Source organism: Simochromis diagramma, unplaced genomic scaffold (genome assembly GCF_900408965.1).
Source record: "Simochromis diagramma unplaced genomic scaffold, fSimDia1.1 OVJJ01000361.1, whole genome shotgun sequence".
NCBI lineage: Eukaryota > Metazoa > Chordata > Actinopteri > Cichliformes > Cichlidae > Simochromis > Simochromis diagramma.
The window spans coordinates 14,802,502-15,018,855 of NW_024386860.1; the positions used below are offsets into that span (position 1 = coordinate 14,802,502).

Below are 216,354 nucleotides of genomic sequence, written 5' to 3' on the forward strand. Positions count from 1 at the left end.
ATCTTGCCCTCTTCTCTCGTCTATCTGTCAATTAGGCCTCACAAAGTGAGTTTCATTTTGTGTTCAAATAAGACTCCCAAGTTATTTTAACTCACCAGATGTCGTTTTTCTAATGACCTCTGCACAATCTAACTTCTTTTTGCAACCAGAGAAGATGCCCTCTGCTGGCCATTAGAAAAAAAGAAATGCAGGTTCAAAGCTTTTCTGTGTTGGCTTCAATTTTCAGAGCCAAAAGCTAAGTCTATCTTTTATATACAGTCTATGGTTAACACCCAGATTTAGAGATAACTCAGTATAAACAGGTAAAACTAGCATGAATTAATATGTTTACCTAAATTTTACGTGTTTCATTTTTTTCCCCCCTTTCTCCATTTATTTTATTAGGGCCCAGTCACACAGGTCTGGAGACCAGCTGGCACCTCCTGGTAACACATAGACCACTAAGGAAAAATGTGTATGCAAAAACTGTTTGGCGAGTAAATGCTGAATATTGCTGACAGCTGAAAAAGGTCAGAAAGGTATATACAGAACTGAAAACCAATTACTTTGTTCACCAGCAGATCGGGATGGTTACTCGTATTTTTTATGAAAGACTGACTTGTCTGCAGACATTCGCCAGCTTCTCGAGCAGTAGTGGTTATGTGCAAGCGTGACGCAAACTGGGAATGGAAAACCATCACCTTAATAATAAAAGTTGCTTCTTTTGAAATGTTCTGGTTGCAGTGTTAAGAGTTATCAACCAACCACTGTTAAGTCTTCCTGAAGGGAATGGTCTCCTCTTTCTGATTTCGCTCGCATTTTTCACAGTTTTACTGCTGCTCAAGTTGGCAGGCAACGTCACATCTTTTGTGCAAGCTACAGGGAACGAGCCAGTAGCAGATTACCTCTGCAAGGATGGTGCAGTAGCCATCTTTGGCAGCAACCACTCAGGGAAAAAATATTTTCTCCAGTGGTTGACAGGGGGTCACCAACTAGTCTGTAGGCAAGTGTGACTGATGGGGCAAAACTTTGTAGGAATACATCAAAAACTGATTTACAAAATTTTTTAAAAAGCATTGTATTAGTGCTCCTCTGACTACAGAGTCTTATAGTGAAGTTATTAGAGCTCCAGACATTTCTGCTCATCAGGTTTCTTATCATGTTAACATTTTTCAGATGGTGGAGGTGAGGTTTATCGAACCTGACACAGTCAAGTACCGATCTCAAAGATGTGTTTGCTTTTCAAAATGACACAAGATATAAGAGGATTACAGAGCTCATGAATATGCCCCGTTTCTATCCTCTGATTTATCACTTTTTTCTCTTTATCAGAAATGCTCATCTCCATCCATAACAGCCTGCCACACCACACAAAGGCCGATGCTCTCGTGCCTGAATAGTTTAGATTCAATTTCAGTTAAGAAGAGAAGAAAAGTTAAAAGTGTATTTGATCTTGTCAACGTTTTCGCGTGTGTCTGTGTGACGACTGTGCCCCCAACAATTCACAAACAGCTACCCCTCAGAGGAAACGAGCAACTGGTTGAAAATCTATTTTTATGATACACAACGTTTACTGAAACAACAGCAAGAAGACGTGATGATTGGTGAATATCACCCTGTCAAAAACATCGCTGAAGAACAGAGATAGGTAACGCTATTTATAATAGGCAAGACACAATGAAAAGAACAAACCGATCATTTTCTCCATCATTTACATCTCCAGAAGGGAAGAGAAAACCATAAAGGTATTACACAGCATCTGGTTATGTATCAAACCTTCAAGGCTTTGCAGACAGCATTAATTTTAAGTTCTCATACAGAAAGCTGTCTGCATGATGAGTTGACCATTTTCCCATGTCATAGACTAAATATATAGAAGAATTTTCCTTCACCGTCCTGCCTTTAAAACAGGCTGGCAGGTACAACAACCGGGGCCAGCTTGCTCTGGAGCTCGGGCTTCGTTTGCCATTGATTTATATCTTAAACAACCTCTCCCGGTGCTTCCACTGCTAAAGGTGAGATGCACAGCCAGTGTTTGTGACAGAGATGGACTAGGAGCTGAGGCAAGAGAGAGAGGGATGATGCTGTTTTAAAAAATGCATCACCATTAAATCAAAGAGTAACCTTGAACGAGTTCAGGCCGGTGCCAGCTCGGTGACACGATCTGCCCTCAGCACGCCGTGCCACGGAGCATGCCAAACAGCGGGGAGAGGAGAGAGAGAGGGAGAGAGAGAGGGCTGCAGCGCTCTGATACAGGTTAGGCCTGTAGTGCTGGGTAGCAGTCCGGCTGGTTGCTGACCAAGGGCATTTACACAGGCATTTTGTCCAAGTTGGAGCAACCTGTTATGGGAAAACGAATGAGTCTGAAGCATGTCCTTGCAAACTGCCTTCAAAAGGTTGACTGCAAATAAATAACATCAATTAATTGATTAAACGCCCACCCCGCTATATGAAGTAAGAACGCCCACATTCCTCAGCAGCCGATGTCCAAAAATTGACCTTTTCACTCTTGAAATATGAATTATTCCTTAGGCTTCTTACAGCCACTGAATCTTTTCTGCTAAATTTAATAATCCCCAACACAGTCAAACACACACGCATCTCACTCAGCAGCTGCACAGCATCTCCTCCTCTCCTCTAGCACACAGGCAGGTTATGATGCATGGAGGAGCCGGAAGGAAGAAAGAAGATGAGGTCCAAAATTGCTTCGCTGTCTTATGTCACTTCGTGAAACACTTGCACCTTTTAATCCATCAATTTGTGTTCCCGGACACAAATTTTCATCTAACTGGTTTCACGTGCTGATTTGTGTCCACGAACAGAAACCGAATATTTTTTAAAAGCAAGAAAAAAAGTCCTGGGTGGGTTAGCAATGGAAGAACATATTTAGCATGGTTTGAATCCAACAAATGGAAGGTTTTTACACTTCAACTGTGTTTTATTAGAAACTACTCAATGTGGTTTAAGCATTTAAAAACACTTAAAAAAAAGGTTTAGGGACTAAAACCAACTTAGTTAGTTTTAGATAATGATCTTAGTTAGGGTTAAAATCATAGCCTGTATAAGACTGATGTAGTATCTCATCTTTAAAAGTAAAGCCAACACTATAGTGCCATAAATATACATTCTGTCTAATGGCCAGCAGAGGGCCATTACATAGACCCTTGTGATTTTGATTATCTAGATATTTGTGAGAAAGCAGCCCCTCATTCCCCTGATCTCTAACCTCACTAAACACTTTTCTGATAAGTTTCTGAACTCAGTCGCTAATTTCGAATCACACTGAATAAAATATGAAGTTCATTCTGTAAATTATGGTCATTCTAAGCATCAAAAAGGAGGATTATCTGGAATTTGCCAGTACTTGAAATTGACAAGTTTTTAGCCAATGAGCGTTCACAGTCAGTGGCTTGTGGTAACACCACTTAACTTAACCGTACTTCACAAACCAGTCGCCGCTGTCTCAGTGACTTTGTCCATATTTTACATTGTCTATGGTTAAAATAAAACAGTGGCCACTTTTTTCAAGGCTTGTTTTCTCGGTTGCCAGGGTGGCAAGTCTCTGCTGAAGACTGTTGATAACATACAGCTGACTGACACGAAACAACAAGACAATTCCTGACCATGAATGTAAACAGAGATTTCTTTCCACTATTTCAAGTTGTGATGTGAGATTACACTAGATATTCATTATTATGTTGCCTTTGGTTTTCTAAAAATATCAAAAACACAGTAAAGATGGGCGAGACTTTTAAAATCCTTCCCCAAAAAAAGGACGTGTGATAGATTTTATATTCATACATAGACTGAAATCTTGCTGAAACACGCCTGAGCTATTAAAGTGCAAGAGCTGATAAATTAAAGCATATCAGTGTCATTTTCAGTGAGATGAAAAGATGTTTCATGCACATTTGTGCAGGTTGCTTCTCAAAAGAAAACCCACAAAAGCAGGATGATATCAGACAAACCTGTCAGCTTGTTATAGTCTGATTCTCACCTCTGAAACCAGGCAAACACAGGAGAGAACAGAACAGTAAACTATGTCTATATGTGTGTTGACTTAGCAGTGATAATGCTAATGAGAAAAGCTGAGATTAATTATTTGAAAGTGGCACAGAATGTTCGAGAGCCTCGCTGCATTGTACTCCAGCATGCTTTGAACTGTTATGTGATGCATTTTCTTCTACATAAATAATAAAACTGGTGCAGAAAGATTTAACAGATTCCAGTAATGAAATAAATGATGCTCAAAGTTTCCTGGGTGAGGATTTGTCTTTTGGGTTTTTTTTTTGCTTTCCTCTAATCCTTAAACAACAACTACACCTGCAGTGCAGACTTAGAAACCAGCTTGCTACATGATGTTCAACTAACTATCATCACCACGTGCTGTGGGCTGGATCAGTGAAACCCAGTCTAAAGAAGTTTGCACCTTTAATCGAAGAGATATCTTAATAGAAGAAGAAGTTCAACTTCAACAGGACATCTATACATGATAAAGAAATGCTGCTGTAATAAATGAAAGAAACATCTGTTAGCTGCAGCTCATTGACTGTCCTGTAATTATAAAACACAAAGTTAATTCACAGAATTTTCTATAGCAGAACCAAAAGAGAAAAACCTCAAAACAAAACAGGAACTTTCCTGTCATTTCGCTTTTTTTTTTTTTTTTTATCTATTACCTAATTACTGTAGTGTTGCATGAATGGCCACATGGGAGATATTTATCATTAAAGATAAAGCGGTAAAACTTATGAAAATACAGAAAAAGGTCCAAAATTACGCCTTCCTTCACATCTGTTGGGGACAAATTGGCTTCTTTGCCAGCCGATTGTGGCCCCCGGGCATTATGTTTCACACGCCTGCTGTTGACAAAAGACTGCACGGGCACACTGACGTCACACCCTGGTTGTGGATTCTGAATTTGGAAGCCTCTGTGTTAGCATTTCATCTAACATTGGTTTTCCGGAGCCAGACTTAAGACTACCATGTGTGAATGGGTTTAGTGCTGAGTTATCAGGTGATTAACAGCTCCATCCATAGACTGTATAGGGACAAAGCACACATATTAGCTAATTAAAGCTAACACACTAAAAAACAGTAACGTTTTACTCACCAAAACTAAAGCAAAGACCTCTTGAACCATGAGTGCTGCAGGCCGTATTATTTGTCAGGTAATTCAAAGAAGAATGCTCCAAAGGCAGCGCACAGGTTTAATTCCACAAGTGTAATTAATGGAGGTAAGACCTAACAGACACCTATGGGGTTTGCTCTTGGCGCACCTGTCACTCAACGCAGCCACGCCTCTAACTTTAAACCTTAACAAAATGAAGGGTATAGAAGGTGGAGTTCAGATCCCTGTTGTCTGGGAAAACAGTGTTGTCCACCTCAGTGTATCAAGTAATATGCACTAAAAGCTCATTTAAAAGCACAAAACAATATATATATATGATGTTACAGCAGAAAGCACTAGCTTGCACTTACATGCGTCCCTCGTGCAGTTAAAATAATCCACAAGAGACCACTTTGCAGGTCACAGGTTTAACTCACAGGACTCTCTGGCTCGTTGCCACCGTACACAGTACGACTCCACAGCTAGTTAGAGCTGTGGAGCCTGTATTAAAGTAAGGGTACAAAGAAACAAGTAGAAAAATACTAATTTAACCATAAAATGTTAAACTAAAATTAAACATCTCATTATGCTTAGTTTATCCATTAGGATTCAAAACCAAAAGATATTACCAACAATAATAATTTCAGTAGAGTATGAAAACATATTAAAAACATATTTACAGATATAATCAGACTGCATTTTGTTAACTTCTTGACCTCGTAGTTGAATCGTGTCCTCCAACGCAGCCACCATTATGTTGGTCATTCATTTTCATGGAAGCACAAGCTCTGTCCGCAATTAAACTCATTAAACTGAGTTCAACCAATTTTCTGGTGGTTTGGTCCTGCCTTGTTAAATAAAAATTTTAAAAAAAATGCTGGAACAGCTCTGTTTGTCTCCCTCATATTTTTACCTATGTGGTGAGAAAAGAAAATGGAAAAAGGTTCAGAGCAAAGAAACACTTTCATAAAGAGAAAATACCAAATGTGAATGTGAGATTACTTTTATTGTTCTCGTTTGCTGCAAGACAAAGTCCCCAAGCTAATAAACAGGTTTAAGCACAGCAGACTAACAAAGCATTAGAGTGTAGCCTAGAGGAGGAAAACCCCACTGGTCCTTCAGCTACAACAGCTGAACTTTACATATTACTCGCTCATGCAGATTACCGAATCAAGGAACTACACTTATTTACGCTTTTTAATAAGGCACCAAAGCCTCTGAGGAAATTCTTTATTGAGACGACTGCTAGAAAAGCCGTGGAACTGCTGAGTCCCAGAACGGCACCTATATTTTCAGTAAATAATGTCTTCTGGGCTGGTATGGTATGCATAAAACAGTTAGCGGCGCATGTGGACCAACTTAAGTTGTGTGCAAGCATATCTTGGAAATAAAACACCTTGCAAAAAAGATCCCTTTACTCGGCGTGTTTCAGAGAAGGAACTATCTGTGGTATATAACTTATTTTTAAATCTAACTTCCTCCACTTCTCCCACATTCATTGAGACATGTCATCCATCTATCTGGGCCTCCGGCTGCAGTAGTTCCTCGGCCATGAGTGGCTGCTGCAGCGGGGCTGTATTTCAGCATGTTGAAGTGCATGGAGAATTCCCATGAAGGGTAAGGGATTATGGATTTTGGCCTCTAAGCTGCCTGGATGCCCAGTGAGGATGTCTCTGAGCGTAGTAATCTTCAAACACCACGCAGAGTGATGAGTGGGCACTGAGGAGTTCTACTCAGGATCTAAATGTGTTCCAGCAAGTTACTGGTGAGAGAGAGAGAGAGATAGAAGAAGAGAGAGAGAGAGAGAGGAGGAGAGAGAAAACACCATTTGGTGCAGAAATGGAAAGGATCGACTCAGTGGCTCCTTCAGGCAAGAGACACTTTTGATCCTGTGACCGGTTTTGAGCTATAGTCTGTGTCGAAAACTCGTGCAGAGCAAGGGATCATATTGGAGTGGTGCAAATGTAAATGTCATGGTTCCCCATCACCACACATAAGCGCAGATGGAAAAAGCCAATTGGGCAATTTTTGGGGTCAGGTCGGGCACTCTCAGGGGGTGGCAAACCTTCATAATGAGGCCAGTCACAAGTCTGGTTTAGTCTGTGTCCCAGAAAAAAATAAGGGGATCAGTATGTTGGCTATTCTGGCGTTAGTTGATGCAGAGCTGATGATAGCGGAGTATGAAAGACACTGCTTGTTAATACAAAGGAAAATCTCTCAAATGAAGCACAGTGCAGAGTTAAGAGTAAGGAAATGTCAGAGAAAATCAATAGTCTCTGATCAATATCGGAGAGGAATTCCTCTGATTGAATTAGACCCCCAACAGCATCACTTAATTGTTTTCCTGTCTTATTTAAGTGAAGTCAAATTGCTTTAAAACCATCTTGGACCTGAAGATAAGATTGTGAGTGCAGGAAGACAATCAGATGGGTTGAAGGACATGGGGCTTTATGGAGATTACATCCTCCCCTTAAGAGACCCCCTATCCATCTGCTCATATCAAAAGACTTTGGGATGATGTCTCAGGTATGGCTTGGGAAGGATGCCAAGGCACAGTAATGAAATTCCTTTACAAAATCAGATGGTATTCTAACATTAACGAAAGACGCTGAATAGCCCAACAAACACAACACGGATGTATCCAGGATGAAATCAGGCTCCATTGTGCACAAAGTGACCTCGGGGCGTCGAAGGATCAAAGGGCTCAATATTCCCTGGGTGATAATCAAATTAAGCTGTACATAAAGCACACCTTCCAAATATAGATCCATAACGTACTGTTTAAATGTACCTCACGGTGCCTGATCGGTGAAATCGACTGAGCCGTATGCTGCTCACACACTGCTTGTGACTGTGCAGCACAAATACTGTCCAAGGCGACAAACAGGTACATCAATTTGGAGCATGACAAGAAATTCCCTTTAGGTGACAACAAAACGTACATGCTATTAGATCAGCTGCAGTATACTGTGATGAAATAAATTGAAGCCAACAGATGAAAGCTCGGGGCCCCAAAACAGGAGAGAGAAGACTATTAAAGGTGCAGCTCCACTGCTTTGTGTTGCACTGCCATCCTTTGGGCACACGGAGAACTAAACATCAGCAGTTATTTTGAGAGCAGACTGGTGGAGGTTTGCACAAGACTGTAGACAGAAGAAAAGAGGACACGTGTGCATGTAAAGCAAATAAAGATAACGCCTATTAAACACATTTGTTTATATGCAGATAAAGCTGATCGATTCCCATTTGTTCCTTTTTTTAAATCCTCCTTGCATCCAGCAGGTCATAAGGTTTAGCGTTTAGGTTATAGGGATAAGGTTTTAGGCTTTAGGTTAGGTTCATGTCTGTTCAGGTTTTAAATGATTTTCACCTGTCCGCATGGCCCAAATGGGGAAAAACTGCAAGGTCAAATGAATAAGACTTCACTTGAAATGTAATATTCTCTAACCTCTATTTCCCTGTTTAGTATGTGGCTACGAAAGTGCTGAAAGTGCTCTCTGTGTAGAAGTATTTACTTGCATAAGCTTTTCAAGTGAAGTATTGATGTGTTTGCGTTTTACTTAAAGGCAAAGTTTGCCAAATTTACATATTTTCCCCCTGTCCCCTAGTGCTTTTTATTCATCTAAATTGTTTTGGTATAAGTGGTGCTCCATTTTTACAGATATCAGCTCCAGAGATGCCCTGCCTTTGCTTCAATATTATGGAACCAGATGGTGCTTGCCTTCTGATGTTCAAACCACCAAAATAAATAAATAAAAAATTACAAATTAAAAACTCAGCTGCAATAAGTTTACATCCTTTTAAAACCTTGCTCTCTGTTTAATACTTACTGATAGTACAGCGCAGAGGACAGGGAAGCAGGGAAATGACATGCAGGAGATGGTCTGAGGCAGACTCAGGACACTGCAATAGCTTTCACGATGAGCTTTCAGGATATGGGATGCCAGCTCATCCTGGTGAGCTATAGCAATGGTGGCTTTGACTTCACCCACCTGCTAATCAAAGTGCAACCAATCATGAAGCAAGATGGTTTACCTGACCACAATCTGGAGCCACAGAAAATGTTCTGATTGGTGTAGGAAGATGTCATTGTTATTGTGTGTTTTAGTGTCAGATTTAGCTTTTTCCATTTAATTCATGCACACAATAAAGTGTGCATGAATTAGTCAGAATACATCACTACCATATGTCTGAACAGCTCTAAGATCAGGATTTGATATAGCTGTCTGGGTGCTTTGGGTGTAGGTAGCCAATATCTTCACTGTTAGGAAGACAGTGGGTGACCACCATTGACCCTGTTCATTACCCTCACCAGAGGTGTCATAGAGCACTCCTGTAATATCTCTGTTTATTTTCCAGTTTTGCTCTGTTCATTATTTGCACAGCTTAATCTGTTTGGTTTTTTTAGTCCTGCGTTATGGGGTGAGGTGTTTGAGTGCAAAAGTGTCCGAGTACTAAGTGAATCCACCAGAGCTCTATGCAAGCATATGGAGAAACATGGAAACCCCACCTGCCTTTGAACTGTCCTGCTGTGAGGCAGCAGATCTAACCACAATTTCTATGTAGATATTTGTGGGATTTGTAAACTAGGAAGAATTTTATTCATGTGAAGTACAACCTGACTACACAATAAAATGTGCAACAGTGTGTTCCCATATGTTCAATTACAGTGTTTCCAGTCTTCCTGTGTCCAGATTGTTATTTGCCCTTCTTTTTGCAACATTTAAGTATTTTTCTACTTTATTTTTTCTAAGAATAGAGTCATTCCTTTGTGCTAATAATTACTAAGCCTGCAAAAATTTGCCATTTTGTCCACTGCTCTAAATGTAGAACACATTAGAGGGGGTAATATGAAACGTCCACTGTGTGTGTGTCCTCCGTCAGCTGCTCTCCGTCATTATTTTCTAGTCAACAGACATCTGCCCACTTTGCACACTAACGTGGGGCAGTGGCTGAATGCAGCGCGGGAGAGGGGAGGAGGAGGGGGCGAAGTCTGGATGACGTCAGCGGTGTTTCGTGCACGCGGACAATGAGCTGTGGCGAAGAAGCAGCTGTGTGTACATACAGTAGCTGTATACAGTACATCAGGGCCTGTCAGCCAGGCAGAGCTGCTGTGTGTGTGGCGATGGGGAGGAAATAAAGCGGCTCTTCTACATGTCACCGACGCGGAAAGGTATGTGTGGAACAAACTGTTTCATTTTGCTATGCTCTCGGTTTTATTGTGATATGTATCGGTTATATTTAAAGGATAAGGCGGGGGGAGCTGCTGGGTTTCCGCACAGTGCGCTTTCTTTCTGCCAGTGCGGATCTGCTGAATAAACCGCTCAGTTTACATCAGGACGTAAATGAGCATACATTTACCTGTTTAGAGGTATAGATTATTTGCAGGGTCTTTCTATAAACACTGTTACTACCGGGGAAGGCAAAGGACAGCAACGCATCATCCATTTGTTTTAAACGAGTCGTGACGCGCGCGCGCTCTTTGCAGGATATGGTGATTATTTATTAATTTCTTCACGGTGATGATGCACAGCAGGCGAGGCGCTCACTGGAAACAGGTGGTGCTCCTCTGCCATGTTTAGAACGGGCACAGATACCTAAATCCCACTCCCGGCGATGATTAAACAAAGCTGGTAGAAATATAAATAAGCCAAGTCCTCGGGCACGTCTTATTATCCAGCATAGAAGTCATGATGATCCACCAACAAGGTCGAGTCTCTCCAGGGTCCAGGGTCTGAATCCATTTGTTATGATTCCGTCAACTTTTACTGAAGCTTCAGAGAATTGCAATTTATAATTGTATCTTTCATATGTCATTTGTACAACGTCGGTTAATTTCAAAATAAATAACTTCAGTATAACAGCTTCATCTATCCCCCTTTTCCTTCCCCCAAGTTAGGGTGTAGGGTTGGTGGTTGGAGCCTTTCACAGCAGATGTAAAGTGTAAATGTGGTGTGCACTCTGAACAGAGCACAGGTCTATGATAAATATTGTTTATTAAGTAGTCAACGACCTGCAGTCATTTTCCAAAGAAGCTGAAAATAAGAGTTAGGATTGGGGAAATTATCAGAGGTAAAAACCTTAATAGCTGAATATGAGCTAAATTAATACATTTTTGAAACACTGCATAAAAGTGAAAAAGAACTTACTGCATGTAAAAGTTAAAGATTATGCTTTAAGGTGAAAAGAGGTAGTTTTTGGAGGGTTTTCTCTTTTGGCTGTCATTTTGTACAAATTCAGAGGTTCTCTCACACTATTTTAAAAAATAGCCAAGTTAAATTTCGGTGAAATAAATGTCAGCACAGAACTGGCATGTTGTTTGGTTGGTTGTCTTTCAATGATAGATTTTTATTGTCACTTTGCATTCTTGTACAACGAACGTTAAAGAATAAAAAGAATAAAGAGGACATATGAGCTACTAAATTCCCTTCTGCTAAGTTGTTTGAGATGGATAATGCAATTATGAATAAATAAATAATAAGTGAATAAATTATAAATTCAGAATTCCACTCTATTTTCTTTTATTGCCCACCTCACTGGCTCTATGCTCCAGTATCTGAAAAACCCTGAAGTGATCCACGGTCACCTTCTCATAATAGTTTGGTACATTTTTGTAAATGTCAGGTCCTCCTAAAAAAAGTGCCCAACAATAACATTTAACAACATTCCTAGGACAAAATAACATTTTCACTCCACAGTCATCATGGTAACAAATGAAAAAAAATAGTGTTATCACTCATATTAACCATCAACTTTTTATTACACTCACTCAGAATAGGATTGAAAGGCGATGGAGAAAGTCTATTCCTCACTCTAACACCAATGCATTATTTCGAATATGATTTTATGTTTTAATCAAACTGTATTTATATATACACACACACTTTTTAAAATATTAGTTATTGTCAATACTGGTATAAGGCAACACCCTTACCTTATACTATCATTGCAGACATGTAAAAGTTTGGCTTTATCATCAAAGCTGTGAAGAAAATGCCGATTTTGTTAAGCGCCGATATATTCTCTAATGCATTAGAAATACAAGGTGTTATCATATAAGACAGAATATAAGGTGACTAAGGCATTATATGGAGTCAATGGTAAAAAAAGTTCCAACCAACGGCCACATCAATACTGATTCAAGTACTTTATTTACCCCTCAGGTAATCTAAGAAAATGGAGGGAGGAAACTTGTGAGTATATCTTTGTGGACATAATTTCACATAAATCAATAAGTTCTCCAAAGATTTTATAAAGTTCTTTCCAAGAGAGGGAGCAGTCACAGCACTGCGCCATTCTTTGTGTCATTGCAGTGGTTACTCCCGAGACTATCTTGATCGCTTCATCCAAAGCCAAGACTCATCTGTGGTAAACAAGTTCCAGCAGAAATACTGGAAAACCAAGCAGACTCTCATCAAGGTCACCGGGAAGAAGGAGGACGAGCATGTGGTCGCCTCAGACGCAGATCTGGATGCCAAGCTGGAGGTGAGCAGGAGTATTAAACGGTTTGGCCTTATAGTTTAAGAGCATGCTCAGTGACAGCCATGTTTGGCTCCTGTACTCCTCTGTCACACCACAGAAACATCAAGAAAGCTGAAGGTACCCTCCCTCAGGCAGGCTGCACAGACTAAAATGGCTTTTTGATTTACACTATGCCAGAAATTGCTCGAGGCTTAAAAGTTTTATTAGGTTGCTCGACCCCCCTCCCCCTCGTCTGGCATCCATTACTGGAGCGAGGAGAACTTAATTCATGAAATCAATACTTGATAAACATCCAGCATTAATCTAGGCCATGCCCCTGATAAACATCTCAATTTTAGACTGTATATAAAAGATGGGCGGAGCTTCCAGGTCTATAAAGTGAAGTCAGTGGAGAAGCGCATTAAACTTGCAGATTTTTTTTCTAATGGTCAGGTGACTCCTGTGGGTGCAAACAGACTAATGACCCTCAGAAAACACGTATTTAATCATTTAGTTAGATTAGTTTATGTTCCTATTTTATATTACCATGCCCAACTAAACATCAGCTGTTCTTTGGGTAAATTTATTTTTATAACCTATTCATTTGGATACCAGTAACAGTTAAAGTTAGGAGGACTGACAGATGTACGGACACAGGCAGCTGTAGCCAACAGCTGTCTGCTACACCTCCTCTAATGCAACTCACTGAACCTCTTTTTTTGTCTTTTGAATTATTTTTATTACAAATATGTAAGAAATAATGTTCCGGGTTGTGAGGTGCAGAATGTCCATAACAAATTTGAGTTTCAGGTTTTGAATAGTTTATTTACACCACTGCTGAAAGGCTTGAGGTCAGAATTTCTTGTTTTTTTGTTTTGTTTTTTGTTTTGTTTTTTTAAATGCAAACCTATCAAACACATGAATTGGAAAAAACGAATATTTAGGGCAGTAAGGGTTTGAAATAAGATTTCTAATCTGAAAAAACAATTTTGTATTTTAAATTCTGTTTTCAGGTAATTTTAAGAAATTTCACTCTATGCTTCCTCCAACTAGTTTGGTTTGATGGTACAATGGCCATCAATGCTTGGCCACTTGATTATTGACAGGTTACTAGTCGACTGCTTCTTCTCCAGTTTTGCTTGGTATGGAGTCACGATTATTGGCCTGTTGGAAGAAACTGGGGGAAATGGTGCTGCAAAATTAAGTAGTCTTTTTTTGTTCAAGGTTCTTTTTATTTTGTAGAACTCTCAGAGTTTCCCACCACAAAGTGTCTCCATAAGAGTTTTCCACCATGCTTGGCATCAAGCACTCCACCAGCTCAATTTCTCCACATCTCAAAGATGTTTTTGTCTTTTTAATCTGTCTGCTCCTTTCAACTTGCTACAGTTCAACGCCAAATAAAGATCTAAACATCTCAAATATCATGAAAGCAAACAAGATTACAATCCAATTCCACAGTAAAGACTTAAAATACAAATAACAAAAAACTGCTTCTAATTTCTGCAGGATTTTTTGTGAAAAAAGTAAAGAGTACCAGAGATTTTGATTTGATGGGCATTTGCATACAATACACTTGAGCTGTAACCACAATGAGTCTAGGATTGAGACTGGGGAGTGCTGGCCACTCCATTATAGTCAGAACGTAGCTGTCTGAGTGCTCTCTCTAAATAGTTCTTGCACAGTTTGAATTTGTGGTTTAGGTCTCCTGATGTAAAAAGAAATTGGCTCCAATTGAATAATATCCACAGGCCACAGCACTGACTTTTCTTATTCCAGGGTCCTTTTACCCAGACCTCCAAGATTACCACCACCAGAAGGTGTCATAAAGCTCCAGTGTCTTTCCATTTGTCCCACACCTCACAAATACTCTTTGTGGCCCAAATACCTCCAATCTTCTTCCATCCACGATCTGTGTTGTCCATGTATGTTTCATCTCAGCGTTTTCCTTTTTACAGCCAGACTTGGATATGACTTTCTCCTATGCAACCATGCCAACAAATACAGAAGTAAACCTTTCACTGTTGGGAGAAACTGAGTTTCGCAGGTATCATTTAGTGAAGCTGCCGGTTAAGATCCCGAGAAGCATCCGTTTCTCAGACAAGAGACTCTGGACTTGTCCACTTGCTCAGTTGTGCATTGGCGCGTCCACCTTTTCTTTCTATTGTTGTTGGAGTAATTTTGTGCTGTTCTATGAAGGGAAAAGTATGTACTGTTGTAAGAGAAAAAGTTATTTGGCAATTTCATTAATAGAATAATATTAATTTCTGAGAAGAATAAAGAGTTTGAAACGACACTTTTCCCTTTTCTATTATTATTTTCCTTGTTTTGACACAATAAATGAACTCAGAAAAGCTGACGCTTTGGAAACTCAACTAGCTAAATTAATTGCATCTTTAATCATCGGAACAGCTTTCAGCTGTGCTAACATAATTGGAAAAGAGATTTTTAAATGATCAATTAGCCTTTTAACATGATAAACTTGCATTAGGTAACACAATGAAACACAGAAGTGTTGTCTGCTGAAAACAGACTTCGGCCTGTGTAGATGGTTCATTTAAAATCATTAGGGATTTATCATCGGCAATTCCATTAATCATTAATCATCAATTACAACGTTTCATTTGACTAGGTGTTTATGCTGATATTGTTTTGTTATGCAGGTCTTCCACTCGATTCAGAGAACATGCATGGAGCTTTTGAAGGTCATTGAGCAGTATCAGAGGAGGATCTGCCGTAAGTTCAAATATAATTGTTAGATCATTTTGAGTACAACGAATCTACTGATTGAGTTTAAGACTTCTAGAATGTCAACCAAAACAAACACATTCTTAAGATATTAATATCCATCCAGAGTGATTTCTCTCTCTTACTGTTTAGTCCTTTCCCAAGAAGAGAATGAGCTGGGTCGTTTCCTGCGCTCCCAGGGCTCTCAGGATAAAACCAGAGCTGGAAAGATCATGCAAGCCACAGGAAAAGCTCTCTGCTTCTCATCACAGCAGAGGTAGGGGACACGGATCAATGTACAGTCTGCCACATCCTTAAAATAAATCACATGCTGCACTAGAAAATAGCTTCAAGTAAAGGTCAGCCAACTGTATCACCCCAAATCCACAAAAAGGATGGAGAGTCATATCAGGAATGTTCATGAGGAGCAATAAAATAGCTGCCCGAACAGAGCAGATAACAGGGTTACTACACAGCATAGGTACTCTCACTCTACTGAAAACAGGGATTTCATTTACGTGTCTGAATCTGTGTGTCAGTCTGACAGTAGTGGTGATAATTATTATTAATATGACTTAGTAAATTATATTGTTTAGATTTTGTAAGATCAGCGGCAGCGTGAAAGTCATGTTGACGATTTTGGTTTTGCCAGTATTTCTATTTTTTTTTTTTTCCCCACTGCTCATCTTTTGATTCTTGAGTTCACCATTTGCATTTCCAAGATCATTTAAAGCTTTTCGTCCTGGAGCTGAGATACTTTTCAGTGCAGCTGAATAAATCAGCAGACTAATCTGCAGCGTAGACAAGACATGACAAATTTTCCACATGATGATCCAAGCCACATGCAGCACCTTAATACGGAGTTTAATACGACACCCTGCAGATTGGCTCTGAGGAACCCGCTGTGCCGTTTGTACCAGGAGGTGGAAACGTTCCGTTATCGTGCCATCTCAGACACGTGGCTGACAGTGAATCGAATGGAGCAGTCAAGGACTGAGTACCGTGGAGCGCTGCTTTGGATGAAGGACGTATCTCAGGAGCTCGACCCAGATACACATAAACAGATGGAGAAATTCAGAAAGGTTTGTTTTGTTTTTTTCAGAGCACAGCAATGAGCAGATTAACAATCATTTTCATAGCAGAAAGAAAAGCTTACATACTAGCACAAACAATGCCTGCATTCTCTTTACTTTTGCCCATCTCAGGGCTCAGGCATACGTGATAGTTCAAAGTGACACTTCAGGGTTTAAGCTGCACCTCCTGTGACAATTCATAATGTCTATATACCAGTAAGTCACAACTGCATATAATCCAATTAATTGTTCTTTTGTTAATTTAATGGGTACTTCTCAGACTGCAATCCCACTGTTGATATGATGAAGTGCTGCTCCTGCCTAGAGCAACATAAAAACAGTAATATCAGAGCCCTGCCAACGCAGTCTGTGGGAAATTGGCAAAAATATTATGACTTCCACAAATTCAATTTCCTCCTTTGCCGCAGGGCCTGCAGCAATCATTAATTAATCTGTCAATTTTTTTTTTTGATTAAATGTTTAGTCTTAAAAATAAATGTCAGAAACACTGGAAAATGTCCATCATCAGCTTACAGTGCTTCGTCTGGTTCATATTTATATTCTGTTTTAGTGGGACAACAGTTTAAAACCCTAAAACGTGTAGTTATTTCAACATGGTCTACAAATGCCATTTTACTAATCAATTCAGCATTAACAACACAACAACAGACCAAAAAGCAAGAAAACATGTTATAAAACCTGACACCAGAGGGCAGAACATACCCATAGATGGTGGTCCACCTGCAAGAACCCAGCACTTTTTACAGTTATGTGAACAAGAACTCGACTGTTTGCATTTTCCTTGTGTGTCATATAATACTAGGTGGGGAGCATTTCACATATATTCTCTCTCAGGTTCAGGCTCAGGTGCGCACAACCAAAACGAGCTTTGACAAACTGAAGAATGACGTCTGCCAGAAAGTGGACCTGCTGGGAGCGAGCCGCTGCAACCTCCTCTCTCACGTCTTAACCACATATCAGGTACGCCTCACAAGTCCCAGCTGTCTGCGTACACTCCACCGAGCTTAAATATGGTGTTTTCAATGGCTCTGCCACATGTGGCTTAGTCAGCAGGTCTAAACTATCACCCGCTGGGGTGAATTACTACTTTTACCTTGAGCAGCTGAGCGTGTAACTTGTTTCTTGTGTGTGTGTGTGTGTGTGTGTGCGTGTGTGTGTGTGTGTGTGTGTGTGTGTGTCTTAGACAACACTTTTGCACTTCTGGGAGAAAACATCCCACACCATGGCAGCCATCCATGAGAGCTTCAAGGGCTGTCAGCATTATGAGTTCTCTACAATTAAGGTCTGAGAGAGTCTCAGTAATAACAGTACTAAATGCTGACACTGGAGACATGTAATGACAATAAGCGATGATTTTGTTCCAATTATTGTTCCAGACTTTACAAGACCCTGTGGACAAACTGGCTAAAAAGAAGGGGAAAAATAAAGTAAAGGCAGAAAGAGAAGAAGCAAAGAAAGAAGAAACCGCAGACGACCAGTGAGCTTCAAGAAATATCTATTGTTATGCAAGAAAACAAACACGTACGAAAAACAGTGAAAATGTCGAGTACATGTATGGGCAATGTTCAGTCTGAACAGAGACAAAGAATTTCTGCAAGCCAGCTGTAGGTCAGCCTGACTCATCCCCGAGGCATCAACTAAGGCTGTTTTCTTAAAGCCACTGGTATGTCTCGTTTACGCAGACTGTTTCCTTAGGCGGCGGTGTGTGATGCAACAGGTTATGGCATTAGTGTGAAATGGGTGTAACTCCAAGCCCATCAGGATTATGGTTGTGAATGGGTGTACTTTAACCTAAACCACAATTATTCCCTAACCTAACCAAGCAGTTTTTAGGTCCTACACCCAACCAGCAAAAAACAAAACAAACTACCACGCCATGACTTCCTAGCTGACAGCGCCACGGATTCAACATCCTAACACATACTTTTAGGTCTCTAAAAACAGAGTCAATGTCTCCTGATTGGTGCCAATGACAAAAGGACAGGTAGCACCTGAGAAAAACTGATCTATTGAAGGCCCACTGGGATGAGGACACACTGTGTATGTCAACTATGAACAAAATGCTATAAGTTTAATTTCTGTTTCTTTACAGACTCATCTCTCTTGTAAATGAAAACACCAGCGACAAGGCGAGAGAAGGTAAAAGATGTAAAACTTGAAGATTTAATTGTGTTTTTTAAATTGCATTTTAGGTTGAAAATAATAACTGACTTAAATAATCTGATTATATGGAAAATAACAAAACTAAGAACAAATGGGACCTATTATCAATCCTGGCACCAATTTTTCTACAGTTCAGGGTTACAGCAAGGATGGAGCACTTGTCAGAAGCAGAGGGTGACCTGAAGGCCCAGCATAAAGATGTAGTGCAAGATGAGCAAGGATTATTTTGAACTGTGAATCATGCAAAGCCACATCAGTAGAGTCAGTGAATTCAAATGTGGAGGTGGAAATAAGTGTAAATGGTCCCCTCAGTGATTTGAGTCCATAGTGAATGGCAAAGCAAACTAAGGAAAGGAAAGCTGTCTTGAATCTAGATAATTATAATTAAAATTAATGTGAAAATTTAAACACTGTGTGTGGGAAAAAAAAAAAAAAAAGAAAAGAAAAAAAAGAAAAAAGAAGATAAAATCGTCCAAACATTTTTAAATTAACACTTTTTGTTGCTTCCCAGAGTCGGAGGGAGAGGAGACAGACAGCATGGCCTTACTGAATGAGATCCTGGGAGGTTTGTCTGTGGATGAGGGGGATTTTTCTCAGGAGTGGACAGAAGTGTTTGGAGAGACTGAGGAAGGAACAAGTGCTGCATCCACCAGACCAACAGAGGCCCAGGACAAGGAAAACTTCTTTCTACCATCACAGCTTTTGGACCAGAGTTTGAATAATCTGCAGTCTTCCATCTCAGGTCAGCCCGTGTGTGTGTGTGTGTGTGTGTGTTTGGTGTGTGTGTGTGTGTGTGTGTGTGTGTGTGTGTGTGTGTGTGTCTCAACTGCGTTATTATACAAGAGTGAATCAGAAAATTGGTAGGTTGGTCCAAGGAAGCTCTTTAGTAATCAAAAGAATAGACCATTTGGATTTTGCACCATTAGACAGATTCTCTCACCATGACCACCATGCAGAACCTGGAAAAATTAGCCACCATTAACCATCAATTAGCCATAATTTATTTTAATTACACATTAAGGAGAGATAAATATTCCTAAAAACTAATAAACACATTGTTTTTCTATGAATCAGGGCATTAGCAAAATCACCAAAAGGCAGAGTTAAAATGAGCTGCTTTTTCCTCCCCAATGGTTTCCACACAGGCAAAAGAGTGGCTTTAAAAGGATTTATCAAATCCACATCTGTCAAAGTAATAGTAGGAGGCTGTTAAAATACAGCAATTAGATTTGCTTACCCGTAGGTAATTGCCAACTACTTTCCATCTCCTCTTGGCTTGGATTCTCATCTGGTATTGTTAACTTGGTTTTGTGAATTTCCAGCTTTAAAGGCTGCGAGCTGCACACTGCTATAAAACTGCTTATAGTTTGACTGCATTTCCGAGGCACATATAAGAATCCGGCAATTCAGTGTTAATCATTAAAGTGCAATAGGTCAGACAAAATGATTTAGTGAGTGATTTACTGTAGCATGACTGAGATTTAACTCATGAGTCACAGCACATTACTGTGGGAATATTCCCACAATCCCAAAACAATCATTGAGAAAGAAAAGTGCTATAAAGATATGCAAGATGGGCGAGGTCAAGGAGAAACAAATGATATCAGGAGAGACAAACTTGTGAGTGACTTTTGGAAATATACTGAGGCCTCAATCTCTTCCTATGAAAAGCCGTTAAACATGCATTTTCTACTTTTAACTGATACGACAGATTGAACCCCAAATTAAGGGAACACGAAACTGTAAACACCAGCAATAATTAGACCCAGCGTTGGTAGAAATATAAAATCGTTATAAAGCAAATGAGCGGTAGTCAATCTGTGCAAACAGAAGTGCTGCAGGGGCTGACTTGAAATGCAAAACTGCTTCTTACAGTTTACAGGGAAACAGAGCGTGCCTCTTCTCTTTTTCTCCCCTCAAATGTTGGCATGAGGCTTATCACACACACACTTAATATGGCATACATATCAAATTAGACCTTCAGTAAATTTTGTGCATCTGCAGAGTGACTTCCAAAGCACAAGCCCATTGAAAGCTGTCTGTCTCCACTGCAAAACTAAATTTACATCAGAGCTCTTTTGCAGTCATATTCAGAGTGCATGATCAGGCTGTGAAACTGGTAGAAATGTGGAAAAAAAATCCTTTATTTTGCTTCTAAACATGGTTACTTGTTCTTATTATTAAATACTGCATGCTGCAACTAGCACTCATTCTCAGGCTTTTAAAACAAGTTGCTGTGGGTTATCTGTAAGATTATGGCATGACCTTGACAACCTTGTACTAAACAGAAAGCATTTTGAGGGGATTTTGGCTAAAGGTCACTGTTTAAATTAAAAATTGCACAGGATCAGCAGCCAAACTGTATTTAAAGAAAACACAAAGTTTGATGAATTTTGCCTATGATAAAGGTTTTAAGTTGTACTTTTACCAACATCCTTGTTATTGCTGGACTCTGCCATAGGTTAAAATTCAGTACGTCTCTCTTGTCTTCTAGAATAGAATAGAATAGAATAGCCCTTTATTGTCATTGTACACAATGACAGTAAAGGGCTATTATATTCTAGAGCATGTTGGATTGAAGCAATCGGATAGTGGTGAAAGAGGTCAGCCCTTCAAGAGGCAGACAAGCCAACAGAAAGCAGAGCAGACTGATCCAAAAGAAGTCACAGAACTCCGGATGGAGTCCAAACTGGCAAATCAAAACTAAAACGGCTCATCTTCAAAGGAAGGAGAAAAAAAAAAAAAATCCACATATTCCCAAGAGCCAAGCAATTTCAGATCCAGGCAGTAGGACTTAAAAGGCAAGGTCAGGGTGCAACTGTAAAATCTACGAAGTACTTCAGCTTATTCAAAATTTCTGCTGAAGGTGAAACAACAATACACAATTAAAAACAAATTCTCCATTTGGTTAAGTAAGAAATGTACAGCACACTTCACTGTTCTCTCCAGAGCCATGAAGTGCTGCTACATGTTGCATTTTCAAGACACGGAAAAGAATGGAAACCAAATAAATATGTCTGAAACAAGACGATTTCTGTTTTGTATTCACAAAATGTTTGCAATGCAGTAAATGTTTTGATTTTCTGTGGGACGAGTCATCAGCTGTGTGCGATGGAGTGTAATGACTCGTGTTGGATCGTGCTTTTGCACAGTAACAGTTTCCTAGTGAGTAACCCGAATCTATGCTTCCTCTTCAGATTGGGCCCCACATTCTGCCACTCAAGCAACTGAGCACTCATCTGAAGCCAATCAGAGCACTCCAAAGCCAGCAGAGAGAGGTAGGCCTGGGCGATATAAGTCAAGACATTAGAAAATAAGAATGAAATGGATAAACTAGAAAGCCAACGCCAAACCGTCACGCTGACTTTTCTTGGTGATATTTACCTCGTCAAATCTTTTTACAGAGGCAGAAGGGACATCCAAAGATCTCTCAGCGTGGTTCAACCTGTTTGCCGACTTGGACCCCCTCTCCAATCCCGACGCGATCGGCAAAACCAACACAGAGCATGAACTTCACAATGCATAGTTGTTCTTCTGCATCACATTTTACCCTTGTAAGGGGTACAGTAAAATAAGTTTAAAAACAGAAAACACAAACAAACAAACAAACAAAAAAAAAAAAAAAAAAAAAAAAAAAAAAGAAGTCTGATCTGACTTGCAGAGGCCTCATGCAAGAATAATTTGTGCAGTTTCATATTTTCTTTCTAAAGTGGAACATGACAGGGTGTCTCAGGTAGACAGGCAGATTGTCTAGTTTCCTTAACCTCCTAGGACCTGGCGTCCACATATGTGGACATCACATTTTGGGTTATTTAGACCTAAATACTCAATTTTGCTCTACAAGCGCCTGATACCCACTTACGAGGACATTATACTGCTACTGTTTTATCAAAGTTTTAAACAAATATCCTCATATGCGGCTCTTATTTTTTCTTAAAAACAAAAATAAGGTAAAAAAAAAAATCTGGTAATTCTTTGTTTTTACATTCATTGGGCCCCAATACGCCCAAATATCAAAGAAAAATTAAAAATGCATGTCGTGGAAGAGCTCGGGTCTTAGGAGGTTAACATGAATTAGTAACCATTTAAAAAGAAATATTTAACAAAAATTAACTTCACTAATTCACTGTGGCATCACTTGCAAATTTACCATGTTTCCTGGTTGCATGTATCGGCATATTATGACTACGTAGTTCTTAAATTCAGTTTACTGAGAAAGCTCACTCCAAAAGCTGACTCAAGGCGTCCACGGTCACTTACTGTTGAATAGCCTGTGATGACAGGCCGCTGACAAATATAGTAGTAATATTTTGCCAAACAACCTTTTGGGGTTTTTCCATGGAAAATAAAAGCCATCCGCACAATGAGCATGACAGACAGCCCATTTTGGAGCCACGCAAGAGGTGTTTTCAACTTAATCTTAGAAGGAAATACGACTAGAGACTGATTTAGAAGAACACCACAAATGTTCTTGCATAATGCCCAGTGTCATAACTGAACAACTAAAATAGGATATGTATGATTATAACTTCAGGAAGATGAGGTTTCTTTTAAAATTGAAAATCTAAAATATTTTTAGAGAAAAAGTTGATACGAGGCCAAACTACAAGGCCATAACATAAAAATGTTTTTAATAACTACAACAATATTGTGGTTTTATTTTGTTAAATAATTGCCAGTTTAAATAATGAGCTCAGAATGTGTGGAGATCTATGTTATCCCTGCAAAAAGCCTACATAAGTGTATAGAAAGGTTGAGATATCCCTAATATGGCTCTCAGGCACACAGCACTGGCTGTGAGCGCTGAATCACCAACTGTTAAACCCTTCTCTTTGCAAATGGCCACCAATCAGGAAAAAAATCTGGCTTAAAGCTAAAGTTGAATGGCTTGTGTTCAGACAGTAGCTGACCTGAAAGACTGCACCAAGGACCGTTATACATAAGAAATACTCTGAGTGCTAAGCTAGTCCAAAGTTAAAAATATGGAGGTGGCGATGAGCACAAGTCCCTTTAAATCAGGCTGTAACCAGAAACGAGCAGATTTATTTCATGTTGGCAGTATTATGCTTCTGTCAGAGCCCCATGAACTATTACCAGCTTTGTCATGAAAGAAAAATGTAAACATTAAATTATTTTAGCAGGGATACCTCAGTACGAGTTTGGAACAAAACGCCTTTAACAGTAGCTGCCTTGGAAATCTCTCTCATAGCATTCATGCTTCATTTCCAGTTCTCATTACTGAAGATGTCAAACTACTGCGTGAGATGCACAAGAGGAAAGAAGGCAAATATGACAAAGATAACAGTTTGTTTACAGAGCAGTGGAACATGTTGACTGGAGGAATTTTAATGCAGTTAAACAGAATTATTTAAACAAACTGAAGCATAATTGCCTGGCATTGATCTATTCAGCAGTGCAAGAATTTAAACTAAACTCCTTTCTCACCACATCTGAAGGTGGAATTTCATCCATGTAATCCAAGTCGTTTCTTTGATCAGACACAAGCTTGACTTTTTTTGTAAGGACTGATGATTTGTTTGCAAAATACAGTATATGTGATCTCCTTTTAAGTATAATCCAGAAGCGTGTTGATTTAAAACACATCAGTCATTTATTACTGCATGTTGCATGCCTTCTTTTATGCTAAGCAGTAAACGTGATTCAGTGAACTACATGTTTATAGTGATGTGACATTTTTCCACGTTCCTGTATTTACTTAGTGGTTACTGGTTTTTACGGGCATTATACGCTGCGTGAGTGCATTATTCTAGAGCCAAAAAAGAGGAAACTTTAAGAATCGTGTAAATACAGTCTTGTTCTGACTTTAGTGACAATGCTGCATAAACTGACTACATATCTGAGTAAATGCCTTAATCAAATCACATGTTAACACAGAGTTATAACCCAGTGACATTTTTTTGTTGCTTTGTTTCATATTCATGCCATATTTATTATTCACTCATAACCAAATACAGCAATTGCCTTACCTTAACTCCTATTTGCATATAAAATCATGCTTATGAATACTAATTATAAGGCTTTTTCCCCCCAGGTCATAGATAAACATAATGTATATCAATCCAAAGAGACTTTTTGGGGCTTTCTTTTTTCCTTTATTGAAAAACACACAAGATCTACATAAAAACGTGTAATACACGGGAGAACTGAATCATCGTTGCCTAGCACGGCAATCATTTCTGAACGGCACAGTGTGCTTGTGAATATAATCAGAATTAGTATGATTAAAAGTCTTGGAGCTGCAAGCAGAGCAAAGCACTTCAACTGCATTTGTTGCTGAATGTGCTGCACATGTTCTTATTTGTGTTTCTGTGCGTGAGTGGCAAAACGGACCAAAGCCAAAGTCATGTTTTTTTTGTTTTTTAAAATTATGTTCTGATAATACAAACTTTACAAAGTAACATCAGGCCACATCTGGCTGCATCTGTATATTGAGATAAACTGTGTTACACTTTTTTTTTTTTTTCATCCTTAGTGTAGCTTTACTTCAAGCAGAAATCGAAATTGCACTCTGTTCTGATTGCTTTAACTTTACAAATTGGTCTAAAATAAAAATAGTGATTATCATTTTGTTTCCATTTTAATGATTAGCACTTACGTTTATGTAGCTGCTGAGCTCTTTATTAACACAAATGAAATGCAAATAAACATTCTGCTTCTTTGTGCTCCAGTAACACTGTATGATAGCAATTGTTAAGAACGGGTAAACTAACAGTTAACCTTCAGGCAACAGATATTTACTGTTAGCAAACAATGAAATGAGACTTGATTTTGAAAGCCAGGTACAACTTTAGAGTACAGGTGATGTTCATAAATATAAATTGTGCTTTACTTTAAAGCATGTATGGAGAGGCAGTGGACCTTGGTGCTTCTTTTCTCCCAACTTCTTTTCTTCTTTAATTTTTGGGGACAGCTTTAAGCACCAAAAAACTACTTGTTTAGGTCCAAGAAAGAAAAAAAATAAAATAAAATTGTGGCTTAGATGGAGCTCTGTCTCACCATCTTTGTCACAAATGTGGCCAAACTAATGACAAACTGCTTTATTACTAATGACTAACAAACATTTGTTATCATGTCCTTGTTTGTTAACAGTAAACTACTTACTAAAGCTTAGTTAACCATCAGTTTACCATTTATCCCAGTTTGTTAAGTTATTACCTTGTGTCCAAAACACATGAAAGGCCTCTCATCGTAATATCCTTTGGTACATATTTATCAAAAGGGCTGAAACAAATGCCATAATTGTCAGCATCTTACTTTCGCAGGGTCTAGCTTATGTCACTCGTTCCTTTTGCATGAGTTCTCACAGTTGATCAATTCAACAGCGGTCTCTGGAATGTGTCATAGCACCTGAAATTCTAACCTGAACAGGTTAACGCGCAAAGCATCAGTCACAAGGTGTGACATCAATCAGTTGATTCAGTCTGTATTAGCCTCCCTCTCTCCAGAAACTAAAAAAAATAATAATGAAACATTTCTGCAAAAGACTGGAATGTCTTTCTGAAGAACAAAGTCAAACACTGGGCAAAGGCAACATAATCCGAGAGAGTACATTCCACATGACCTGAGTTATTGTTCTTGGTAGTGTGGGGCAATAAAACGAGGAAACGGAGGAGCCGTGTGCTTTTTGATTGGTCAGTTAATTGCTGATTAAACAGCTGATGTTTGCATTTTAGCTTACCAAGTTTTATTAGGGATCAAACTAGGAATGCAGGTTTCAGTCTCGTCTGGTGAGCCTCTCAGGTGAAGCCTGCACTTAAGTGACTGCTGGTTTCATTTAAGACTGTGTGCTACGAATACATTCAAATAAGTAACAGGAGGGAAAAGGGGCAAAGTATTCTGACATCCGGGTATCTTAAAAATATGAAACATAAATGCACTTTGAAATGTTAGCTTGCTGAACACTGAACAGCTAATAAGCTTGTTAGATAATGTTAATACAATATGTTTTTCTTGACATCGCTGTGTTTTGTGAGACTTTTGGATTTTTTTTTTTCCTTTTTTTAAATTTTAAACTGCTGACACTAAGTAACACAGTCATTCCAGCAGTCGTTTCTACTATTGTAGAAAATAAAAAGCAACGCTATTTCTGTTACGGGAAGTGTTATAGTACAGAGGAGGCTAGGCTACGTTAGTGATGGGTGAAGAGAGAGGCTCTGCCCAAGGTCAGCAATAATGCCCGAACCATCAGACTTAACTGACAGCGGGACTAACACTAGAATCAAGTAGAGATTCTTGTGCAGCAGGACGCTGGTACCATTATCCTCCTAAGTATTTCTAGACCTTGAGCACTCCCTGCTGGCTAACATTAGGATTATCGGAGTGCAATTTTTTTTCCTTTTCTTCTGTTAGACCATACCTGACTAGTTGCAACATTTTAGCTGTAGTTGGTTTGGTCGAGGATACCTGAGGACTAGCTGGTAAGGAGTACTTGTGCTGAGCTGTCTTTCCCCACATCTGCGTCGGGGCTCTGACTGACTGTGCTGTTGTCTGAGTTTACACCGCCACTCGAGTCGGTGCTTCTGTCTGTGGAGGACGAAAAGGTAGCTAGTGGTACCGTGGGCATACTCTGGGTGACCTGTGATCCAGAGCTGCTGTTGCCATGAAAACCAGGGTTGATGGACGTGCAAGAAGGAGAGACCGGGGAGAAAAGGGAGGAGCAGAAAAGTTTAACTGGGCAGAAGGCCGAGCCCCTGGGAATGAAGTTCACCTTGTTTTTGTCAGGGCACGAGAACAGAGGGAAGCCCTTTGACTTGCCAGACCTGAAGAGAACAGAAGTGGTACTCAGTTACTTGGCTTGATATCTTTTTATAAAACTGTATCTGATTAACTGCTAGTTACTGATCCTAGACAGCCATGTTGCTCTCATCCCTACCACCCACAATGCAGATAGGCTTGTCTTTCTTGTTTTAATTCAAGAAAGCATAAAAATAATGTAACTGAATTTCAAACAAATACAGTTTAATTGTGTAGCAGTAACTGCCAGATATAAGGCTATGAGGGTATGTCTAAAAACAAACCCAAGAGGAAGACCAATAAATACTCACACCAGCTCATCAAAGACTTTGACCTTCTCGCAGCCTTCTGGAGGTTCCCGTTTGAACATGTAGCTGTTGTTAGGTTTGGGCGACGTGGCAAACTTGGGGAGAGGAGAACTGCACAAATTGTCTGAAAATACAATAAAAAAATAATAATAATAAAAAAAATATAAAAAAAAAATGAAACCAGTTTTGTGCTTTTTCTTTTTGGAAAATGATAATGAGACAAATGCATGAAATGTACATTATACATGTTGGCTGCAAATTTTGAGGAGCTGCCGGAAAAAGCGCAGTAGTGCGTCCTCAGCACAAAGCGTTTGTGGAATCATAGTTTCTTTATTTGTGATTTTTTGTGGACACCAAAAGAGGATAAACTTAGTAAGCTTATCATGGAATTCTTTGGAAACAGACTCTAGAGGGGCAGATTAGAAACAAACAAGACTGATAAAGCACATCTTTCTTTTTCCAATGTTGTTTTCCTGCCTATCAAAAAAACAAAACAACATACAACAAAACTCTGATTTTTAAATTTTGTTGCCGTCATTAAGAACTCATTTTAGAGGTGTGTAAATGTTTAGTAAGGGCTCCTCTTTAGCAGTATCAAGAAACTTGAACCAGACTTCAGACCTGGTTAAGTGAACTGCGCCTGTTTCCCATCTCTGATTTAAAAAAGAAAAGAAAAACACTGGAAGCTTGTTTTGCTGACAGGCTGGTTCACCCACAGTCTCTAAAGGTGAGATACTGCAGGTCCTTCCTGCTGCAGGCAGACTAAGCAATTAACTCTCTGCTCTCAGTACAGTCTCTCAGCAGATTAAACACCAACATTGGTATCGTCACTCTTGTGCAATATTATGTACAATCCACACACACACACACACACACACCTTCTTCGGCTTATCAAATTTAGGCCTGCCGAGCGCTGGAGCCTATCCCAGCTGTCTAGGCAAAAAGTGCCATAACATGGCCTTCAACCCAGCCCTGCTCCTTTGTATAAGCCCAGCAAAATGACTTGGATCAGGCTAGTCATGTGCATAACGTTGACCAAACTATCAGAAACAGACTCCATGAGGGTGGCATAGAGTCTAGATATCCTTTACTCAGCATATTCATCAGATTTCACACATTTGCCTCAAACCACAAAGGTTTATATAAGCTTTGAATATTGCAAACATGCTACATCTGTTCACTAGTGAAGACACACCTTTGTCAATTTCCTCTGCATAACAGGGGCTCCCATCAGGTGAGTGCAGGTGATCAGAGCTGCAGGGACGGGGCGATGGGCTGGATTCACCACTCGACGGAGCCTGTGTGTCTGTGTCACGTGTGTCCCCGCTGCTGCTGTAACGATGTGGAGGGAAGGGGGCACGGCGGCCATCTACCACATCCATTGTCTGCGAGGTCAGAATGCATAAGAGGTGGTGAGAAGCCAAGCTGTTACACACATGAATCCTAATATGAAGACAAACTCATAACCTCAATATTTTCCCCAACACCCTCAAAACCATATGGAAACTGCTGAAGCCACCCAATGCACCCACCTGCTAACTCCCCGAATGAAATAATTCTAGGTGAAAAGTACCAGCTAAAATGCCCTGAATCTAAAACTTAAAAAGGCCTCTGGTGTATTTGTCTGGGTGTTTAAAGGGCAATTGGAGAAGCAAACACCACAGCAGATGGTAGTGCTTGACAGCAGATGAACAGTGTGATGTGCAGAGCATTCTGCTTTGGCACAGCTGATTCAAAAGGGAGACCAGGAAAAAAAAAAAAAATGCTCTGTGCTCAGCAGGCTGTAAATCTGTAGTGTGTGTGTGAGACCTTCTAAGAGTAGAGCTTTACAGACCTGCCAAAGTTTACTAGCCTGCACCAGACGAGATTTAAGGCCTCCTTTCCCATGAGCGATTTATTTCAGAGTGAGAGAGAATGTGTGTGTCTGGCTGCATGGTGCTGAAGTGACTTTACAAGCCTGTGCACGTGTAATGAATTTTAAGCATAGCCTAAAAGTTGTTTAAATCACAGGTATACAATAGTCGTGCAAACAAATGGTGAAGTCTGCCTTTGCATTTGGTGCATTCCTTACATGGTCAACGTTTATTTATCTGGTTTAAGATTAAATTCTAGAGCTCATCTTTGCAATTATGACTTTTAAAACATGTTAAAATCGTATCTAAATATTGCGTTTACACAGTGACTGCTTGTTATATGTAATCGAGCAGGGTTTGCATGATGCATAAAAAAAAAAAAAAGTACTCTATGCAAATTAATTCATTATAATGTAAACACAAAGGTTATTTTATGTTAAACAGTAACACTGAATATAAACATGAACAACACTGACTCACAATGACCCTTGTAAAAGTGTGATGCAAGTGTGTAGGAGTTGCAGTTGACAGGGCTGGTGTGAAGTAGGAGTCTGAGCACAGCTTATGTTTGATCATGAGCTGTTAAAACATCTCATGATCAACATCTCACAATTACATGCTGGTAAAGTCACCTGCACTCACTGATTAAAAGACATCTTCATTACTGTAGGACAAAAACAGGTTTCAGTTGTAAGCTGTTTCTGTGATGATAAAGATAAGTTCTTCGTACCACAACAGTATTTACTTGGCATGTTCACGGTGATTAATTTACTTGTGTCTTAAACTGGAGAGAGAGAGAGACAACCCCCAAACAATCTGAGAACTCTCTAAAACAGATAAAAATGAGCTCAGTTAAATGCTATACATAAAAATATTGCATGTGTATTAAGAGTCATGTGAATCTGTTAATCACTTTTGTATCCTTAATGTCTCTGAAATATAGGGCACTAGACAACGTACACACCTGCTGTCAGATTGAGTTATGGAGTCTGAATTTAATTTTTTAATAATTGAGCTGTTTTAATAAAAACTATGCTGTGCTTTTTATTATTTTCATGTAAAATGACGCCACAGAAGTGAACTTCGAGGTGACAGCTGATGTCAAATCTCTAATACAGTTTAGCAGACTTCTTTACACGACTACAAATCTCACCGAATGTGTATCAGAAGCAGAGCGAGTAGTTGGCATGGGGCCTTTTATTGTGAAACTAGATTCCTGTCCCCTCCAAATCGTCTGTGTGCAGCTTGATGCAGCTTCCATAAAAACTAAATCTAGCGCTATATTATCTCTGTGGAGCAAAGGGACACTTCTGGGACATTTCTAAAATACTATGGTGCGTCTGATGAAACTGCAAGCATTGTCCTGTGAGGGTGCAATAAGTGCCAGCACCCACATCAGAGCTGGAACCCAAAGCAGCCACACCAAGTGTATTTCCAGGGTTACCCACATAGACTTCGCTTTAGATATAATAAAGGCCACCGCAGTACACGAGTGCAATCGTCTCACTGGTAAACAATGCCATCATTTTGAAAGTTCATTTGCAATTGAACCACTAGACTCAACCCTTCCTGTCTTGTGTCTCCCCATCGGCAGGTAGACCAGGCTGCTGTGATATGATGACTATCAATATCAATAAACTGACTTTCTAGAAAGGTTGGATGGACTCCAGCTTTACCTTCCTGTTCTGCAGCTGTAAGCAGTACTCCTTGTTCTGCTCTTTGGCTAATTCATGTGCCACTACTTGGAGGCTGTAGAGCAGCGGTCCCCAACCTTTTTTGCGCCACGGACCGGTTTAATGTCTGACAATATTTTCAGACAATATTTGTAAATATAATAATAATGATAATAATAATAATAATAATAAACACAAATTCACAGTGTAATTGTGTAACTTTATTAGCAGCGTCCTCCTGAAATGCACCAACAACATCGAGAGTAACATCCTCCTCTCTGCCCCTTAATGCTCTCTGGGCGCTATGGTAACGCGTAAATATTTATTTCAAAATAAGACACAAATACAACACAGGAAAAGACCCAGGGAAACCAAGTTAACGATAAAAACCCTGAAAACCATAAATTTCACACCCGAGCCTCAACTCTTGCAGCCCGGTACCGGTCCGTGGCCCGGGGGTTGGGGACCACTGCTGTAGAGCAAAACAAGGACTACAGTCAGCAGCTGCGTTCCAGTATGGTTAGGTTAGAGTCTATGCGTGGGATGATGGAAAGGCAGGAGATTAGACTTTGTAAGTCACAAAGTTTACAATTTAAATATGTGCAAAGAAGCACCTTATAAACAGCCCAGCCCACTTTTTAGCCCACTGGAATGCTTCATTTTAAAGTCTGCATGGCATTAATCTGACATTTTATCCAGCTGGTGAATGATAAGATTTCACAGCATCTGCAGGTATGCAGTTCAACAAGCGCTCCAAATCATGTTGAAACATAGCTTGACCCATCACAGGTATGGGCACACACCCTACCTGTATCCCCTGCTCCAAGTCCTCTCTGATAAACACATTTTCTAGCTCATGGTTGATGCCCTCCACACTGCTCGGCACTCTGCATATGAGGGATTTTATCACAGGCATCGTGGTCGAAGTTGAAGTTGCCTTATACTGAAATGAGGGGGAAAAAAAAAAAAAAAGACAAAAAAGACAAAAAAGGAGAAAACATGAACATTATGTACATGTCAAAAAAAAGAAGAAGAAAAAAAAAAGCTTTGTATACTAAAACACTTCACTTGTCACATATCAAACTGAATTTGTCTTGGCATTGTGGGTGTAGACATTCAGTTTGTAGTTTACATTTAAGCATATCATGGTTTATGGAAATGTTCCTACAGCAGTTGCAGTGCTGAGCATCTGTTAATGAATGAACTGCAGCCAGTGGAGAAAGGGACATGCCCAGACACAGTTCTCCTCTGCTGTCTCCCTTTTACTTTTGATACAACTGGTCACAGAGGAGATTCATTAACTAGTAGTGATGGGATTTCCGGCTCTTTTTAGAGAACCGGCTCTTTCGGCTCGGCCCACTAAAAAGAGCCGGCTCTTTCGGCTCCGAACCGGCTCTTCAGGTTGTTTTGTTGCTTTAATTAATTTATTATTAACAACAATATAAAATTATGCACAAAAGGAATTACTAATGTAAAAAAAAAAAAAAAAAGTTGTTTTATTTATATATGTTTATATATAAATATATACGGTGGCCCCTAGAGACAAAGCACGTACAAACTCCAAAACACGTTTCTAGCATTAACTGAACTTCCAAAACAGAGCTACCTAGATCACTTAAATTACACAATTGAAAGCATATGCGTATTGTTTGTGTATTTATACACAAGTACTCATATATATTCAAATAATTTAAAAAAAGTTAATTTTTTTTTATGTTAATTTGGTGTGTGTTATTACCACACCAAATCCAGTCGTTGGTACTTGCTGGCTTGTGTACCGACTAGGTAACAAAAACTCAACACTGCGCCTAGCATCCTGGAGCACTTCTGTTGTCTTTTGTACGCGTTTTGGAGTTTGTACGTGCTTTGTCTCTTAGGGCCACCGTAAATATACTTTTATTTATTCACTCCACATAAAATGTAATAAATAAATCATAATACAAAAACAAACTAGTCACAGTTCAACTTTTAACTATTTAAATTTTCAGCTTTTTCCTTTTACAAATTTAAAATGAAACAACACAAAACACTGCAAACCACAACACAATTAAATATAAATTAAAATAGGAAAACAAACAGAAAATGCATATTCTCTGTCATATGGGCCCTGCATGAATAAACTTTCTGAATCCTTTATCATCTGCAACTGAAAATAGTTGTGGATGATTACTATACCTTTCTAATGTGACTTGTTGTCCCTGGCTCTCTTTCTCTCCCTCCTGCTCTGTTCCTGTGCTACTGTGGGTGCAACTACCGCCCCTCCCCCCTCTACCCAGCACAAAGCACAAGGCTCGTGTGCGGAGTGAAGTGGAAAAAGTGCGAGAGAGAAGGTGAGAGAAAGAAGGAAAAAAAAAAAAAAAAAAAAAAAAAATCCACAGCTCGCGATGAGGAGCCGGCTCGCATCGTTCACGTAAAAGATCTGGCTCTAAGAGCCATTTCGTTCATGACCGACACATCACTAATAATAACTAGGCCTCCTCAGTAAGAGTCAGAGCAACATTGATCATAAAGGTATCATTAAGATGAAACATTGCCTTCACAAAGTCTAAATCTTTCTCAAATCATTTTAATCAATACCTACTCCCTAAAACAGCTCGCCTGGACCCAAAATTGTAACTTCATAATGGTCATTTTATACATTACTTTAAGTTGACATACAACCAAGTTAATCATTTAATCCTGTTAACCGACTAATGTAGAAAACAACCTTGCTCTTTTTCCTATCTTTGACAGTTGAAATTCAGGTTGGTCTGCCTTATTTGTGTGTGTTTTTTCCCCTCAGCTGCTAAGCTGCCTTATCATATCGCTGCTGTCAGCCTAAAATCCTGCATCACATGTGTGGGGTTAGTTAATGTTTTCACCTGAAAACAACAACCCACATAGTCGAAGCATGAGTACTGACAAGCGTAGCTCACCTGTGGCTGGCATGCAGTGCCATGCTGCGCCTGCTGTGGGAGCTGCAGCGAGCTCTGCTCCCTGTCTTTGCTCTGCCGGTTGACCTGTTTGCCACGCTGCAGCTGTAGCCTCAGTTTAGCAATCTGCTGGAAAAAAAAAAAAAAAAAAAAAAAAAAAAAAAGCACAAGCACTTCAGTGAACAACGGCTCACAATGGGAGCCATGAAGGCATGCGAACATATTAGTTAACCATTCCCATGAGTGAACTGAATGAGGTCAGGAGGTGAAAAGCACATTTCCTCTGATGTACTTCACTGTCAGCAGAGAGATAATACTGTGATTAATTTAAGTTATTCCGCAACTGTGAGAACACAATCTTTGCCAAAATACAGGAAAACCATCTTTGACTCCAACTGATTTCAAGATGCTTGGGAGGAGTTATATTCACTGAAATATGTGCAGTGTACGGCCATAACAAGTAGAGATATCAGTGATTAGGCGACTACTCAAAGGTTTCTTCTAACACAAACTTTATACATTTCTCAGTAAGATGAATTCAAAACAAAGGGTGTAGACACTAAAGTCACGGGACTGTGGTATAGTTCTTTTTTTGCTAATATTAGAGTTTTAATTTTGGTGTTTACACTTACATGATTGTGTTTACACTTCAAGATCATAAAAGTGGTACAGTTTGTGAAGATTACCTTGCTTACTTTTGATTTGTCTGTGACAATCTCAAAAACTATTTAAAAAAAAACCAAAAAAAAAAAAAAAAAAAAACAACAACCTTGATCTTCAATCCCAAAGGGAACCATTCATGGTTCTAACTTTTGGGCTGGGCTCCAAAAAACTCAGATGCTATACAGCCTGAACTGCTGATACTACCACTGCTAACATTAGCCACACTCAGCAAACTGATCTGGCATTGTGTGTGCGCAACGTTACACCACAACACTTTAACAATACCATTTAGTTGTCAAAGAATGTGATTAACAGTTTAAATGTCTCTTCAATATACAGAAAATATTTGAACGGTGGTTTTAAAACTGCTCTTTAACAGACAGAAAATATCTGCACAGACATTGTTTACTCTTGTCTATTAAAGCGTGCTTAATTTTACTATTTTCTAACTTCAGTGGATTTAGTCTGACGTTATTCCTGCCAGCCAAGTCAGTCTTCATGAGTTGTACGGTTGCAGATCAGTATACTACATAACACCAGGCTTGCAAGTCTGATAATGAGACAAATGTAGTCAATGGGTGTTTCTACATCTGGTCCAACATCAGCCTAAAAACAGGATACCCATTGTGAGATGCAGTTGTGCTATGCAGACAAAGGTGTGGTCTTCAGTGCTGATCTTGTCATCCTGGCAACACAGTCAACAAAGAGACTTGCTCTTCTCATAGATGTCCTCCCACATATGTAATCGCAGAGGTTAGAGCACTGGAAAGCAGTTCACTACATTCACTTAGTGACTGTAGCACATGATAATGACAAGTCCAGACGATCCTGATGTAATCTCAGTGGATGTGAAAGAGGGTTTTCCTGGCTGTGCTATCCCATTGACTGTACAGGCCAAGGCAAAGGGATTGTTTGTAAAAAGACAAGCACTAAACTTATCTTGTGGCTCTGGCTTCACTCTGAAGAAACAACAAAATCTGCAAAGATGGATCAGATTACAGAATTTGCCATCAGATAGAAATGCTGTAAGCTCATAGCAGAGAAAAGATTTTTTATCAAACTCTTGTGGCACTTATGAAAGTTTCTTTATCCCTTTTCTTTTATACCTGTTAACAGTGCAACACGAATACCAGTTGTTGACAGTAAATAACTGTCAAATTAGAAGTGTGAACATTCAGACTTCTGAAATAAACCACAGTCTTGTTCTTGTTAGATCACATGCTATGAAGAAAAAAAGTAAAGCCTGTTATTTAATAGGACATCTCAGTACTGACCAATGAAGCACAGTAGTAGTGTGGTGTGGAATTACAAAACACATGTCTGAGCTTTATGAAAGTTGGAATGACACCAACCTTATCCTTTCAAACTGTGGACAACTTCTTCGGTCAACACATCTGTGTGCCATTAATATTTTGGAACTACTTTTGGACTGGAAACAGAAACTATGAGTGTCCATTATGCTCATATTTTCTGTTATGCTCAACAGAAAATATGTTCTGCTCAATATAACATCTTCAGTGCCTCAGTTACCCCGACTTAAGTTGTACATACCCAAAATGAAACTATATGGGTGTTTCACCCTTGAGAGGAGCTCCTGCACCATCTCTCAAAAACAAGAGGCCATAATGAGATGCAAAGGACACAGCTGAGTGAGGAACAGGGGGAGAAAGAGGATAAATTTAGACTGTGGTCTGAAGAGCTGGAGACCTTATAATGCCGTGTGGTCGCTTGGTTGGCCACCATGCCTGGCAGACAGAAAGGAGTGGAAACCAACCTTAAGGAGGATAATATTTAGTCTGACCACAGACCCTGACAAATAAAACACTTGAAAATGATATGAGCCTCAAAAACGACAAAAACATTCTTTCCTCTTGCTGAGTTAATGTATTCAGCTAGCCTGGGTGGATAGGACATTTTCTGTGGTATGAATTAAGGTTAAAATGGACCCATTACACTCATTTCCAGCTTTATATTCTTATTTTTGGACTCTAGTGTAGCTTTGCGTGACTCACATTTTAAGCTAGTGGTCATTTATCTTATGCTAGGTCTTGGTGCAGCCCCTGGGATGATCCACTATCCGAAACAAACAAATTAAAGTTTCCTACACCCTCCTTTTAAGAAAACTCTTCTGATTGGTTGTCCCTTGCAAACACAATCTGAACGATCTGAACAGATAAAATAGTGGATGCTCATAACAAACACTTGAGAACCTGACAGTAAGAAAGAAAAACACGACAGGCAAAACTACCTCTTTGAGATGGTCTGCGCTGCCCCAGGAGGCTGACCGCTGGTGAGGACTTCCCTGATCTGCTCCATCATCGATCCAGAGACCCGGAGTCTGAAACACAGATATATACATGCTGACACAAACTCAAACGTTACATAACTCATCATTTCCCCAAAACATAAATACATTTGCTAGTGATATGCATTTCAAATGTACCGTGACCTCCTGATAGCATGTCTTATATTACACAGGCACGGAAAGTCCAATGTTGTGTGCAGCTGTACTGCAAAAGAGCATGGGTATGTGCAGAGGGTATCCATCCATACGAGAAAGTTTTATTTAAGACAAAAATGTGCTTCTTCTCAATAATCTCAATTATCTAATTTGAAACACCTTCGACACAGGTTTGATGTGTAAGCATTTCCAGGCACTGGCTTTAACTACACGATTGTTGACCTTAACACATATATATGTGTTAAGGTCAACAGATTCATTTTTTTCCCCCCATTTATCCAATTCCAGGTCATGGAACATCTGGCATAGGCTCCAGACCTCCCAAGACCCTGAATAGGAGAATAGGAAGATGCAGGTTTAACGCCAAATGGATTGAGCAGAGGCTAAAGAGTGGGCTGGCTAGCAAGGCAAGGCCTTGATCTTAAATTAACATCTTCAGGGTTTCAAACAATGTACTATAACTGTTTAAGTACTGAATATTGTTGTATTTGTATGCATCAAATAAATTCTTGATATAACGACCTGCAGACCATCTGATTATGTGTCAGTGCGCGAAATATGCAGCTGAATGGTGGGATTAACCAAACAATAGATTGTTATTTATATTACTTAAATGTACATTAAACTGCTACAAATGATATATGTGCACAAAGACATCCACATATACAGAATAAATACTTTCACCAAACTGTACTTATATACACACACACACACACACACACACACACACACACACAACATTCAAATGCTCATGCAGGAGAGGTAAGGAAATACAAGCTCACACGAAGAGCTCTCTTAAAACCCCACCAAACACAATGATTAGGTAATAAATCCCCTCATTGTGAAGTCAGTCAGGATATTCGCAACAACAAAATAAAGAAATAACTTTAAAAAAAGTCAAATGTTTAGATAAGCAGTTGAGAAAGATGCTTGCTAAAAGCAGTAATGATTGCCGTGTGTTTAAAATTAAAGTTGAAAATCTGGAATCAATGAAAGTCAGCAAAACAGTCATGAGATATCATCCCTGAGGAAACTGTTACATTCAAAAGGCAAAACTAAAGCCATAGCATGTTTGACTGCTTCCATTACTACGCCGACTTAAGGTAAATACTCTAAACCAGTGGCAGGGGACAAAATTCACTTTATTACTTGCAGACTACAGGAACACAGAATACAAGATGCTTAATTCTAGTCCAAAAACCAGAAACCTACCAAAGAAAACGTTGTCAGCAACAAAAGCATTTTCACGGTTTCCACGTCCTCACATTTAGTCGTGAAAAAGTTTCTTGGCTCATGTAAAATACAGATTTGCTACAGCTGTGCTCTACAATGCCCAGCCTATACCAGATCAATGAGTCTACAGAGAAGTTTTGTATCATCGGTAAACTTTTTTTTTTTCGTAAACGTATACAAAACATTCCCTACAGGAGAGCACACAAGCATTTCTGTGTCATTGCACAAGTCTTTCAGATATGTTTAGCGGAAACAAGAAAACAGTTAAGTTATGCAAATTAATGCAAAAACAGAAACAGACTGAGGATGTTTTATATGGCTGTTTGAAACCACATACTTCCCCCTGATTATGCATATCAACACAGCCTCTGGTTCTCAAACAGCTGATGTTTTATCGACAGCACAGTAGTATGAAGCAACTTAAATGCCAGTGTCTTCACACTGCCTTATGTCTGACCCCACATAAACAGAAAACCCTCTATGGCTTTTCCAACTAACGCACAAGCCTTGCCCTATGATATGGAATATCACACTGTGAATAATGAGGAACACCCGTGAAGTCGTTTGCGCTGGCTCGCTGGTGCCGGTTGCCTGAGAAAAGGACAGCGGATTAAATGAGCACTTGTGCTCTCATAAAAGGGACCACTGTGCTTGGCAGATGTGTAGCTAGCCTTTAGCATTAACATTTTGTGCATGGGCTATGGAATCGCTTGTGCCGTTTGATGCCTCTGCCAAACACTGAGGGACTTGATGCTGCAGCGTAATCTGTTCATGCAAAATGCAGATTGGTTAGAAAGGGCACAGAGACTGTGTGGAGCTTTGGACTCGAGGAAAAACTAAGTTCTCACAGATGTTATGTGACGTCAAGGAGGACCTGTAGCTTATGAAATCTGCAATGCTTTTATTGGCACTTCAAGGTATAGTCTCATGGGAATGATAATTAATTTGCATTTTTCATTAGTTATACTTATTCATTAGTTATAATGCACAGTTTGGTGTTAATTTGTATTACTTCAGTTATGGTCATTTAAACAGTATCAAAGGGAAACGTGGTGGCAGGCTGAAAAACTGAATGCCCTTGTCAGGACAGGAAGATATTTCATGTTCCTTAATCTTCTTGAGGCTTAAATCACCTTCATTCTGATTTGTGTTGTTCAGGGGTGGCAACACAGTGCTGCGACCACAGCAACCTTCAGTACAGGAAAAACAGCTTGCAGTAAAAATGATGACACTGAGGTGAGAAGTTGGCCTGAAGCTAGAGCCCTCACTGTTGAGCAAATGTTTAAATGTTGGCTACCAAACAAATGTAAGCGAGTTCACAGGTTCAACACTGTTTTCAACATAAGAGGTCTTCTAAGTGATTATGATTATTATTTGTTTGTTAATCATAAAGAAAGCTTATTACCGTACCAGTCAGTGGGCTAAAAGATGACACAGTGAGGTCACAATATCATCATTGTTTGATATCTTAATTTGCAATTTAACTTCCCCAGGGAAATCATAAGATATGGCAGTTACAAAAACCACAGGCTGCCTCTCTTTATTGACTCTGTTCCTCTCAAACAATGTGTTAACAAGAATACCCACCTTTATTTACCTCAGAGGGCCTTTTATCGTTTCAGCTCCGACTTCCAAGCCTGAGCAGTGTGCCAGGTGTGGTGCCTGATAATGTAATGCTCTACAGATAAAACCCAACTGTTACTGCAGCCTGTAGCTCGCTTCCTATTGTGAATCACACCCAAAGGGTTACATGCAGGCAACATCCTCAAGAATCCAGCTCTGTTCCAAAGCAGGAAATAATGACTGGGCTTCAATAGAATCACAGTGGAATTTGTGCTGTTTTGTTTAGATTACATGCCGAGACATGCAAGAAAAGTGCCGCTGCTATAATTTGGTGCATTTTAGAGATGCAGAGACCATGTTCTCTGGCTGGGCGAGTTGACTTTAATGAGTCAGTAAATCAAAATCACTACAAGAGACATCAGTTTACATTAAGCATCTAGGAGGCAAACATGGAAAAAAGTTACTGATTAAAACGTGGCATGAGATAACATCCAATAAAGCACTCTAGCACATGTTTCTGTCGAAAAGCCTTTGTACACCAAGGCAGAAGTTGGATGCATGTTAACATTAAGCCACCTCAAAGCACGAGAAACAGCATTTCTTTTAACGGTCCTTTGAGGCTTGCTCCCAAAGTGAGCCAATCCCATTAGGGAGTGAGATTTCAAGCAAAAAATACCATTTAATTTTCACCAGTTTCTACAGAACTGTAATTCAATGCTAGCTTTAACTGGTGGAGTCTGTGGTGGAACTTGTTTTCTTCTACAGAGAGCTTCAACAGCTTTTGTATTTGGCTTTGGTCATTTTCTAATTACAGAGTAGAAACTGTGCAACTAAGGTTTAACAAAACGACAACCAGTCACAAAAAGTAAATTCATCGACACTCGTTCTGGCAGAGAGCGCATCGGGTGGTAGCAGCGTATTATAGCCTGGATAGTTTTGTCTTTCATAACTTCAGGATGCTTCCTCCCGTATTTATTGTGTTGGTATGTTTTTCAGTTTTGATTAATTAAATTGTAGTTTTATTAGTCTGTTACTTATCACTAATTAGAAGATGTATGTGTGTGTGTTGCACCTTCACACTTTATGGATGCTGATTGCTAACAAAGTTTGTTAGCCTTAGTTTATAACTTAGCATCTACGCTCCACCCAAATATGGTTACATCAAAAAACAAAATGGCAGCTGCAAAACGCCAGCGGGTGATATCACAATGGCTACGTCCATGTCTACCATGTACATGTGAAGTCTCAGTCAAAGAAAGAAGCTAAAATTCATATGAAGCTGTTCAAGATATGAAAATAACACAACAGCTTGTGTTGTACATTTTCAATTACACATAATGCTAATGAGTCTTTTCCTGTCACGTAGGCCCAGAATGTGCACACATATCAGCGGTCAGCTGGTCATCAGCTCCTGCACTGTGTGCAAAGTGCAACTTTTAATAGAAGACATGAGGCAACACAAACTGATCAGTTTTGTCTTTATGCTAGTTCATTGAGGTTGCCTTGGTGTGTCAGGATCCTAATCTTCATACAGACATTCTCTGTGTTCTGTAACCACAGGGCCTAGAGCACGCAGCCCTGTCCCGGAACAGTGATTAGCATATGTATGGGCCCTCTGCTCCTAAACTCCCACACAAAAGGCAGGCGGGCCGTGTAGCCACGAGGGCCAGGTGGTAAGCAGTGGGATTTCTCCTCGCTTCAGTCATAGCCTGGGGGACAGGTGCAAACAACTTCACCTCCATGCAGGGCTGAATTACAGCTCAAAGGAGAGGCTGACTTGAACTTGTGCAATGCACAACAAAAGAGTCTGTGGATCCTTTGTGTGATGCTTGCTTCTGTTGTTGTCTCAAAAAGAGCTGGGGCCAGGCACAACTTGTTAACAGGAAGTGGTCTATGACTATCCTTCGGGGATGGTTGTGCATTTAAGAATTTGAAAACATCCAAAATGTTTTTCATTTTTTCCACAGCTTCTAAAGACATAAATCTTAAATTGGATTTTTATTTTAGCCTACTTCAATCAGATTTTTACAGGTAAATATGGTTAAGACCAAGGCAAACATCACAGAGTGCTTAAAACCCCCCACTAAGTCTAAAAGATGGGTCCATTTATTAACATTAGTCAAGATCCAATCACTATCAAATCAACTTTCCATTCTTGCCCAGTCTGTCCAGAATGCACAGGAACCCTGTAATTAGAGATGTTTACTTTGCACATAGCCGGCTCAAGAAACTTCGTAGGACCCACTCACCACTTCCTCAGCCTACACACAAAGAAATGCAAGGAGAATGAGGGGTTAAAGGGATGAAGCCCATGTAAATGAGCCTCGGCGGTCTTCATTCAGACACATGAAAGGCTTCTGTTAGCACAGAGGAGAGCAGCCCTTGTCATGATCATACATATTCAATATTCTTTCATAACAGAAACCCTCCCCCTACAAAAAAAAAAGGCTCTTTGAGTGAAACTACATTTAACACTGAGTCACATGGCAAGATTAGTAGCTGATTATGTGTGGGCAGTTATCCAGGAATACTGTGGTCAGATTCAATGTGGAATCCATGCATATGCCTTATGAAGTGTTATAATGCATTAAAATGTTGTGCTTTCGGGGAATTTCAGACTATTCAGACAACTCTGTTAGGCCTACACTGGCAGCCGACTCCAGACTTCAACTACCAGATTAATATAACAAAAGTCTTTCGCCAGCACCAAGCACTATGACAGAAATTATGAAAGAAACCAAAAAAATAGGTTTTGGTACTCATGCCTACAATTATTTGCTGGGAAAAATCATTAATTTGAAAAGTCCTCCTGGCCTCATGGTTGACAAAGTGGCCTTAAAATAAGATTATAATATTTTATGTCTTTATTTTCCAGTCAACTGTAAAAATAACTTTAAATGGCCATAAACCACACTCATTTAGACAGATATTATTGGGGCAAGTAATTGTGCATCTCCACTTAAATGCAGTATTTTGACTCAACTTTTCCAAACGTTAAAGACTCTTTCACCACCTAATATTGCACGTGCACGCAAAATGTAACGCTGCAGAGGCTTAATACTGAGTTGTGATGCATCAGTTAAAAAACGTCAGGTACTAATTTGCTTCTTATGTTGACTTCTCTGCCTGTAGTGATTTTTTTCCTCCTCCATTGTATCCCCTATGGCTTTGAAGATGACTACAAAGAGTCCAAAATTCCAGTGTAAATGGGATTGTGACGTAATCACAGTTGTTACAACAAATGCAGTGACCACATACAAAGCTGTCTTTGACATCCAACAACAGAAAAAGAGCTAAAGCCTGAGCTTCAAACTCACAAGAGTAACTTGTACATATGTCAAAATCTTTTGAAAAGTTGCCCATGTTTCATTTGAATAGCTACAACTGTAACAGCACATACAACAGAACATTAGAAAATGATGCAAATATTTCCTAAATCAAATAATGATTTATTGCAGAATTGATTTCTAAAGTTCAGGGAGTTGCTTTGGGCACCTCCTTGTTTCCAGAGAAAACCGTGCAATACATTTTTAAAAGAAAAATGTCCAGAGAGACATCAATTACAACACCCAGAGTTAATTTTGGCAGAAACTCTCCAATCACTAGGCTTAAAGGTTGATTAAATGCACGCCAGCATTGCGTAAAGGTTAAAGATTACTGTTGAAAAGAGTTAGGTTGAGTCAACCCCCGCAGGCCTACAGCCAAGGTAGGATTTTCTGAACACCGTGTACCTGTGTGGCTTTGTCTTTCATGCAGGAAGGGTAGGGTCCATGGGAGTCCCGAGGCCACTGGCCAGTGAGGTATGGCCCTGTGATGGCGTCCAAGGAAGAAGCCCGTCGAATGGCACTTGAATTCCTCACCTGTAATTTGGATCTTTCTGCTGTAAAGTTAGAAAGAACAAAGAAACAGAATTAGACACACACGCATGCACGCTGGCATCAGTGCATGTCATGATGTGCAATACTGCCAAACACCCTGAGGTATCTTTTGACTCTTCCTTGCTGAGTGTGTTAGTAAGTTTCAACTGAAATGCTAACATTTTAGTGTAACAAATCACTTACTGCACAAATGCAACCAGGGACATGAAGCCATATTTTGAATGACAAACCAAACCCAGTAGTTACATTTTTATCTAGAAATAAAGGAGCATGTAAATCGACATCAGTTATAATCAAAACATACTGCTTTGATTATAAAAAAAGCAAAATCAAAACAACAACAACAACAACAACAACAACAACAAGCAATGTAATAAAACATTGCTTCAACTAACCAAATGAGTTTGTGTACTAGGGCTGCCACGATTAGTCGACTAGTCACGATTACATCGACTATTAAAATCGTCGACGACTAATTTAATAGTCGACGCGTCGTTTGAAGCTTTGTAAGATCAAAAAGACGCAGGAATAAGTAGTAGGATTTAAGAGTGTAATAACGGACTGAAACAGAAGATGGCGGTACTAGATGTAGAAGGATGCCAGCTGCCGTTAAACCCCGAAGAAGAAGAAGAAGCTGTGTACCAGAATTCATAGCGCGCCCAGCGCGGCCGTGCTCAGTTTCAATGTTGCTCTTATTATTCTTTCTGGGTCACACAATCAACGTTTAACATATTTTCAGGCGAGAATGTAACTGTGTAAACTTCAAATATCTGCTCAGTTTATCAAGACACCACATATTTTCAAAAGCGCTCCGACGTTTTCAGAGACGTCTGTTACCCACTAGCTCGATAGCTAGCCGGGGCAAGGCTCACTAGAGCCCGTGAGAGCACCGGACTCCCGGCAAATCGTTTTCAAACCCACCGCTGTCTTTCGCTACTCAGGTTAAACATGATATATGAGTCACTTAGATAACTTAAAAATTTTATTGTTTGGCTTTTTTTCAGTATTTTATTTGTTCCTGAGTAAATCGGTTTGGCTGAGATTAAAGTTATAGTTTTTACACAGTTGAATAAACGTCAAGCAGACAGCTGATTATCAGAAGTGTGAGATGCTCGAGAATATACTCCGGTGTCCTGTTATATTTTAGATAGCAAGGAGCAGTTTATTAAACTCCACCGAGACAATCTGCTAATTTCAATAAAATTTAATAAACTATCATCTTGACTTTATTTTTAGTTAGCATATACCTTAAACACTTAAAGCTGTAAGCTAATGATAGTTATATAAGAGCAGATGCGTGCTGGTGCAATAAGCTGTAGGTTTTACATCCAATGGATGCATGATCTGATTAGTCGACTAATCGCAAAAATAATCGGTGACTAGTCGACTATCAAAATAATCGTTTGTGGCAGCCCTATTGTGTACCAATATCTTCTAGTTTTGAAAGTATGGACAGTATGATGTGTTACAGCAGAGCAAAGAGAAGGCTTGCGACCTGAGGCAAATGTAAATGGCTGAGCAGCAGTATCTGACATTATGAGAATAATCTGCTATGAGCTGGAGCAGTTAAGCACACGCCACCCACATAAGAACTCATAAACAACCACAATGCACATCAATACTGCCTGCATCCACTCTGCATTCCTGCAGTGCCACGCAGTTAAAAACAAAAAAAACAAAAAAACATGTAAAGGTATAAGCTCGAATGTGCTTAGAGACTGCATTACATTTATTAGCCTCAATTATACTTTCTAAAAAAGCAAGTGTACATTCTTTCTTTCATTCCCATATCAAAGGCAGGGTAAAGGAACAGAACGATGAGCAGGAAATATGCTTGTTTACTTTATTCCTTGCCTGAGCAGGCTAGGGCAAGGGCCTTTCCAACAGACACACAGACTAAACTATCTCCATGAGGCACCTCTCTCCTACTAGAACTACACAGCCGTTCATTGTTGCTCTTTGTTCGCAGAATACACAGGCCTACACACCCAAAGGTATTGCCTAAGTAAGCTTACTGGGCTACAGTAAAAATTCCCTGAAGCATTCTAGACAAAGGAAGCAGGCTAAATTTCTATCAATATTTATATAGTCCAAGCCAGTGCTCTCAAAACTGGGATTGTAGTTATTTTCCATCATTTCCCCACTTGCCAGACTAGAATAATCTCCCGATGAGAAAAAAGAAACAGTATGAAAGAAGCCAAGACATCAAAGAAGTCTATCTGCTGAGTTTTTTTTCCATGGGTAAAGTAAGTGTATGTCAAATTAAAGAATTATTTTCAGGTTGAACTTCCCTTCGCAGTTCAGACAGCAAGCTGTGATGAAGTCTTTGCATTTCCAGGATGGTGAATTATTAGCTGTAAGACAAATGTGATAACAAACATGTAGTTCTCTTTTGCAAAGTATAGGAGAACTGTTCGCCCCAGGTTTGCACAGGGATGCGCAAGACTGGTTGAAGAGAAAATTTGGTTAATTTAGCGTGATCTACAATTCTACTCCTTTAGCGTGACAATTGGCAGGTTTTCTAGGTCATATGATAGCAAATTGAATGCGTTTGGGTTTTAGACAAAACAAAAGACAACTCAAGACCTTCTCAGGCAAGTGCATTTTAAGAATAAATCACTAAGTTTTCCTATTGGTACCAGGCTTAAAAAGAGACAGACTGTTTCTTAGACATGGTTTAAGCCTAATCCTAGTTTAGAAACCCTTGTAATGGGACACTTAGGCTTAATCCAAGTTAATATGGCAAATCTACTGAAGGTGCCAACATGTATCAAAAGTGAAAATGCACTGACTTTACCATAATTTTTAAACTGACATCAATTAATTCAAAGTATTTAGTTGAGTTTGAAAAGCAAAATGCGCTCCGATTTTTCCTTTTTAGATAATTTTTTAAATCACGTTGAGGCACCAGCTAAAATCTTATTCTCAACTTGCACGTTGATAACAAGGATAATGGATAACCTTGTACTGGACGTTTTTTTTTTTTATTAATCTCGCCACACCAGCATGATAGTTTGGCTAAAAGGGCATTGGCCCAGTGTATTATTTTTGGAGAAGCCTAGTTACATTTATGATAACAGAACGTGTTGCTGTCTGGTCCATATCTGGTACTTATGTGTGAAGTTATGCACAAAAAGAAGAAATTAGCATGACTATATATGACAGCAGTATGCAGTAGATGCTTATTTGAATGAAACTTCTGCAAATACAGATTTTTTTCACAGTTTTACTAAATAAAGTAAATTTATATTGTTAAATATATGCATCACATTATACTTTACAAAGCTAGATAATATTAAACACAATATTTTAGATGAACCTTATGTTATCCTACATAAAAGAATGTTTCTCACTGTGAGGAAGAGAGGGGAACCAGAGGTTATTAATTTAACACCAGTATTTGATCATTACAAAAGCCAAGGTATCTATATCTATATCTTACCTTAAAAAGGGGGCGGGTCTGACAATTTTGAAATTTAGCATTTGAGCATGCACTGCCATTTCACACAATGTAAATGAATAGATGATAAAATTAAGTGTGATTGACATCCGAGTTTGTAACTGTGTGTGTCTTTGCAGGCTGAGAAATTGCTTGTTAGCACAAAAAAATAAATAAATAAATAAAAAATAAAAAAAAACACAACACACAGTAAAATAAATTCAGATACATTAATATAATATAAACATTATTCACATCTGAGTCCAGTGGGTATATTTCACAACAAGCTAGTATGAACAGGTTTGAATGCATCTCAGTGAATGAGGAACGTATGTGCTAACAAATCCCCCATTTATGTGTGTGGACTTAAGAATGAGCAACCTTTAGATCAAAGTTGAGGGTAAACTTCCAGGTGCTTCAAAATGTCACATGCCTAGAGATGAAAGTACAGGAAACAGTGCAGTTGTGCTACAGTCCACTGATTCAGACCACATTCATTTTCACATTTGGTCCTACTCTGCAGTTTGAATAGCTGACAATGAAGCAGGGCCATTTCAGCACAGCTGGCACTTTGACTTTCATTGTGGGGACAGTGTGGTAAAAGATGATGTCATGTTGGTGAACCTAAAAGGTCATAAGGTGAAATATAATACTCTTAACTCTGTCCACCATCATCAGGCTAAGATCTAAAATCATGTGAACCAAAGTCCATCACCACACCCGTGGCACTGTAAGCCACTTTGGACGGAGTTTTCTACCAAATGGCAAGCATTATGTCTATGAGTGGGTTCAAAGTACTACAGTGTATGAGAAATTATACACTGCACAGACTATTGCTGTAGTCAAATCACACTGAGCTGCAGCAACGAAAGATAAAGTGAACATTTTTTGCTCATATTGAGGGCTTTTCCTGGCTTAAAAGGGACCTTTGCATGGGGATAACTGTACGTGAACACCTGACTGGTCTGCAAAGCAAAAAGTCTGTTACCTAACTTAGCAGAAGTCTATGCATTTTGCATTCGGACATTGGATAAACAAAAAACGTATTTTAGGTTTGAGTAAACTACCAAAAAGGATGTTAAAATTTTGTATACATGCAAAAATTGTGATATATTAACAAAACAACAACAACAACAAAATAACAGCACAGTAGATCTTGTGTTTGTAAATCGTGTTTTGCAGTCAGAGGTAAGCTTGTGTCAGAACGTGACAGTTCTGCAGTAGCATCTCTTTATTAACCACGTGGAAAACTCAATTTAGTGCCACATGGCATCCACATTTACCCTAACTATTCCTGACCAATAAATGCACTGTACTGGAAAACACCTGCAAACATTACCCCCCTTTAAAGAATTACTTTCTGAAATGTGAAACTATAAGCAAAAGTGAAAGTCAAACTTAACCCAATCTCTTAAAATATTTATTTTTTAATTAAAGTTCGATTTTCAAAAACAGATGACTGGGATGTCTTATCGAGTCTACTGTGATTAGAATTTGCTGATCAGTGGAAATAAATATCACCTTCACATGGACACTATTTTACACTTTTTTTTTTTTTCAAGAAAAAAAAAAAAAAAAATCATCTCTAGGCCTAGAAACACTTTCTATACATTTTATATAGTAAGGCTGGCATTACCACAAAAATAATAATGATGCACTTTATTTCATAAAAACAAACAAAAACAAAAAACTGGAGTTCAAACCCATTCAGAGGGCAAACTGGACTCACTGGTGGACAGGGTCTGGCCTAGGCTGCATGCCCGACACCATGTTTTTACACTGTAGATCAATTTCTATTGATATTTTATGTAACAGGGCTAAGAACTGGCTTAAGGTCAAGGACAAGGACATAAAGTGCAGCTCTAGAAGACGTGAGCTGTGAAAAAGAAATCCGACTATAAACTGCCAAAGCTTCAACACACCGACTCTGCCTTGTATAAGCGAGCAGTCAGGGAACAAAATCTAGACTTTCGGGATCACTGCAGACTACAGTGTAAATATTGTATACAATCTTGCTGTTTTAAATGGGGGGGGGGGGGGGGGGGGGTGTCTCAATAATGCGAACAACAATTATTAACCCTTGGCCCATACTTTTCATGGACAACACTAATAACTGTATTTTTCAAATTAATGCTAGCTAACAATCTGCTGGGAGGGAGTCTGTTGTTGCTTTGGGGATCCGTGAACACAGATGGACGCTGAAGAAACAACAGCAACAAGACTAATTTTGCATCATTTCTGGTCATGCTGCCTCTGTGCCAGACTTGCCCTGGAGGTGAGGTTTAGGTTGCCCCACCCACCCACAATTACAGTGAACCAGGTAGGACAAAGACAAGAGTACTCAAGACTGACAGTTGTTTTGCATGACGTCAATACAATTTGTGTCACCAAAAATTGTAATTTGTCCAAATGGATTTTATCATGAAGCTGAACTTCTTAGTGCTTATGTGGGAAAGTTCAGCTAGATGTTAACTGTGACATGACCCATTAATCCGTGAATTTCTCTAGTTCATGTTGAGTGTTTTCACCTTTGTTATCCTGGTGAAAATAGTCAGGGGGTGCATATGACTGTGACACTACTCGCACAAAGCCTCGTCAACACAAGTTATTATCCAGTGAGGACATCCTGGATAATCCTCTGACACTTAAACAAAATTTGCTAAAAAAAACAAAACAAAAAAACAAAACAAAAAAACAAAAACTTAATGTTTGATTCATTGTGATCTGAAACAGGTGGCTGAGCCCATAAACTCATCAGGAAAGTATTTACTGGGGTCAGGAAGGAGAGAGGTTTTTCCATAGACATTTATAGAAGCGCAAGTCTATTTGGAACCACAGTTATTGCCCCCTGGAGGTCGTTAAAAGAATGCAGATATATCTATGGTCAGTGTAAAATACTGCATTGGTGAAGCATTTCTAACGTAACAGGGAAATTCTGCATACTTGTCACTAATGAGGTAGGTCACACAACTTCAACATTAATGCACAACTCCGCTAGCTCACCAGAGCTACTTCACAAGGAATGTGCTACTGTGCTCAGAGCTCATAGCCCTTTTTACTCTTCAAGTGTAACTCATCAGATCATTCTCTAGGCAGAACATTAGACTACAGAGAGGCAGCTATATCAGAGCCAAAATTTGTTTTACACATTTTAAAAAAAAATAAGTACACCAGTAATTGGGGTAAAAAGAAAAAAGCTGCATATGGTACCTGACAATCAGCCAATGCCCGGAAGAAACTTTGCCTGACACAAAAAATGATTTGACTTAAGAATAATGGGCTGATTAACTTCATTCATTTCAATCTGTCTGCTTGACAGTTTACAATCATAAATGTCTGTGTTTTACTTACTTTTGTAAGTGAAATAAAAGTGACAGGCATCTTTGTGTCATATCTTTATTTTAATGATCAATAACTTATTCTGGCAATCTTATCGATTATTTGTTTCAGTTGTTTTTCCACCTTTAAATTGATCTATATGCCACATTTTTCACTTCCGGGAACCATGAGACCACTTGCTGATGTGGCCCATAGTACTTGTCATCTGACGCCTCACAGGCGTGTTTGTACTGTGGGGTCACATCCATGAACGAGGGTCAAGCCTCCATCATCATCACCACTGACATGGGACACTAGTCTGGGTTAGAGGTTGACTCTCTCAGAGGACCGAGGTATGCATGGCATGCCAACAGAGCAGGGGATCAACACCAGCTCAGGTGAAATTCACCATGCTTGGTAAAGCTGCCCACTCAGTTGTTATTGAAGAGACTTAGTTTCCTGCCTGCATGCTACACTAGTCAAGGCTGGAGGTCATCTCATTCAAAGAACTGAGGAATGTGAAGCACGTCACATCCACACACTACTCCATAATAACTATCGTGCTGCATTGAGAAAAGAGGGCACCCATTTAGTTAAGAGGGAAAATCTATTAGAATTTGACAAATGGAAGTAACACTGCCCCAGCTGCTGAGGCAGGAGTAGTCACTTAAGTTAACCAAAGCAGAATGAGCCTGTTTTGCCTCAATATACAGGAAAAGCAGGCCTTTCTTATCACAGAGTGTTTCAAACACTAGCTTGACAGAGCGTGGTTAGGAGTGTGTTTTCTACAAAAACACGGGGGCTACAGAAAAAGTAGTATTCTTTCAGCAAAAAAGAAAAAGTGCACTGCTGGCCTGTGAAAGCATACTGCTACAGAAAACCGGCCACAGGGTCAATATTTGGCAGGAGAAGCAGCCAGTTAAATAAGGTTTAGTCAGTGAAGCACTGGGTGCTACCTAAACTCTCATATGCTCCTTCACTGCATCTCCATATCTCTTCCAAAGATCAACTGGGCATGACATGAAACAACATAAGGCCAGGCTCTGCTATCCATGTGCAAGGCAGCATGGTGAGGTTTAGCATATGTTCAGAGTACATGCATCTATGTATGGAGTGAGAGTCAGTCTAAGCAACACCTGACCATTTCTCTCGCGTGGCTTCTCCTGGGAGTGACGTGGCCGCTGTTATAACTAAAATCAGGTCTTTCTGCCAATTCTCTCCTTTCAAAAGAGCAAATAAAGTAAAGGAGCCAGTATTTCACTCGAGCCTCTTTATGACTGCATAACTGCACTTAAAGATGGGCTTAATGCATAAAACCTCCTTCAAAGCAAGTGCCAGCCTGACTCCAGACTTACTTGTTACCCACCCCAAAAAAAATAATATGCGATCACATTTTAGCACATTTAATGGCATGACTATACACCACACAGTGACAACATAAGTTAGGCTATCAAGACAAGTCATCCTGAATCAAACGCACGTGGTGAGCATTTGTTGACCCAGCACAGACAAAGTTGCTGAAAATCTTGTTTTTACCTCTGGAAACTGGAGAGTCTGGGGGGCAAGACGACTCCTTATTTTCGGGGGACAGTCTTTGCTTAGCATTTGCACTTCCTGAACTGAGTGTCGGACTGGAGGGGGGGCTGGAGCCCCGGCTGTGGCTCGTGGTTCCTCCGCACAGGGTCTGTGGCCGCGTGGGACTGCTCTGACCCGCACGAAGGAGCTGGTAGGGCACAGTGGCACGGATGGGGTGCAAACGGCAGCTGTTGTTGTTGAAGGAGCCGGGGGAGCCCGCATTGCTGCGTCTGACCCTCGGCTGCTGAAGCGAGTTGCTGGGGGCTGACATCCTCAAAGTGACTGTAATTCTTATCGCAGTGAGAAAAAAAAAACCACGTACTGCCAAAGTTGCTGTTTTTCTGCAGAAGGAGATGTTGGTGGGGAGAATGGGATGGGGTGGGGGCGGTAAGATAAACATTAGCTTGTTAGCAAAAAACAAAACAAAAAAACAAAAACGTTAGCTTCCTTTAAAAAAATCAGCTCATTCGTTCGAAGAAAAAAGTAGGTCAAAGACGTATTATTACGGGATAAACTTACCTGTTAGATACTAACAAATGCCGTCGTAAGCTGCAAACATAACATGGGCAACTTTAAAAGTTGTTTTGTAATACTTCTCATTACGTTTAATTCGTGTTTTCCAGCTCTCTCTGCGTCTTCCCCATCCTGTCCACTCACTCTAAATGACAGTTCTTTCTACCAGACTACTGGCTGCTGCCTGTGGGCGGAACACAACGCTCAATTCCGAGCGTATGATTGGACACTGGGGGTGTACAGTAACGACGCTGATTGGTCCAAATTTATATTCTCAGCCAATTATATCTGTAAATATTTTATCGGTACATTATTATTATTATTATTATTATTATTATAATTACATACAGCATATAGCTCCAAAATAAATAATAAAACTTTGAACTAATAAAAACTTGTAAAATGACTTCATGACATTATTCATTATTTTGTCAGCTTCAGATGTAATTTCACACTGAGGTGAATGGCTTTTCCTGCAGGCATCCTCTGCACCTCTTTACAGGCAGTGAAAAATTAGTCACCAATTTCAGCTCCACAGGAAATTTGGACCACCTCATACCACAAAGTCTATATTTATTAGCTGTTGTCCCTGTATGACTCACTTAGCTCCTTATTTTATTGTATTTAGATTGTTTTGCAATCGAGATTTTTTTTTTTTTGTTCTACTTTCTATTTAACTGGCAATATGAGAAGATATTTCGATACATTTTGTCACATTGTATTGCTTTATTGAGCTACTTCACATCATTTAGTTTGTCACACGATGTGTTTAATGTTTTTTGCATTAATAAAGTAAAACCCAACCAGTTTATCCCAGCCTCATTTAGTGCACCGTCCACTAATCCAGAACCACCTTGCTTTGAGGAAACAGTGCTAAACACTGCAGCACCATACCTGTTAATCTCATTTATCAAGCGGTTTCCCTTTTGCAGAGGACTGGAAAGTTTATATCTATATTTGATTTTAAAAAAACATATATATTTATACGAATCAACTCTGAGCGGCCTTGACCTTGTTTCACCTACTTTCCTTGTCTCTGTTAATGATACTGTGCATAAGTGACTTGAGAGCTTGCTTATGTGACTTGACTCAGGTCAAATTCCTTTTATGCTTAAAGATATTTGGCAAATGAATGTGTGTGGTGAGACGGTTGGTCATCTGTTCCTTTTCCAATGGCAGAATCTCACTCTCAAACTTCAGGCCAGCTCCAGATGACAAAACATCTTTATTCCATGACAACTGGCCAAACTACATTTGTTATGTTTAGAAACATAAAAGTGAAAGTTCCAGAAAAGCAGCCAACTTTGAATGGAATTATTTGTGTGCAAGCTCTTGTTTAGAAAATCGGGATGCTCAAAATCTATTGTTTTTTTTTTTTCTTTCTCACCATCTTCCTGAATGCACAGATTCTGTGGGAGTTCCCATGGGAGAATAATGAGTGACTCAATGAACAGAAAGAGTGAGCATGTGACAGAAAACCCACGCTAACTGCGTCTATGAAACATAATAATGTAAAAATAAGCCATATAAGGTTATGGAAAAACACCCCCATTCAGCAGTGCTCTAATTTGTCAGTCAGAATTTATTTCAAAGGGAAAACACAAGAAACAGTGAAAGGATGAAATTCCAGCCAATCTGTTTTTCGGGATGCTACACGACTTGCCAATTTGTCAGCTCCACTCCAAAACAGTTCACAAAAGGGCACGCAGACTTATAAACCTCCCACACTGAGAAAAAGATTCTGGTGAAAGCAGCATACAGTAGTTCCTGTGCCCCCCTCCCATCACCATCACCACCTCCTCCTCCTCCTCCTCACTCCATGACTAAGTGATTTAGCCAGCTCTAGTGCAGACCGCCTCTCACTTACAATGCCTCCTTGGGTTAGTGACTGTGCGGGGAGGGTGGCAGAGAAAGAGAGAAAGCCCATTTACAATGTGGTTTACACACAGCCGCTCCCCCCACCACAGACAGCGCCCATCCTTGGATTGATGTGTGGTATGCATAGTTTTTGGGTGCAATTTGGACACCAGAGGGAGAGAGAAAGAAAGAGAGGGCAAGTGTGTGTGCACAGGGTGCAGGAGGGGGTGTGCAAGGCTCGGGCTCTGTTCGCTCGCCCTCTCTTTGAGTCAATAGTGTTCCGGCAGCTGAGGTTCTTTATGAGGGGAACAATCTGGAGGGTCTTGTCAGAGTGCCGAGCAGCTGCTGTTTTCTGGGGCGCTTCTTTCATAGACCACAGGCCTGGAGTGGGCTGGTGAATAAAGACGCACCCTCCCCACACTCTCCGCCTCACCCATCACCACTCCTACTTTCTCCAATTCCTCATCCTCCCCTAGCCACCCCACCCGCACTGCCCCTGCCCTCCACAATGCCAGATGCAGAGTGGCAAAGAGGAACATGAAGAGAGCAAGAAGACTGTTATTGTGTGCTAAACTCCCCACCGTCACCCGGGGTACCGTCCTTTACCCCGAACAATGCTTTGATGAGGTATGTGAATATCCTTTGTAACACAGACGTTATACAGTACAGCGTATTAAAACAAGAGCCAACAAATGTAGCTCAGACATATTGGCACCTGTGATTACATCTTTACATTCTGATGTGTGAGTGGAAAACTTTTTTTTTGTAAGAGATCACTATAAATCACAAGATTCCTGATTCAGGCTAAACTGGAAGAGGCTGAATGCAACAGAGCCTCTTGTGTTTGATTTTCATTAGCAGAACATCGAGTGTGCATTCGCTCCCTTTCGGTCATTGATTCAATTAGTCAGATCAGTCACACACACTGCCTCCCTTCTTAATACAGGGCTCAGTTACAATGTTACATTCACTAGACTATATAACTTAACATCATTTCATTCTATTCAATTCAAGCAGCCCGTTTAGAAAAGGACATCGCTGCCACCGTCGCCCCATTGTTGGCTGCCGATTGCAGAGGTGAACCTGCTGGTGTTTGGCCTCAGTTCCTGACAGGCATCTCCTGTTTAGCTGCTGTCTGAAGGCACAAGATTCCCTGTAGTGTCCAGCTGCATGCATTTACACGTACACGCTGACACTGGGCACTCTGTGTGGTCTCTGTAACACACATATGAAGGTCGGTTAAAACAAAACATGCAGGTAAGTGTACAAAAGCTAGTGTAGAGTTTGCACAGCTCTCTCAGCTCAGAGAAAACAGAAGAGCACAGCATGTCTGTCTTTCTGGATTTTTGATAATGAAACTGTGGTTTGGAGCATGTGGAACAAATTCCTGTAATTTTACTTTTAAATGTAATTTTAAATAAAGCAGTGAAAACACTGAAACTGGTATTACATTTGTAGTAGGAGATAACAGCAGGCAACTTTTTGAGGAAAACTAGAAAAAGCAGTGAAACATGCATTAGGCACGAAAATGAGAACAGGTTGTGGTGCAGGAGGCATAAATACACAAAGGACCAGAAGAAGAACATATTAGGTGTATGAGGTACACATTTACCCTTACAGTTAAGTAACAGTTAAAAAAAAAAAATTAAGTTCAGAACAAAAACTTTGCTTTTCATAATAATCACTGCACTGCAGACACTTAGCCTACAGGTTCCAACACGGTAGTGCAACAATCCTACGCCAGAGCTAATTTCAGTGACCAGTAACTTCTGTCCTAGTCTTCGTCAATGACCATTTTCTTCTGACAAAAAAAAAAAAAAACAACAACTAAAAAAAAAAACAAAAAAAAAAAAACAAGGCGACAACTAAATAATAATTTTTAAAAAACTAATGCACGAGGGAGCAGGCTCAAAAAATTGTGGTAATGTAAGCTGCTCTTGTTCGTATTTGCGCTGTTGTTCGTCCTCCAGGTTAGCTCCCCTGGCAGAGAAGACAGAAATCACAATATGCACAGACTTGGTTTCACTCAAATACAAAAACACAGTTAAAAACAATGAAAAACTAACAGAACTGTTGTTTGTGCTTCTGTACGTTAGCCTTGTTTTCGTTGCTTCGTTTGGGTTTTTTTTTTGCTTCTTCCTCTTCATGGTGAAATCTGCCATTGTTCCCTTTCTTGTTAAAGCCAAATTTTAACCACACAGCATTCTACCTATTCATAGTGTCTGAGCAACTTCTGCCTTCAGTAAATTCCAGCAATCTTTTACACCACACAGCCGAAGAGCTATACAAGGGGAACAAAGACTAAAATAAAATTTGGTTTCCAGTGTAATGCGAGATTTATTTCTAAATTATTTTGCTCACACCGAGTATCTATTAGAGCTGTTAAAAAGTGAACTGCTTAGCTCAGAAGTTAGTAGGTTCAGGCATCCCCTTCAGATCATCTGCCTCAATAACTGCATTTAAATCTCCACTGAAGCCAAATTTATACTAATGTCGGTCTACGTCTAAGTTATTAACTGTGTCTTTTGTTGAATCTTTGTCTGCCCCCTTGTAATCTGTAATAACATTTTCTAAGTTGTTTCTAGGATGACTTCCTTTTTTCTTTTTCTTTTTTTTAAAATCACATGCTGTGCACCACTTTGGTCAATGCCTGTTTTGTAAATCTGTTACATAAATAAATTGACCCGACTTGCTTAAGTGCTGCATATCTTTCAGCATTCATTTAATTTTTCTACCTCTTTTTTTGGCTATGATTGATTTTGTAAAAGTACTTCATATGACACAATGCAAAACTTCTTAGCAAACTTTAAGAGAGACTGTTCCGAGGTTATTTATTGTTTATGTTAAAGAAATAAAAACATGAACTTCAGCAGCAGATGCGTCTGAAGAGTTTCTGAGCACATGCATCCCTCCTACCTGAACCAGCTGAGCATGTGGCCAGCATGGCCACCATGTCGACAGTTGTGACACCAGGTAAACCAGTTATTAAACTGAGCCAGTTTGTTCTCCCTTGTCAGGTCCACTTTTTCATCTGATTTACCAGTTACTGCAAAAAAACAAAAAAGAAATAAAATATCAGTAAAGTTATAATGTTATCCTATTATGAGCAATAAGGAGAAAAGGCTTGACACTAAATGTCCAGGTGCTACCTGTGCTTAAATGCAGATCAAAGTCCACACATTAACTCAGGTAAATGCTCAGTTAAGTGTTACAGCCACTTAAGCTGCTCCAAGATGTGTGCCTGTTACTGGAAATATCAGCTGAGCATCTGTCCACATAGTCCAGTTTACCTTGGCAATTGGAAACAGGTGTGCCCATGTTCATGAGGCAGAGGGCACAGCGTGGCAGCGGTTTCCTGCAGCCAGGGCAACTTGTGACTTTTGACTTGGTGGGTGAGCCGCTGACACCATATTGGCTGAAGCCGCGGCCTTGGTGAGGTATTGTGGAGCAGCTGTAGGAGATGGACTTCCCACAGAAGTTGCAGCTCACAAACACCTGCCAAAGAACAAACACAAAGGTCGGCTGATAAGACCCGGTGAACATGAAGGTAAAACCAACAGCCGCATGCAGACCAGCTGTCTGGATTTTATTTTTAAGGAAGAGTGAGATAAGTACTTGATAATACAGCAATAATTCCAACAGGCGTAAGAGTGATTATTGGAATTTCAGCAATGCAATGAAGCACTGCCAAGATTTAGCTTAGATGTAATCACATGTTAAAAACCCTTTAATACCAGAATCTATTGAAAAAAAAACATTAATTACTTAAAAAAAAAATCAACCAATGTGGAGTATGCATAGTATCAGGAACAGATTTCTCCAATACAAAAGGAGAAACAGCACAGACTATACTGACTATACCAGCAGGTTTTATGACAAGAAACTGAGAGGAGAGCTGTGGGTGTTATGAGCTTGGTACAAACTCTACTTGTAGTGTAATAAACAGCACAAACGTCCTACTTTCATATAAGGGTAGTTGTACGGAATACAGTAAGAAACAAGAACAAACACAGAAACAAGACAGACTGCTTTGAGCGTGCAGGTGCTGGATCAAGTCACGTGATTTTATGACAGGACACTTTAACACTGTTTTACTGAGAGAATAAAAACGTATCAAATTTCACCTCTAACGTTTTTTTAACTAAACAACAACAACAACTGTACGGTGATGAAATATGTCAATGCTGGTACTAATATCAAATTTATAAAAACTGGCATTTCATGGGTTGACAATAGCTTTAACCCACTTCATCTTTTAAATCTTCCTGAAACAAAGCAAAGCGACTGAGTCGATTCTTTGGGATGACACTATAGTGCCAAAAAAAGACTGTAACCATCCTCCAATCGGGGGATGTACAACTTGTCCTGTCCCTCCATGGTTGAAGTCTGTAAAGTCCAAACAGCAAAATGCAGAAGTGACAGAATCGACTGTTCCTGTAATGGCTGTGGTTGCTCTAAAATCAAGTACTAGTTCTATCTTAAAATGTACAAAAAAGCCAGGAAAGCCTGGTTTTTACAGATAGTTTTACCTTAACAACAACTGTAAAGTGGGTGTTTTACTAGTCTGTTAGCGTGAATTTCAAGACTTCAAAATACACAAGTCCAAAACCACGAATCAGGTCAATGTGGCTACTTCCATCATTCATATACAGTCTATGTTAAACTGTTATCATTTTCAGATAATATAATGTCACCACGGAATCAGTCAATAACTTGATTTTGTGATGAACCACTACACCACATTCTTTCCCTTCACATCTCAATGCACAGTTGGAGATGGCACTCCCTCTCTGGTTCTTGCAGTTTTTAGCATATTTCAAACCCATGCATTGAGCGGTTGGAATCTGAGATGTGGGTGAAGTTACACTACATCGATTTCAGCGCTAAAATCACCTGGGCTAGTGGTTTGGAGCTGGGGTCCAGCTTGCCTCTGTGGATATCAAACTCAGCTCGTTTGTGCCAGAATCTCCAAGCGTCCAGCAGGTTGCGGTAGTTTTCAATCCAACACTGGACTCGAGGGTCTTTCAGCACTTCGCCCGGAGAACCCTGTAGAGAGAGATTATTTAGGCTTGTAAGACATTTCAACTTCAGCGGGGGTTCTGCTTGGGAAGGCAGCCATGCCCTTTCTTCTCATCTCTACTAGTTAAATATGTATGTGAGGTACGACATTTCTGTAGCTGTAGGCAGCTTTTGTCTTTTCACAAGCAGGTTAGAACAAGAAAATAAAATGAAGAAAACCCAGAGAGCTGTTTTACAGCATGAAAGGTTACAGACCTGTTCAGCCACTTTGATGTCTCTAGTGTTACTGTACCAGAAACAAGTGCACAGCAGCAAGCAGCTCCACCGAGGCTGTTACTTGTATTGTTACAGTAGGTGTTAGCTGTGAACTTTCACAAACAAAGAGGCAAGTTTTAGCATGTGCACTGATCTTTCAAAGGGTATGGTCAGACAGACAGCTCCTTTCTCTTTATTTGATGCACTCTAGTGTTTGTTTAATTATGGGAGTAGTTCACAACAGCCAGAATGAGAAAATTAGAATGAGGGCAGCATAGTTTTTAGACACAGTGGCAGCTTTCACATATGCACTGCAGGGACAGGGTTGCACTCGAGAATGCAAAAGTCCGATCATATCAGACTATCTGATGTGTGGTTATATTTCAGGGCATTCACCACTGCCTCCTTTGTGCTACTCAGCTTCCATAACTAAACCACATGTAGTACTTATGACACATGTAGTACTTATGCAAAAAAACATCCAATTCTGGATGTTTTTGCATTCATATTAGTGTTTCTCAAACAAACTCTGTGAGAGCAAACCATCCAAGTATGATGCAAGAAATTAACACCATCTATCATTAATTTACTACACATGCTCGTATTTTGAAAGTTCAGTCACTGCCAACCATCTTGCTCTGAAATATCCTCCTTCCAGCTGGTGGGCCACTCTGACCAGGCCAGCAGGTGGAGAGCTGGTTGACATACACCGACATAAAGCTAACTTGACAGCAGAACAGAATAAGAACTAACATCGCCAACTGCAGTCCAAAAAGGTGGAACTGAATTTTTTGACACAAAATAGTTGAAAATTAAAATATGCAAAATGCAAAATAGAAAGAGAATAAATTGTGAGAATAAATTTCCGTACAACAATCAGAGCGCAAATCTGTGCCAAAAGCTATTTGCTCAGTCTGACGTACTTGTGTGTACTGGTTTATTTTGCTTTGTGCATCTGTGTGTGTGTATTATTTGTCTGGCTGACAGAGCTACTGTTCATCTTGACAAGGAAACTCATACAATAGAGGCTCATTCTCAAATCTCATGTGCCCTCTCCATTCTAAGCAGGTTTGTGTGAATGAGTGTAAAAATAAGCAGTTCTGTGTAATTTGTCTCTGTACCTTCAGCATGCAGAAGCTGGCAGTCTGGACGTCACCAGTTCGGTCCACATAGCTCTCCATAAGATCCACGCCATCTTTAGTTAGTCCCGTGAGCAGAATGCCCTCCAGGTTGCCCGCCTCCTTCATCTCAAGGGTTAGTCTGTCGATGTATCGTGGCAGCTGCAGCAGAGATCCAAAGTTAGCAAACAGCGATATATTCAGACTATATCTGCTGCTGAAAGCTTCACTCTGCAGTTACCTGTGCATCGTTGAGAAACATACAGGCAAAGGCCACTCGGTCTCTCACAGCCACGCTGCTCTCATACTGAAACACAAACAAAGAATCATATCTTCCCTTTTAATATCTGTCTCTCTGTCACTATTTGGAGGGGGGTGAAGCTTCAGTATAGTGGATACTTTTTACATTAAAGAGTCAAAGTCTTCCTACTGAAACTGGCACAGAAAACTGCGTTTGTGACCCTGTTCTGACCCACAGTGCTGCGAGAAACAAATCATCTGTGACAAATAATCAATTCTCAAAGCAAAGATGGCAAGAAACAAAGTCAAAGTGACTGCATAAATCCTCTTATCACTTTCTGCCAGGAAAAGGTCTACAGACATAAATAACAGTGAGAGGAGCCAGAGGCCAGAATCTGAGCAGCTGCAGGAGGAAAAAAGCAGAAACCAACACTGTGTTCTGGGCACAGACTCCTTTTTCATAGAGGTGTTTTATGACGGAAACGTAAAACATATCTTTTCCTGTGCACCTGAGGATTTTCCCACTAAACACCACTGGAGTATTACCCGAGTATTCATCACTGCGTTAAGAATGCCTGACCGCTTTTATGAAGTGGGAACAAAAGGGCCACTGTTGAGAAAAGTGTGCTTAGAAAAAAAAAAAAAGTTTTTTTTTTTTCTAGCGTTCAAATGTTCGTGATATTAAAGAGATCCAATACCAGCACGCCATCGTAGGCTCCAGGCTCACTGGTGAGAAAGGCAAACATGATGCAGAGGTAGGGGTTCTTCAGCTGCAGCCTCAGAGAGCTGCACATCTCTCTCCACAGGGACGACTTTTCGTCAGTGTAGCCTGACAGAGCCATGGCAACCACATTCAGGTTCAGGTCACCTGTGAGTAATATGAAGTGAAAGAAGCAGATTTATTTACAGTCTGTAGTCTTCACTGTAAGAGCAGCACATCTGAAAAAGAGGATGAAGCTATTTTCACAAATGAAGCCAGATTAATGTTGGAAAAAACATGTCAGAATATTTTCCACAGTTGTCCTTTCGCACATGTAGCACCCAGCAGGAAGTAATCTGCTTCGGACACATCCTCACTACTGGAAATGTTCGGCTCAGTTTAGGGGTAGAGCTTGCAGAAAGCAGAACACTTGACACCCACTCATTGGACACAAATGGACAAAACATTGGGAAGCTGGCAGGTTAGGTCCATTTAAACTCTACTCTTACTGCAGTGGGCATTTTAGTTGTCATACATGAGGTAATATGTAAAAGTGCTCACGGCTGCAGTGCATGTGTGAAAAAGGTTATGGCAGCTGTTCAAGGTGATGTTTTATTGCTTGGAGGGGGAAAAAAAGTGTCCTACTTTTCTTTTTTTTAAGGTTAACCTATCCAAAACCAGCTCCATATCCCTTTTGTTATACCGTGCGCTTTAGTTCAAATTTAAACTGCAATTTCTTGCTAAAGAAAAGAACTTTTAATGACTTTGCCTCCCAACGTAAGACCTATCATAAACCCTAACAGAAGTCTCTATACAACACAGTTTTTATTACATATTATTACCTCTAGATATATGACCGGGTGAGGCTCGGAAAATACCTAACTGAACTACTCTGGTATAACAAAATGTTGGTTTAAGGTTGTACATTGGAATCAATACATTGTAAGTTAGAGCTGCAACGTTGAAAGTCCTGAGATGGCTCTGTTGACACATCTTATCTAATGAATCACTCTGTCAGTCTTACTCAGGAAGCACTCATTAGTGCACACAACAGAAAAGCGTTTGACCTACATTGGTGTAATTTTTTTCCTCAGTTAAGGCGTGTGTAAACAGCAGCCTTCTCTCTCCATTTTCATTAAACTTGTGTAAAAAGTGTAAAAAACGTGTTTCCTGCTGTTACATTAATGAAATTCCCCTTTTTTCAAAGACTTCATTTCATTTTTCAAGAGTTTGCTTGATGTCGAACACAATTTTCATCAATAACTGCTTGTTCAAATTAAACAAGCCAACATGGAAGTAATAGAAAAGCTGTGATTAGGATTTTATCATTGTTTTCTTACATTTTAAAGACCAAACAATTACAATTACATATACTTGATACATGTACAGTTATGTAGTCTGTCTAAAGTATCTCCCCTTATTAAATTACTTTCTCTCACCTTCCTCTCATCCCTAAAAGCTCACCTTTCTCTGCCATGGCTCCCTTGTTGAGGATCTGGATTGCTCGCCGGATGTCCAGGTTGAACAGAGCGACAGCAGCCGCCCGCTCCCACTCGTGTTCCTGTTCCAGTGATCGCAGGAAGTTCTCCACATCTGTGTCAGTCCCCCTGCTGATCCAGCCACAGAGCCGCAAGGCAAGGCAGCGCTCCTCGCTGTGGTACCGCGGCACATCTGTCTGCCGGTCCGAGCCACTCCAACACCTGCGGCTTTCGGTTGTCCCTTTGGGACCACAAACGCAGGAAGTCAGTTTTTCAGTGTATGAAATTTCAAATAAACACAGTTACTGTGAAGTGTCCTGTGGCACAGACAATCAGTTGGTTATTTGTTTTACCTGAGGTTGTCTTGACAATGTTCTTAATCCCAGAATAAACCACAGACTGTACGTTCCCCTGAAGTTTTAGCTCCATATCCTCCGCACACTGTTTCATATGTGATACTTGCATAGGAAACAGTAACAGTGTGCAGTCCATGCAACATAATACAGGCACATAACAAGGCATCTACAACATTAATCATTAATTATTTTTGTCCTTTGAACAAGGACAAAAATAAATAATGTGTTAATATTTTTACTATGGTTATAAATCGTTTTCATTCATTCATTTTTTTCCTAGTTATTCAAGCCTTGCCTAGAGTGACATTATGTCCCACCAGGGGGCGCTGCCCCACATTTTAATCTGTCACCATCTGAGGATGTTCAGAAGCATTCAATGTATTTAACCTCCTAGGACCTGGCGTCCACATATGTGGACATCACATTTTGGGTTATTTAGACCAAAATGCTCAATTTTGCTCTACAAGGGCCTGATATCCACTTACGAGGACGTTATACTGCTACTGTTCTATCAAAACTTTAAAGGAATATCCTCATATGTGGAACTCATTTTTCTTAGAAACAAAAATTAGGTAAAAAAATTAATGAAAATCTGGTAATTCTTTGTTTTTACATTCATCAGGTCCCAATCAGCCCAAATATCAAAGAGAAATTAAAAATGCATGCCGTGGCAGAGTTCGGGTCTTAAGAGGTTAAAGGCAACCAAAAATGATTCAAAACCTAATTAATCAGTGAATCAACATTAATAACTCAATTTGGAAGTAATTTTACAATCCTTTTTGACTTTCTTGCCAAATGTTCGATAAGAAGATTGAAAGCTCTCGAAAGGTGTTATTATGCCCATTATAGGCTTCATATGATAACTTTTTTAAACGTTGAATTCTTTACTCAACTAAATTAAAAGGTTACATTTTGATGTAATAATAATAATAATAATACAAATCTCTACTCTATATAGTCTTTAGAGGAGAAACCTTCAGATGAGGAGAACCATCATCGGAGCAATGAAGCACTTCACTGCTGCTTTGTAAAGTAATAAAAATAACCTGCCCTGCATACAGTTTCAACAGGTGGCTGACTGTTTGTCTCTGCCATTAAACAGATTATCAATAAGCCATCGTGCAGATATTTCCATCATTTCATCACCTGAAAGGATATAGAACAGATCATGCCATAAAGACTTAAGTTGGGGATCCTTCCCACCCGCCAGCAAATGGTTCCTCCACACCTGGACGGTATCATGTCCGTACCTGGACTGAGCCCTTTCCCTCATTTTAGTAGCAATGTCTTTCTCGATCAAACTCTCCACTCCCTCAGCTGAATCCTCAACACACTCGTACAAGTGTCTGCCACACGCCCACATGAGAGAAGTCGTGGAGCTCCATGCCAGTGAGATACGTTCAAACACCGTGAAGTCAGTCATGACACGGTTGGTTGCTGACACCACCACCATGCGGTTCTGGGAGGACTGGTGCCAAGCAAAGCTGCCAATCTGACTTTCACAGGGCTGCACACTGCGCTCAATGATGGTGGGCTCCGTCTCATCACCTATGGGCGTGGGAGTGTGCTGCATGTCGTACAGGCGGATAATGTTGCTGTCACGTGTCAGCGTGGCCAGTAGGCCAGTACGGGTTGGACACCATGCCACCTGAGAACAAAATGCAGAATTTTATCAGCTATAATAAGACGACTTCTACTGAATAAGCATGCCCTGACTGAGCTTATATAAACCTTTTTAATGCATCTTAATCTTGTTTTTGATATCATTTATTCCCTCTTTTTTCATTTAAATGAAACAGGACTTGGTGATAACAAAAAAATAAGTAAAGAGTTTAAAATTATTTGAGCATTTCATCACTCTGTCTTTGAACATTTAGGCCAGGGGTGTCCAATCCAAGCCTCGATGGCCAGTGTCCTGTAGGTTTTAGATGTGTCCTTTATCCAACACAGCTGATTCAAATGGCTAAATTACCTCCTCAACATGTCTTGAAGCTCTCCAGAGGCCTGGTTATGAACTAATCATTTGATTCAGGTGTCTTGACCCAGGGTGATATCTAAAACCTGCAGGACACCGGGGCTTGAGGCCTGGAGTTAGACACGCCTCAATCAGGCGTGTCTATCTAAAATTGACAGGTTACAAACAAGCTGACATCTTATTTTCTAATAGAACCAGTGGTTCTCAGAATGTGGGGCATTGAGCAACTGCAGGAGAGGCATGGAATGACCAGAGGTCATTCCCTGAAAAATCAATCTGTGCCTCCCACTTGACCCTGCCAGAATCAGCTAACTGGTACAATAATGTTAGTATATGTAATGCAGCCACACAGAATAGTACCTTAATAGTAAGAAAATATTTTGCCAAGTTACAAACAAAAAAATTTCCAGCATCTTTGACCCTCATAACTTCATGAGAAAATGAGATAACCACATGAAAATTTCAGAGATAAAAAAAACACACAGTTTGTTTATTTTTAACTGCAATTGAATCAACTTTACACCCACTCATTGTCATGATTTTAGTTCCTTGAGTAAGTATTTTCAAATTCCGGGTTGTAAAATATGATCATGTCACATCATTTTTTGACACAGGAGTCACAGCCAGATAAGAAGCCATATGTCATATGCTATCACTTGTTTTTAAACCAGCCACTTGTCATGCTGACCTTTATTTCACTGAAACTGAACTTGCAAACTTTTTCGATGTTAATAAATGCAGAAGGCTGAACATTTACATGACCAATACACAAAGCTAGTATATTAGTGCATCCTTATTACTGTGGCCTTTAGTTCGTTTTCTAACAAACACCATCCTACCTTTGTGAGTGGCTTGGGCTGCTCCGTCAGTGTGAGCACAGGCTTCTCAAATTTCCTCAGATCCCAAATGGCCACCTGCCCCTCAAAGAAAGAGGCCACGCGGTCATGGAAGTGCGGGTCAACTGTCACACCTTGGATGGCTTTTGTGTTTACAAACGTTTTCTGACTCGTGTTTCTCAGGTCAAATATTGCCAGGTTCCTGTGCATGCCTGCCAGCAACAGCTTTGGGTCACGGAGCAGCCAGCAAAGCGAGAGGCAAGCATCATTCTGGCCCAACTCATACAATGGCTTGGTCACCACTGTGCTAGAGTCCAAATCGACAGATGAAAGGCGAATCTTCTCAGCTGCTACACTGGTCTCTGGGGACAACTTACTGCTGATGTCCCATATGAGGACAGAGAAATCTGCCCTGTGCTTGTCTAACCCAGCAGCCAACAAGTTGCTGTCCACGGGGTTCCAAGCTAAAGTGTTGCACTGGCGGGCGTGTTTGGGCACAAACTCTTTCCCCACCAGCTCTTTGCATGCAGAGTTGTGGCTCTGGCCCAAGCTGGTAAGCACAACTCTGCCGTTGGCTTGGCCAACGGCAAGTAAACACTCCGGCTCGTGCTTGGGGTACCAGGCCACACATTTCATATAAGGGGTGTCCGAGTTGATGGCCAGTAATGTAGCAGCAGTTTCCTCGGAGAGTGGTAGGGTGCCAGCCTTGGCTTCTGCGCTGCCCACAGGTCCGATCCGGTACAGTCCCAGTTCGGAGTCGCAGATGACGTAGCGGTCCGGGTGGTGGGGGGACCACAGGATGTCGGGTTTGGAACCGCTCATGATTCAGACGCTAGTAGGTTTTCAGGGAAGTTTAACCTCTCCAGCCTGGAAATACGGCAGATTATCACACAAATGAGCAAATGAACAAAGGTCAGAGACTGCGCAGAAATATTAGGCATCTCCGAGTGCAGTGGTCGAAAGGTGGACAACAGACAGCTCTGAGAAATCTTTTTAACATGTTAAAGTAATGATACACTGAACCAAACCGTCAATATAACCTGAGCTCTGTGTGGAAGTGTAGCACAGTTGGTTTGAATTTAACACCCAGCATGTTAAAAAGTTGCCGTGGGCAGTTATAGTACTACTTTTAAGTTTGTTGACATGCTAGCTAAACTAAGCTAATGCTAACAGGTAAAGGGAGAGCAAGCGCGTGACCGTTTCGCTCGCGCCAGTTTAACCAGCAGTCGAAAACATCTGTTTGAGCATTTCGAGAAGAGATTTTACTTACATAAACACAACAAAGACGACTTATAGGAATGCACGAGATACAGCTTGAAATACACATGGCAACCTGGAGCCAAAGCGGATGTTGTGTGTTACACCAAAACACGTCCGTGTTATTAGCAACGTCAGCTACTTCATGTTCCGCTAAAGATGCGGTTTACCAGCAGAGGGTGCTAAGTGAATAAAAAAGAAAGAGAAAAGACGTCAACGAAATCAGACAGTTTTATATAAGGAATTAGGCTATTTCAGATAATCACTATTTAAGTTAATTAATTTATTAAATATATTTAAACAATACGAGTTGAGTTGTCGGACTGACAATGTTATTGAAATGAGGTCGATTTCTGCGCTGTACAAGAGTATCATACGACCACAATTCATCTGCTTTTCACATTAGTGGGGGAGAGTGGAAAAGGCAAGAGAACGAAATTCATTTGGGATTTTTTTTGCACAACAAGCTATTTTCCTTAGTAACCAACCCATGATAGCCAGAAATCTGACAATTTTGTTAAGAAAAAAAAAGATGCCGAGAAAAAAATACTTTAAAATTATTTTATCCCTGCAAACGAATGTAGTTTGCTTTATTTTATGTTGGCAGTGGTTTTTAGATGCATTATTTATGGGTTGGAGTGATGACTATTGCAAATGCTATTTATCTCTAAAATCTAAATGATTTTAGTGCACGGACTCAATGTGCACAAAAGACTTTCATGGGATCCCTTCTGTCAGGCATGAAGCGCTGCACTGGACTAAAATGTTGGAGCTGCACCAGGGAGGGCCCCCGGCTACAAACACTCTCACACACACAGCACATCAGCTCATGCGATGGTCCTCAGTTTATCTCAGTCTGGTTTATAGGGACCCCGGGTTCCGCGGAGAAATGCCTCTCAAAGAGCTGACTGGACTACAAACACTGGCTGCAGCTAAATGAGATTCGAGGTAATAATATATATATATATTTGCTTTGTTTGTAAAACTTTTTTGCAAAGTAGTGAACCTCGTGGTGTCACAGTTTGAATGGCAACTTCAGTTTTTTTTGCACTTCAGTCTAGGTATGTTGCTGTGTCCTTTTCTCAATCACCTGGCAGAGGTTTAACTTTATATGAAGATATTGTTTAGATTCTGCAGCATTTGTAACTTATTAACAGAAAAATATTTGCACAGATTATTCTGGTTTTACACACATTTACATATTGTTGGCAATGTAATATAGTAAGTATTTGAGAAAGCGCATTATCAGTAGGAGGAACGGTGTCATCTAAGCAAATTAATACCATTAGAATTGCTGCCATTTCTGTGAAATGCAGAACACAGCTCCCTTTTTTGGGATCTGCAACTGGGTGTGGTTAGCAGTGTCCATGATAGTAAAAGGAATCCTATTAAAAATGAAATAACCCATTGTGCTTTCATACACTGCTTTCCCCCCTAACATTCTCCTCTTTTCTCTGTTAGGATGTTGCTGAAGGGAAACCTGAGCAGAGGAGTCGGGGTCTGCCTTCTGCTGCTGGCTCTCCTACACAAGGCCACAGGCCAGAGGAGAAAGACAGGGCGCAGGAGCAACTACAGGCTGCAAGATGAGGGAAGAAATGGTAATTTTTAAATGAGGTCTCCACATGCTGGTGGTGAAAGTCACTATGTTGCACTGAGGGAACAAATTGTTGAGTGAGGGATGGTGAAATCAGGCCAGTGAAATAGTTGAGTCATCAAATTTTAAGTAAAAAAAAAAAAACTACACAAGAATTTCTTAAGTCATCCACCCACAATGCCTTCCTTTAAGTGTCTTTTTTTTAATGTAAAAAAAAAGGATGGATTATGGATGGATACATGTGGCAATTTGATTTCATTTAGTACAAAAACAAACACCACTAACTCTGATCCCATTGCAGCTGAAGTGAGGAACTGCAACTAAAGTCACTGTAAGTTCTAAGGTTGGAAGTTGACAATCTGGGGTCTTTCACTTGGTCCTTGAGCCTTTACTGGACAGTTTTAGTAATGTAGAACTACTCAAAACTGTTGCTTTAATTTTCCACAAGATGCACTTACACTGACTTGCCACAACATTAAGTCTCTGTATTTATTATTTATTGTGTAGCTTCCCTTCATGCTGCCAAAACAGCTCAGGACACAAGACCTTTATAGGTCTCCTGTGGCATCTGGTATTAGGAATTTGGGAGTGGGTATTTCCCCCGAATCAGGTTTATTCCAGAATATTTCATGAATTCATGATTACATGTGAATCCACAGCTGTTTGAAGTGTTGCTTGAGACATTAGAGCACTTTTGATAGTGTAATGGATACATACCGACTGCTGGCAGAAGGGACTGAATTTGTGGACAGAAGTTAGAAAGGTGTCAGAGTGCCAATCCTGAAATTAGTCCTGTTTCTAATACTTCTAGCTTGATGTCAGTTTTTGTGATCTCCCTCTCAAGTAGGTCTGACATGTTCACTGGAAGTTGCATTCATCCTGGACAGCTCTGAGAGCGCAACCATATCACTGTTCGAGAAACAGAAGACCTTCGTGTTGAGCTTCAGCACCCGGCTCGCCATGCTGCAGGTGCCCAGCTGGACGATGAAGGTGCGGATGGCTGCGCTGCAGTACAGCAGCACTGTGTCCATAGAGCACAGATTCTCAGCCTGGAAAGACCTGGACTATTTTCACGGTCAAGTCAGCACCATGAACTACATCGGTCACGGCACCTATACCACCTACGCCATCACCAATGCCTCACAGCTGCTGGTGCATGAGACCTCAAAGGACAGCGTGAGGGTGGCGGTGCTAATGACAGAAGGAGTCGATCATCCCCGTAACCCTGATGTGATTGCAGCTGCTGTGGAGGCCAAAGGTCATGGCATAAAGTTCTTTGCTGTTGGGCTATCAGATATTGCCCAGCAGAATAATGCCAAGCTCCGGGCCATCGCCAGCACACCTGCTCAGCAGTTTGTCCAAAGTATGCTCGACTCTCAGCTAGAAGAGAAGCTGCTCAAAGAGATGGTGAGTGTTGGCTTCAAGTAAAATGAGCTCAGGCACAGAGGTGCCAGTACAGAGTCGAGAAACATCAGAGTGGTGAAATGCTTTTTTGGAAAACGTCGTGCTTGGAAATAAACTTCAGTTATTGAAGGACCTGACAAAGTTTACTGAATGACAAAAAAAATGCTTATTATAAAGACGCTGACTATAGATTCAGTCCAGGGAAACACAAAATATACTATATGAGTGCTACCACAGCTACTTGGTTACTTCTTGTTTTACTTTGAAAGTTTTGGAAAAGGGCTGGAACTGTGTACTACCTATCGAGTTCTACCGACTATTCAAAGCTTTATCTATGCCACATCTTCATACAGTTAACTTAAATGTCTCTGGAAAGTTTGAATCCAGAACAGACTTGCGATAAGGTGACAGCACTGAAAATGCCACGTTCAGACGAAGAGAATCAACCTTTCGGGATTTCCTGTCTGGGTGATTGAGCATGCATCAAGACGATACAGGAGAAAGTTTTCATAATATTGTTATGTAATAAATAAATTTATATTAAAATATCAATTATCCACATTAAACTTTATAGTAAAACCTCAAAGTCCAAGACTAAACCAATAATTTCACCTAATTTACCTCCATTCTTTTACCACTCATAGAAAAAGTTTATGAATTTCCATTAAGGGCTATCTTTGTTCTTGGCTGTGCCATTGGCCTCAGCAAAGTAGAGTGGTGACAAGCGCTACAGTGTAGCTAACAATCTATTTTAATTGACTGGGTGGTTAAATTGCTTAGTAAATAGAGCAGAGGATGCACTAAACACAAGCTCAGCATTTCTACCCTAAAAGGTCATAAGTGAAAGTATCTTAGAACTATCAGGCAAACTGCTTGCATGATAACTTTATGGCATTGGGTGGATGACAGGCAAATATTATAAAAGTATAACAAATAAAATTTTATAACCTCTTATCAGAGAGTTGCCCAGGGTGTAGGGTATTTCTAAATACCCCTGTGGTGACCCCTAAAGAAGTAGTTTAAACTCAACAAGCCCTAAATGAGTCACTTCTTCTCTGGTTGGTGTTAAAAGAGGTAAAAGATTAGCGTTTGACAGATTAAAGGTTTATGTACAAACAGAAGAAATTAACCTGTGCTTTGATGTATGTTTTAATGCTACATTACTCATTTTCTCTTTTTTGAAAGAGTTTAACAATCTTGAAAATCAGAGTTTATCTTAAAAACCTTAACTGTAATTAAAAAAATAAAAGAAACCAGAATGTGACTGCTGTCACTGTAACACAAAGATGTACTACTGATACCTATAATTCAGCAGCTCCTTCTAATAGAATATGACATAGGTATCTGACATCCTGCATACTCTCCTAAAATTACTGACATCAGATGCCGTGTCTGGAACTGGGCTACAGAGATCACCCTCTGTTTAGTCTTGTTCATGCTCATGCTGTCCTTACAGCGGGTTCACGTCTTAAGTAACAGAGTTGTGTCTGCATGAGGGTGTTTTCCTGGCTGCTTTGCATTTTCCACAGCACCCAGAAATGTCAAATATCTGCAGGAGGTCACGGCTAGTCTGAGAGACTGGCATGGCTTGTTCTGCTTTTCATTAATGTGCAATTTTATTCAATCACATTTAGCACTTCCAAAACAGAGACAGCTACATGACAGAGGACAGTACCCAGTTTTACCAAATGTAGAACTTATAGAGCTTATTGAGGTTACTTACCTGCTATGCTGAATTGGCTCCCAGGCACCCAAGTGCCCCAAAAGCTTAGGTTGAGTTCACATAATTAGATTAATTATTATTTAAAAATTGTACCATGAAATGTTAACATTAACAATGACAGATTTTCAGTTTTCATCTTGTGCCCAAAGCCCAAAGTTGTTTGTTCTCATTGTTTGCTGTAGAGGTGTCTTTTAGCATATTGCGTTTTTATATCTTTCTGTATGTGTTGTCACAGGGTAACCAAAAACCAGTTGGGGTTAGTTCACTGGAAATAATGATGTGAACACAGCTGTAGAGATGATTTTCAGGTTCTGTGCAGTACCAAGTTTCCTGCAGATAGTATTTCATGAAGAGTAAAACTACACACAAGTCTGAAAATCACTACTAAATTATTTGCATAGTTCATGGCAAACAGAGATATTTAGATCCTTTATCTAGATATGATGAAAGTATCCTGTTACAAGTTACAGACATGGGCAGCTGCTGACAACACAGACAAGCAATGCCGTTACATTTCTTCCAAGTACACTTGCAGAAATGGAAAAAGAAAAGACATAGTTGGTGTGTAGTGTTGCTTCAGATAAGTCTGTGTGGTCACACAAAAAAGAAAGAAACAGCCATGAAAGCATTCGCCAGAAGGCTTGGATTCACCTATGATGTCACTTGGACCCAGTCAGATCATAGTGGAAACTTTAACAGGTCTTAAGGTAAAGGGGAAAAGTACTGACTTTAAAATACTTTAAAGTGGTGGACACATCTGCTGCCAAGCAACTAGTACCATTTCTCAGTGGGACTCAGACTGTAGATAAAAGATGGACGTAACTGACACATTTTTTTATCTTCTGTTTTTTTCCACAGGGTGCAGTTGCATATGAAGGGGTAAGACTTAAATGGAAGTCAACATCTCTTTAGTATGGCTAATGGTTGCACTGACTTTATAATATTTTTCTCGCTCTGATAGTGTCCACAGGCCCAAGTATGTCTGTGTGAAAGAGGAGAGAGAGGTCCTCCAGGAAGTCCTGTGAGTTTTCAGCAACTAAACACTGAGGAGTTTCATAAGTGGAAAACACTATTAGCTTTACAGCTTAATCATTGCTTCATCTTAAAACTGGTAATATTTCCAGGGTAGAAAAGGAGACCCAGGCTTCAGAGGGCCAGCTGGTCAAAAAGGAGCGAGGGTGAGTCGTGACACAAAGAAAGTCTTTCTAAAATATTTCAGTGTTTAATTAGTGGGCTTCTGTTTAAAGGGGGAGCCTGGGCTGAATGGCACACCTGGAAGTGATGGTCCACCGGTAAGAAAGCAGATTTGTCCCTTGTTTTTGCACAACTGCCAAACAGCAAGCATGTTAAGAGATGAAACATCGGTTTTGAACCTGTTTGAATCGTTTGCAGGGCCGCACAGGTTACAAAGGCAACAAGGTGAGTGACTGTGACCTTTCAGCTGCTCTGTTCTCACTATTGAAACATGTCCTCAGAAAATATCTGCAGGGTCTAACGTTGTGTCGTGTGGTCTTGTAGGGGGACAGAGGAGACTGTGGCACTCCTGGGGAAAAGGGTGACACTGTATGGTCATTTTTTTCTGAGATGTTTCAGTAAACACCCCAGACTTTATCCATGTAGTGACATAGGTTTTATGTTGCAGGGCCCAGAGGGTCCTCCGGGCCCACAAGGACCAAAAGGAGCACAGGTAAGAGTGGCCACAAGTCTCAGTTCTGGTTTTGTTTTATACTGAATTGTGACAATTATGGGCCCTGGTTTAAATCCCACATTTTTGTGAGGCTTTCCTGACTTTTTGTCTACATTATTCACACACTTGTGAATCCATGAAAATAGAGGATAAAAAGATGTCCATGTAATTCATGGAAGGCAACCAAACCAACTGTTTATACAAGATGGAGTCACTGAGTTGTCATCCACTGTTTTGAGAATGGTATAATTCATCTTTAAAGACAACAGATTTTTTAATGAATTTGGACTTTTTTCAATCACAAGCAATTTTCTATTTTTCAGTGTCAAAATTTAAGTTCCATTACTTTCAAAACTCATCGCTCAGACTCCTGAAAAGCCGACATCCGACAGTTGGTATTCTCTTCAATATGAAAAATGGAAGTGGAATTTGTCTTTTATTCGTCTTTGCACTAATGGAATGTGAATATTGGATTATGGGTAATCCTGATACCATTGGAGCTATCTAAAGCTGTGAATCCAGGCTTGCAGGATATTATTCTTTTGCAGGAACAGACTTTGTGTGATGGGATTAGTGCAGCGACCTGGCCGCACAGCAGCACTCTTCCTCCTCTGTGCTACTGGCACAGTGTCAGTATAACCTTGTTGTTTCATGAGCTAGGCATGAGAATCGAATGGCATGAAAGACATGAATGTCGATCTTAATCCTGTTGTATTTTTTATTCAGCGGCAGTGGGTTGGTCTTGACCTGCAGATCAGTAACACAGTGTGGGGGCTTCCTTTTTGATTTATACATGACTGCTTTTTTGTTTGATTCATTTGAGAAGTGAAATATAAGGTTATAGATTATGTAGGTTATAAATGAGTAAATGTGTATTTCTTTTGCAGGGAGCGCCAGGACCACCAGGGGAGGTGGGTCCTGAAGGCCCATCGGGTTCGAAAGTAAGTTTCTCAAGATGCAATGGATTCTCTGTCATTCCTGCTTGGTTGGACTAGCCTTTAAAACTGCAACAAAATCTCTTCACAGAGTTGATGTGCCACCCAAATGCAAATTTCAGGAACAAAAATATCTGAGCAATAGAGGAGATTTAATAGTTGATTTAAAGAGTCACAAAGAAAACGAGGCAGCAGGGAGAAAAAACAAGAACCTGAGCACAAGAAACACTAACAGACATTTCAATAAAGATCTACATTGAACTAAATATACACAGAGAGCAGATTTATTTGTGGTATGTTTTTAGTGCGATACAGCTGCTGAAGCAATACAACCAAAGCACAAACTGCATTGCATCCTCGCTGAAATTTACATGTTTTTAGCTGGTGATTGAGAAAATAACTGAATTTTTTTATGCTTGTTCCTAATGCTGCTAAGTGTCTTTTACACTGCTGGAACTGCACCTCCTAAAACACAGATTAGAACACTGATCGCCTACAGGTGTAGACTATTTGTTCCCCAATCAATAGAATAAATTTCTCTTTGTTCTGGCAACAGCCCTCATTAGGCTACATAACTGTCAGCACCGAGCTCACTGAATAACCTTTAGTGTTTAAATGCATCAAGTTTAAAGTTTCAGAGCTCTAATGTGCACCCAGCTGTAAAATAAATGTATTAATTTGAGGTAATTTGTAATGTATTTGATTGCTCTGTGTGCTGGTGATGATCACGAATTCATAAGATTCATGATTTTCTGCAGCACCAGTGATGGCTTTCGCTGTTATATGTTTAATATTTTTAATAGACTGTTTCACCCTTCCTTGGATAATGTGTCTGTTTGCAGTAGCTGGTTCTCAGTTGATCCATTTTACACCACAGATAAAATTAAATGACATGTGAAACAACCCACTTATGTGAGCATGCTCAGTGCTTAAAGCAGAAAGCCTGGGTGAACAAAGAAAACTGATAACCACTGTTGTGATGTTTCTGAGGTTTTAGGTTTTGTCAAGCCAGCTAACTTCAAGAAACTCTGGCTACAGTGAACTTGCTTCATAGCGTGACCCTCAGGCTTTAGACAATTTAGGGAAATAAGAGGTTCCAGGGGAGAACCAACAAAATAATAAGCCTAGGCTTCAAAGTATCCCAAAGGCCCAACATCTCCACTTTGGTCTCATCAGTCCAAAGAATATTGTTCCAGAAATTGTTTTTTAGATGCAGTTTTGCAAACCTAAACTCTGCTCCCATCTTCTTTTTAGAGAATCTTCTTGTCAAGCCTTGTTTACTTTTCCAAATTATATGGAGTGCATATAGTCCTGTGAAAACCTATATTACACAACTATGTAGTAAAGTTTTGGATATTTCCACAAAAGTTTCTAGAATTTTGTGAATTTATCCTTAAAATATAAAAACCCTGTTTTTGAGATACTGTGACATTAATCTCTAAATAAAATAGTGCCTTATCAACTTAAATATATATTTTTATTCTAAAATAATGCTCGTAATGCTGCTTTGTATTGAGCAAAAGCAGTCTACAAGGTCCCCCAAAGCTCAAGAACTCACTTGTTGCTCATTCTCATTCTTTTTCCATACAAACTCTTAAATGATGTCCATATTCAGGTTTTACTGACAGGCATACGAGTCTTCTTCAGTTTAGGGAACTAAAAGTTATGTATCCCAAACATTTAGATTATCATGTCAATAAAATCATGACTATTTGGTCAGACAAAAAAGAAAATGTTGCAATCTCTGACACACCATCATTCGTATGCAGGACTGTGCGGACACTTTCCCTGACAACATCTGCACGGTCACATATCAGCTTTGGCTCAAGAAAGCGAGGGACATAATACTGACCTTTACAGTGTGTGCCAAAGCCTAATAAGATGGTGTTGCTTCCATCGCCACAGAGCTTCCCAATTTCTTTTTAACAAAAATGTCTTTATGCCGATAAAATCACATGTGATTTATAGCATTTTTTTTTTTATAGCCGACACTCTGAATGTCTGACTACAGTTTTTTAGTAAGCTATGTGATTGGATAAGTTTATCTGGTCATTTTTTTGCAAAAAGGTTTTGAATAGATTTGCATAAAGATGAATATTCTACCTTCACAAATACACACTATGAAACTGAAATAAGAAATATTGGGAGACATCATCTTGATGTTCTCAAGAAAATATCCCAGATGTCTTTCTGGATCCAGAGACTGAGTTCATGCTCTGCTGTTATTTATTTTTTTGGCTGTGCTGTTTGAAGAGTATTCCTAAGTGGTGTATTTTTTCAACAGTGAGGTTGATTTACTGAGTCAGTGTCAGGGTGACAAGAGAATTTTCATGTATGTTCTCACATTCAGGGCCTTCAGCATTTATGTCAAGCACTTTGAGTTTACGTGTAATAAAAACAATAAAAATTTCCATAAGCATTATATACAGCATATGTTGCTTGGACTAAAGTTTCCCAGTTAGACTGCTTTGTCAGTATCCTGGATTGGATGGTTGTCTCATATACATTTCTTCATCTTTATTTAGTTTTGAATTCTACCACAGCAGGACTTTAGTTGTTCATGAATAAACTGTTTGTACTGTACAGCTGTGTATACAGCAAAGTTTCCCTGAAAGATTGTTCTTTTATTGCCTTTTCCCTCTCTTATGCATTTTTGCAATGCAATTTTTTTTCTACTCTTGGCTTCGTGTGATGTTAGAGGGGGTCCAGTAGTAAAAATATGGAGCATAACAGGTCCCCATAAAGAATAAAACAATAGATTAGAATGATTTTATTGGATTAGAACGACAGCTACATGCATCCAGGCACCATCTGTCATCTCGTCATTTTACATTCTCTTAACCTGTTTTCTGTGTTGTTTGCTGTATCATCACGTAACATGCAAACCTTTGAACTTGATTACTCTCAGGGAGACAGAGGACCCAGCGGTGAACCTGGACAACCAGGAGACATTGGTATTGGATTCCCAGGAGCCAAGGTGACACATTTATATTACAATTACTATAAAAATCATAATTCAAAGTGAAAATGTCAGTGAGGATGGAGAGAGATATTTCATTGCTGGAAGTCAAACAGCGGTGAGGTTTTGTTTCTGTGAGAAAGGAATTCAAATACCTATTAAATCATCTCAGTTGAACTGCTACTAACTGCAAGACACTGAATAAAAAAAGATATTTTATTACTGAATTATGGGAAATTTTGTTTTTACTTTTTACTAATTACAGGGTGACAAGGGTAATCAGGGAAGACCAGGTCCAGCAGGTCCTCCGGGCATAGGTGAACCAGGACTCCCGGTAAGTATGAAGATTAGGATCTTTGGCATTAAGATCTCATATCTTATGAGTAACAGTATCATAGTGAGCTTTTATATATAAACATACAGACAAGTGAGATAAAAGTTAGACAAAACTGACATAACTTAGTAAGCTGCTGAGCCGCTTTGTGCCACCAAAACAGCTTCAATGTGCCATTTATTCTACAAATGTCTAGAACTCTACTCTCTAGAACTCTCTAGTATTTTTTTCCATATGATTTTTGATGTTATTGTGGGTTATTTTACTGTGATGCGTAATCATTTAGGCATTTCTTTTCATTTGTTACCCTGTTAGCTAACTTAGACCACAATAATTACAAGAAAAAGGTATTTTTATCCACAATAAGTGACATCGCAGCTCTGTTCTGGGACTTACCTAACCTTACATTTATGCACATGGAAGAGGTTAATGAATGCTTTATTAGCCTAGAGGGCAGCAGGAAGACTTACACAGCATGAATAGAGGAGCCAAAGTGAGATGGGTTGCAAAGCAGTTTGCATTTGGGAGGCTGAAGCAAATACAGTAAATACCCTGTCCCATATGGGATCTGACTGTTTGTTACACCGGGGTTGTCAGCAAAACCTTCAGCTAAGCCTGATAGCTCAGATAAATCTTGTGTAAGTCCTAGGCTTTTCCTTTTCTTTTTAAAATCACCCTTTTCTGTTTTAGATCTGCAGCTACTAAAACCTTCACAAGTACAGACTTTTATTTCAAGTTCTGTTTGTTCCAGGGACCTCAAGGATCACCTGGAACACAAGGAAATCCTGGACCTCCTGGAGAGGGGTTTCCAGGACCAAAGGTGGGAAAAGTCTTTGATTACATACGGTACTGCATAAAAGTCTCAACTCACCTTTTTCATATTTTGTTTCCAAGGAGCCAGACTTTTTAACATAATTTTTAAAGTGGAATTGAGCAGACTTTGATCCATCATTTAATACCTATCTGGAAAGTTTCTTATTGACAGCAGCGTCTTTTTCTCAGCATGAGAATGATCCCATGTATGCTTCCAGTGCAATAAAAACATATCTGAATAGAAAAGCACACAATGGAACGCCCGGAATCATGGATTGGCCTCCTCAGAGCCCAGACCTCAAAAGCAGTGTGGGATCATCTCTACAGAGCATGGAACAAAATGCAGCCAGCATCCAAAGAAGAGTTTAGGAAAAGAAACAGACTAATTTGTATTTTAAAAAAATGTACAGATCAGTGTAAGTGGTAGGATTGAAAGATTGCTGTTCTTAATTGTATAATTTACATACAGCTATGTATAAATCAGATTTCTCATATTTTCTTTAGGGTGATCGAGGATATGAAGGTCCAAAGGGAAGTCGTGGGCCTCCTGGTATTGGGATCAAAGGTGACAAGGTGATTTAACTAAAATTTACTGCTGAATTCCTCATCAATGTCTCCATGTACAGATCTGAATCTTTAATCATTGCATTTCTTCTATTCCTTTTTCTCAGGGCAATTTTGGTCCACCAGGAAATCAAGGTCCAGTTGGTGCTCCTGGTCCAGGATTTCAAGGAGAAAAGGTAAACATGTCAAACATGTGGCCCAGGGGCCAGAATGAGTCCATCAAAGGGTCTCATTTTGTCAGCTTGATGGCTTTGTTAAGTAAAAAATTGAAAAGTCATTAATTATTCCTATTTTTCAGCAAACTGCTCGGCTAATCCTTTTGTGATGATTTCCAGTAGTGGAAATGTTTACAAGTATTTAAAGATTTACAAGTTTTTTGAATCGTAAAAAGGAAAAAAGAAATTCTCTTGATGTGAAGGGCTTTCATCTGTAAGCAGTAAACTATGATGTACATGCAATAACAGACTCAATGAATGTGATATAAACTGAAATAATCGTAAGCACCTGGTGAACTGTAACATCATTTCATAGAAAGATTATCAGTAATTGGTTTTGAGGAGTTTTTCTCTCCAACATCAGTCGGTCAGGTAAGCAGAGAGTTTGAAATAGACACTGAGACATGAAATCACACATATTTATGTCAAAACGTCTCATCTGTTGTGTTTTATTCTAGTTTAGGCTTTCAGCTTTAGTCGTGCTCTGACTCGGATGAACATTTTCACCCTCTTTCACGTCGTAACCTTTAAAGAGACTTTTTGTTTAAGCATATTTTATTACACAATGATTTTACTCGTCTGACCTTGTTAATACACAGTAAAGCTAAACCGTTTGACGCCTGCTGAATTAAAATGAGTTTAACACCCTCTATCAGAGGGAAGAGCCCAAAATGCCTTTTTTATTTTCCTTTGTGGTACATTACATCTCACATTACCACTGGTTTTATTTCTAATATCATTTCTTGGAGTTAAGTCTTCACCTGTGAGTATGAAGGTGTGAAATTTAAGCCTGGGAAATCCAAAAAACATTAGATTAACAATAACAAAGAATTCATGTCCTTCAACACAGTCCTGACTAATGTTTCATTTAGAAATAAAAACTGAAACTGAAGGCAGACATGTTATACTGTCACTTTGACTTTTCTCATCAAAAATAGATTTAGAAACATCCAGCTTCTTCCACTGATCCAGTTCAGTGTTGCACGGGGACTACAGCATATCCCAGCTGGCATAGGGGCCACTAAACAGACAACCATTCACATTCAAGTCACACCTACGGATAATTTTACAGTCTCCAATTGACGTAACCCCATCCATGTGTTTTGGGTCAACTCCACATAGAAAGGCCCTGCCTGGATGGTGGATTCAAACTGAGGACCATCTTGCTGGCAAGAAGGCGCTAACCACCATGCTACAAAATCAACCCCCCCCCCCAAGTTATTAGTCTCATACCTTCAACTTAACTCTCTTTTTTTTCTTCAGGGAGATCGGGGTCCAGCTGGGCCTCCAGGACCCAAAGGAGCTCCAGGTGTTGGAATAGCAGGACCAAAGGTAAGACACACAATAACAGACAAGTTTTTTTTTACTTTATCTCAGAAGCAGAAACAAGATAATGATTGTGAATCGGTCTTCCTCTGAATCAGAGGGTTTACGGAGCGGCTGCTGGAGGTTAAGATGTAATTCAGTCAATTCAGTTTAAAATAGTAACAGGGAAAAATCGGACTCTAAAGCAGCGATGGAGTCTGTAGTATGCTATGCTATATACTATTATAATAAGGTCCATATTTTACATATAGTCTATCATTTGTTGTGCCACGTACCATTAACACTCACTGGCAAACCCAAGGTATATATGACAGAAAATAATGAGAAACAAATATCCTTTACGTTTCTGAGTAATGTTTTCTAAAGATGCAGTGCTCTGGTGTTTCAAGAAATTGATACGAAAGAAACTCATATAAATGATACTAAATATTTACATCTTTTTTTGAATACCCAAATGACTATGTGACTATTACCTTCAGGGGGATCAGGGCCTCTCAGGTGAGCCAGGACTACCAGGTGAGCGAGGTGTTGGAGAACCAGGGCCCAAAGTAAGTCCTCTTTGCACTGCTGCACTACTCCTGCTGTTACTTCCTGTATTCAGAGTAATATTAAGAAAAACTGACCACAAATCCACATATAATACTTAATATGAATGTTTGGCCACATCTTTTGTGTTTTCAGTCCCATTGACACAAGTGTACAAGCACTTAGCTATGCAGCCTGTTTTTACAAACAGCTGAAAGAATGGGGTCTTTCTAAAGAGCTCAACGAAAATTTGAGAGTGGTGATGTAATAGGGTGCCACCATAGCAGCAATTTCTTCTAGATATTCCTCAATTAACTTTAAGTGGTATTACTGCAAAGTTAGAGCAATATTTTATGAACTGGAAGATGCATTTTATTTCATTTGGACAACTGTAGGTTAGCCACCAATCCTGCTTCCAGCCTTCATGCTAACCCAAGCTAACTGCCTCCTAGCCATAGCTTCTTAATTAAAGACAACATAACGCAGATATTCATCTTCTTAATGTAGCTGATTGTATTTGCATAGTTTCAACCCCTCTGGGACTCTTTTGTGTCATTTTGCTGTTTCAGGGTGACCCTGGAGCTGAGGGGTTATCAGGTATACCTGGTCAGCCAGGAGAAGATGGAATCCCAGGACCAAAGGTAATGAAGCCTGATGTCAGTCAGTTTTCTGCTTGTTAAATGTACTTTAAATACATTTTACCAGTCTGTCTGTCCACTGTGTCATTTACTGATCAGGGGGACCTTGGGTTACCGGGGCCCCGGGGAGCTGATGGGGCTCCTGGTAAAGGTGTCCCAGGAGAGAAGGTAACAGTGTGTCTGTGTTTCAGATCAGATCTCCATATTTTGTTCTAGAGGTTATAAGCACTTAGCCACAATCCAGAAGATTGTTTACAGGTTGTTTTGTGTTATTCTGACAGGGAGACAAAGGGGACCGGGGGTCCAGAGGCCAGCAAGGTGCAGTCGGTCCTGTGGGGCCAATGGGCCCAAAGGTATGTGTGTGTTTACCAGAAGCATTTTAGAAAAAAATGTCATAATAATTTTACACAGCAGTCAAAGTGATATCTGGAGACTGGGAGAAGCATTTCACTCACACTGATGGTGTTATTTGGAGTTGTTTTTGGATTACTGAGTGTACATCAAGTCAAAGTAATATTGTTGCTACATAAAATGTACATGCTTTAAATGTTGGTCCAAACGCAGAAAAAACAAAAACAGGCTTTAAGAAGCACCTTATTTCCAACATGGACCTACCTGCAAACCAGAAGGTTAATTAGTGAACTAGTAAATTCTTAAATGGAAAAAAAAAACCCAAAAACAGAAATCTGCTGCTACAGTTACACAAACAGCACATCCGTCCCTCCTTCCAGCCATCTATTTTGTTCAACTTCAGAGTGGTAGGGGTGCCTGGAACATGTACGAGGTATAGGTTTAACCTGGACGTGTTACTGGCCCATCCAGGGTACAAGCAGTGAGGAAAGAGAGAAAATATAAAAATGTATTAAAAAATTTACAAAATTTGAAATTGTTCTGTTAAAGTGTAAGACTGATACCACGGTATCCGTCAGGTTCTAAAAAAAGGCCATGATTAGATATTATCATGCATTCAGGGAATTATTTTTAAATGGCTTTGTGTACCGTTATCTTTCTAATAAGTGCTTTCTCCTCCAGGGGCAACCAGGAATTATGGGGCTACCAGGTCCAGCTGGACTTACTGGCAGGGGTATAGCGGGGTCCAAGGTAAATCAAGGCTGCATAACTAAAGTTGGTGTGACTTTCAGTAATAGTAACAGCTTTACTTCTGGGTTTTGTCAGGGAGAACCAGGTCCACAAGGTCCACCCGGAGCTGTGGGAGACCCAGGAATTGGTTCACCTGGATCCAAGGTCAGTTCACTTCCGGTTTACTCTTCAGTTATCCTCCCCAGTAAAGTATGTGAGTACAATTAAGTTTTGGTTTGTAGGGTGACAGAGGGCCACAGGGCCCCCTTGGGCCACCTGGACTAAAAGGAGAAGGTTTCACTGGCCCCCCAGTGAGTATCAAACCAGATTACAGCCTCTTTTATCAGCACAAGACTCCAAGTAATCACACTCAGGTTTCAATGTCAATTGAAAAAAATATTCTTAGGGACTTCCCGGGCCTCCTGGCCTGATGGGAGAGACTGGACCAGATGGGATCGGTTTACCTGGAACAAAGGTAAGTAAAAATACTGGCTTTTTAAAAAATTCTTATTATGGAGTAGTTCTCTTCACCTCTTAGGAACATTTAAATAGATAATTTAGATAATCAGATTTTGAAAAGGAATAAACAGTTCCCCTGTTTACTCTTCAAAGCACCTTGAGGCAACTGCTGTTGTGATTTGGTGCTATATAAATAAAGTTGAATTGAAGTCTTACCTTTTATCTGACCTATTATCCAAAAGCTTCTGCTTTCTTGTTTGATAAAAAATACAAATAACGACTTTTTCTGACTTTCCTTTTGTTGCTGTGATGATTTTGGTTTTAAACCGTTTTATTTGTGCAATTAATAATAGTTTTAATTATTGCATTTTTCCTTTTATTTTTGAAAATCTGTATGTTGTTTGCAAGAATGCAAGACTGCATGTCTGCCTGTAGGCATGTACACTTAAATGAAGCATTTTGTAACTGTGCGTTCTAAAAACTGATGCACAAATAAAGCTATTATCATTATTGCAAGTATCAATAAATATTTAATAACTTACGTTCAGGGAGAAAGAGGCTTGCCTGGGCCTCCTGGACCTGCTGGGCCACCAGGAATCGGGTTACCTGGTCCAAAGGTAATCAGAAATGTAGAAAACAATGGATTTTGTTGTATTTTTGTTGTCTTAAGTAGATATAAAGTTTTCTTTTCCTGCAGGGTTCAGCTGGCCAAATTGGACCACCTGGTCCACAGGGGTTACCTGGAGAAGGGTTACAAGGACAAAAGGTACCATTGTCACCTGTCACTCACATTTATTCACTTGCAGCTGAATTATTGAATGTTTCTATAAGTACATTTTAAGTAATAATGAAGATAATAAAGATTCTGATTTAGGGAATTCATGTTTGCTACACTCTGGTAACACAGTGATAAAAGAATTGCTGTGTTTCCAATGAGTCTAGCAAACTAAATAATGAGTTTTCTAACAGGTTTGGTTGGATTTTAGCTAAGACATATGAACCTACATTCCCTCCTTTTATGCTGTGGTCATTAGCAGCAAGAGAAGCACACTGGAGTTGTTTTGAATGAAGATCTGATAGGGTCAGTAAGTTTTTCAGTGGATCTATGCAGTTTTTTTAGAGACAGGTATGGAAACAATTGTTGCCATAAATTTAGATATCATTATCTCACTAACATTAACCATAAAGGTCTGAAAGGTCACACAGGGATGAGTGACAACATGAACTCTGCTGAATGTTTACAGGGCGAGTCTGGATTTCAGGGGATGCCCGGCCCCAGAGGTCCTCCAGGACAAGGTCTGCAGGGTGATAAGGTACTGTGATGTTCGCAATGTGGGAAGTGAGGAATTATTATGTAAACTAAAGTCAACTCTCAAATAAAGGTGAAAGATAATCTATGCACTGTCATCACCTCAAACATACAGAAGCAACAATAAATGCAAAAGATCATGTTGGGCAGAAAAACGCGATTGTGGCCGATATATGAATGATGGGACATCGTTTGCTATAACGGCTTTACTTTGTCATTTATACACTGAAAAAATTAGTGTTCTTTTCCTCCTGCAGGGGGACCGAGGGTTCAGAGGTGAGAAAGGCAATAAGGGAGACAGAGGGGAACCTGGAGAGCCGGGCGTCATCGGACCTCTGGTACTGATATATTTTTGCCAGACATAATACTAACTTTTATTTCCTTCTCTGAAGAAAGTCTTGATGAATTAAGAAGTCATTCTGTAACTGTAGGTTAACAGAACAATTTAAGTCAGAAAATGCTATAGTGTTTTCCTAAATAATGACTTGTTTTAAATGACAGGGCAAAACAGGACAGAAGGGGGAGCCTGGACTTACAGTAAGTATGAGTACACTTAAAATAGCTCTAAACCAATTAAATCTAAGATTATTTTTCTATTAGACGCTCTTACGACCTACATGAGCTAATGGTTTGCTGATAATCGTCTAGACAGCCAACTGTATAATCCTATATAGGGACACTATTTAAGGTTTTTTAGCCTGCATGCTGTTGCTGCAGATCTGCAAACCACTTTGTAACCCACCTCCTGCCAGCTCATTTTATGCTGTATTTAACATAATGTCATGTCTGTTGTCATTGATGCATCGACTGTGTCTTCAGAAATTATTGAGTTTTTCTCCGCATGCGGAGATTTAAATAACAGGTGGGTGTGGCTTCTGTGACTGAGTTGACAATTAAGGATATCTGCTCTTTCTCACATCATACATATCCAGGGTTTAGAAAAAAAAGGCATGAAACTCAGAGTTAAAAACCTGAGCTTGACACTCACAGATATGATTTGTTTGTGTTGCCATATTTAACATCAGCATCCACAACAGTAACAGTGCATGTTAGATGTTATGGAAATGTATAATAGGGTCCCCAACTAATCCAATAACATATGTTAAAAAGACAAATAAAAAATGTGTTGAACCACCTCTAAAATATTGTACTCTCTTTCACAGAGGGATGAAATCATCAAAATAGTAAAATCCATCTGCAGTAAGTCACAAAATTAAGTTTGTGAATCTTAGTTTTCCTTAAATCAGTCACTGAGGATTAGTTTCCTCTTTAGTCATTAACCTTTATTTGCTCCTCTGGTTGTGTTTTTTCTCCATGTCATCAGGTTGTGCAGTGACGTGCCGCCAGACACCCTTGGAGCTCGTCTTTGTGATTGACAGCTCAGAGAGCGTCGGCCCGGAAAACTTCAACGTGATCAAAGACTTTGTGAATGCCCTGATCGACCACACCTCGGTCAGCCGGGACATCACTCGTGTTGGCGTGGTCCTCTACAGCCACATAAACATGGTGGTGGTCAGCCTCAGACAGGAAGCCAGCCTCGATGAGATCAAGTCTGCTGTGCATTCCATGACCTACCTGGGCGAGGGCACATTCACAGGCAGTGCCATCCAACAGGCCAACCAGGTGTTCAAGGCAGCCCGGCCAGGTGTGAGGAAGGTGTCGATCATCATCACCGACGGACAGGCCGATAAGAGGGACTCGGTCAGTCTGGAGAGCGCCGTGACAGAAGCCCAGAGAAGCAACATTGAGATGTTTGTGATCGGAGTGGTGAACAAAAGCGATCCACTGTACAAAGAGTTCAAGAAGGAGCTCAACTTCATGGCCACTGACCCCGACAGTGATCACTTGTACCTGATCGATGAATTCACAACACTTGCAGGTGACTATTTTATAATCTGGCCTTGACACAGGCTTTATGATCTGATAGTTTTGTCTGACTGAAATGCAACAAAAATGCTAAGTAAAAAGCCTAGTATAATACAATAAAGTGGATTTAGAAAGAACCATTTTACTTTAACCAACTGAAAACCTGCAGCTGTGATCCTACTTGATTCTAACACAAGGAGAGCACAACTAACGCAGCAAACCAATAAACAAGGCAAACCAATTCCCGTAAGAAAAACTGTAATCAATTCAAAACCAAGAAAACTTAAAAAATATAAATAGTTTTCTTTCGTATTGGAGTTTGGATAAGTCATGCGTCTTATCCAGAGATTCATGAGTTTAATTTTCCACACAATACTAACATGTTTTTGGCATCTGAAACGCTGCTTGTTAAGCGAGACTGAACATTTATCATTATAAAGAAGTGAAGCGGGCACAGATGTCTCATTTTCCTGTTTTCTAGCATATCCTCAATCTGCACCTGAACATGAAAGTAAATATGATGAACCTGAAACTGGGGAACGTCTTGTATTTGTGTGCTTTGGTTCAGAAATACTCCCTCAGAAAAACTGCTGTGTTGTTAAATGCAGAGTAGAACTGTCCATTTGTCTTCTGGTGTTTGCAGCTCTGGAGAAAAAACTTTTGAGTCATATCTGTGAAAACGGAGAGAGACGCTTGTTCAGCTCCATCCCGAGCTCGGGGCTTCCTCCAGGAATCCCAGAAGTCTCCAGCAACGCTCGAGAACCGCCATACAGGACAGACACGGACACTCCCACTTTCACAGGAGACTTCAGGAGAGTCCAGAAAATGGTGAAAACGTGCTGGTTTTTGCTTTTTTAAACTTTGTTCTGTGCGCTCAGACTCTGTTGCAATATCGAAAGGACACTAAAATCATCTTCACAGTTTGGTGACTTTTTCTCTAGCGCCAACAGCAGGTCAGATTTTTCTTTATTCAGGTGAAATATCAAAACATTTACCAATTCAAAAACTCAGCAAATGTTGCCATTTGTCTAAATATGCCAACATGCTCAAGCTGAAAGCACCACAGTGCTTAAAACATTCCTCTTGGGGTCATCAATGAGTTAAGAATAACTGCCTAAAGACCCCAAAATATTTTCTTCTGTTAATATTTCTATCAAAATTAAAAAAGCAAAACAAAATGTGGACCACATTCTTAAATAACTCAAATGGCTGGTGATTGTTTCCCTCAAAGTTAAAGACTCTTAGCAAAATGTATGTGAATCTCTGAGCTCTTGTGTAAATCTGTTGTCTTCAGCTGCTCTGAAGCTCTGCACCACTTCCCACAGATTTCACTCAGTGACTATGACTAGCTCAGGTGTCGCCTGGTGACCTCTGTACCACTCTACAGTAAGATAAACTAAACATTAAATATTTTTCTGTGCCTGTTTCAGCCCGGCCCTCCTGGTTCACACCCTGACGGTGAGTCCACCTCTAGAAAGAGGCCGACGATGAACAGTAGGACCACCTTAGAAACTCAGAGGCTTCCGTTCTTCGACAGGGAGCCCTTCAGGCCGGTAACAGAGTTCCTCCCACAGTTTGATGTGAACAACCCCACACACGATGTGGTGATGACCAGAGCCATCGGGCCAGCTGGTCCTACTCTGAAGACTCCGCCTGAGGAGAAGATACCACCGGTACCAACTCCGCCCCTGCTGCCCTCTGACAACTTCCTATCAGGTAACTGCTGACAGTCTGCAGCAGAGACTGTAAGATGGAGAAATAAAGGTGTCCCCTAAAATGATAGATAAAGTCCTCTTCTGTGCATCTAAGTAGTAGCTAATGTATTTTTACAAATTCTAATCATTTTTATCTTAAAGTCAGCCTACATGTAAGGTTTGTTCCTGTTTTGATGAGAAGACAGATGTCTTTTGAGTTCAGTCTGTGACTTTATCTGATGCACTATTTCTGAGTTGGGAGATCTGACTTCCTGGAATCTCATCATCACTTCAAGGTTTCCTGGAACCAGTAAATCTCCTGGATCTGTTGGCAAGAAATCAAATAAGCGTTACTCATGTTAATCCAACAAACAAGCTTTCGGACGTACAGTGAATACACAGTGGCTTGCAAAAGTATTCGGCCCCCTTGAACTTTTCCACATTTTGTCACATTATAGCCACAAACATGAATCAATTTTATTGGAATTCCACGTGAAAGACCAACACAAAGTGGTGTACACGTGAGAAGTGGAACGAAAATCATACATGATACAAGATTTTTTTTTTACAAATAAATAACTGCAAAGTGGGGTGTGCGTAATTCTTCAGCCCTCTTTGGTCTGAGTGCAGTCAGTTGCACATAGACATTGCCTGATGAGTGCTAATGACTAAATAGAGTCCACCTGTGTGCAATCTAATGTCAGTACAAATACAGCTGCTCTGTGACGGCCTCAGAGGTTGTCTAAGAGAATATTGGGAGCAACAACACCATGAAGTCCAAAGAACACACCAGACAGGTCAGGGATAAAGTTATTGAGACATTTAAAGCAGGCTTAGGCTACAAAAAGATTTCCCAAGCCTTGAACATCCCACGGAGCACTGTTCAAGCGATCATTCAGAAATGGAAGGAGTATGGCACAACTGTAAACCTACCAAGACAAGGCCGTCCACCTAAACTCACAGGCCGAACAAGGAGAGCGCTGATCAGAAATGCAGCCAAGAGGCCCATGGTGACTCTGGACGAGCTGCAGAGATCTACAGCTCAGGTGGGGAAATCTGTCCATAGGACAACTATTAGTCGTGCACTGCACAAAGTTGGCCTTTATGGAAGAGTGGCAAGAAGAAAGCCATTGTTAACAGAAACCCATAAGAAGTCCCGTTTGCAGTTTGCCACAAGCCATGTGGGGGACACAGCAAACATGTGAACAAGCTGCTCTGGTCAGATGAGACCAAAATGGAACTTTTTGGCCAAAATGCAAAACGCTCTGTGTGGAAAACTAACACTGCACATCACTCTGAACACACCATCCCCACTGTCAAATATGGTGGTGGCAGCATCATGCTCTGCGGATGCTTCTCTTCAGCAGGGACAGGGAAGCTGGTCAGAGTTGATGGGAAGATGGATGGAGCCAAATACAGGACAACCTTGGAAGATAATCTCTTGCAGTCTGCAAAAGACTTGAGACTGGGGCGGAGGTTCACCTTCCAGCAGGACAACGACCCTAAACATAAAGCCAGGGCAACAATGGAATGGTTTAAAACAAAACATATTTATGTGTTAGAATGGCCCAGTCAAAGTCCAGATCTAAATCCAATCGAGAATCTGTGGCAAGATCTGAAAACTGCTGTTCACAAACGCTGTCCATCTAATCTGACTGAGCTGGAGCTGTTTTGCAAAGAAGAATGGGCAAGAATTTCAGTCTGTAGATGTGCAAAGCTGGTAGAGACAGACCCTAAAAGACTGGCAGCTGGAATTGCAGCAAAAGGTGGTTCTAAAGAGTATTGACTCAGGGGGCAGAATAATTACGCACACCCCACTTTTCAGTTATTTTTGTAAAAAAATGTTCGGAATCATGTATTATTTCCGTTCCACTTCTCACGTGCACACCATTTTGTGTTGGTCTTTCACGTGGAATTCCAATAAAATTGATTCATGTTTGTGGCTGTAATGTGACAAAATGTGGAAACGTTCAAGGGGGCCGAATACTTTTGCAAGCCACTGTAAAGGCTGGACATGGCCACAGTGACTTCACCCATTGGTTAATGAGATTGTAAATCTTTGAGCTGAGTATTTTTGCTCTTGACCTCTTGGTAATCGTTATCAGAGATCAAAAGCAAATGCTTACTGGGACTGAAGAACTGGTTAATTACAAGTACGGCCCACGCTAAAGCATGCCCCGCTTTGTCATCATTTCTAACTATTACAGGGATTTAATTTAAAATACTAATTATTTACAAAAATTAGCATCATTTTAATCCAATTGGAATTTACTGGGTAAACAATTAGAGCGAGGCCTTAAGTCATCAGGAACTTGCAGATCAAGGGAAGCAAAAATGAGGGTTTTTTTCTATCTAAAAGAGCCGCCCCCTGCTGGAGAATATCCATCAGTGGCTCTGAGCAAGAACTGTCACACAATTTAAACATGCATTTGAAACTATAGGATTCATATCTTATTTTTCAAAGACATTTCTGTACAAACGCTGTAAACGCCTGCATTCTTCTTACTGCTCTGATGCTTCAGAGCAGTAAAATTAAGCTTTTAAATTGCTTTAAAAAGGTTGCTGTTTCAAACAGCTGTCACTTTCAAAAATGTTGTGATAATATAGGGATAGGTATCACTCAGTCAACTGGATGATTTAGGCAGCAAAACTTGACTGGAATCACCCCTAAATACCACTTTCAAACAGAACACTGAAGGATTCTCTCATAATCATGATCTCATGAATCTTGTAAGAATTGAACTGCCTTGTAGGGCCAAAAATATTGATCAGTGTTGTCCAGCAGCTTTTATTTGGATTGGTTCAAGGTTCAAGGTTCTTTATTTGTCACATGCATAGTTATACAAGTATAACACACAGTGAAATGGTGTAAACCTTGCTACAAACATTGATGGTCATCAGAGGATCAAAGCAATCCTCTAATGTAATTCCTCTGTCTACACCATGAAAGTCACATTGTTGATCTATTAGAAACTGTTAGGGCCCACATTTTGATTCTAGTGCCATTTTCAGTTTCTCTCCCAGATGTCCTTAGTTCTGCAGAGTGCTTAATATATTACAATACAGGAAACTTTAAACCATGTTTCAATGCTTTATTTTGCCCCTCTGTCCTTGTCCCATTAAACAAAAAAGAAAACATATTTACCAGTAATTGAACACAGCAAAAGAATAAGAGTCCCCACAGGGCTGCTAGCACAGGTGTCGTCTCTGATAACACTATTTTTTGTGGTCTCTAGCCGAGCGCTGCACCCAGACCCTGGATCCAGGGCCGTGTCGGGAATATGTGGTGAAGTGGTACTACGATCCCACGGCGAATTCCTGTGCTCAGTTCTGGTTTGGAGGCTGCTTAGGGAATGACAACAAGTTTGATACTGAGAAGAGCTGCAAAGAAGCCTGTGTCAAGGCCTGACATGCACATGCCTGCAGTCACACACACACACACATGAAATGCTTAGAAAAGATTTTGATTCAAATTCATGAGATTTACCAGAAAGTTCACTTCAGTAAGTGAGTACTCTTGTAGTTACTTTGACACGGATAGATAAGCAGCTAATGTTAGAAAGCATCATTAAATCAAACTGAGTTTTAGGTTTTAAATGTAGTGGACAAAACAAAGAAAAAGAGGAAACAATTTTATGTCACTTCAGAGCTCCTCTGTTAAAATACCACTAACTTCTTTAAGAACAAGAAAATGTAACTTTTTTTATAATGCAATGTTTTTAATGATACTTTTTATGTGTATGTTTATTTTTAAATACCGTATAATGTCATTAAAAGATCAAAATAAAAGTGTACCTTTTAATCATGAGCATCCAAGTTTCATCCAAGGCTCTTAGTTTAAGGTTTGTGCTGAACAGACATGATTTTTTTTCCCCCCTCTCCAAATACACACAAAAACAAACAATGCTTCTAAAAATGCTTGGTGTATTTTTAGATTAAATATTTAGTTTTAGATGTTAAACAAAGAGACTTAACTGCTGGGGAACTGGAACCTTTCTTAAAATCAGCCCATTTTCATGGGATCAAACATAACTGACGACACAGGTGTGGGTATACCTCATAAATTAAACTCATCTCTGGGCGATTCTTTGTTTGAAATTTCCACTTGTAAGCTGAAGCCATGAATGCACAAGTAGTAAAGTAATCATAATGCAAGAATGCAAGTGATAAATTAAAAAAAGCGAGGAGTGGCCAAAGCCTTCATGAAGTTTTAAAAATAATAAATTTTAATAAAATCTAATTACACTTGAGTCTTTTGTGACATTTGTTTAATTTTAAATCTATTGTGTGTAACAGAGAACCAAGTATATTAAAACAGTTTTACCTTCCAAACATTTGACCGTACCCACCCGTTAAAGAGGGAATCATTAAGCTCTGAGCTGCAGCAGCTAATTACTCTGCCGACAATTTCCCCAGATCTTGCTAAACAAGATCCAAAATGAAAATAACAAAAACACCGACAAGAAGCAGATGTTCTGCTGCTGAAGTTGAGAGGATTCACCTCCCATAAGAAGCACAATTGGAAGATGACTCAGCGCGAGACACTTGCTTCAAGCCAAAGTTTCAAATTGGACATGATTACATGTAATTACGGAGGAGAGGCTGCTCTCAGAACAATGCATCTTCAGCTTGAGACAAAAATCATATGGAGTGCCCATTTAGCTGTAAGGCGTCTTCTTGTTGACTTTGGGGTAACGTCTCCAGAGAAATGTAAATGGCTGGTTTTGCTGGGCGAGTGTGGCAGGTATTATTTTGCATCACTGCTGCCGTCAGAACCGTATTGTGCTAAAGTTAATTAAATGGGAGAAAAAGCAAAGGAATCAGTGAACAAAAGCGGTGGAAAAAATTTTTAAAAAACATTTTAATCGTTAAACTGATTGTACATTCATTCAGATCGAAATTCACAGGAGAGTTTTTAAAAAGAGCGGGATCACTTGTAGAAGACAAGGGAAGAAGTCATGATGATGTATCCTGGCTGCTGCGCTGGGTTTGGATCCCGTCCGTTGAACAAGCCAAAGTAGACGACAGTGTTGGATTCAGACCTGCTCATGTTGAGCTGTCGGGACAGGAAGAGAGCCGCACAGTGTTAATAAAACCTGTCTAATGAAATGACGTGAGGTTCAGTCTCAGACTAGTCAGGATTTACTCGATTAGATCAGGAGTCTTTGGGGTCAATAACTCGAGAATAATAAAGTGCTCCTTTATTCTAATGGGTACAACTTCAAATCAAGTGCTTCTCCTCAGCATGACTTCAATTTGAGGTTCTTATAAAACTACTGAAGAAGAGAAGCCCTTAGAGAAAGCACTGTGTAAGTGTGTAAGCGACGCAGTGATGAATTCCCACTGGCAGATTTCACATTGTGTCCTTCTTACAGCAAACTGATTGTACTTTTACTTTTTTCCTACTCTTGAGTCTGTTTGATGTCATAAAGGGGATATCCCTTATATGTTCATGGGCCCCACCCATCTGGATTCAATTCTTCTGTCAACACGTGGAAGCCAATCAGAAGACAGTCAGCTAAAAGGAATGGAGACGAGAGCTAGAACGATTTCAGACACAGGGACTGCATCAAGGCCAAGAATAAGACTAGGATTATTTTGAACTGTCAGTCATGCAAAGCTTCTCTATCAGAGGCCAGTAATGTCAACATTGAGTTGGAAATGAGCATAACAGAATATTCAGCCCAGTGCAGCTGTGCATCCGTTTTGAAGACTCTCCAGCTTTTAGACAGTTTTGATTTCTCTTTGTTATTGTGGACACCACTAGAAAGCTCACGCAAAAGCGTGTAAGATCCATTATTGCCACATCTGTCCTTAAGAAACATGAAATTCTCAAACTTTTTTAAGGCAACAGTTCTGTTGTGTTAAAAAAGCTATAAAGCATGGCTCGATTGCCAGTAGTCTGCTTACTGTGGCCGAATAACATTTTAGGACTGTTTTGTTGTGGGTTTCATATTAAGAGGAGCTTTAAGTCTGGCATTTCATAAATATTTAAGGGATGAAATGAGAAACTTCGTGGAGAAGAACCAACCTGTTTGGTGACGTCAACCCTCCAGGGATTCACCTGTAGTCCATCACACCAGCCTCCTCGGCCGTACAGCCATGTGCCGTGTTCGTTCGGTACAGCGCCCTCTTTGACGCGCATTGCACAGCCCAGAGCCGTTCCTAATGGTCCCATGATTGGCATTAAAAGCATTTGATTTCCAATTTGCACCGACCAGTTTATTTTTAAGGCTTTAACAAGCACCTTGATAAACAATCCTCAGGTACATTTGTAGGTTAGTTCATCAGCAGAATATTTTTTAAAATTAAAAAGAAATGTAAAGTTTGAGGATTTCAAATTGATTTTTGTGGATAGAGTATCTATCTAGTATTTTTTTAATTTGGATGGCAGGACAAAATTAAACTTGTCCTGAGGACTCAGACCACTGACAACTATAACATCTAAAATCTTTAGCAGTCATGCAGAAAGCATCTTTTCCTCACCTGCAGAATCAAATACGTGGGTGTTGTTATAAGCAGCGTTGATCACGAAATGGTGGGAGGTGACACAAAATTCTCCGCAGCCGTTCTCGTCGCTGCCGTGTCCTGTGATGACAGCGTACAGCTCCACCTGAAAACAGACATGCAGCCAATGTGATCCTCCACAGACAGCTGTAAACAACTAGCAAAGACTGTATGTAAAAGATGGACGTAGCCACCGTGACTTCAACCTTAAGGACTCTGAAGATATATTACATTGAAGCCTTGAGCTGCGTTTTCAACCATCGACTTCATGGCGTTTTTCTTCAATAACTGTTTAGCTCATAAATTAAGTTAGCAGTAGGGTTATTTTCTCCATAAACTTCTATCCAGCCTGACCCCTGGTGGCCATTGCAAAGAATGCAGCTGGAAGTTACGTCCATCTTTTAGAAACAGGCTTTGACATTTTGTGGTTAACATCATATCGGATACCTTTTTGGTGGACGCTGGGACAGTGAATTTGATTGGCTGGTACCTCTTGTTGTAATTTTTGTCAAAGGTTCCTCCATCGTACAGTGACATCACCTTAAAGGGATGAAAGCTCTCCACAAAGTTTCCTGTGACAGAAAAAAACCAAACAAAAAAGTCTGACGCAACATCTTCCTCTAGATTTACAAATTATGGAGCTTTAATAATCCTGATTTTTTTATGAGTTTAATTGATTATTAATGATATATTTTGAATATGCTTTAGCATCCAAGTGGTTTAAACATACATTTTAAGATCATATCCTGGTTTGTTTGCATGAGAAAGATTTGCTCAGTAGTGCCAATTTGTGCTCAGCACACACACTCATGACATGTTTGTAAAATGTAACAAGCTTCCTGCTGCAGTTTGATTGCATCATCTGTGTTATTCACCTGTCTGATTGGTGCCACTGAACCTCAGATTGAGGGAAACAATCCAAGGCATCGCCCAAGGCACCGTCTTCATAGTGAAGGTGCATTTATTGCTGTCCAGCAGGGGGATCAGAGGGGACACATCTGTCAGCCAGCGCCCGATACCTCTGGTAAAATAAGACAAAAATCATATTGCACAAATAAATAATAATGATAATAATGACAATAATAACAACAACAACAACAAGTTGCATTTATATAGCGCTTTTCGGGGCCCTCAAAGCGCTTTACAATTCCACTATTCATTCACTCTCACATTCACACACACTGGTGGAGGCAAGCTACAGTTGTAGCCACAGCTGCCCTGGAGCAGACTGACGGTCATAGCTGTGCTATCAGTGCTTCCCACGAGCTTTGTACCTGCGGAAGGCAGTGATCCATCGACCCAGCTCCATGTTGCAGTACGGACTTGTGCGGTCGCAGCAGACAAAAAGCTGCACAGTGTGATCCCACTGAGCGCATGACGAGTCTCTCTTGCCTGGACATGACAGCGATGCATCAAGCTCCAACGTGTCAAAGTCCAACAAGTCTGTGGACAAAGTACCTTTTTTTTAAAAAAATAAATAAAAATTAAAAAAAAACAAACAAAACAAAAAAAAACCCACACATTTTCCATCTTTCTTATATGTCAATGTTCCTGCTGCCGAGAGTCGACCATTCACCTATTCCAGTAGGATGTTAAGTCACTCTGTGTATATAATTTTTGCAGTTAATGATGAATCTTGAGTCAAGATGCCAAAAACTGCTCTTTAAAAATAAAAAATTAAAACAAAATAAAAATAAAAAAATCAAAAAAAAAAAATCATTTGAAACTCCAGAGTTGAGAAGCCCACAGAGGGGCTGCTCCCAGTCCCTGCCACCAGGACAATGAAAAATGTTCATATTTGAAGTTAAGATGAATATCCAACATTGGATTGGGGTGTAAAAAGGTGTAAAGAGTCATGATAGCCGCAAAATGATCAGTTTTATTTTAACAATATCTGATATTTCTTTTCTGTCACATGAATCTGATTAAAGCGTAATGCTTTCACAGATAAAAATCAGTCTATTACAGCAGCATTATATGAACAACTTGTCTATCACAATTAACCTGATTATGTAATTAACAGTTGTTTTGATAAACTTGCCTATAGACAGGTCGACTGTGGCCACGGCTCCTTTGTCCCCTTGCATTTGGACTTTATCAAAGACAGAAACAACTTTTGCAGGATTCTGGAGTTTAGTCTGCAGATCAGCAAAGAAATCAAACCTGGAGACGAAGCAAAAGTAACTGATCAATGACAAAAAACCAAAACAAAACAGTGCATCCATGGAGAGCTTGTACTGGTGACTACAAACTACATCAAATGCCATAACCAAAATATCTATTTTGAGGTTCATTATGCATAAGATACAGCAGTTTAAAAACAAAAAAAACAAACCAACACAAAACATAAAAATTTACTGCATATAAGTTTCATCCTTTAGAGGTGTCACATGTCCTGTCTTTTGTGGGGGGTGAGAAAGGCCATGGGCATTGATTTTAGGAAGTCTTATTATAGGTCATCACCTGCTATGATTAAAGCTGCTGATATTGAGATTGCGAAGTGTTACAAGTATGTAGGGGTTGTTCTTGACCACAAACTGTGTTTTGAGCCTCATGCTGATGCCACTACCAAAAAAAAAAAAGTTCAGCAAAGACTGCTCTTCTTAAAGATAATTAGAGCTTTTAATGTCTCATCTGAAATGTTCTCCTTGATTTACAGAAGTTTTATTGAATCTGTTATTTCTCTCTGTATTGCTGCTTGGTTTGGTAACATGACTCTGAAGAACAAGAATCGTTTTGGGACTTTTGGTAAAAACTGCCAGCAAAACCTCAGAGCGTTGACAAGACAGGCTTTTTGCCATGTATAACGAGCGTGTGCTGAGGAAGGCTCGCTTTATTGTCAATTGTTACAACCATCCACTTTACAGTGAGTTTGACTTGTTGCCCTCTGGCCATCGTTTCGGAGTACCTGCAAGGAAGACCAAAACAATTCAGGTTGCTTTTATCCCTACTGCAACCCGTTTACTTAATGGCACGTCTTGTGGCTTTTTATCATTGTTTTGTTTATTCTTATTGCTGCTAAACTGATTTCCCCCTGTGGGACAATATAACCAATGTAACCAAAGCAGCCAACGTAAAGTGGCTGCATTCAACACAAGGAAGAAGAAAGCTACAAGACCAAATGTTCCATCTTGCAGTTCTAAAGAAATTGATCAAAACTTCAATTAGCATGTAGGTTTTTCATTCTACATAACTTACCTCTTATTGTTATTAGAACTAAAGACTAGAAACTTGAGACAGAAAAAAGGCATAAAATAAATTACTCAGTGGAACTTCTATTATAACCGTCTCTGAAGAAGGCCTGGTATTGATCATATGTATATTAATCCTAAAATCAAAGTGCTACTCATTTAAAACAAAAAAAGTTGGATTCAGATTCCATCTGTGAAATCTAATAATCAGTTAAAACACTGGAATAAAGCTTCTGGTGTCCTCTTGTTACATTATAAACCGTAATCTTCCAGTTTCAGTAACCTTCATGTACTTACCACTGGGCCTGCCAGTTAACAAAGCTGAACGTGGGGTAGAGGAACCAGCCCATCTCAGCCAGCAACCCCTGTTTGTCAATGCTGATGAAGAAATTTGGGGACGGGGTGTTCTGGAACGACACATTGACCAGCTTTCCAAACCTGAACAACAAATTGGAACATCAAAACAAAAACCATTACTGTGACCTTTTAGAAGAACAGTTAGTCCTTGTACGCGAATGTGAAGCATCAACATCAGGAGGCTTTTAATCCTGCAGGTGAGCCGATCTTACCGGAGCATCTGAGCGACTGCAGGGTCCTGATGCACCATGGCAGCTGGGATGCTGAGCAGCGAGAAACACTCATCCCCAACACAGTTCATATCCTGGAGTGGATTTCCAGGGAGGGCATAGACGAGGACACCGGAGGCATTGGACTTGGCCATGCTCTGAACCTGAAGGAAAACAAATCAGAGAGGATGAAACTGTTACAGACTTCAATATTAATAATGAATGTCTATGTTTATGTAATTAATGCATTCATAGTTTGGTCTATAAAAAGAAAGGAAACAGGGAAGAATTTCTTTGAGGCTACAATGCTGAAAACTGCTGAACTTGACATTTATGGTAAAGGTTTGTGTCACATAGATTTGAAGAAGAAAAAATACATTAAACAAATGGAACATTTTTATTTTTCACCAGAAAGGTCTGTGGTCTTAGCTTCCTGATTTCTCTGTGCCTAACTCCTTGGGGTCATATAACAAGGGGAAGAGTGATTTGACTCAGAACCATCATCAGCAGACTTCATAAAACCAACTATCCACAGTGTCCATCCCACACTTTGATATATGCTGTGAAAAACAAATCCCCATTGATAAATTGAGCAATCTGCAGCACAGTGGCTCAGTGATCAGCACAGCTTCCTCACGGGTGCATGTCTTTTGGTGGAAAAGTCTCCAATAAAGGTTTTAAAAAAAATATCTAAATTTAAAACTTTAATAATCTCAATAAAGACATCTGCCTATGAATCTGTCGACAAGGGGCAAAACTTTTGATACTGGAAGCTTTCTGGTTCCACTAGTGGGCCGAGTGCTATTGGCCAATCATGTTTGAGCAGGCTTTGACTACATGTGGGTAAACAGTCTGTGTAGAGAGCAAATGACGGATTGGATTTGCTGAAATGCAAACCCAAAACCATCAGTACAGTCTGCCAATGATTTAGTTTTTTGTTTGTTATACATTTTTCTCCTCATTCAAACAGATGATGATGATGATAGATTGGATTTATATAGCGCTTTTCAAGGCACCCAAAGCGCTTTAAAATGCCACTATTCATTCACTCTCGCATTCATACACTGGTGGAGGAAAGCTACGGTCGTAGCCACAGTTGCCCTGGGGCAGACTGACAGAAGCGAGGCTGCCATATCGCGCCATCGGCCCCTCTTGCCAACACCAGTAGGCGGTAGGGTAAAGTGTCTTGCCCAAGGACACAACGACCAGGACAGAGAGCCCGGGGATCGAATTGCCGACCTTCCGGTTACAGATATGCTTCCCAACCCCCTGAGCCACGGTCGCCCACGTGGGGGTCAGTGCACAGCTTTGATGTCCATCAGCTACACCGGAGACCAGGAAGTGTTGGCCTCACCAGCCAAAAGTTCCCAAATTATTAAGAAATAAAAGTCAAATAAAAACCAAGAATTATTGGTTTCAGCCTCTCAGCATCGTTTCATTATTTTTGTCATTGATTTTTGAGTTGCCTTTCAATTCTGTCCTCTGTAGGTTGATCATTTTTACTTCCATCAAATGATATAGCATACTTTCATCCCTAACACATTACCCAGCCCACATCTGTATAGATATCCAGCATGTTTGTTTTTTCCATTGAGATCTGATGTGTTTATGTAGGCAAGCTTTAAATGTCAAGAAAAAAAAAAAAAAAGCCTTTAAGGTCTCCGGATCCTCCCAGTTCGATTTAATTTCACTGAACTTCAAGCATGTCACCACAGGCGTCAACAAACTGGAAGCAAAAACATTCATTCAATTTGACACTAACAGACCTTAGTGAAGAAAGAACAGTTGCCTTCAGACACCCAGGCCACAGCACCTGCCACCGAGGGGAAGGTTTCACACCCATCTCCAGCATCAATCACTGTATAGGACTTTGAGCCCCAGCGTGCCATGAGCCAGTCATATCTGGCATCTAGTCTTTTAATGATCACAGGCATCTTCCACTCTGCAGGGGGGAGCCAAGAATTACAAATAAATGCTTGCTCTCAACATTCCTCTGCATTCTAAATATTAATATCTACTAATAAACAGACCTGAAATTAACCTTCTTCTGACTTCACTCCTCTAAAAATCAGGCAGGTCAAGAGAAAAATCAGTTGCAGAGTCTGATTTCATGCACTGTCTTACCCTCTGAGATGAAAGCAGCCTGGGAAAGACCACAGCTGTGTCCCATGCAGCTCCAGTAGTAAAGCACTCTGGGGATCCAGTTACCCAGAGCAAAGACGGGCACCGGAGAGAAGTGCAGCCTGGACAGAACCTCCTTTTTACTGCGGAAACGTAAAAGAGGCAAGCGCACGGATGGTTATATTAACTCAGGAAGAACCATAAAACCTTATTTTCAGCTCCAAGTTTAAACTCTTGGATTTCAATTTATTTCATACAGTTCATCTGCTAACTGGAGGGGGAAAAAAAAAAAAAAAAAAAAAAAAAGCCATTTTAGTCACATGCCTTCTGATTGGCTGCACTTCAAAAGCAGAAGATCGGAGCATCAGGTGGTTGTGGTTTCTGTGTCTTAGATCAGCGGTCCCCAACCTTTTTTGAACCACGGACCGGTTTATCACCAGTGTGTGAATGTGTGTGTGACTGAATGTGTAAAGCACTTTGGGGTCTTTAGGGACTAGTAAATAAATTTCACACTCGAGCCTCAACTCTTGCAGCACGGTACCAAACAACTCACAGACAGGGATATCCCCTGTGACATCATACAGAACCAAGAAAAACTGTCCAACACAAAGCACTTAGATGTGTCTGAAGCTTTTGATGGCCATATTTAATGTAAGCATCCACCATTTTAAGTGCACATATTTGAAAGTAAGAAAAATCCTTCATAGGTTAACTCCAAACAACCCAAGAAAATGGTTAATACAATAAATGTCACTCTGGCAGTGTATGACCTTTGGGATCTTGCTCATGTTAATAAAACATTGAGATTTAAATAAAAACATCATAACATCATGTTTTCCAATAGACTAAGGAGTTCTAGGTACTTTTTACTTCTGCTGCACTTCCCTTTTTTCCAGTGCAGTTTCCTGTGTTTGGTACAGTATGTTGTCACTATTATTAAGATGGTTCCTGTTTCACATAACCGATTATTTTACAGCTTTGAGGATTAATGTTCCTGAAAACTGTAAAATAAAATATCAGCCTCCTCTGCAAGTTTTAAAAAAAAAAAAAAGGAAGTATACTCTGCTCATTTAATCTTCCAAGAAACGTTTTAATGTCAAAACTGTTTCACAGCACAGATTTGAAATAAATGATGAAAGTGCTAAAATTATCCATCGTATGAAATCTATATTTTATGATCTTTTGGAAGGCCCTGTGTGTTTCACGTTCAAATAGAAAAAGGTCAATTTCCAGTTATATAAACTGAAATTTTATAGTTTACAGACAAAATTAGCTTATGGATGGGAATACATTAGAGAGGAAACTAGTGGGTCTCAAAGCTTTATGGAATTTGAACCTGAGCAGAAAAGAAGTCACGTTTCACAAGTCTGCAGGTTTTTTGTAGTTAAAACTGTTTAATTTTGCATCTGAAGCTCTCAAACTGTTCCATTTTCACGTGAAGCTTTTAGCCTCTAGTGGAGGTTGCATGTTCTGAATCCCTGTCCATATCTAACATTTGACAGAAAAGCGAAGTTTAGCCTTGTGCTTCAAAACTAGACTGTGCGTATGTAAAGTGAGCACAGGTAACTCCACCACCCACAACAGAAACATTTTGCATAAACAGCTTCAGGATATTAATTAATTTAATATAAATTGTATTGACACTGAGTATGTTTTACTCAGTGCAGGTATGCATTGCCAAGTGCTATTAAACATCGGTTTTCACCACTGGAACCCAATTCGTCTGCCTTACAGCGAGGATGAGTCCTTCACGCTCACCTGTGGGCGGCGGCCCGCAGCACCTGCTCCCGCATCCAGAGAACATCATTGACCACAGAGTCGTCCAGGGATAGGAAGAGCACTTGTGTGCTGTTCGGAAGTTCCTCCACGAGACTTTTTAGCGAAGACTCTGAGCTCCAAAGGCACTCCAGAAACCCTGAGTTGTTGGTGAAGGCGTGGATCACCAGAGGTCCCCTCAAAGCGTCGGGCTGGAAGGAAAACTCCCCATCCAGAGTTGGTACTTTGAACGCGTCCGCTGGGTCACCGGGCTCCGGCCCTGCGGGAGGTTGCCGAGATCTCAAACTCACCGTGCTGTCACCTTCGGTCAGCAACACCTGGCGCCTCGGTCTCCCTCCTGTTTCAGCGATATGAGCTGCCACAACAATCAGGAACCACAACAGCGCAGACTTTGAACGCAACAAAGCCATGTTCCCGGTGTAAGCTAGTGCCCGTGAACTCACCACGAACAACCGAGGTCGGACATCACTTCGCCAAAAGTTAACTTAAACTTAAAGGGTCAGAGTCTGTTTAAGCTGTCCCCAGACGACCTGTGATTTCCTCCTTCCACCTAATCATGACATCCAAACATTTGAGCTGGAGGCGGGCCGAGCCGCTGTCTACGGCAGCCCTGCGGGGACACAGGTCCAGGAAAGCGCGAACGGTACTTTTAACGGAAAATGATCTGAAACAGAGAATTTGATTGGTCGTCAAAATAATTAAATCTGTCGTGATAAAACGCTTAGTTGAGGCGGAAAATGCGGAGACAATAGCTGCAAAACGACTAGCAGAAATAAATTTTCAACATCTCGCGAGATTTGATGATGACCTGACCTATTTCAGAGAAATGTTTTAAGACCCTTGACATGTCTATGAACCATCCGAGGATAAAAAAGAATCCAACTTAAAGGGGAACCAGTGTAGCGTTTACACATAACAGACGAGTTAAAGAAGCAGTTTTAAAGTTTAGCATCAGGTACTTTGTTACTGCTGACCTGTTTCAAAAACACAGAAACTATAACCATTGCGGGGCAAAAAAGAAAGAAAGAAAAGAACCACAGCAGGTGAACAGTGTAAGTGCTTAAGAACATGAATAAAAACATCAAGGAAAGACTTGATACTGGTCCTGAAAAACGTATCTGGTTCTTTAGTTGATCAATCTACTGTTGACTGAATCAGAATCAGAACTTTATTAGTTCCTAAAGAAATTATACTGAAGCCACCTTGGCAACATGTCTTGTTCACAACTGAACAATATCAGTCATGGATCCTCCGTCTTACCGACGCAGTGTGTTCATACCTCATTAGAATTGTAAAATACTGTGTTTTGGCTTTATATACTTTATTTACATACATGTTTCCCCCTATTACCAGTTTTCTTTCCAAAATATGAAGAAATGAAGGACACTTTAAGACTTTTGCATAGTATTGTACACATTTACCCGTGTTTACCCCCCCCCACAGTTGTGGTAGATAGCTGTTGCTCCTTGTGCCTGGTTCTGCCGAAGGGTTCATCCTGTTAAAAGGGACATTTTTTTCCCCTCCTACTGTTGCCAAGTGCTTGCTTATCGGGGGAATTTCCTTGTATTATTGTAGGGTCTTTACCTAACAATATAAAGCACCGTGCAGGTGACTGTTGTTATGAATGGGTGCTGTATAAATAAAACGTAATTATACTGAATCGTATTCTTTTATCTCAATAAAAATATTTAAAAGGTTATCCGACACAAGAGCCAATTCAAGAACTAGAGTATGCCATTACAACATATATTGGTTGCTATTATTAAGAAAACTATTCAGTTTTATCGATATAAAGTAAACAATGTAAAGTACAAGTATAATGTAGCTCTTTATATAACCGTATCTCATTCATCAGGACATTTTCTTGCACATCTGCTAATACAAAAACTAAGGCATGTCTCAGAGAGCTTCACCATATCACAATCATGTCAAATTTGAGGTTACATATTGAGAAATTAAGATGTAAAAGGAAGTACAAAACCAAATAAAAATAGATTATAAAAAAGTGGTGGTTACATACAGCAACAATAAGCTGCTAAATGCACAAATCAGAGTCCACACTGCAGTGTGGACCTGTAGGAGACCTTGAAAATGATAGTTACGCACTGAAAATGAATAATAATTTATTTTCCTTTAATCTTTATTTATTTATTTTATTTAGGACAGTGCATGTTAATGAACATAAATGTAAAAAAAAAAAATTACATGAATGTAAACATACCAGATTATAGCCAAGGGCTAATTTCCATCTGTTGTCCTTAAGCATAAAAAATAGACATAATAATTCATAAAAATTCATCATTCATTCATAATAAAAACTCCATCACCAAACTTACACATTCACACCATTCTGTTCCCAAATAAAACATTAAAACTATACAACTCATACATGATCACACACTTGATTTGTCCATAACCAGTTTTTGACTCTTTTACTGTTAATTTAACGATTTTCCATGTACTGTGAAGATGTTCCAATTATATCATATAGCGTAGTCTGATAAGCATTTTAGCCAGTGTTAAAGTAGTCCAGTTCAAAACATTTCTCTGAACAAGTCACACAAGGCCATTTAGAAGACGTGCAACAAGTGACTCAGAGTAATTGCCGGAGATGAGCATCAGCCCTCATCTTTCACTCACACAGCTGTGCGTAAAAGCGCGCAAACGTTGCGTAAATAGACCTCGGCACAAGAACCGTGGATGTTGCTCTCTTCATCTGAAACTCAGCAGTGAGGTGTGATCCACTTGCACACAGATATTTATTATCTGTGTTCCTGGCTAAGTACACACAGTCTGCAGTGATGGAAACGCTTAAACTTGTTTTCATTTTTGTGCTGCTTCTGTCAAACGTTTTCTGTCAAGATATGGATGCTGACATCTGGAGAGAAGACATCGAGGAGGTAAAATTTTATAAACCTGCTGGCACTTTCTTTGCTGTCAGCGTCCTTTCAGAGTACGTATAAAGAAAGTTAAAACAAAGTATGTGATTATGATTAATGCTTAGGCTCAAAACCTTTTAATGAAATAATTTCTTGGATTCGGTTTCAGGCTTCTATTGTATTTTTTCTCATATGGAAAAAAGAGAATGTTTAATATTAAACGTCTTTATTTGCTTGTGTTTGTCTCATATAAGGAAAAATGGCCAAACTCTAAAGAAATTCAAGACATTTTAGTGAGAATGATCAGAAAACCAGGATCTCGCCAACATCTTGGATTTATGGGGAGAAAGGAGTCTGGTAAGACGATATGACGGCATTTTGAACAAATTTATGCAGATTTATGTTTTAAACTGCTCATCTACCCAGAGACAGTTCACTCATCCATTTAATTCTTCACAAACAGGAAAAACACGGACGGCACGTAAACGTAAGTTTTATAACTTTCTATTTTTTGCTTTTCAGTTCAGCATTATTTCACAGGTAAAAAAAAAAATATATATATATATATATATATATATATATGGCGAAATGCTGTTTTTCTTTCTAGGGCACAAATTTCAAACCTTTGTGGGTCTGATGGGGAAGAGAAGCTCTTGGGATTAAGGTATATTTCCCGCAACACTTTCATAAATCTAGTCTCACATCAGCTTACATTTGCCTGGTCAACTGTTGGTTTCATCCCCGCAGGAGCTCTGTGACCCGGCGTCGATTCAAGGCTGAAGATCGGAGAGAAAAACTAAATTTCCATCCGTGTGATTTGTCTCCATTCAACTTTTATAGTCTGTACATATTATTTAATGTATAAAATATCACATTTAGTGCCATTGAAAATCGCCCTAACACTTAAAGTGCACAGAGCGACACCTAGTGGTAAAACAGTGTCCTATATTGCCACTATAGAAATCATTTAATAATTCAAAATTACCAGAGCACGTGTTTAAATTGAGGGGCTTTATAAAAAAAATTAAATAAAAAGCATTATTTTATGTTTATGTTTCAGTCACAAAACTGGTGTTCTCCCCACTTCATAATGAGCACGTTTTCTCATAATAAATCCATCTTACTCTTCAATATCACAGGTTTATTAAGTGACTTTGTACATTACAAATGAAAAATAAAATTAAAAATACAGAGATGGAGTACATAGCCAAAGCAAAATGTGGTGTTGACTCTTCATTTCCCACTGATGGTTTCCGCAGAGTAACTGAAATAACATGTGGGCTGTTTTTATTTTATTTTTTACTATGTGTCCAGAATCACTGTTAATATTTGGAAGTGTTTTTCTTTAACAGTGGACACGCAGCTGTCAAGTCTCTGAGGATTTTTCTAAACATACAAAAGAAGTTATTACTTCAGCTGGCTCGGTATATATAAAAATAAACTAAAGTGAAATGTAACACTTATGACAATATAAATGGTGGTCCGAGGCTAGTGAACATAGCTAAACACACAAGAAAAAGAAAGCGTTATATTTCAGGGAAAAAAAAAGAAGCTTTAGCCATTTTTTGTTATCTATAAAAAGGCCCAAGGTGCATTTTCTCGTGTTTTCTACCGACAGTGTTTCGTTCTAGCCTGCTGCGCTGATGGGACGAGGGTTACAGGTTTAACAGGTACACTCAAAACCAAAACAAAACAAAGGATTCGTTAATGCCTTGTCCTTTTCTTACTTTGATACACATTTGAAGGTCAGGTTAAATGTTCATATACTTTAACTTTTCCTGTAAACAAGTATTTCAACAGAAACTGATTGTATTTGTAGGGATGAACCGATTGTGAAACTGCGGGCCAACACAGATGTTTAAAGGTTGGGGAAATTTGGCCGCCATTTATAAAGATTATTGGTATATATTCCATATTCAGCATTTCATTATCATTCTCTAACGATTTATTCAGCACAAAATTAAAGCAAAAGATAAACATTGGCGCGGCCCCAGGTAAATGATAAATCTACACACACCAGTCATTTAAAAGCAACCTTGGGAAGAAAGAAAGCAGCCGATTTGGGGGTGGAGAACAGTATTTAGTATAACAATAATAACATCAACAATAATAATAATAATAATTAAAATAATATGGAAAGTAAACATTCCTTGAGGATGATGAAGAAGATAATGGCTGTTCTTAGGCAGCCAGGGGGCTCTGCAGAGGCTGTTCTGGCCTTACATGCAGACCCCCCCCAGGCCCCCCTCACACACCCACAAATGCCCCCAGTGCGCCCTCTAGCAGCTGGGAGCAGGAGCACAGCTGTGCTGGCAGACAGAGCAGGGACAGAAGAAGAGGGGGAGGAGAGCGGGGAGAAGAGGGGAGGATAGAGGAAGATTGGGAGGAGGTGGGGTAACATCAGAGCCACACACTGGTGTCCTGACTGGCAACATTGGCAAACATAAATTTCTCGAGTGGCGGTGGTCCTGCCGACTGTCCTTAAAAGATCTTGCCTTTCTTTTTGTTTTTCTCCAGGGTCCTGAAGAAGAAGAGGGGAAAAGTCAGTGACACTTGTTCTACAAACACTTCATGTTTATTTATATATGTAGGTTATAACTGTGTAAAACAACAAACACCACTTCATTTGATGATTGCTGAATCTTTAACAACACTATTCAAAGTTCTTGACGCTCTGACGGAGGCTCTGTCTGCTGTGATGTGAGCCGATAAAGAAGAAACAATAAACCCATTCATATCACAACTGAGTGACCTCCCTTGCCCAATTTATCCAAATCACATTTCGAGTAAAATTATCAAATAATATACAAGCTCGAAGCTCAAAGCCTGGTTTAGAGCAGGAGTGGGCAGTTAGTTTTCCCAAAGAGCTACATGAGAAACTGGGAATGTTGAGCGCCTGAACTCAGTTCTACTCAATATTAATTTTATCCCTTTATAAACTTGCACTGGTGGCCCCTTGGGAAAATTAACCCCTGGTTTAGAAGAATGAGAACCTTTGGCTGGTTCAGCTGGCTAAAGTCCATTTTCATTTTTTGCAGAATAAACAGTCTTTAGTGGGGGTGGGCGATATAAACAATATAAATTTGGCCAACGATAGAGATTTTGACTATATCGCTCTATCGCGATAGCGCATGTTGATGACGTCATCAAGCTGCGCCTGTTTTGGTCGAAAGCATCGCAGCGGCTAAAACCATTATCATCTGCAAATTATGCCGGGCGACAGTCATAGCAAAGAGATGAAGCACTTTTGAAATATGGGGAAGGCCAAAAACTGCGCTTCCTCCACTTCCGTAACATTGATTCATTAATGTTGAATTCTCTCGCAGCTGCTCTATTCCCATGTTGTTGCAGTATATTAATAACTAACCTCGTATTGTGGATGAATAATCTCAGTTGTTCTCCTGACTGAAGTTTGGCCCGTGTATAGCAGCCTGCTATGCGATTGCATTTGTCCCTGACCACCAGAATCCCTCACGTTAACTTTTATCGAGTGGGAAAAAAAAAAGTTGGCGTTCATCCTCCAGCTTCACTGTGCTAATGTTATGCTAACATAGCTGTGTCGCTAGCAATCACGTAGCACATCATTATATACCAGGTAGTCCAACTTCAGTAACCCTGCAAACGCCACTGCTGTTTAGTTTTCTGTCTTCATTTATGTTGGAAGTGGTAGCAGAGCTGTACGTTTTAATTAGTTTCAAAAATCTCTCAGTCAGAACATGGTATGCCATGTTTAGGTGTAAACTAGCGAGCTAACTTCCTGTTAACTTCTAACTCCGTTAAATTTAATAAATTCTGTTTTCATGGATGCATGGATGTTAAACTTAATTGTTACACCCGTTAAAGCAGCAATGCTGATGATTTAATTAAAGATGAAAGAATTTAGACCGTTTTTAACTTTTAGTGTTCGTTTGACTTTGGGATCTGAAGTAAACGGAGTAATGGACCCAGTGTTGCCAACTCCTCAGTAAGGAAAATCGCTATTGGTTGTCCTAAAAGTCGCTAGAAGTCGCTAAATGACGTCATCGCCTAATTTGCATAATTGTAACCTATGTTGTTGGAGAGAGAAATAACATCGTGGAAGAGACATCAAGTGAGTAAAAAACATCCTAAATGCATTTAGAGTTTATTTAGAACTACAAATTAAATTTCTTTTAGCAATTATTGGTTTTTTTTAATGTCACAATTCCAACCCTGCTCCTTTACCCGGGCTTGGACCGGCAAAAGTGACCCGAAATAGGCACTCTGGTGGAGTTACTTTGTGTGTGTGTGTTTATAAGTAGTTTTAAACCTTGTGATCCACAAAACAGCATAAGAGTAAAAGAGTAAAAGAAGAACCGACTGCGTTACAGCACCCGCTGCTTGTTGAGAGTAAAAGCGATACGCGCTTTCATGTCTTTTTTTAGCGACTTTTTTTTTTTTTTTTTTAGAAAAAAAGTAGGGTCTGAAAACTCCCTAAATATAGCGACAAAGTCGCTAAGTTGGCAACACTGAATGGACCCAGATTACTCCGCGAAGCTCCGTAAAGCTCTGACAATCCATCAAGCAGTGCAGCTTACCAAAGTTGTACTAAAAAAAAATTTTATACAGATTTCTGCACGCCAAAATTGATTTGAGGTCAGTAAGCACAACCAGAATTCATACATAAGGCACACTCTCGATTTTTGAGAAAATTAAAGGATTTTAAGTGTGCCTTATAGTGTGGAAAATACGTTATACAGAAGAAAAGAATATATCGTGATATATATCATTACTGCACATGCTTCAAATTATATCGCGATATGAATTTTGGGCCACATTGCCCAGCCCTAGTCTTTAGCGGCTTTTTTTTTTTTTAAGCTACCACTTAACAAAATTATTGACCATACATGATACTGTTGGTACCTTCTCAAAAATCCTAAGTGTTGTGCTATTTTTTTCCAATGTTGTGAAACATTGTCAACAATCGTTTTTGTACTTATTGCCTTTTTACTGATGTGTCATTTTAAGGGTGTGGTCCTGCATGGGTCCATAGTCTTCTGTTTAGAGGATTATAATGGAAATTTGGCCACTGTGGAGACTACAGTGATCCATTCACATGCAGTCCATGTCCAGGGACTGAAACAACCACAGTCGAGCTCACCGTGAAGAGGAAGAAGAACGAAAACAACCAGGATCAAATAAACATTGATGAGTTTCATTCATCTACACAGAAGTTCTTTCAACATTATGACTTCTGTTTTTTTCTTTTTTGCTGTTGCAAAGTAAAAGGACTAACAGCACAAACACAGCAGCAGACAGCCACATGTGCACATGAATTTATTACAGAGCGAGAAAACCTTTATACTGTGCACATTAGGTAATGTAGTTAAACTTCATTAGAAAGGAAGTTAAGACATAGGAAGCTGCCTCCAAGTCCACTGTGTTTACAACACAGTGAACTGCATTTACCCTCTGCCAAAAATACCATAGAGTGCAACCTTGCTAAATACCCTAAATGGCACAAAAAAAATTTACATTCATACAACAATCTCACTCACTACACCACATTTCACTGAAGCAAAATAACACTGCTGCAGCTTTTTTACATGCATTTTTATGCTCCTGTTAGATGGTTTGCTTCCGTTTTGTTGTTTGGCCCTGAAGCTGACACACTTCCTGATAAACACACACAGCATAAAGGCTGAATCCAATCAAGTATTTAGAGGGCTGGTAGTCTGAAAAATAAACAGCATGTACTGTAATGCAGAATCTAAGAAAATGAAAAGACATAACCCACTAATCTATTTATTCCCCAACCCTGCAATGTGTGATGCATGCACAAACTTTGCATAAAGCTGAACCACAGGGTGTGACTATGATGATGCATATATACGATCTGAGCCCCGGTGTGTGTGCTGTACCTGGTGGCCTCCATCTGCTGCTGTTGCAGGCGCTGGTGGGTCTCCCAGTTTGCCCTTTCTTCCTCGAACACGCGTCTCTTGTCTTCCAACTCCTTGTGCTGAGCATCCAGGTTTTTTTTCATTTGTTCATGACGCCGTTGAAGCTAATAACAGAACAGAGGACGCTGTAAGCACTTTGGACTGAAGGCAGTGGCACACATGCAGGAAATAAGCCGAGTGCTGCACACACAGAAATGTGAACTGCCACTTTATCTGTGTTCCTGATACAGGCTCAGTTACACAGAAGGAGAATGAATAATCCTATAAAGAGACAATCATAGTGTCAAAGTGAGACCACGTTTTTATATTTTAATTCTTAATGTTTTCGAGCTTATGGCTAAATTTCAGTTTAGTGGCAGCTTAACACTCACAGGAGAGAAAAACACAGCTGATTAAAGAGAGAAAGAAATGAGCTGAAACTTTAACCTCGAGGGAAATTGGACAGCGAATGATCCTGCAAATCATCAGAAGCTCAATTAAATTTTTATTAGTCTGAAGGTTTATTTATAACTTTGACTCCAACTTCTATTTAAATTACAGTGACAGATTAATTATGTAGAATATTTAATCTAACACAAAAAAGTGATGTAATTTAAATACTTTTAAGATATCAACTAGGGATGTAGCCTCAGACTACACTCTGCTATTTAATTAAAGTTTTTATATTTATATATTTATATATTTATAAAGCACCAATTCCCAACACCAGTCACCGCATGGTGATTTAAATTTTAAAGGTAAAGAGCAGCACTTAACAACAGCGGTGGAAGATCTCCCAAAGCTATTTGGGGTGGAAGGGTGAAAGAGAAGAGTAAAAAGGACGAGACACAAAGCCACAGTAGTAAAGAGAAGGAAGAGGAGGGGAGGTGCTCAGTGTATCACAGGAAGTTCCAAACTAGGAGCTGGTTCCACCTGATACCTGAAGGTGCTGGCTTTTAGTATACCTTTTAGAAACTTTAGGAACCACAAGTAAGTCTGCATTTTAAGAGCGAAGTGCTCTGATGGGACAAATGTTGAGGTCTGTAAGGTATCACAGGAACTGATCACTGAGGACTTCAGTGAGACAGAGGCTGGATGAATGATTGACTGACATCCTCTCAACTGAGCAAATTCTCAAATAACCACTGGTGTTGTATTAATGAGACGACAAGTGCTACATCAACACCAGTCGGTGTTTGCATTTCACATATAAACCGCAAACGGGACACATCTTTTAAAACATGACTTATAGCCCGTGCTATAGAGGGCGTTGCATTTACATTTTGGTGCTGGTGAAACTGAGCTGTTCATGGAGGACTTTGAGCTAATAAAGACTTTAGAGAAATGCAGGAGAGAGAGGAGACTTAAGAACTGAATCCAAGTCTCAATACGTACTGTCAGAGATATGAAATGAAGGAAAATAAACATTTGTCTACACTGGTAGAATATTATCTACTTTATTAACATTATGAGCTCACTAAGTTTTGAGGATGACTCAAAGACAGAATTGGTATATTTTAATAACATTTGGTCTAATAACAGTTTTATAACTATCTGGAGCCAGTCTCCTGTCAGTAGCAGCTTGTATTAAACTGGATGTGAAGGCTATTATCTCTTCAAACATTCAAACATCTGCTTTCTAAACATCGTTTTGGGAGACGTAGGAATAAAACCTGCGTGCAAAAGAGCAACGTTCATGTGCGCAAAATCAACAGCGCGCTCTCTTATAGTTCCCCTCACACGTCTAACCGCTGAAACACGTCAGCATAAGAGGAAGGAAGGAGCCCAGACAGGCAACTTCACTGCTGCATGAATTGCAGAATTCATTAGCCTGTGTGTTTTACCTCTGCTTCAGAGTCTTTGAGCTTCTGCACTTTTTCCTTGACTTTCATCTCGAAAACCTGCTCCATCTCCATCTCCATCTTCTTCATCTTAGCCACATGCTCTCGTCTCTCTTCCTCCATCTGGGCCAGAGGACTCCTGTACAGGAAGCACGCGAAAACATGCACAAACAGAAATTTAGACGTGAACTACAGAATGTGACTAGCATCATCCTACTTATCAGTATATTCAGTATTACTAATGTTTCTAATCAGTAGAATGACTTAATTATGTGAGCTTTTTTAGTCAGTTTTGTCTGCAAATTAAAGTCTCATTTCAGCATTTCCTTTCCTCCAGATACTACTGCATGCAGGCTGGAACATCACAGAGAGAGAAGCAGGACAATGCTTGAAATGTAACCATGAGATGCATCAGTTTGGATCAAACCTTAAAAGTAATTTTATTAGAACTAAATTTGTCATCTGCTGAGCTCACAGAAACAATAAATCTATACAGCACATTTTCATAACTACAAGGAAATCTCGTTACAGTATTATTCCCTTTTTTCCAAACAAAAACAACAGGAGGGAGAAAAATAGAGGCACAGGTGAAGATTTAGGAATGGAGGATCCCAGGCTGCGACAAGAACATGAAAGCAACCACAAACCAATTTTGGGAACCAGAGGAGGGATCCAAAAGTTAATGCAAGGAACCTGTGACCACTGACAGCGAGTGGAGGTGGATTAACATTAGTAAAGCTCACCAGGCTGGTTTGTTGCAGTGTAAGTGAACAGAGACCTGTCATGAAGAATGTGGAGCGGTTACCTGAGCTTACAAGGAATGTAGCTTGTGGGAATAACAACTGGAGAGACGCCCGATTTTTTTTTTTTTTGTCATTTTTGTAAACATTTTCTATGTTTAAGTGTTGTTTTTCCCCAGGGAGGCTAAACAAATCTGAAGGGGGAAAACAAACAAACCCCCCCCCCCCTCCACACACACACACAAAACGTGTGCTAGTGGATGCTAGGTTCTTGGTTCTTCACGTTTTTATTATTCTTTATTTAAAAAGTAGTTTCACACAGCAGCAGGAGAAGCTTTGGTGTTTGATTTGAAATCATCAGCTCTCAGCTGGCACAAGTTATTTTCACATTTTTCTTAATTTGAATTTACTTATTTAAAAAAGGGGCAGCAGGTATATTGTTGCATCAACGTCCACCTTCGTTGTAGCATTTGTGTCACATACTAATTATGTAACAGGATGCAGGGCCTTGTTTCTATGATGACAACCACACACATTAGGTGCTACTCAAGAAAACCAGTCGATCAGAGTCGAGCCGAGCCGATCAGAGTAGGTACTAATGGAAAAGGGGCTTTAATGAACATATTCATGTAAATATGTTTTTTTTCCAGTCCTGCTGAAGCAGATTAGTTTGGAGTGTTAAAAGTCTTTAAAACTTTAAATCTTAATAGAAATGGTTTTCTCAACTCTTTAAGCCTGATACTTTCTATATTTAGTCATCATGCATGCCGCCTAACACAAATCAACATAACTTAGACATAAGTCCGGTTTTGACAAACGTTAAAATGCTAGGCTGATTGAGTGAGTCAGGTTTTATAATTCTGGTCAGGTGATAGATGGATTTTCAAAGTATCTCCAAAAAGTTGATTCTGTTCATCTGGATGTAGCGTTTTGTGGGAGAAACGTTTCGTCACTCATCCAAGTGACTTCTTCAGTCTCAGATTTTCAAAGTAGACTACTCGTAAAGAAAGGCAACAGGCTGCCAGAGACATTTTTGTTTCGCATACCTGTCTGCCTCATTTCAAGAGCACACTATAATTAGAACATTTTCAAAGCTTCACCTGCTGTCAGACTGTCCTTTCCGACAAGGAAGTGAAACTGTTACACTCCACCAGCTTATGTGGACTAAAAGCTAAACACCCAACACGAACATCTGTGGGCTGAGGTAGACTGCCTACAGTTACAAAGCATCTGCCGGCTGGTACTGTGAGAATAAATGCAGATGTCTGTAACTGTCTGCATACTATTCTGCTAATATATTTAAATAAATAGGCACACAATAAAACATTTCTGCGACAGAACAAGAAGTGTTCCAGATTTATGTTTGCAGAGTGGCACACATGCACCAGTCAGACTACTTTCATATCTGGTGTAGCCAGTTTTGTGTGTTACAGAGGAAGTGTAATGCCCGTTTATCTAGTACACCAGAGGTTTTCAAACTGTAGGGTCACTTAAGGTGGAGTACGGATGATAAAACTAAGGTGAATATGTGCAATTTTTATCGGGAGAATAAACAACAGTTTGCTGGTGTTATCGTACTAACCATCATTTTTTTACTAAAATTAAAATTTGTAGTTAAATTGCTAATATTTACAACAATTGTGCAGTGTAAACCTTTATTTCTGTCTTCTAAAAGTATTAAATAAGTGAAAATAATTGCTTAAGTTGCTAATGTCAGTTAAATCTCTAAACATACATGCATTTTTGGACTGGCATCACTTCCTTCTGCAAACTGTAGATGCAGAGGGAGAGTGGAGAGGTTGGAGACTGCAGTGGAAACAAGACCTGCAAACACTAGTATGGCTTTGCTGGACAAATTCTTCATACAGCACAACTTAAATTATATCTATGAGAAAGATACTGTTTTATTCTATGGCTATATATTTTTTTCTAAAAGTGATATATTGCCCAGTACTGGTAACCGCTTAAAACATCTCATGCGCAGGTCTCTGCTGCTAATCCAAGCAGCAGCAGCAGGTGGAGGCAGCAGTGACTATATAGAAGTGGAAAAATTGTCGATTGGAAAAATTGAAAGCATCACAGTCCTGGCTGGTAAACTATGGTGACCAGGAGGTGAGACCGTTCACAGTTTTCCTCCTCAAAACCTTTACTGAGGAAAAAGTAGGCGGGGGCAGACCAAAGTCAACAAGGGGGATAGAAACCACCCAAATACAGCCGGAGAGGAGAGGAGAGGAGAGGAGAGGAAGGATGTGAAGATGAAGATGTTATAGGTCTCAAAAATACTGAAAAAAAAATTGACTTACATTCCATCAACTGTGTCAAGTCTAAAAAACAAAAAACAAAACAAAAACACAACCAAACACACAGACACAGACACAGACACACACACACACACAAAGCATGCAATGATGAGATCATGCACTAAAATAAAACAACACTTATTAGTTTGTGACTGAAGCTATTTTTCACTGCAAAATGGAAAAAAAAGTGTGGAAAAAATAAGTGTCAGCTTTGTGAGCTGCGTGTCAGACACACTCAGCCGTCGGTCAAATGTTTAGATGTGTGTTAGCATCAGCAACATGGAGCTAGAGTTTTAGCAGTGTGTGTTAGCCATTTGCTTATGAATGTATTAATGACAATTAATCATTGTGTTTTGAATCCAAGCTTGAAATCAGTGGAAAATTAGTAGAGTGGTAAACTACAATTAAAAAAAAACAACAACAGTATTTTTCACAAATCGCGATCACAGGGTTCAGTGAAAGAAGTCATCCTCCAGCTTTGTCTTTCCCTGTTGCCTGGAACCAATATACTTAAATAAAATAAGGATATGATTACATAATGTGATAACACAGCCATCTGCAGTCTCCTATGTGGCAAATGTTCATCCCACTGCTTTCAGAAATCTATTCCACTTAAGTTAACACATGCAAATTTGAAAAATTAAGCTTATGTAAAGTCCAAAACACATGAAATATCAAAAAAGTATGCATGAAATGGGTTCAACACAAAACTGCAACACATTCTGCAACATCAGAATCAGCAGAAATCAACTTGATTCTATTAACTTAATTAAAATACACTATCTACACTGTGTGTGCTCTAAACATACAATGCTTTCTGGTATACCCTTCCTTCAGTGCTACGTATTAGCTTCATTATGTGTGATACTAAATCCAGATACTAAATGTGATACTAAATTCAATTTAGGTTGAAAAACGCAGCTGTTACTCGGGCAGTTTAACAGCAGAGGTAACCTCAACCCCTTTAGCTACAATTGATGTGTGTAGTGCCTTTTGTCTAGGACTTACTTGGTGGACAGCTGTCCTTTAGCCTTGTTGTTGTCCACTCCATTGTAGGTGACAGCGGCCAGCTTCCTGCTGCGATAGTTTTCATAATGGACATTGTTTGTCACGTCTTTCAGGTCCTGCATGTGAGTTCTGGGGTGGAAAAAGAAGAATATATATACTTTAACTGCGCTTCGAGTTATACTATTTTTTTTCTAAATGTTCTTAATGATAATCGTAGTTACTTTGAAAAACGTGCAACATTATCAGTTGAGGATGAACTGGCTTAAACTGCAGCTGGTGATGCAGAAGATCACCAGAGCAGAAAGGGGACATACATTGCATGTACATACATTAGCTGCAGTCTAAACTGGTAGGCTGGACCCAATTTTTTTTATATCCAACTAAACCTTAAATGTTAAATGAAAAAAAGAAAAAAAAAAAAAAAAAGGTTTTTGAGGAACACAAAAACCAACTTAAATGATATAGGGCCTCAGGAAATGTCTTTAGTTACAGTCTTAGTCACTGTGGTGAAATACCCTGGAGAGACTTTTGTGCAGGTGTTTAACGAGACTGGGAACTTTTAACATTTTAAACCACTACTTAAAAAAACAACAACAAAAAAACCCACTACAAACAATTAAAAATAGATCTTTAAAAACTGAAGTAAACACGAAAACCATCTAGTCAATCAAAAATTCAAAACAAAATTACAAAAACAGGTAATGGTGGAAAAATGATACATTAACTATCTGAACCCCGGGTTAACCCCGTACCAGTGTGAGACAAGATTCTCTCTGCGAAAGCAACTAAGTGAAACTGATATTACACCAGTGTGCCTGGCAAGGGAAACATGAGATGGGACAGGCCAGAACGGAACTTTCAAAATAAGACCGGGCTGGTTGTCCAGTCACTGATTGTGTTCTTTGAAAAAGAATATTTGTCTTATTTTTTAGATTATGAAAATTTAAAAACACCAAAGCAATGCACTAATGAGTGATGTAATAAGATCTGTGTAGGAAACAAGGGTTATATCATGAGGTCTTTTTTATTCTTCAGTACCTGATGAGCATATCCCTGAGGATGGTGAAGTCGCAGTGGTCACTGTTTTCAACTGTAATGAAAAGTAAGACATCAGTCAGTTATCAGGATAATTTTTTTTTTTTTTTTTACATAATCTTGTTTGTAGCTTAGACTCAAGTAACAGTTGCAGTCTAATCCAATAAACCATGCAGAGAAACATGCATGCACATGTTTCTAGGAACTCTGTCCCATCATAAGACTCTTTTCATTTGCTTAGATGCATTTATTACACATTCTGTCTCTTACCTTCTGCAACCCCCCAGGGGTACTGTCTCCCTCTAACTCTCTTGCCGTTCACTTCGATGATGGTGTTGCTGCCTACCACAGCTAGTGGCAACTTGTCCTAGCAAAAAACAAAGCATTTACCCTCAATGATTTTTTTTTTTGTTTTAAGTATTTCAAGTATATGAACCTGTGGTTACAACACACTAGAAGACACTTACTTTTATTTTTTTGACCAATCTGTTCTCCTCCTCGTCATCCGTCTCAGGAAACTCATAAATCTTTATTTTATGTTCCTGGATTTCCCTCATGATCTATCAGGAGGAAAGAAGGCCGTTAAGTCATTCTGACAGACAAGAAAATGGTTAAACAAGAAGTACAACGTCAGGGTGTCATTTGTAATGTGTCTGTTCAGAGGACGGTTTATATTGGTAACTGTAACATTTTGTGGGGGGGGGGGATTCCAAGCAGGTGAGTGTTAAGTTGTCTTTGACACCAGCTACATTTGTAACACAAAGTTAAGTTTACAATGTTGGCCAAAACAGAAGACTGATCTTACGGTGGATTGATGACATTTTTTTTAACAAAAAGGATAAAGAACCTTACACACACAAAGGTTGTGTAGACCTACTACCACCATGCTCAGGACACTACATAGAAACGCAGTGCTAAATTTAGCTCTCTGCAATACCACCTTGTTTTTGTATTCACTGACAAATGCAACACCAAACATGGTGTTTTCTACTCTATTATCATTCGGCATCAGCCATGCCAATGACCACAAGGGAATTTAAAATAAATAAATAAATAAAGGAGCCTCTGACATAGTTGTTCTGCAGGACTTTGCAGCTGTGGAAACCACTGACCTGCTTCTTAAACTGCTGGCATTCCTCAGGGGTGAGAGTGTCTGCTTTAGCGATGAGGGGGATCACATTCACTTTCTCATGCAACCGTTTCATAAACTCGATGTCGAGGGGCTTCAGTCTGCAGAGATCAAAATACAGCTTTACATTTCATTGAAATAATTCCAGACGTTTACAGACACAATGACTCAGTGCAGCACATTAAAGCATAAAATAAACTGCCAAACTACTGTTGTGTGTACTCCTCGCTATATATAGAAGCTACTAGGATAGTTGAGGGCAGACTGGTTTTTGACTACGGCTTCTTGATCGGCTCTTTTGTAAACTAGATAAGTTGAGCTAAACTAAATATAGAACTCCTTTACACCTTATGTTTGTAATATCAGGGAATATGACCTCTCAGTCATGGGGAGGCATTGCTATTTTTGGTTGTTTATGAGCTGGAGAAATACCGCAGTACCTTTGGATTTCACTTTGTATTTTATTATCAAACACAATCATGTCTTCTATTGATTCTTTGAGGTTAAAGTCTAAATGTGCCTTGAAATAGAATATGATGCTTTAAGATAAGACTGATATCATGTGGTTATGCAGGCTTGTATACAACACAGTGCTGCTCTTAAACTCTTTGAGACAATCTGCAATGATGCAATGCAGCAATGAAAAGCTACTTAATTGAGTCCATTTCATAAAGGAAGTTGGTATGGGTGAAAACACACAGGTAATCTGGACTTTGATAATACATTAAACAATGCAGACAGTTTATTGGCACATGCCGAGTGATAATTTAGCGACTTCACACACACAAAGATCACAGAAATCACGCATTAAATTCCTGAAAACAGGGTCAGAAGGTGTGGAGTTTTCCCAACTTTGACTCCACACAAAATAACCACAGGAATTTCAGTCTATCAACGCCCTCTGTGATTTAACACCAGTCTGGCTAAGCTAAACGTGTCCCAGATTTATCTCTTTACTGAGAAGAAAATAATGTGGAACCCAGACAGACATATTTCCCACACTGTCTTGTACAAATATTGTTACATATTTTATCAAAGAAAGGGAGGGAGAAAGGAAATCATAAGTGGTACAGCATTAGCAAAACTGGTGTTGAAATAAGTTCATTTTAATGAATACATTTCAAAAGCTAAATAATTCTTCTAAACATCAGGGTTAAATCGTGTTAAATAATCAAGAGCTCAAAGAAGACCAGAATAACTGATCTTGTGCTGTGCTGATAAAAGTATTTTTTAACCCAATATTTGTCATTCATGTCTCTGAAGAAAAATTAAGGCATGACTATAATTCAGGATGCGTTCTTTGTGCGATTCTGGGACTTTACAGATGTATAAATCCTAATGCTAATATCCTTTAAGTTTTTGCAATTTTTTTGGTTAATTTATTCTGAATCATTTCCAGGGAGACCTTATCTTAAAAAAATAAGCATTTAGCTTGCACAAAATCAGTCTGACAAAACAAACAGCCAATCAGATAAAAGAAAACATGTCAACTTATGCAAATGTCAGCCAATACAAATACGCAGCCAGTCAGTGTTTCCCTAAAACTATCCAACAGAAAAACAGATGGACGGAAAAAAAATTCAGTTTTATGTTAATAATGTAATGTACTCGCATTTATAAAGTGCTTTTCTAGTCTTACTGACCACTCAAGGTTCTTCAGACTACAAGACGCATTTTTAACTACATATTGAAAAGCACATTATTCTGTCACTCTATCCAGCTCACATCCATGGACAATTTAGAATCGCCAGTTAACCTAAAATGTATGTCTTTGGATTTATGGAGGAAACCACTCTGCCCGCACACGCGCCACAGGGAAAAAAAACAGGCAAGCTCCACACAGAAAGGCCCCAGCACTAACTGCTACGCCACACACGTCACCAATGATGCAGGAAAGGATTTAAATATACTGACCCAATTATGTAAAGGTATCATGTAAATTAATATTGATAATATGACCTAGATTTAATATTATACATAATTCATGCATTAGTGCAATTTGGATCCAAAAAAAAATTGTCGTAAAAATTGAAGGATGGAAATGTTACCATTATATTAACTGCTATCCATCATTGACCGACCACCCTTGGCACAAATTACACTTTGCACTTTGTTAAACAGAGCGATTCTGCTTTACTACCACAATGGCAGGAAACTGTTCGCACCTACAATACACACCACACCACAGAAGAGACTCCTCTGCTGTTAACTTAAACCCTGCACTGTCCACATCACTTTATACAGTATTACAGTGAGTCACTTTTATGTCATCTGACATCTGCTGTGCTTGTTTTTTTCCTATATTTAGTTACTTTGTACCCACTCTGTAACACTGCTTGCTAAAAATCTAATAGCTGCAATCAAAAAAAAAAAAAAAAATCAATAGCATCCTACAGCAAAATCCACAACCACTCAAGTTTCCCTTGTATTTTATATAAAGTCTTCCTGGATGCTAATCTTGCAATACTTTGAAGTCTTGAACTGAATTCAGTGATTTATGAGACTTTTCTAGACCTGCAGATAACCTCGACGTCACGTCAGCCCCTCAAACCCCAAAGGAAAACCAGGGTTTAGCTGCGGGGGTTGTGAATGCCAGAGCATATCACAATGTTGGAGGTCATTGTGCGGCTGTGTGAGAGCAGTCAGCTCTGTTATGAAGGGGTGCTCTGTGAGTGTGCAGTTGTGTTTATGCCAGAGCATACGCTGCCCATCCTCAAGGATAAAAGTAAAGCTTGTGTGAGTACAGATCGCGGGCTTGTACAAACACAATGTCTCACAGAAAGCAGACGAGGACACAAAGGAGGACAGAGCCTGGTTCACAGCTTACAGTAGGTCATGATCAGCAGATTGAAAGGCATGTGAGTAAGCAGCGATATTTGCATATTAATGAAATCTGCAAAGCCACACAGCAGACACAATAAGGTCAACAGATGTGACAGAGAGCAACCATTCACTTTAAAAGGAATAAAACCAACTCGTGCATTTATATACATTTTTAAGAGGTTTTTAATCTTGTTCCCCCCCCCGAGGGCAGGAAATAACCACTAGAGTTTCTCACGTTCACTACTCTCACACTTTCTCATCTTTAACCAACATGCATCATCCATGACACGTAGACACACATAGAAAAAAGGCCATATGAGCACACCAGCCTGTTATAGAAGACATGGTAGCTTATGAATGATAAACATTATAATTAAAATTCCACAGTCATCTTTTTGTCATCAGTATCATCTGCCGGGCATTGAGCCAGCGTCTCAGTATTGCTTAGAACCCCCACACACTTATTTCTCCTTTTAACAGGCCCACTTTTAACCCTTATTTTGCAAGTCAGGCTGACTCAGTCTCACATTATCACTCACAACAACAGCTGGGGTGGGGTGGGGGAGTCTAGTTGTAGGACAAAAATAATGTCAAGATATGAATTTACTGCAGAAATTTAAGCAGTCCAACATGACTACCGCTCAATGCTGTTAGTTTCAGAAGCAGTACGCACATCTAGCACCTCCGTGAAAGCCATATTAAGTGAAAATGCTCAGGGAGGAAATGCTACACTACCGACCGTTCTCTGAATTTTCCAGGCTGCACAATGATCTCAACCAGCAACCTTTTCTTCCACTCACAACCCTGCTTCACTGACCTTTGAGGCACTACTGACCCTTCATTTCCCTCCTTACACTATTTCCTCTCACTGTTCACCCTTCCCCTTACTACCTTTTCCCTTTTCCAGTCCAATGCTTTTCATCCGCTAACTTCAAACCCAACAATCATGTGGCAGTTTAAGAGGTTAATTCTCTCTGGATATGCTTGTAGTAGCATTGTATAGTGTTAAAAGAGGTTCTTGATAACAGTTGTCTTTAACGGAATCTGTGCCCTAGACTCACCCATGTCCTGAAGGGGCAATGAAGTAAAGGCAGCAGTGGATTCGGCTGTCGGGCATCTGCCTTCTATTCACTCGAGATTCTGAGTTGAGGTAATCCTCGAATTTGCTGTCAATGTGATCGATGACTGGCTGCCAGCTGTGTAATACAAATTACAGCTTCAGTTAAGAAACAAAGACCCAGCAATAACTTAACAGGGAAACATTTCACTAGTGGACTCGAGTGCCAAAGGTGCACATAAACCATTTTATGATTATTACTTGGATAAAAGCTGTTTCAGCAGGAATGTATCACTTTTTAAGATAGGTCAATTAGATTGCTCTTTATAAATAATCACACAGGTATAATCAGGTATAAGTGGACTTTAGGAGTCTGAAATTGCCAAGAACTGTTTTCTTTCCCCCTTTCTTTCCCCTTCTATCTCATTTGTTATTTTCAAAATGACAGGGTCATCAGACCAGCTTTTATCATGTCCTGTCCAAGTTGTATGTGGCAAAATGTAATGAAGTTAAAGGATCATATTTAACAAGTGTGTGTCTATAAAACAACTCTGGAGTCTTTGGTCTGTCATGATAAATGTGCCACTACAATTATCTGATGTTCTACATTATATATAAGTCAAAGAAGTGTGAAGAAGTTTTTGAGGTGTATATTTCACTTCCCCATAGTCAGAAATAGATATTAAGAATAAAAAGTTGATCAAGTGGTTTAAATAGGTGACATTTATTAATGTGATTCTGGCAGATAATGGGATTTTTCACAATAATGAGCCAAAAAGACAAACATACAAAGCACTTGAATCCACTTTTGAAATCTGCGGAACTGCTGCACCCTTCTTCTGAATCAGGAATGTCAGAGAGTAGCTTTGATATTTTAAGGATTACAAATGAAGGTGGTGGTGACCCTTACCAATTACTATTATCGACAGCATCTCCAAACCCTGGGGTGTCAACTATTGTAAGCAGCAGCTGGACACCGCCTTCCTTTATTAAAACTTTCGACTGCTCCACCTGTCAACGAAGAAAGAATGACAGGAATGCTAAGTTTTACTTCTCCCATAAACTGCACCTTTGAAACCAAACCTGTTTAGTAGGTAATGAAAACACAGTATGGAAGGAGTGGTGTAAAATGATCATCACGTTAAGGTAAGTGTATCTAAGATTTCAAAACTCATACAGAAAATATTTGGCAATGGGCAGCATGTAGCAACATGCCTTCACGTATTGTGCTATTGATAACTATTCTGAAAAACCAGAAAGGCTTTGAAGCAAGAGTCACACAGCACTTTAGGCTTTTAGGATCTAGGACGGTGTTTTGTAATCAAGGAAAATTAACATGAAGTCATGTGGTCAGCTGACGGAAAGTCTGACTTGTTCAAACAATTGTGAGAATAATTTCACAAACTGGGAGAAAAATTTAAAAATAACAAAACCTTTTCAACACCCCATGACTCTCCCCAGCTTCCAATATTCAGATACATTTCATGATGACAAACACCATAGTAAAAACCATATTTTTTTTCCTTAATTGCTCAATCTGCATGGCATACATTCAGGCTTTTAAGACTTTTTAGTGTAGTATTTTAATATCCCATTTTGTTTAGAAGAAAAACGTTACATGCATCACCCCCAAAAAGCTGCCTGGTACTAAATAATAGCAGAGTCTGACAGTGATCCTTCAGCTTTACCACGTCTATCACATATAGGACAATGAATGAAAATATCTCAATTTAATCTCGTGTTTATTATCAGTACCTCTCTGGATATAGCGGTCCCAATGATAACTGCAATATTTAAACAATAAAAACTCAAATTATCTGCAGTGGAACATTTTCTTTAATATCTGATTCAGGTCTGCTGCCACAAGGACAGATAAAGAAAAACTTTTATACCACAACACCTGTATTGATTAAAGATAAAGTGATATTATTTCAGCCCAGCACATGCTGTTGCAGGTTTAACTGATTTTAAAAGAGATATTTTTGTCAGTGTGTACCTGCACAGTCTTTTTGATTCTGTGTGATGGTCCAGGATACTCTGCTGAATACAGGTCTGTTAGGAACAGAGAGTTGATCAATGTGGACTTGCCCAGTCCAGACTCACCTGTAAAAAAAACAAACAAACAAAAAAACCCCAAAACAAAACACAGTGAGATTGTGAGACACAGTATCACTCAGAATAAGAGGTTTAAAATCACTTGTAATACAGCTATACAAAGTCTACTGCTGGCATCTTCCACACAAGAAAAGACCATGTGTCTAACTGGGGATGCAAGTAACATTTGCCCAAGACATTGATCCATTTGGGTTACCAGTTAAAAGGCTAAGAAAACAACATGAACAATGGCTCTTGTTATGTGCAGCTGGCTGGCTGTGGAGTCCAGGAGACTTCTCATGCTTGGTTTTCCATTGTGTGTCCAGTGTCCAAGCTCCCAGAGAAAAGGATCATTAGTGGAAACGACCACTGGCACTGCCCGACTTTGCTGATGGCCATAAGTCAATATTTAACGAGCCACCATTTATGCCAGAGCTACAAGCAAAGGGTAATGTGTGGAGCTCGTACTGTGTCATCGGTTTGTTGTACATTTTATCACCATATGCAACAATGAGCGAGAAACTGCGATCTGAATGCCTGACAAGCCTGTGAAATGAGCTGCTGAACAGGTTGTTGGGTCATGTGATTTTATGAGGCATGCAGAGATCTGCCAGCCAGCCAGCCACCGGTGGTGATGCCATCTCAATTTCTCCTTGTGCTTCCCTTTATCTTTTATCCTTGACTCCTATCACACCGCGCTGGTGACGCATTGCGTTGTATGTGAACAGCACTGCAGGGACATGTGGGCTCGCAGCTAGTTGGAGCCAAGAAAAGCTGAGTGTGAGTGTGTCCGTGAAAGCGGGTGATACCATAAAAACAATAGCCACCATTTAAGAGACACAGAAAGCCCAGAGGACCTCCTCTTCTTTCCTTGTTGCAAAGCCATTTGTTTAATCTTTTCAGCAATTATCCCCAAAATGAAGATATTTGTTACAAACAGAGCGAAGCATTCACAGCCCCCAGAGGCCCACTTGGTCACTATCCAACAGCAACAGAAGTGAGGGGGGAGCAAAAGTGATCTTCTGCTTCAACTATCTAATAACAACATTTAAGAGACAGCTCACTAACAGTTTTGAACATTTATTAGCAGCAATAATTAAAGCCTGTAAAGAAAACTGTGCATTGTTAATGCAACGAGAGACGTCACTCTCGTTGCATTAACAACGCACAGTTTTCTTTACTGGCTTTACTTAGATGCATGCTGGGTATGAATTCTCTTGGTCCCACCACAGGAAATGGCTTTGACCCTAGGATACACTGTCCCTCCAAATACGGCCTCATCAGCCAAGGAGGATCTTGGCACAGCGTCAACCACCACATCCGAGCGCTGTAAAAGAATGTCTGCATTTCTGATTCGCTGAGTGCACTTTTAGATAACTCCAACCCAAATGCTTCTTTGCTGAGAGACAGTGTCAAAGATCTGACATCGAGATGAATTCGAACAGGAATGCAATCTGCGCCCCTCCTCTTTGACTCAGCAATTAACACTACAAAGCTGGGGGTCTGCCCCTTGTGTATAAATATGGCTGTGTATACACACACAAACCCGTCTCTCTCTCTCTCTCTCTCTAAAACAAACCACACAGTGAAGGATGTGAAAATGCCAACCGCAAAGAATACAATGAAATGATTCAAACAAAACAGGGGAAAACTTGAGTGGCGAGCAGCGTGTGTTCTTACCCACGACCATCAGGGTGAACTCAAAGCCCCTCTTCACCGACTTCCTATAGACTTGATTCGGGAGGCTTGCAAAGCCAACATATCCTTCTAGGTTCTTCTGTTGCTGTAAGAAAGTTAAAAAAAATTAAACCACAAAAATCTAATTTTCTAAAGTGTAAAACAAAAAGTTGTGAACAAACTATGTTGCCTGAATTGAAACAGACTCTCCACTGTGTTGGATTAAGAAGAAAAAGTATATTCTCACATCTTTATTATGCAACTGATTAAGTTTACACTGAAAGTATTCAGAAGCCACAATATTCAAGATGTGTTATAAATTTAAACCATAAAGCCCAGAATGGAGCTGTACACATACACATCAATGTTGGGCCCTTTATCAGCCGTGATTTCATGCGTGATATGAATATTTCAAATACCTACATACTGGTGAATAGACTAAACATCCACAAGGGCTTTCAAAGTCGTTTAAATGTATTACACTGTTGGCCACTTGCTAATGAGTGTGTTTAGTGTATCAGCTGTGTACCCTTATCGCTCATGGCTTGAACCATAATACTCATATACCTTAATATAAAACAACAATACATACTGTAAAATTAACTCTAATCAACAGGGCATGACACAGACTCTAAAACAAAAAACTCTCTCTAAAGCTATAAAAATTGCCATGAATGGCATGCTGGGTAATGTTAGCAAGCCAGGTAGCATTTGGGAGGGGCTCCATTGCTGAGTTTAAGAACAATACAGACAGATGGAGGATAAAGAAAGGGGAGCAGAGCTGCCCGGAGACAGGGGCCGTGTCTGCTGTTGGGAAGGTTTAAAGTTTTAAACGAAAGAAGGAGACCTGTTTTGCTTCCTTTCTGGTCATGCTGATTCTGTGCTGAAATTTCACACAGTGACAGAAGACCAGGCAACGCAAAGACAATGTGCTATTCAAGGCTAACTGGTGTTTCTACCTGGAGGCAAAATTATTTGGGCAACAAAATTTGGAAGACTATGTTCAAAAAGAGTTTAATTCAAAGTAGCTTTTGAGGCAGAATTTGTTTAACGGCAACAAAAAGGTGCCATTACATCTAAGTTAAAGGTATAACAGGCAGAATGACTCTAGAGCCTTGTGCGAAATATTTCCTTTAAAATCAAAACTTAAGAGTAGGCTTTTTAAAATGTTTTTAATTGGATATACGTCTGACAAAAAATGTCATTTTAAATCTATATAAAGATCCAGTTACACTAAAATATTTAAAATAGTACCACAACACACCCTGAAAATACCACAAAAATTTTCTTTATAATGTCCAGCGTAAGTTAATACCACCATAGTTTATTTTTTGTCAATGTTCTGTCTTGTTCAGTCACTTGTCTTTGGTTTTCCACAGTAAAAAGGAAAAACAATATCAAGCATCACACATTCTGGTTTGTATTCTGAGAAGCTTATCTGCAAAAGACTGATGAAAAAAATACTGCAGTCCAGTTACATTTCAGGCATGAAACATATTTTTTATACTTACAGCTGTTTGGCATTGATGGACGTAATGAAATCCCAGCGTGTGCAGGAAGAGCCAACATTTCCAGGGACACAAAGAAACACAGGGGAGTGCACAGGAAGACAAACAAAAAAATAATTTAGAAATCTCAGGCAACCTGACAAACCAACTATCCTGTCTCCAGAATCAGCTTCTTTAGTTGTGAGGCCTGAAGGCAAAATAATTCACGATCTAAGCAATACAAGCCCGTTTTTGCTCCTGTAATATCAGTAGCACCATAAAGCAAGCTTCACCAACTGCTGCAGATTTTTCTTTTTGCCTGTGGCTATAAGAGTATTTCTGCTTCTTACACCAAAGCATCTCCTGCCCACCAACAGCAGCCCACGTGTCTTTTGTGTGATACCAAGACATAATGTGCTGATTTGCCTACCAGAAATGCAATTTAATTTCAGCCGTATCATACTGCCTTAGTTTTGGAAATACTGTAAATTAGGTTTTGCAGACAGGCATTACCAAACAGGTAATTCTTTTAAGTATGAAAATATGAGAACCGACATTTTAAAACTACAACCGTGTGTTTCCTTTCCGGTATTTCGTGATAGGGCTGCTAAAGGAAGTGGTGGCAGGTGAAAGCTAAAGTTTGCTTGTGCAGATTTTAGAAAGCTCTGCTCCGTAGAACACCAAATCTGGTGTTTCAGTTTGACACAGCGACACGGGGGTGGGGGAGCAAGTACAGCATTCTGACTTAGAGGCCACGGTCTGAAGCTAATGAACTTAAAAGTCAAAACATGAACTCTGAGGTACTAGATCCACTTTAATCCAGATTAGATGGCAGCATTGCCTTCCTCCCCCTCCTAACTTGCCACATCCCCCAGAGTTGGCTTTGACTGCCTAACCCAGATACTCCAATCATGGGAGTTTGATCAAATTATTGATCACGCACTAATGCAGCACCCATTCCTGGCTAAAAAGAGCTTTAAAAATTATGGCTTTGCGACTGCGACAACGACACACACTCTCTTCTACATAGTGCTACTTAATTCTTTCACACGTTTAGAAAAAATGCTAAACCGAAAACCACAACAGCTCAACGCTTCTTGAGGTTGAAAGCATGCAACTTAGCATTAACGTGAGCTGTTCAAATCCGAAATACGACACCAATTTAGCTCATTAGACAAAGTACTAATATTTGTAGACAGGCTTTGTAAAAACAGTGACCGGTGGTTAAGGTGTTAGCACATAAAACACATAGAAACGTTTAATGGGAGACTTTGTCGAAGAGCTTAAGACAGGAAATGACACTCCCGTTAGGTTATGCAGCCTGCTCGCGAACCGAGGCTAACAACTAGCTAGCTACAATCCCACTGGAGGCGGGCGACTGGGCGTTGGTTGCTCAGACAACTACACAAGCTAAACCAAGCGAAAGCCAAAATGTTAAATAGTGAATTCCGTTAACTGAAATCATCACGGTTACAGTTTAAAACAATGTTTTCTGAAAAATTTGTGACATTAGCTGCCTGTAGCGTTCTCACCCATAACGTTGACGCTCCCTGCCGTCTCAAACACCGATCATTCACAAGCCGACATTCCCCTCACTGCTTTTGCTTGAGTTACGCACAAAGAGGCACGCAGCGCCTCCCACACTCCACGAAACTATGCCAAAAATGAGACGTAAACGTGTACGTGAATCACAAAGGGGAGGACCACTGCAGTCTCGCGATGACAATTCGTTTTCTTTGAGTGCTGGTGTGATCTCGCGAGAATAAACCACAGCCGAAACAAAACTCATTCTTTCTTTGTTTCTTTAGTCACAATCTTCTTTTCGAGCACGTAAAATCAGTTTCCCATCCTTCTCAGTTTAGTTACACGTGGTCATAGGTTTTACTCGAGAAATGGAAAAGATACATTACAATTAGTGGCTATGGAGATCCTCCCCCATGAATTTTTTGCGCACTTCATTTCCTGCATTTTCGTGTGTTTTTTATGCGGCAGTTAAATATTTTCTGCCCCGTTTTATGGCGGAAAAGTTCTTGATTCTGTCAAGGAAACATATACTGGGGAAACTCATTTTGTGTTGGTCTCCATATATTATTCTCACCTTTAAAAAACTAGCATCACTGCTAGACATATATAAAATACTTTTACTTTTTTGTCTTTCTGAGATCAGCAGTAACTTGCTGTGCTTAACTGTGCATGTGTTGATATTTCTAGCCTATTTTAATTTATCAACCACTCAATTTTTTTTTTAATTTGATAGGGACACAGTAGCCTATAGTCACAATACAAAGTATGGGGCTGATGTGCTGCACAGAGAGTTAACAGGATGATTGAAAACAAGGATAAACAAACATCTTTAGATTACCTTGCAAACTTTGCAACAACACATCTAAAATCAAAAGGCAGTGGTTCAGCTTAATTTGTTTATACTACTGGCATCTTCCACCATCCCCCTTTTGCAGCCAGAGGCTAGACTGTGCATCTGCTGAGTAAGATCACAATGAACAACGTTTACCACAAAAATATTCAGCAACTGTATTTACTCATAATTCCTATTTGTTGAGTGAACTAGTGAGTGAAGGAGGACTTGCCACTGTCACAGACATAATACACCAATATGGTGCAAATGCATTTGAATACTGGTCTTTGGGGCTTGTGGAAATTATAAGAGAAACACAGCACTGAAAGAATCTTGAACTGGAATGTATTCTCTCTTCTGCAGCAGCAAAGATGGTGATATAAGTACAAATTTTACGTTTTTTAAGGCCTTATTTAGTTCAAAGTCTGCAAACTTTTCAAGAGCTCTTTATCAGATTTAACTGGTGATTCTATTTAAGTAATTAGCATGTACCAGTGAACACTGAAATTATAGTTCATTTAGATAATGCTTCACAACTGCCCGAATAAGTCATTTGAGGCATTCAAAGTGACTCCAGAGTTACTAGACTTGCTGTAGACAGACTTAGGTGTCCTCACTCCAGTGTTGAGATGTGTTGTTGGACGGAGTTTTACTGAAGCTCAAAGATGACTTTCAGACAGAACCACAGCCTAAATAACAGCTAACAGTTTTATCATGTATTGAAATAATGGAGGAACACAAAAAGACCATAAAAAGCTCCCATTTATACTTACAGAAGTGGGGAAAACCACATTCAAATAAAATTGCATATTTGATTTTTATACCACAGTAATGACAGTGTCTCACAATGTCACCCTTGTAAATTGTGAAATCTTAAAAGGTCTTAGCAGTGCAACAATTAAGTCAGTATGGTTTTACTGTGTGGAATTGTAGGACCAGCAATGAAAAATTCCCAGATTTGTGTCTCCACAAGAGGAGCCTGGTGGGTAAAAGCTCTACCTCCATTTGTACTTCTGGAAACTAGAGGAACCATAAATAGGCCTGCAATCTGAGAACGTTGCCACAAGGACAAATACAGGAAATCATTCATACCTTATGCAATAACTCTTAGCAATGCAACACATCTGTCTAGCAGTTAATCATCTCTTCTCTCATGTTAATATTTTGCTTCAAACCTGTACTGTCACAACTTTGACCACTGTGTGTGTCGAGGTTTGCTGTTGAGTTTGAGATATTTCACTTTGTTATGGCTGTCACAGGGTACACTCTGGACAGGTTTCCAGGGTGTCACAGGGTTTACACAGAAAAACAGAGAACCATTCATGCTCACATTCACACCTAAGACCAGTTTAGAGTCACCAGTATTTTAAACTCCATGTATGTTTTTATATTATTGGAGGAGTACCTGGAGAGAAACATGCAAAGTCCACTTTTTATTTAAAAGTAACTCTTTCAAACAGTAATGTTTGAAAGATTTACATTAAATTTTTGTCATACTGCATTTTTATATTGACCTGTATAATTATTACCATTATTCATTTTTTTAAATTATAGGCTGTTTAACTTAATGTTTAGCTTATATGACAGAATTCCTATTGCTAGGAAACATAAGGAAATTCTGGGTCTTATAATATGTATTAATTTATTCGTTTGTTCTGGACTGTGTTGAGAAGTAATGAGAAATATTTTAAGTTATTTAAATTTCCTTTAAAATATAAATTATTTATATATATATACGCGTGCCAAGTATTCCGACAGCGTAGCACAAAATACGGCGAGTGAACTGGATGCGCGTCGGTTGTAACCATAGCAACATAGACTAATACTATTTGCTCGTATAGTTGCTGTTGCTCGAATAAAACTAACTCAGGATATTTAATGAGGCCAAATTTCTATAGGCCAAATCAGCTTTCTGCTGCTGGGGGAAAGGTAAGCGACTATAAACGCGACTTTTTTTGTTCGCCTTCTATCAGCGGACCTGTCGTTTTTGGCCAGTGTGAGGTAGCACTGTCGCCACTGAGTTTCTTATGTCTGACTAAATGTGAATATGTGCCAAAATGCTTCGCAGGTTCCTAATGAAAGCAGCGGGGAACGCTGAAAATGTCTGTTAAAAAATTGAAACAAGAAGAAAAACTGACCCCGAAATCCATAGGAACACACAGCAAGTATGCTTGGTTATCTTCTCCTTACAGTTATTTAATTGTTCTTGACCCAGTTCAGAATTCATCTCCGTGATATGAAAACCACAAATCACCTGATAAGCATGTTTTATAGGGCATTTCGTGATCTAAGGAGGCTCCAGTCCCTGCTTGCCAAAAACAGTCCCAGACAAGAGGTGGACAGCAACAACAACAAATGACACCACACCAAGGCTGAATGTCTAGACATTTTAATAACAGACCCCACAAACCAGCTCACATTGTTACCTATCTGTGTGTATTATTGTGGTGTGAGACTCCTTGTGTTTGCAGGTGGCAGTGTTGAGTCACAGTAAAGGATGCAGCAGTGGAACCAGCAGATCCATCCCTCCTCAAAAAAACACAAGTAGACACAGGCCTGAGAGTGACATCAGCAATGAGGCCTCAGAACTGGACAAATTCAGGTTACATTTCCTAAGGACTGCCTAATCTCTGAAATAATATTAACTAAAATCTCAAAGCACACAGTTATGAGTCCAAGTCTTTTCTAATACTAATACAAGTAAGATGCATAAAATTAATACATTAGAGGCCCAGTTGACCTTTATTATGTTGACTCTGAAAATGAAAGAATCGTAGGTTGACTTTGTCTAAGATTCAGTAACATGTGCTACTAATCTCAGCTGTGGATATACTGGTAGAGCTGTTTTTCTGTAAGACAGTGATCTGCACTGCTCAAAAAATGATCAAAGTATAGCATTTAGTCAGCTAAACTTCTGGGATATTGATCTGATCTGATATGGTCAGTTAAAATGGCAGAGGGAGTTGTTAATCAGTTTCAGCTGCTTTGGTACTGCTTTGTTGATGAAATTAACAACCGGTGTCCTAGAGGAGTAACAATGAGACAATCCCAAAATAGGAATGGTTTCACAGGTGGATCCCGCTGACATTTTTTCCCTCCTCATCTTTTCTTGCTGTTTTTTTCACTCGTTTGCATTTGGCTAGTGTCACTACTGGTAGCATAAGGTGATACCTGGACCCTACAGAGGCTGCACAGGTGTTCCAACTCCTTCAGGATTATTGATCAGAGATCCCCGCTACATGCCATTGTCAGAAGGTGTGCTTTGTCCACCAGTACAATCTCATGTGCATGGAGATTCCAGGGAGATAGGCAGTTACTTTCGAAGAGCTGGACAGGGCCAGAGAAGGTCACTTATCCTTAGCCCATCAGCAGGACTGCTGTCTGCTCATTTGTGCAAGGAGAAACAAGATGAACACTGCCAGAGCTATAAAATGACTTTCAGCAGGCAACTGATGTGAAAGTCTCTGACCAAAGAATCAGAAACAGATTTAATGTGGGTGGCCTGACGGCCCAATGTCCTTTAGTGGACCCTGTGTTCACTCCCAGCACTGTGGAGCCCAACTAGTATTTGCCATAGAATACCAGAATTGGCAGGTGCATGACTGGTGTACTACAGATCACAGCAGGTTCACCCTGAGCACATTTGACGAACAGGAAAAGGTTGTGGAGCAAATTATTTTGCCTGTAACATCATTCAGCATGACCTGTTTGGTGGTGCGTCAGTGATCGTCCAGGGAGGCATATCTATGTAATATTAATGGGTTGCATTTATATAGCGCTTTTTCGAGACCCTCAAAGCGCTTTACAATTCCACTATTCATTCACATACTGGTGGAGGCAAGCTACAGTTGTAGCCACAGCTGCCCTGGGGCAGACTGACAGAAGCGAGGCTGCCATATCACACCATCAGCCCCTCTGGCCAACACCAGTAGGCAGTATGTGAAGTGCCTTGCCCAATGACACAACAACAGAGACTGTCCAAGCTGGGGCTTGAACCAGCAACCTTCTGACTACAAGACAAACTGCCAATTCTTGACACGGGACACACAGCCCTCTACAAGCTAGGCAACATCACTCTGACTACCATTAGGTATTAGGATGAAACCCTTGGACTCATTTTCAGACCCTTCACTGGTGCAGTGGGTAATGGCAGATAAAGGAATTGATACCATTGACACTTGGCTGATCTAAATCCAAAGGAACATCTTTGGGATATTATGTTCATCCAACACCACCAGGTTGTTCCTCAGACTGTCCAAGAGCTCGGTGACAGCCTGGTATAGATGTAGGAGGAGATCCTCAAGGACACAATTCATCATCTCATTAGAAGCAAGCTCCAATGTTCTTGTTCATGCATACAGACATGTGGGTGCTACTAAGCACCATTTTAAGTCCTACAATGAAATTTTGTCAAAATAGACTAATTGGCCCTATTATTTTTTTCCACTTTAATTTTCAGAGTATCTTTGAATTCAGCCCTCTGGAGGTTAATAATTTTAATTCCCATTAAAAACGATTGCATCCTTTCATTCCAAACACAGGACCCAGTCCCTACCTGTATAGATATCCAGCATAATATGTTTTCCATTGATATCTGGTATGTTTTCAAATGTAAGGGTGGCTTGCTAAATTAAGAAAAGTAATATCCACATTCAGATCTTTTCAAAGAGGAAATGTTTCTGGACAGCTTTAAGTCCTCTCTATACTTCAGGGAAAACAAAAACTGTATTGAGGTTAAATTCTAATCCTAAATGTGACTAAAATGCTTTCAAACTTTTCTGATGTTGGTGTTTGTACATTAATTATACAGTGAAATATTTCTTTAAGGGATTAAATGCAATATGTAGTTCTTTAAAGTTAATTGTACATAATTTTCCTGTCATTTACCAGCATAACATACAGAGACCAAAGATGCTTCAGCAGCCACCCGTTGCATGAACTGTTCTCTGACATCCTTGTGTCTTTGATCAAGAACCGACTGTGCAGGTGAAATATGTTTGAAGTACTTAAACATTTCTTCTGCTGTAATAGATACGGATAACTTCTGTGATAATATTTACTCTTTCAACAGTGAATGGATTGAGCATGCACCTCCTGAGTCAGTCCTTAGAGTTCTCATCTGCCTGCGATTATTGATCAGAGATCCCCACTATCAGGTCCAAGTTTAAAAAACAAAACAAACTTTAATTTTTTATGCTTTTAATTTAATGAAAAAACATTTCTGCAAAATAAAAACAACAAATGCTGATTTTATTTTATTTGATTTAGAAAATCCTCCATGAGCTCCAAGGCATCAGTTTACTTGCCAGGGTAAATGCCTAATGTAAAAAAAGAAGAAAAAAAAACAATGTTTCTTTTGCCCACAGTGATATGATGCCACCCTGAACCCTTCTCTCCTTTGTCTCTCAGTATATGGAGTCTGTCACTGCTCTGTATATGTCGTGTGGGGAGCAGGCGTTTGCCACGCAGAAGCTGGTCACAATGACCTGTGAGTAATCTGAAGGCAGACTCACAGAGAAACACTGATAATATAAGTTTTATTGTCCTTATCAATGGCGGATTAACTGACTGTATTCCAGACATCTTTCAGAAATTATCTGCCACTCAGGATCAAAGAGTCTGGGTCATCGAGAGTGGCGCTCACAGGGTAAGTGATAAGTTGTGACGAGGTTATCTGTGACTGTGTGCTGTTTGTTGTCACTGTTTTGGCATGTCTGGGTTAAACCAGAGAGAGTCAGCATAAGACATTCAAAGAATTCTGGATGGAAATCTGCAGGCAATGGTAACAAAAGTATAAAATCTTTTTAAAATGTTATTTAGAGGGAAATCAATTCATTTTTTACGCATTTAAACAAAATAGACTAGCATTTTTTATGAACAGTCTTTATACCCCAGAGATCATTGTAATTACAGTTAATTTGGATAATGGTTTGAAAGTGATGTTAAAGTGAGTGCCTTGAGGCATTTCAAGCTAATAGGTGCTTCTAGATGAGTTTAACTCTGTAACATAACAGGAAATGATTTGTGTTTAAACCATGGAAAAATACGCTAACAGTGATATATATATATATATATATATATATATATATATATATATATATATATATATATATGTTAGTTATTTTACTATTAATTTTACTGTTACTACTTCCTTTTTGCTTTACATTTGATAACATTATTTAAAAAACATTGTCCATCATAACATTCATCTGTTCATAAGACCTTGGCTTAGAGTAATGTTCTCATGGTTAATAGTAGAATTTCCCCATCATGTTTGTTTTGTAAAGCAAACTTTTAGAAAACTCAAAGAAGCTTTTTCTGTTCAGATATAATTCATTCTTCAGTCTTTCAGAGAACACCTTCACATCACAGTTTTGGTTTAAAACTGCTTATCCCATCAAGAACTATACTGAGGCAAAAATTCTGCTTCCTTTAATATTTCCTTTTTCCTACTTAAACTTTGCATTCCAGGGCTTTGTCCTGGCCATTATTCAAATACCTAAAGAGTAAGGTTTTGTGTTTCCCTCCATCCAGTGTTTTTCTGCCCTTTATCTGAATCTGGGTCATGGGGTGCAGTAGTCTCTTCTGACACCTTGTCCAGCTCTTCTGAGTGCACACCAATGCATTCCCTAGCCCGCCAAGCATCACGATCTCTCCAGTATATCCTGGGTGTCCTCCCAGTTAGACTTGCAGAAAAGACCTGACCTAAGAGGTGTCCAGTAGGCAACCTGGTCAGATACATGAACCACCTCAACTGGTTCTTTTCAATGTGGAGGAGTAGAGGCTGCATTCTGAGTCCCCCCTGAATGGCTGAGCTCTTAAATATATCTCTTGAGTCCAGACATCCTTCACCGGAAGCTAATTCCTATTGCTTGTATCTGCGATCCAATTTTTTTAGTCACTACCCACAGATCAAGGATGTAGGTGAGGGAAGAAGCATAGATTGACCAGTGTGGTTTTTCTTAATTTTTTTTGCCCAATGCTTTGTCATTTGGGAAAGTACTAATGAGGATTGATGACACTTTCGCCATCTCTTCATTTCTATTTCCTTTTGTAAATGAATACCAACTCTGACTGTGGTAGACTATGGCAAAACTCCTCTCGACAACTGATAGCAGTGTGCTACTGGGAGCCCTGCTAGCACTCACCACTTTGGCTGAGAGGTAAGTAAATGTTGCACCGAAGACTATACATACAAGGACGGACGATTTCATCTGTTACAAGATTTTCTTCTCTGTAGCATAGAATTTAAAGAGGAGATTGGGAAGCTACTGATAGTGGAGAGCCTCCTTGTAATACTTCAGGAATACGACCTCCTGTCAAAGAGGTAAGAAAGCACTACTAAGTTGTTATTCTAATTTATGGAAAAGGTTTTTTCACCCATTAGTGCTGATATACAGTCATAAAATCTGGATGGAAACATAGACAGACACATAAAATAGAGCTGTAAAGAATAATAAAGTGTATATTATCTCCGCAAGTATCAAGTTATATTCACTTAACATAAATAATATTGGGGTTAAACTTCGTCCAGAATGAGTGCGGAGCTGTTGAGGCTGCTCTGCCCGGTTCAGCTCGTGAGGGCTCAGGTGAGGGAGCTGGACGGTCTGCCAGTACTGCTGAGCCTGTTGCATGGCAAGCACCTGAAACTGCTATGGAGTGTCACCTGGGTGCTGGTCCAGCTCTGCGAGGACCCCGACATCAGGGTGGAGATCAGAAGCTGGGGTGGCGTGCAGCAGCTCCTCCGGCTGCTCCACAGGTTCGTGAAAATGAGCGAGTACAATGTATTTAAAGTTTAGATTACAACAGTTAGCTCTCAGTTTGAACATTTATAGTCTGTAAGTTGTTTTCACTAGTTTTCAGTGTGATCCTTGTCTTTGAAGGGACAGATTAGCAAATATTGCTGATGAATCTGTCTGGAGTTTATTACCTCATATATTTTTCTATCCTTTTTTTTATCCTTTCACATCTTTGCTGGTTAGAAAAAAAATGCTTTCCGTTTGTCTGCAACATAATCTCATCCAATATTTCATAGCTAATGATGGAGGTTGTAACTTTAGCTGACTGAACAGCATTAAACAGCTTTGTTCTCAGGCTTAAAACAGTCACAGTGCCAAAAAATAAGGCACAAAATCATTCACACAGTGACAGGCAGTACATCACCGACCGCTCGTCCATTGAGGCGCTCTCCAGTGCCAACGCAGCCGGTCGCATCCAGAGAGAGCACATGAGGGAGGAGCTCAGCCCTCAGGAGGTGGTGGACAACACGATCGCGCTCCAGTCAGGTCAGGGTATACGCTGCATATCACACAATTTATTTCTGGGTACTGTGTTGCTCAGTGGCATGGTGGAGCGGTGGTTAGTACCACAGCATCACAGTAAGAAAGTCCTGGGTTTGAATCCACCAAAGTACCCACCAGCTTTTCTGTGTGAGAATATTATATATTTATTTATTTTTAATGATATTAATTTATAAACTTATAAAGTACTCATTAGTGGAAACTGGAGAAAAACAGGTTTTATAAGTGAAAGACTTCTATTATAAAATCAGTCACATGGAGAACAAAGCCTGTGGGAAAGTTCAACCCAAGAACACGCTTGGGGTAAAAACACAGGTTATCTACTAATAATACATCTTAAAATCTGGAAGAAACGGTGGAAATATGAAACTTTTACTGCTTGGGAACATATTTGTACCTTTGTGATGGTTAGGAATTTACATATAGTTACGATACGTTCCAATGATCCCTGTCCCTAGGTCTGCGTAGGGACAGAAGCGGACATTTATTCCACCTCTGTCTCAGAGAGTTTATGATAAAGCATTTTTTTGTCCCTGCTGCACAAAAAGAAAATGCTACCCCAGTCTTATCAGTAACTGAGGATGTAAACAGTTTTTTCCTGACATGAGACAATGACGACTGCAGAGAGTTGACTAACCCTGTCTGTAATTGCACAGGAAGTGGTTGTAAATTTCCTGTTTTCAAACGTCTGATGACTCTAACATAAAGCAGAACTCGTTCTTGCTCACTCCAAACATGCATGCCCCGAGAAGTATCAATAGGGAAAGCTTAAGATTTACATTTCAAACACAGTGTTTCCTTCTGGCCTTTTGGTTTTTTAGAGAGTCATATAAATATTTACAGCTGTAATCCAGACTATTTAGGACTCTGTGATTGTGTATATGAGTTCTTAAATTAAATTCTATCCCTTTAATCCCCCTTTCAGCCTGCTGTACAGCTCTGACTGAGATGAGTCTAGATGACACATCTGCTCACCACATTGTTCAGGTAAAGAAGGGTTCTTAGTGGAAGAGCACGTATTAATCAAATGAGAGTGCTTTTGCTCTTGATCCTATTAACAGGGAGAAATATGTAAAAGCATGAGCTATAATAAATAAAAATAAAAACACATGTATATGTTTTTGCGTTAGTTACATTTGACCTTCTTTTCTTAGGAAAATGGCATCTATATAATTGCAAAGTTGATTATACCATGTGACTCTGGACAAACAATCACTTCTTTACAGGTATATGCTATTATATGTAACAAATTGCATAATAATCTAAATGTTCTAATTATAGGAAATAACATATCTGTTTGTGTACTGGCAGTGCTATGCATTCCGGGCGCTCCGATTTCTCTTTAGTGTGGAAAGAAATAGACATCTGTTTAAGAGGTGATGAAACGGCATTAAAAAGTTTTAAAATATAACAGAAACTGTCTAACATTAAGTTCATGAAGTGGATGAATTGTTTTAAAATGAGCTACTGTTGGAACACTGCCAGGGAAAGAAGTCTCATTATTGCTTTCCACTGCCGTTTTGTGATCTTTTATCCATTACAGACTCTTTCCCACAGACCTCTTTGAGCTGTTTATTGATGTTGGACATTATGTGCGGGACCTCGCTGCCTATGAGGGCCTGCAAACCAAAGTTTCACTCTACACTGTAAGAAATAGCTTCTAAATGAGTTTATTTGTTTATTCAGCTGTTTTGGAGTTGGGGGAAAAAAGGAAAAACATTGACTGCCGTGGGGTAAAATAAATGAGGTAAACTGACAAACAAACAAAGTTTTTGTGTTTTCAATGCAGAAAGAGGAACTGGACAATCTGAGAGAAGGCATTGAGACAGTGGACCAGAACCGACCTCCTCTCAGAGTGATCAGTGGCTACTCTGTGTTGGACCATCTGGGCACCGGGGCCTTTGGAAGTGTCTTTAAGGTAAACATCAGTAACAGGGAAACATAATCAAGAGTGACCAAATTTGGAGTTGGTTGTGATGTTTTGCATCTTTTCTTTTTAAATTTACTTCAAATTTATTGGTTTGATGACAGGTCCAAAAACAGAGCGGCCAGAACATCCTAGCGTTGAAGGAGGTGAATCTACACAACCCTGCATTTGGCAAAGACAAGAAGTCCAGAGACAGTAATGTGGAGAAAATCATCTCAGAGCTCACAATCATCAAAGAACAGGCACTTGGCTCAATACAAATCACAAGTGAACTGTATTTGGACAGTATGATTACATGTTGGAAGTTAATGTGTTGCTTATTTATCTCTAGATGACACACCCGAACATTGTTAAATATTACAGGACTTTTCTGGAAGGTGAGCATAATGAACTCTGAAACTGAAAATTACAGGGAGTCTATTTGATTGTCTTGAGGTCCATATTGTTATTCTCAGGCTCTACTAAAGGATATTTTCCTGATTCATAATCCCTGTAATCCCTGTGAGCCAAAAACTCACAGGGATTACTTACTTACTAGGTTCATTATCTGTAACTGTAGTCATGTTTAACATGAACATCCACAGGTATAATGGCAAGAATCTGAAGGAAATTAAGGAAGAGCATATAATAAGTCCCCTTTAAAGAAGAAAAAAACAGCAAAAGGCCAAACACACTTATCATAATGTCCATTTAGGTGACAAGCTGTACATTGTGATGGAACTGATTGAGGGAGTACCACTGGCTGAACATTTTAACTCTCTGAAGGAAAAACAGCAGCAGTTCACCGAAGACAGACTTTGGAATATATTCATACAGGTAACAAATGCTAGTAAGTGCTTTGTAAACTGCTTGTACTGCATGAAGTCTGATTGTCTACCGCCTGACTAATTTGACACTTCCCACAGGGTCCACAGAGTAAAGCGCTATACACAGGCCATTTGCCATTTACCATTACCTTTTTGTGGTTAAGAACAAACTTAATAGAAAACACAATTAAACTGAAACCTAGAAACTGAGAGCTAATGAAAATTAGACTCAGCCATACACAATCAACACAGTCACAAGGGATGAAGTAAAACTCCAGTGAAGACAGAAGAGGACATGGGATTAAACAGGAAGTGAATAATGGACCATTACTGAAAGGGGAAAACATGAATAAAGAAAAAAAAAAATCTCAACATAGATGAACTAACTCCTAGGGAACACAGAAGGATGAAAAGAAACACCCAAGGGGACTAAAATGCAAGAAACAGCAACTAGAGCCTAGGTACAACAAAATATTAGAGTGTAAAATAAAAATAACCCCGCAAAACATAAAAATCATAACTTTAAACACCAAAGCAAAAACCCAAACTCACATATTCGTTCAAAACGCAAAGGAACAGAAACCCTGGCTGCCAAACTGGTTTTTGATTGTTTTTGATAATAGCCAAAATGAATGGCAATAATTTTCACTCGGCAAATGAGACACACATGGATGAGCCACAACTCCTAAAGCACTTCTAGCATTGAAATGAACATAATTTCTCCATGTTCCTTCAGATGTCTCTGGCATTGAGGTACCTGCATAAGGAGAAGAGGATAGTCCATCGCGACCTGTCGCCAAACAACATCATGCTAGGGGAGAAAGATAAAGTCACCATCAGTGAGTGTGCAGTTAGGTTTCCCCACAGAACATCTTGTCATATGAAAAGTTTAACTCTTGTCTTTCCTCTACCTGAAGCTGACTTTGGCCTAGCTAAGCAGAAGGAGGAGAACAGCAAGCTCACATCAGTGGTTGGCACCATCCTTTACTCCTGGTGAGGAAGTTAAGTCCAAACGTTCAGCTGTTTTTGTCTTTTATTACAGCCTATTAAAGAAACAGCTGGAAAGTTATTATGTTATTCCTGGCTGTGTACACTTGTTTTGTGTTAATCGAGCTGAGGGAACAGAAATCTGCTCACATAAACAACTGTGGGAACTCTCCTCCAATTAGAGGTTTTAAATACGATGGTTGTCCTTAGAATTAAGCCTCAATTTGGCTTCAGGTAAAAAGTCGAGGCCTAAACTTGAGTTTTAGAGTTTAGAATCCATTGCTGTGTGATTATATTCCTATAATGCTGTCCGATTCACATACACTTTCTTTTTCCTTGTCAAATTGTGGGGTCCTTCTAATCTTCTGTGATCATCGTCAGATTTTGTGGCTTCATTCAGAGATTTATTGCATGAATGGTCCTCATGACTCAAGATTTTCAGTGTGGTGATGTGTTTTTAGCCCAGAGATAGTGAAAAACGAGCCGTATGGAGAGAAAGCTGACATCTGGGCTTTAGGTTGCATCCTCTACCAGATGGCCACTTTACAGCCTCCATTCTACAGCAGTAACATGCTGTCACTGGCCAGCAAGGTAGCATGGAGACACACAAGACTCACATTTTATGCCTAACTTCATATATTTACTTTCTACTGTCAGTCACTGATCACTCTAATTCTCTGCTGGCAGATTGTGGAGGCCGATTATGAGCCAATTGAAGAAGGTACTTTTTCAGAGAGAGTCATCGACATGATCAAATGGTGAGCATAGACTGTATACAGAAGATCAATCAATCAATCTGGCTTCATTGATTCAGTCATTGGCTTCTGGAATCTGTGTTTGAGGATTTTCTTTTTATTTAGATTTTACACAGCATCTCAATTTTTGGCTTTCTGGTTCCTCTATTGTTTCTACTAGATTTTCTTAACTGATGCATGTTTAACTTAAAAGCATTCACTAAGGACGAGGTCTCAGGATTAGCCCTGGTAGGAAGTCCAGCACCACAACAGTTGCAATTTATTTAAATGTATTGGTGTTTACGTGTATTATCCATGTGGAAAAATAAGAAATAAAATAAGAAATAACAGAACAATCAATTATTTAATAAATGTATTCAGCACTTTACTTTGTGATGTGATGTCCTGTCAGGTGTTTAAATCCAGATCCAGATCTGAGACCGGACATTATAGCTGTGAGTTCCAGGATCTCTGACCTCATGATGAAGCTGATGGATGGACTCTACACTTCCCAGAATTCACTGGAAAGAAAAGCAGAGCGAGACAGGAAACGAGCACAGAGGTTTTTCCTAGAAAGAGATAAAATTAGGGTGACCTGCTCTTACTCAAACATGTCACAGGTGAATTCAGTTCTTTGAAATCAGAAAAAGACTCTTCACTTTATAAATGTTAAATACAGATTCATGAACGTCTGTACTGTGCTGTAGTGCTTATAAATAAATATATTATTAGCCTGCAGAGATTTAAAATGGTGCTTCATATTTTACAGGAAACACCCATGATGAAGACTGAATATGCACCTTCATGCTCCTCTACAGCCTGCAGCTCAAACCACAGCAGAGAGCAGAGACTCGCTCAGGGTATCTGGGTATCTTTATACTGCTCAGACTGTGAAAGGTGTGAAGACACAATGCTAACATGTTGTGCGTATGTGCTTAGATGACGGCCCTGATGAAGATATTGAAACAGGCACAGACACTACCACCAACTCTACAGGGAAACACTACGGTTAGTGGTGTCAAAGCTGTGATAATGCACATGATCACATTTTTATTACTTACTTCAAAGAGACTTTTTTTTGTGTTTTTCATACATCCAAATATTCACAGGCATGTTTACTTTACCTGATGATGCCTCACTACTGTTAGTTGTTGTGGTGCCATTTAGGGATTCAAAGCCTTTTTTCATTTATAAACATTTATTTTCTCATTTCTTCTCACTGCTTTAGATTTTTCTGTTGGTTGTTGTGGATTTTGCTCACTAATTATACCCCAAACCCCATTTGTTTTACTATTTATCTTTAATCAAAGGCTCAAAGTCAGCTGCCTGTGCTACCCCTGATCATATTTTAGTCAGGTAAGTTTAACACATTGAACACATTTCCAGCTGTATGATTTATGTAAGCTCTGGGCTTAATGTATGTGGTAGCAGTCTGGAGCTCATCCTTTGAACTTGAAGAACGTGTAAATGTTTGTTGGTAAACACAAGCAAACTGAATCACTTTTGTGATTTGCTGTTTTTCCCAGTGGGGATTTTGCAGCTGCAAAGGTGAAACCAAGACCGGGTAATTTTTTGACTTTATGGCACTGCTTGACCTCTCAGACTACAGAAACCTTTTCAAATGAGCCTACATGGCTTTCTTTAGCACTCATCAGTCAGTTTGTTGGTTTTGCTCTAACCTCAGTGTCAGCAGGAATCTGCGTCTCCCAGAAGAAGCTTCGCCAGATTGATGATCCAATTCAGAGGCTTCTGGTGCAGCTGCACAAAATCATCTTCATCACTCAAGTAAAAGCATAAAGAAATGTTTGCTGAATCTCATGATTCAAAAATTATAAATGCAGTCACAGAAACACTCTATCAGTTGGACTATTTGGTCCAGCTGAGATCAACCCATGAGGAATATTTTGTCAGGAGTGGTTAGATTTGTATTTGTTGGTAATAACCCGCATTTATTTAATTTCCAGCTTCCACCAGCTCCACACCACCACATTAAACGGCGCCTTGTTGAAAGATTTAAAAAGTCTCTCTTCCAATTTGGCAGCGATCCGTACAACCTGAAAGTGGAGCTCAGCAAGGTTTGAACTGTCAACTCATAATTCAGAACTGCACTTGAAGTTAAAATGCAGGGAACTTGGAAAATATGGTCAGACAGAATTTGTATTCAGTGATTGTACTTTATAATTTTCCTTCATAATGTAGGACTGCTCAGCAATCATAATCATGATCATTTTGACATTTCTGTGATCAGAATGTGAATAAGCACAATTCACTATCTTTGGAAACATCAGATATTTATTGGACTAAAGAAAAACTGCAGGCTTCAGATTGAAAGCTAGTTCAAAATAAAGCAAAGCATCGTAAGCAGACCACAGCCTGATGCACAGCCTGAGTTTTTAGGGAAAAGGCAAAACGCAGCCCTATGAGGGAGAGGGGCATGCTGCATTAATAACACATAGCAAAACAATGAGTCATTGTGAAACATAATGTGGCACAATAATGGCTTTGTAACAGATATCTTGTTTTCATAACTGTGAAACTGTTTTCCAGACATGTGACCACAAAACATGTGATGCTAACTTTGCTGTCATTTTGAACATGTGGTGTGATCTTGGTGACAATGTTAGATCAAATGAATAAGGCCCTAGTTTTGCAGGCCTAGAGACCAGTCAATAACCCTCTGGCAACCACATGTCGCTAGGGAAAAATCTGTATTCCCCAACTGGTTGGCAAAAACCTATGTGATTGCTTTGGTCAGTCGCCTATTGCTAATAGTTTGAATGGAAGTGAGAGAGTTGTCTGTATGATGCAAAACAGAAGTTGAGAACATTCACCTTTAAAGGAAATGTTTCACCTTTTGAAACATGTAGGTTGAGGTTCCAAGGCAATCCCTTCCCCATTTCCAATTTGCCATACGCTTAATCCAGTGGTACTGCTACTCGGGTAGTCGTTAGTGAGTATGAAAAACTACAGGCAAATGTGACAAACATGAAAATCTACAGGTAAATGTAGAAATCTGCCAGCAACTCCAGAAATCACTAGCAGGTTTTTGGTGCATCACCTTCCTGAAGGTCATCTTCCAGGAGCTGAGCCTGCACACAAACCAGGGAGAGGGATAATAAGCTTGATTTGAACTCAGTAGAGAGAGAAAAAAAAAAGAAATTATTTTTGCTCCCTTCCTGGTTTCTTTGATTGTGTGTCTGTATGTGTCACACAGTGTGACACATACAGGGAGTGCAGAATTATTAGGCAAATGAGTATTTTGTCCACATCATCCTCTTCATGCATGTTGTCTTACTCCAAGCTGTATAGGCTCGAAAGCCTACTACCAATTAAGCATATTAGGTGATGTGCATCTCTGTAATGAGAAGGGGTGTGGTCTAATGACATCAACACCCTATATCAGGTGTGCATAATTATTAGGCAACGTCCTTTCCTTTGGCAAAATGGGTCAAAAGAAGGACTTGACAGGCTCAGAAAAGTCAAAAATAGTGAGATATCTTGCAGAGGGATGCAGCAGTCTCAAAATTGCAAAGCTTCTGAAGCGTGATCATCGAACAATCAAGCGTTTCATTCAAAATAGTCAACAGGGTGGCGTGTGGAAAAACCAAGGCGCAAAATAACTGCCCATGAACTGAGAAAAGTCAAGCGTGCAGCTGCCAAGATGCCACTTGCCACCAGTTTGGCCATATTTCAGAGCTGCAACATCACTGGAGTGCCCAAAAGCACAAGGTGTGCAATACTCAGAGACATGGCCAAGGTAAGAAAGGCTGAAAGACGACCACCACTGAACAAGACACACAAGCTGAAACGTCAAGACTGGGCCAAGAAATATCTCAAGACTGATTTTTCTAAGGTTTTATGGACTGATGAAATGAGAGTGAGTCTTGATGGGCCAGATGGATGGGCCCGTGGCTGGATTGGTAAAGGGCAGAGAGCTCCAGTCCGACTCAGACGCCAGCAAGGTGGAGGTGGAGTACTGGTTTGGGCTGGTATCATCAAAGATGAGCTTGTGGGGCCTTTTCGGGTTGAGGATGGAGTCAAGCTCAACTCCCAGTCCTACTGCCAGTTTCTGGAAGACACCTTCTTCAAGCAGTGGTACAGGAAGAAGTCTGCATCCTTCAAGAAAAACATGATTTTCATGCAGGACAATGCTCCATCACACGCGTCCAAGTACTCCACAGCGTGGCTGGCAAGAAAGGGTATAAAAGAAGAAAAACTAATGACATGGCCACCTTGTTCACCTGATCTGAACCCCATTGAGAACCTGTGGTCCATCATCAAATGTGAGATTTACAAGGAGGGAAAACAGTACACCTCTCTGAACAGTGTCTGGGAGGCTGTGGTTGCTGCTGCACGCGATGTTGATGGTGAACAGATCAAAACACTGACAGAACCCATGGATGGCAGGCTTTTGAGTGTCCTTGCAAAGAAAGGTGGCTATATTGGTCGCTGATTTGTTTTTGTTTTGTTTTTGAATGTCAGAAATGTATATTTGTGAATGTGGAGATGTTATATTGGTTTCACTGATAAAAATAAATAATTGAAATGGGTATATATTTGTTTTTTGTTAAGTTGCCTAATAATTATGCACAGTAATAGTCACCTGCACACACAGATATCCCCCTAAAATAGCTAAAACTAAAAACAAACTACAAACTACTTCCAAAAACATTCAGCTTTGATATTAATGAGTTTTTTGGGTTCATTGAGAACATGGTTGTTGTTCAATAATAAGATTATTCCTCAAAAGTACAACTTGCCTAATAATTCTGCACTCCCTGTATTACATGATTTAACTCCATCCATCCACTCATCCTTTTCAGGGTTGATGGAGCCTATCCCAGCTGTCATAGGGCAAGAGGCAGGGTACACCCTGGACAGGTCACCAGTCTGTCGCAGGGCTAACACACAGAGACAACCACTTCACACGCACTGAGGGGCACTGAACTCATTACCTTCTTGCTGTGCGGCAACAATGCTAACCACCATGCTGCCTGCTTTAACTCATAAAACAAATTTTAATAGTAGACAAAGACAGCCTGTGTAAATATAACATTTTGTTTTTAAATGATGATTCCATTTATTAAGGGAACAAAAGTTATCCAAACCCACCTGGCCCTGTGTGAAAGTGAAATGGCCCCTACGCCTAATAACTGCTTGTGCCACTATTGGCAACAAAAACTGCAGTCAAGAGTTTGGTATAACTGACTGTGAGTCTTTCACATCGCCGTGAAGGAATCTTCTTGGTAGAATTGTTTTAATTAAAACGCGTTGGAGAGCATTTAAGCATCATAATTCTGATGCTGGTATATTGGTCTTTAAATGAAATGCTGTTCGTTTTACACCAGATTTAACGGGAATCAAACCTTCCAAGAAGTTAGACTTCTTGGTTAAACAAAAATTTCCCCAAAATCATCAATATGATTTTTCAAAAAATGTTAGACAAGCCTTTGAGTTATTTCTAGTCACTGTGGTTTTACTCCTTGGACTCTCCGTGGATGTCATTTTTGTCTAGTCTGTTTTTTATTGTTGAATCATGAACTTCGACCTTCACTGAGGCAAATGTGGCCTGAATCTCTTTAGATGTTGTTCTGGATTCTTCTGTGACTTCCTGAATGAGATATCGATACACCGTTGGTGTAATTTTTGTAGGCTGGCTGGGAAGGTTCACCAGTTTTCTCCATTTGGGGAGAGTAGTTTACACTGTGGTTTACTGGAGTCCCAAAGCCTTGAAGTAGCTTTGTGAGCCTCTTTAGATTAATAAATGTCTATAACTGTGTTTCTCATCTGTTCTTAAGTTTATTTAGATTGTGTATTTTTTGAGATTGTTGTCAGGTTCTATTTAAATAATTCTTGATTCATTTCTTGATTTTATGAATTCATGAATTCAGAGAGGAGGGAAATACTTCTCCAAAGCACTGTAAAAAAAAAAAAAACCGGAAGGATGTAGAAACATGAAGGCAACTCACACAGAACAGGCGAAAGATGTGAGAAAGGAAAATACTCAGAAGCATAAGACAAATATCAAACAAGAAGATTACAACAGATACAACAGAACATGTCTGGGCTACATTTACTGTAACTACTGCAGTAAAAGCTTCTTAAACACAGCTCTGTGAAGGAATGCTTTCATTTTGCAGTTTCACCATCTTGATGTAAAAAAAAAAAAAAAAAATCAAAATCATAACATCACACAAAGCCAGCATTGTTTCACTCTGCAGAGCACCCCGTGCTCCTCGATGGATGCAGTTTATGACTTCATTCCATGTGTGCTAGGCCGCCAGAACACATTTAATATACCCACCATAGAAGCTGCTGTCAGCTATTTTAAAGCCACACCTGAGGTCCTGTAGCTCTGTCCTTTCACTTTCATGATATGATAAACCACAGGGAAGGAGTTTGATAACAGAGTGATGTTTAAGTCTACCATCAAAAACATGTTCCTGCATGAATTTTAATTCAGCTCCTGAACCAATGGCAAAATATTTTCATTATGAGATCAGAGCTCACCTGTCTGTGTCTCTTCTGCTGCCATGATTAATGAAAAATAAAAACATGAGACCAGCAATGGCTAGGTTACCTGATAAACAATGTCTCGTGATAAATCTGCTCTCAGTTCATTCATAGATGATATTAAATAGTAAGCATCTCTCCCTGTAATTACAAGGAAGATTAAAGCATAGCCTGAGTACAGAACATTTTTATTAGCTTGGCACAACTTCTACTGTAAAGCTTCTTTCTTTAATGATCTGATGATGTGAGACATTTTTGGACTGGACATTTTTTAAACTAATTTCAGAGACGTTTAAACATATCTCATAAAAGAGGGCATTAACACCAACCTTAAAAGCTTTGTGAAATCACTGAAATCACCGTGCAAAATAACTCAAGAGTCAGAAACTGAGGAGCTCTCTGCACAATCAAAATGAAATATTTCTTAAAAATCTTTTTTTATTGCATACAGTTGAGTCTACTTTGTTCCAGTACTCAGTTTACAGGAAGTCTTGCTCTGTGCTGGTGTACCTTACAAATGTCTTGTAAGAATCACTTCATAAAATCAGGCAGAACTTAACGGTGTTTGTCTCTCCTCTTCTTGGCTCTCAGCTCGTCCAGGCGTCTCCAGAGCTGATGGCATTTGGTTCAATCAGTTCAGATTGGTGGCCTTGGATCCACCACTTCACGGGAGACATCCATACCGCTGACAGCACAGGTAGTGCCATCAATGCCCAACTTCACCATAAATTTCCAGTAAAAGACAAGCAGAGCATCTTATGCAGAAGTAGAATTGCAAGTTAATTCTGATGTAAAAATAAATAAATAAATAAATACTTTGTCTCTTCTTTGTGTTGACAGTTGATGTGAATCTCAGAGATGGAGTTACATATCACCAGATGCAGGTTGGTGGTGAGAAACTCAGGAATCTTTCTAATAGGAACAATTTTTGCTAGCTAAAAATAAAAGTCATATTTGGCATATAAGTCTATGTAAAACTGCATTGAAAAACAATTAAACTATTGTTTGTATAAATGTCGTGTAGGTCCTCCTGCAGAGGCATAGTGCCAATGTAGGCTGGTTGGTGAACAACAAATTTATTCAGAGAATAAATAGTTTGCTGATGGCATAGTGCCAACTATTATTTCATTAAAATTCAATTTTATGGATCTGTATTACTTTACAACTGCAGGTGTCGACTCTCCCACAGATGGGTCTCATTTTGGAACAGTGTTTTAATTTCAACTTCATCATGATACTGAACTTCTGTCTGCGGCCTCTGACATGGTGTTTTGTTTGAATGTTTTCAGGCAATCATTGAGGAACTGCTGAATGAGAACAGCTACTATGAACCAACAAACAGCAGGTAAACTGGAAATGATGTATTTAACTGAAACATTAGACTCACAAAATCTAGCGCTTGAGCTTTTCTAAAAACTAGTTCAAGACAATTCATTATTATCATGACTTGTCTTGTTCAGCGCCCACAAACCTTTAATGAATTTCATTTCAATAGCAGTAATTGCTTTGTTTCTGTGGCTACAAAATGTAAATGAACTATTATGCTGATTTTCAACTCTTTATTTTTGCATGATTTACAGTTAAAAAACAACAACAACTCTTTGTTTGTCTTATGTTGGGCCTTGTTGCAGTCCCTCAGTTTATCCATTGTCTGAAACTAGCTATTTTAACATTGCCTCCTTTGAACAAGTTTTCTTTTGATTGGTTGCCCCTCTCAAGCAAAAATTTGGAACCGCAGGTGGGTGGGGCTTCTGTATTTATAACTGCAGCTGAATGACTGAGAAGACCATATTAAGATAATACCTCAGCTCAGGTACAGATATCAGTAGGAAAATACAAAAAATACAAATAAATTACAAACAAATATAAAAGAAGTAAGATATTACACTCTATACAACGGTAGCATACACAGTATGTGATTATGGATACTGTGTACGGATATTAGGGATATCCAGTCTATTTTACATCAGAAGTAGAAACGTAGAAAGGAGTAGAAAAAAACTGTTTCAAACTGAGTGTTTAAGGCAATCTGAAGCCTGAGCATTTGGTTCAGAGATTACTTATATATATAATGGGGCCATTATCTGAAACTTTTACTGTATGTTAGTCTCTTTTCCTTTTGTTATTCCAAACTAAGTTTAGTGGGACAGTTGTTTCAAACGAAATAAAGATTTCTCTCATTTTTCTTTTTTTTCTTTTTTTTCTTTTAGGCTCAGAAAGAAAAGAAATGACCAAGAAAAAAAGTAACAGTTATCTTCACTCATCCCTAAAAACTCAAACTTAAAATTTATTTGGAGAAGAATGAGTTCACAATGATACTTCAACACTGCTTGAAATCTAATGAACATTTATCCCAACCCTCATTACAAAACATATTCTCATTGAACATAAAAAGAATATAAAAGTAGTAAATGCATACATTAATTTGTTTGCACATAAACATGATTACGGTGATATTTTACCACAGTGCTCATAGTCATGTTGCCACCTACTCTTTTGATCTCAGGCATTATTGTTGTCTCTTTTTCCCATAAATGTGAAGTGACTGTATGAATTTCCAAAGATATATTAATGTGTATATATATATGAATATATATACATATCTACAGATAGATACGGATGTAATTAAGTTTGAGACTGACAGTTATTCTGTTCTCAGTTCAAAATCAAAATTTAAAACTTGTTTAAAATACTTTTTTTGAAGCACTTTATACTCTCAGGCCCAGACACTGCATGTCACAGCATGTGTTTTTCTAGTGGCTGCAAGCCACAGTGACCTTGTTTGCTTTCTAAGAACTGATAAGATGCAGCACATTGACCTTAATTCAACATATCACAATTTTTGACTGGATTTGAAAGAAAAAAAAAACCAGGTAAAATGTTTTGCACTGTAATAAAATGCACTCAATCAGCATTTTTACTATAAAGAAGATCTAAAATATGACTGACAGCTGAAGAAAAGCTTTCTTTTGCACTTTGACTCACTGTTATCTGTATAAAACTATTTAAATGTTTGTATTAATAAACATTATTTAATTCAGCAAATGTCTGCCTGTAATGTTTTAATATTAATATAAATATTGTGTATTCTTTTGATGTGCTGTGAGGGCTATTCATGTTGAAGGTGAATTTAGTGCATAAAATGTGCAGGTTTGATCTCCAAAAGTTGATTCTGTTCATCTGGATGTTTTCAGTGGGAGAAACGTTTCGTCACTCATCCAAGTGACTTCTTCAGTCTCAGCTGACTGCAGGTTTCCCCAATCTTATAAACAGTACATTGCATAATGACTGAAACCAGCCCACTGAAGGAACAAAGGGCTGGGAGGTCAGTTCCTTAATCTTAATTATGCAAATTCTCATGACCATTGATCAACAACCACTGACCAAAACCCACTGATCAATGGCCATGAGTACCATTCACAGAGAGTTGGGGAATGGCTGCAATCACAGCATTGTAAGATGGCGAAAGATGTACCCTTTGGCCCCCTCCTCGATTCAGAGATGGTCTTTCCCTTTTCACATAAATGGCCTCCTTGACTCCGAGCTCAAACCAGCGTTCCTCCCTGTCCAGGATGTGTACATCCTCATCATTGAAAGAGTGTCCACTGGCCCGTAGGTGTAAATAGACTGCAGAGTCCTGGCCTGACGAGGTAGCTCTTCCGTGTTGTGCCATCCGCTTCGCCAGAGGTTGTTTGGTTTCCCCGATGTATAAATCCTTAACTGGGCTGGTTTCAGTCATTATGCAAATGTACTGTTTACAAGATTGGGGAAACCTGCAGTCAGCTGAGACTGAAGAAATCACTTGGATGAGTGACGAAACGTTTCTCCCACTGAAAATGCTACGTTCAGATGAACAGAATCAACTTTTGGAGATTTACTTATCTGGATGATTGAACATGCATCAAGACGTGCAGGTTTGATATTGATTGACTCAAATGAACAGTGATGGCAGAAGCAGTCAGATGAAGTAAAAGTACAAAAATTCAGAGCTAAATAAAGATCTTCATTGCAAATAAGTAGTTATTGTCAGCAATATATATTTGAACAAAAATAAAAGTATGAAAGAAAACTAGCTAGTATACTAGTATATATTTTTAACTGGTGTGTGTGTGTGTTATCTAAGCTAATCTATTATCATAAAGTAATATAGAGAGTAAAAAATCACAATATATCTCCTTTATGTTTAGTTGACAATTGTAAGTACACAATAGGATTAAATGGGAAATATTAAGAGCTTTCCATCATTGATATTGATGGAGGTTCATTTGGAAAGAATCCATTCTTCAGTAACATAAAGGAATCACTGTCATGCACATTAGGTTTGCTTGCAGCTTAGTCAGGGTTTAACTGTTAATTACACAATTTCAGTTTCATTTAATTTTCCCATACACGTAAATCAGATTTGCTGAAACTTCAGACTAATTAAAGTTTATTCATTACTATAACAACCCACTGAGATGATGATGGTCTTGTTTTTGAGGGGTCAAAAATGCAACAGAAATGAAAAACACAGACCAGTAATGGGAAAGACAAACACAAACAAGAAACATTAAAGAAATTTAAAGGACACACAACTATCAAAACACAAAGAAAGGGAAATAAGTACAGTGGTGATTTTATTCTTATTTGGTCTGTAATTATTTGCTTTTTCCATTTTATCAAAGTGATAAAATATGTTAGACAGCAGCCTCTAACGTAGCTCCTTACTCTAAATTTTGCACCCACTTAGGACACGTCATCAGATAAAATTATTTACTGCTGTATGCAGTTCATCAATTGATCAACAGGGGGCAGTATGAGCCTTTAGAGTAAATATGGTCTGACCTCAAACAACCTCACAGCCCCATGAAATTAAACTTGAACCAGAAAAAGAAATACTTAAATTCTCAGTGGAAACATGACAGAGCAGCATAAAATTTAATTCACAAGACTTTAATAGAACAAAGAAAAGCATATGAAATGTGATCTGTTTAGTGATATAACAAATTAATGCAACATATAAAATGACACAATGCATACAGTCTTACTGCAACGTTTGGGATGTGGACATCAAAATAAGTAAAATCACTTTTAGAAATGTCAAGACATAGAAAAGTTTGGGCACAATTAAAATAGGCACATTTGAGTTCTTACAGTACACGGGATGCTTGCTCAGATGCTTACACAAAGCAGGTTAAGGTCCGTGTATCTTTAATGTAAAATCATCACATTAGTTTCTAATTTGTTACAGTCTCATCATTTGTTGCATTTTGTTAGCATTTGTGTGGATTTATGATCACTCAGATTTCAGATGCTGTGATACTGTCACTGTAATGCCCACGGTCCACTCTGTGTGCAAAGCAAGTTCGTTACGACTTACAGAAACTGGCATTTAGCCATGCTAGCAGCTAAGCGCCTTAAGATAAATGTGAACATCTGAATGCTAACACACTCACAGAAGGCTATCATTATTCACATGCTGATGGAAATGTTGTCAGCTTTGCAGGTATTTTATCATTAAGTGATTATGCTCATTTCCAGTTAAATACTTTTATTATTGGACTCCATTAGAGTAGGTTTGTATGATTCACACATTTATCTTATACTGGCCCCTCAGTTCACTGACCGCCTTAAACAGGACATTTTAGCTCCCTTCCCTCTTTCTTCGGATTGGCTGCCCCTCTCAAGACAAAGTTTCTGTGCTCATGGCTGAAGCTGTGCCAAAAGTATAAAAAAACCATAACCAAAAACCAAACAAAAAAACAGTTGTTTGTAGGAAGCCTGAACTTTTGGCTCAGACCTCAATATTTAAAAATTTTAGCCATCTTTAATATAAGCATCTATCACTGTAAGAGTACAGATATGACAAGAAATAAGGACGAGCACAATAGGTCCTCCTTAAATAGCGGTCAAAAATATTTTTCACCTGATATTGGCACTACAGAGAAAGTTAAGGAGAGTGGTGCCACAGCACAATCATGGCTGAAAATCTAGGAAATGTTTTTGTACAATCTTCATACAGCAACCAACATGTTTTCTCAGTATCAAAATAATAATAACAATAATATCCAGACCCAATAATATGCTTTATGATAATAGTGGGAAAACCTTTTTCCATTTAGAAAGTAAAAAAGAGAATAAAGTTGTATATTATCATTAGCTTACTCTTGTAATAAATCTGTCAAGCTGTAAACGAGTCCAGCAGATTTCCAACAAATTTTACCACAGCAGCTTCACAAAGAGATTCTAACATTGGCAAGCTCATACAAACACTGCTATGTTTATTGTCCTTATGCATTACCTCTAATCCCTCATTTTCTACACCGTGTCAGTTCAGACACATTAGTTTGTTAACTCCGATTATGAACACTTACCCTTATGGAGGAAAAAACATTGCATTTCCCTTTAATTTTGTACAAACTGAGTTTGAGAAATTTGTATATAAAACCTAAAGATTGATTCCTTATATTTGCTATCTTGCTATAACTAATGCTAAATGAGGTAAAATTAATCCATGTGATATTTCATGCAAATATAAATACAGTAAAAACCAGAAACAGTAAAGAGAAGACTGAGAGTGATTCTCAGAGGTTATAAAAATGGAGATTAAAGCATTACTGCATCTTCCTTTGAAGTAGGATTTTTGTTTACAGAAATACTTGTTAATGTGTGATTTAAATCTCTTCTTTAAACATGGAGTCATATCTGCAGATCGAGCTCTGACCTCTGGACAATAACTGAGGTAAGTCACTCTCTGATCTGCAGCTGCACCTTTGAGCGATTTCCCTCGGAGGAAAGAAAAGTTCTTTGAGCAGCTTCAGAGTGGAAAATCAGCAGAGTTCATGTGCTGTGAGGAGACGGCGTGAGTGTGCTGAGTGGTGACCGACTTCTGGTGTTTCTCCAGGTTCTGCAGATCCTCCAGCATCTCCTCGATCAGTGGAGGCATGGAGCCCGGGATCTCCATCTTCAGTGTCACCACTCGCTCAGCTCCTGTAGACATGGTTTAACAATGCACGTGTAAAGCTTTATTGGCAGGGAGACTTCATGTGATATAGATAAACAAAGTCTGTTTTTTACCCATATTTACTGACACCAGCTTTCACCTTTGATTGTCAGGCATGTCAAATGTTGTGCTGGTTTTTATCTTGTGTCAAATATGCTGCACTTAAGTTTGTACTTTATGTTTAATGTGAAAATAAATGCACAGCTACAATTTCCCTGTGGGAGAGGAGCTGGAGTGTGTCAGATACACAATGTAGGAACCCACCGGTTACACTAAGAGGAGGATGAAATGCATAACATGCCTTGCAGCATGAGGCAAAGAACACTTTGCTCAACTATTATGTGGTAGCCTATTAATAGTAACACTAGTTCTGTAGCAGGCAGCCACTGATGACAGCAAATTCACTGTGAGACACTCAACAAACACTGTGTAGATGAAAGCACTTTGAGAAAAGGAAGATTTGAAAACAGTCAAAGAAAATTCCACTGAACCCAAAGTTATTTCCACCCGGTTTTTATCCAGAGGAATAAACAATAAATAAATAAATAAATAAATGAAACATTTCAAAAGACAAAAAGATGATAGGAGGAGTAAATTGTTTTCTTTTCGTTTGTCTTACAAAAACGTTTAAATATTAAAGAAGTATAGTCATTAAAAATGCAGGTAATACTTTATAAAAATAGTACAGTATTAGTAAGGCATTAGCAAGTGCTTAATTCATGATTTATAACGCAATACTCCTCCTTAGTATGTCATTTATAAATACAGATATGTTTATTCATCTGTTTCTGTTACACCATGCACAGCTACAGGGGCCTTCCAATGGATAATGACTTCTAGTAATAAACATTTTCATAATAATATATTTATAAATTACATACTAAGGAGGAGTGATGCTATATAGATGATAAATTAAACGCTTGCTAATACTTAGTATACTAATACGAATGCTTAATCATGTGACATTCATCTAATACATAATACTTTTTACTAATCCTGGGTAAACATGACTTCAGACTTAATAGCGCAAAGAAACCAAAAAATAGCAACGTTCTGATCAGAAAGGTTTTACATTTCGGACAAAAGTAATGCAGTAACATTGGCAGTCATTCAAAATAGAACAGCAGGATTGTACAAACTGTAACAAACTGTAATCTATGAATTGAAATACTTTGCGACAAGGTGGGGTTCCCCTGACCTTTAGCGCTGATGCTACGTAGGTCGGTAATCTTCATGAGGGCCTTGGGGAACATCAGGGGCATGCTGGGTCGCCGCTTACGGGAGTAGATCTTCAGCGCCTCCAACAGAGGCTCCTGCAGGACTTCTACCTTGGACGGCTCCTCCAGGTCCTCCCGGTCTGTCCAAGACAGATATTGAACATTTCAACAATTTCAAATTTGGAGTTGTTAATTGTTGATTGTTGTTGTCAAATTACTACAGTAATTGGGATTGTGAAGACTTAGTACCTCCAGAAACAAGACAGATGGCACTGAGGAGCCCACTTTCCGTGTCATCCATCTCTAGCGGCAGCAGCTGCCCAGCAAAAGTGAAAACCTGATCCGTCAGCGGCCCAAATCCTGCATTGTGGATCTGAGTACGAGTCAGCGTCAAGCCATCGGAGAAGGTCATGGTGTCCTGGTCAGGAGTGTAGCGAGTGCAAATCCTCAAGATCTAAAAGTAGGAAACATGTATGTGTACCAAGTCATTTTTTTCAATAATATTGTATTTGTCTTTAAAAAATGTTAAATAAAAAGACTCAAAAGCAAACAAACAACAATCTGTTTATATTCATTAAAATGTGTCAATCCTTATCATTCTAAATTTGTCTGTATTGCAGGCAGAAGGCCTTTATCATATGGTTCAATACTTATATTGCATAATAGTTTAGAAAGAAACCTTCCTGCTTTTAATACTCAGGCTTTTCCAGTTGTTGTTTTTTTATCATTTCTTTGTAATGATATCTCATCTGTATGAGTAACAGCAGACCACTCTAGACATCTCTCCAACTCCTTGTCATCTAAACTTTAAATAATATTACATGCTGTGCCCTGTTTCTGGAGAATTGCTTGAATACAAATATTAAATAACATATAATTGGCGTTCAATATGGTGCATCACACTTCTATCAAAAAACATGAAAACCAAATCAGGAAAACAAAATTCCCAGAGTGATTAATCAGGGAAATTTTGTCACAGAGCTTTTGATGGACTTCCTGCAGAGATTGTGAGAGTGCAGCTAAATTATCAGACTGAGAAAGCAGTTATGACAGACTTGGCAGCGAATGATGGAGGATAAATTAGATGAACACACGCAACACTCTGCCTGAGGACCACTGTCTGTCTGCCTGTCAGTTTGTCTTTGGCATGAATGTCGACAGGCAACGTGAGTCAAGATCTACCAAAGGTGTGAAATGCAGGAAGAGCTGCAACTTTACATAACTTGTTCAGGTCATTTACCTGAAATAAAATACAAAACGGTAGGTGTTTAATGAAAACTATAGTATATGTCAGGCTTTTTGAGGGCTTAAACCACAAATCTAAAGGTAAAAAAACAAAACAAACAAAAAACATCTTTTGAAATAGACCTACCAAGATGTCAAGGCAGGCGGCTTTGAGCAGAGTGATCTGGTCCGCAATGGTCAGGCCAGTGAAACCCGGCACTTGCTTGGCAAACTCGACCACCTTGATGATGCACTTGGTGGCCAGCTCGCTGAACTTGTCCCACAGGCCAAGATCCAACTGGATCCGGTGGTCTGAACTGGAGTTCTAGAAAGTGGGCAAAACAAATCGAAGATCAGGTGTTTGGCTCAAACGAAACATGTTGTTTCAGCGTTGTGATAACGGCTTATTAAAATCTGTGCACATAGCTAAATTATTTAAATTTGAAATATTTTGAAAACTTGAGATCAGCAAAGAGCAGTAAATACAATACTGACATACTTTTACAAACCTATTTACACAATCAGAATCAATAAAAAAACCTTTACGGTGACCTCAAATAGTTCAGCGTTCAGCTGTTTTTTAAAAAATATTTCTGTATATTTGCTGAGTCTGCTAATTGCTTCACTGTGTATACATGGTTTATTTGCTAACCTTATCTGTTTGTTGCTAGGCTGGAAGGAGAGTGTTTCAGACACAAGGATAAAAATACCGAGATGAGAATACTATAACAGGGCACTTCAAAAAGAAATAATGATGAAAATTATGTAACAGTTATGCTAATGCTAATTATATGAGATATGATGAGCTATTTTAATACAACAGATGACTGAACATTACAAGATAATCATTCACAAGTGTAAACATTTACTAACATTTGTTTATGTACTTTTTAGCTTTTATCGATTAAGCTCAATAAATTCAACATTTTGGCCATTTCCACAATGGCTGAAAATGTGTATTTTTTTCAGATAAAGTAAACTGGTTCCGCCTTTTTTGGATGTTTTAAATGATGAACGCTAAATTACACAGAGGTTTAAAAAAACTGCAGCATGTTGTGTACAAGTAATATTTTTCTTTGTTTCAGGCACATCTCTTGGATAGAAACCCTTACACTCCTTAACCATTTAGAAGGTCTGTGGTTCAATACCCAGCTCCTTCAGTCTGAACAAACTGAGGAGTAGCACACAACAGTAGTGCATCAGTCACTTTGCAGCACCAAGGTTATAGGGTTGAAGCTATCCAAAGACATGCTTGTACCCTCTCACCTAATGTTTGGGATCTCTTAACTGGATAAGTGGTTAAAAGAAGATGTCTGAACCCGTTTGTATTCATCACAAGAGTTATCAAAAGGGCAAAAGGATCATCCCTCAATCCGCACAGTACTGTGGAGCTACAGCTGTCATTGGACCATTGGAAAAACATGTGACATATATGTTGTTTCAGTTCTTTTATTTGGCCTAAAAAAAGAGGCCCTAAATAAATTCACTATTAAAAGCGACTAATTTATATTCAAAAGTAGAGTAAAACCTCTAAATCCCACAGTAAAATATTTTGATAAAGAGTCATTTTCTAAGATGGAAATGAAATTTAAAAAATGCTCAGATTCAAGAGGCTAATTGATTTTTAAGTCAATGGCTCCAGAGGGACAAACGTCCATATTTAGTATCCACTTTTTCTATTATCTGCTGCACTGTTAGGATGTAGGTCGTACATCTTAGCCCTAGTGTACTATTTCAATCAATACAATCTTGTGTTATAGTCTTTAAAGAGCAGAACAACGCGTGTCACTCGTGTTCGTATGTTTCCTGTTTTGACTCATACTTCCAGGCATCGCTCACTTATGTTGCCAAACCATATTTATTTAATGTCACTTTTGTAAAAAGGCAACAGTGCTGATTACATAAGCTCAGTTCTTGCAATGTCATGTATTTTTACTGGAAAGTGTCATAATGATATGTACAGTTTTTTCAGTTTCTAAGGACATGTTTACATAAAACAACACACTCCTTTATTTTCTCCTCCTCTTTTACTTTACCTTTTAACAAAGAATAAACCAGTTAAATCTGTGCAAATCAACATCTTCACCAGCATATCTTTAAAAAGAGTTTTGTTTTTTTTCAGTGTGGACCTATATTCAGTTTTCCTTTGCTCTAAAGAAAAATGCTCACATGACATACTGTACATGTTGGAAGACATAGCAAATTGTGTGTACTGTAAATATTGGCAGTAGCTATATGTTAGAATAGAATAGAGTGGGTGCTCCGCCCAGATTGGTGGGTGGGTGTTAGTGGTGGGGTTTGTGTGAACGGAGTAATAGTGTTTGTTTACAGTTCAAATGGCCCAGTGGTAGAAGCTGTTTGTGAGGCTGAAGGTGTGGGACCTGACTGTCTTGAGGTGCCGTCCGGAGGGCAGTGGGTCAAACAGGTGGTGGGCGCAATGCAAGGGGTCACCTGTGATGGCCCTAGTTTTTCTGAGACAGGAGGAGCTGGCAGCTCCAGAGGCAACAGAGGGCAGCTAACGATTTTTGAATCATGTTAATTACTCTCCGCACTGCCCTCCTAGTCTCAGTTATGTTACAGGTAGTTACATGTATATATATATATGTGTATATATATATATATATATATGTGTGTATACATGTGTTCCTAAGTAAAAGTGCATGTTTGCACCCTTTCCCTCATGTTGACATTGAATGTGATCAGGAGTCTGTTTGGTTTTGTTAACAATCAGAGTCTCAAATGTTACCAAACAATTTAACAAATTTTATTCTGCATAAGCAAAGAGGAACAGAGGTTAGCTTGTTGCCTCACAGCAAGAACGTTCTGGATGTGCAGTCTGTTGGCATGGTGGCTTTTCCCTGAGCGCTCCTCTTAACCCACAGCGTTAAAATAGGCATGTTTGGTGAAACTGTGATTCTAAATGGGCTTAATGCGCTTAAGATAATGAAAGAGATGAAAGCTTGAGTTGCCAATAAGACTGTTATCATTTAAATAAAGTTTGTGCATATCAATAATAAAAAGGTATAGAAATGTAACAAGTAAAGGTATAGAAAAGTATCAGTTTATAAGTGTCAGACACAAATATAAGTGTCTGTCATCTCAGCTCTGTTGATCTCTCCTTGGTGAATGTGTTTTTACAGACAGTGTTAACAATATCCAACAGTGACCGACCATGAGCCAGGCATGCAGCAGTGAGTATTCAATGCTGTCCGTTTTTGTCTGATAATAATAATCATATATCAAGTATTTAAATGTCACTGCCCTGACAGTCAACATCTTTCTTCTTTCGGTCACAGACTATAAAACGAGGACATAACAACCATGGAGCCACCATTTGGTTTCAAGTCTTTTCCATGTAATACAACCAGATGAAGGAAGATGCACAAACATACCGTCATTTTTATCAGTCACAAGGCAGCTTTGCCATCTAATCTGCCCTACTTTATCATAATTACGAGCAGCATAATTTAAAAAATAAATATTGTTTTTGCTTTAAAACTTGAAAATAGTGATTAAAAGCCCAAAATCATCAGGAAAGGGTTTAGCGAGGTCATCAATCACATTCGAAAAATAGACATTTTTTCATATTTCATTTAAAATAAGTAAAATGTATCAACATTTTGGGATATATAATCTTATTTTTCAGTTTCTGCCATATAAGTTCAAATTCTCCTTCATCTACACATCCATACAATGTTTACCCAAGTCAATTAAAATCATAATAAAGTGCTGGACAGACCTCACAGCTTTGATCTTTTCCTCTTTGCAGGTTGTCTTCCTTCTGTAAAGATTATTGTTGTGAAACGTTAGCTTCATGTCCGGACTTACTGTGGTGTATTTTCCCAGCTGGCAAAGGGAGGGGAAGGTCTCTCTATGAGCTCTGCATATTTTCTCCACGATCAGGCCGAGCTCTGCTGTCAGCTCGTACGTCTCCATGATGGTCATCTTCACTGCTTCCTTCTTCCCCTTCCTCTTGTTTCTGTCGTTTCTCACCGCTGGGGAAAACGGATGACGCAGAGCATAAGATGATTAGGAAATAAGGTATTCGAGCAATTTCAGAGATGGTTTAAAATCGGTTAAACTGGTATCATTCTCTGTTTAAATAAATGTTAATGTTACAAAACACCTTCTTTAATTTTGAGTATTTATATTAAAAATGCTCAAGTGAATAAACTAACCTTTTAAAAGAACAAAAAAGTGTTTAATATGAAAAAAAGTTGTTTTTTTGTTTTCTTTCTGAGGCCAAATACACAGGGAAAATCGTACAACGATACAAACGAAGAAACAACCTGAAAAATGGTCCCTACAGTGAGGAGGTCTAGTGGCTCTGATATGTTACGGGAGGCATTTTGGTAGCATGGTTTAGGTTCAGTAGGTTCATTAGTGCCCCTAGAGCAATGAATCACTGAAAATGAAAACAGCTGTTCTTAGTGATTAAATTTATCCTTTAATTAAAGATTTATATCACAATTGGAGCACGCTCTACCAGGATGACAACCATCCTCATTTAAAGGTTTCAACTTTAGGATGAACATAACTCAACCCACTTAAACTCCTACGGAAGTTTAAAAATAATGTGCTATACAATGTTCATCTTTAAACTGAACTGACCAAAAACACAAGTGTAGGTAATTGTCTGTATGTACATCCTGATCACTTAAAATCATGTCAGACTCCTTTTTTGAGACCAGATCCTAAAGATTAGCTGATTTTGCAGTTGACTCCAGAAGCAGGAGCCGTACTATTTTTTTCAAATTCAGTGTTGACTTTCTGCACAGACAGAAGTTAGGAGACTCGGTACAAAAGTCAATAACGTCCCACACTTGACTTTGATTAATGTAAGTCAGTAAGCAAGCTGGAGGCAAAGCAAGAATCGCCTGACAAATAAGGCTGCATCAGTGTTTTAGTCAAGGAAACGACAAAAGCACACGATGTGATCCAAGGATGTAAAGTACACTGGTGGATAAGAGCTGAGAGCAAAAACTCTCAGTGCTCCAAGATAGACAATAAACAACCCATGTAAGTACTGTGAAGACAGATGTGTATCAATAAGTTGTATGAAACGGGGATGTCTTATGAAAAATTGTCTTCATCCTTTAAGCAGAGTTTCAGCGAAGAAACATTGACCTCTATGTTAGTTTTTCTTGTAATCTGACATAGCTCTGTATAAAACAACAAAAAAACAGGAAGTCCTGCAACAGATAGTGTTCCCTGGCAGATCCCTGATCTTACCATCAGCCAAACACAACTGTTCCTTTAATCAGGACCCAGGAGACTGCATTCACCAGTATATGTATGGCGGTTTTAACCCATTTTACCTTAACGATGTTTAGACATCAGGTGTGATTTAAATAGAGCTCACTGGAATTTCAGTTTTGGTTCTTAATAATTTAAACTACTTCCTGGTATAAATCACTCTGGAACGAAAGCATGTGTCACTGAGCTTATGTGTTATTCCAGGCAGCACGTGAAAGCAGCGTAACCAGGTTAGCTTTTCATAATCGCTTCGGGAACAGTGTCAACACGTTTCTCTGTGTCCCACTGCCTCAGACGGCTACACACATGTCAGGAAAGCTCAGGATTACGCAACACTTAACTCCAACCACTCCTCCTCCTCTTCCTCCTCCCTGTGTATGCCCTACATCCAGCCGTCATTGTGTAAACACTCCAATAGAGATCATGTTACACGCTGCCTGAGAGCAGTTACATAGCATCCATCTGTCCACTACATGTGATATGTTTATGTAACTTGTTTGAGCATAGAAAAACTATAATGAAAACATGTGGATGGGTGGATCCTTCAGTGTCGGCCTGTCGCCGCCCTTTGCTCATTCCACATAACACATTCTCAGTTATTTAGGTCACTGCACTGCTGGGTATTAGAGCCTTTGTTTCTATTGTACAGTCCCTGTGCCCGAGAGCTGCTGTACTTCACAGAGAACTTATAAAAAAAGAGAAAATCATATGTTAAAGTGTTATTTGCACATTTTTCTCACTTACAACTAATTATATATTCTAAAATAAAGACGTTTGTAGTTACCACACAAAAAAAAAAAATTTCTAACCCACTAACAAAATGAAAATCTTGGGTTGTTAAGATGACAAAGCATTAAAACTCCCTTTGAGAGCTCAAGAGTGTATCAGCAGTTCTTAAGCTACACCTTTATTATGTAGCTATAATTTAGTTTGCTTTAATATGCATTACCTTGGTCGTATATATGCGTTTGTTATTCTAGATTTTATATATTTTCTCTCTGACAAACAAAACTGTGAATTTTCAGTCTTAAAGTGCTATCTAGTTACAATTAAACAATAAAGACTCTAAATATGCTGACAGACAATATATTACAACATTATGCATTTTGAATTGACAAAAGAAGTTTAATTTCTTTTTCTTCCACTTTAGCTTAAACTTTTTCTGAAAAAAGACTTTCTTGAATATAGATTACCACAGATCAATAAGAGGAGCATTTTCCTGCTCATTTTGTTTTGTTATATTATTATTTCTTTAATATCGACAGAAATAAAACATTTTTAACATACATGTAGTTTTAATGGCAGGCACCTTTTATGGGAAACAATCTGTCCCTTCTTTGCGCATGTTTACCACCATATAGGTAACAACAAATTGCATTAAAACTTCAATACATAGCTCGTTGCTCTGATTGTGCAGTAATAAATAGGCCGCTTATGTGGCAGTTTTTATCAGAGTATTTCAGTAAGATGAAACCATTTCAACTTGAGAGGGAGGATTTCTCGTTTAAAGTCAGCTGTGATAGGCTAAAGCCTCCCCCTCCATGACCCAGAGTTAGATAAGCTGGTGAGAAAATAGGTTGTTGGATGGAGAGAGTTTCTTTTGTACTGCACTATTTGTCTAAGGTTACACAGTTATATCCTACGGAGCCCCTCTGATGACATGGTCCAAAAAACAAATAAATTGTGGCCACAAAATACTACTTCGTGGGCACGAAATGGTATAACGTGCCCACGAAATACTTAATTGTGGCCACGAAATACTATTTCGAGGGCACGAAATAGGTATAACGTGCTAATTTGTGGGCACGAAACACTTGACCTTGACATAACCGTGATCCTTCCCTTGCAGATCCTTCCCGTGAGGCCCTTGCAGTTGGTTGACAATAAAATCTATCCCAGCGTCCAGGTCATACTTACATCTGTAAAGCAACTGGGCTCTCAATATCCCGTTTAAATGTCTCTCCGTAATAATGGTTCCTTGCATTGCCAGGCTTCAAAATGCATTTGTAGCTCATTCCCAGCCTATAATAAAACTCAATCATACTGTCTCTGTCCATGATGTATAGGTTTAGCCTACTCTTATGCTTATGTCTCTACGCAGCTGTCCAGGAATTGTATCAGTATGATGTGCGCACGTTATCTATTTCATTGCCACAAATGCGTAATTCGTTGCCACGTTATACCCAATTCGTGCCCACAAATTAGCATTTCGTGCGCACGTTATACATATTTCGTGCCCTCGAAATAATATTTCGTAGCCACAAATAAGTATTTTGTGGGCACGTTATACTATTTCGTGCCCACGAAGTAGTATTTTGTGGCCACAATTTATTTATTTTTTAGACCATGTCATCAGAGGGGCTCCGTAATATCCAATTCTCAAATACGCAGTTTCCTTATATCAAATTTCTGAACACTCGGTCATCCCAACAAAACCACAAACCCAGTATTATGTAAAACTTGACACAAATAACTTTGAGTAAACCACACTCACGAACTGACCAGCTCTTTACATGCTGATAAACTTGAGTTGGTCATTCAAATTGAGAACATGACTGCACTGACCTTTTAGTCGTGTTTGTAATAGCAGATGAATCATTTTAAAAGAAAGGTTTAATTTTGACTCTAAATCCCACGAGGCCTGCTGTGAATCAGAGAGGATGTGACACTTACACTCCTTAGACATTCCTACAGCGAAACACCTCTGCAGCCGACAGTACTGACAGCGATTCCTGGTGATCTTGTTAATGATACAGTTCCTGTCGCGGTGACAGGTATACACCATGTTTTTCTGCACGCTGCGGCGGAAGAAGCCCTGCAGAGACACCAGCACAATGAATGAATGATAAGATATTAATTAATTAAGCTATTAAGTTGCTACAATGTGAAAAAAGGCCTGTGCGGACTTTAAAGTTAGACAAAAAAGATTAATTTATTCCTAAATTTACTCCTTTACACCTAAAGAGTAAATATTTAGCCTGTTTAAATGTATTTCAGATATTTAACTCAAACAAGGAGTTAAATTGATTTGTTTGGTCTTCAAAAAAAAAGAAAGAAAAGGAAAATGGATTAAGAAAAAACAAAAACAAATACTGTGTCTGTCTATCCAGTGGTTCATTTAATTTGAACCGATTTAGATTAAAAAAAAATTGTGAATTTATACAGGAAAAAACTAAAACATATGATATTGTCACATTTTGCATATTAAGAAGGTATTTGTTCATTTATCTGTTTAGGAGATTAGTAAGAAAAACTAAGACCATCTTGTAAATACAAGCATGACACAGGGACTTACTTTTAAAAGACAAAGTCTGGGATTTTATCTAAGCTTAACAGAGGGGGCATTGTAAAGCAGACCACCGGCCTGACGTGTTACCTTGCAGCCCTCGCAGGCGCTGACTCCATAGTGGTAGCCCGAGGACTTGTCCTGACACACAAAGCAGGGTTTGTAAGTGCGTGGAGGTGGAGGTGGTGAGGCAGGACGGGTAAACAGGTCGTCCGAGCTGAAGCTGGAGCTGGAACTCTGACTTTCCACCGCTGAAAAACACACAAAATCATATAAAATCAAACGAGCATCTCAGGGAGAATAAAACTGCGACAGTTAAATTTATTCAAATGGATATCAAACTCAGCGCATCATTTAAATATTGAAGCTGAAATATTGCTGGGAAATAACAGCTGCAACAAGAAGTCAGAACATGAAAAATTACTCATTACAGATGAAGCTTTTATTCATTTTGTAACATAAGTTGTTGCCTTGCACAGGTTTTAAAATGAAATTATTTACTTGTTAAGCTTTATATTTGTCTAATATATACAGCGAGAAACCTGTCAACAAAATAAGCAGTAACAAAAATAATTATCACCATACATGAAATGTACTTTAGACCTTTTATCTGCAAAGCATTCTAAAGTTTTCCTCAAAGCAGACCTAACAAGTAGAAATACCAACATTTAGTGATGAGTTGAAAATTACTGATGAACCATTTCTGACATGATGAAGCAAACAGAGCTCAGAAATGCAAAAGGCAGATTATATTAAAATGTAGAGGTTATTTAGTGGACTGCTTGCATGCTTCAGAAGAGTTTTTATAACAATAAGGTTTCAAGAATATTCGGTTTTCATTCCACATTCACTAACAGGACACAGAAGAACAAACTGCTGTGTGAGAGATATATGGCAAATTATGGCACTTGTGACCTGCAGTTCATGCCAATGCATTTTTATTTATTGTGGCCCATCTGACAATGTTATCATGTTAAGTTAGTGATTTAAAATCCTAGAAAACGCTTCAAGTCTCGGGCCTGTTTACCCAAAACAACAAAGGAACGAAAAAAGCTTTATTGTGTCCAAATATACAAAGCACCTTCTGTTAATTTTTAGTCGTGACAATAGGATAGATTGACCCTACACTGGCCCCTGAGAGTGGTTACACATATATTCAGGCACCGATCGTAGCCGATCAGACCTGAGCAACCAACTTTTTGATGAAATCACCTTGTGATTCCTTCACTGAGCCAAGCGTAGACTAATCTTGCTTTTTTTCTGTGGCAGATTATAGCATGATCCTGTACAGCCCCACTACTTCAAACACAACGCTCAGTTTACACAAATAAAATTAAACAGGCATGTATCACATCTCTGCTTCATAAATTTGAAAATGAGTCACTAACAGATTCAGTAATATATCTACAGCTTTCCACATGTGGTGACCTACTGTAGCACAGCATTTTTTCCACTGAATGTTTCACTTCACATCCACCACAGCACTCAACACTCCCACTTTAAAGCCATTTCCAAGAAGATACTTTGTCCGGCCTAGGGGGCTCGTTCGGCCTCCCTGCTGGCTCTCTGATCACCTCTGCTGCTCCAGCCCTGACACAAAACCAAGAAAGCTGTTTTGAAAAGGGGACAAAACGAGAAAAATTGTTCATATCCATCCCCTTGAATCCGTGGCCTCTGGTTGAACCTGGAATCGGCGGGTCAAACTAGGACACCCCCATCAGGCCGATTGCTCCCCAGATCCAAAACAATGCAGGAGCATGCCACAAGCCCAACTGACTGATGAGAGGGAGGACGGAGAAACAGAAAGTGTGTGTGGCAGGGCGGTGTAAGTGATTTGGTAGGGGAAAGAGGGTTGCCCCCATCCCAATTTAGATGGTGCTGTTTGATGTATACTACAATGCACTGTTTGAGTCAAACAATAAATCCAGAAAAACATTAAAAGATTTTGGAGGCAGAGATAAGTTTAAAAGCCTTTGATTGTGGTTTACAGTAAGACAGGAGCTGCAACATGTAGCTGGATAAAATAACAAATGCTTGACTTGGTATTAAAGAGTAGTAAAGCTTAATTATTACGGCCGCATGCTGCTTGAGGCCTGCTGGGTTATTTATTAGTGATACTGAAAGCAGGGATTCACCCTTTATTTTTGTGAATAACCTCAGTTGCCTGTTATGCAACCTGCAACCTTCGGTAAAGGAACTTTCTATTTTTCTAATGTTTTTTAGCTTGCTACAATCAGATAAGCTGTTTAAATCATGACAAACAAAAACTACATTTACAGATTATCAACTGTAATATAGTTACTGATTTTTTTCTTTTCTTATTGTGAAATTATTGTCAGTTAAATTCACATTTGAATATTTTTTTCAAGGGAAAACGGTATGCAGATTTATCAGTAATGATAATAATTATCAGGTTAATTCAAAGTTATTTCTGACCTACAATAATCTTTTTCTTGATTATCCAATGAAATGTCAGAAACAGATGAAATGTGGTCATCATAACTTGTCAGAGTTCAGTTTATTACACAACAATATTTTATTTTCTGTCATATAGAAAGAAGTTGGAAACAGCCACATTGTGGCAGTTTTGCTTGCACTGACTAAAACAACAGATATTTACCATCATATGAGTAAATAGCAATTCAGTGATTACACTAAAAAATAAAATGTTATATAGTTTTATTTTGTTTTTGTAAAGTCCATTTATGTATGTTTTGTTCCCATTTCTAACATGCTATTGTATGTTCTATTGCTAAAATAAAAATTTTATTATTATTATTATTTGTGGGAGGGAGAATAAAAACCCAAACCTGATCAGAAGGACCAAAATATCTAAAGTCTAATAGTTTTTCTTGCCTAGTTTCCAGGTTTTCCCAAATTCCAGGTTGTACTCCAGGATGAGTACTTTAACTATTGACATTTTATTTTTTTTAAATTGCTGTACTGATGCTTTATTCCACTAAAAATGCTACTTCCACTTTTGGCAACAGTCTGACTCTCCTCTGACCTCTTGAGCCGGTGACCGTCCGGTGAACCCAGAGTGACACCAAAGTGACCGTCCCTGGACAGACCCAAACACAGACCAAGACGACCACACAGACATGAGCTGCCATGTGCTCAGTAGTCTGTTTTCACTTTCTTCTCACATCCTTTATCTATTAAGAGAAAAGAGGCTCCCGGAAAGCATCAAAGCATTTAGATACAGAGCACAAGAATGTAGAATAGATAACGCTTCATTTTATCTCAGCCTTTAAATATTAAAAGGCAGCTTGTGACCATTTAATAGCAGTTGATACACAATATGATGAAGTCCAGTTTCATCATGGTCAGTGCAGCGGTTAATACCAGCAAGAAGTTTCTGGGTTCAAATCGTCCTTGGGCTTTACTTTGAAGGTGTGTGTGCTGATCCTAGAGGGATAAGGGGCTTAAAGTCCATTATGTTTGTACAGGTATGTTAATGTGGATGTTAGTTTAAAGTACGAATTTAGTAAAGTGTTATATAAATGCATCCCTTTGCAAACACAATCAAATCACAATTTCATGATTCGAAAGTATAATAATCTAAATAAAAAGCTAAATGCACATTTGATTAAATACAATACTGAAGTCATAAACTAAGAGAAAACTACCCTTGCACTGGTTTGCTTCCAGTGTCTGCTCTGAATTTAAACTTGCATGTATTCACAGTCTTGCACCAGTTTGTTAAGGCATTAAAGTACATTATAACCGGCTCTTTAAACAATTACACACCATGTCAATGTAATAAGAAACACTCTTTTATCATGTAATACATGTTTGTTTTTTTAAACTCTACCTTTATTTCCCCCCAGTTTGTTTAAATATTTAATGTAATCTTTTACAGTTTACAGATTTGATGCTTTATAAATTCTGGTTAAACTGGTAAGAAATTCACTTAATATAAATTCGTTTTGAGAACCTTTTGAGGTTTCAGGTTGGAGGATATCCTGCACAGATGGAGGCAAACGTGGGTGTTTCTCATTCTGGGTGAAATAATGTCAGTAAAATCACATGGCCTTACTCTGGTTTCTCTTCAGAGGATTAAGCCCCTCGAGGCATTTGGCGCTATACAAATAAAAGTGAATTGATCTGAAATGAATTTATATATTTTTCCACTGGACACCAAAACAAATTAGGATCTTTCTGCGCACCACAACATCACTCATCCTCAGTTTCACCTACATTGCGAGTACCGGTGCTCCTGCCAGTCGGACTCGATCAGCTCGGGGAAGAACGCTGCCAAATCCTGGTCTTGCTCCTGCAACATGCAAGAAGGACTGGAAGTGCTGTAGAAGTCCACGATTTCCCCGGGTCCGAAAACTTGAAACTCCATATAGTCGAACATGATCTGTCGTGAGTCTCCGTGAAGTCCGTATGGGAATGTCGTCGGCATAGGAAAATCCTTCAGAGAGGGTGATTTCTCTCTGCACCGAAGTAGTTTAAAACCCACTTGATGCAAACTGTGTTAACACTGAAGCATGTCTGCGTTATGTTCAGAGGGGAGCAGGAACAAACCTATATTTCCCACAGATGGTCACAAACTGCATGTTGATGCGCAGCCAGCGGGCTGTAGTCCTCCATCAGAGAGCATCGGTAAAGCGCATTCAGGCTGCTTTGCATAACAAAGTTTGTTGCAGAACTTCTTCCACTTATCTCTTCTTTATTGACAAATGTCTCAATTCAACCTGCTTCATACTAGTTATGTCACAGCGACCGATGGTGTTACCTAATGTATGCGAGTGAACTCTCCGTGAACCTCCTCCTCCGCTGCTGCCCTTCACATGACCCAGCCGCTGTCTGACATCACCAGCAGAGGTGGAAACGAGCACTGAGGTCCTTTACTCGAGTAAAAGTATCCGTACAGGGTGGAAAAGATAAAAGCAGCCGGCCTCAGTCGAGATACCTTTCAGGAGCTAACTTCAGAGAGTTAAAATTAAAAGTTTGCCACTATTGATAAAGGACTTCACCTCTTATAACCGACCCAGAATGGACAGTAAAAGTATCAACAATGATCCATCACAGAGAAGAGCCATGAAACATTTAACGATGCAATACGACGACCCACCTCACATCAGAGTTTCTGTCTTTAAAATTTAATTAGAATCAGCTGAGTGCCAACACGAGGCACAGATGTATGAAATATTTACTATTATATATTCTGAAGTGGATTTTTTTTTTCATATACTCATCTGTAATAGAATAGAATAGAATAGAATAGAAAAATCCTTTAATTGTCCCACAAGGGGAAATTTGGTTGTATCAGCAGCAAAAAAACAAACAAACAAACCCCTTACAAAGAATTCATATGATGCAGCACCACATAAAAGAAGCTGTGATAAATCCTGTGGTGACTCTAAGCCTGTGATGCATGTGCTATTTTAACATCTTAACAGCCTTTTTAGGATAATTTACTACAGAAATTTGTTGAGTCACACATTGTAATTTCTTACTGTGAAATAGGCAGCAGAAAAAAAAGGGAAAAAAGACTCACGTTTACTACATGTTTTTTTTAATCATTGAATACAAAAAATAATCCCTTTATTATTGTGGGGAAAGTTGGAAATTCATCATAAGTCTGAATATTTTGGAGACCTGTAAGAATTAAGGTTTGCCTTGATAGTGCTTGAGATAGCTGACAATATGTACTCATGTCCCTGCTATATGGAGCTGAAATTAAGTTCACTTACCACAGTTAGGTTATAGCTTATCATATAGACTGGAGTCAGAAAGTTACAAAAAATCAACCAATCAGCACCCTTAATGATGACAACTACACATAATTTACTGAGAGAATTTCACATAAAACACAATAAATTCAACAGCATCAGTAGGAACGAACCCGTTGAAGTTGGCTGAAGTATTGAAGTATTCTGTGTTAAATCACACAGACATTTTTTTTAATTCTTATATCCTTATTTATTTTTGGTGCTAATATCTTACCTAGCAAGTGGCTTTTATAGAATGTTGAAAAGTTCATTATTATAATAGTAACAAAAATAATAATAATTATTATTATTATTAAGCTTCACCTTTTACCTGTTTTTGAGCAGATGTACAGTAATTAAGTCATTACATTTCATCCCTTGTTCCATATTAATTACGTATCTTTCTTTCTCATTAAAAACAACTGCATTACTTCACTTAATTTCTTGCTACGCTTCTTTCACAGGTATTGTTCACTCTTACCTTAAACCTGCATTTTTCCAATTGCCAGCAGGGGAATGACTTCTTTTGGTCTGATTGAAGTCTGATTGAACTTTACTGAGAAGTAGCCCCTTGAGTTTATGGTCTCCTCTCTTAGTTTCAATAAATTCATACAACATAAAGCTCATTTTGCAAATATGGTCACTATTAGAGCTAAAGAAGAGGTTAAAGCAGAGTTTGCTTTACCATGTGATTGACAAATCAATAGCCAACAAGTGTGCAGTGTTCCTTGGTTATATCTAACTTGTGCTTGTGGTGTGTGGTTTAAAAACGCAATGATGGAGGAACTTGTGGGTAGCTGACTAGTCCAAAGCCCAACATTGGGTAGCAGAAGTAGTAGTAAGTTGGACTAATAATTCATAATTTGAATCTACAAAACCAGTTATTTGCTTTTTTTTTCACAAGATGTTGCAACACCACCTGCAACTAGTCACAGACAACAGCATTTTTTAATATCTATGTGATATTGCATGAAGGCTGTGTCAGAGTAACCTGTAACCACTCAATAAAAGCAATATGACCATGTTTTCTACATGTGCATTGACATTAGCCTGCAGTGAAACAAGACTGCTGGCCCCAGCCAACTGGAAACTAGTAACTGAGCCCACAGAGTTCACCCGAAAGTGTTCACTGAGCTCAAAAAGAAATGGAGTCAAAGACCATTTTTCCACACAACAGGAAGTCAATTTGCAGCCAAAGGAGTTACTCAACTCCTGCTCATTAAAAAGAATAGAAGTTTAAGGCAGCGTTGGCTTTGCTTTTTAACCCTAGAAATTTTGTCAACCTTGTAAATTAGACCGTTCCTGTTTTTGAAAAATCTTTTTCATCCCCAGTTCTTGAAGAGTTGGGTATTGTGTAAAATGTAAATAAAAACAGAATGCAGTACTTTACAAACCACTCAAAGCAATATAAAACATGAGAACACTGAGAGATGTTACTATTTTATAAAAAATAATATCTATTTCTGAAAAAGATGGTAAAATGTGTAAAATTGTCCTGTCCCAACACATGTCGATGCCAAGTTTGATTTACCCCATAAGTCTAGACTTCAATGGCAAAAGTAGCTCTTTGTAATGTTCGCGCAGAAGATTTGACTTTAAGTTTTTTGCTTGAAAAATAAGAATAAGAAAATAAGAAAGGAAGAGCTGATGAAGAATAAATGGACTAACTGAGAAATCTTGTCGAGGAAAATTCATGGTAAGTTCTGAATATTTACTACAGTTAAAATAGGTTTTATTACGTTAAGATGGTTTTGCAACCTGGATTTGATGTTTATGATGACTTGTTGATGTAAAATAATAGTTTTTTATATACTGTAAGAGTATTTAATATAGTAAGAGCTGGATGCCAGCTGTAGCCAACTTTTGGAGGAATAATACCTGTGGTTTTGCAACTATTTCTTCTTTCTACTCATGAAAAACTGTATCAGCTTTTCTCCTGTTAAAAATCCAGTGCACATTCGCTTGAAGGGAGAACTTATTCCTTCATCTTGATTTCAGGTCAGAATAAACTTAGCAGTTACTTTTTCTAACAGACTCCTCTAGTAACCTGAACTTAGCTGTTACTGCATTTAATTTCTTTTTATTACAAAGAATTATTAGTTTGCAAATATGTTTCATAGGACCACATAGGGAAAATTTTGAATCCGATAACAAGAACTTGAGCCTAAATCCTCATGTTTTTATTGATAATCGAAATAATGCAACGGTAGTTATTTTTATACAACGAGCAAAAAGAAAGTGCTGATGAAATATTTGGTACACAGAGTTTTCAAAAAAAAAATGCAAACCAACAGAGTCTAAAAATGTTATTAAAATTTGCTCATAGGATACGGTGATAAACTGTGATACTCTTGGCTGCGTAGATTTTGTCACAGATTTACATCGGATTCCCTTTCTGATGCAACCCTCCCATTTTTCCAGCTTGGGACCTCGTGAAACTAGATTTGTATCTTCTCCCAGTCTCAAACCAGGGAGCTTTTGCTTATAAATGAGGCTAATATATAATAATTACTACAATGTGGAACCACTGACAGTGTACTTTCTTTCTGTCTTATTTCTTTTATTTATATGTATGTTTGAATAACTGAGACTTTAGACAGAAAAAAGTTACTGTGTTCCTTACACACATTATGTTATGCTAATGTTGCGTTTGTCATAATTTGCAACCTGCTTACATAGTGACAGCTGTATGATCACCGGACCGTTCAGAGACTTTTCTGCCCCATTGAATCAATATCAAAGAAAAGCTACTTGTTTGATACTAATGTTTCATTTGACAGTTTTACCAAAGAGACTTTATGTGTCTGACCTGAATCAAAAAAGCAACCTTTCTCTTGCAAAGCAAATGTGCTAACCACCCTACCACCTTAGAACAACATAAATATAGTGTATTAAACAGCCATAACTGCGACTTTATGCTAAAGCTGGGGCAATTTTCTTACAATGTTATCAAATGTAATGTTTTTGAAAGGAAATGTAAGGCAGTAACAATATTGTTACTACAATGGCGCTGTAGTTTTACGTTTTTATGTTTCCATCCATCCATCGCTTATCTGGATCGTGAGTCAAAGCAGAGATGCCTAGAGAGAACTCCCTCTGCCCAGCCACCGTTCCAGGGTGGCCTGAGTTTGCACAGGCCTCCTGCTTGTAGAATAGGCTTAAAACACCTGACCTGGGAGGTATACTAATTAATCTGGTAAATAGTTCCTTTTGTTATGAAGGAGTAGAGACTGTGCTTGGAGTCCCACCCAAATGACTGAGCTCTTCCCCTTAAGGGAGCCCAGCCACTCTTCAGAGAAAGTTAATTTCCAGGAGCTCATTCTTTTAGTTACTTCCCAAGATGCTCATGAGCATCAGTGAGGATAGGATGTCAGAACTCTAAGTATTACTGAAATTATGAGTAGTGTTATTTAAACGTAAACGTTTAGAGCCAGAAGACATCACCACTACACTGTACCAACCAACTAGCAATTCCAGCCATCCATCCATTCTTCTTCTGCTTATCCTTATCAGGGTCATGGCGTGCTGGAACCTATCCCAGCTACCATAGAGTGAGAGGGGGGTGGACAAGATGTCAATCTGACCCAGGCCTAACACACAGAGACAGACAACTATTCACACTCACATTTACACCTATAGGAAATTTAGAATCACCAATTAACCTAACCCCACTAACTGCATGTCTTTGGACTCTGGGAGGAAGCCAGAGCATCTGGAAAGAACCCAAGCAAACATGGGGAGAACATGCAGGGTACAGAGGACAGGTAGGCAAATGTGTTTTCAAACCAACAATGTAGCTGATTAGCCTTGAATACATCAGATTTTGTTCCAGAGTCAACACAGCAGCTGACTTGGTTTGGAGGTTAAACTTCAGACTGCTGACTCACCTGTATGGAGACAATAAATAGCTGATTGTTATTTAAATGGCAGTGGCCTTCTACTTGTTTTTTCAGAATTGTGCACACTCTTTTCAGCTTTATGCTTTTAACTCTTTCCTGAATAAAGATGACATTTGACAACCTCCTTGTACCCTTAGTTACAAGTTTTGACCCCTCAATAAAGACATGGTTTGACAACCATTAGAATAGGCAGAGACCACGCTCACTAAAGTCTGATGCACAGCCAGTCATTTTGTTCTATAAGCAGGCCTGAAATATGACAGGAAGTGCTCTGTTGAGAAAAGCGCTTTAGCAGTTACTCCTCGTAGGTTTTCAAGGGGTAAAGAGTTAAAAAGAGAGACCCATCTGTTTTAAATAAAGGGCATCAAAGTAAATGTGATAACACTGGTATTGGCATTCCATGATTAAAACCATGTGGCCTTTTACAAAATCAATACTTCCCAGGCTCCGTTTCTCTTAATTCATGTCCGGTTTAAGTCTTGATCCTTGACTCTAAGTGAGAAGTATTTCCAGTTAGAAGAATTCATAATTAAATCTACCAGAAGATAAAGTAGGTCAGCTGTAAGATGGGTTAGTGGGTGGGGGAAGGAAATCTGTTCCACTTCAAGATAATGGAAGTAATTTACAGCATTTTTTAACTGGAAATGACTGGAATAACCTAAAAAAAAAAAGACACAAAAGAATCTGCACATGTAGTTGTCTGTGTCTATCCACTGGAAAGGCACAGAGTGCTATAGCGTGTGGTGCCAAAGCAGGAAGCCAAAGCTATTTTTTAAAATATAAATACACTTGATCTCCTTCAATGCCACTGCTAACCCCATTGAGGCAGAGAGGCAGCACAGCTCCAATGTTAAAAGAGGCTAATTACTCCCAGTATCTCCCACACTCCAGGGAGGCGAGGTCATGCAGAGGACAGGCATGTGAAACATTCCTACAGCCTGCTGCTGCTAGACCTCCCTCCCACCTCAGTCTTCCCCTGTCCTCCTTTCTTTATCCATCCTCCCCCGCACCGCTTCTTCTCTCTTTCCTATGTCCCACTTAGCATCACTTACATTTTTTCTTACTGTCCATCTTCCCAATATTCATTTGTTTTCATTTGCATGTATTAAGCCATCCATCATTGATTATTGTGGCATAGGGCCAAGATACAATGATCTATTCACATTAAGTTAGCAGGCTATGACTCTATAGGCATTTATAATTATGCCATGTAACAACTGTGTTGAGAATATTAGCATCTGATGTAAAGCAAGTTTAATGTTAACCTGTTTACCATTTTAGTTTAACATGTAAGCATGGTAAGATTTGCTACACATCAATAAACACACAGTAGACCTGAATCTGATAGCAATACAGATATTTAGCCATAAATCAGGGCACTTGATACATTTTTGCCAGATGATGGTGCTCTAAGACAAGCTGGGTATTGACCACATATATCTTAATACTACACACTGTATCTTAATGTGTGGATAGCACTACTCATAGAATACTATCTGCTCCAAATGTGCCAAATACCTAAACCAGTGGTGTCAAACTCATTTTAGCTCACAGTGAAACTATAAATACTGCCCTGCCAAAAAGTCACCAACAGGGTTTTAACGGGGCAAACAGTAAAGAGCTCTAGATTGGATAATTACTGTAGTGGCTGGCAACAGGTTATTTAACCAACTTCTCTTAAACAACCACACCTGAAGACAGATCCTGTAGTCATGGAAAAGATATTATTCTGTTTCAAAAGAGACAAATTATTGACTTGCATCAAGGAAGGAGGACAACTAAGGAAATTCTATCCAGTGCATTATTAAGGCATTTAAGGATAGTATAGTGAATCCATCTTTTTTAATTGTTTTTTTGTTTTTTTAATGATTGTGAATAGAGCTCACTTTAAGGTCTGGTGAAATGAAATTTTGTGCAAAATGAGAAGTGCAACTCATGCATATGTTAAATAGAAAAGACAAAAGAGCCTTTCCATATGGACAATATGAAGGGATCTGAAGTAATTCGGATTTAATAGCTATATAGTCCGAAGATACCAGTAGCAGTGAGGCTAAATCTGGGGAAAAAAAGGCTTTGGTTTACTAGTAAGCATACATGTTAGACTCATGAGCAATAGAAAATGTTAATGTGTTCTAATGAGTCCAGATTTACCCTGTTCCAGACTGATGGGTAAAATGTTCAAAACAGAAACTGATGGTGAGATTTCCAGATTGAGTGAACAGAATTAATTTACATTATAATTTACACATAGAAATGCACAAAACTTCAACACATTATTTTTTTTTTTTACCACTAAACAACAGTTTTGTTTTACATCTGCAAGAATTAAACAACTTTTATACCTTTAAAACGTATTTTTCCTTTACTGTCGTTTTACGAAATATATTGCTCCACCAGCGCCCAGGCCGTTATATTTCTTTCCAAAGAACATTGTCACAAAAGTCATGAAAGTTTTTATATTCTAGATCCCCATAAATGGGCAGGTCTTTTTATTTGAATCTTAGCCATGAATGACAATTGCAGTCAGCATACTGGATCGGTAGGAGTGGTACATAAATGTATCTCCAAGTTATTGTACAGTACACCACTTGAGTGAATGTACTCAAAAACTCTGACAGCACATGTAGCCGTTCAAGGAGGTGTTGTATTCAGTATTGTGCCTTTTTGCAGCTTGGAATGCTTTCCCACAAAGTTAATAAAACCCATTTTGTGCATTTATGAGTCTCCAGCATTTAGTTCAGGATATTGCACCAAATGGCAAGTGGGCCCTAAATGACCAACAGTCAAACAGATCCTCAGCATTCCTTTTTGCATCTTTACAACCAGTTGTAAACCCTCACTTAAAAACTTAACACCACGGAGGGGTAATTTATTAGTGCAATATATCTCTTTATTTTTACTGTCGCACTAGATGACAGAGGCAAAGTCCTCTTTGAAGTTATATTTGACTTTCTACAAGGTTTTACTTGGTAAATACAAAACTATTCTCACTGCTTGATCTGTGATTTCTATGATTTTTATAATATGAAACATCTGTGCAATGTCTCTTCTTGTATATGGAGTATTTTTCACCTTCACTGGACAGTGCAGTATACACACTGCACTGTATACAAGTATATACAGTATACAAGAAGAAGGAGGAAATAGAAGAAGAAGAGAGAGCAGGAGAGACACACAGGCTTGAAGGCAGCCATGTGGCATAAGGTCACCTGCTCAGCCAGTGAGCTAAACTGACTCAACATGAAAGAGCATGCTTTAACCCAAACTGCAAACCTTTCTCAGCCATAACCAAGTTGTGTTTTTTGACTAAACCTAACCAACGAGTGCAAGTAAAAAGGAAGAGGAGTTAATGTCACATTGGGCACCCATAATTCAATTACATTTTTCAGTTCCAATCACAACCACAGTTGCCTCAAGGAACTTTGTATTGTAAGGTAAAGACAATATTGAAGAGAAAACCACAACAATCACATGACCTCCTAATAGCAACCACTTCCAGTGGGAATGAAAAACTCACTTTTAAAAGGAAGAAATCTCCAGCAGGCTTTGAAGAGTGATGCTCAGCCCTGGAGTACATGGCCCAATTTAATTTGCATTCATATCTTTTTTTCTTTTCTTTTGAACAAAAAAATGTAATGCTGCAGTTGTCATGATCCTGAGTCCATGACTCAGTGATTTTGTGTTTGGTGTATTTATTGTTATTATTTTCATTATTATTTGTGTTTTGGGATTTTAGATACTGGGTTTCTGGGTTTGTGCTCCCTCTGTTGGTCCCTGGTGTTAGTGTTCCCCTGTCTCGTCAGGTTAATCAGGTCCAGCTGTGTCTCCCACCTGTGTGTGAATTCCCAGTATCTCTCTGTGTATTTATAGTGTGTGTTTGCCTCTGTTCCTCGTTGTGTTGTCTGTGTTCATCCTCTGTGTTACCTTGCGTACTCTGCGAATCCCCTGCGTGCTCTCCCTGCTGTCCTCCCTTCATGTTCAGGTTTGCTACTCTTTGGTTTAGTTTCTCCCAGTTTAGTCCATCCGTAGTTCTGTTTTGCCATCCCCACTTTATGTTTGGTATTCTTAATAAATCACCCTCACATCTGAATAAGTGCTGCATTTGAGTCCTCCTTCCACACATCACACGGCTGCTGCCCCAGTCGTGCCAGCAGTTAAAGGAGAGATGAAAAACAGTACTGTCTGTTTTGTACATGTTATTAACCGTAGTAAACCGAATTCAGTCGTTAAAAGCAAGCATTTTAAAAGCTGTTTAAAGTAATTTTTAAAAGTTATGTAATAGAAGGAAGACTGCTGTACTCATAAATATACATAGACTGCTGTATAGTTATGTATTCCAATGACTTGACAAATAGATGGATAGATAAAACTTCATTAATCCCTCAGTTTGGTTCTTCCGGCAAATTCAGTAAATTTTCAGAAGCTTAGCATTAATCCATTAAATACGATGCTGTTGTTGGGCATCTCTGTTCTGCCTAATCGCATTTTATGTATGCTGCTGGAGAGCGGCTAAAAACATTACACCTTATAATTTACTATTAATTTAAAGATCACAAATAGATCTTTCAAACTACATATAACCATTTAGCATTTGTACATGTATATTATCATCATCTTAATATGTCTTTCTTCTCCTCCACCATTTCTCTTTTGCTTCCCTTATTTCCAATATTGTGGCAAATGCTTCACGTTAGCAGATTAGATATGAGACTCTCCCATCTACGGATAGCTGACAACGAGCCAGCTAACAAACAACAGCTGCTTAAGTTGCCACATCAAAGAGGGCACAGCAAATTCTGTCATGGTCCGCAGGTGCCATTTAGGATGTGATGCTGAAGCCTTACAAGCTTATAACTGAACAGTAGCAAGTAGTGGCAGCTGATTAGGCAGTAAAAACTTTAAAATATTTAATGCCACACAACACATTTTACTGATGACATTTGTTGGTGGTTTGGCGGGGTGTGGTTTATAGCTCAGCTGCAGGGGAGAAATGGAGCAGCAGGTTGTGGTGTCAGAAGAGGCTGACTCACACACCTGACCTCCATCCTTGAATCATGTCTTCCCTTTAAAGGATGTTGCTGGAACCGGAGGGGACAACGGTGTGGCAGCTGGAAAGTTGCTCAGACAGAGAGTGTAAAAATCTATAAACAATAGAACGCAAAGCAATTTGCAACGCCGTGTGTGTGGGTACTCATTCATGTCACAGTCGTATTGAGTGTTGCTAAATTGAAAATAGCTGATCACTGGACTTTAGCTCTAAATAGATGATCAAATTAGACATTAGGGAGATGTTTAGGGACGTTTAAAAGATTAACACACTTTTCTCTGATTTGACGGTGGCCAACCATGTTTGATTTATTTATTCTTCAATGCAGGAAACAAACACACTAAATCCCATAAAAGCAACCTTACAATGTGATTACATCATGATTAGGAAAGTTAAGTTTAATAGATACATCAAACATTTCTAGTAATAAAACAAGCCAATGCATTGTGTAGCATATTTGTAGAGCAGTTTTCAAAAATAAGATTATACAAAGTGACTTATAAAACCTAAATGATTTCTTCTATAAAATATAAGGTAGATAAAGACAAAAGAGACATTTTACTACAATTATTAAAATCAAATGGGTGTTGTCTGTAGAGTGTAATGTAAATGTATGAATAATGAAGGAAAATATGATAAAATGTTACGTCAAAATGTCAAAAGGTTACTTTTGACTAATTATTTTTGTTTTGTTTTCAGATTTAAATTCCAGGTTCATTCAACTATTAAACTGCAACAGTGGCACTCCAGGTTAAATCTAGGAACAGACTACTTTTAAAAATGATATCATATATTTAAAAAGATTTAAATCCAACTCAAACAAACTCAAACTAATGGCTATTAATAGGTATATGACTAATCTAAGTTATTTAACTTTCCAATCATTTAGCCATAAAAAGAGTCAAAAGAAGAAAAAATAATTCCACATGGCTTATTGCTGCTTATTGATAAACCAAGAGATGTCACGTGGTTTCATTTATAAACAAATAAAACCTTTGAAAAAACAAAATTTAGGAGAATTTGTTTATCAGTCACAAGGCACGCAGTTTTAAAGACAGGCTAAAAACATATGCAGTTACTACCATCAAGTTTTTTACTTAGTAAATCATTGTATTAATAAAGTATCCATGTGTCATTTACTTGACCTTTATCTACTAAATATATATTACAACAGAATTTCTTAACACAAACCATGTGTAAAATTTTGTCAAACATAATTATTCTTACCAAACTAGGGTGACCAGATTTGTTTGGCTCTGGTCACCTTAGAGATAATGTGACAGGTTCCTCATTTGAAAAATAAGTTATATTGATTAACTCATTTAGTCATAGTTGTCTTTGTCAAGGGAATGTTGTACAAGTCGTTTGTGTCATGTTGACTGTCTCCTGTTTTCTGGGCTGAATCTTCCATTGCAGCTTGATGTCAGCTGGTTCCTCACTTGCTAGTTTTGCACTTAGCTAAGAAGGAATAAAATAATTGGCATTTTCTGGCAACATTTTCTTCTGTGTGAAATTCAATATAACCTCAAATCAGAGTTTTCTTCTATCGTTCCTACTTCTAAAAAACAATGGAGAAGAGAAAACAATTACCTGTTGGAGGACCTGGGTGTTAATAGTGTGATCTGTCAAGTTAGTGTCAGTTTGAATCCTTATTTTAACCACAGTTGTATGCACCACTGTATCTGAAGAATATAAAATATAAAATCACAGCTGTGGAGCAAAGGGCTAGGAAGCTAAGTGAGGCTCCACTCAGACTTGAGCTCAGATCACCGGATTCAAAGTCCAGAGTGCTAACCATTACACCATGGAACCCTGCTGAAAGCAGAAAAAAGTTCTTTGTCAAACACCCATAAAACTGTAGTTCCTGGTAAAGTGATGGGGATTTTTACATGGCCGACGACAGTTTGGGTGTCATACCTGCTGCGAATCCCACCTTGACGTGACCCCGACAGAGGCTTGCAGGTCCTCGTTAGTATAGTGGACAGTATCTCCGCCTGTCACGCGGAAGACCGGGGTTCGATTTCCAGACGGGGAGTGAGCAGTCTCCTTCTCTGCTCTGCCTTTTACCTGGAATGACCACACACCCGTTAATCGCACGCTACGTGCATTTTTTTTGCACAGAGTCCATCATTCAAAAAGACCCTGTGGAATTTCTCCACCAGATCCTAGTCGATCTAAAAATCTAGTCCTATAATGGGTTTGAAACAACATCAATTCCACCTGTGCACTCACAAGTCAAAAATGTCTTCTAGGCAAGAGCTCCCATGAGAAGAGAAGCTAGTCCAAGAGAACTCTGCTTGTCCAGCGTTTTCTCTGCTTTACTTGCGTCCCTATTAACAAATAAGTCTCGTGTGTTTGTCTTCTGTAGGTTGTGTGCTAGCCTGACAAAGAACATCAAAGAGCTTGTCAACAAGAAGATCAGCTCCCATTTGAAGAGATGCTATCTCGAGATCACAATTTGGATTGTCAATATAACCATAAATGGGGGAATGCTTGAAAAATGACACAAATGGGAGTTCCCCGCTTCTCACTAGTCCTACATGATCTGTCATAAAAGTCCTCAAATTTAAGAAGGCATCGAATTGCCCCTCTAATGACGAGTGGGCATGCACGCTCCGTTTCCGTAGTGTAGTGGTTATCACGTTCGCCTAACACGCGAAAGGTCCCTGGTCCGAAACCAGGCGGAAACATGCTTCTTTGTTTCCCGATACAAAAGTGTCTGCCTGCAGGCATTGCTTTATCTTATGGGGTTGTACTGCTGTTTGGGACAAAGAGGAGAGAAAGTACTCAAATCTTGTACAGGGCTCTGACGCTTGTAACCTTTGGATGCTCATGTTGCTAAAAAGTTGTCTATAGCCCAAATTTCAGGAAATTTCACACAAATCAACATGTCTCCAGTCACCATATTTACTGAAGATGCAGGCACAGACTAAGCTCTTGGAAATGAGTGTCTCTAGCTGGCCTGCCCAGCACTTGGGCCTATTTTCAGCCAATGCACAACGCCATCAACCGCATGGCCTCTTTAGGCAACAGTTCTGCTGCTCGAGGTTCTGGGCTTCTTAGGGCAGCATATGTCGAGCTGCGCTTGCTTCAGAGAAGTCCTAAATGTCAAAAGTTTAAGTGAGCCTAACATCGAGTCTATAGTTCAGATTCCTTGCTAGCGAGCGTCTGTCTCTTCTCCACGGTTCCTTCCGTTCAAGGGCATGATAGTAACCTGCCATCAGATTTGTCAGATTGGCCAGATTACTGATTGAGACACATTCCAAAGCAAAGCAAGCCATCGCTCACCGTTTCCGTAGTGTAGTGGTTATCACATTCGCCTCACACGCGAAAGGTCCCCGGTCCGAAACCGGGCGGAAACATGGGTGTTTTGCTTCTTAGGTCACAAGGGAATTGATGTTCACTGTTTAGACAACTCTGCTTGTCCAGCATTTTCTGTGTTTTACTTGCGTCCCTACTGAGAAATAAGACTCCTAGTTTTGTCTTCTATAGGTTGTGTGCTAGCCAAGCAAAGGACATCAAAGAGCTTGTCAACCAGAAGCGGCAACAGAGTTAGAAGTGAGAAGAGTACAAGGGGAATTGTTGCCTTGAGTCACGGTGGCCAATGAAAGATACAGCAGGACGCTGAAGTGGAAAGTGCAGTACAAGAGCATGAGCGAGGTTTGGTGCGGCATGAAGACCACGCGCAGATGGGATCAGCCAACAGAATAGGAGTGGAATTGACTGGGCCACTAACTTGTTCTTTAAGTCATTAGACTCTCATGCTAGCTTGTGCTAATGCTAATGCGGAGCAAAGGGCTAGAAAGCCAAATGAGGCTCCACTGAGACTTGAACTCAGATCACTGGATTCAGAGTCCAGAGTGCTAACCGTTACACCATGGAACCCTGCTGAAAGCAGAAAAAAGTTCTTTGTCAAACACCCATAAAACTGCAGTTCCTGGTAAAGTGATGGGGATTTTTACATGGCCGACGACAGTTTGCGTGTCATACCTGCTGCGAATCCGACCTTGACGTGACCCCGACAGAGGCTTGCAGGTCCTCGTTAGTATAGTGGACAGTATCTCCGCCTGTCACGCGGAAGACCGGGGTTCGATTCCCCGACGGGGAGTGAGCAGTCTCCTTCTCTGCTCTGCCTTTTACCTGGAATGACCACACACCCGTTAATCGCACGCTACGTGCATTTTTTTTGCACAGAGTCCATCATTCAAAAAGACCCTGTGGAATTTCTCCACCAGATCCTAGTCGATCTAACAATCTAGTCCTATAATGGGTTTGAAAAAACATCAATTCCACCTGTGCACTCACAAGTCAAAAATGTCTTCTAGGCAAGAGCTCCCATGAGAAGAGAAGCTAGTCCAAGAGAACTCTGCTTGTCCAGCGTTTTCTCTGCTTTACTTGCGTCCCTATTAACAAATAAGTCTCGTGTGTTTGTCTTCTGTAGGTTGTGTGCTAGCCTGACAAAGAACATCAAAGAGCTTGTCAACAAGAAGATCAGCTCCCATTTGAAGAGATGCTATCTCGAGATCACAATTTGGATTGTCAATATAACCATAAATGGGGGAATGCTTGAAAAATGACACAAATGGGAGTTCCCCGCTTCTCACTAGTCCTACATGATCTGTCATAAAAGTCCTCAAATTTAAGAAGGCATCGAATTGCCCCTCTAATGAGGAGAGGGCATGCACGCTCCGTTTCCGTAGTGTAGTGGTTATCACGTTCGCCTAACACGCGAAAGGTCCCTGGTCCGAAACCAGGCGGAAACATGCTTCTTTGTTTCCCGATACAAAAGTGTCTGCCTGCAGGCATTGCTTTATCTTATGGGGTTGTACTGCTGTTTGGGACAAAGAGGAGAGAAAGTACTCAAATCTTGTACAGGGCTCTGACGCTTGTAACCTTTGGATGCTCATGTTGCTAAAAAGTTGTCTATAGCCCAAATTTCAGGAAATTTCACACAAATCAACATGTCTCCAGTCACCATATTTACTGAAGATGCAGGCACAGACTAAGCTCTTGGAAATGAGTGTCTCTAGCTGGCCTGCCCAGCACTTGGGCCTATTTTCAGCCAATGCACAACGCCATCAACCGCATGGCCTCTTTAGGCAACAGTTCTGCTGCTCGAGGTTCTGGGCTTCTTAGGGCAGCATATGTCGAGCTGCGCTTGCTTCAGAGAAGTCCTAAATGTCAAAAGTTTAAGTGAGCCTAACATCGAGTCTATAGTTCAGATTCCTTGCTAGCGAGCGTCTGTCTCTTCTCCACGGTTCCTTCCGTTCAAGGGCATGATAGTAACCTGCCATCAGATTTGTCAGATTGGCCAGATTACTGATTGAGACACATTCCAAAGCAAAGCAAGCCATCGCTCACCGTTTCCGTAGTGTAGTGGTTATCACATTCGCCTCACACGCGAAAGGTCCCCGGTCCGAAACCGGGCGGAAACATGGGTGTTTTGCTTCTTAGGTCACAAGGGAATTGATGTTCACTGTTTAGACAACTCTGCTTGTCCAGCATTTTCTGTGTTTTACTTGCGTCCCTACTGAGAAATAAGACTCCTAGTTTTGTCTTCTATAGGTTGTGTGCTAGCCAAGCAAAGGACATCAAAGAGCTTGTCAACCAGAAGCTCAGAGGTCGGGGCAACAGAGTTAGAAGTGAGAAGAGTACAAGGGGAATTGTTGCCTTGAGTCACGGTGGCCAATGAAAGATACAGCAGGACGCTGAAGTGGAAAGTGCAGTACAAGAGCATGAGCGAGGTTTGGTGCGGCATGAAGACCACGCGCAGATGGGATCAGCCAACAGAAGAGGAGTAGAATTGACTGGGCCACTAACTTGTTCTTTAAGTCATTAGACTCTCATGTTAGCTTGTGCTAATGCTAATGCAGCTGTGGAGCAAAGGGCTAGGAAGCTAAGTGAGGCTCCACTGAGACTTGAACTCAGATCACTGGATTCAGAGTCCAGAGTGCTAACCGTTACACCATGGAACCCTGCTGAAAGCAGAAAAAAGTTCTTTGTCAAACACCCATAAAACTGCAGTTCCTGGTAAAGTGATGGGGATTTTTACATGGCCGACGACAGTTTGCGTGTCATACCTGCTGCGAATCCCACCTTGACGTGACCCCGACAGAGGCTTGCAGGTCCTCGTTAGTATAGTGGACAGTATCTCCGCCTGTCACGCGGAAGACCGGGGTTCGATTCCCCGACGGGGAGTGAGCAGTCTCCTTCTCTGCTCTGCCTTTTACCTGGAATGACCACACACCCGTTAATCGCACGCTACGTACATTTCTTTGCACAGAGTCCATCATTCAAAAAGACCCTGTGGAATTTCTCCACCAGATCCTAGTCGATCTAAAAATCTAGTCCTATAATGGGTTTGAAACAACATCAATTCCACCTGTGCACTTGTAACCCTGGTTAACATAGCTAACAACAAATAAAAGCCTGTTAGTATAAACAGTCATAAGAAATATATTACAGGTGATAAATAGTCAATAAATAGATCATAATGGTTAGAAAATTCATTAAAAACATCAGCAATGATATAATTCATGTTATAGGATTTCATTTGTGTTTAAAAACATGTTAAAAGGGTACAGAACTTGCTAATTCATGGTGTTTTATGTTAATTCAGGTAAAATGGCTAAAATATGTGTTGAGACTCTTATTGTGAAAGGGCACGCTGCAGCGTGACTCCTGTGATAGCCACACCCAATCGGGTTGTTCCTTCTTTTTTTGATGCTAGAGAGGGAGAAATGCAGACAGTCCTTGCAGAGCTGCTGCTTAAATGAGTGAAAAAATAGTAAAAACAAGCCAGAAATCTACTTAAAGCCATTTTTGTGCTCTGGAGAATGTATTTTTGTTTTTCCGACCTGTTCTTGCCTTGGTGACGTTGTGAACATAACCAAACGGGACTTGGTGAGTTAAGAAATTGTATTTTATTTCATGCAAGAAATGTTTTGTTGTATTATACTGCTCATTTCATGCAAATGGAGAGCCAAGGTAGCAGATTTATGTTGTTTTATGTTAAAAACGGTGGATTCGTGCTTAAACGACACACAGGCTGTACTTCAAAGGCCTTTGACGGTGTTTCAGCGCGCCATATTGGCGTCACCTCATTTACGTCTAAATAAGCTGGAAAAAACGGACTTTTACTGTTATTTAAGGGCTACCCGTGTGTTATTTTCGAATGTTTATGCACTTTATTTTGTTGTTATGGTAGGCCATTAAGGTTTGGATCGGGAAATGCCGAGCTAGAATCGGAGTTTGATCCGCTGAGCGAGAAACAAGATGGCGAGCCACCCACGGACCCATTGAACTGTACCGAGCAGGAAAAAGGAAAACGCCCCCTGCTGGACGTTGAGCTCTTTCGCTGAAAAAACTGGTAGGATTAATCCATACACCTCTGCAAAAGAACAGAGGACTTTCAAAGCACTGGATAATCATTCGGAGTAATTCCAGGATTAATAGTTAAAGGACACAGAGACAACTTTCTTTTGTTTATTTGTTTAAGGGATTTATCCAGCCTTTTGCTGAATTGTTTTCAGTTTTACATTTATTTATTTATTTTTGTAATTTATTTTGGTCAACCTTACATTTTAATGCTGTAATGGTGTTAATGGAAATGTAAATAATTTTGTTGGGTTAAAACAAAATAAGAACTGGTTGAAATTTAAAGGTGAACCTGGACCAAGATTAAATTAAATCTTGGGCCTAAAGAACTGAACTTGATTTAAAATAACACAGTGTTAATGCAAATAGATCAAAGGATAAACTTGAACTTAGAACTTGAAATAAATAAGACGATAACCTAGGTTGAAAATAACATCCTTCTAAAGCCAAATAAAAGGTTTTGAGATAAATAGGATGAACTAACAGAACATACTGAACAAAAAAGGGAAAGAAAATATCTTGTTTTCCTTAAATGTGTGATGTTGAATGTTTTGTGTAATGTGTGTTAACTGTCTATTCTCTGTCTTCACAAAATAATAAGCCGGCAATTTAAACGTATTTACTGGTCTGTGGTCTTTATTACATGCTACGCTCATTACTGCTCTAGTAGTCGAACCTAACTGGTCCTAGTATACTGTAACAACTCCAGAAGTGTTACACACTCACAAGTCAAAAATGTCTTCTAGGCAAGAGCTCCCATGAGAAGAGAAGCTAGTCCAAGAGAACTCTGCTTGTCCAGCGTTTTCTCTGCTTTACTTGCGTCCCTATTAACAAATAAGTCTCGTGTGTTTGTCTTCTGTAGGTTGTGTGCTAGCCTGACAAAGAACATCAAAGAGCTTGTCAACAAGAAGATCAGCTCCCATTTGAAGAGATGCTATCTCGAGATCACAATTTGGATTGTCAATATAACCATAAATGGGGGAATGCTTGAAAAATGACACAAATGGGAGTTCCCCGCTTCTCACTAGTCCTACATGATCTGTCATAAAAGTCCTCAAATTTAAGAAGGCATCGAATTGCCCCTCTAATGATGAGAGGGCATGCACGCTCTGTTTCCGTAGTGTAGTGGTTATCACGTTCGCCTCACACGCGAAAGGTCCCTGGTCCGAAACCGGGCGGAAACATGGGTCTTTTGCTTCTTTGGTCACAAGGGAATTGATGTTCACTGTTTAGACAACTCTGCTTGTCACGTCGTCTGTCAATCTCTATTGTAAACCACAGCAAAAGCAGGTAAGGGTTCTCTGCCATTTAATGTTTCAACCATTGTCATCTGTTTTGCGGCTAGGCAGGGAGCTCATCCATTTTATTGTTTTTTGATAAATAGATCTTGCTTTGTTTTTGAGTTAGAAAGGGGGTGTTTTGTGTTGGAGTCAAATCGTTAAATGTTGTCATTGTGTTACTTAAATTTGTAAGTTTTAGTTCAAGCAGCATGCCCAAAGACATTCTTTTGTATCCAACCACTTCTCCAGCCAGTTTGTTGGTGGGGCAGGCTGTAGTGTTTTATTATAGGGACATCCTATCTGAAGGTTCCGTTTTTTGGTTAGTAAGCTTCCTGCTTTTATGATCCTTCTGTGGGCAGGGCACGTGCTTACACATGCACACACATAGTGCCTTATCTTTTGTTACCATGGGGTGGGGGGGGGGGGTTTACAATGGGTGGTGCTTGTATTCACTGTATTCAATAAAAGGCAGAAAGGAAGGCTTTTTATTTTATACTGGCTAGGAGACAGGTGAGGACCATTCAGCTCCAAGAGCCTGGTTCCGACCAGCCTCCCTTGCTAGCAAGTAAAAGCTGTTTGTGTTGCTTTCTTGTTGTTAACTGGAATAAGTTTCTAAATCAGCGGGGCCTGCGGAAGCGCAGACCCAACATTGTTTGTTTTTGAGATGGTGGTCTTGATGCAGTGGCTGACGCGCTGCAACACATCATAGCTGTGGCTTATGAGGCAGACCTGACACACAGAAGAAAAGGAAAAGACTCTCTCACATGGGGAGAGCCCCTAGAGGTCAGCGACCGTAACACCCTTCCACATAATATTTTACATAGAATAAAACAAACTTTCTTTTAACACATATCGCCATGTTCATCAGGGAGGTCAACACTGCATCCTGGAAAGTGCATCAGCCATTACATCAGGGGTGTCCAAACTCCGATCCATTTTTAACCCTTTAAGACCTACCATAGAACCAAGTCCGCCAGAGCTTATAGTATATTTTTACATGCTGTGGAGCCATTATTTGGAGCATTTCAAGTTGCTATACATCAATACAACCATTATAGCCCAAATGTTAATAATATGTATGCATTAAGTGCATAGTAATTACATAAATTGCAAAAAAGTGCAATAAACTACAAAAAATTGAAAATCGTTTTTGATTTTTTAACATATATTTCTAGTTAGAGAAATTTAAGAGGCTTATCCCTCAAAACTGTAAATAGAAAAAAGTTGCACAAACTAGTTTCCCACCAAAGGAAATTTATTTTAAGTGTCTTCATAGTTTTATTTTTGAGATACACCAATTTTCATATACTGCAGGAAAAACGAAAAAATATATTATACTGCAAATTTGCAAAATAACAGCATATGCATCAAAATAAACTATTTCCAGCAGTGCAATATGAGTCCTTAGCATCCCAGAAACGACACAGAAAGTCATAAAGTCAAACATAACTTTTAAAAACACCAGTATAGGCTCATAAGGCCACGATGGTTAAAAACTACATTTCCGCAAAATGACGTCTCTTCCGGTTTCGGGCAGGTCATGCGGTCATGTGATAGTTCACGCTGATGGAGTAGGAAGTGTTACGAACAGCTGATCGGATCGGCAAAGTGTGTTTCTGGAATATTATATTTTTGTTGCTGCAAGTGCTTTTTAATGCAGTTTTTGCAAAGCTATATGTGGAAGAAAACTGTGACCTAGGACAAGCTGATGGCATAAGATGTAAGTACAACTCCTCTGGTTTCATATGCAAAAAAAATGATTGCGCTAGCTTACGTGGTTGCAGTGCTACCGGGATTTAAAAATAGTTACGCAAAATGGAGCGTGTCCGTTCCGACCGGCTTTAAAGGGTTAATTGGCCCACAAGTAATTTTATAAATAGAATAGAATATGGCCCGCACTTCAACTTTTGCTTGAGTGTATTGCACTTCTTAGTTTTAACACCAGGGGGAGCTGCTGTTGATCAAGGCAGTTGCTCCACCAAAAAGGACAATCACAGAAGAAATTTACCCCAAGTTACTAAAGATGGCAGAACCAAAGAAGCGAAAGGTAGAAAGTGAATGCAGAAAATTTCAGACACGGTGGGAGAGTGAATATTTCTTCAAAGAATTCAAGGGGAAGTGTGTCTGTTTGATCTGCACTGAAACTATGGCAGTTATGAAAGAGTATAATGTACGATGTCATTATGAAACCAAACATCAGGCCTATGCATCCTACACTGGTGCTGAGCGAGAGCAGAAATTAAAGCAAAGTGTAGCTCTCCTGCGGGGTCAGCAACAGTATTTTTTTCGTGCTCAAAAGGTCCAGGAAAAGGCTACAATAGCCAGCTATGAGGTCGCCCAACTCATCATTTATTGCGGGGAGTGGATGAGAGCACGAGCGCTTTAGGTGAGTAAAAAATATATTCCACAGTACCCGTGTGTTAATGTGCAGGTACACATGCTTCAAATATCAATAATGCACATCAATTCTGTCACTACCCTGCTTTTGTGCACCACTTTCTTAAATGCGTTTTTCTCGTTAACACACAGAGTACACACCACTGTGCACAGCGCACGCACACGCGAAGTCAGCTGATCTCATCTGATGCAGATCTGCTCCTTGATCAAGTGACATTTGTCTGGATTTTTGCCACGAGTGGCGATCAGCACCGCAGCTGGATGGCCCGATTTACATACCCAGCACAGCTGATACTCACAGAATAATTTACTAAAATTATATGGACTCCTGTTATTAAATCCAGTTCAGTCTGTTAATGTTGATAACGGTTTCAAACCAACGTTAATAGGTGTGTTGCTAAGCCTAATAACTTAAATAACAAACTTGAAATGTACCCGTCCCATTTTCTGAGGCTGCTGTTATGAGAATGAGCTACCAAAGCTTTTTCTGAATAAATCAATAAAGATCCATTTATGGAAAGCTGTTTTGTCTTTAATTATATTCAACAATATAACATATTTGACCACTTTTAAGTGATTTTTCTAACTTTAATACACTAAAGTTAAGGTTATATACCTCATTTCTAGTAAGTGGCCCAGCCCCTCCTATATTTTTATGTTTGTGGCCCTCAGTGAAAAAGTTTGGACACTCCTGCATTACATTGTCCACACCATACCAAGATGGCGCCGCGTATGGATGCCCTGGTACTTCAGTGCGTTACTTCTGTTTTGTTTTTGTGCATAACTTGTGTGTCTGGGCACTCCTCTGGATATTCTTACACCAGGGAAGAGCTTCTTAACTACAGGACTACAACACCTGTGGATTTAATTCCAATTTTTGTCGCATCTGCGGCAAATTTACTACAGACCTTGATCAGGAAAGTGAGACGCCGAAGGAAAGCGAGCCGGCGAACTCGTGCGTCTGAGGAGACGCGGACTGCGAACTGCTCTTCCTGGGATCTTCCTTTCCAACGTACGCTCACTCCGGAATAAGATGGACGAGCTGGCCCTGATGAGAACCATGAACAGAGACTTTGCCTCCTCCTGTGTCTTATGTTTTACGGAGTCGTGGCTATGTGAGGACATCCCGGACTGCGCGCTTAAGTTGGAGGGTTTTCATCTGCTGCGCGCAGACCGGCAGGCCTCTCTGTCTGGTAAGACCACAGGTGGAGGTGTCTGCTTCTACATTAATAGTGGCTAGTGCACAGATGTAACAGTGATTGCTCAGCACTGCTCTTCCTTTCTGGAATACCTTTTTATTCACTACAAACCGTTTTATTCTCCGTGGGAGTTTGCTTCATTCATCTTGGCCGCTGTTTACGTCCCGCCAGATGCGGATGTGCAGGCAGCTCAGTGCGCCCTCGTGGAGCAGATACTGCACATGGAGCGGACATTCCCGGACTCTCTCATTATTGCTCTTGGGGGCTTTAACAAAGCCAATCTGAGCCAAGAGCTTCCCAAATACAAGCAGTATATTAAATGCCCGACCAGAGAGGAGAGGACATTGGACCACTCTTACAGCACGATCAGCAGGGCCTATTGCGCGGTGCCCCGCGCTTCACTCGGACTTTCGGACCACGTCATGATCCACCTGATCCCCGCATACAGACAGAGGCTGAAGCTCTCCAAACCTGTCGTGAGGACTAAAAAACTGTGGAGCAACGAGGCTGTGGAGGAGCTTCGCACGTGTTTGGAGTCTATAGACTGGGACACAATGAATAATAATAATAATAATGGATTAGATTTATATAGCGCTTTTCAAGGCACCCAAAGCACTTTACAATGCCACTATTCATTCACTCTCACATTCACACACTGGTGGAGGCAAGCTACAGTTGTAGCCACAGCTGCCCTGGGGCAGACTGACAGAAGCGAGGCTGCCATGGACCTACTGGCCAGCACCAGTAGGCGGTAGGGTAAAGTGTCTTGCCCAAGGACACAACGACCAGGACAGAGAGCCCGGGGATCAAACCAGCGACCTTCCGGTTCCCAACCCCCTAAGCCATGGTCTCCCTATGAAGGTTGCTTCTAACAGCTTGGATGAGTTTACAGACACTGTCACCTCCTATATCCACTTCTGTGAGGACAGCATTGTGCCATCATGCACCAGGGTGAGTTATAACAATGACAAACCCTGGTTTACTCCTAAACTCAAAAAGCTGTGGCTGGAAAAGACAAAAGAGTTCAGAAGCGGAGACAGGGACTGCTACAGAGAGGCCAAGTACAGGTTCACTAAAGAAGTGGACATTGCTAAACATCAGCACTCTGAGAAGATGCAGCAGCAGATCTCAGAGAATGACTCGGCCTCTGTGTGGAAAAGTTTTAGGAATATCACCAACTACAAGCCTAAAACCCCCCACTCCACTGATGACTTGCTCTTAGCCAACACCCTTAACGACTTTTACTGCCGTTTTGACGAGCCATCAAGCAGCCTTCACACCTCCAACGGCCCCAACAATAGAGACACTTTGGACACTCATTCCCCCACCTCTCCCCCCTCCATAGAGCCATTACCACCATCAAACACTTCACCTACAACACCCCCCTCCATACCCCACACCAAGGAGGATTTCACACCACCATCTCCCACTACAACCCTTCATATTCATGAAGCAGATGTAAGGAAGCAGTTTAAGAGTCCTGGACCAGACGGTGTGTCTCCTGCCACCCTCAGACACTGTGCAAATGAGCTGGCCCCAGTGTTTTCTGGCATTTTCAACTCCTCACTGCAGGCATGTCATGTGCCTGCCTGCTTCAAGTCCTTTACCATAATCCCTGTCCCCAAGAAACCAAGGATCACTGGACTAAATGACTACAGACCTGTGGCTCTGACATCTGTGGTCATGAAGTCATTTGAGCGCCTGGTTCTCTCCTACCTGAAGACCCTCACGGCCCCCCTCCTGGACCCCTGCAGTTTGCATACAGAGCCAACAGGTCTGTAGACGATGCTATCAACATGGCTCTACACTTCATCCTGCAGCATCTGGACTCCCCAGGAACCTACGCCAGGATCCTGTTTGTGGACTTCAGCTCTGCCTTCAACACTATCCTTCCAGACCATCTCCAAGGCAAGCTTTCCCAGATGAATGTGCCTGATCCCATCTGCCGGTGGATCACTGACTTCCTGACGGACAGGAAGCAGCATGTGAGGCTGGGAAAGAATGTCTCGGACTCCCGGGCCATCAGCACCGGCTCCCCTCAGGGCTGTGTTCTTTCTCCTCTGCTCTTCTCCCTGTACACCAACTGCTGCACCTCCACCCACCAGTCTGTCAAGCTAATCAAGTTTGCAGATGACACCACCGTTATTGGGCTCATCTCGGACGGGGATGAGTCTGCCTACAGGAGGGAGGTTGAACGTCTGGTGTCCTGGTGCAGCCACAACAACCTGGTGCTGAATGTCCAGAAGACGGTGGAGATTATTGTGGACTTCAGGAAGCACACAGCCCCACTCCCCCCCCCCCCCCCCCCCCCCCCCCATCATCCTGACTGACACCCTCATCACCTCTGTGGACTCATTCCGCTTCCTGGGTACCACCATCACCCAGGACCTGAAGTGGGAGCCCATCATCACCTCCGTCATAAAGAAAGCCCAGCAGAGGATGTACTTCCTGAGGCAGCTGAAGAAATTCAACCTGCCAACACGGACGATGATGCAATTGTACACTGCAATCATCGAGTCCACCTCCATCAACATCAACGTGTGGTATGCTGGAGCCTCTATCAGGGACAAACAGAGACTGCAGCGTGTTGTGCGCTCTGCTGAGAAGGTGATTGGCTGCAGACTCCCATCTCTGCAGGACCTGTACACCTCCAGGACACTGGGGCGTGCAGCTCGGATCACAGCTGACCCTTCTCACCCTGGACACAGTCTGTTTGACCTGCTCCCCTCAGGCAGGAGGCTCCGGTCCATTCGCACCAGAACCTCTCGCCATAAGAACAGTTTCTTCCCCTCTGCTGTTGGACTCATGAACAATAACCATATGACTGTTCCCACCACTAACACATGACCCTACGCTGTGTTCAAAGCATCATTCCATGTTTGGCACTGATCACCACCTGCACTCATGTATAAATCTATCTACTTAGCACTTCTAATTTTAATTTTTATGTTTATTTAAGCGTCATCTGACAGTATGTTTTGCACTAAGTACCGCAGAAATTTCCTAATGTTGTAAACCTGCTCAACATTTGGCAATAAACTCATTCTGAGTCTGACCTGTCTTATGTCTGATGTCTGGATTGTATTCTTGAACAAGCAAAGCCCATCTTATCAATCTCTGGTTGTGGTTGTACATGCACTCCAGAAATACCAAAGGGTTATGGTCGGTATACACCATAACAGGAGTTGCGGTGGATCTTACATAAACATCAAAATGGTTAAAGTTTCTTTCTCAATGGTGGAGTAGTTAAGTTGGTGAGGCTTGGACTTAGCTGAGAAGTAGGCAACTTGGTGACTGATGCCATCTGCTTCATCGTGTAGCAGTACTGCTACACGTTGAAGGCCTTGCTGAAACCTGGAGCCAGTATAGGGGCACTGCAAAGGAGAGACTTGGCACAGTTAAATACATGTTGACACTCTCCATTTATACTGCACAAATGACTTATAGGAGCCACTACTGTCGACAAATTCTGGCAGAAACTGCTATAGTAGCCCACTAGACCCAAGAATCACCTGAGCTCTCGTATTGTGGTGGGCATTTAATTTATTTTGCCTGAAATGCCAGAATCTCAGGTTAAACCTCAGAAAATTTCAGCAACCACCAAACAGCTAGATGTCGTCTTTCTCACCCGACGGCACAGACAGCTCACTGATTCTGATGTTTCGGTGGGTCCGTGCTTTGTGTTTAGTGCTAGATTCTGAAGCTGTAGGTTTTATCTCTCGCTCTCAAGGAATAAAAATGTATGGTCTCCTTATAGTAAAACATGACATCCACGGGTATTTTTGTTCTCTATGGTTATTCCCAGACGATGTAACAAAGCTGTCACAGCTGCAACGGCAGATGTCTGGGGTTGTGATAAGGGCCGAAAACACAGGCACTTACGTAGATGCGAGTGAGAGTGAGCTTTATTTTTTGAGGTGAACAGTAGTGATGTGTCCTGTGTGTCGAAGCGTCGAATCGTGTGTCGGGTAATCTCGGGGGCGTTTTTGTGAAGCGCGTATCGAGGCTTGCATTGATTACGTATGCAGTGACGTTCGAGGCCTCGCGGGCAGTCCGTACCACGTGACTGATTCAGGGACTGGTTCACCGGTTCGCACCAGATTCGAAATAAAATGGGCAGAAAAACAGCTGATTCCCCATCACACTGTGTTGTGGAATTGAATTACGTACGTGTCTCTCCTAATAAAGTATGCACACAGTAATAAATATCACAAATGATAAACACCAAAATATAAATCAACAACACTACACATCCTATAATCTGATTTCTGTCTTTTAGTTTATTAAAAAGTGAAGCACCAAACACTAGTTTGTGTCATTATCCAGATGTACATAAGCATGATTACACAGGTACTAGGAGCGGGTTTTGATTATCGATTAAAATCGATTCTAGCTTGGATAACGTGATATCGATTCATTAAAATCCTGAATCGATTTTTAATATAAATATTACTACATTTCAACCACCACCAAACAGCTAAAACAGTAAATGAGAGGAGGTACACCGATTCTGCACAAAGACTTAAACACAAGGCGCGGACCGCTGACGGATCAGAATCAGTGAGATGTCGCCTTTCTCACCAGACGGCACGGACACGGTCGGGGCTGAAAGCCGACAGTTCACTGATTCTAATCCGTCGGCGGGTCCGTGCTTCGTGTTTACGCCTTTTTTGCGCTGATTCTGAAGCTGCAGGTTTTATTTCTCTTCAAACAATATTGACCGAACCAGCAGAAAAAGGAGATCCAAACTACGCTTCACATAAACATTGTCATGAATTTCCTCTGACTTTTGCTGTTTTGCTTTCACCAGCATAAAATCACACTTCATGCACAGCTTTCTCTCTCTCACACACACTCACTCTCTCTCTCTCCCTCTCTCTCTCTCTCTCTCTCTCTCACTCACACACACACACACACACACACACACACACACACACACACACACACACACACACACACACACACTTCAAGAACAGTTTCCCATCTAAAAATCTGTTTTCTGCATTATTCGCTTGTTTGTTACTCATAAGACCTCCGTTGTTTGTCAGCCGCTGTTCTTTCCCATTTAAATACTTCCGAAAAGAAAACCTAATTTCTGCCGTTCAATAGGCTACTAAAATAATTTAAACTTTTTAACATTATGCAAAATTGCAAAACGTTAAGGTGTGTCTCTAATAAAACCTCTATTTGCTCTGCTTCAATTCAGCAGCATCAGGTAATGTTCATTTGTTGATTGATGGTTTTCTTTTGGTTTTGATCTACTGCTGAATATTTTTATAAAATCGTTTTTCTGTTTTAGCCTCAGCTATGTTGACACAAAGGCATCTGCTGTGATGCTTACACATTAGATAAAGTCTCGAAAGTGTCAGCTTTCTTTTTATAGTTATACAAATATGCAAATGTCCTGATCTATGATCTGAATTATACTATTGACTGACTGTCTGAGGCTAACAGTTACACAATCATACCAAAACGCTGTCCTGATACTTTCCACTTTCTCTTTTGTATCACACATACTGAGACAATATTCGGGATAAATAACCAAGAAAACAATTTATTTATTCAGTTTAGAGGTTTACACATCATTATAATCACAGAGCCCGCTTCACTTGAATTGTCCACTTGATGGCGCAGTAGAGCAAATGAATCATCACAATGCTTCGAACCATTGGTCGACCAATTGGGTGGAAAGCTTCAGTTCATGTGAGGCTTCATCTCACCATCACTAGTGAACAGGATAAAGAGAAACCTAACCTCAAACCTACATGCGGTGGAAACACAGGGAAATAACACAGACCAGCAACAAGCAGGAGAAAACACAGGGCTTATATACTCACAGGAGCAATCAGGGAATGGGATACAGGAAAGCAACACAGCTGGGAGAAATCAGAGTTGATGAGACAGGGGAAACGTAAACTGAACACACTGACATTAGACAAGGCGGCTTCAAAGTAAAATAGGAAATACAACAGGTATGCACAGACACAAACTTAACACAAGATATGTCAACAGGGAGGGAACACAAAGATGTGGGACCAGGGCAGGCACAGAGACACAGAACAAAAGGAGCTTGAAATACAAAACAGAAACAAAACCTGAGAGCAAGAAATTCCCAACAAGAATGAATCTAAAACACAAGATAATAATCAAAACCAAAACCAATGAGTCCGCAGACTCAGGACCATGACAAAAGCAATAATAAGAATTAACTTTGACTCGGCTGTTGCTGAGAACTTTTGTAAATTAAAACATCGAAGAACAGTCAATTAAAATATTTACACTTAAAGTTAACATCTGAAAACTGGAGAAGTGGAGAACAAAAGAACGGCAGGACTTGATACTGTCAATGAGAGATGAACAGTATCTGAAAGATATGTTCTTAAGAAGTGGGGGAAAATGCAGTTAAGACCTGAAATAGGACCTGAGAGATGCATCTGGCCCTTCAGTTGATCCACTGACTATTCACTGAAATCTCATAAAAATGGTTTTCAGGGAAGTGTGGTTGTCAGTATCAAGAAGCCATTCTTAAGGAATGGAAGTATACGGAGGAAGTGAGTATAGAAGTAGAACAGTGAGTTTCTACAGCCATGATGGAAAGTTGGGTTGTTTTGTGTTTTTGTTTGTTTTTTTGTTGTTGTTGTTTTGTGGTGTTGGTAATAATACATTTTTTTTTCTTTTACTGTTTCACAAAGGGCTAAAAAGTCATTGAAAATTTTTGAAAAATGTATTCAAGCAATTTGGCAGGACAAAGTAAAAGCAGAATTAAAAACAAGAATAATCACAAAATAATAATGAAATCACATCAGTTATACTATGTAATTAACCTACTCTGATTTTGTTCTTATCTTTGGTAAGAGTATGAGTACACTTTGGCCACAGATGTCCTTATCTCTGTGTCTGTGCTAATGGAAAGGATCTAACAGGGAAGCAGGGTGCATTGAATATTCAATCCTTTAGGAGTATAGAGAGACCCCAAACCTTCTTAATATTGGGAGAAGCAGCAAGAAGCTTGGAAAGCTGCAATTCAGCCAGGGGTCTCTTTACCCCAAGTTACTCAACAAGCATTACTTCATGTTATAGTGTTATTTGTCATCATAGTGATTGGTTTACCAGACCGATTACCTACAGACTATTTACTGACATTCAAATAGTAAATTCAGCCCCACAATTTTAAAACAATTTTATTGCAACGATACAAATTCCTCAAACATCAACAATGAACACGGCTGAATATAATAACCTTTTTGTGGTTACTGCCAACTATTTCTTTTAATTTATATAATACATTAATAAAGGGGACAATATTAAATAACAGCAACATATCAGCATCTCTTTGATAATGTGGCAAAGTTTAAGGCATATGTTGCATATACAGTGCCATGAAAAACTAATTTTCCCCCTTTGGCATTCCTTAGTTTTTTGCATATTTCCCACACTTAAATATTTTGCATAATTAATTTTTAATTTTAGACAATGTACATCCAGCTATCAAGGTTCAAAGGACTGTTTTTAAATGAACTTGATTATCCACAAATGGAGAAAACTGAACAGTGGTGAAACTTCCCAGGCATGGCTGGCCTACCGAAATTACTCCAAAAGTGCATTGTCCCAATATGTCCCAAGGAGAGAACCACTACTCACTACTCACAACACACCACATTTGCTACAAAAAAATGTTAATCCCCAAAACCTTTGAAAAATATCATTTGGACTAATGAGTTAAAAGTTGAACATTTTGAAAGATTTTCACCGTGCTATTCCAAGTGAAAAGCTGTTCAAGCTGTTCCCACCACTAACACGTGATCCTACACTGTGTTCACTGCATCATTCCATGTTTGCACTGATCACCACCTGCACTCATGTATAAATCTATCTACTTAGCACTTTTAATTTTTATTTTTATGTTTATTTAAGGATTGTCTGACAGTAGGTTTTGCACTAAGTACCACAGCAGTTTCCTAATGTTGTAAACCTGCTCAACATTTGGCAATAAAACCCATTCTGATTCTGAAAAGAACATCACATCAACAAAAATAGTGCTGGTAGTGTAATCCTTTGGGGCTGCTTTTCTCCTTTGGTATCTGAATGACTTTTTGTAGTTTAAAATTGGAAAATAATAATAATAATAATTTTTCTAAAAAATTCAAAAATCCTGAAGGAGAATATCTGGCCATCAATTTCTGTCCTGAATCTTAAGCACACTTGGGTTACAAAGCTGAGCAGTGATCCAAAACACACCTAGTTCCTCTAAGTTTCTCTGTTTTCCTCATTCTCTTGTTTCTTGGGTTGAATCTTCCACTGCAGTTTGAAATCAGTCAATCCTTGATTTCTTAGCTTGGCTCCTAGCTGTGACAGAATAGAAAGATAAGTAGGTGGTTTCATCATTTTATTGAAGCTATCTGTCAGTATATTTATCCATTGCTTTTTCTTTGTAGTTTGTTTGCTTTACTTTAAATTTTTCCAGAAGCAAAAACAAAAATTTTACCTGTTGGAGTATCTGGACATTAATTGCAGAGTCAGTTAAGTCAACATCAGTCAAAAAATTAGTCTTCACTGTCGTCCTCAACTTTGCAACTTAGCAGGAAACATGTAACCAAAAAATAAAAGTAAGTTTTGACAAACTGAGAAACAGGAGTTGTTGTTAGTCAGGGTATGTTTTTTTGTTTGTTTGTTTATTTGTTTTGTGTGTGTTATTGAACATTTACCTTGATGGCAAATGAAAACATAATTCATTGTACATATGTCGTCATCCCACTTGTGGAGGTTATTCTCCACCACACAATGCTGGTTACCTTGAGGGTCATTTGGGCTGGAACTTTGCCAGTTTTTAAAGGAGCTCTGACTCTTGTCAGACCAGGTCCATGGCACTCTGTACAGACCGATCCAAATGTCGTTGCTGTTTGGTTTTAATGAACTGACCTCAGCGTTCTCTTCACTGTTTTCGATCACTGCCAAGTCCATGCTTAGTTTTATGCAGTGTTCTCGAGCAGAGGGCCATGTTTTTGCAATAGAGATGTACATGTAGTTTTTCTTGTTTTGCTGTGTAACTGCAGCAGATAGAACATAAGCCAGTAAGCGGGAAAGAAAGTGTTTAAGCATTCAAGTAATCATGGCAGATGACAGATGATGCTGAATTTATTATGGATATCAAATAGTTAACATTGTAAATGAAAGAGTAAAAATTTTGGATAATCAATTTAATGTTTTCAAATCACTACTCAGACTTTTTGAGTTAGGGGTTTTCTTATATTTTATACAACAAATCTTCAGTGATGTTTTCTGTGAAATCTACTAGTAAAAAATGCAGGTTAAGTCATTAGTGAGGTCAGAAACCCATGAATGAAAATATTTTCTTACCATTGTAGCAAACGAAACTTGTGTTTGCGCCACAGTTTTTATCAAACCACTTTCCTTCAAGACCCATCATTACACAAGTTTCATTTCCTTGATAATTATCTGGATTGGTATAGTACCAGTTGTTGTAAACAGTTTTGCTCGTTTCACCAGTTACTGCCCATCTCCAGGAGTTGGTGTCATTGCCTAGCGTATTCTTCCAGGATTTGGGATCATCCTGCAGTCCAATCCATGCACAGTCGTAGGAAAAAGTTGAATTTAGCCTGCTTATATCATCCATGCTTTCGAAGGTGGCCAGGTCAGTGTACTTCTCTCTGCAGTATTGTTGAGCATCTTTCCAGTTCATTTTTTTGTCAACGTAGTAGTACTTACGAGGAGGGAACTTTGAGCAGGAGCAGAGACTAAACCCTAACATTGGTAATAGATAGTATAAGTAGTATTAAGTTAATTATTTGCATAATACACACAAGAAAAGGATAAACAAACATTAAAGAGCCCTTAGTGCGATCTTTGTAACTACATTTACAGGCTACACAGGGGTACCAGTCTACTAATATAAAAACAAGGAGGCCAGTAATGTTGCAGTAATGCCCAAATATTATAAGATCAATATTGAATTCAATATTTGCCATTGAATTGCCATATCCTAGCATATTTTACTTTGTTGCTGGGGTCATAACTGCTGGATTACTTGAAGATGAAACAATAATTCAGGTTTATTTCAACCATGGCATATTTTCCTATTTAGTCAGAAAGCTAACATTCAGTTTTAGAATTTAGCAACTCAGCGCTGAGTTGCTCCTGCAGACTTGATTTTGGTCTCTTTTATGGATTCCAGTTCAAATAACAATGGCCAACACTGTAACACTGTGAGGAATCATGAAATCGTTTTTCACCAGTATATGTCCTTCTGTGTGCATATTAAACAAATATATTGGAATGCTTTCTTGCATTTACACAATATCTCTTCATAACCTTCAGCTGATCCAAAATGCTGAAGCAAGGGTAATGACAAGGACTATAAAAAGAGACAATGTTTCCCCCATATGGGCTTAATTGACGTGCAAGCTAAATTGAAAACAGTTTTTATTTTTAGTTGCATGAAAGCACTTCAACAAGCCACTTTTCTCTGTAGGTAGCTGAATAACTTAAGTCACATTTTACCTTTAATGTAAGTTCCCCATAAAAGTAATGTTACTCAACTCGTGGTTATGTGTGCTCTGCTGGTCTCCATTGAAACAGACACATGGAGGAGAGCAGATGCTCATAAAATACTAGAAGAGAGACGTAAAGTTCTTGTTCATGAAAACTTATGAGTGAAAGTTGAGGCAGTGTCTGCATGGGAGTAGCTCATGTTATGCACAGAGTCAAAATTATAGCTTTAGATTTCTATATTTAATTTTGAGGAATAGAGATCATTTGTAGGGGTTCATTCAATGCCTCTTTGCACCTCCTCAAAGTTTTAACAAAATGAAACATAAGATTTTTTTGACACACTGTTTTTGAGGTAATGGAAAATGTCCTGCTATGGCTTCTTTTTCAACTTTACAATTCAAATCACACATTTCCATTATGCAAATTTGGGGATCTTACCAAAGAGAAGGAGAGTCAGTTTTGGGAAACAGCCCATTTCGGATTTCACTGGCGAGAGGAGGAATATAGGTCAACACAAATAAAAACAAAAAACAAACAAAAAAACCCAACAACTTTAAAGCCACTTTTCATTATATCTGTTCCCGGTTTTCTCTGATGTGTTAATCCACAAAAGAATGACATAGCATGCTTTTGAGAATGAGAATAAAGTCAGAAAATAATGACTTTAAAAGTTTTCTTTGGGAATATATAAAAAAGAACATAATATGAGAACACACTACATTACTTACTTAAATAGTAATAAATAAATGTTTAAAGATTACAGTAAAAGTTGTTCTAACAGTCTTATTGCCCAGACAAATAATTTATTTACTTATTTTACTCTAGACAAAAGAAAAAGAACAGAATTTCTATAGTAGCTTGTGGAAAAAAATAGAAACTTTCCTGTCATTTAATTGTTTATCTATTACTTCATTATGTCGATTACTTTAAAGAGTCCAAAATTTAAACCTTCTGTCACATTTTTGAAAGATATCAGTTAGGCTGGATTGGAGCTTCTGGCCCCCACGCCTTACACGTCTTACACGTCTGCCTTAGCCTCACAGACAGGTTTTTTGGGTTTTTTTTTGGTGTGGCAGCTACTTCAACCATTATCCCTGCCACACCAATTTTGTCCACAAAGAGCAAGATCAGTCTTAATCATGCAACCTTTCATTAGTTTTGATGTTGTGACTGATCAGTCTAAGTTTGTATTGTATTGATGAGGATTTTTTTTTCAATAGAAATAACAGAAAATAGTGAAAATTTGGAAATTAGAATTCCCAAATCATGTCTTCAAGTCAGTCCAGACCCCAGATTTATTCACCCTAAAAGCCGTTATCTTTGTATTTTCGGGAGTTTGACGAAATGATCTTTCTTTTTTTCTGTTTATTATTAGTTAATATATAACTAAAAAGAGACAACCACTGTTCATTTATTAACATATAATATATGCAATAGAATAAGTGCATATTGTTCTATCTATAATTTAGGCAAAAAAAAGGCACAATAACAAAATCTAAATGTTTTGAAACACTCAAATTCTGGAAATATAAAGATATACTTACAAGTTTGGTCAAAACTGTTTTAAGGTTGAGATCTGAATGCTCCACGTATGAATACAGGCAATGAATTTACCACCCTTTAAATGGTTAGTCTTGGACCTTATTGGACCTGAGAGATGCATCTGGCCCTTCAGTTGATCCACTGACTATTCACTGAAATCTCATAAAAAATCTCATAAAAATGGTTTTCAGGGAAGTGTGGTTGTCAGTATCAAGAAGCCATTCTTAAGGAATGGAAGTATACGGAGGAAGTGAGTATAGAAGTAGAACAGTGAGTTTCTACAGCCATGATGGAAAGTTGGGTTGTTTTGTGTTTTTGTTTGTTTTTGTTGTTGTTGTTGTTTTGTGGTGTTGGTAATAATACATTTTTTTTCTTTTACTGTTTCACAAAGGGCTAAAAAGTCATTGAAAATTTTTGAAAAATGTATTCAAGCAATTTGGCAGGACAAAGCAAAAGCAGAATTAAAAACAAGAATAATCACAAAATAATAATGAAATCACATCAGTTATACTATGTAATTAACCTACTCTGATTTTGTTCTTATCTTTGGTAAGAGTGTGAGTACACTTTGGCCACAGATGTCGTTATCTCTGTGTCTGTGCTAATGGAAAGGATCTAACAGGGAAGCAGGGTGCATTGAATATTCAATCCTTCAGGAGTATAGAGAGACCCCAAACCTTCTTAATATTGGGAGAAGCAGCAAGAAGCTTGGAAAGCTGCAATTCAGCCAGGGGTCTCTTTACCCCAAGCTACTCAACAAGCATTACTTCATGTTATAGTGTTATTTGTCATCATAGTGATTGTTTACCAGACCGATTACCTACAGACTATTTACTGACATTCAAATAGTAAATTCAGCCCCACAATTTTAAAACAATTTTATTGCAACGATACAAATTCCTCAAACATCAACAATGAACACGGCTGAATATAATAACCTTTTTGTGTTTACTGCCAACTATTTCTTTTAATTTATATAATACATTAATAAAGGGGACAATATTAATAACAGCAACATATCAGCATCTCTTTGATAATGTGGCAAAGTTTAAGGCATATGTTGCATATACAGTGCCATGAAAAACTAATTTTCCCCCTTTGGCATTCCTTAGTTTTTTGCATATTTCCCACACTTAAATATTTTGCACAATTAATTTTTAATTTTAGACAATGTACATCCAGCTATCAAGGTTCAAAGGACTGTTTTTAAATGAACTTGATTATCCACAAATGGAGAAAACTGAACAGTGGTGAAACTTCCCAGGCATGGCTGGCCTACCGAAATTACTCCAAAAGTGCATTGTCCCAATGTCCCAAGGAGAGAACCACTACTCACTACTCACAACACACCGCATTTGCTACAAAAAAATGTTAATCCCCAAAACCTTTGAAAAATATCATTTGGACTAATGAGTTAAAAGTTGAACATTTTGGAAGATTTTCACCGTGCTTTCCAATGAAAAGCTGTTCAAGCTGTTCCCACCACTAACACGTGATCCTACACTGTGTTCACTGCATCATTCCATGTTTGCACTGATCGCCACCTGCACTCATGTATAAATCTATCTACTTAGCACTTTTAATTTTTATTTTTATGTTTATTTAAGCATTGTCTGACAGTAGGTTTTGCACTAAGTACCACAGCAGTTTCCTAATGTTGTAAACCTGCTCAACATTTGGCAATAAAACCCATTCTGATTCTGAAAAGAACATCACATCAACAAAAATAGTGCTGGTAGTGTAATCCTTTGGGGCTGCTTTTCTCCTTTGGTATCTGAATGACTTTTTGTAGTTTAAAATTGGAAAAAAAAATAAAATAATTTGTCTAAAAACTCAAAAATCCTGAAGGAGAATATCTGGCCATCAATTTCTGTCCTGAATCTTAAGCACACTTGGGTTACAAAGCTGAGCAGTGATCCAAAACACACCTAGTTCCTCTAAGTTTCTCTGTTTTCCTCATTCTCTTGTTTCTTGGGTTGAATCTTCCACTGCAGTTTGAAATCAGTCAATCCTTGATTTGTTAGCTTGGCTCCTAGCTGTGACAGAATAGAAAGATAAGTAGGTGGTTTCATCATTTTATTGAAGCTATCTGTCAGTATATTTATCCATTGCTTTTTCTTTGTAGTTTGTTTGCTTTACTTTAAATTTTTCCAGAAGCAAAAACAAAAATTTTACCTGTTGAGTATCTGGACATTAATTGCAGAGTCAGTTAAGTCAACATCAGTCAAAAAAGTAATCTTCACTGTCGTCCTCAACTTTGCAACTTAGCAGGAAACATGTAACCAAAAAATAAAAGTAAGTTTTGACAAACTGAGAAACAGGAGTTGTTGTTAGTCAGGGTATGTTTTTTTGTTTGTTTGTTTATTTGTTTTGTGTGTGTTATTGAACATTTACCTTGATGGCAAATGAAAACATAATTCATTGTACATATGTCGTCATCCCACTTGTGGAGGTTATTCTCCACCACACAATGCTGGTTACCTTGAGGGTCATTTGGGCTGGAACTTTGCCAGTTTTTAAAGGAGCTCTGACTCTTGTCAGACCAGGTCCATGGCACTCTGTACAGACCGATCCAAATCTCAACACTGTTTGGTTTTAATGAACTGACCTCAGCATTCTCATCACTGTTTTCGATCACTGCCAAGTCCATGCTTAGTTTTATGCAGTGTTCTCGAGCAGAGGGCCATGTTTTTGCAATAGAGATGTACATGTAGTTTTTCTTGTTTTGCTGTGTAAACTGCAGCAGATAGAACATAAGCCAGTAAGCGGGAAAGAAAGTGTTTAAGCATTCAAGTAATCATGGCAGATGACAGATGATGCTGAATTATTATGGATATCAAATAGTTAACATTGTAAATGAAAGAGTAAAAATTTTGGATAATCAATTTAATGTTTTCAAATCACTACTCAAACTTTTTGAGTTAGGGGTTTTCTTATATTTTATACAACAAATCTTCAGTGATGTTTTCTGTGAAATCTACTAGTAAAAAATGCAGGTTAAGTCATTAGTGAGGTCAGAAACCCATGAATGAAAATATTTTCTTACCATTGTAGCAAACGAAACTTGTGTTTGCGCCACAGTTTTTATCAAAACCACTTTCCTTCAAGACCCATCATTACACAAGTTTCATTTCCTTGATAATTATCTGGATTGGTATAGTACCAGTTGTTGTAAACAGTTTTGCTCGTTTCACCAGTTACTGCCCATCTCCAGGAGTTGGTGTCATTGCCTAGCGTATTCAAATCAAATCAAATCAAATCAAATCAAATCACTTTTATTGTCACATCACATGTGCAGGTACATTGGTACAGCACATGTGAGTGAAATTCTTGTGTGCGAGCTTCACAAGCAACAGAGTTGTGCAAAATACAATAATGTAAACAAGCAAAATACAAGAATGGCTACATCTGAAACTAATAAATATATGTACAATATATAATAGTATATGCATTCTTCCAGAATTTGGGATCATCCTGCAGTCCAATCCATGCACAGTCGTAGGAAAAAGTTGAATTTAGCCTGCTTATATCATCCATGTTTTCGAAGGTGGCCAGGTCTGTGTACTTCTCTCTGCAGTATTGTTGAGCGTCGTTCCAGCTCATTTTTTTGTCAACGTAGTAGTACTTACGAGGAGGGAAACTTTGAGCAAGAGCAGAGACTAAACCCTAACATTGGTAATAGATAGTATAAGTAGTATTAAGTTAATTATTTGCATAATACACACAAGAAAAAGGATAAACAAACATTAAAGAGCCCTTAGTGCGATCTTTGTAACTACATTTACAGGCTACACAGGGGTACCAGTCTACTAATATAAAAACAAGGAGGCCAGTAATGTTGCAGTAATGCCCAAATATTATAAGATCAATATTGAATTCAATATTTGCCATTGAATTGCCATATCCTAGCATATTTTTACTTTGTTGCTGGGGTCATAACTGCTGGATTACTTGAAGATGAAACAATAATTCAGGTTTATTTCAACCATGGCATATTTTCCTATTTAGTCAGAAGCTAACATTCAGTTTTAGAATTTAGCAACTCAGTGCTGAGTTGCTCCTGCAGACTTGATTTTGGTCTCTTTTATGGATTCCAGTTCAAATAACAATGGCCAACACTGTAACACTGTGAGGAATCATGAAATCGTTTTTCACCCAGTATATGTCCTTCTGTGTGTATATTAAACAAATATATTGGAATGCTTTTCTTGCATTTACACAATATCTCTTCATAACCTTCAGCTGATCCAAAATGCTGAAGCAAGGGTAATGACAAGGACTATAAAAAGAGACAATGTTTCCCCCATATGGGCTTAATTGACGTGCAAGCTAAATTGAAAACAGTTTTTATTTTTAGTTGCATGAAAGCACTTCAACAAGCCACTTTTCCTCTGTAGGTAGCTGAATAACTTAAGTCACATTTTACCTTTAATGTAAGTTCCCCATAAAAGTAATGTTACTCAACTCGTGGTTATGTGTGCTCTGCTGGTCTCCATTGAAACAGACACATGGAGGAGAGCAGATGCTCATAAAATACTAGAAGAGAGACGTAAAGTTCTTGTTCATGAAAACTTATGAGTGAAAGTTGAGGCAGTGTCTGCATGGGAGTAGCTCATGTTATGCACAGAGTCAAAATTATAGCTTTAGATTTCTATATTTAATTTTGAGGAATAGAGATCATTTGTAGGGGTTCATTCAATGCCTCTTTGCACCTCCTCAAAGTTTTAACAAAATGAAACATAAGATTTTTTTGACACACTGTTTTTTGAGGGTAATGGAAAATGTCCTGCTATGGCTTCTTTTTCAACTTTACAATTCAAATCACACATTTCCATTATGCAAATTTGGGGATCTTACCAAAGAGAAGGAGAGTCAGTTTTGGGAAACAGCCCATTTCGGATTTCACTGGAGAGAGGAGAAATATAGGTCAACACAAATAAAAACAAAAAACAAAACAAAAAAAACCCAACAACTTTAAAGCCACTTTTCATTATATCTGTTCCCGGTTTTTCTCTGATGTGTTAATCCACAAAAGAATGACATAGCATGCTTTTTGAGAATGAGAATAAAGTCAGAAAATAATGACTTTAAAAGTTTTCTTTGGGAATATATAAAAAAGAACATAATATGAGAACACACAAATTACAGTAAAAGTTGTTCTAACAGTCTTATTGCCCAGACAAATAATTTATTTACTTATTTTACTCTAGACAAAAGAAAAAAAACAGAATTTCTATAGTAGCTTGTGGAAAAAAATAGAAACTTTCCTGTCATTTAATTGTTTATCTATTACTTCATTATGTCGATTACTTTAAAGAGTCCAAAATTTAAACCTTCTGTCACATTTTTGAAAGATGTCAGTTTAGGCTGGATTGGAGCTTCTGGCCCCACGCCTACACGTCTTACACGTCTGCCTTAGCCTCACAGACAGGTTTTTTGGGGGGGGGGTTTCGAAAAAAAAACCCTCATCAATACAATACAAACTTACACTGATCAGTCACAACATTAAAACTAATGAAAGGTTGCATGATTAAGACTGATCTTGCTCTTTGTGTAGAAAATTGGTGTGGCAGGGATAATGGTTGAAGTAGCTGCCACACCAATTTTAGCTCATTGGTCCAGGCTCCATTTTTCACCACTATTGCAGCACAATTTTGTTGAGTTGATTTCTTCAGTGTCTGACCAAATCCAGAGTGGATCAATAGAGAAGCCGATCTCCCCTTCTTCATCCTCAGGTGTCAGCATTGTACTGACATCATCATTGGTTTCACTGTCACAGATTTGCACCAGAGTTGAATGTTTGCTTATACAGTTGGTTTTGGCATCATTCCAAGTCCTCTGATTGTCATCGAAAATATACTCGCTGCCTGTTTAAGAAACAAGTTATGCACATCTTTGTAATGTTCCATGAATATGTAGATTAAAGTATATTTGCTAATGCTACCGCACGCCTCATCACTGTCTCACTGTACTCATGCATGCCCTGCAACAGCCTCATACACATCTGCCACTCCTGACTTTCACCTCCGTAACTATTTCACTTTGTCTTTGCTAACCTCGTCTGGTGACAGATATAATTTGTATACGTATATAACTCTACATTACTACAACTTAAAAGGGATTTTCCTTCAATGCTCCTTGGAACAAATTACAACAGGATCGGAAGCTGTACAACTTAACTGGACTAAAGGGTTTTAAATAAATTCTTAGGATAATGGAGAAAGCCTCATTGGATGACTATTCCTGTTCTTAATCTTCTGGTTTTAGTTGGAGATTTAGGTAACTGCCAATCATTCATCCGCTGATCATTCCAAACAGCCACACCTTTAGCTGTGAAGCACCTTTGTAAACGCCTTTAATGTTGATTGTTACATCAAGGAGTTTGTAGGGTGGACTGCCTTTTATTTTGACCACAGTTTTCTCCTGTTTATCTTAGTTGGGAGCAAAGTTATTGTCCTTTGGGTTGATTTTTTTGTGTGTGTGATTTCCAAATGAAGTTCTCCCAAGCATTGAAACTTGTATTGAAAAAATGTTCATTACCCAAAGCTTTTAAATGCAGTCCTTTTTGGTGACATCTGGAGGCGAAACATGAAGAGCAACCTCAGCTAAAATCATTTTGATGAATAAATGTTGTGGTCTTCATGTTGTGGTCTGGCCAACCCTAGACAGGCCATACTACACATCTTTAGAAGTTGTTCTTTTGTTGAGAACTTTCAATTTTATTTAAATAAACATTTGCACAGCCAGAAATTGTTTACAGAGGCATAATGTAACTACAATGCCTATGTGAAGGCTGTGAAATACATCAGTGAAGTGCAGGGCTGATGTTTGCAATTGTTAAGTTTGCCACTAGGTGAGAGTAGGACTCTTTCGATACTAACAGTTTATTTACAGGTGAAAACTGTGCACAACAAGAGTTGTGCAATCACTGCAGCTCCCGGTGCACCGGTTCCACAGATTTCCCAAACGGGGAGGAGAACAGAAGATAGGTTTCTTTCAAGGATTTGTTAGACAGTCTTTACTCATGAGCTGGGGTTTCACTGTCATTGAAAGATCCAGCATTGACTGAAGTAGCCACTCCTGGAGGGAGGGGTAGAGAGCTAGAGAAGGAGAAACAGCTAGAAGTGCCAGGTCAGACCGGTGAGTACAGAGGGACAGTAATAATTATGATCGGAATCAGAGCTATCAAATGATTTTAAGCTTTTATTAAGATTTGATTATGGTGAGGAACATTTAAACCTCTTACAGTGTAATTAATCAATTTTAACTGATGTATTTAAGGATATTTTTATTTATCTATTTATTGTTTCATGAGGCTGTTCAATAACAGTGTGTCCATATAAATGACAAAATATTCATTATAACTGGCAAATTTAAATGATGTCTTGGGTTCTTCCTCACAATAGAGCGGAGAGTGAAACAGGAGACTCACCGATGTATTGGTGAAGCATCTTTTTTTTTGTTAGTCCTTTATTTATCCAGGTAAAGAATCTCATTGAGATTAAAAATCTCAGTTCCAAGAGAAACCTGGCATCATGGCAACAAAAGTCACACACCACATAAGTATATAACATTTAAAACAAATACAATATCCCATACCAACATGTGTAAAATATACAATAACAGAGTACATTAAAAACAATCACACTGAGTAAAAGTGATGTGGACTCTGTACTGATCTGTTGTGGTGAAGGCAGAGTATAGTTTGAAATAAAAGCTGTCAATTTACATGTTGATCTATATTCCTACCCTCACCTATGATACCTGGATAGATGAATTCAATAGAATAAATATTCCTAAATAGCTAAGTCACTATATCACTCCAATGTTTTCTCTTCTTGGGGTATCAAATAATTTGTTTTTATGTTTTTTACTTTTACTTAGTGGCAGGGCTCCCTTTTGAGAAAGGGGTGAAATGAACCCCTCACTGCCATCCTGTTCCAAAATTCTGTTAGCCAGGCCTTTCCATCTAACTGGACTTTCTAATTTGTCTTTCGCTGTAGTGAAAGACTTGAATGTTGTTGTAATGAATAATGAATAAATATTTTAAAGACAACATACAAAAAAAAATCCACGTTCACCTTTCATATATTAAAATAGAAGTTGTAGTCTACTGTTAATGCAGACTGAATCATCAGCAGAAGAAAAAAATTAAGAAGATCAGTGGAGTCCATGTACCAGTAACACATGGATTCCACTTTCACAAGTACATGATTTCAATTCAATTCAATTTTATTTATACAGTGCCAAATCAAAACAACAGTAACCTCTAGGCGTTTTATATTGCTAGAGGAATATAGATCAACATGTAAAGGTAGACCCTACAATAATAAATACAGAGAAAAACCCAACAATCATATGACCTTGTATAAACAAGCACTTTAGTAATAGCAGGAAGGAAAAACTCCATTTTAATAGGAAAAACAGGGCTCAGGGAGGGAAAACAGGATAAAAGACATGCTGTGGAAGAGAGACAGAGATTAATAAAATGTATGATTCAGTGCAGAGCGGTCTATTAATACAGTGAGTGAGAATGGTGACTGAAGAAGAAATACTCAATGCATCATGGGAATCCCTCCACAGCCTACACCTATTGCAGCATAACTAAGGGAGGATTCAGGGTCACCCAATCCAGGTCTAACTATATGCTTTACCAAAAAGGGTCATTTTAAGCTGAATCTTAAAAGTAGAGATAGTGTCTGTCTATGGGATGATATGGTACTATAATCTTTGAATTTACTATATTCACACCTCCAGTTGATTACTCTTGAGATT

At 39.3% G+C, this 216,354-nt stretch overlaps 9 protein-coding genes, 1 long non-coding RNA gene and 9 other non-coding genes across 30 annotated transcripts; 12 read left to right on the forward strand and 7 right to left on the reverse strand.

Moving 5' to 3' along the window:
- Positions 1 to 10,085: 10,085 nt before the first annotated feature.
- Positions 10,086 to 22,127, forward strand: ica1 (islet cell autoantigen 1). Of its 2 annotated transcripts, XM_040030721.1 has the most exons (13): positions 10,087 to 10,262; positions 12,253 to 12,282; positions 12,403 to 12,574; positions 15,211 to 15,283; positions 15,428 to 15,551; positions 16,158 to 16,356; positions 17,203 to 17,328; positions 17,552 to 17,650; positions 17,745 to 17,845; positions 18,461 to 18,507; positions 19,043 to 19,273; positions 21,729 to 21,809; positions 21,936 to 22,127. In XM_040030721.1, exons 2-13 carry the CDS (start codon positions 12,266 to 12,268, stop codon positions 22,055 to 22,057), a joined length of 1,392 nt encoding a protein of 463 aa, XP_039886655.1. In that variant the 5' UTR covers positions 10,087 to 10,262; positions 12,253 to 12,265; the 3' UTR covers positions 22,058 to 22,127. The 2 variants fall into 2 exon arrangements, with proteins under 2 accessions (XP_039886656.1, XP_039886655.1); XM_040030722.1 differs by lacking the exons at positions 19,043 to 19,273; positions 21,729 to 21,809; positions 21,936 to 22,127 and having other exon boundaries at positions 10,086 to 10,262; positions 17,745 to 17,889; positions 18,461 to 18,479.
- Positions 22,128 to 24,621: 2,494 nt separating this feature from the next.
- Positions 24,622 to 55,860, reverse strand: LOC120732861 (glucocorticoid-induced transcript 1 protein). 3 transcript variants are annotated; one of them, XM_040030735.1, is made up of 10 exons: positions 55,845 to 55,855; positions 52,681 to 52,806; positions 52,123 to 52,502; positions 43,683 to 43,831; positions 36,943 to 37,032; positions 34,035 to 34,157; positions 31,928 to 32,062; positions 28,789 to 28,978; positions 27,597 to 27,717; positions 24,622 to 27,311 (listed from the first exon to the last, which is right to left on the reverse strand). In XM_040030735.1, the coding sequence occupies exons 3-10, from the start codon at positions 52,430 to 52,432 to the stop codon at positions 26,963 to 26,965; spliced, it is 1,467 nt and encodes a 488-aa protein (XP_039886669.1). In that variant the 5' UTR covers positions 52,433 to 52,502; positions 52,681 to 52,806; positions 55,845 to 55,855; the 3' UTR covers positions 24,622 to 26,962. The 3 variants fall into 3 exon arrangements, with proteins under 3 accessions (XP_039886669.1, XP_039886668.1, XP_039886670.1); XM_040030734.1 differs by having other exon boundaries at positions 34,035 to 34,160; XM_040030736.1 differs by lacking the exon at positions 52,681 to 52,806 and having other exon boundaries at positions 34,035 to 34,160; positions 52,123 to 52,433; positions 55,845 to 55,860.
- On the reverse strand, positions 54,237 to 67,353 carry mios (missing oocyte, meiosis regulator, homolog (Drosophila)). The gene is made up of 11 exons (XM_040030728.1): positions 66,512 to 67,353; positions 64,856 to 65,345; positions 63,695 to 63,793; positions 63,328 to 63,582; positions 61,862 to 62,031; positions 61,165 to 61,230; positions 60,927 to 61,085; positions 59,425 to 59,577; positions 57,822 to 58,026; positions 57,448 to 57,577; positions 54,237 to 55,746 (listed from the first exon to the last, which is right to left on the reverse strand). The coding sequence occupies exons 1-11, from the start codon at positions 67,328 to 67,330 to the stop codon at positions 55,656 to 55,658; spliced, it is 2,637 nt and encodes an 878-aa protein (XP_039886662.1). The 5' UTR covers positions 67,331 to 67,353; the 3' UTR covers positions 54,237 to 55,655.
- Positions 67,354 to 67,933: 580 nt separating this feature from the next.
- col28a1b (collagen, type XXVIII, alpha 1b) lies at positions 67,934 to 93,062 on the forward strand. The gene is made up of 35 exons (XM_040030723.1): positions 67,934 to 68,713; positions 69,227 to 69,363; positions 70,207 to 70,766; positions 73,345 to 73,365; positions 73,448 to 73,507; positions 73,611 to 73,664; positions 73,734 to 73,778; positions 73,879 to 73,905; positions 74,005 to 74,049; positions 74,129 to 74,173; positions 75,061 to 75,114; positions 78,017 to 78,085; positions 78,333 to 78,401; positions 79,153 to 79,221; positions 79,719 to 79,787; positions 79,886 to 79,954; positions 81,257 to 81,325; positions 81,799 to 81,867; positions 82,414 to 82,485; positions 82,582 to 82,650; positions 82,764 to 82,835; positions 83,515 to 83,583; positions 83,659 to 83,727; positions 83,805 to 83,873; positions 83,969 to 84,037; positions 84,570 to 84,638; positions 84,719 to 84,787; positions 85,266 to 85,334; positions 85,588 to 85,668; positions 85,832 to 85,867; positions 86,494 to 86,530; positions 86,655 to 87,209; positions 87,840 to 88,024; positions 88,627 to 88,912; positions 92,127 to 93,062. The coding sequence occupies exons 2-35, from the start codon at positions 69,228 to 69,230 to the stop codon at positions 92,297 to 92,299; spliced, it is 3,579 nt and encodes a 1,192-aa protein (XP_039886657.1). The 5' UTR covers positions 67,934 to 68,713; position 69,227; the 3' UTR covers positions 92,300 to 93,062.
- Positions 93,063 to 93,141: 79 nt separating this feature from the next.
- si:dkey-256h2.1 (uncharacterized protein LOC337520 homolog) lies at positions 93,142 to 103,689 on the reverse strand. Of its 5 annotated transcripts, none has more exons than XM_040030732.1 (13): positions 103,034 to 103,689; positions 101,279 to 101,418; positions 100,921 to 101,096; positions 99,158 to 99,318; positions 98,886 to 99,026; positions 97,439 to 97,560; positions 96,672 to 96,840; positions 96,273 to 96,418; positions 95,845 to 95,969; positions 95,377 to 95,503; positions 94,922 to 95,055; positions 93,825 to 93,946; positions 93,142 to 93,675 (listed from the first exon to the last, which is right to left on the reverse strand). In XM_040030732.1, exons 1-13 carry the CDS (start codon positions 103,459 to 103,461, stop codon positions 93,660 to 93,662), a joined length of 2,007 nt encoding a protein of 668 aa, XP_039886666.1. In that variant the 5' UTR covers positions 103,462 to 103,689; the 3' UTR covers positions 93,142 to 93,659. The 5 variants fall into 5 exon arrangements, with proteins under 5 accessions (XP_039886666.1, XP_039886663.1, XP_039886665.1 ...); XM_040030729.1 differs by having other exon boundaries at positions 96,672 to 96,855; XM_040030731.1 differs by having other exon boundaries at positions 93,774 to 93,946; positions 96,672 to 96,855; positions 103,034 to 103,688.
- A 2,072-nt stretch (positions 103,690 to 105,761) lies between these two features.
- LOC120732863 (protachykinin) lies at positions 105,762 to 107,468 on the forward strand. 2 transcript variants are annotated; one of them, XR_005695695.1, is made up of 5 exons: positions 105,762 to 105,951; positions 106,185 to 106,287; positions 106,394 to 106,417; positions 106,538 to 106,594; positions 106,678 to 107,468. XR_005695695.1 is itself a non-coding variant. In XM_040030738.1 (4 exons), exons 1-4 carry the CDS (start codon positions 105,853 to 105,855, stop codon positions 106,591 to 106,593), a joined length of 282 nt encoding a protein of 93 aa, XP_039886672.1. In that variant the 5' UTR covers positions 105,762 to 105,852; the 3' UTR covers positions 106,594 to 106,613. The 2 variants fall into 2 exon arrangements, 1 of the variants encoding a protein (XP_039886672.1); XM_040030738.1 differs by lacking the exon at positions 106,678 to 107,468 and having other exon boundaries at positions 106,538 to 106,613.
- On the reverse strand, positions 107,233 to 130,682 carry sept7b (septin 7b). The gene is made up of 15 exons (XM_040030737.1): positions 130,551 to 130,682; positions 130,103 to 130,104; positions 127,535 to 127,637; positions 125,757 to 125,863; positions 124,671 to 124,771; positions 123,765 to 123,899; positions 119,864 to 119,981; positions 119,219 to 119,311; positions 119,022 to 119,118; positions 118,755 to 118,806; positions 117,717 to 117,845; positions 116,712 to 116,732; positions 113,672 to 113,807; positions 111,810 to 111,952; positions 107,233 to 108,451 (listed from the first exon to the last, which is right to left on the reverse strand). Exons 1-15 carry the CDS (start codon positions 130,552 to 130,554, stop codon positions 108,412 to 108,414), a joined length of 1,281 nt encoding a protein of 426 aa, XP_039886671.1. The 5' UTR covers positions 130,555 to 130,682; the 3' UTR covers positions 107,233 to 108,411.
- A 2,503-nt stretch (positions 130,683 to 133,185) lies between these two features.
- On the forward strand, positions 133,186 to 157,877 carry nek10 (NIMA-related kinase 10). 4 transcript variants are annotated; one of them, XM_040030724.1, is made up of 36 exons: positions 133,186 to 133,303; positions 133,443 to 133,539; positions 133,649 to 133,709; positions 133,846 to 133,976; positions 136,265 to 136,360; positions 136,446 to 136,530; positions 136,643 to 136,684; positions 136,784 to 136,862; positions 136,954 to 137,021; positions 138,458 to 138,537; positions 138,615 to 138,701; positions 138,909 to 139,133; positions 139,520 to 139,659; positions 140,600 to 140,661; positions 140,829 to 140,900; positions 140,986 to 141,050; positions 141,218 to 141,320; positions 141,464 to 141,592; positions 141,706 to 141,843; positions 141,933 to 141,978; positions 142,296 to 142,417; positions 143,144 to 143,246; positions 143,325 to 143,400; positions 143,856 to 143,985; positions 144,082 to 144,152; positions 144,541 to 144,748; positions 144,898 to 144,988; positions 145,068 to 145,136; positions 145,439 to 145,484; positions 145,655 to 145,692; positions 145,813 to 145,913; positions 146,093 to 146,203; positions 151,233 to 151,338; positions 151,482 to 151,525; positions 151,931 to 151,986; positions 157,525 to 157,876. In XM_040030724.1, exons 2-36 carry the CDS (start codon positions 133,475 to 133,477, stop codon positions 157,625 to 157,627), a joined length of 3,249 nt encoding a protein of 1,082 aa, XP_039886658.1. In that variant the 5' UTR covers positions 133,186 to 133,303; positions 133,443 to 133,474; the 3' UTR covers positions 157,628 to 157,876. The 4 variants fall into 4 exon arrangements, with proteins under 4 accessions (XP_039886658.1, XP_039886660.1, XP_039886659.1 ...); XM_040030726.1 differs by lacking the exon at positions 157,525 to 157,876 and adding an exon at positions 152,852 to 153,646 and having other exon boundaries at positions 151,482 to 151,532; XM_040030725.1 differs by lacking the exon at positions 157,525 to 157,876 and adding an exon at positions 152,852 to 153,646.
- Positions 157,878 to 185,892: 28,015 nt separating this feature from the next.
- Positions 185,893 to 185,965, forward strand: trnav-aac. Its single transcript has one exon. It is a non-coding gene; the product is annotated as a tRNA-Val (tRNA).
- Positions 185,966 to 186,564: 599 nt separating this feature from the next.
- trnav-cac lies at positions 186,565 to 186,637 on the forward strand. Its single transcript has one exon. It is a non-coding gene; the product is annotated as a tRNA-Val (tRNA).
- Positions 186,638 to 187,088: 451 nt separating this feature from the next.
- trnaq-cug lies at positions 187,089 to 187,160 on the reverse strand. The gene has a single exon. It is a non-coding gene; the product is annotated as a tRNA-Gln (tRNA).
- A 151-nt stretch (positions 187,161 to 187,311) lies between these two features.
- Positions 187,312 to 187,383, forward strand: trnad-guc. Its single transcript has one exon. It is a non-coding gene; the product is annotated as a tRNA-Asp (tRNA).
- Positions 187,384 to 187,965: 582 nt separating this feature from the next.
- trnav-aac lies at positions 187,966 to 188,038 on the forward strand. The gene has a single exon. It is a non-coding gene; the product is annotated as a tRNA-Val (tRNA).
- Positions 188,039 to 188,637: 599 nt separating this feature from the next.
- On the forward strand, positions 188,638 to 188,710 carry trnav-cac. The gene has a single exon. It is a non-coding gene; the product is annotated as a tRNA-Val (tRNA).
- A 468-nt stretch (positions 188,711 to 189,178) lies between these two features.
- Positions 189,179 to 189,250, reverse strand: trnaq-cug. Its single transcript has one exon. It is a non-coding gene; the product is annotated as a tRNA-Gln (tRNA).
- Positions 189,251 to 189,401: 151 nt separating this feature from the next.
- trnad-guc lies at positions 189,402 to 189,473 on the forward strand. The gene has a single exon. It is a non-coding gene; the product is annotated as a tRNA-Asp (tRNA).
- A 187-nt stretch (positions 189,474 to 189,660) lies between these two features.
- On the forward strand, positions 189,661 to 191,270 carry LOC120732864. The gene is made up of 2 exons (XR_005695696.1): positions 189,661 to 190,178; positions 190,483 to 191,270. It is a non-coding gene; the product is annotated as an uncharacterized LOC120732864 (long non-coding RNA).
- A 493-nt stretch (positions 191,271 to 191,763) lies between these two features.
- On the forward strand, positions 191,764 to 191,836 carry trnav-cac. The gene has a single exon. It is a non-coding gene; the product is annotated as a tRNA-Val (tRNA).
- Positions 191,837 to 202,790: 10,954 nt separating this feature from the next.
- Positions 202,791 to 208,042, reverse strand: LOC120732865 (C-type mannose receptor 2-like). The gene is made up of 6 exons (XM_040030739.1): positions 207,582 to 208,042; positions 206,476 to 206,523; positions 204,886 to 205,290; positions 204,234 to 204,575; positions 204,014 to 204,102; positions 202,791 to 203,874 (listed from the first exon to the last, which is right to left on the reverse strand). Exons 2-6 carry the CDS (start codon positions 206,510 to 206,512, stop codon positions 203,776 to 203,778), a joined length of 972 nt encoding a protein of 323 aa, XP_039886673.1. The 5' UTR covers positions 206,513 to 206,523; positions 207,582 to 208,042; the 3' UTR covers positions 202,791 to 203,775.
- Positions 208,043 to 216,354: the final 8,312 nt, after the last annotated feature.

Bases quoted from the DNA above. Each gene is read 5' to 3' on its own strand.
- ica1 (XM_040030721.1), top strand. The intron at 17,329-17,551 runs GTACGCCTCACA...TGTGTGTCTTAG, and splicing joins ACGTCTTAACCACATATCAG to ACAACACTTTTGCACTTCTG. The intron at 19,274-21,728 runs GTCAGCCCGTGT...CTTCCTCTTCAG, and splicing joins TCTGCAGTCTTCCATCTCAG to ATTGGGCCCCACATTCTGCC.
- LOC120732861 (XM_040030736.1), bottom strand. From the start codon at position 52,432: ATGTCAGCCCCCAGCAACTCGCTTCAGCAGCCGAGGGTCAGACGCAGC. The intron at 34,161-36,942 runs GTAGTTTTGCCT...TTTTTTTTCCAG, and splicing joins GCGCAGACCATCTCAAAGAG to CAGATTGCTAAACTGAGGCT. The intron at 27,312-27,596 runs GTGAGTATTTAT...TGTTCTCTTCAG, and splicing joins AAAGTCTTTGATGAGCTGGT to GTCTGGCAAGTCAAAGGGCT.
- mios (XM_040030728.1), bottom strand. From the start codon at position 67,330: ATGAGCGGTTCCAAACCCGACATCCTGTGGTCCCCCCACCACCCGGAC. The intron at 63,794-64,855 runs ATATCCTTTCAG...TGCAAGTATCAC, and splicing joins TTTATGGCATGATCTGTTCT to ATATGAAACAGTGTGCGGAG. The intron at 55,747-57,447 runs GTAGGAGGGATG...TGTGTGTTACAG, and splicing joins CACATGCTCAGCTGGTTCAG to AGACCACACAGAGTGCCCAG.
- col28a1b (XM_040030723.1), top strand. From the start codon at position 69,228: ATGTTGCTGAAGGGAAACCTGAGCAGAGGAGTCGGGGTCTGCCTTCTG. The intron at 73,906-74,004 runs GTGAGTGACTGT...GTGGTCTTGTAG, and splicing joins CAGGTTACAAAGGCAACAAG to GGGGACAGAGGAGACTGTGG. The intron at 84,639-84,718 runs GTAATCAGAAAT...CTTTTCCTGCAG, and splicing joins TCGGGTTACCTGGTCCAAAG to GGTTCAGCTGGCCAAATTGG.
- si:dkey-256h2.1 (XM_040030729.1), bottom strand. From the start codon at position 103,461: ATGGCTTTGTTGCGTTCAAAGTCTGCGCTGTTGTGGTTCCTGATTGTT. The intron at 101,419-103,033 runs GTGAGCGTGAAG...ACGTTTCCGCAG, and splicing joins CTGCGGGCCGCCGCCCACAG to TAAAAAGGAGGTTCTGTCCA. The intron at 99,319-100,920 runs GTCTGTTAGTGT...GTTTTCCTTCAG, and splicing joins ACTGTTCTTTCTTCACTAAG to GTTCAGAGCATGGCCAAGTC.
- LOC120732863 (XM_040030738.1), top strand. From the start codon at position 105,853: ATGGAAACGCTTAAACTTGTTTTCATTTTTGTGCTGCTTCTGTCAAAC. The intron at 105,952-106,184 runs GTAAAATTTTAT...GTCTCATATAAG, and splicing joins GGAGAGAAGACATCGAGGAG to GAAAAATGGCCAAACTCTAA. The intron at 106,418-106,537 runs GTAAGTTTTATA...TTTTCTTTCTAG, and splicing joins AACACGGACGGCACGTAAAC to GGCACAAATTTCAAACCTTT.
- sept7b (XM_040030737.1), bottom strand. The intron at 111,953-113,671 runs GTAAAACACACA...TTCTGTTATTAG, and splicing joins TCAAAGACTCTGAAGCAGAG to CTTCAACGGCGTCATGAACA. The intron at 108,452-111,809 runs GTACAGCACACA...CTTCTTCTTCAG, and splicing joins CAGCAGATGGAGGCCACCAG to GACCCTGGAGAAAAACAAAA.
- nek10 (XM_040030724.1), top strand. From the start codon at position 133,475: ATGTCTGTTAAAAAATTGAAACAAGAAGAAAAACTGACCCCGAAATCC. The intron at 133,540-133,648 runs GTATGCTTGGTT...CATGTTTTATAG, and splicing joins TCCATAGGAACACACAGCAA to GGCATTTCGTGATCTAAGGA. The intron at 140,662-140,828 runs GTAAAGAAGGGT...TTCTTTTCTTAG, and splicing joins CTGCTCACCACATTGTTCAG to GAAAATGGCATCTATATAAT.
- LOC120732865 (XM_040030739.1), bottom strand. From the start codon at position 206,512: ATGGGCTGTTTCCCAAAACTGACTCTCCTTCTCTTTG. The intron at 204,576-204,885 runs GTAAGAAAATAT...TATCTGCTGCAG, and splicing joins AAGTTTCGTTTGCTACAATG to TTACACAGCAAAACAAGAAA. The intron at 204,103-204,233 runs GTAAATGTTCAA...TTTCCTGCTAAG, and splicing joins TGTTTTCATTTGCCATCAAG to TTGCAAAGTTGAGGACGACA.